The sequence below is a fragment of the Aotus nancymaae genome, unplaced genomic scaffold (genome assembly GCF_030222135.1).
Source record: "Aotus nancymaae isolate 86718 unplaced genomic scaffold, 86718_ANA_hifiasm-v0.15.2.pri h1tg000029l, whole genome shotgun sequence".
In the NCBI taxonomy this organism is placed as follows: Eukaryota; Metazoa; Chordata; class Mammalia; order Primates; family Aotidae; genus Aotus; species Aotus nancymaae.
In genome coordinates, this window is record NW_026988442.1 from 29671884 (window position 1) to 29938543 (window position 266660).

Here is a 266660-nt window from a genome sequence, read left to right on the forward strand (position 1 = left end):
CCTGCTCCATTTCCAACCTGGGCCAGTTCACCCCTCCTTAGGCAACCTGGTGGTCCCCACTCCTGGAGGTCACCATATTGATGCCGAAGTTAGTTTGGACACCCGATCGGCATAGTGCATTACAGCGCAGAACTCCTGGGCCTAAGTGATCCTCCCACCTCAGCCTCTCGAGTAGCTGGGACTACAGGCACGTGCCACCACGCCCGGCCATTTATCTCCTTTATTTACTATTATTTAAAGGTATGTAGTAATGATAGTTAATATTTATTGAGCCACTCAGTATACTAAGAGCATGATATGTACTCATCCAATCTTCACATCATCCCTGTGAGGCAGGCACTTTAATTATCTCCGTTTTACAAAGGAGCACACAGAGCAGGGATTAATGAAAATTTGCCCAAGCTTGCACCTCTAGAATTTATGCAGCTGGAACTTGGACCCATGAAGCCTGGCTCCAAGGCAGGAACTCCTCTGGAGACCAGGTTAGAATGCAGGTTTCCATACCAATGTGCAGTACTACTCTGGACAAGTAATTTTGCCTCTCTGTGCCTCAGTTTTCTCATCTTTTTTTTTTTTTACAGAGTCTCGCTCTGTCACCCAGACCCGAGTGCAGTGGTGCAATCTTGGCTCACTGCAACCTCCTCCTCCTGGGTTCAAGCAATTCTCCTGTCTCAGCCTCCTGAGTAGCTGGGTCTACAGTTGCATTCCACCATGCCTGGCTAATTTTTTTTTGTATTTTTAGTAGAGATGGGGTTTCACCATATTGGTCAGGCTGGTCTCGAACTCCTGACCTCAGGTGATCCACCCACCTCAGTCTCCCAAAGTGCTGGAATTACAGGCGTGAACCGCAGCACCTGCCCCCCGCCACCCCATCTAATGTTTTATTTTCATGTTTTTTGAGACAGGGTCTCACTCTGTCATGTAGGCTGGAGTGCTGTGGCGTGATCATGGCTCACTGCAGCCTCAACTTCCCAGGCTCAAGTGATCCTCCCATCTTAGCCTCCCGAATAGCTGGGACCACAGGTGCATGCCACCACACTCAGCTAATTTTTTTTTTTTTTTGAGACAGAGTCTCCTTCTGTCACTTAGGCTGGAGTGCAGTGATATGACCTTGGCTCACTGCAAGCTCCTCCTCCCAGGTTCAAGCAATTCTTGTGCCTCAGCCTCCAGAGTAGCTGGGATTATAGGCGTGCCACCCTGCTTATTTTTGTATTTTTAGTAGAGATGCGGTTTTGCCATGCTGGTCAGACTGGTCTTGAACTCCCAACCTCAGGTGATGCACCAACCTCAGCCTCCTAAAGTGTTGGGATTACAGGCGTGAGCCACCACAGCCATTTGGTTTCCTTGTCTATAAAATGAGAATAGTAGCACCTGTATTGGAGGGTTGGTGTGGAGATTGAATGAGAATGTGTACTTAGAATTCCAAGCATAATGCCTGCCACAAGCACTCAGGGAACGAGCTGGAACTCAGCTGATAATACCAGGCAGTGGCTGTGGGCAACACAGAATGAAGACCTCTCTGTGCCTCAGTTTCCTCTTCTATTTTTTTTTCTCTTCTAGGTTTTCTGACTGCCTGGAGTTCACAATGTCCACATGACATGCCAGGCCCAGAGGGGGATGGTTTAAACCTGCAGAAGAGCCTGAGGGAAGGCAACCTGCCCAGCCTTCTCATGGGTGCTTCAAGGATCACAGGTAAGAGAATCAGCTGGAGTTGTGGGTGAAAATGCAGACTCCTGGTCGCATCCTTAGACCAAAGATACCTGAATCCTTTGGAAGTGGGTCCAGGAACCTGCATTAGTCAACACTTCCCAGGTGATTGTAAATGTCAAAAGACAAAATTACAACCAATGTCGTTTAAACATCTTAACTGGCTTTATTCGTGATTCTTTATCGGGCAAGACTTCGTTCCAGAAAATAGCACAGGTGTCCCAATGAGAGGAGATTGGTTTTATAGACAGAAAAGGGCTGAAAAAAGCAGAAACAAAGAACAAAAAGCGATCGGTCATTTCAAAGTTACTTTCCTTGTAAGGCAGGAACAGGGAAACAGAACAAGAGAGAAATAACTGATTGGTTCATACTGGGTTACTTCAGGTTACTTTTTGTTGTAAGGTTTAAAGCGAAGGGAACTTCATTATGCTGATTAAACCCAGCCTGTTTGGGAAATCAGGCTGTGTATCTCTGTGATTTCGTGAAAGTTATCAGTCTGATGATGTAGAACTTCAGCATCAGTGACACCATTTTAGTTTTTAGTCTAGTCTGTTGGGACCCTAGTGCAGGAACTTTTTTTTTTTTTTTGAGATGGAGTTTTGCTTTCATTGCCCAGGCTGGAGTGCAGTGGAGCTATCTCGGCTCATTGCAACCTCCGCCTCCCAGGTTCAAGCAGTTCTCTGCCTCAGCCTCTCGAGTAGCTGAGATTGCACACACACCTGCCACCAGGCTCATCAATTTTTTTTGTATTTTTAGTAGAGATGGGGTTTCATCATGTTGGACAGGTTGGTCTCGAACTCCTGGTCTCAAGTGGTTCTCCTGCCTCGGCCTTCCAAAGTGCTGGGATTACAGGCAAGAGCCACTGCGCCCAGCCTTTTTTTTTTTTTTTTTTTTTTTTTTAAGACAGGGTCTCCCTCTGTCACCCAGGGTGGAGTGCAGTGGTGCCGTCAGAGCTCGCCGCAGCTGCCACCTCCTGGACCCAGGTGACCTTCCTGCCTTAGCCTCCCCAGCAGCTAGCCCCACCACATCGGCTAATTTTTTAGCTTTTAGTAGTGACGAGGTCTCATTATGTTACCCAGGCTGGTCTGGAATCCCTGGCCTCAAGGCATCTGCCCACCTCTGCCTCCCAAAGTGCTGGGATTATGGACGTGAACCACCGCGCCTGGGCTCTTACGATTTTTATTTAACATAATGCGCCATGAAACTTGTGCTCTGCCTAGTTCAGTCTGAGCAGGAGTTTCCTGATACTCTGGAAAACATTTAAAATCATTCCAGTAGGCTGGGTGTGGTGGCTCACCCCTGTAATCCCAGCACTTTGGGAGGCCAAGGCAGGCAGATCATGAGGTCAGGAGTTTAAGACCAACCTGACCAACATGGTGACACCCCGTCTCTAAAAAAAAAAAAAAAAAGAAAATCATTCCAGTAAAAAAAAGAAAAGAAAAAATCATTCCAGTACTCCATCCATTCATTCCTGCAGCACCCAAATGGAAATTCTGCGTTTCAGACAGGGCACTACCCTTAGAGTAGCGGGCTTCCCCAGCAGCCTGGTGAACCACGACACTCCTGAGTTTCATGAAAAGAGGGCAGACATCTGACCAGAGCTGGGAGGCAGGAAGTGGATCACGGTGCCCTCCTCCCATACTCCAGCTTGGATTACTGAGGCCAGGGCCCTGGCGCTGCAGGAAAGGTGCATGACTACTTTAAGGCCACTCACTCTGTGACTCAAAGGGCCGGGTTGGGGCTGGATCTCAAGAACCTCCCGGGCCTAGCGAACCCACGCGCCATGGGCGGGGCTCTCGGGGTCGCCTAGGCAACCGGCGAGCGCCACGCCCAAGCCCAGAGCCCCCCGAGGGGAGGAGGGAGCGCGAGCTATTAGACGTCTCGCGGTGCTATGGCTACTTCCCCTAGCACCTCCCCCGACTCCTCCCCGCGGAAGTGCTGGTCGACATTCTCGATCGCTGATTGGTCCTTACGCTTCAGGGGCGGAGCCCCTGGCAGGCGCGGTGCGTAGTTCCGGCTGCCGGTTGACATGAAGAAGCCGCGGCGGCTAGGGCGGCGATAGCGGCAGGAGTTGGGGCTTGCAGCGGGCCTCGAGGCTAAGAGCGCGACGCGGCCTAGAGCGGCAGACAGCACAGTGGGCTGAGAAGGAGGCACAGCAGCCGCCCTGGCCCGTCATGGAGATGGAAAAGGAGTTCGAGCAGATCGACAAGTCCGGGAGTTGGGCGGCCATTTACCAGGTGCGGGAGCGCCCCGGAGCGTGGCGGGCCCTTCGCTTAGGCCTCGGGAACATTCCCCTCAGGTTCCCAGGCCCCAGACTCCCTCTGGGTCTCGCCTCCGCCTCGCCCCTACCGCTTGAGGATTCGATGGGACAGCGACGCACTGCGCCCCCCGCTCTCTTTGTCCCCCTGGTGGGCCTGTTTCTCGCCGCGGCCTTGGAACCCCCTTCAATCCCCCACCTCCCTCCTATTCTCCGGTCCTGGTGACTTCTCAAGCCGGGGGGCCACCGGTCTGTGCTCTAAGCGCGAATCCCTCGCACCCCGACCCCGCCCCCTGCCTGTCCACTCTTTGTCCCGTGGGGTGATTTAGCACCCCCACTATTTCCTTTTCTGGATTGGACCACCTCAGACTCTCTCCCTTTGTCTCCCTGGGGGAAAAGGTTACTCAGCCCCCTTCACGTTTCCTTTCCCCTAGTCTCAGTGTGCGTCGAGTCCCAGGGATGGCAGTCCCTTTCCCACTTTCTGTTCATTCATTTATTGGATAGGAGTTGGCGAGCCTATTCTGTATTGGGCATCGCTTAGGCACTAGAGAGTGTGTTTGCTAAACAGGACAGGCAAGATCGTAGTCTTAGTGAAGCGTAAAGTCGAATAGGGCAATCAAACACAGGAGCGAATAATTCAGTTACAGGTGCTGTGAAGAGAACGACTTCCTAACGGGGTACAAGGTGACTGCATAGCCAGTACAGGTGCCGGCTGCCTTAGAGACAGGGATCAGGGAAGGCCTGTCAGAGGCAGAGACATTTGCTTTGTGAGCTGAACCAGGAGGAGCAGAAAGCCATGAGAATATGGGGCTAAAGAACCTTCTGGCCAGGAGGCCTGCGATACCCACTCCATTGGGGCCATGATACTATCTTTTCGGGCAGGGAATCAGGAAGGTTAGCGTTTTAACCCTCTCTAAAATAGCGTATTTCCTCAATTAGCAGCTTAGTCTTTGGTCATGGCTGAGATGACCTTGTCTTAGGAGTCTTCATCTCTTTGTGTGTTAAAAAGTTAGGAAAGTAGGGTTTCTTGTATATCTATAAAACAGATAGTTAAAAACACAAAGAGATTTTCCTTTCATAAGCAGCTAAATCCTCTGAAGAAAATACGTGCTCCCAATTAAATGTCATTGCGGGGGCTGTGAAGATTAAAACCACACTTGCACAGTGTCTTAAATTAAGCAATGTACAGAATAGAGAGATTTTGTTACTTGTATAAAGGGAGAAGGCCGTTTATTCTGTTTTCAGCTTATAGGCTCAAAAGGCAAATTGTGAGGTCTATCAGCTGTTTTGAGCACCGCTTAAAAAGGAAAAAAGCTTTAAGCAGTTCTGTGGTATGCTTGACTAACAAAAGCCTTTTTTTGGCAGCCTTGATTTTCATGTGGATTTACATCAAGCTTATTTGACGGGATTCTTTTTATTTGGACTGTAGTGTGTATATTAGTTTCTGCTAGACTAATATTTCTAACCACTGTAATCTATATACTAATACATATGATCAGTATATAAAACTTGTATATCATATCTGGTCTCTGAATTAGTTGAATGAATTCTGCAAGTGACTGAGAATATGTAGACAGATTTTCTGCATCAGTTTAATGCAGTTGAGTCTTACGTGGCTTTAAATGAAAATTGTTGATCTGAAGTGTTGGAATTGATTATGGTACACCCCATCACAAGTGGAAGCATTGTGGAGAAATCTTTTCTCCACCACACTCATGCTTGGCTAATTTTTGTATTCTTAGTAGAGATGGGGATTTCAACCATATTGGCCAAGCTGGTCTTGAACTCTTCACCTCGTGATCCTCCCGCCTCAGCCTCCCAAAGTACCGGTATTACAGGCGTGAGCCACTCTGCCCCATCTGTTTCTTACAGTTTTAAGCCAGGGTGGCCTGACCTGTCACCAAGCATTGTTAAAACTGTTAAGCATGCAACTATCATGGAGTGTGTCAGTTTTCAATTAAGTTCCTTCATTGTTCTTAAGTTTTTCTGCCACAAACCCCACAAGGTAGTCAAGGTGTTGAGATTTTCCCTGCTTCTTAATGGATTGCCACATTCCCGGAGGTAGTTTCTTTTGGTCTTAGAAAATTGTCACAGTGGGCTTTTCTCACCTCCACTGTATGGATATTTTTCTTCTCTAAAATCTTGAAATCAGAAGCTTTTCTCTTTTTTTTTAAGAGACAGAGTTTCACCGTGTTGGTCATGGCTGGTGTTGAACTCCTGACCTAGTGATCCGCCTGCCTCGCCTCCCGAAGTGCTGGGATTACAGGCGTGAGCTACTGCGCCCGGCTTTTTTTCTCCTTTTTAAGTGTAAAGGTAGCTCTTTGTCATACAACTGTAGCATTTTCTAAAACTGTTCCAATGACCTTGAGTCTAAAGTGGCTAATTTTCCAAGGTGTGTATCACTTTACCAAAACCATTATTTTTCAAAGATTCAAGGAAATGTATTTACAATTGGCAGAAAATGGAAGTTTAAAAAAGTTAATATTTTATTACATGTCAAAATGAGGGCAGCCTTATACAAAGACATAGTTTGAGCTTGCCTAGTCTATTGTGATTAGAGAGGCAATGTAATTTTTGCTTACAACTTGGTAAACAGGTCAGTTACTCTTATTTTCTAATTAAAACAAAAAGATGTAAAAACTCAAAAATGATTGGGAAAAGAAAAAAGAGTCAGGAGGACTTTGGAATGCTGAGGAATATGGCAGCTTAGAAAACAAATTTTTCAGGCAGAGATTCTATACCAGGTCAGTTTGATAAAGTGAGCATAACTGTATTTTTAATCTTTAATGCTAATACATAGCATAGATGCTAATAAGCATTTAGGTCTATAAAAAGTCAGCTTTGATAGTGTATATAGATAGCTTTAAACATTGTTTTCTAGCATTTAAACATTTTAAAATCATCCAGTTGTTTGATTTGGCCTAGCTGTCTAAAAGGAGAGAGTGAGCCCAGGTGAGGAAAAGAGATTGGTTTTATGGAGGTTTTATGGAGCTAGAATGAGAGAAGAGAGGAGAGGGTTGAGTGAATGAAAAGAATAGCTCATGTACTGCCTACATCTGTAGTTTAAGAGGGGCTGGGTCAGGTGTTTTGCTTGTTTTCTCTTCTCTAAATTCTTTGATTCTCTGACACCATTCACTATATTTCAGTGTGAGTGATTTGATTGTTTCAGATAAAGGAGACTGCAATAGTAGCTTGTGACATGAAGGCAAGATTTATTCCATGTTAGAGGCAGGCTTTGTAAAATGGGCCACTCTTCCAATTGATGTTTGTTTTTATAGCTGTTTTTGTTATGAAATATGATCTAATCCCTGACTAGCTTAAAACCATGTAACAATGGTTCACTAAAATTCCTTACTGATATATAGCTTATGTTATATTCCAAAAAGACGAATATTAAAATTTGCCAATAACATTTATTTAAATATCATTTTCTTCAGAGGAAAAAAAACCTATTTTGTGCAGAAGAGAAATATCTATACACTATGACTCACTTCACTTAAAAAAAAAAAAAGACTAACGGAAATGACATGGAGAGATTGGGAAGTTCTAGTCATCTTCAGTGACCCATTAGATCTAAATGTTCTCGTTTAGCCCTGGTTTGAGTGAACTAAATTTAGGCATCTGATCAGTACTTTGGAAATGGTGTAAATACCTTTGTAATTGTCTAGGCTGATATTAAATTAACTGGGAGCAAAAGTAGAAATAGTGGAGGGAAGAACTTTTTGTAATTGTTATTTGACATAACTGGCATATTTATAGGAATACTTTGGTGTCTTTGGAAGTAAACCACACCAGATGGTTCCAAAAAGTCAGCTGGGGGATAATGGTAATGCCGCTTTTTCTTAGCTGCAGCTTATCTGCCGTTGCTCCTCCTACATTTTGCATTTTATCACGAATAGCTCCTCAAAACCTAAAATACCTGGTATTGAATGATGTAACTGAATGTATACTGAATTTCATGGTAGAAACAAATAAGAAATTTCCTATGGAGGTTTTTTGACTTAGCTACTGAAATTATGACCTTTTCTTACATGTTTCTTTCCCTTTTCTTTTTGTTAAAGAAAACTGTCTTCTGATCTTTTAGATTACAGAATCCTTTTGGCAATTTTTGTTCCTTGCAGTGCTTTTTCTTTCTTTTTTTCAAATAGAGATAGGGTTTTGCTCTGTTGACCAGGTGGGTCTTGAACTCCTGGCTTCAAGCGATCCTCCCACCTTGGCCTCCTGAAGTTGGGATTGCAGGCGTGAGCCACCGTGCCTGGCTTGCAGGTACTTTTTCTGAGGCCTGCCTGAGCCTATATATATTTTGCACAATTTGGCATCCCTTCCTACAGTGTTTATGCTAATTTGTTTCTGGTAACAGCTAATACTGGCAAATAGGCTGGGTGTGTTCCTTTATGCTGCCCATGTTCAGGAAAATTGGAATTCTAGCTGGGTCATTGTTACCAGGTGATGTAGTTTGGCACCAGCCATTCCGTGTGCACATTTTGTATATCCAAGAGGGCTGGGGACTTTGGAGTAGTTGGTGATCCCCTCTGCCACATTTCATTGGTTGGTCACTATGGTATCCTTCCCACCACACTGGAAGTCTAGGTTCTCAGATGTTGCTTATGAGCCTGCAGTGGTTTCTAGTTTCACACTGCAGAAAGGAGTGGAACCAGTTACCCGTTAATATGGCCCCTCAACAGTCACGCCACATTCCCCTCTCCTCCACTGGTATATTCTTCAGATCATCAATAGAGTAATTAATTGTTCTAAAACCAGATCTGAATCCGTCACTCCTCTTCTGATGCTTCCATAACTTGAACTTGTAAAGTTCAAACTCTTCCTTACCACGGCATCCAGCTTCCGGTCCTTCCCTCCCATGTGGCTTCCCTTCTAGCTACACCAGAAACAGCAGCGTTCTCCAAACTCATCCTTACCCTTCGTTCCTCTATACCATTGCTAAGCACTTTGTTGAGGATGCCTCTCCCATTCAATCTAGCTTGCACCTTCCAGCTCAAATGTGTGCTTCCTTGCACCAGAGTTTTGCTCTGTCACTTGTGTGTTTTCATACAAGCTGGCATATCTCTTCTAAAGCCCTGCTGTCAATGCAACTGTGTCTTTAAAAAAATTTTTATTTTTATAAAGTTGAGGTCTCACTGTATTGCCCAGGTTGGTCTCAAACTCCTGGGCTCAAGCAATCCTTCTGCCTTGGCCTCCCAAAGTGCTGGGATTATAGATATGAGCTACTGTGTCCGGCTGTAGCTGCTACTTTATATCCCAGGTCTATCTCCAATAGAGCCCAAGCTTTCCGAGGCCAACTGTTCTATCTTTCTCATTCATCTTGGAGTCCTCTGCTCCTGGCATAGAGTAGATACCTAACAAGTGTTGGGATTGAATTGTCAGTACTTTGCTAGCCTGATGGTGTAAAGAGGTACAAAACATGCTTCCTGGCTCCCATTTTAGGGGGGCAATGATAGAAATGAATAGATTAGCCCACATTAGTACCAATAGCAGAGGTCACTCTGGGAGAAAGCCCTGCCACATTTTGAGTCAGCCTAATGAGGTAATTTAGTATTGCCTGCTCTAGTGGCTTTGGAAGAAATGCTGGCATTCTTATCCAGTAGAAGCTGATACCCCACTGATTTGTTTCACAGAAGCTTTAAATGTAACAACAAATTTGTACTTGGCCTAGGGTGAACTTTATGGGCAACTTGGAGGTGATATGTTTGTCTCTCTAAGAATTGTTGAATTCCTCTGCCCCCTTCACTCCTGACTGGTTCTCACAAACCTTATAGAGGGCCTTTGCATGTGGTTGGTTCATAAAATATTTTTTTGATTTTGGGATATAAAATATAGTTCTCTATAAAGTATTGACCATTAACAAGTCTGTGAATTTTTTTTCAAACTATAAAAGGTGATGACATTTTTTGGCCTTTGACCACCCTTAGGCCAAGAGAGTAGTTTCATGTTTTGCTTTTTCCGGTGTCTTCTGTGTTTGGGTATACTTGTAGTCTCAGCTGTCATACTAACAGTGCTGAGTGGGTCTCTGACTTTCTTTGGGTTTTGGTTTCTTCCTTTGTAAAAATGATCCTAAGTTCAGGTCAAGTAATAAAAATTCTTAATGTACTCACAAAGAGAATTTAATGTTCTTGAATAATCCTTGTAAAAACTATAGTGGTTACTCAGTTTTCTAAGGTGTAGGTGGGTACAATTAGGCTCAAAAATTTATAGGAGGCTTGTGAGTGTAGTTAACGGCTCAAAAGAATAGGGTGTTTTTTCCTAAGAGGCATTTAATGTTTTTGATAAATAGAGTTCATTTGACTTAGTAATGTGGGAAAATGAGTAGCCCTGACACATATGCTATGCTTTTGCAGTTTTTCTCTCAAGTAGCAACTGGGTGGCTTTTCCTGTAAAAGATAGAGGAACTGATTCTTGAGAATTTACAAAAGATTCAACCCTAACTAGGTACACAAAGAATAACTGCCCTTTATGTTGTAATTTTAGGAAGAAACCTACATCTGGTCTAAGTTTCATTTGAATAATATGACAGTTTACACATATGCCATATTTGAGAAGAAAGTACCTAAGTCTCCAGCAGTTTAGAACTAATGCTTTACTTTGTGTAGAAATGGTCTTCAGAGTTTACTAGCTACTGCCCTTGCCTTTTTCTTTTTCTTTCTTTCTCTTCTTTTTTTTAAGAGATGGGATTTCACCATGTTGGCCAGGTTGGTCTCAAACTCCTGACCTCAGGTGATCCATCCACCTCGGTTTCCCAAAGTGCTGAGATTACAATCGTGAGCCACCACGCCCAGCTACCCTCTCCTTTTTCAAAGCAGCCTGACATGATCGTGAGTATCTTCTGACAGCTTGTACATTTTGATTGTCTGAAAACTGGAAATAAGGCCATTTCACACGGAAGATTCCCTCCTGCCCTGAAACAGCCAAAGAAAACTGTAGCCATCAAATCTATTGATCTCTGGGCTTTGGTACAAGTCATACTACAGATAAAATAATACCAACTACTTATCAGTGATTTTCAGTCCTTTTAAAGTTTTTTTTTTTTTGAGATGGAGTCTTGCTCTGTCACCCAGGCTGGAGTACAGTAGTGTGATCTCGGCTCACTGCAACTTCTACCTCCTGAGTTTTAAGTGATTCTCCTGCTTTAGCCTCCTGAGTAACTGGGATTACAGGCGTGCACCACCATGCCCAGCTAATTTTTGTATTTTTAGTAGAGATGGGGTTTCACCATGTTGGTCAGGCTGGTCTCAAACTCCTGACCTTGTAATCTGCCTGCCTTGGCCTCCCAAAGTGGTGAGATTACAGGCGTGAGCCACCACGCCCGGCCTAAAGTTTATTTTTTAGATAACTTTTTTTTGGAGATAGGGTCTTGCTCTGTCGTCCAGGCTGGAGTGCAGTGGCACAATCTTGGCTTACTGCAACCTTCACCTCCTGGGCTCAAGTGATCCTCCAACCTCAGAATCCCAAGTTGACTACAGGCACGTGCCATCGTGCCCAGCTAATTTTTATATTTTTTTGGATTAGAGATGGGATTTTGCTGTGGTACCCAGGCTGGTCTTCAACTCCCAGGCTTAAGCCATCTGCCTGCCTCAGGCTCCCAAAATGCAGGGATTACAGGCGTGAGCCACTGTGCCCAGCCCCATCCTTTTTTTAAGAGAAAAATTTGTGACATGGTTTGATTTACTGAATGCTTGTGATTTTACCAAGGCAGTAAGGTTTTATGGATACCCTACGGTAATTAGATAGAATTAGTGCTCCAAGAAGTCAGCTCTATAATATAGACTTAGAGTAAACATGGCAAAGGGACACTTAAGATCTGCATTTTCTCTGGGAAATAAACATATTCTTTACTACTATGAATCTAGTACTGTGCTCGAAAATTCTAAGTCCTTCTTGAGGATTAACCACTTGTTGAAGTAAATCTTCGGGTCCCAAGTAGACTTGAGTCTCTGTCTCCCTCTCTTTACTTTTCAGTTGTTTCTTCCTAGAGACTGAGATATGTTTTACTTTTACAGATGAAGAAGGAAAAGCCTCGGCTATGTCTGTGGCTTTTGTGGGTGAGCAACATCACTTGCAGAGATAAGATGAGCGTAGCAAAACTAGGTTTCCAAAATAATGCTTAAAAATTTCTTAGTGATTAGAAAAGGAAAACTCTTCTCTTATCTCTGTTAAGAAATGTTTTTCTCCTTTTTTTCCTTACTTAATGTATCTTTTATTGGCACATCTCTTCCTTTTGCAGAATCTTACTTAAAAGTCACCACGTCAAATGACAGGAAACAGCTTAGCTAATTTTTATTCAGATGGGCACTGAATAGGATTGTACACTATTGCAAATTGCTTACAGGAAAGTGAACATCAAGTAATTATTCCAAATAGTTAGAATTCTCTTAAGAACATGGGTTACTTAAAAATGTCTAAGGATGAAGCCACTTCTGAATATAACTTCACTCAAGAGAACAGATAAGCAAACTGCATTTAGCATAACGTGGTAAATTAGCTTTAACTCTTCTCGATTTGTCACTTTGAACTACTGTTTCACTTTTCAAATAGGGCTTAGTTTGCTTCTGTAAGGATAAAGGGAAAATATGCCTTCACTGAGTTATAAATATTTGTGTGGCTGGCTTTTGCACAGAGAAAAGAGGCCTCTAAGAAGGTACCCGGTGAATTTTTGGGGGGTGGGTGGTGGGGAGGGAATATATCGTTTTTTGTTTTCTTGTTGTCATTGTTTTGCTTTTTTGTTTTTACCCTGATCTGAACTGTATCTTGACAGCACTTTTGAATTAAGAGCATTACCATTACTGTTCATTACCTGTATGCCACCTCCCTGTTGCCAGAGTGTTAAGGATCATCCTCCAAGATGGGGTGAGGCAGAATGGGGCCAAGATCAGGAAGTTGCATCAGGTTTCTACAAGCACAAAACCAAATTTTTGGAGCAGTTCCCAGCATACAAGCTGGTTTAGCCATACCTAAGGGTCGCTCTTGAACATTCCTTGATAATCCACATCCCTAGAATGTTAGGTTTTAGTGGGCCCTTTATGTACCTATCATGGTACCATTTCTGAGCATTTCTAAATATTCCTTCATGTCTTACTGATGGTTTTTCCTGAATAAATTGTGAGAATGTTAGTGCCATTATCAGTATTTTGTTTGCTCTGTTGACACCACAAATAGCTACCCAGGTCTGCTACTTTGCCCTGTTTCTCTACCTGCTAATGAAAATAACTTTTGAAAGTTTGAGTAACAGTATCAGAGAGTGCATAGTGGTAGGTTCTATACTCATCCTTAACCACTTGTTTTCATCTTTTGTGAGCTTGAATTTTCTGCAAAAAACTTGTAAGAAAATTTGCCAAACATAATTATCACTCAGAGAGAGAATAGTTGTAGTTTCACAAACCCAGTGCATTTTTTTCCCCATGAATACATATTTGTCAACGAAGCCTCATGTTGCAACTTGTTCCACTACTCAGATGGTGACAAACTTTGGGTTTCCCAATGACTTGGAAGATGTTGCTTTTGCAAGTAGGAAATAGATAGCTTTAGAAGATGGAGGATTACTTTGGTTTGAAGTGGGAGTGTGGTATGTCCTTAGCTGTCTGTGAAATGCAGCTGGAGATGGGTGTGGCCCTTCATCTTCATTTCTCATCTTCAGTTTGAGGAGGTAGTTACCCTTCTAACCACTTAAGAACTGCACGGTATATGCTGTTTTAGTTAGAGGGCAAAACTGAGCTCCTATAGTTTCCCTGGTGCTTGCCTTCACATTAATACAATGTCATCGTTTGGCAATGTTTACATGCCAGGATCTATGTTAGAAAGAAGAAAGGGTATAGTTGAAGTTAAAGGATGCAGTTGGCCTCCCACCTGTAGTTTTTTGTAAGTGCCTTTAAAGTTTGATTTTTTAGGTTGATCATAAGGAAGTGATAAGTGTGTTAGGTTATTTGTGGTTTGAGCTAATTTTAGTCTCTTTTACAGCTTGCTTTGTATCCTTTGCCATTAAAACATGCTTTCTAGAAAGACAACTTTTGAATGTAGGACACAGTTTATATTCTATACTTGGCTATATTTCAAAAAATATTTTCTCAGTACTTTGGAAGTTGGACAGTTTGAAGCATAGTAACATTATTTAAAAATCATTGATTCCAGCTGGATGTGGTGACTTATGCTGTAATCCCAGCACTTTGGGAGGCCAAGGTGGGTGGATCACTTGAGGTTGGGAGTTCGAGACTGGCTTCACTAACATGGAGAAACCTCATCTCTACAAAAAATACAAAATTAGCCGAGCGTGGTGGCGCACACCTGTAATCCGAGCTACTCGGGAGGCTGAGGCAGGAGAATTGCTTGAACCTGGGAGGCAGAGGTTGCAGTGCAACTATCGCGCCACTGTACTCCAGCCTGGGTGATAGGAGTGAAACTCTGCGTCTCAAAAAAAGAAGAAAAAAATCATTGATTCCTTTGCTTAGTGATACTTCTACTTTTCCAGCAAGTAAATTATATTCTTTCATAGAGATATGGAATTCTTCTTCCAAGCCAGTGGTTAAGAAGGCATAGTTGATATTAAAGGATTTTTAAAAGATTATGACCATGCCTCCAAAGTATTGAAGCAAGACTGCTGGGCTATGTATAGGAAACCTTCCCCAGCCTATGCCCTTGGTTGGTAGAGCCTTTTGCTCCTAAGGGTAGGGGCTTGTATCTGCCTCCAGTACTGGTTAGTTTCATACAGAACAGTTGTGTTTCAAAGCTTTAGTCTCAAGGTGCCTTGTTCCCCTGAAGCAGCCACCCTGAACATATATGCTCACAGGAGGGCACATATGAGGTCATGGAAGAAAACTCAGGAAACCGGGTTTGGGTTCTGACTCTGCCTTTGACTGTTGTGGAACTTTGAGGAGTTACATACAGAATCTGTAAAATATAGTCATTAGACTAGACAGCCATATAGTATGACCCCGATCTAACTTTCTACAAATTCATGGTTACACCAGGAGACCAGAGGGTGGGGTGATCTTTCTGGAAAAATTGGGGCTTCATGCCCTACTCATGCTGGATTTGGTAGCATTATTTGGCTATTCCTGATCCCCCTAATCTAAAAGTGGGACGGAACTTTAAAATTTCATATTAACTCAAATTAAAACTTTAAAAACCCATGGATTTCCTTAAGAATAATAAAATGCCTGTGGGGGCATAAATCACATTATATTTTAAAATTCTTGAATGCCACATGGATGAATGCAGTTCCTTTTCAAATTTTTCTTTTGTCTAAAGAGGAATGTTGGATTTTGTAATTGGACTAAAAAATCTTCCATTTGAGAGAGAAACACAGTATGCTCCATGTCTTGCCCTTGTTCAGGTTAAAACCCTCTAATAGCTAACATTTACTGAATTCTGTGTTGTGCCTCAGGCACTGTGCAAAGTCCTTTACATGCAGCACTATTTATCATATACTATCAATTGGTCTATAGGAGCAGGAAGTGTTTCAGGAAGACAATGAGGTCTCAGCCCCTCAGTGCTTTTCTCCTGTGTCCCAGATCCAGCTTCACAATAGCACTATGGCAGTGTGGTCATTGCTTCAGCTTCCAAGTATATGGCTGTGAAGAGAAACAAGGGATTGTGCTAATCCTCAATTTATTAGGACATAGGAGGAGAGAGTTTGTAGTTTTTGGCCTTTGCCTAGTTTTCTAACCTCTTACCTAGATGTCACAAATGGGCTACCGACAGTCATATTTTGCTTGGTCTGCACAATGTTTTAAAAAAAGAGAAGAGTTTAATTTGTGCCATTGTTTGTAAGTGAATCAGGAGAAATGACCTGCAACTCTGGATTCTGGCCTCTCTTGAAAAGTCTGAAAATCGCATCGTCTGAGCTTACATCAGCAGTGGTCTGCTGGGCTGAGGGACACGACTTCTTTTGGATGGACACATGTGTGTTCCAGAGTTTACTACAGTCTCCCACAGTGGGTCACACTGTCCTTGTTGGCGTATGTTACTTAGCCCTTGAGTTTGCAACCCTTTACCCAAGTTGAGTTTTCTCTTCAGGCTTGTTGTTAATGTTATGTGATGCTTGGCCTTGTAGGTATTTGGTGTATTATCGTTAGATAAAATTGAAGCAAAGGGCTAAAGCGTTCGTGGCCTGAGGGAGTACCCTTGACATTAAAATCCAGGGTAAAATCATTGGCCAGGTGCTGCTTCTTGCCCTTCCTCTTTTCTCTCTCTCCTCAGCCCCCTTCTGCTATTTTGAGGAAGTTAGAAGCTATCACCATTTTTTCCTACCTCAGGCAACTGAGTGTGGCTGTATTTTTGTCCCATGTTCAGTTGTTTCCAGGAACTGTTTTTGATGACCAACTTTAAGTTAAATTGGGTGGGCCTAATGGGAGCTGATAAAAGAATGACTTACCCAAATATGCTTGCACTGAGATGGCTACGAAGTAAGGTTTTTAATGACTTGCTTTACAACTTGGTCAGGAGTGATACCATTTGTCATGTGTCCAAATTCATGACTAGATGATTTTTCTACCTTATCCTTATAGCCATAATAAAAGAAAATAAATATATAGGTTGCAGGGAGGAATGTATCTTGTTAAAGGTCTCTCCCTTTTAGCCACAAAAGTGCATATTATGTTGTAGGATATGCCTTTTCTTTGATCCTTCTTGAACAGCTGTTACTCTATATGTTGTGTATGGCAAATTAAAACAAGCAATAGATGAGGATGATGCTTTACCATTATAGCACAGTCAAGGTCTTCGTCGTAAGTTTTGTAGCTTTCTCCAAAGGGAAAGGTATTTGGTTTTTGGTTTTTGTTTGTTTGTTTGTTTTTTGAGATGGAGTTTCACTCTTGTTGCCCGGGCTGGAGTGCAATGGCATGATATCGACTCACTGCAACTTCTGCATCCCAGGTTCAAATGATTCTCCTGCCTTAGCCTCCCAAGTAACTGGGATTACAGGCATCCACCACCATACCTGGCTAATTTTTTTTTTTTTTTAAGTACAGATGGGGTTTCACCGTGTGGGTCAGGCTGGTCTCGAACTCCTGACCTCAGGTGAGCCACCACACTCGGCCAGGTATTTGCATTTTTAATCTCTATGCCTTACTGTCTCAAATCAGGAGGATTTGGTGATTTATTAAATGTGGAGGGAGGAGAAGAAGAAGAAATGGGAGGAATGTTCCAGATTAGGGAAATAGGTAGCTAGATGAAAGATGGAGCCCCTTACCAAGGTGAGGACACAGGAAAACCAACAGGTGTGCAAAGAAGATGGTGATTGGGTTGTGAACATGTTGATAGAGGACGTTTGGGGAAGTATCTGGTAGGTGGTAGGGTGTTTAAATGTAGAGCATTCAGAGAATGCTCAGAAGCTTCAGAGAACCCTTCCCAAAAGGACAAAACCAGCTCAGTATTTTAGCACTCTTGGATCATATGACATGACAGCATGGCTGCTTGATATGTGTATGTGAAATTAAAACCAACAATTAGAGACCAATTTCTCTGTGAAGCTTTTTGTCCATCTTTCATTTGCTTTTCTTGTCTAGATTGTAAGCTCCTTGCAGCCAGCATCTTATTGATTGAGTCATTCAACAAATAATAAATGAGCAGCTACTAGGTACCAGGCTCCATGCTGGGCAGTGGGGATACATGGTGAGGAACACAAACGCAGTCCCTGCCCCGAGGAAGTTCAGTAGTCCAGCAGACAAAGTGGCTGAATAAAGATAATCCTAGCTCACAGTGATGAGCTCTTATAGGCCTAGGCCCCAGGTGCTGTGGGGATGTTTAGGAAGAGGTATCTAATTGGGATTGGGAGCAGGTGAAACAAATGAAGGATAGTGTATAAAGGTAACATCTAGGTGGAGTTCTGAAAGGCGAGGAGGAGTGAGCCTGTATGTTCTCTGAGTCCCTCCCTTACCTGGGATTGACTTCTTGCCTGTTTCTGTTCATGTTAAGTGTCACCTAGGCTCGAAAGCGTGAGATCATATTTCACTTCCTTCCTCTTTGGTCTCAGCACTTCTCCGCTACCCCCTCACACAATGCATATGCGTTACTCTCTTGTTGTATATATTTTTCCTCTCTTCCTTTTTATGTTTCCTCTGCCATTACTTTTAACCTTGACTGCCATATGGCCTCTGAATGCCTCCAGAAGGGTAGCCTAGTGGAGGTTATTCCATCATGGCCTTGAGCTCATGCTACCAGATAGTGTAGGTGACTGTGTAGGTGTCTTCTGTAGGAAGATGGTATTTGTTTCATTGTAAATGTTAGAGCCCTAGAACACCAACAACAGTGCACTGTAATTAGTAAGCAAGCAGTATAGTATTCATTGAAGTGAAGTGATAACTTTATCCAAGTATGTATGCAGATAATCTTTGATTTGTCCAAAAAACAGAATTATATTTTAATATGTAAAGATTTTTTTTTTTTTTTTTTTTTTTGAGACGAAGTCTCGCTCTTGTTACCCAGGCTGGAGTACTGTGGTGCAATCTCGGCTCACTGCAACCTCCACCTTCAGAGTTCAAGCGATTCTTCCCGCCTTAGCCTCCTGAATAGCTGGGATTACAGGCACCAGCCACTGCGCCCAGCTAATTTTTATATTTTTAGTAGAGATGGGGTTTCACCATGTTGGCTAGGCTGGTCTCGAACTCCTAACCTCATAATCCGCCCACGCCGGACTCCCAAAGCGCTGGGATTACAGGTGTGAGCCACTGTGTCAGCCTATGTAGTCTTATTAGCAATTCTCAGTACACAGATAGCTTTGAGTGATTCTTTCAAGTCAAGTACCTTATTAAGAAAACTTAAGTGTGCTGATAATTATCTTACTTTTAAATGGCTAAGTGATGAGAATGAATTTTTAGGCATTGTAACACTTCAGATATGATTACAGATTCTGAAATTTTTATGGTTACTTACATTTATTTATTTGTTTATTTATTTTTGAGATGGAGTTTTACTCTTGTTGTCCAGGCTGGGTGCAGTGGTATGATCTCGGCTCACTGCAACTTCTGCCTCCCAGGTTCCAGCGATTCTCCTGTCTCAGCCTCCTGAGTAGTTGGAATTACAGGCACCTGCCACTCTGCCCGGCTAATTTTTGGTATTTTTAGTAGAAACAGGATTTCACCACGTTGGCCAGGCTGGTTTCGAACTCCTGACCTCAGGTGATCCACCTGCCTAGGCCTCCCAAAGTGCTAGGATTACAGACACATGCCACCGTGCCCAGCTTGTTTATTTAAATTTAAACACAAAAATATTTTGAAGAATTCTGAATGATTTACTGATTGCTTCCCGTCTTCCATTCACACATTTATTAAATTCTTCCCTTGCCATATAGAAGCAGTCTGTATGCCATATATGCCACATAGATAGCAGAACTGGCAATCTACAAACCATTGAAGTTGTGAAAGCATCCTTCCTTTTTTCCTATTTCTAATTCTAGCTATGAAGATTATATATGGAAGTAGTCTTGGATTTTTTTTTTAATAGTTGTTGACTACAAATCATTTACACATCTGAAAGGGGAAAGGTTTTCCTTAAAAATGTATGACAAAGGAGAATAAAAAGGTACTTTGTTTTTTGAATGGTGAGATTTTTTTTTCCTCCTAGTTTTCTTTTGGAGTCCTTTATGTGTCACTGAGTGGAGTATATATGTGGCAGAAGTAGATGTATGGGGTAAAAGAACCATAGTTCCTAAGCTTCTTGACGCAATCACTGAAGTATATCCAGTATATGGCCACACTATCACAGCGGGAGGCAGCTGTTTTGAAGGGGATGAATAATAATGAGTTGATTAAAAAGGCACTCTGGATAGAAGTCCAAACTCTGGAGAAGACCCCAGTTGGTTGATTATGCTTCATCTTCTGATTTGCTGAGGAGAGTGAAAATGCCTAGGGGGTGCAGGGGAGCACATAGGGTGTGTGTGTGTGTCTGTGTGTGTGTGTGTGGACTCTTTCACTGTATGTATTTGTATGCGTGTGCGTATCTTAGAACTTAAGCTTTCTTAATAAATTGCCATAGTGGGGAATTGCTTAATGGCTTGCCTTCTATTGTATTTAATTTTATTTTATTTTTAATGATTTTTTTTGGTGGGGTACAGCATCTTACTGTGTTGTCCAGACTGGTCTTGAACTCCTAAGCTAGAGTGATCCTCCCACCTCAGACTCCCAAAGTGCTGGGATTGCAGGTGTGAGCCACCACGCCCAGCCTATTTGTAGTTTAAATGGGCCCCTTGCAGTATTCCCTATCCCCTGAGTTTATCTGGCTCACAACCTGTCTTTCCATTTCAAAGCTTCTGTCACCCCCGGCCCATGTCAGTGTGCATTTGGGCAGTCCACCCAGCACTATCACCTCATGTCCCAGGGAACTTCCTGTTCCGCTCTTCCAGCCATTTCCCTCCCTGGCCATTGAGATAGTCTCTACCTTTGACCTATTTTTAAGCTCAGACCACCTTCTCTCTAGTTACAGCCTCTGTGCTTCCACATTCCCTCACTCGGTTACTCTCTCCCCTTTGGGTTTTCTCCTTCATTCACATTTCCAGCTGTTTCTCCCCTCCCCCCACTGCAGCCTCCTCACTTGCCTCATGCATCTGAGACTGTGGTCAGTCACTTTAGATGCTGCCTCACCACTATACTGTGTTCATCTTCTTACCTGCGCTCTAGCTCTGGAGCAGGCTTGTCCCCTGCCTTTGTCTTCCTGCGCCCAGGCTCCTAAGTGCTGCTGGAAAAAAAAAAACCTCTCAGTATTGAGCCACTGGAAATCCAGTCTTTAATCCCAAATCTGTCTTCCCCAGCATCTGGCCATCAGATCTAAAGCTTACCTGCTTTCCTTTACACCTCATTTCACTTCTGGGGAAAAGGAGCCTTTGCTCCTGTCTGAGGCACCTTCAGTCTGCGCTCCTGACCCCATCCCATCTCTCCTATTCAAGACATCTTCCAATAATGGGTTGGTGACTCTCTGAGGAATGGATCCCAGGCCCTCCCTATTACCATCTTGTGTGTGCCAGTTCAACATTCTGAGCTTCTGCCAGCAGAGCCTGACCCTCTGGCCACTGCTTTATACTCTCCTCCGGTTGAAATTTTTGAAGTAAATAGGTCACTGTGCCCATTGTTCATCTTCCAGTCACTCTGTGTGTTCATCTTCCAGGGAAGTGAGGCTCTATACTACTAAGCCACTGAAATAGTTTTTTTTTTTTCTTCCCCAGCCAGAGTCTCGCTCTGTCGCCCATGCTGGAGTGCAGTGGCGCAGTCTCTGCTCACTGCAACCTCCACCTCCCAGCTTCGAGCGATTTTCCTGCTTCAGCCTCCTGAGTAGCTGGGACTACGGGTGTGCAACCATGCCCGGCTAATTTTTTGTATTTTTGGTAGAGACTGGGTTTCACCATGTTGGCCAGGCTTGTTGGCCATGCTGGCGTGTTGATCATGTTGGCCAGGCTGGCCTAAAGTAATCTGCCTGCGTCAGCCTCCCAAAGTGCTGTGTTTACAGGCACAAGCCACTGCCTGGCCTGAAATAATTCTCAACAAGATGATTACTATCAGCTTCCTTGTTGCTAATCCAGTGGCTGTTTTGCATCCTTATTTTAGTGCAGTTCAGTGTCATAGACCTGTATTTGCTTATTGAATGTCCTCTTCCCTGTTTTTATAACTCTTTTTTTCTTTTCTTTTCTATCTCCTTTTCTAGCTAATCCTAGATCTCACTTGTTGGTGTCTTCTCTGTTTGTTCCTCAACTTGAGGAGTTCCTGCAGGTTTACCCCAGCTGGCACTTTCATTTAGGTCTTTTGTTCTTTTTGAGCCATTTCATTCACTCACTCAGGGAGGAGCATTGGCCCTTGAATTCAGAGTGTGCACATACACACCTTGCACTCTGGGACAGCCTTCAGAGGCGCTTCATTCCTGACATCATGGTTGTCTGTGCCTCATGGAGCCTTGCATATTGCTGTTTCCTCTGCCTGGAATAGCCTCCCTTCTACTTAATTGATGCTTGTTCTTCTTTCCAGTCACATTTTGTACATTTCTTTTCAGATGCTTTCTCTGATTTCCCCTTTCCACAGGTCCAAGTTAGGTGCCTAGTCTAGGTCCTCCCATGGCCCTCTCAAGGTCTACTTTCTTTCTTTCTTTCTTTTGAGAAGGAGTCTTGCTCTGTTGCCCAGGCTGGACTGCAGTGACGTGATTTCAGCTCACTGCAACCTCTGCCTCCTGGGTTCAAGCGATTCTCCTGTCTCAGCCTCCCAAGTAGCTGGGATTACAGACATGCGCCACCACACCCAGCTAACTTTTAGTAGGGATGGGATTTCACCATGTTGGTCAGGCTTGCCTCAAACTCCTGACCTCATGATCTGCCTGCCTCGGCCTCCCAAAGTGCTGGGATTACAGGCATGCGCCACCACGCCTGGCCAATTGTATACCATTTCTGAGCGAGAACTGTGTGTAATGCTTGGTGGCTCCCTCACAGTGCCTTGCATGGACTTGGACTTCATTTTAGTGGATTTAATCCCAGTTACGTTAATACTTGATGGAGCTAAGTCTCACCTCGAAGCAGTCTTCATCAGCTGGCCCTGCCTCCATGCCCTGTACAGACAATGCCACCCTGGAGAGTAGTTTCTTTGTGGCTTATTAGTCTTGTGTTCCAGTGTGCTGGCCAAGTATGAGAGACGTCAGTGGTAGGAGAGTGTCTCTCTCATTCAGACTTTGCACGTTTGGTAGCTGGGACTGACCAGTGCTGACAGGAAGTAGAGGCATTTATTAAAAGCCAGAGAGTTTTCAACTTGCAGGAAGCAAAGCTCTTGTTAGCATATGATTTTGTGGTTGGTTTGCCAGTCTTCTATAGAAGTAAAAACTAGATGACAATGGGAGGAGCATGCTTGGGTCTCCAAAGTTAGATCATTTTTCCTAAGTAATTTGTTTTTTAGAGTTTTATTGGTTTGGAATTTCCTGAGATTTTGATCTTGCCTGAAAGTTTATAGCAAAAATTCTGAGCAGGTGACGCTTTTGCATCTGAAACAAAATCATGGTTTTTGTTTTTAACTTTTTTCTTAATATATTGTCCTTAGTTTAGCCCTGAAGATTATTCTGTTATTTGTGGATCTCAACTTTCCCCCCATCTCCTGGATCTTATGAAATGCATGGGATTATTTAAATAGAGAAGGAAGACATAAAAATAAACTTAGAAGCTTGTTCTTGACTAGGCAAGTTGGGCTTTATAGCTTGGAGCTGAATGACATGTCTATTCTTGTGAAAAAGGGATTTTTAGGATTGATTTGGCTTCTTTGTTATATTTTATTTTTTACTTTTATTATTTTATTTTTGAGATGGAGTCTTGCTCTGTCACCCAGGCTGGAGTGTGTGATCTTGGCTCATTGCAACCTCCGCTTCCTGGGTTCAAACTATTCTTGTGCCTCAGCCTCTGGAGTTGCTGGGATTACAGGTGTATGCCACCACACCTGGCTAATACTTGTATTTTTAGTAGAGACAGAGTCTTACCATGTTGGCCGGGCTGGTCTTGAACTCTTGATCTCAAGTGGTCCGCCTGCCTCAGCCTCCCAAAGTGCTAGGATTATAGGCATAAGCCACCGTGCCTAGCTGATTTTTTTTTTTTTTAGGTTTGTTTTAACTGGAACTTTTGTGTGAATGTAATTGAATTTAGAATAAAAGCACTTAATTTCACAATTTGCAGTGCACTTTCTGTTACTTATTTTAACAGTAGAATCCTTTGCAGTAAATGACGGAGCAAGGATTGCTTTTTAAAATTTTTTTAATTTTAATTTTTTTTTTTTTTTGAGACATGTCTCACTGCACTCCTGAGTCACTCTGTCACCCAGGAGTGCAGTGGCACAATCACGATTCACTGCAGCCTTAACCTCCTGGGCTCAAATGATCCTCCTGCCTCAGCATCCCAAGTAACTGAGACTACAGGCATGTACCACTGTACCCAGTTAATTAGTTGTTTTTTTTTTTTAATTTTTTGTAGGGACAAGGTCTGGCTATTTTGCCCAGGCTAGGCTAAAGTTCAAGCAATCCTCCTGCCTCAACCTCCCAGAGTGCTGGGATTACAGGCTCAAGCCACTGCACTTGGCCAAGGATTGTTTTTTAAGTGAACTGACCCAGCCTGATTAGTGGTCCTAGAGCAGACCTGGGACCAGAAGGGAACTGTTTTCTCCTGGTCTAGCGTCCTTCCTCTGACGCGCTACTTTCCTGGAACCTTTGATTGCCTGTCATTAGAGTCACTGAGTTTGAACAGAATAGGCAATTCCTCTGCAGACCACCGCAGTCACTGGCTTTCATTCTGCTGCTCTTGCTTAGACTGTGGTTCTGAATCCTCAGTGCTATTCACTGAATGTTTTTAAACATAAAAATGCCTTTTAATGAGATTGAAGGCCAGAGGTGGGACAGTCAAGAACAAAGCAGAAATAAAACTTTCCAGGCGGCGTTGTTGGTGGGATTGTTGGGAGTCTTTTTTTTTTTTTTGAGACTGAGTCTCGCTCTGTTGCTCAGGTTGGAGTGCAGTGGCGCAATCTCGACTCACTGCAACCCCTGCCTCCCAGGTTCAAGGGATTCTCCTGCCTCAGCCTTTTGAGTAGCCGGGATTACAGGCACCCACCACCATGCCCCACTAATTTTTGTGTTTTTGGTAGAGATGGGGTTTCACCATGTTGGCCAGGCTGGTCTTGAACTCTTGAGCTCAGGTGATCTGCCCGCCTCAGCCTCCCAAAGTGCTGCGATTACAGGTGACATGAGCTACTGCGCCCGGCAGTGGGAGTCTTACAGAAGCTGTTATGGACAGTGTGGGAAGCAGTGAGCCTTTGTATTCCAGTATGCTGGGCTCTGGCCCCCGGGTCGCACTCTGTGTGTTACTGAGTCCTCCCCTACAGCCATACTCTTTGTCCTGCTTCTCTCCTTACCATCCTCTCCCTGCATGGCCACCACAGCTACCACTAGCAATTACTGACATGTGGGATCTTAGGGCTACTTCCCTATAAGGCTGTAGGGTGTGCAGTGTTGGCTATGTGGATGGTAACCATGGTAGCCCTGTGGTTCTCCATATGTGTGCCTTGTGACCTGGGACTGGTTACAGACTAGTACTAAACTGCGTGTTCTGGTATCGAATCTGTCTGTAGTTATACTTTCTACCTCCGTATTTAAGGGGGGCTCTGTAACCTGCCAATGCCAGTTGAAGAGGATGGTTGATAGAGATGTTAATAAACAGCCAAAAAACTAACTACAATAGCCTGCAAAATAGAGCAGCATCTTTTCGTGGCCAAACTTTGTGTCCATGAGTTTTTTTGTTTGTTTTTAAATATCCTCATGTAATCTGTTTTAAATCAAGAGGCTTTGCGTAAAAGCCGTGGCCAGTCTTACGTGTCATGGAGACCTAGCTTGTGAGGTTCACAGTTTATTATTTACAGAGTGTCCCCTTAAATCTTTGGATCAGTTCAGAGAATGATGTTCAGATGGACCTTTCTGGCTGGCATGGAGTCAAATTGGTAATCAAGCATGAAGTACAGACAGTCCTTAATGCACACATATGTCATGCATGAAAAGTTGGAAAGTTGGTTGTCTGGAGCTCTGATTGTATTGTCCTGTAGAATCTGTGTTGGGAATGGTGGTTAAATTCCAAATGAGTCCGTAGAACCTATGTAATGTGCAACATCCCTGCAGTATTTCAATTAATATGTAATATCCCCATAGAACTATCTATTATAATGATTTGTATGAATGGTATTTAATATTACACATAATAATGATTTTATGAATAAAAAACATTCTGGGTTCCATGTAGATGATGGGGTGTGTGTGTGTGTGTGTGTGTGTGTGTATCTGTGTGTGGGTGAGTGTGTATTCATATATCCTTTTCCCTGTAATCCTGGCATTGGAATTGGTTTTATCATTTCCAATTAAGTTTCATTCCCATGAATTTTGGAGTACAGACTGGGTTCAGGAATGCAGGGAGTAGATTGGAGCCCTGAGAAATAGGATTAGGCTGGAATTGCTGAGTATGGAGATCAGTAGCTTCTAGGAAACTTCTTGGGCCTGGCTGTCTTTATTATCCTCTTCTGTTTTCTTCTGGGGTCCCCAGGAAGTGGCCTGTTTTGTTCTTCTAATACCATTTTTTTTTCTTGCTTTTGACCAGTGTTTTTGCCTCTGGTCTACAACTGAATATCCTATCAGACTCTCCTGTTTTTGAAATAAATATATAGTTTTTTTGAGGTGTTCTAGTGAATTTCTAAATCTAAATGTTGTGGCAGAGTTATTACATACTAATTTTGCTATGAGAAGTTGTAGAATCCCAGATGACTAATCTTGTAAACCCTACATGCATTTCCATCTCATTCTCCTCTGTTGTATATTGTGTCGCAGAAAATAGCAGTCTTTAGAGTTTACATTGCCTCCCTTGGCTATATTTCTTTTTCTTTTATTTTTTTGTCAAGACAGAGTTTTACTCTTGTTGCCCAGGCTGGAGTGCAATGGCGTGATCTCGGCTCACTGCAGCCTCCACCTCCCAGGTTCAAGTGATTCTCCTGCCTCAGCTTCCAGAGTAGCTGGGATTACAGGCTTGCGTCACCACATCCGGCTAATTTTGTATTTTTAGTAGAGATGGGGTTTCTTCATGTTGATCAGGCTGGTCTTGAACTCTCAACCTCAGGTGATCCTACTGCCTCCACCTCCCAAAGTGCTGGGATTACAGGCATGAGCCACCTCGCCTGGCCCTATATTTCTGATTTAAGATTAGTTTTCAGATGAGATCTTTTCATGGCAGTACATAACTGTACAGAAGACTTACAACTTGTCTTCGGAGCTGTCATCTCCGGTAGACATCACATTACCCGCTGCCTCGCGCCCCCAGCCTGGAGGCACTCAGCCTGTACCCCGTTTCGATCCTCAGCCAAACACTGCTGAAATGCAAGAGCATTCGGTTGCAGTTGATGAAGATGCAGACTAAGGGATTTCCATGTAGAAACCCGGTCTTTTCAACTGGCTCTTTACAGCTGGCTTGTGGAGAGCTGAAGGCTCCTTGCTTGTTCACACGAGGCTTTTTGTCCCTGACTTGATGACTGCTGTTTCACTTCACAGCAGAATGGGGCACCCTTGCCCCCGCAGAAAGGATGATTTGATGTACCACTTCCAAACGGTTCAGTCTGGTATCACAAGAAGATAGGTTAAGTGAGGCTAGAGGTGGAAGAGAGCTGCTCCCTAGAACTCCAGATCTCCAGATTGTTCCACAAGTGCCTTCTGGCAGAGAGTGATGGAAGTTTCCCAGATTCCCCCTCCCCCGACCCCCCCATTAGTAATTATGAGCACAGAAGAGGAGCAGGTTGTCTGGCTGTAGAAGCTGTCAATTTTTTTTTTTTTTTAAGACATTGTCTCACTCTGTTGCCCAGGCTGAAGTGCAATTGCATGAACTTGGCTCACTGCAACTTCCGCCTCCCGGGTTGAAGTGATTCTCCTGCCTCAGTCCCCTGAGTAGCTGGGATTACAAGTGCGCACTACCAAACCCGGTTAATTTTTGTATTCTTAGTAGAGGCGGCGTTTCACCATGTTGGTCAGGCTGATCTCGAACTCCTGACCTCATGATCCGCCTGCCTCAGCCTCCCAAAGTGCTGGGATTATAGGTGTGAGCCACTGCGCCCGGCTGAAGCTGTCGTATTAAGTAGCACTTTCTGCTTTTAGCAGATTTACTCCAAATGAGGCTTTAGATTTTCTCGGTCTGACTTACCAGCAGTTCCTTGAAACACATTTAATTATTTTTGCCAGAAAATCACTCAAGCACTTGAGCCATTTTTTTTAACCTGTGAAATTATGCTTCATTATTTTAAAATATATCAGAAGTCAGTTACCCATAAGATTTTGTATGTTTTTTAATATATTCTATAAGCTTTCTGCTGCTTTTGTTTGGAGGGTGTATTTTGTAATGTACAAGACTGCTTTATCTGTCTTGTAAGCTTGATTTTTGTTTTTGCAGTAATGCCTTTTTTTCTTTTGCTGTGTTGAGGAATACATTGAGTAATTATAAAGTCAGTGGACGCGTTTACAAGTTAATATTTGTATCTCTTCCTTAGACTGTAACTCAAAACCTAAAGTAATCTTCAACTCTAATTTACCCTCACATCCAGTTGACTGCCAACTTCTCCAACTTAATTCTTATCCTTTTTTTTAAAGAGATGGTATCTCGCTTTGTCACCCAGGCTGGAGTGCAGTGGTGTGATCATAGCTTACTGTAACCTCAAATTCCTGGGCTCAAATGATCCTCCCACGTCAACCTCTGGAGTAGCTGGGACTACAAGCTTGTGCCACTATGCCCAGCTAACTTGTTAGTTATTTTTATTTTTTGTGGAGACAGAGTCTCATTAGGTTGCTCAGGTTGGTCTTGAACTCTTGGCTTCAGGCGATCTTCCTGCCTTCACCTCCCAAAGTGCTGGAATTACAGGTCCAGTTTTATTCTTGGGTTGTATGTCTGAAACTCTTTCCTTCACCTTCTTCCCATTCCTTAGTTCAGGCCCTTCTCATCTGTGGTCTTTAAAGTCGCCTTCAACTGGTTTAGGTCCTTCCTTTCTGCTGTATTTTTCATGGACATGTGATATATCACTGTCCTACTTCAAAACTTCCGTTGGCTCCCCATTGCTGAGGGTGTTACCTCCAATTCCTAACACAGGTGCTGAAGGCATGCCTGGATGCTTTCCCTTGCTCTCCTGGCTAGCCCCCCATACACCTGCAGCACACGCCTCACACTCTGTCTTTACTGAAGTCTGCCTGCGGAGCCACCCGCCATTCTCTTCACAGCCCCTGCCTCAGAGGAGCACTGCCTTCCTCTTCCTACACTGAGCTGTCCTTTCTGTTGACTCCCCACTTTTTTGTAGTATGGGAGATATTTTGTGATGAATACTCTTTCGCCTCTGTTAATATATTAACTTTGCCCTAATTCACCTGAGGACTCCATTGGCATAGGGGAAAATTAGGATTTGGTTACAGAATGCAAGCCACTAGAAAGAACAGTGTTTAGCTTCTGACAGGCCAAATAGGATTTTGCGGCCTGCTCTTCCTTTTTAGTGCTTAGGTATTTTATATGAAGTGATATTTTTATTCTATTGCTTATACATTACTTTCTTTTTAGCTAGAATGTGAGCCCCATAGGAACATAGGATTGCCTTTCACATCTTTCTATCCTCAGCACCTAACGTTAAGTCACCCTGTGGACTTGTGCCATACATACATTTAGCCTTCCTTCATTAAACCATATGTGCTGCTCCCCATCTGCCACCCCAAAGAAAGAAGGAAATTCCTTAAATACCACATTGCCAATATCAAACCACACCTTGATACCCTCTGGGGAAAGGAAGGTATCAGTTGAAAAGAGGTTAAAATCTAGGCATTAAAGTGTCTATGGCTTAGATGCTGGCAATTTAAGGTATGTTTTCCTGAGGTGAATTTTGATTGTGTGCAAATTTTACCTCATATCTAACTATAGGATTTAGTCACCACATAAGATGGGATACCTCCATAAATCCTTCAGAAATGTTTGTGAAATTAAATAAAGCCTTATTGAAGACTCGACTCTTGAGAGTCATCTACCCCTAAGAGTTATTCTTGAAGAGTCTTACTTTTCTCTATAAAGCAGTGTGATAGTCATCTGTACATTCATATAAGTTATGTTGGCACTTAATTAATGAAAACTGTATTCTGTGACTACAGTTGGCCAGGCAGTGTGCTGATCAGAAACACGTACCCATGGCCTCTTTTAGAGTCATAAGAGGAAGACCAATGTGAAACAGTCACACAGATGATTACTTTTAATTGTGGAGGAGTGCTGGGAAAGAAAAATAAAAGATGCACTGCAAGTGTTTACAAAGGAGCTTTGAGCTTGTTTGAAGTGGTCCTTGGGTGCTTAAGCAAGGCCTGAAGAATGACGTGATTAGAAGCAGTTTGGCAATTCTAAAGAACACAGGGAAGGTGTGTGGCCAGAACACTGGTCTCTAGAGCACGTCACCTCCTGACATACCACTCCCTTAAGTTAATTTTTTGCCACTATACATAGGCCCTCCCTTTGTTTACCCAGATTTTTTTAATTTTAAGGTTTTTAAAAATAACTTAGAATCCTGTGATTTATTGAACAGTCCTGTATTCCCTTTTCTTATATTCCTTGAGATTTTATAAAATATTTTTACATGTCCCAATCTTTTTACCTCTTGTTAAGAAATACTTATTTTCTATTTTTATACTATATTTCATGTTTACTGTGGAAAACAAAAAAAGTAAAATTTTTCTTTATTCCTAATCACTACAGTATAAGCACTCTATAAACATTTTGATCTGTATTCTGCCAATCATATATTTTAATTGAAATTGTTGTTGAGATAACTTGTAGATTCCTGTGCAGTTGTAAGCAATAATACGAGATATCCCATGTTCACTTTGCCCAGTTCCCCCATCCATTGCTTATAACATTTTGCAGAACTATAGTACAGTATCACAACCAGGATATTGACATTGATACATCTGCTTGTCTTATTCATATTTCCCCAGTTTTACTTGGATTCATGTGTGTATGCATTGTGTTTTTAATGTGATCGGATTCTAGGTTGTTTTGTGCTGCCCTCAGAAAGCATCCCCTCTCCTAATCGTATCTCCCTCATACCCTTGTGTGTTTTCTCTAAACCCGTTTTAAGAAAGCAGCTACTTGCAAGAGAAATAATGAGATTGAAAACAGAACTGCCGATCTGCTTGTACTTTACCAGCCTATTGATTGTTTAGATATGGTTTAGCCAGTTTATATTTTCCTGCTTGACTGCTGAAAGATACGCTGGATAATACGTAACCAACAGAGAACCATTTAATGCCATTCAGAATGGACTGGAGTATCAGCCATGTCTGAAAAAGGCCTGACAGTAATGCACATGTCAAGTGGCCTGTAATTTAAGCAGACTACAGTAAGTAAAAGAAGAAACAAGAGGAAAGTACCAGTAACAAAGGAGGCTTTGAGAGCTTGCTCTTAATCTTGCGTGGATGTTGTTCTCAGGTGGTAATAGACCATCGAACTTTCTCTACCGTCTGCCTCTCTGGGGAACAAATAACTGAAAAGATATTCACCACCCTAGTTGGTACATAGGTGGTCAGTTGATTTATACTTCCTGGTTTTCAGTGTTACTTGAATTTTCTAAATGGAAACACAGTACCTTTATAATCAGAAAACAATCCTGATTTTTGATTTCAGGGTGTTGTAAAAAGTAAAAAAAAAAAAAAAAAAAAAAGAAAGAAAAAGAAAAACCATAAATATGAAAAGGAAGTTGTTTTAGAGTATTTGGAGTTCAGAAAGCATGACAAGGACAGAAGAGAAGCTGGTTGTCAGGTTGTATGGGGTAGTTGCAAGCACACTGACCAGAAAGCCAGCTGGAAAAAAAAGTATAAACGGGAGATAAAACGGCCAAGGGACTCTATGCAAGCAAACAGCAAGGACCTGAGAAGAAAAACTAGTTAGGTATGACTGTCAGAGTCAGGTGTACAGTGTGATCCTGTCTGTGTAAAAACAAGCAGAGGGGTTCACTATTTACATTTGCTAGTGTTTGGAGAAGTGTGGAAGAGTAGGCACTGCTGGGCTGTGAACGCTGGTTAGGTTATCTTTTTATCTTTGTATTATATGCAGTGGACATGTCATTTATATAATTTTTGAGAAATTTTATAAAGAAATCTTTTGGTATTTAGGAATATTTGTGTTTTCTAATAGTTGCTTCTATACTAATATTTCTATTACATGCCCTTCATCTTCTCAGTTTTTGGCTGTTATTGTGATTCCCTACTGTGAGCAGGGTTGAAGTTAGTTAGTATTGATTTCTTCTCCCTTCCTTTACCCTCCCTCCCCTAGAGTCTGATTTGAAGTATTCTTAGTTGCTACCTATAAAACCAATAAGCAAGATTGTTCTACTTCTGACAAACTCATCCTGTTCTGTGCCCCTGCCTTGTACATAGCCGTAGTATATAGAGCGTTGTCTCCATTACATCCTTCTGTCTTAAACCTACTAGTAAATATTAATGCTCACTCTAAGTTCTTCTCTTAATTCTTCCTGAAGCTCTTTCTACACTAGATTCCTCAGGAAGGGCTTGTGGAAACAATATTCTGTGAATCAACAATACACATTCATAATTTGTCAGCATTTACATATGGCCATTTTGTCCGTATATAAAAATGTTTGGATCACATTTTCTTTCTTTATGTAAGGTAACTATGTTATTCTATTGTCTTTTGGTATAAAGTATTGCTGTAAATGTTTGACAGTCTAATTATCTTTTGTTTGTAAGTGACTTAGGTTTTTTGCCTAGGTGTCCAAGGGATTTTTTCCTTCTTTCTTTCTTTCTTTCTTTCTTTCTTTTTTTTAAAAAAAAAAACAGACAGGGTCTCACCCTGTTGTCCAGGCTGGAGTGCAGTGATGCAGTCATAGCTTACTGCAGTTTTTAACTCCTGGGCTCAAGGAACAAAGGATTTTGTTAAACCTTTTAAATCAAAGTCTGATTATTTATTCAACCATGTCTTGGTGTTGGCTGTTTTGGGTTGTTCTCCCTTAAAAATCCATGTGCTCTTTCAATATGTAGTTTTAAATCTTTTTATTTTTTAATTTCAGGAAAACCTTGAATTAGAGTTTTCAGTTGTTCATCTGGGACATTGCTTGGGTTTCCTTCTTCAGGAACTCAGCCTGTTTGTTATGTGTATGTTTCATCTTCTTTGCCTATCATCTGTTTCTTTCACTTCGTCTCACATTTTTTTTAACTTCATTTATTAAAAAATTTTAAAAACAAAGTTAACAGAAAAATTATGAGCTTGAAGGGGGAGGTGCCAGGCATTTTTTTTTTTTTTTTTTTTTTTTTTGAGACGGAGTTTCGCTCTTGTTACCCAGGCTGGAGTGCAATGGCGCGATCTCGGCTCACTGCAACCTCCGCCTCCTGGGTTCAGACAATTCTCCTGCCTCAGCCTCCTGAATAGCTGGGATTACAGGCACGTGCCACCATGGCCAGCTAATCTTTTGTATTTTTAGTAGAGATGGGGTTTCACCATGTTGACCAGGATGGTCTCGATCTCTTGACCTCGTGATCCACCCGCCTCGGCCTCCCAAAGTGCTGGGATTACAGGCATGAGCCACTGCGCCCGGTTGCCAGGCATTTTTAAACAACCAGATCTTACATTAACTCACAGAGTGAGAACTCACTCATTACCATGAGGACAGCATCAAGCTGTTCATGAGGGATCTCCCCCTTGACCCAAGCACCTCCCACTAGGTCCATTTCTAATATTGGGGATTACATTTCAATGTGAGATTTGGAGGGGGCAAAACCTACAAACCATGTCATGCAGGGATCAGAGGAGCCAGTACCACCTATACTTTGGACTCAGGTAGAAAGTCAAAATATCCGGGAAAGAAGCTGCTACTGTCCACGGTTGGGCAGAGGTACCCATCAGCCTGTAAGTAAGTACTCAAGAGTCCAGCCCCTAGGGAGCTCATCATCATGGTGAGCGTGAGCTCTTGGAGGCACAGGGAGCTGGGAAGACAGTGCTTGCCATCCCTGCCTGAATAGTGTTTGTAGCAGAGTTCTGTTGTGTCTTGATCGGGTCCTCCTGCCACTGGGAGTGCTGAGGATTATACTAGGTCTCTATGTGGCTTGTTTCAGGGCTTCATGTAAAAACCTTCTTGATATCCCAGCCATCCACCTGCTCGGTCCCTAGTTTACAGGGAGGCTGTGGGGAGCCTCGATTCTGTGTCAGATAGAATGTACTGTATTCCATCTCAGGAATGTACCACATTAGAAAATAGTGCTGCCTGCAGGAGAAGTAGAGGTGAAGAGGCACATTCTTCCGAGAAATGTTCTCTCAACACCCAGCCATTCCCTGGATATCAGCAGGAAATTACTCACTACTGGAAAATGCCCCGTGACCCTTCTGTTAAGGAGGTCAAGGAAAGAACGGAGAGAGAGTTCTCAAAGTTGACTTGGTCATTGGTACTTCCTTATGCAGTTCTTCTTTTGTTTTCCAAATAGTCATCGTCTATTTTCTCAACCCAAATCCACTGCTTTCACCTTGGTTCTTTCTGGCCTGTTTGGCATACTCATTCAGTAAGTCCTACCCAGGGCCTGGTGTCTGCATAATTGTGCTGTGCTGATGAACAAGCTAGACCTGTGAGTGTCGGCTCATTTTAGATGCATGGGGCGGCTCATATATCATCCCTTCTGGGAAGCTTCTCCAGGCTTGTTTGAACAGTGGCAAGATGGTTAGCAGTTGTGCATGTGTCCCATGCTCCTTTCTAAGAGCCTAGGCAAACAGACCCGGGTCGCAGGTCATTGTAGTATGGCATGAGCTTACTCTCTTCTTTCTGACCTTTCATGTGATGGCAAGAACCTATAGAGTGACACAGGCAGCAAGCTTCTGAGGTTGCTCTAGCCTCAGAATGGCCGTCCCTTCTCCAACCTGGCCCTCATTGCTGAGGTTTCCTTTGAAGCAACGGTGCTGGAACAGACTGGAGGAAGCAGCTTGGACATAGCTGTGTGATTTATTCCCACCCATTGAGGCCAACCAAAGTCAGCAAGGAGAGGCAGCAGGTCAGTGGTGCCTGGAAGCTTCCTCTTTCCTCTGTACCAGATGTGGCTGCTCTCCAGTTACTCCTGAATTTGCCACTCTTGTTTTTACTAGCTAACCTTGATGCCTTTCCCTTCTTCCTGTAGAATAGACTTCCCCTCTGATCAGCACTTCCTACTCAACACTATTCGTGGCTACAGTGGGAACTCATTGAAGACAGGGACCATGATATAACTACCTGCCCTGCCCCATCAATACTTGGCATAACTTGAAATGCAAGGACAGAAGTTGGCTGCAGGTACAATGTGGTCTTCATTCTGAAGGTGATCCTTAGAACTTGGCTTTAGTATTGCATTGCCTTATATACTTAGGGGGTTAGGTAAAACCAGGTACTTTAAAAGAGTTTACATTTCTGGCTTTCTAGGTATCTTGTCTCTTAAGGACAAGGTGGACGTATCTTTGTGAAATTTTATACTGTTTGCTTTGAGTAATCTTGTGAAGATTGATTTTTAGCACGGTAGGAAAGATGCATTCTAATAGTGATTTTTTCCTCCGAGTTTATATACTGCTGTTGCATAAAAATGTGACTGGACTTAATGTTGCTAGAGTTCTTTGTTCATCCTGATTTTTGCAAGTCCTAGGGCTTTGTTTGCCTCCTAGCCTAACTTACATGTCATCATTTCATGAGCTTTGGAGGAAGAGTGTATAGCCAATTGTGTAATATCTGTAAAGGATATTATCCCTGCAATATCTGTTTATAAGGCCTAAGTTATTTATGTAATAATAGTGACCCTGGGTCTGTTTCTAGCAATATGCATATGGATTTTGCTTCCTATATAGTTTTGTTGTGGCTTTGAGATATTGAGCAAGCCCTCTTAAGAAAGGATTTGGCATCCCTCAGCTTTCAAAAGCTTCTAAAAATTGATCATATGTTAGTAGCAAAGGTTTACTACCCGCTTCCATTGTATGGAAAATTTATTTTTTATATATTCAGTTCTGAAAAGGCAGACGAACAAAATATCTTCTGTTGCCCAGCGCTTGTGACTAGAGAGGAAAGAGATAAGAACACTTTTTAAAAATCCCAGTTTACTAAATATGTTGAGGAGGTGGTAAAATATATTAATTCATTGAGATTTTGCTATTTTATTGGCTATTATATGAAATAGATACTCTGAACATTGCTTTTTAATTAAATATATTTGATAAAATACAGCTTGCTTCCCCTGGAGTTTAGAAGTCAGATAACTGCCATGGAGAGCTATGCTTTCTTTCTTTTAAGGATCTGCTTATGAACATGGTAAACAGAAACAATGTAATGTTTTCAGTATTTTCTTATGTTTTACTATACCTTTATACACAACATAAATATGGGGGAAGGGGGAAATGTTTATGCCTGAGCTACCCTGCCCATTCTTTCCTTACAGACAGACAAAGTACAAAAATACTATTGTAGGTTTTTAAAATTTATGTTTTAATCTCTTGTGTTCCTCTTGAGCTTTAACTTGCTAAATAGTTGCAAAGAATGAAGGTAACCTGCGTCATCGTCTTAAAAACAAACTCTCTCTAATTATAATAGTTTGTCTCTGAAAAATAGTGATATATTCATTCTGAAATCAGAACTACCAGATGCAGCTGCATTTTGTTACTATTTGAATTTCTGGATAGGAGGGAGGATGCAGCCTTTTGATCTGCTGAAATACACAAACACAAGGAAGACACCAAGCATAGTAGAACTGCCTTAAGCTGACCAAACCAGAAGAAACACCTATTGTTAGCGTAGTATGAGACGTAAAGGCAATATATCATGGGTATAGTTGAAAACTGTAGAAGGAAAATAAACTCCAGATGGTTTAATGTTAAATGCTTTTTTCTTTTTTTCTTTCTTTTTTTTTTTTGAGACGGAGTCTCATTCTGTTGCCCAGGCTGGAGTGCAGTGGTGTGATCTCTGCTCACTGCAACCTCTGCCTCCCAGGTTCAAGCGATTCGCCTGCCTCAGCCTCCTGAATAGCTGGGATTACAGGCCTGCCCCACCATACCCAGCTAATTTTTGTCTTTTTAGTAGAAATGGGGTTTCACCATGTTGGGTAGGCTGGTCTCGAACTCCTGACCTCATGATCGTCGGCCTCGGCCTCGGCCTCCCAAAGTGCTGAGATTACAGGCGTGAGCCACTGAGCCCTGCCAAATGCTTTTTTTCAAAAGTGATATTCCCATACTGAGGAAGAAGACTTTCTACTTTTAGAAGCAATAAAGGAAATTGCAGAGGAAAGGGTCAATAGGTTGGAATACATAAAAATTAAAAACTACTTTTAAACTTTTTTTAATACAGGTAATGCATATTTGCTATAAAATAGAAGACAATAGAAAATAAGAATCACTCATAATCTTGCTAAATAGTAGTAGCAGCTCTATTGTTACTGCTGCATTGAGTTTTTTTATTATCCTCCCATACTGTACTTTTATTTTTAAATTTTTATTTGTGTTTGTATTTTTTAATTTTTTGAGACTTAGTCTGGCTCTGTCGCCCAGACTGGAGTGCAGTGGTGCGATCTCAGCTCACTACAACCTTCGCCCCCAGGGTTCTAGCAGTTCTCCTACCTCAGCCTCCCGAGTAGCTGGGGTTACAGGCACCTGCCACCATACCCAGCTAATTTTTTTGTATTTGCAGTAGAGATGGGGTTTTGCCATGTTGGCCAGGCTGGTGTCAAACTCTTGACCTCAGGTGATCTACCTGCCTCGGCCTCCCAAAGTGCTGGGATTACAGGCGTGAGCCACCACACCTGGCCTAATTTTTTTTAATTTTTTTTTTTTTTTTGAAACAGGATCTCACTGTTGGCCAGGCTGAAGTACAGTGGCACAATCATGGCTAACTGCAGCCTTGACCTCTGGACCTCAAGGGATCCTCCCACCTCAGTGTCCTGAGTAGTTGGGACCACAGATGTGTACCACCACCCACACCCAGCTAATTGTTTTATTTTTATTTTTGTAGAGCTGAGTTTTCACCATGTTGCCCAGGCTGGTCTCAAACTCCTGGGCTCAAGCAGTCCTCCTCCCTTAGTCTCCCAAAGTGCTGGTATTACAGGCGTAAGCCATTGTGTCCTGCCTGACATTTTTTAAATGTACAGACAGATAAGTTGAAAAAGTGATTTCCAATAAAGACAGAGTTGATGGTTTTAAAATATGTAAAGAGCTTATATGAACAAGAAAAACACTAATGTTCCAAAAGATTAGAAGCCAAAGGATGGAAGGAGACAAACACTATGTGTGTATGATCTAGCCTACAAGCACTTGTAAGTGAAGTCACACTTCTCTTGAAGTTGTGTTTACTGTGCATATAAACAGTTGTTAGAAGGGACAGATAGGTCTTATGTTGTTGTCTGTATATTCCAACAGTTTGAGGCATAATAAAGATATAAATTAAAATATGCAGAACATTTTTTCCTTCTTTAGATGAACTTTGAAGAGATAACATAGGAGAATGTGTTTATGAAATTGGGATAGGCAGTGTTTATTAAACTAAATAACTAGATTAAACTAGTTAACCAAAAAAGTTAACTACAAAGCATAAGACCGATAAGATACATTTAAATTAAGAACTTTTGTTGATTAAAAAAACAACCATTAACATTAGATTGTTTGCAGAAGTAGCCACAGGACTCTCCCACCTCTCTCTGCAAGTTCCTTTGAGTGTGATTCCCATCAAGAGGTACAGTGTCTTCCTTTACGTTTTATTTTATTTGTTGTTATTATTTGAGACGGAGTCTTTCTCTGTCACCCAGGCTGGAGTGCAATGGTGCAGTTTGTGCTCACTGCAGCCTCTATCTCCTGGGCTCAATTGATTCTCAAGCCTCAGCCTTCCAAGTAGCTGGGATTACAGCCATGTGCCACCACACCCAGCTAATTTCTAGTTTTAGTAGAGACAAGGCTTTACCATGTTGGCCAGGCTGGTCTCAAACTCCTGGCCTCAAGTGACCTGCTTGCTTCGGCCTCCCGAAGTGCTGGGATTATAGGCATGAGCCACTGTATCCAGCCTACTTTTTATTTTGTAATTGGCCACGTGACTTGCTTTGGTGAGTGAAATATTGACAATCATGACATCAGATTGATTTTCTTGCATACTGCGGCTTGCCGCCTTGCCACTTTCAAGAATTTTATAGTATTACCATGTGAACAAGCCCAGGCTAGTCTGTTGGAGGATGAACAACATGTGGCCCAGTTATCACCATAACTTGCCAGCAGCCCCCAGCATCAGATATGTGAGTTAGGCCATTGGCCATACCAGCTGACCACAAATGCATGTATGAACCCTGCCAGCCTGAAACAAAGACAAGCCATATCAGCTAAACCTAAGCTGAATGGCCAACTTACAGAGTCATGAACAAACAAGTAGTTGTTGTGACCCACTATGTTTTAGGGTGCTGGATACACAGCAGAATCTAACTGATACAGAGAAAGCTGTTTGCAGCATGTATGACCTCTGAAGGACTTGTGGCCAGAATACATAAGGAACGTTGCATGTCATTAAGAAAAAGGTGGACAACGGCTACATACTGATTCCATACTGAATGATTACAACTATATGACATTCTGGAAAAGGCAAAACAATGGAGATAGTAAAAAAGATTGGTGGTTGCCAGGGGCTTGGTGGGGGGTGAGGAGTGGGATGGATGGATAGGTGGAACAGGGATCTTTAGGTCATGAGAATATTCTGTTTCATGCTATAATGGTGGATATGTGTGATCATACATTTGTCAAAACCCATAGAAAGTACACCACAAAGAGTGACCTCTCCTCCAAAAGACTTCAAGGGCTTGTTGCCTGTTGCAATGGCATCATGTCCAGGTATCTTGTGAGCAGGTGTGACATGTGCCACTAGTCATTTGTCAACAATTTAAAAATGCCAGTGATTATGAATAAGTTATTTTAAAACTACTAGATTAGAGTGGCTGTAAAGTCATTCCCATAATGTTACTTTCACTTGATTGCATTCAGATACCTTTTCTTTTGTTTTAGAGACAAAGTCTCTCTGTGTTATCTAGGCTAGTCCCAAACTCCTGAGCTCAAGTGATCCTTCCTCTTGGTTTACAGGCATCGACCACTGCACCTGGCCTAGATACATTTTCTTGAGTAGGAATTTCAAGTCAACCTCATTATTGCATGACTTCGTAGTGGGGAAAACAGTAGAAAACCACAGGCCATGGGCTAAAATGGGTTTTGTTTCTTGTAGTGTCATGACAAGGCATAACACATCTTGGCATGGTAAATAGTAAGCATTCACTGAACTGAAGATTTTAAATCTTTGCTGTTTATTCAGCAGCATCCTAAATTAGCTCTGTGTTAGTGGAGTTGCATCTTCCTCATGGATTACCCTGAAAAAGATGAGAAATCTGTCTGTAGACCAAGTTATCCTTAAACTGCTCAATAATGTGTGATACATGTGGTTTTATTTGTACAGCCTGGTACCATTGTTCTTAGGCACATTTCAGTGCCAGAACTCTTAATCCCCAGGAAGAAGCAAAGAGGAAGATGCAGGTGCAGCTAGAGATTGTGGCCTTCGAATCATTCATTCTGCCTTTATTAGAGTGAGCAGGCTGGGCTCAGTTGTTCACACCTGTAATCCCAGCACTTTGGGAGGCCAAGGCAGGCAGATCGCTTGAGCCCAGGAGTTCAAGACCAGCTGGACAACATAGCAAGACTCCCTGTCTCTACAAAAAACAGAAGCAATGAACCAGGCATGGTGGAACATAGTGCGTGGTGCCTATGGTCTCAGCTACTCAGGAGGCTGAGGTGGGAGATCACCCGAGCCCTGGAAGTCCGAGACTTCAGTGAGCCCTGATCATGCCACTGCACTCCAGCCTGGGTGACAGAGTGAGACAGATCCTGTGTCCAAAAAAAGAAGTGATTAGATCCAACAAGTATTTGGGACACTTGTTGGCAGGGGAGATGGTAGTGTTTGTGAATGTTACACGTAACAGCACCTAGCTCAGACATCTGTTTGGCTGTCTTCTCTGTGAGGGCAGGACTTTCGTCTTTCTTATTAATCTTCATAAGCTTAGTGCCTGCCACGTAGTTAGTGCTCAGTCGATATTTGGATGAATTGAAGGGATTCATGCATTGAATCTAAACGTTGCTTTCTTAATGCGCATGGGAATTCTTTGGAAAGCCACACAGAGAAGCTTGGTTGCTTGCTTCCTCTCTTCCCCAAATTGTCTTTTTATTGTTTTATTGTTGTGGCTTCACTGAAGCACGCTCACTTCAAATAATTTTGGGCATTGGTCATATTTTATTTTTTGTTCCTTCTTCATCCTTACCCCTCAAATGGTGAGTGGAAAAATACACTATGTCTAGAAAGTACTTTATAAACTCATTTGGTTGATAATAATACATATGCCTTTTCCTTGGTTCTGTAGCAGAATCTTATGCTGCTCTTGGAATATAAAAGAAACTCTTAACCAAAGCCAGTTTCATTTTGATGTTCTCTTTTCCTCCCATTCACACTCCCAAATTGTGCACCAAAGTATCATCCCAGTTTTGTGAGGATGGTTCTCCATATTTCAGAGTAGAAGTATCATGTGGATTCCTATGGTACCATTCTCCCTGGGACTGTGGAGGGCAGAAGCTGGTGATTGGTAGTCTGCTTCCCAGTAAGGAAAGCTGTGAGCTTTCAGATGTCTGCCAACTATGTATGTCCTCAATCAACTGTACCACTGTCCTCTGGCAAACAGCCAGAGCCCAGGGCCTGAAGTTCTTAGGCTGTCATTATGGAAAGCAGAAGGTAAACAAAACAGAAGTGAAAGTAGATTTAATTTTTTAGACTGTTCTCTTACAGGAATGGTTTTGTGGTTCTCAGCATTTAAAAAAAAAAAATAGTGGTTCCAATATCATTTATTGACATCAATTACTGTAAGTCTGATTCATTTTCTGCCTATTGATTTCTACCCAAGGTGAAATTCATGACATTTAACAGAAAATGTAAGTGATTTTTTAAAAGCAGACACTATTAAGGACTGTAAAAATAATGTTTAAAGTCAGGGACACTTGTAAAAGCAATTTTTATCTTTTGATAACGATTCTATTCTAATTCTTTGTATAAATAATATAAACAAAGGCTCCAGTAGCTTACTATAATGAAGTCAGTGTGCTGCTTCTGAATTCTGGTTTAAGGCCCAAATACATTTTATCTGCATTAAAATTTTTCAGTAGTAGACCACCATGTCAAAATGTTGCTTTCACTACTAACAGTATTTTCTTAAAGTTAGGATGTGCCATTTCCAGATGAATCTCATTATTCTAGGTGGAAAATAATTTTTCAGTTCTGAAACTGCATCAGGCCTCAGAGAATCAAAAATAGCAATTAGCCACACATATATAAAGTGACTTTGTTTTTTGTAAATGATTTAGGGTCACCATCAATGATAAGGGTCCCTTTTTATTGTATTTTTAAGAGTTTCGTATCTTAAATGGCTACATAACCATAGAGTTTTAAAAAATTAAGTCAATGACCATGTTAATGCTCTATTAAGCCTCCAAATAATATTGTCATTTACTTTGAATATTTTTTATTCTCAACATCCTGAGCCTGACCATTTGCCTCCATGTCTCAGTGCTGATTGATTTTGAGTGTGGACTGGAGTCTGTCTATCGCCTGTGTCTCTGAACTGCTCCATGTGTTTCATAATTCTTCATGCTGCATCCTGGGCAAATTCCTCTATAGTAGCTTTCAATTTGCTCATGCTTTGACTGGGTTTAATCTAGCATTTATCCTATCTCTTGAGGTTTTTAAAAAATTTTTCATGATTCATTTTATTTCCAGGATTTGTCACTTCTTCAGTCACATCTCTTTGTTCTGGTTTAATTCTTCCCGTTTGTATCCATAACATCTTTTTTATACATGATTCCTTCATGTATTTCTTATCTTACATATATTTATTTGCTTATTTTATTCTTTCTTTTTTTATTGAGACAGGGTCTCACTCTGCCACCAGGCTGGAGTGCAGTGACATAGTCATAGCTCACTGCAGCCTCAACTGCTTGGACTCAAGCAATCCTCACACCTCAGTCTCCCAGGTAGCTAGGACTACAAGTGTGACAGCCTCCACACCCAGCTAATTTTTTAAAAAATTTTTGTAGGAATGGGGTCTTACTGTGTTGCCCAGGCTGGTCTTGAACTCCTGGGCTCATGTGGTCTGCCCTTCTTGGCCTCCTAGAGTGCTGAGATTATAGGTGTGAACCACTGCACCTGGCCAAGTTATGTTTATTTATTTTTAATTTGAGATGGTGTCTTGCTGTGTTGTACCCAGGCGGGAGTGCAGTGGCACGATCTCAGCTCATTGCAACCTCTGCCTCCCGTGTTCAAGTGATTCGCTTGCCTCAGCCCCCAGAGTAGCTGGTATTACAGGTGCATGCCACCACACCCAGCTAATTTTTGTATTTTTAGTAGAGACAGGGTTTCACCATGTTGGCCAGGCTGGTCTCGAACTCATGACCTCAAGTGATCCATCTGCCTTGGCCTGCCAAAGTGCTGGGATTACAGGTGTGAGCTGCTGTGCCCAGCCCAAGTACGTTTTTTTTGAAAGCCGCCGACAATAGCTATACAATAAATTCTATATGGAATGAATGTTTTCTTCTAGTTGATTTGTTGGTTATCATTTGTAGAGCTAACTAGTTACCTTCTGTGTTTGATTCCTTGCTTGTAGGTCATTTTGAGTTGGGAGCCTTTTGTTTCGTTTTCATTCATGCTCATTCTCATGCTGTTTTTGAGCCTAACTGTGCCTTTATGGTTTTCTCTAAATTTAATTGACCATTGTTTTATGTTTTGAGCAGTGAGTGTACATCAGAGCGTGAAACCAGCCCCACCATCTCCACCAGAAGGTCCCCATGCCAGTTTCATGAAAGGCTTTTCATACTCCCCATTCCTGCCCTTGTCCCTTGATTTGTGGGGAGTTTGTAAAGCAATTGATTGTTTTTTCCCCACATAGTTTTCCAAGTGCACATAATTGTTCTGTTAGTGATTTGTAACTCCATTATGTATTAACCTTGCCCCAGACCACTGTACAAGCAGACCCAACGCTTCCTCCAGCTGTGGCAGGGATGGTTGATTGGTATCCTGCTGCCATTTTTGTTCCTTTGTTTCAATGCTGACCAGTTTCGCTCCTTCCTCCCCTCGACCCCTATTTCTCATTCAACTACAACGTAAGATTCTGAGATGCATGGTTTGCTTTTTAGTATCTGTTTTTATTTAGTATACAGTTATCTTAAAATTTAAACCAAAACAGACTTGGTACTGATTAGCTTAATTTTAAGCATTTTCTATTAAACAGTGAGTGTATCTTGGCATTTAATAATAATAATATGATTTATTTCATATTGCTTATATGAATGTACACATAAATAAAAATATTTTCCTAAGGTTTTTATAGTAAATTATATTGTTTCATTAATCTTCATATATGAAGAATATAACATTGCTTTTGAGTTGAAAGACATTGAGTCTCTGATGATTTGTGTATTTCTCTCAGAGTATACTTGGTTACACAAATTTTCTCATTTATGAGATTTGTGATTAACAAAATTTGTTCAACATGAATTACTTTGAAGATCTGGTCTCTAAAATTTTATGCTAGCCACTGCACCCTCTGCTATATATATCTTCCTATTCAGCGACTACTGCAAAAGTTCCAGGAAATGTACACCCTGCGTGTACACTTACTGCATTTTAAATCATTGCCTTTACTCTACTTCTGCATTTCCCTTCAATCTGGCTCTGTCTGCACATTTCTGAGAGCTGGTAGCTTCCCTAAAGAACCAGGTAACAACTCAAACAATCAAATTAGACAACCATTTGTAGAATGGAGGTTCCGGGAGAGCTTAGAAGATGTGATGGGTGCTAAGGGACTTTGTAGTTCCCTCAGGTTCTAATGAGTAAAAGGTACCCATGGAATTTTTTCTTTCATTAGACTTCTAAAACAGACATCACAGTCAAAACCACTCAAAAATGACTTTCTGCTTTGAATCCATGTTTTAGTAACTATTTTGGCACTGTTTGGTCAGGAGGCTGTGTGGGTCAACTGCCAAAAATAAGTAAAAGTAATTTCAGTAACTTCCATTTTGTAACAAGTAATTGAGAAAATAGGATTGGATCAGACATTTGCTTATACATATTCCCTTTCAGGAGCACTTCTGTTCTGCAAAGTAAAGAATGTTGGTATAGTGTTAAGGACCCTTTAAGCTTTGGGAACCTTTAGAAGCATCCATTAATTCAGTTAACAAAATTACGTTGAGTGTCTGCTCTGAGCCTGGGCCTGGGCCTGTTAAGAGAGGACACTAAGGTGAGAGTCTCAGCCCTTCTTCTCAGACTCCTGACTGTGAATGGGTTGCTCTCTCTACTTCTTCATTTGGCAAATAGCTTTAAAGTGAGTAATGCATTTTACCATGGAGCCAGTAAGAGATATTTCACCCAGTTGTGGACTGAGGAGGAGGGTGTTAAACCCAGATTGCTATGCTTCACTTAATGAAGTGCTTAATATAAACACAGAAATGTTTCTGCAAGGCTAGACTGGCTTTTACGCCTGTGTGTTTTCAGGAGAAATAGAAATCTCTAATCAAACATTGTCAGCTTTTCACCGAAGTTTGACTTTTTGCCTAATTGAATTTGGGAGGTGTTTGAATAATGGATAATGAGCTTTCCTGAATAAATATAAAAATTAATTAACTCCAGGCTCTACTTTATTCTGTTACCAGAGTTTTATAAGTATGTTACCCCTTTGTGTTCTTTGGGAGATCATCTGTTACCTTCTTAAATGAGCTGGGGAAGATGGGAAATGAGGAAGAGCTGTAGAAACTATTCAGGTGAAGAAGGTTTCTGCCCTGCTCACTTCCTTGCCCCCTTTAAAATCTCCAGCTCAGCAGATGCTTTGTTTAAACTTGATCAAGTGTTTGTGAATCTTCTAGCCTAGCTAAATCATAACTTTGGAAGGACTTGCTTTTTTCTCTCATGAAAATGATTTACCACAGAAATGATTCAGATCACTTTGAGTGCCTGATGTCTATATAAAATGATACAGCAAAATGGAAACCATTTACCTGTAAGCTTCGGCCACACCCACGCCTGCTTCAGGAGCACATGATCAGGCTTGGACTTTGGGAGAGCCATACACATTTGACATCTATGATGTGTAACGTTTTATTCTATTACATTATTCTCTCTGCCTGGACCAGGGGAAGGAGGGATCTGTAAAGAATCTGTTTGTTATCTGTTGATAGATTTCGTTTCCCACTGGTATAATTACTAATTTGGTGTGATCTAGCCCTGAAATGCTGAGGCACACATGGAATGATTCCTGACATCTTCAGTGTTTTCATTTAGGGGACTCTTCTGGGAATCTGTTTCATGGCAGCTTTATTATTCCCTTTTGGTTTGGCTCATCAATTTACCCAGCAGTCATCTGATCATAGGTTTTAAAGCCTTTTATTTTGTTTTCTTTGTGGAAATTTTACACATTCAGTAAATTAGAAGTATTTATTTAATTTTGGTTAGCATAATAAAACTTCTTCTGGGGACATTTTATAGTGAAAAGCTAGTTAAATGTGTTCATTAAATCTGCTTATTCTGTAGCTGTTGGAAAGTTAGCTTACCTATGATACAGTTGTAGAATACAGAAATCTTGTTTTGCTGTAATTCTGTAAAGTGTTATGGTACAGTAATCTACTTACTTTCTTCCAAACCACTAATGTTATAGTTATCTTTAATTGTATAGGTCCTATCACCCCTCAATTTTAAGACTCTAAGCCTGGCATTTTATCTTACCAAATGAAATAAAGGCTTGTGCTCAGAGTGTGCGTATGTTTTCCATATACCATTCTAAAGTAAGGAAAGATGAGGGATTCACCAGAAACTGTGGTTTCTAATAAATTATCTAGAAACTGACTCCTTCTCACCACTTCTGTTACTGACACTTTGGTTTCAGCCACCAGCATCCTTTGCTGCATCGTTGCCTTAGCTTGCTGACTGTATCATTCCTTACACCATTGACCCCTGCAGCCTCATCTGCTTGTAGCAGCCAGAAGGATCCTCTTATTGTTGTAATCAGAAATCCTTGGCCAGGTGCAATGGCTCAGGCCTGAAATCTCAGCACTTTGGGAGGCTGAGACTGGAGAATTGTTTGAGCCCAGGAGTTTGAGACCAGCCTCAAACTGGGTAACATAATGAGACCCCATCTCTACAAAAAAGATTTTTTTTAAAAAATTAGCCTTGTGTAGTGCTAATATACCTGTTCTGGGATCCAACATACTCTCCCTGACCTGCAGCTTCGTCTCCATCACTGTTCCCTCACTCCAACCACAGTGGCTTTCTTTTCTTCCTCAGACATGCCAAGCATCTTCCTACCTGGAATATTTTCCCCCAGAACATTCCCATGGCTCACTCCCTCACCTTCATCAGATCTCTTCCAGTGTCACTTTTACTGGAAGGTCTTTTGTGACCATCCTACTTAAAATAACCTGCCCAACTTTCTCCTTTTATTTCCTCTACTTCATTTTTTAATTTAGTACTTATCTGCTGACATATTTCTCTCTCTCTCACTCTCTCTCACTCTCTCTCTCTCTCTCTCTCTCAGAAGGGAAATTCTATTAAGGAAGGAATTTTTATGTTTGGTTCTTTGCTGTAGCTCCAATATTCAAAACAGTGCCTGACACACAGTAGGCCTTTTATATTTGTTGAATAAATGTTGACACTCTGAAATCTAATTTTTATCTAGTGACTAATACGAAAACTATAGAGGGATAATAAAAGCATTACCTCAGTAGACTGGAAAGGGATATAAGATGAGCCCTAGGATGAACTTCCTGCCTGACAATCTTGCTGAGTTTAGGAGGCAGAGATTGGGACTCAAGGAGGCTGAAATGGCTTGGATTTGCAGAGCAAGGTACTGAGGATGAGCAGGCTATGACAGAAAGAACTCCAAAAATCTGCAAAGGGATCACTTTGAGTCTGACTGGATACAGTATACACTTTGTAGGGTGTATCTTCATGAGCTGGATAAAGAACAATTGTTGGGGAATGGGTAATTCCAGCACCCATTCAAGTTTGCACCAGCCAGAATGGAGAGAGAGAGGCTTCTGTAATACATAGGATATTTGGTAGAAACATTCAGCCAAAAATTGTCAGATATGCAAAAAGTAATAAACAATGTGATTCGTAGCTAGGAGAAAAATCAGACATTAGAAACAAGCCCAGAAATGACAGATGATAAATTAGCAGATAAGGACAGTAAAACAGCAATTACAAATAACTCAGTAGATTTAAAGAAAAACAACACAATAAGGATAATCGAAGAAAACCAAATACCATTTCTAAAGAAGAAGAATACAATATCTGAAATGAGAATTTAGCTGGATAGGATTAACAGCAGTTTAGGCACTGCAGAAGAAAAACACAGTGAACATCTATGTGAGAATATAAGCAAGTGAGGTCCAGAAAAAAAAATGGATTGCAGGGAGCCTCAATGACATATGGAACAACATTAAACTAATAACATCTGTGTTGAAGTCTGCCCCCAAAATACTTGAAGGAATAATGTTCAAATTTTTTCCAAGTTTACTAAAAACAGTAAAACTACAGATTCAAGAATTTCAACAAACCTTCAGCAAAATAAAACCACAATAGGCCTGGCACTATGCCCATGCCGCAATCCCAGCACTTTGGGAGCCTGAGTCAGGAGGATCACTTGAGATCTGCCTGGGCAACATAGCCAGACCCTGTCTCTACAAAAAATAAAATGAAATAAATTAGCCAGATGTATGGTTCACACCTATAATCCTAGCTAGTCTGGAAGCTAAGGCCAAAGGATTGCCTGAGTGCAGTAGTTCAAGACTGCAGTGAGCTCGGATTGCGTCACTGCACTCCAGCCTGGACAACAGCAAAATCATGTCTCTCTCCTTCCCTTAAAAAAAAAAAAAAAAAAAAGGCGGCTGGGCACGGTGGCTCACACCTGTAATCCTAGCACTTTGGGAGGCCAAGGTAGGTGGATCACCTGAGGTCAGGAGTTCAAGACCAGCCTGGCCATCATGGTGAAACCTTATCTTTAAAAAAAATAAATAAAAATTAAAAAAAAAAAAAAAGAGTGATATAAAGACTTATTTGGGGAAAAAATAAAGGCAAGAGAATTTGTTGCCGGCACACTAGCATAAAAAAAAGGAAGTCCTTGAAGCAGAAGAGAAATGATGAAAGATGGAAATTTGGATATATACAAAAGAATGAGGACGCTAAAGTGACATATATAGATAAATATGAAATTACTTTTTTATTTTAAAATTTAAGATACAATTAAAGAAAAATAAAAATACATTATAACGTAGAAGTAAAAATGTATGATAATAGCATAAAGGATGAATGGACAAATGCTGTCATCACATTTTTGGTAATGCGCTATTATTTGAAAGTAGACCATTATGAATTAAATGCATATTGTAAACCCAATAGAACCACTAAAAAATAAAGAGATATGGCTAATGTGCCAGTGGTGGAGATAAGATAGATGCAAAAAAAGAAAATCATCCAAAAGAAGGTAGAGATAGAGGAAAAAAGGAACAAAGATCAAATGAGTCAAATAGAAAGCAACTAAACAACTAGCAAGATGGCAGATTTAAATCTAGCCATGTCAATAATTATATTTAATGTAAATGTTCTAAATAACTGAATTAAAGGATGAAGATTGTCAGATTAGATTGAAAAAGCATGACCCACCTACATGCTGTCTGTAAGAAATTAGAAAAAGAACAATTAAATCCAAAGAAGAAAGGAAATAGTAAAGATAAGAGTAGAAGTTAGTGAAGTATAAAAGAGCAGAGAAAATCAATTAAATGAAAAGCTGATTCTTTGTAAAAGGTCAAGAAAATGTATACATTTCTAGCTAAACTGGCCAAGAAAAAAGAGAAGACATACAAATTAACAGTACCAGGAAGAAAAACAGAGAATTCAAAGGAGTATTATACAAACTTTATGCTAGTAACTGCAATAAGTTAGCTGGTATGGAAAAAAATTTGAACAATGTAAAGCAGACCTGTGGTTGCCTTGGGTGGCAGTTGTGGGTGGGAGTAGAAGGTTGAATTGACTGGAACCAGAAACCCAAGTGAACTTTTTGGGGTTATGGAAATGTTTTGTATTTTGGTTGCATTGATAGTTACATGGGTGTAGACATTGCTTAAAAATCACTGAACACTTAAGTGGGTGTATTTTATTATTTGTAAAGTATACCTCGAAGGCGGCTTTAAAAGTTTATTCAAGTACATACTTAAGATATGTGCATTTTACTCTGAGTATACCTTAATTTTAAAATCTGTTTTTTTAAAAAGTATTATGTGGTTACCTTTTATTTTCCCAATGTCTTTATTAAATGACATCTCCACCTTTTCCTTTTTTTTTCTCTCTCTCAGGCATGTACACACATACCAAAAAAAAAAATACATATGAATAATCCTTTTGGCTGAATAAAATCAGTTGCAATTGTTATAGACATTTTGGCCCTTGTTTGCTCTGGGTAAATATTCGTTAGCCCAGTGGTTTATCTGTATCAGATATTTCTTACATCTTCATCCAGTCACACCAGCTGCACTGACCAGATTGTTTTTCACTTCAAGGGCAGAATTTGTACTCACTGCTGAATGCTTCCAAATGATAAGTAGAAAAACAAATTTAAGACTTAGATTTTTACTCTTTCAAGTTTTTTTTTCTGTACTATATAGCATTTCCCTGAAAGCTTAATCTCATCCTAAGTGATGCAATGGATGTGTTACTATCGGATTAATTTCTTTACTCTTAGGTAGGTTTGTAATCTGTCATCATGCTGTTGTTTTTTTCATGTGAGTTTGTTTTTCTTTTTGAGACAGGGTCTCACTTTGTTGCCCAAGCTGGAGAGGCTAGAGTGCAGTGATGCATTTATGGGTCACTGTAGCCTCGATCTCCTGGACTCAAGTGATCCTCCTGCCTCAACCCCTTCTGTAGATGGGACCACAAGTGCACGCCACCACAACTGGCTAATTTTTTTAATTCATTGTAGAGACGAGGTCTCACTTTGTTGCCCAAGGCTGATCTCGAACTCCTGGGCTCAAGCAGTCTTCCCACCTCGGCTCCCAAAGTGCTGGGATTCTGTTATTAGCTGGTCTCTAGTATGAGTCAAAAACTCTTCCCTGCCATTTTATAGTTTTGTAAATAAATAAGCAGAATAGCAGAATGTGAACTTTTAAAAAATCCAAGTTAAATATGCACATGACTCAAATCAAATAGTACCACAGTCGGTTTATGATAAAATCCAGTGGTTTGGCTGGGCGCAGTGGCTCACACCTGTAATCCCACCAGCTTGGGAGGCCAAAGCGGGTGGATCACCTGAAGTCAGGAGTTTGAGATCAGCCTGACCAACATGGTGAAACCCTGTCTCTACTAAAATACAAAATTAGCCAGGCCTGGTGGTGCATGCCCGTAGTCCCAGCTACTTGGGAGGATGAGGCTGGAGAATCGCTTGAATTTAGGAGGTGGAGGTTGCAGTGAGCTGGGATTGCACTACTGCACTCCAGCCTGGGCAACAATAGCAAAATTCCATCTCAAAAAAACAAAAATTCTGGTGGTTTGCCACCTATGACCATTTTGCTGGTCTTTCTCCTCATCAACCACCACTTCCAATCTTCGAGCAGCTGATTGATTACAGCTTGTATATATCTCCATATTTCTAAGCAAAATGTTTATCTTTTTTTAACTTATAAATTGTTTTTATTATTTTTCAAAGATAGGGTCTTAACTCTGTTGCCCAGGCTGAAGCACAGTGGGACCATCATAGCTCACTGCAGCCTCAAACTCATGGGCTCAAGCAATCTTCCTGCCTCAGCCTCCCAGGTAGTTGGGACTACAGGCACATACCACTGTGTGCAGCTCAAAATGTTTCTTTTGATATAGCAATCTAGACCATTATTAAGGTGGAGGCTTTTGTTTTCTTAAACAGCCATCCCCTTTGCTTTTTCACCCTTCTGCTTCACCTCTCCTTTCTCCCAATGTTTGACCTTTTGGTTAAATCAGTACTCATTGTTTGCATTATTTGCCTCTGCACATAGTCACAGATGGTATTCTACTGTACTGCCTTTCTTTTTTAAACATTATTTCCATTGTTAACAATTGCCTTTTAAATTTTTTTCTCCAGTTTGTTTTTTAAAGAGATGGGGTCTTACTGTTGCCCAGACTAGAGTTCAGGGGTTCTTCACAGGTGTGAGCCCACTGCTGATCAGTACAGGAATTTCCGCCTGCTCCATTTCCAACCTGGGCCCATTCACTGCTTCTTGGGGAAGCTGGTGGTCCCGAATTCCTGAGAGGTCAACACATTGATGCCAAACTTAGTGCCAACACCCAGTCAGCATAACGCACGCAGACCAGGACTCCAGGGCTCAAGCAGTCCTCCCACCTCAGCCTCCTGAGTAGCTGAGACTACAGACACTTGCCACCATGCCAGGCTGATGTTTGTATTTTTTGTAGAGGTGGGGTTTTGCCATGTTGTTCAGACTAATCTCAGACTCCTGAGCTCAAGCTATCCTCCTGCCTTAGCTTCCCAGGTAGCTGAGATTATAGACACATGCCACCACACCCCCATGATAATTGTCTTTTTTTTTTTTTGCATAGTTTTCTTTGTACCTTTTGCTAATTCTTCCCATATCTTCTTACAGCCTTTCAGAACAATTTTCCACAAGATCAGTGAGTGCTCTCCAGTAGACATATAATACAACCCACATACATGATTTTACCTTTTCTTATAGCCATAGTAAAAAAAGTTCAAAAGAAGCAGATGAAATTAATAGTATCTTTTACTTAACCTAGTTTGTTCAAAATGTTATTTTAATAAATGATCAATATTTTAAAATACTTGAGATATTTTACTGTTATTTATTTTGTTACTAAGTCTTCAAATCCAGTGTGTATTTTACATTTACAGGACATCTCTTCAGACTGGCCACACATGGCCAGAGGTCACTGAGCAGTTTCAGTTTCAGGTTTTTCCTCGGAGACATCCTACTTGAAATTTCCATTCTCCATATATCTGGGCGGTTGGTCTATAGACTTGTCCACTCACAGCTGTCATCTTGAGCTTTTCTTTTCTATTGGATACCCAGTTTCCTGGACTTCAGGTCTTCTCATTTTCCTTTGGTAGTCTCGCCAGGCTGTGGTCGGTACGGCATGTTCATGCAGCTATCTCTTGAGTCATACTTTTCCAATCCAGCCTGCTCGATTCTCGTGTCTGTTGTGTAGTTGCCACCCTGTTATCTTGTCCCTCCAGGGTTCTTTTTGTTTTGTCTTTTTTTAGACAGAGTCTTGTGTCGCCAGGCTGGAGCCCAGTGGCGCAATCTCGGCTCACCGCAACCTCCGCCTCCCGGGTTCAAGCGATTCTTCTGCCTCAGCCTCCCGAGTAGCTGGGACTACAGGCACGCGCCACCACGCCCAGCTAATTTTTGTATTTTTAGTAGAGACGAGGTTTCACCATGTTGGCCAGGATGGTCTCAATCTCTTGACCTCGTGATCCGCCTGCCTCGGCCTCCCAAAGTGCTGGGATTACAGGTGTGAGCCAGTGCACCCAGCCCGTCCCTCCAATTTTTGCAGAAATTTCCTTTATGTTCACCCTTGGGTCTTTACCCTTTCCCCATGTATCCTATATCTTTCTCTTTCTTGATTTATTTCATCACTCAGATGGAAAACGTGCTCCAGTGGGTTACTGGGAAAAGGGGAGCATGAATGATAAAGCTTTTGAGACCTTACACGTCAGGGAATTTTTTTTTTTTTTTTGAGATGGAGTTACGTTCTTGTTGCCCAGGCTGGAGTGCAGTGATGCAGTCTCCACCTCCCGGGTTCAAGCTATTCTTCTGCCTCAGCCTCCCAAGTAGCTGGGACTATAGGCGCCCCCCTACCACACCCAGCTAATTTTTTGTATTTTTAGTAGAGACGGGTTTCACTCTGATGGCCAGGCTGGTCTCCTGACCTCAGGCAATCCACCCACCTTGGAATGTTTTTATTGTCCCTTCTCATTTCATGACTTGGGCTAGGTGTAGAATTCCAGGTTGGAAATCATTGTTCTTAGGATCTTGAAGGCATTGCTTCATTGCTGGCCAGCTTTCAGTGTTCTTGCAAAGTCTGAAGCTATGCTAATCACCTCATCCTTTGAAAGTGAACTGCTTTTTCTTCCCAGAAACTTACAGAACATTCTCCTTGTCCCCAGAATTCTGGGATTGCAGTTAATGTGCCTTAGAATGGGTCTGTTTTTATCATTATGATGAGTACTAGATTGGTCTGGGAGATTTTCTTGAATTACTTTTTGATGTTTTCTTTCCTTGTGTTTTTTTTTTTTGTTTGCTTAATTTTCTGTTTTTTTTTCTTGGTTTTACCTTCTTAGGAGGGGGGATTTCTTCTACTTATATTTGATTCTTCAGTTGAGCTTGTCATTTTTTGCTATCTTGTTTTTAAGTTTTGAGAGACGTCTTTGTTTTAGATAACATTCCGTTCTTAATACATAGATACAAGAATCTTTTCTTTCTGAATATATTAATATATATTTTAAATCTTTCTATTCTTTGCAGTTTGTTTCCTCCAAGGGGCTTTTTTTCTGGTTTTTATTTTTTGTTTTTCTATTAGAGACTTTCCTGTTATATCTGGTCACCAGAGGTATCTGCACATGATGGAGAGTACGGGCTTATAGGAGAATGAGAGCCTTGAGCAGGTGTATGGGGCCTGTCAACGCTGTGCTGGCCACAGGGCCTCTAGGGAGGCTGCCAGTCGCACACTCTGAGGATAGTATCTTTTGGTTGTGCCTTTTGTGTGGTCAGATTATCTAGAGCTGCTCTGCCTCCTACCCAGAGGAGAAGGGTCTAGCTGCCAGCGGCATGAGTGTCTCATGGGGAAAAGGACTCGAGTTCCTGGGGTTTGGCTTGTGCATGGCTGCTCTTACCCCGGTGTTTTGTTTTGTTTTGTTTTGTTTTGTTTTGTTTTGTTTTGTTTTTGAGATGGAGTCTTACTCTGGCATGATCTCAGCTAATGAAACTTCCAACTCCCTGGTTCAAGTAATTCTCTTGCCTCAGCCTCCCAAGTAGCTGGGATTACAGGCACACGCCACCATGCCCAGCTAATTTTTATGTTTTTAGTAGACAGGGTTTCACCATGTTGGCCAGGATGGTCTCAATCCCCTAACCTCGTGATCCGCCTGCCTTGGCCTCCCAAAGTGCTGGGATTACAGGCCTGAGCCATTGCGCCCAGTCTCTTACCCTGTTTTTGGTGGAGAACTCACATCTTCCACTGTGCCAGCAGTCTTGCTGCAGTTCAGAGACCTTCTGGTTTACATTTTTCCAGAAAGCATATCTTTATAGAGTTCTGCAGAAGTCTGAGGAGCATGGAAGGAGCTTGGGGAATGAGATGGCAATCCAAGTTCTCAGATGGCTCTACCTTTGTACCCTGCAGGGAATCCCACTCCTCCTTCCAGACTGGGAGCAGAGCCAGAGCCTTTGGAGGACTCTGGAGTAGAAATCTGCGGTGGTTCTGGCTTTCCTACTGTTCACTTGTAATTGTGCTTTCTCATAAGTGCCAACCACTAATCAGCCTGATTTCCAGCTTCCAGAATTCTGTTGCTGTTGTCTGCTCTCCTATTTTCACCTGGGAAGTGGGGCCTTTTTTTTTTAAAATTATGGTAAAATATGCAAAACATAAAATGTACCATTTTAGCCATTTTTAGGTACACAGTTTAGTGGGAGTAAGTGCATTCATGTTGTGTGTATTTGTTGTTCAGTAATAAATACAAATAAAAGATGGTTGACTGTGACTAGTGGAATTTTAGGTTTGATCAGGAGGAATGGTGTAGTCTTCTGTTGAAACACGGGTGGTAGGATTTGTTTACCACCTCCTAGGAAAGCAGTTGGATAGTAGGTTGACATAAAAGTACATGTTATCTTTTTTTTTTTTTTTTTTTTTTTTTTTTGAGACAGAGTTTCGCTTTTGTTACCCAGACTGGAGTGCAATGGCGCGATCTCGGCTCACCGCAATCTCCGCCTCCTGGGTTCAGGCAATTCTCCTGCCTCAGCTTCCTGAGTAGCTGGGATTACAGGCACGTGCCACCATGCCCAGTTAATTTTTTGTATTTTTAGTAGAGACGGGGTTTCACCATGTTGACCAGGATGGTCTCGATCTCTTGACCTCGTGATCCACCCGCCTCGGCCTCCCAAAGTGCTGGGATTACAGGCGTGAACCACTGCGCCCGGCCTATGTTATCTATTTTTAATAATTGTAGCTTTATAGAAGTTTCAATTGGAATCCCCAGGCCTGGCATTCAAGGCTCTCCAAGATCTGGCCTACCCACCCGTGTCCTCCAGCCGTCTGTCGCGCCTCCTACTGCCCACTCACTGTTCCTGGCATAAGATGCAATCTCCAGCCCCCATGCCTTTGCCGTGCAGGGTGTTTTGGAGTGAATCGCCCCTCCTGTCTGTCTCTCTGCCCTCTTCCTCATCTTTCCATCTTCCTGTCCCACGTCATGGCCTCCCACCCCAGGCCTGTGCTCATTCCTCCCTGGTTTTCGCCCATGACCTGGTACATAACTCTGAATTGTTACCTTGCGTTTCCCATACTACCTGGCTCTCTTTGATGTCTGTTTCTGTGCTCAGTTTTCTCAGTGCCTGGCAGTTAGTTAAATGTCTTTATTCTTTTTTGTAGGATATCCGACACGAAGCCAGTGACTTCCCATGTAGAGTGGCCAAGCTTCCTAAGAACAAAAACCGAAATAGGTACAGAGATGTCAGTCCCTGTAAGTATCCACGTGGCTGGTACCAGTCCTTCTCTTCCTTTGCTGCAGGCCCTTTTAGTCAAGACTCCTTTCGCCTCGGGGTTTAGTATAATAAGAAATCGATAGTAGCAGAGGTTTATGACTTGATTGTTTCCTATAGTAAAGGTATTAGAGACTTATAGTAATGGTTCATTTTGCCACCATTATAGAGGGGGTAAGGTTTCAGTTTCTGGAAAATTTAGTGAAGTTCAAAGCATTTTTTTTTTTAGCTTAACTGTTTTTGTGATGAATCATTTTCCTACCAGCTGAAGCAGAGTATAGCAGGCATAATAAAACCTTTTCTGGATGACTCAGCAGCAGCGTCATTAGAACCCAAGTACTGTGTTCAGCTGTCATGAAGCCCCGCACAGGCATTCAGGGGTGGGCACTGTTGTCTCCTGCACTGAATATGCAAGGCAGCTCTGCTTGGAGTCCCCACTACCTCCACCCCCGCCAACTTCGTTTGTCATTTTTCCCCCCTCTTTCCTGCCATTAGTTCTTCCTAGGATTGTCAGTGTGCCTGCTGGCCTGTGGCAGCCCTGTCCGCCTTCTGAGTGATTGGCTGTCAATCTGCCGGTGACTGAAAAGTAAATAACATATTAGAATTTGCATAAAGTAGGGAAAACTGGAGCTGAGTACAGGACTTGAACTGCACCATCTCCTCTAGGCTACAGAGGCCTGTTTGACTCCCCTCCAGGTCTTCAGACACTGTCAGTCAGTGAGGGGTCGTAGCTGCCAGCGTCTCCATGGTAGTATGCTCTGCCAGGGATGCAGAAGATTTACCAGTCATTCCTCCAGTGGGCACATCCTGCATCCCCTGTGCTCGTGGCTGTGAGTGGTGATTGGCATTGTTCTCTGCCAGAAAGGTTAGCAGTGCATCCTGACCTGACTTACATGGCACCCAGATCCTGGGAGGGGTATAAAAATGGACCTGGACTTGGTGTAGAATGTATGCTTATTGGCCTGCCACCATGGTTCCCTGCCTGGTTTTGTGTCAGCTCTGCCACTTAGAGCTGAGTGGCTTTGGGCAAATTGTTCTCTCTCATGGGAGTGCATGAAGATGAAATGAAGCAATGTAAGACGCTTAGCCTAGTGCCCAGTACCTCATGCAGACGTAAGTGCTCAGTAAATGTTGTCCGTGGTGGGGATGGTTGTCGCTGGCATCTGCAATGCACTTCTAGATTATCAGGTGACGTGATTGGTGCCAACACATTGTACTCTTGATTTCACACATCTCAGCTGAGGCGCCTCATTGATGTTTGTTTAAAACAAAAACAAAAAATCTTGGTGATTCTGTTGGGAAGTCCTGGCCAGAAACCACCAGACCACTGACAGGTCTGACACGTGAGAACGTGACAGAAACATCACTGTTCAGCTCTTGCACGTGGTGCCAGGATACCCTGGGTCTCCAGCTTTTGCTCTACTTGCTCTTCTTAGGGAATAATCTTGTCTTTAATATTCCTTTGCTACATTTTTTAACATTTCTTATCTAAATGGTTTTATAAATCAGTTTTGCAGAGAAAAAAATCAGTATTTAAAATATTCTTCCAGGGGCTGGTCCGAGTGCAGTGGTGTTTATAGCTACTTGATCATAACCAGTTACAGATTTCTTTGTTCCTTCTCCATGTCCACTGCTTCACCTGACTAGCCTTAAAAAAAAAATTCTTCCAGGGAAACAGTTCTCCAACTTTTCACTCCCAGTCTTGCTCCTCATATCTTCCTTCCCTCCTCCTATCCTCCAGTAGAAACAGTCATTTGCTGTGAAGGTTATGGGGGAGAATGAGTCAAGGTAGAAGCTGACCTCCTGCCCAGCTCACAGTGCTGCTGGTGGTGACCGCAGCTGGCAGTTATGGGCACTTGCTGAATGAGGCTCTGTATCCACCTCAGCTCATTGACTCTTCCTTTGACCCTCTTGTCACCTGCCATTTAGCAAGTGAAAAAAGCCAAGGCTCTGAGATCAGTTGATTGCCCAGAGTCACTCAGTGATGTTTGAACCCACTCACATAACCCACAAATACCATTATGTAATTATTTTTTAGATCTTTTATCTCTATTATCCACTTAAAAATTATCCTAGTATCTCTATTTGTCCTAAGCCTCCATAATGAGAAACAGTATTCCAGGTGGTGGCTAGTTTTCAAAAGCATCTCTCTTTGGAATCCATCTTTAGAACAAAAAGCCCCAGACCACTTATTCCCAATCACGTCTCCTTTCCCTTTTGGTCCCAGGGAGAAGATGCTATTTACGGGTGGTCACCTGAGTTTATTGTCCCTTGTGCTGTGCCAGAAATAAAAGTACCCATCTGCTCTTACTAGCTCCACTAATAGGATAAGGAAAGTGGCCCTCAGGGAGCTACTGCTTTTGTGACAAACAAATGATATGAGAAAAGAAGTACCTCTGTTTTTTCAGGGATCTGGGGCAGAACTTCCAGATGAAAGTTTATTTCTAAAAACTAAAAGGTACATTTAATATACTTTCAGTGTTTGGAATTCAGAGGTTTTTCCAGTTAAATTCTCTTTCAAATGTCTTTGTGATATGCTTTGAATTTTAAAAGTTTAGTATCACTGAAGTTCATTATACTTGAACTTAAAAAAACAAAACCTTGTATACAGGTCAAGATATGACTTCATGCTGCTGTGTACTTAGGTCATTTAATCTTCAAACCACTGGACAAAGGTTAGGTTGAAGTTTGATCTTAAATCCTACCTACTGTAGCTCATCGTACCAGCAACAACTATAGGGACTAGGTGGAATTTATGGTGGATTTTGATCCCTTTTAAAAATTGAAGCCACCATATTTTTGCCCTATAAAAGTTTATGTCGGCTCACGCCTGTAATCCCAGCACTTTGGGAGGCTGAGGCAGATGGATCACTTGAGGCCAGGAGTTTGAGACCAGCCTGGCCAACGTAGTGAAACTCTGTCTCTACTAAAAATATAAAAATTAGGTGGGCCGGGTGACCCGCACCTATAATCCCAGCTACTCAGGCAGCTGAGGCAAGAGAATCACCTGAACCTGAGAGGTGGAGGCTGCATTGAACTGAGAACATGCCACTGCACTCCAGCCTGGGCAACAGAGCGAGACTCCATCTCAAAAAAAAAAAAAAAAAAAAAAAAAAGTCATGCATCAGAGAACAGATCCTTTGATGCCCCTCTCTGCCCTGGAAGGTTTTGAGGGAGAGTGATGAGTATCACCAGATATGACCTAAGAGCAGATTTCCCAAATAGAACATGATCTCTGTTTTAATATGCTTCCCACTATTGCTACATAGCGTGAAGTTTCAAACACTTCAGAAAACCCTTTCTGAAAATCCCAATCACCCCATACTCATGACTAATCTCAACTAAAACAGGGCTTTAGCCAGTGTGAATGCCCCTCATGCCACTAACTCACCTTTGCTTTTCTGTAGGGCATGCACCTGCATGTACACATTCTGCTTTTCTGGGATTAACCTCTGAGTTCTGGTTTGCCTTTCAGTTGACCATAGTCGGATTAAATTACATCAAGAAGATAACGACTATATCAATGCTAGTTTGATAAAAATGGAAGAAGCCCAAAGGAGTTACATTCTTACCCAGGTAAGCAGATTGTCCGAATTTTTAATGTGAAGAGTTTGAGAGTGTTGTAATCCACACCTCAAATAAAATCTGCTACATCCTTTAGAAGGTCAGGTTTTCAGCAAACCAAAAAGCAACAAGGAAGGGGGGAAAAATCTTCCTTCAAAGGTTCAGTTTGGTTGTAACACTAATCTTTTTTGGGAAGCATAAGATGACATTGCTGGGAATGAGAGCTTATAGAAAACAACATTCAAATGCCAGAGTCGCCTGTGGTCTGTTGGCAGAGGCAGCAGAGGCAGCAGAGCCGTGACTGGAGGAGAGTCTGTACCTGTGTTGCTTCCAGAAGTGTTTGTCTCAGAGCGTCAAGCACTTGTGATGGCAAGTCTAAGAACGTTAGCAGTAGAGCAGGAATCTCTGTCCAGAGCCATTCAGAATAGCTCAGCATGATCCTCATTCTTTCACCCAGAAAAACGGCATCTTTAGATCCTGTGAACAAGCATGAAAAATCACTTAAAATTTCTGCTGACTTTTGGCATCTTTATGGAAACAAAATCCTGAAAGTGGTTTAATAATTGAGCCTCTTGTAAAACATTCAGTGGCATGTGACCAAAGAGTATCTGAGAAAGAGGATAAAGGAGTTTCTTTTCAATTAATTTTCTCAAGTCTTAACTTGTTACCTATAAGTTGGTCTAAAAAGACTGGCTTTCTTGTTTCATTTTGTTTTTCATCGTAATTTTTGTTTTCTCATTCCGTGTCAGCTGATCAGTCTCATATAGCTTTAGGCTATAGGATGATTTTGAACATGGTAATTTTGCTTTAAGTTTGGAAATTAAAATTCTGGGGAAGCCAGAATACACTGTGAAGAAAGGCTGCTTTGAGCCGGGAGCTAGGTCAGGGTGCATTCAGCTGAGGCCCTTCTTCACTGCCTTTTTGTCCTGTCCCAGTTCCTCCTCCTTTATGACCAAAATCAGCCCATACGCCTCCGCTCATCTTGGATGTAGAGCATCAGCCCAGTTGTGTTCGGTCCTGTGGGGCCATTGAGTAAGTTCTCGGTGCATGAATACAGGGCAGATCTTACCAGGCTCTGAGCCCCTGGTCCTCCCAGCACCTCTGGGGCATTTAGGGGAGGCTGATTGGGGAGGGGGTTAGTAAGGAGGGAGATGCCTGGGGATGAGGTTGAGGCAAAAGTGACTTTTTTAAGACTTCACTTTTTGGAAAAGTCCAATTTCCTACCTCCTGATTTCAGCCATTCAACTCTGTTGTGGAGTCAGGAAGCCCTTTAAATACCTGGTACTGGGTGTATCATGCCAAGAGTTGCACTGGAACATGGACACTTGTGCTGCTGTCCTGCCTACCCCACATCCTAGCGTTCCCTGGGACATGGGAAGCTCTGTCTAGTTTGTGAGGTGGCCCTGGGGATGTCGACAAGCTGTTTACACAGTTCCCTTTGCCATGGGAATTTACTAAAGGAGTCAAGGCAACCTGACCCCGAAGCATCACCCCTGGACACTATGACTGAAACATTTCCCTAGCACCCAAACTAGGAACACCCTTCCCATTTTTTTCAATGTTGTTCATTATGTAATAATACAAGTCTCTCTTCTCATTTTGTAAAAGTCAGAAGTATAGAAGAGCAGAGAATAACATCCAGGGGCCCTCCTTCACCTCCCCCATGCAGTGTCAGCTAAGGGTGGTGTGTGTCCTTGCAGATCTTACAAGATTGTGATCCTTCACAGGTAAGGGAGGGCACCAAGGGAGTAGTGGAGAGCTGCAGTGACTGGGGTCTTCATGCCAGGGCAGAGAATGCAAGGCCCAGGTGGCCAGCCAGGTGCCACAGGATTTCTGGCTGCCAGGAGCTGTTTTTCTCTTTGCTGGGGAGGGAGGAGTTAAATGTGATCTGCTTTTTTGCCTTCAGCACAGGGAGTGCTGACTTTTCTTGTTCAGGCAGTAAGTTCAAGATGAGCTCAGGAAAGAAAGGAAGAGGACACTGAGGGCTAGCCTGGTTGAGCCAAGTGGGATGGGACTTAAAGGGAGAAGACTGAAAGAATAAGGAGCTTATGGGCCGGGCAAGGTGGCCCACGCCTGTAATCGAAGCACTTTGGGAGGCCAAGGCAGGTGGATCACTTGAGGTCAGGAGTTCAAGGCCAGCCTGGCCAACGTGGTGAAACCCCATCTCTACTAAAATTATAAAAATGATCTGGGTGTTGTGTGTGTGCCTGTAGTCCTAGCTACTCAGGAGGCTGAGACAGGACAATTGCTAGAACCCAGGAGGCAGAGGTTGCAGTGAGCCAGGGTTGTACCACTGCATTCCAGCCTAGGTGACAGAGCCAGACTCCATCTCAAAAAAACAAAAACAAAAAAAAACAAAGCAGGGGGTGGGGGGTTCTTAAATGAAAACAGGTGAGAATGGAAACTGTGAGAAGAAGTGGTGCTGGACAAGCACATGACAAGTTCTGATGTGGAGGTGATAGATGAGGTCTCTTGCAGGCACTGCTAATAATTGAGACAAACTCAAGGCATTTGTACCCTGTGTCCAATAAACATCTGTGCCCATTGCCAGGTGAGTTGGAGTGAGATGGGCTAGCTGCTCAGCAGGTACCCTCATGCCACAGTGACTCTCTTCCCCCTTGGGCTACCCGAATGACCATTTGTGTTCTGACATCTCCTGAGTTCATTGGTCCAAGGATGGAGGCTGTCTGCTATCAGGGTCATCATGGCTAATGGTAGAAACAGTCGCTGACATTTCATTGGGTGTTTACTGCATTCTAGGGACTGTGCTAAGTACTTTATATAAATAAATGTACTTCATTTTCACAGCTCTATGAATAGGTACTATTATTAGTCAAGTAAGCGATGGGGAGACTGAGGCAGGGAGAGATGAAGTGACTTGCCCAAGGTCACAAAGTGATGTGATTAGAGCTGGGACTAAAACCAAGAGAAGAGTTGTGGTTGGTCACGCCCCCACACTGCCTCTCGCCTGCACCAAGGAGTTTTGTCCCATAGCCCAGGGACCTTGGAAATGAATCTCAGTGGTGACCTTTAGCCAGCCTGCCTGAGTCAGAAAGCAGAATCCAGCGTTTTACTGCCCTTGGTTGGCCAGCTCTGAACTGAGAGGCAGAAATGGCCTTTTGCTGCCTGGTAGAATTGAACTGCAGTTACTGACCACCAGGCCAGGAGAGGTAGGTTCCTGTCCCAGCCTCCTACCACTCTGCTTAAGCTGTGAGGACTGAGGGCACTATCATTAGCTGACTACAGAAAGTGAGCACCTGCTGTAGATGTTTATGTTTCATATGTCACATGCTGCGTTACTGTGTCTTTGCAGGGTCCTTTGCCTAACACGTGCGGGCACTTTTGGGAGATGGTGTGGGAGCAGAAGAGCAGGGGTGTCGTCATGCTCAACAGAGTGATGGAGAAAGGCTCGGTAAGTCTCAGATTCATTTGCTGTTCATGTGACCATGCGTACCACTCCATACAGTTACCATTTTCATCCAGATGTTTAAATTTTTTTTCTTGCTTTTCTACTTCCTTTACATACTATCATTTTTATTTAAAAATATTAAAACAGCAGCATATAAATGCATGTTGGTTGTCAACAAGTTAATGAAGTGAGTGAAAGGGAGGATGCAGAATTGCACTGGCCTCTTTGGCCACTCCCTCTTCACGTGTGATGTGTGCTGCTCCCCCCACTTGTGCTGCCTGCGCATCTCTTGCCTCAGTGTGGACTTGTATGTGGAGTTATGGAGACCTGCTTTTATCTTGAAAAGCAAGTTCTTAATGCATCTTCATGTGTCTGATACTTTGGCTGGTGAGAGTGTGGCTTCTGTGGAGCTACCTCTGTGGAGCTGTGGGAGCAGCTCACTCTGGAGGAGATTTGCCTGCATTCAGTACCCAGACGCCTGGCCCTGCCACTCCTCTCCTGAGTGAGCACTGGCTTCAGGATGTGTGTCATTCTAAGTTCTTGCAACTTTTCAAACACCCCTTGGGCTGGTATGTGGCTGCACAGTGTCCATTTGTTCAGGCCATTACTCCTGCATCTGTGTCGATGTGTCTAGTCACCTCTCTTTATTGACTCGTTCCCCTCGGTTCATTTTGTACCATGTTTCCAGAATGAGCTTTCTCAAATCCAAGTCTCACCACAGTTCTTCCCAGCTGAAAACCCTTGTGCGGTTCCCTTTGCCTCAGGATAATCCATGGTGTGGCTTACGGAACCCTGCGGGTCTGGCCCTGGGCCCCTGGACACAGACCTCTCACCATTCTTGGAACTTTAGCCAGGACAAACTTCTGGTTTTAGTTTCTTACCATGTTCTCTGGGCTACGGAGTCCCAGTGCCCATGCCCATCCCACTTCCAGGTACCCCTGGATGGCTGCCCTCAGCTCCCCAGCTGGCTGTACTCTCCCCTGCCCTCCTCACTCTGTTTGGATAGCCGAGGATAACTGATATCTGAACAGCCATTCTCCTGTATAGACCATCTATGTAGACTGTCCTGTGTAGATTTTATATATTGACTGTCCTGTGTAGACCATCCCATGTAGACCGTCTGCCTGTGCAGGCACAGGCCAACATTGAGCAGGACCACAGGCTCCTCGGCCTCCCTGCCCTTGCTGCTCCTCAGCACTGCCATCCCTGCACGGGGTCCAGGAGGAGGTGAGCTGAGAATTGTGGAGACCAATAGGAGTGTGGGCCCAGGAGCAGGGGTGTCCCTAGGCCTTGCTAGGTCCAGGCTCAGCTGGGACACTGCTCTCACAGCTGTCCTGGTTGCCTCTGGTCACAGAAGAACGTGAGGGCTCCAGAGAGGCCACCCTTCCAAAGTAAGCACAGTCATGGCCCTAGAGTGTAACAAATCCAAGTGTTAAGAAGCAACACATCAAAGGAAGCTTCAGCAGCAAGCACTCGAAGCATTAACCGCAAAGCCTTTCCTCTCCACCACACACAAAGAAAGGGCTTAGTTACTCCCATGGAGGATTCCTCATAGGACAGCACATGTTTAGAATCATAGGGGTTTGTTTTGTTTTGGGGTTGGGTTTTTTCTTTTTTTTTTTTTTTTTGCCGCCTTTGCCTAATGAAAGTATTTATTTGCCCAACAATAACAGATAGGGAGCTTGCCTGAGTGTTCCGTTGATGATATAATGTATCATGTTTTAGAAAATAATTTTTTTAGTGAAAGGTGGTTTTTAAACTTTTTTGTCCTTCCTTAGTAGCATGATTAGTAAGATGTGAAGTTACAAATGTGAAGCAAACCCCCACCCTTCACCACTTATCAGCAATTTTGAATTAAAGAAAGGAAGCATTAGGTTCTCACAGCACACTGCGAGGGAAGGGAAGCCTGGGGGCCTGTGGGAGCGTTCAACACAGCGCCATCTGCAGGCTTCCAACCCTCAGCACCACTGACTCGGGCTGGATAATTTCTCTGCTAGGGATGGGGCGGGGAGTGGCTTGCTGGGCTTTTGTAGGATGCTTAGCAGCATCTCTGGCCTCTACCCGCCAGGTGCCAGTAGTACCCCCTCCCCAGATGTGGCAATCAGATGTGTTTCTGTCTAGACTCCAGACTTTGTCCAGTGTCCCCTGGTAGGCCAAATTGCCCCTGGTTGCGAACCATTGCTCTAGATGGTATTGAGGGTTGGGAATTTTAAATGAAGACATTTATTCAGAAATTACCAGATACAGTAGCACTTGCTTTTTTATTTCTTTGTTGCTAAATGTTTGGCTGACCCTCTTTGCTGTGAGCACAAGGTTTGCTTTAGCAGTGGTTGTCACATTACAGCAAGGAGCAATGCCCAACACTGTAGTTACCTGTTTGAGTGGTGTCCAGCACTGTAGGTACATGTTCGAGCGGTATCCAGTGTTGTAGTTACATGTTTGAGCCTCACCAGGCCCTGTGCTTCGCTGTCGCCCATCCAAGGCCGACCATAAATGGCCCACAGATCCACTGTGACAACCTTTCCCTTTGGGTTACTGTGGTGGCATCAAAAACATAGCTGGTTGGTTTTGCTGTAGTTACTGTGATAACTGGCCAGCAGTCCCTGCTTTCCTTTGTAAGTGTCCCATTCCACTCGAGGGTTACTTGGGCATACAAATCAGCATGAAAAGCAGTGTATGGTTTGAGATTCTTAAAGTTTCTTTGGGATCAACATTTTCAATTCTGTATATCGGCATTATCCCTCCCAGAGGGCTGGCTGGAAAAAATCATGAGAAGTTACAGTATCTTATTTGCTCAGCTAATCTAATTACAAATGATCCACACAGCTTGCGGTAAAACCAGCTTTGGGGGAGTTTTCATGGAATGTGTACTTGTTTTCTGATTTCCTTCCTTCACCGAGCAGTGTAGGATGCTCGCTCTTACTTTTGGCAAACATGCCTGTTATCTTTTGGGACCCTGGGCTTCCTGGAAGCCAGTTATGCAGAAGATGATTGTGTGTCTTAGACTGGGGTCATCCAGATGGCCAGAGTTGTCACTAGTTCAATTTAAGGATTGACTTTAGACATGTCAGTGTAGGCTGTGCATGGCGTAAGGGCTGGGATTGTTGTTTAGCTGGGGGAAATAAGCAGGACGAGTTTAATTGGCCATTGCAGAATATCACCTGTATCTGCCTCCTGAAATCATTACCAAAGCTGCTGTTTGCTTTCATGCACAAGACATTGCATTTTGTGTTGCAGGGTCCATAAAATTCATTTTTCTCTCATACTTTAGTTCTCTGTGTTAATAATTTCTGGTGAAACCAAGTTACCTGTCACACACAGGGTCGCTGTAGATGTCTTTCATGGGTTTTCCTAACATCGCCTGCCCACTTGTTTGGGAAGGCCTCAAGGACTCTAACATCTGTCTTCATGGTGGAAACAGCCACGAGCGATGCCAGCATGTTGGCACCGCCATGTTCCTCTGGTGCCAGCCCAAGATATGAATCAATTTGAGGCCTGGTGAAGAACTGCGTTCTAATAAAAATCAATCTACTTTTCATGGCAGTATATATCAATGTAATAGGGTAACTGGAAGTAGTGATCTTGTCCCTTTTAAAACAAAAATTTCTATTGGAAATGACAGAGCATAGCTTGTTCCTATAGACACCTAAGAGTCCTTAAAAAATATATATTGGGTGATTGACACTTAGTTGTGTTCCACATTCCTCAGTTGTAGATTTCCGAAGTGTTAGTCTTTACCCAGATTACAGAGGGTTATCAGGCGTCGGGTTTGGTTTTAAAAGTGAGTGCTTGCTGTCTGGAGGTGAGATTTAAGACTCATCTACCCTGCTCATGAGATGAGGAATGGTGGCCTCTTCCTCCTGCATGTCTGTTCTTTGCTACCTTCTCTGTCTGCTCACTGTGTGGAATGCCCACCCCAGCACAGGTGGTATGGAACCTATCACATCAGTCTCGTTTCTGTGGTCTTGTGGCATTATAAGATCTAGTTGTTAGAAGTGTGGGAGTAATTCATCTTTTCACGTTCTTCTGAGTTCCTGCTTTCAGCTGCCACACTCACTCTGGCTAAGTGGGGGTCTTGCCATATAATTAGCACCTTCATGCAGAGTGGCAGAATTGCTTCAATGGTGACAGATTGTCCTCATTCAAGGGTTCACTTCTGGCAACCCATAACTGATCCAGGGAGGTCACATGGGTGAAACTAGCTAAGACTTCAGACAGGCCCGTGTCCAGACTCTTGAGAAAGCTCTGTTGGCTTCTGGTCTGGCCCTGTGAAGTTTGGTGCCATGCTGGCATCACAACCTGCTGTTTCCTAATTCATTTCTCCCACATTTTGCTTTGGTTTTGTCTTTTGGGCAGCTTCCAGCTTTAGTAGAGCTGGACCAGTATTGAGGTATTTGAGGTTCTGTATTCACCCTCCTCAAGCGCTTCCTGGCTCCTCATTGCCCCCAGATGATGCCACAGGTCCCTGGGCCTGCTGCCAGTCAGCTGTGATCTGGGCCTCTGCTGGCCCCTTCTCCAGCTGCTCTTTTCAGCCCAGCTTATTTGCAGTCACTGCCTAGGAAATCCTAGTCACCTTTCAAAACCGGCCTCTTGCACAGAGCTTTCTCTGATCTCCCTTTCCTGTAACGTTGGCTGACCTGAAACATTTCACTCTTAGGAATTCCTGCTGCATGTCCGTAGCATTTCCCCCTCAACCCTCCCCCATAGTCCACCTTGTCACTGCTGGGCACAGGAGTCTCTCCTGACAGACAGCTGGCCCTGAAGCAGCTCCCTTCACCCACACCATCCTTTGCCCCAGAGGAGGTATTGAGTGGGTCAGTGCACGTGACCTGCAAGTGTCATTTGCCAAAGAGCTGTTGACACACACTGACAGTTCTTTTGCTGAAAATCATGAGGGCTTTGACTTTCCCTCTGTCTAGGCACATGGTCGGGCTGACCCTTCAGCTCTGCCCCTGCTGACCTGCCATTTTTGTCCACAGCAGGTATCCACGAGCAGAAACATTTGTGGAACTGAGGCAGAAACTTACTTCAAGTAAAATGTCACTAAATTCAAGTCAGTTTTTGTCTTGACCCTAAATGAAACCAAATTTTCATAAATTTGCTTGTTTTAAAGACAAATTTAATGAGCTGCATTTAAATCGAGAACATCAAGTAGTTTCTGAGATTATCAAAATAGAACATCAAAAGTATTTTTCTGATTGAACTGAACCAAACGAGAATGAAAGGGCAAGTCCCGGGGAGCCTCTCCAAACCTTCTCTGAAAGTTAGTCTGCATCTGGTGACAACCTGTCAGCCTCTCCAAACGGCCTCACCTGCTGTCTCTTCTGCTTTTATTTTTAATTGCCAGTGAGTTTTCTGTGCAGAGTAAGGCACCTACATTCTATGCCAGCAGCCCTGATCAGGTCCTGGGTAATGTTTGAAATGGCTACGTAGAGGAGCTTTGAAGGCTTTTGTACAGGCTGGCTTCACCTTGTCGACGGTGAAAAAGGGTCAGAGCCCTGCAGGACCCCATTGCTGTGTTTGACCGGGGAGCTGATGGGTTTGGAAGTCTGAGCCCTGTCTGCACAACTTGCCCCGGTCAGCAGCTTCGTGCCTCCACCCCCATCTCCCCATGAGGCAGGCATCTATGCTGACCATGACTTCCACGTTCAGAAAATCCCAGGCCTTTGGGTTACCATGAAGATTGTGGAATGTGCTCCAAGTCTCCTGCCATAGGAAAATGGTTGCTCACACTAATTCACTGTGCTTTGTTCCCCTAGTTAAAATGCGCACAGTACTGGCCACAAAAAGAAGAAAAAGAAATGATCTTTGAAGACACAAATTTGAAATTAACATTGATCTCTGAAGATATCAAGTCATATTATACAGTTCGACAGCTAGAATTGGAAAACCTTACAGTAAGTGTGGCACGCCCTTCAGCATTGCAGCTTCCTTTTCCTCCTTGGGTGATATTACCTGATGCCAGTGTTTCTGGCTCTTGTATACCCTGAGCAAGATGTGGTTTTGGCACTGTGGTGAGCAGGACTTACTTGTGTACCTACCAAGTGCCCCGGAGTGCCCGGGAGGGTGGAGGCCACAGTGCTCTTTCTGACCTTTATCAGCAGTTCTTAGGGAAAAAGTTTCTTACGCAGAAGACTGGTTCCTGCTTGTGCAGCTGCAGAGGCACTGAAGCAGCAGCTTGCAAGTCCCAGCAAAACATGCTGCCTTCTTGGTGGTCCTCAGTCTTTGAGTCTGAAGGGAGAGAAGAAGGGGTCTGGACTCACTCCGGTTTCTTAGCTAGTGGAAGTTTTCTGGGCCAGGTCTTGGGTTTATTGTTGGAGGAAGAGTTTGTAACACCAGCTACTTGCATGGTAAAAGTTGGTATCAGAACATGGCAAGGTATTGTGGTAAGCAGCACCACCAACGAAGGCTCTGCTCCTGGAGCTTCAGAATCATTCCCTTGGAGCTGGAACTTGGAGGAGTTCATGCCATTGCGGGAAACAGTGGAGGGAGCGCGAGGCAGCCCCTGGGGCACCAGTGAAAGGTGACCAGCCACCAGCCTCTGGAACCTAACTGGGGTCGAATCCTGGCCCCACCTTATCAGCCCATTAGCTTGGGGCAAGGGACATCACTTCTCACCATGTCTTGGTCTCCTCTTCTGTCAAACTCAGGTTTTGCGAGGGCTCTGGGAGGTCCTGCATGGGAAGGGTTAACCGTTACCATGGGTGTGTACCATGGGCTTTGTCTGATGGGGGCGTGGAGCCACGGGGAGACCATGTGGAGTGGGGCTCCAGGGCTGTGTCACAGGGGAGGGATCTGCTTCTGGGTGACCCCATGTTTCCCCTTCTCAAGCACTGCTTTTTTAGTCATTGTGGCTCCTGTCGTTTAGTTACTAGTTGTAGGCTGAGTGCGGTGGCTCACATCTTTAATCCCAGCACTTGGGGAGGCTGAGGCCGGGAGGATCACTTGAGGCCAGGAGTTCAAGACCAGCCTGGGCAACATAGCGAGACCCCCGTCTCTAAAAAAAAAAACCAATTATCCAGACAAGGTGGTGCTCTCCTGTAGCCCCAGCTACTCAGGAGGCTGATAGCAGGAGGATTGCTTGTGCCCAGGAGTTCAAGGCTGCAGTAAGCTATGCTTGTATCACTGCACTTCAGCCTGGGTGACAGGGCAAGACCCTGTCTCCAAAAAAAAAAAGAGTAGAAGTAAGATCTAGCGTTTAGCACAGGTTACCAGGAAGTAGAGAAGAGGTTTGGGCTGCCTGGCTTCTGAGGACCACAGCAGTGCAGCTGCTGAGAGTGCTTTCTGCCCTCTGGTGGTGATGGTGCCGGAGCCACCAGTCCTGCCATAGCCCTGGCAGGGCAGAGGGTCTCTGAGTACGGTGGATGGAGGCACTTTTTGGAGGATTCTCAGGAGTATCATGGGCAGCGTGTTGGAATGTGCTGGAGGATTTATGCAGTAGACTTTAAAAATAATGCTTTTTAAAAGCATTTGCAAGCCTGACATTGAGAGTGACTTCTGGTAAACTCCTGCTTGTTAGGGTAAACTGAATTTAAAGAGAGCATAAGAGCTGTGTGCTTTTTGCTTGGCAGAGCGAATACAGCCAGCTCCGAGGTTTTGGTGTTAGGATCTGTTTGCTCCAACAGACTTTGTTTATAAAAGGCTTTTCTCAGCCATGGCTGTCTGTTCTAGCACAACGCTGGAATGAATTCCTTGTGAAAGAGGTGGGCAGGTGTGAGGGAGGGTGTCAGGGGGTGGTAACCCACACCTAGGAGGATTAAAAGAAAACTTGCTTTTGGCATGCTTGCTTCTTACTCAGTTTTAAAATACATTTTAAGTGCTGCTTTTCTTCTTCCCCGCCTGCCCCCACCTCCCAAATAGAAGTATTCCTTTTTCTTTAATGTCATTAAGGTTATTGGATATGATTTTCTAGAGAGGGAAGAATGATGGTATTGCCTAGTGTGATTCTAGCAGTTATCCTAACGCACACAAATTTCTCCTTGTTGTGTGTAAGATACTGTATTTAATATTGAATAGATAGTAAATATTATTTACTGGTGTATTTAATGGCTGGGGTGTATTTAATTATGTATACTGTGTTGCATGTTCTCATCCCAGCAGTGTCAGGGGAAATCCTAGTGACTATACCATGAGCTCTGTGAGGGTGAGGTGGTATCTTTGCCCCCCACCGGCACAGTAATTGGCACATGATTGGCATAGCATGGGCATTCGTCAAGTGAAGGAAGGCATTGTAAGTAGGTCTCTGGCCTGAATCCTTCTGCTGTCAGCTGCTCTCCAGGTGGCCCTGGCACCAGGCCGCAGGGAAGCCCTCTAGGCTGGTGCAGTTCCTGTCTGTGGCTGCCTTCCTGGGCCCATGTCAGGAGACTTTCGCTTCTGGAGCCCTTTCCCTCTCAGGGCCTTGCTTTCAGGTGACTGGTTCCCATTTCCTGTGAGCTCTTAGGTCATTGAAGATCTTGCGCACTCCCCTCCTGCGAGGGCTGCCTTTTCATCACAGCTGCTGGAAGCCTCAAGGAAGAAGCAGAGCTGGAAACAGACCCCAGGCCGTCTGTTCCTCTGGGGCAGACCCAGCCAGGGGAAGAGACTCTGGGGCAAGGGCTGGGGTCCTCCTTTCAAAAGTGTCTGCAGCAGCCTCTGAGCGTGGACTCTTGCCTCCAAGCATCCGCCTGCTCATCAGAAAAATGGGAGTACCTGCCTGGATCAGTTCCTAGGAGATGCACCACCAGCGCACAGGACACACTCGGTTCATGGACCGATGTCATCCACGTTGACTGCCCCTTCAGCTATGTGTTGAGCCACACCTTGGGGTCACCACTCTTTGAAGACCAAGTCTGTTACTTTTTCCTCTAAAGTGACAATCCTCTGAAACCTCCAGATCATCTTAAAGCCCTGCCTGAAACTTGCCCAGAGCCAGTGCCTCACCTGCTGTTCCTTGTCCACTCTTTCACAGGAGGCCTTGCAGGGCTTTATGACAAGATTTTTGTGGGTGGCTGCACAGCATCATTGTGACTCGTGAGACAGAGAGAAACCAGTTGTAATCATGTAGACAGTGGAAGTGACAGGGACATCAGAGATGTGGGGGGACTCTTCGATCCTAAGGGATGTGAAGTCTAAGCAGGTGCACCCTGAGGGTTCAGCCTCAAGCCCAGGGCCTGGCCCCAGGGCATGGTGTTTGTTGACTGGGTGCGTGGACCCTGGGAGAAAGTCTGAAAATTAATGTTCCTCTTAGAGGTCGATGAGTGGAAGGTGACTCTGTGTGAACTTGGAACTAGTGATTTCTGTACAAATGATTCTCTGAGAACCATCATGAGAAATTTTCTCTTTCAGACTCAAGAAACTCGAGAGATCTTACATTTCCACTATACCACATGGCCTGACTTTGGAGTCCCCGAATCGCCAGCCTCATTCTTGAACTTTCTTTTCAAAGTCCGAGAGTCGGGGTCACTCAGCCCGGAGCACGGCCCCGTGGTGGTGCATTGCAGTGCAGGCATCGGCAGGTCTGGGACCTTCTGTCTGGCTGATACCTGCCTCTTGCTGGTAAGGAGGCCCTTGTGGGCACCCCGGGGAATTCCTCCACCTGCTCTGCCTTGATGTTTTTTCCCAAGTAGAAACTGGAGCACTCCTCTTCTGAAATACAGAAAGTCTCTGTGTTAGTCCGTTTTTGCATCAATATAAAGGAGTACCTGAGACTCGGTAATTTACAAAGAAAAGAGGTTAACCAGCTCATGGTTCTGCAGGCTGTAGAAGCATGGCACCAGCATCTGGCTTGCTTCTGGGGAGGCCTCAGGGAGCTTCAAGTCTTGGTGGAAGGTGAAGGGGAGCAGGAGTAAGAGATGGGGGACGTCCCAGACTCTTTAAAAACCAGATCTCTACAAACACATTATGTCAGGGAGGGTACCAAGCCTTTCATGAGGTACCCGCCCCCTGGCCCAGACACCTGCCACCCAGCCCCACCTCCAACACTGGGGATCCCATTTCAGCATGAGGTTGGGAGGGAACAGACATCCTAACGTGTTAGTCACGTTGCCCTTGAGAATGGGACCTGGCTGACTTATGTCTCCTCTCTGGCTTTCAGATGGACAAAAGGAAAGACCCTTCTTCTGTTGATATCAAGAAAGTGCTGTTAGAAATGAGGAAGTTTCGGATGGGGCTGATCCAGACAGCAGACCAGCTGCGCTTCTCCTACCTGGCTGTGATCGAAGGGGCCAAATTCATCATGGGAGACTCTTCCGTGCAGGTCAGCATTGCTTTTCTTTGAATCCAGGTGTGACCATTTTAACTTTTTTGTCCTTGAAGGAGGCTGTCAGTTTAACAGTTCAAACACCATCTGGTGTAGCTGCCTTTCATGTTTAAAATAGCTAGAGAGTTGTCAGAACGTTCACCACGTTCCACTTTGTGCATTTGAAGTGCTCACATAGAGAGTATCGATAGGAGAAGAGATTTTATTTTCAAAAGATTTCATCTTCCCAGTATATGGCTGCAGCCCGAGAAGCCGAGAACCCCTCGTCAAGCCATCACCTCCGCTCACGTGAAGGGATTTCCTGACAAACAGCCAGCACCAACACTAATAGGACTTCCTCTTGCTGCTCTTTCAAGGATCAGTGGAAGGAGCTTTCCCATGAGGATGTGGAGCCCCCACCCGAGCACGTCCCCCCGCCTCCCCGGCCACCGAAACGAATCCTGGAGCCACACAATGGGAAATGCAGGGAGTTCTTCCCAAACCACCAGTGGGTGAAGGATGAGACTGGGGAGGATAAAGGCTGCCCCGTTAAGGAAGAAACAGGAAGCCCCTTAAATGCCACACCTTACAGCATGGAAAGGTAATATGATTGGGTCCCAGCTTGCTGGGGTAAGGGGAAATGACCTTCTGTTCTAGAATCACATGCTGGTGCTGAAACCCTGTGGACGAGGCCTCCTGTTGGCAGGCAGCACTTCCACATCCCTGGGGAACGGGGCACGGGGCACGGGGCGGGTGGCGGTGGCGGGGGCGCTGCAGCCGCTCCAGTCTTGACTGCAGGAGGCCGAAGCACATGAACGACTTCTGTGGGCTTCTAGCGCCACCTTGTGGTGCTTGTTGGAATGAGTGGCTTAGTGCCACCAAGTAGCATTTTTCTGTCCCCCTGACAGTGCCCTCCCCCAGGTTTCCGGCCAGCCCTGAAATGTAGTGTCCAGACTTGACCATGTACTTTCAGTCCCCACAGTGGTTCTTTGGGGAATGTAACCTTTTTTATGTGGTCTTGATTAAATTCCCATTTTACTTCCTTGCAGTTTGACAACTATTATTGAGTACCTGTTGATACGTGTGGAGCACTGAGTTAACTAGCACATGTCCACATGTCCCCATGTCTCCTGGTCTGTGTTCTAGACCATCTTTTTGGAAAAGAGGCAGACCCAAAGCCTATTTTGGTGGGGGCCCATGGACAGTGATATGATAGACGCGTGTGCTGCGGTGGTCAGCGAAGGCTGCTTGCAGGAGGTGGCCATGCGCAGAAAGCTTGCAGAACGAGTAGGTGTTAGTTCCAACTGGAGATGTCACTGCTGGCCGTGCCTTGGTCCCTGCTTTCTGGAGGGAAGTTTTAAGACATGTCCTTACTCTGACCCAGCAGTTGTATACATGGAGAAATGTGCCTTGTAGCCATTCTCAAAACAAGCATGTAAAGATATGTGTAGGTAGGTGTGTGTTGTGGCATTGTTTGTAGTAGTGAAAAATTAGAGACGAGCCAATGCTATAACCAGCGATCTGATCAATTATGTTCTCTCTGCGTGTTGGGATGTCCCTTAGCTCCTAAAGAATGAGATCTGGATATGTACTGATGTGGCCAGACATTGCAAATGCAGCACATGAGAAAGCAAGTCACACAATAGTGTGTACACCAGTGGGGCCTCCAGCCATATCATCAGTGACCACTCACCCAGGCACCTGTGCTCCCTGCCCTGGGTGTGGTTGCTGTCTGAAGTACCTGGGGGAGGGGTGACAAGTGGACTGCAGGCTGATGTGGGCCCTGGCCTGGCCCTCCCTCCAAGCAGAGGGGGCTGGCTGGCCGGCAGGATTAACATCAGCCTACTCTGTCTACGCGTGGCTTGTTTTTTCCTAGAGTTCCTGCCACAGTAGCAGCATCCTTGCCTTTTATTTTCTCTCAAGTGAGTAACCCATCCCTGCCCCTCTGATTCCTCAGCATGAGTCAAGACACTGAAGTTAGAAGGCGGGTCGTTGGGGGAAGTCTTCGAGGTGCCCAGGCTGCCTTCTCAGCCAAAGGAGAGCCGTCATCGCCCGAGGAGGAGGAGAACCATGCACTGACTCACTGGAAGCCCTTCCTGGTCAACATGTGCGTGGCTACGGTCCTCACGGCCAGCGCGTACCTGTGCTACAGGGTATGTTTCCACTGACAGACGCGCCGGCGAGGTGCACGTGTGCAGAGAGCACTGGCTACTAGCCCAATGGTAGGATTCAGTTCTGTGGCGCATCTGAGCCAGTCTCAGAAGAAACAGAGCAAAGGTTTTAAAAGTCTGGAACTGTGGAAGGGCTAACAAGAGAATTAAGGATCGATGCACTGGGGTTTTAAGGAGCCCTCTGGTCCCAAGAATATAAGAGTCTAATCTCAGGGCCTTAACCTATTCAGGAGTAAGTAGAGAAAATGCCAAATATGTCTGTTTCTCTCTCTCTTTTTTTTTTGTTCATTTGTTTTTGAAAAAAAAAATAAGAGTTACAACACATTGTTGTTTTTAACCTTTATAAAAAGCAGCTTTTTGTTATTTCTGGAAAAAAAAGAACTCTAGGCACTTATGAAACTTTCTCATACCCTTAGGTGATATAATCAGCTATATAATTTATATTTGATTTCCCAGGGAAGGAATCCCAAACTTTTATGAATGTAAACTCCCTTGGAGAAGAGGGTTAGGACGCTATTGCGCTCAGGCCCCTCAGCTGTGTGCACACTGAGCCAGGACAGGGGCTTCGAGCTTTCCCACAGTAAGAAGAACAACAGCAAAAGTCCATCTAGAAAACAAAACCCGCCTCTGCTTCTGCTCAGGGTGTCCCTGCTGGGTTTCCATTGTCCTTTCTCCATTGCTCCCTCCCGTGGCAGCCATGTTGCTCATGTACCAGCCCTCATCACCCCATCCCCATAAATGGGTTTCCTCCAGGCCTCTGCCTTGGGGTCAGGGTGGCCATCGGCATGTCAACCCGCTGTTGATTCAGAGGAGCGGGCTCCACCTCATTGGGAGAAGTGCCATTTCAGCAGAAATCCTGATGGTAGACGTGTGTTGCTGTTAAGTAAGGGGAAGAGAGGACTAGCCTGAGAGCTCTGGCCGTGGAAATGACCTCAGACTGTTTCATTGTTTTAAATATTTTACCTCTTTCCAGGTGGCCGAGTACATCAGATGGTTTTGCAAAATGCAAAGAATTTTTTCCTTGGGGGTGATTTTTGGGGAGAGGGGGCTACTGTAAAAAGAAAAACCAAAACCCCCTTTGCTCCCTCAGAGGTTGGAGTTGCCGGGGGGTGTGGCCGGGGTCATGCATGAGGCAACAGCTCTGCGGGTGCGGGTCTGGGCTCATCTGAACTGTTTGGTTTCATTCCAGTTCCTGTTCAACAGCAACACATAGCCTGACCCTCCTCCACTCCACCTCCACCCACTGTCCGCCTCTGCCCGCAGAGCCCACGCCCGACTAGCAGGCATGCCGCGGTAGGTAAGGGCCGCCGGACCGCGTAGAGAGCCGGGCCCCTGACGGACGTTGGTTCTGCACTAAAACCCATCTTCCCTGAATGTGTGTCTCACCCCTCATCCTTTTACTTTTTGCCCCTTCGAGTACCAAATCCACAAGCCATTTTTTGAGGAGAGTGAAGGAGAGTACCATGCTGGTGGCACAGAGGGAAGGGGCCTGCACCATTCTCGGGGCTCCCCCCACCCCAGGGCTCCTACGGAGCAGCCCAGTGGGTGGCACACCAACAGCCCCCCTCGAATCTGCAGGGAGCAACTCTCCACTCCATATTTATTTAAACAAACTTTCCCCTAAAGGCGTCCATAGTGCACTAGCATTTTCTTGAACCAATAATGTATTAAAATTTTTTGATGTCAGCCTTGCATCAAGGGCTTTATCAAAAAGTACAATAATCAATCCTCAGGTAGTACTGGGAATGGAAGACTTTGCCATGGGCCTGCTGCGTCAGACCAGTACTGGGAAGGAGGACGGTTGTAAGCAGTCGTTATTTAGTGATATTGTGGGTAACGTGAGAAGGTAGAACAATGCTATAATATATAATGAACACGTGGGTATTTAATAAGAAACATGATGTGAGAAGACTTAGTCCCGCTTACTCTCCTCCCTGTTATCTGCTAGCTCTAGTTCTCGATCACCACTCCCCCAAGTGTATTAGAATGCATGTACAGTCTTCTTGTGTCCTGATGAAAAATATGTGCTTGAAATGAGAAACTTGGATCTCCGCTTACTCATGTACCCATGTCCAAGTCTACCCTGCCTGTGCATGACCTGATCATTACATGGCTGTGGTTCCTAAGCCTGTTGCTGAAGTCATTGTCACTCAGCAATAGGGTACAGTTTTCCAGGAATAGGCATTTGCCGGATTCCTGGCATGACACTCTAGTGACTTCCTGGTGAGGCCCGGCCTGTCCTGGTACAGCAGGGTCTCGCTGTAACTCAGACATTCCAAGGGTATGGAAGCCATATTCACACCTCACGCTCTGGACATGATTGAGGCAAGCAGGGACCCCCCCCAACCTTTGGGATCAGCCTCCACTATTCCAAGTCAGCACTCTACTTGAGCAGACTGTGATTTGGAAGAGAGGCAACTGCTGGAAACCACACTTCTTAAACAGCCCGGGTGACGGTCCCTTAGGCAGCCTGCCGCCGTCTCTGTCTTGGTTCACCTTGCTGAGAGAGGCGCGTCTGCCCCACCCTCGAACCCTGTGGGGGCCCGCTGGTGCTCACGACTCTTCCTGCAAAAGGAACTTAAGACCTCCACATTAAGTGGCTTTTTAACAAGAAAAACACAGCAGCTGTAGCTCCGGAGCTACTCTCTTGCCAGCATTTTCACATTTTGCCTTTCTCGTGGTAGAAGCCAGTATAGAGAAATTCTGTGATGGGAACATTCGAGGCGTCACCCCGCAGAGCTGTGGTGAGGTGTGGATAAGGCTTAGGTGCCAGGCTGTAAGCATTCTGAGCTGGGCTTGTTGTTTTTAAGTCCTGTATATGTATGTAGTAGTTTGGGTGTGTATATATAGTAGCATTTCAAAATGGACGTACTGGTTAACCGCCTACCCTGGAGAGCGGCTGGGGCTCTCCACCCTGTTACTCGTATGTTAGAGAGGTAGCGAGCTGCTCTGCTATATGCCTTAAGCCAATATTTACTCATCAGGTCATTATTTTTTACAATGGCCGTGGAATAAACCATTTTTACAAAAATAAAAACAAAAAAAAAGCGAGGTGTTTTGGTATACCTTTTCAGGTGTGTGTGGATACGTGGCTGCATGACCGGGTGGGCGGGGGGCATGTCTCAGGGTCTTCTGTGACCTCACAGAACTGTCAGACTGTACAGTTTTCCAACTTGCCATATTCATGATGGGTTTGCCTTTTAGCTGCAACAATAAAATTTTTTTCTAAAGAACATGAATTTGGGTTGCTTCCCATTTTCTTTTCTTTGCTTAATAGACCTAAGCCTGGATGAGCAACTCCTGTTTCTTTCCATCCCTGCTGATGTGAATCAGATGTTGTCAGTCAACTGGGGTTAGAGTTTTCCACTTCCCAGAATTAACCTCAGCATCCCGGTGTGGACAGTGCCCTCAGGCTGGAATGCTTTCCTGACTGGGAGCTTATTGACCACCTTAGGCTTCAGCACGTTTCCTTCCCAAAACCCACACTTGGCATGCATAGGCCCTCGGATAATTTCACAAACTTATCAGTGGTGTTTGAAGAACACTGTTTTAAGCTGTAATCTCAAAACTGTGTCCATTACCCAATTGCCTATAAGAGACAATGGTTAACGCATCTTAGTACATAGTCTATTTGATATAGAATTGACTTAGAAATAACAGTCTTTCATTTGTGTACAAAATTAAAGTGTAAATTCCCCAGAAACTTATTTTGACTTTTCGTTTTGAAGTAATCTTGGATTTGCAAAATGTTGCAAAAACAGTACAAAGAGTTCCCTGGTACTCTCCAAGGTTCCTCAGCTGTTTCAAAGCTGACTGCAGGCCCAGGCTCCTGAGACCGGCAACAGGACAGGCCGCGGTCACGTGGCCACACAGGGGCCTGGGGCTGCAGATGTCAGTGTGGCTCCCACCGTTTCAGGTATGAAAAAGGTCATCTAAGCTTTCAAGAAGAGGGAGGTTGCTCCAAGGCCACGGTCCCCAACATTTTTGGCACCAGGGACCGGCTCCATGGAAGACAGTTTTTCCACAGACCTCGGGGTGGTGAGGGATGGTTTTGGGATCCACCTCAGGTCATCAGGCATCAGATTCTCATAAGGAGCACAAAACCTAGATCTCACAGTTCACAATAGGGTTTGTGCTCTTATGAGAACCAAATGCTGCAGCTGATCTAATGGGAGGTGGAGCTCAGATGGTAATGCTCACTCACTGCTCACCTCCTGCCCTGCAGCCCGGTTCCTAACAGGCTTTGGACCAGTACCAGGTGTGTGGACTGGGGGTTGGGGACCCCTGCTCTAGGCTAGTACTGCTGATGCTTAAAAAAAGAGGAGGGGGACTGACAGATGGGACAAAAGGGCAAAGGCCATGCTGCAGAATGCCCATATGGGGTGAGCACGCCTGGAGCCTTCACCAGCATGCGGAGAAGCCCAGAGACGGCGTTCGCCAGAGCCGCTGCCTGAGGCCCCTCCTTCAAGTGTACTCACAGCGCCCCACGAGACCACAGGAGTGACCGCCCCCCCATTGGCAGGTATTTGGGGAAACAACCGCTGTCTACTCTTTTGGGTAAAAAGTGAACCACCAATTAAGATAGTTTAATTGAAATTTCAGAAAATTGAACATATGAACAAGGCAAATAAATACTAAGTTAAACCACAAAAGCACAAAATATATACAGGAAGTTTGGATGAGAAAGTTCTCCGATGCCGTGGTTACAGCACCCTCAAAGCCTAGGTTCTCTCTACATTAACAGACTCTCAGGGTGTGGTTTGCTTGTTTCTAATAGGCTTAAATAGGAAACTAATTTTCTTTCTTTAAAGCAACATGTTCTTCAGCGAACTCTCTTCGGGGCAGCTGATGGCTTCTGGAGCGGTTTATTGACTCCGAAGCTGGATTGCATTTGGGTAGCGAGCGGCCCTACTGCCCGTGCTGCTCAGGGCTCCTGGGCTGATGTGGTGGCTTCTTCCCTTTGTGTCACTGAGCATAGGGAAGGTGAGGTTCACAGTCCGGCAGCCGCTGTCCGTGGGCTCCGTGGCACGCCGGCTACAGGTCAGGCTGAGAGCGTGGCTGTAGAAACCCTGGCTTGGTGCCTTCCCACCTTCCCCAGCTCACCGGGGTGACAGCTGGCTGCTGCTGAAATGACTTGAGCAGCCTCCTCCACCCCAGTGTCTACTGACCCAGAAGTGCTGAGCGGCTGACCGGCAGGGAGGCCTGGAGTTCCATACCCTCATCATGGAGCATTTTATTCAGGGCCTCACTTTACCTGGCCTTGGCCCTCTTGTAGGTGGCCACCAAGTGCGGCTCGACTCTGCATCTTGGGGAAAGTCACACAGACCCTCAGCCAGAAGTCGGGGGCTCCGTTGAGGCAGTGCAGCCCCTGGAACGCTGTACATGGCCCTGTACCTGGGTCAGTAGCCAGAGCCTCAGGCAGAGCTCTGGGCAGCTCACACTCCTAGAGGAGTAGACGGCACCATTACCCAGAGCTCAGGCGTTACATCCAGGCCGAGCAGCAGCAAAAAAACCGAGGTGAGATTTGCTCATCAGCCAGGATATTTTAAAATATTGTGATTTCAACATCTGCCTCCTGGCCAAAGACTTCTCTTTGTTCTGAGCAGAGTTTGTCCATCCTCTCAAAAGCTAATCGTCCTTTTTCACCTGAAATAGCAAAGGCCTCTGTCACCAGGTTGGCTCCTGCAGCCTTTGCGTTTCCTACTCTCCTGGGCCAAGGTGGCCTTAGTGCTTAGTGACTGTGCGTCTCGGTGGTCTCTGCAAAGCGGTAGGGGACGGAGTATGTGCAGGAGCCCCCACCTGGTGATCCCACTGCCCAGGGGTCTTGCCTTTACCTCCAGGATGTTCTCGTGAATCAGAACCCTGCCCTGGTTCTGGCCTCTGTCCCAAAGATCATAAAGTCTAAGAAGACAGCAAATACTCCCTGCCACCCCAGCCACGAACGAGGCCTGTCCTGGCAGAATGCTGCACAGGGTAGAGGTCGGCTCTGCACCAGGGCTGTTAACGCTGCCTATCCAGGGTGCTCCAGAGCTGTTCTGCCTGCCAGGAGAGCTGGGTGTGGCCTCGCACAGATTCTAAGGGCCCCAGGAACCCCGCTGCGCTGCACAGGATGTGCTACTTTACCAAATGACAGTGTGGTTTCCCGGGCTGCTGCCCGCACGGCCTCCAGGTCAGACTGGCATAGGCTGGCAATCTGGTCGATGCTTTCAACGCCCTGTTCGAGGTTAGGAGAGAGTCCTTTAGGGCGTGTTCTCAACAGCAGGTAGAGTCCACTTAGCGGCCCTGCAGGGCCAGCCCTAGCGTGGTCTCTGGAGCCTCAACCCCTTCCTTTTCTGCAGGCTTCCAGGTTTCTTAGGTGGCCTCAGGCTCATGAGAGGTACCTCTGGACTCGAAGCGCCTCGCCTCTTCAGCCCTGACACCTGCTAGGGAGCCAGGCTGTTAGCAGAGCTTGTCTTCCTGGATGCCTGCTGAAAGGCCAGAATTGAAAAGGAGGTGGCCTGCTGCTTTCTGGACCTTCCTACCTCCCCCACGCTCTCCTTACCCTCCTATCTCCAGGGCAGCCTGTGCCAGGACATTGCTGACTCAGGCACATACCCGGGGCTGCTCCTGCAGGCCCAGAACTGGCATGTGCCGCAGCGCCCTCTGCTGGACACCCGGCCCTTGCTGGTTTTCTGATCCTAGCCAGCTTCTCTTAGAATTTCCTGTTGATTCATCCCAGAATGAATGGGATAGTGAGTTTAATCTGTATTGAACTTTCATCTAGCAACTGGCAATTCCAAATGCAGGTGAGGCTGAGGGAAAGCAGGAATCCCCTTACATTCATGGGATTTATGTGTGGGTTATATCAAGAGTCTCAAAAATGCACATATTCTCTGGCTGTAGGATTGGGTCTAGCCTGAGGAAATAATTCAGAACTCCATGGCTTTTTAAAGCTTTATGCACGAACATGATGATAATGACATTATTTAGGATGAAAAAACTATTTACTATGAGAGTGGGTAAATAGGTTAAATTAAGGTATACACTTGATAGCCCCTTCATAAAGAATTCTAATGTAGAAAAAAAAAAAGACATAAAACAGGAGTCAGGCGTGGTGGCTTACGCCTCCCAGCATTTTGGGAGACCAAGGCAGGCGGATCACAAGGTCAGGAGATCGAGATCATACTGGCCAACATCGTGAAACCCTGCCTCTACTAAAAATACAAAAATTAGCTGGGGGTGGTGGTGTGTGTCTGTAATCCCAGCTACTCAGGAGGCTGAGGCAGGAGAATCACTTGAACCAGGGAGGCAGAGGTTGCAGTGAATGGAGATCGCACCAGTGCACTCCAGCCTGGCAACAGAGCGAGACTCCGTCTCAAAAAAAAAAATTAAAAAAATTCTAAAGGGCTGCCAGTCTAACACAAAATGTTCTTATTTTGTTGACTGCTTTTCAACTGTGTTTGGATCAACAATTTTAAATGCTCACACACACCCACAAACTTTTAACAGAAGCATACCGAAATGTCAACAGTTGTTTATGCCACTTGCTGCTAGGATGATGGATAACTTTCTTTTCTGTCTCTATATTTTCTATATTTTATACATATATATATATATTTATTCATATGTATATTTCAATGAGCTGATTGTTCTTTAAGAGTTTTGGTTTTTTTGTTGTTTTTTTTTTTGAGACAGTGTCACTCTGTCACCCAGGCTGGAGTGCGGTGGCACAACCTCTGCTCACTACAACCTCTGCCTTCTGGATTCAAGTGATTCTCCTGCCTCAGTCTCCTGAGTAGCTGGGATTACGGGTGCACGCCATCATGTCCAGCTAGTTTTTGCATTTTTAGTAGAGACTGGGTTTCATCGTGTTAGCTAGGATAGTCTTGATCTCCTGATCTCGTGATCCGCCTGCCTCGGCCTCCCAAAGTGCTGGGATTACAGGTGTGAGCCACTGCGCCTGGCCCTTTAAAAGATTTTTAACTGAGAATTTTAAAACATGTAATTCAGGAGCTCAGAAAGTGAGTTCCTGGGGCTGCCTGCGTATTCACCTAGAGCCACAGCAAATGCCCACTAAGTATTGCTGTCAGAGTCTCTGGTAGTGGAGCTGACAGCTCCTCTAGAACTGCTTATTTAGGTGTTTTGTTTGGAGATGGTCTCACTCTGTCACCCAGGCTGAAGTGCAGTGCTGTGATTATGGCTCCCTGCAGCCTCAAAAATCCTGGGCCCAAGTGACCCTCCCACCTCAGCCTCCCGAGCGGTTGGAACTATAGGCACGTACCACCACACCCAGCTAATTTTTTCTATTTTTTTTTTTTAATACTGACTGTGGGAATGCTCCATTCCAAATTTTTTTCTATGTTTCATAGAGAGGGTGTTCTCCCTGTGTTGCCCAGGCTTGTCTCAAACTCCTGGCTTCAGGTGACCCTCCTGCCTCAGCACCCTGAAGCGTTGGGATTACAGGCATGAGCCACCTCACGGTCTGTTGATGTGCTTTTTTGCTGTCAGTGTTTCTTGTCCCTTTTTTGGTCCCAGTGGAATCTTTTTTTTTTTTTTCTTTTTCAGAGAGACAGTTTCATTCTGTTGCCCAGGCTGGAGTGCAGTGGTGTGATCTTGGATCACTGTAGCCTCTGCCTCCTGGGTTCAAGTCTCGAGTAGCTGGGACTACAGGCATGTGCTACCATGCCTAGTTTTTTTTGTGTGTGTTATTAGTAGAGATAGGGTTTCCCCATGTTGGCCAGGCTGGTCTCGAACTCCTGACTTCAGATGATCCGCCCGCCTTGGCCTCCCAAAGTGCTTGGATTACAGGCGTGAGCCATCGCGCCCAGCCCCAGTGGAATCATTTTGAAGTTAACTAACCCTAACCCTAACCACCAGCAGGCTTCTCTGTCAGCCACTAGTGGGGAAATGTCAGGCTCACCTTGAGCTGTTTGAGCGCCAGGCACGCAGCCTGCTGAAGCCTTGCGTCGTTCTCTGCCAGGGCATTGGTGTAGAAGAGCAGAGCCTGGGGAGAGGAGGAGGCTGTGAATGGAGGGGTGAGCAGAAGCAGAGTCCATGGTTCCAGGGTCCATCAGCCACCAGGTGCCGACAGTAAGGCATGCAGTGCCCGCCTTTCTCTAAACAACATTCAGGTCATGATCTCTCCATCTTTGGGCCAGGTGTCCACAGTCACAAGATCTGTACTGTGGGGTTTATCCCTAAAAACTGATCCCAGGGCTACTACAGTGAAGAAAGCTCTTTTTGTCTAATATTCTAGAAGTGCGTTCTGAAACTGCTGTCTGTAAAATGCTGACTCAGAGAAAGCAGATGCCCAGCTCAGAACAACAGAACTGTTGTAGGATCGGGGCCCTCCTGCTCCTTCCTACATGGCATTGGTGAGGAGGACTGTCAGGACACATCAGTATGAAAGGTAGCCCTCTCCCTCCTCAGCACCCCCATCTGAGGCCAAGCAATCTGTCACTGGGGTGACTCTGGCTCCCGCCTCAGTGTTTCCTGCTCTCTAAAGTTTGTCACATGAAGATGAAGGTTTTTGGGTTGTTGTTGTTGTTGGATACAGAGTCTCACTTTGTTGCCCAGGCTGAGGTGCAGTAGCACGATCTCAGCTCGATGCAACATCTGCTTCCCAGGTTCAAGCAGTTCTCACGCCTCAGCCTCCCAAGCTGGGAATACTGCCCACTGGCATGCACTGCCACTCTTGGCTATTTTTTTTGTACTTTTAGTAGAGACAGGGTTTCACCATGTTGGCTAGGCTGGTATCAAACTCCTGACCTCAAGTGATCCACCCGCCTAGGCCTCCCAAAGTGCTAGGATTACAGGTGTGAGCCACTGCACCCGGCCATGGAAGCCTTGTTTACAGTATGAAAAGATACCCACATACCCCTAAACCACCCCCCCAAAAAAATACACCTGACTTCAGTGGATCCTTGAAGCCCAACTACTAGCTTTCAGGAACTACAGAAGACAGAGATAAATGCATTAGACTACATCCCGCAAGCAGCAAAGTCGCTATTCCAGGACCACCTGGGCTCGTCAAGAAACTAACTACAACCAGAGAAAGAAATGGAGAAGGAACCTTGAGATTAAACGGAAATTAAAAGCCATCAGCTAATCACCATGCATGTCCTTATGTAGATTCTAGTTTAACAAAAATAAAACAGGATACTTGAGGCTTGGGAATTTAGAATTATGATATAAAGGAATTCATGGTTAATTTTTTAGATATGATAATGGTATTATAGTTCTGATTTTTGAAAGCTTTTTTTTTGGAGACAGAGTCTTGCTCTGTCACCCAGGCTGGAGTGCAGTGGTGCAATCTCCACTCACTGCAACCTCCGCCTCCCAGGTTCAAGTAATTCTCTGCCTCAGCCTCCCAAGTATCTGGGATTACATGCGCCCACCACCACGTCTCACTAGTTTTTTGTATTTTTCATAGAGATGGGGTTTCACCATCTTGGCCAGGCTGGTCTTGAACTCCTGACCTCATTGATTCACCCGCCTCGGCCTCCCAAAGTGCTGGGATTACAGGTGTGAGCCACTGCACCCAGCTGAAAAATTCTTAACCTGTTGACACATATAGTTAACTATTTAAAGTCAAATATGATACTTCAGGATGCTTCATAGCGATAGAGGGGAGTGAAGGAAGAAGGGGCAGGATTGGCTATGGGTTGATGGTGGTTAGGCTTGGGTGATGAGGGCAGGTGGATTCATTGTATTGCTGTGTCTACTTTCCCATGTTCAAAAGACTCCAAATAAAGACGTAAAAACAACCACAAAATGTCTGGGTGCAGTGGCTCACACCTGTAATCCCAGCACTTTGGGAGGCCAACGCAGGTGGATCACAGGTCAGGAGTTCAAGACCAGCCTGGCCAATATGGTGAAACCCCATCTCTACTAAAAATACAAAAAAATTAGCTGGGTGTGGTGGTGGGTGCCTGTGTAATCCCAGCTGCTCAGGAGGCTGAGACAGAGAGTTGCTTGAACCCAGGAGGCAGAGGTTGCAGTGAGCCGAGATTGCGCCACTGCACTCCAGCCTGGGCGACAGAGCAAGACTCCATCTAAAAAAAAAAAAAAAAAAAAACGCAAAGTAAGGAGGACTGTTGGCAGCGGAACTGGAGATTTCCTCTCCAGTCTGGAGCTGAGACCAGCACTGTTGACTATGCCCTTGATGTCACCCTTCCTGCACCCCTCAGGGTGTGGCACCTTAACCATACAGTAGTCACCTGCCAAGAGAGAGGCAGAGGGGTCCATTCTCTTGTTTTTCAAATGGACTGAACACAATGACCCATTACCAGGTAGCCTCGAATATTAGTTGGAAGTAAAGAAGGATGACTCAAAACACTAAGAACAACATTCAATGTACAAGTGACACTCGGAGGCCTAACAGGTGTGTTGCTTTGGAAGCAGCAAGGGGGTAGGCTTAGGTACATTCATGTGTGTGACTCAGGTGGCAGCCCAGGTCCCTCCAAAATAGCTCACATCCAATGCTACTGCAGCCCCTGGTACGCGCTGCTTTGGACTTTTCCATGAGAACACCTGCTTATCTGTGCTCACACATCTGCAGCTAGGGCCTGCCACCTGCCCTGGACAACGTACCTTTTCGCGGAAGCTTCTGTTCCTGACTGCACCCGCCAGGCGAGCGCTGGCCGCCCTGCACACCCTCGGAGTGCCGTCCAGCTGGAGCAGTGCCCAGGCTGTTAAGGTCTGGGGCAGGGGCTGGAGCTGGCCCAGCCGCTTCCCCTGCAGCTTCCGGACCGCCTTGGCCTGGCCCGTGCAGTGGAGCTCCTCGATGAGTGTCACTAGAAGCCAGGAAAGAGGTGGCCCGGCGCCTGAGCGGGAGTGCAGTAGGACAGCTGCAAGTCTGTTTGGCTGCTGCCATTAGCCACAGAGGAACAAATCCCAGAGCCAGCAGGATGGGCACCAAGGCCCGGTCTGGACTAGTTTCACAGGGAGCTCCTGGAATCTCCAGGAATGCCTTCTAACAAAGGATCAATACTCTCCAAAAATTAATAAAACCACAGCCCACGCTTCCAGGCACTCTGGCCAGCCGAGATCACCCTCCTACCCAGCTCTGACCTCTGTTCCGTGTTTTTTAAAGCTGACTTCCCATGGAGCTAATATCACTCCCTATCAGCTGAATGCAGAATCTCATTAAATCAGGGTTCCTGAAAGAACAACTGGCAGGGACAGATGTGGTCCTGAATTGTAACCTGAGAAGCTGTCTGCATGTGACAGGGCTCCGTGGATCTTCCTCTGCTCTGACAGCCACCTACCCCAGCCTTACCTTCCTTGGTGAGCTGGGTGAAATGCTTCTCCAGGTCAGAGACGCTCTGCCTCTGCAGGTAGCTGTGAAACTGGAACCAGGTGATGGTCTGGTCTTCAGGGAGCCCAGCTCCAGGGAGCAGCCCACCACAGCTGACCACCTGCTCCAGGAGCCTGCGGCACACTGGCCAAAGGAGAGAGCACATCAGGAGAAACTGAGACCTCAGCCCTCCACACTTCTCAGCTGGGAGTAGCCTGGTCGGCTAAATGGTTTTCTGGGCCGGGCATGGTGGCTCACACCTGTAATCCCAGCACATTGGGAGGCCAAGGCAGGTGGGATCAGCTGAGGTCAGGAGTTTGAGACCAGCCTGGCCAACATGGTGAAACCCCATCTCTACTAAAAATACAAAATTAGCCGGGCATGGTGGTGCACGCCTGTAGTCCCAGCTACTTGGGAGGCTGAGGCAGGAGAATCGCTTGAACCTGGGAGGTAGAGGTTGCAGTGAGCCAAGATTGCTCCATTGCACTTCAGCCTGGGCAACAAGAGCGAAACTCCATCTCAAAAAAATAAAAGGCTTTCTGATGGCACGAGGGCAGGTGTCGCTTACTGAGCACCCTGTGTCGTGGGGGAGGAGTGTGCGCAGCTGGAGTCAGGACTGTGACTCTGATGCACCCTGAGTCAGGCCATCTTGGATTCATCCCTGTGCCCAGGCCCCACTGCACCTGAATCTAAATCCCGGAGGCAGGGCCTAGGAAGAGGCATGTCAACAGGCAGCCCAGGTGGCACGTGGAACATGACTGTCACCTTTCACATGCTCCATAGAGAAGAGCAGTGGGGCTCTGCATTCTGGGGAAGAACGCAGTGCAGCCAACATTTCTAGATGCCCTCGTGGGCCCCTGCCTGCCTCCCTTCCCATAAGGTTCATTCTTCCTGTAAGGCTCTGGTGGGGGGCATGGAATCTGTCCCCAGAAAAATGCACCGGCCTACCAAGGTTTGCATGCAGCCTCAGAGCTCCACACACTGCTCAGAAGGTCCTAGGTGGAGGCACATTTCTTGCTCAGTGAAAGGACGGAGACTTGTACTCGAGCTGAAAAACCTCCTCCATTCGATGTCATGAAGACACAGAGGTGAAGACAGGCTGAAATGAGCCAGCTGAGGCCACCCTGAAGGCCCCGGAGACTCACGATAGCCTTTCTGTGGGAGGGGATGGACAGCACAGGCGGGAACCCACCTATTTCCAGCTGGCCCGGGTATTTCCCTCTGACTCTGTGCAGGAAGGTTTTCTTGAGCTGGTTCAGCAGCGTCGCGGCAGGGCAGGACAGGACCCGACCAGGCCCCGTGCACCCTCTCCACAGCTTCAGGCACCCCTTCCTCCGCGAGGCCTGTGGAATGACTGAAAGCCCCAGTTCAGAAACCTGAGTGGCAGGTTGGGGAGAGCACGTGACAAGGACCCCAAAGGTTTCCCTCCACTGGGACTTGAGAGGGCAGAGAGGAGGGGGTGGTGTGGGCTTGACGCAGGGTCCCTTCCCCGAACTGGCTCTAAACATCTAACCAGGGCCACCACCTGCAGTCCCCACAACAACCTGGAGGGGCTGCTGTCACCAGCCTCTCTCTCTAGACAAGGAACCTGGCCTTCTATGAGCAGACGTCCCACGGGGCAGAGGCGCAGCTGGGATCAGCTACTTGGAGTGCGCATTCTGTACCTTGAATATGGCCTGGGGTTACCTCACTGAACCCTGTGCAGTGCCCTCCCCTTAGACAGATAGGGAAATGGAGGCACAGAGAGGTGAATCATTTGCATTGAGTCACACAGCTGGCTAAAGAGTGTATCCTGCAACTCCAAGACTTGCCTCCCCCACCTCCCCACAAAGCCTGTGTCTCTCCCAGCCCAGCCAGCCACAGCCTCCACACTGGGCTCCGGTTAACTTTGGCTATCAGGAAGGGAGAAGAGGCTCCCCGAGTTTGACCCCATCCCCATGCTATTCACACAGGCAGCCCTTGGGTGGTAGGCAGCTCCTTACTCTCTTCGATGGATGTTGCCTTGCCGACCTTCTCAAAGTCAAGGACAGAAAGTGTCTCCAGAACGTGCTTTTGCTGTGCCACTTCTTCCAGGAGGCATTCCTGGACCAGCCTTGATAAATCAGGGGAGGCCAGTTTCTGGGAAGCAGCCCACAATGCTCCAGGTTAGCATGGAACATGCCCGCTGAGGTCAGCCGTTAGGGCTGTGGCTCCCATCTGTGCCCATCCCTTCTGTTCCAGGGGAGCTCCCTGACTGTCATCTGGGGATTCCCCTTTCACCAAGGTGGCTGAGCTGATGGGATACAGGCTGAGCTGCCAGGGACCACCTTTGCCCCCAGAAGAAGAACCAACGTGCCTGAAAGTGAAGCCAACCCACGTTGCAAAGCAGAACAGAGAGAGTGAGAGATATAGTCCTGATAGCATTTGAACCCCTAGATCCAGCCAGGCCTGAAGCCTACATCTGAGCCATCCAATACCATCAGCCAATACATTTTCCTCTTGGTTGAGCCAGTTTGCATTAGGGTTCTGGCATCTATAAATGAAAGAGCCACCACCACAGCCTCTGGTTCAAGGCTTGGGCTGCGTAAAAACCATGTGAGCATTCACCCAGACCTGGCCTGCATCTTCCACTGGGTAACAGCCTGTCTCATTGGCTCCCAGGAGGTTGGTCTGTCACCCCTTACCGTGCATCCCACCACCTTCAAGATGAGCCCTTTGCAAAGAGACTCCCAACCCGTCTGCCCCTCCCTGACAAGTCCCCCAGCCCAGCCACCTGCAGCAGAGCTTTGCAGACTTGGAGGTGTACCGTCAGCAGCACGTCCAGCTCCGGGGCGCCGGCTGTGAGTTCCCTGGATGATGCTTTCAGTGATGGTGGTGGGGGCAGTGGCCGGTCCTTTCTGAGTTGAATTGAGAACTAGGTGATCATTCCAGTTAGCAGATCAGCTCCCTTCCCCTCCCTCGCCCGAGCACTCCGGGTCAGGGAGGCCCATCCAGGTCCCAGGGAGTTCCACTGAGGGGAGAACTGGGAGGAAGGAGAAAAGGAGCAGAGGGCGGCAGCAACTCGAAACAGAGCTGGGGGTGTGGCCCAGGGCCTGGGGAAGACGGGGCGGGCAGTTGTCTTCCAGGATATCTCGTGGAGGTAGAAGACCATGCCAGCTAATCCCAGCTCTGTGACAAGTCTGCCTCCCCAAGGCTCAGTTGACTCATCTGTCAAGGGGGACAAGAACCCCACAATCAAGGCCGTGAGGGGTGCGTGAGATACAGTGGCAAGAGTTGCTCGCACCAAGCCCGCTCCATGGTAGAGGCTGGACCTGCGGCCCGACCCCTCATAGCCACTCAGGAAGGGCGGAAGCAAGTGTCAGCACAAAACACCACGCCCGCCCCATGGAGAAGTGAGGAGAAGGAATTTAGCCTCTGCTGTTCTGTGCAGGGAGATGTGGATGCAGAAGCCCTCGGCGGCTGGGGCAGGGGGCACTGCGTGGCCTCGAGGGAAGCTGTCACGGGAGGTGTGGGCCCTGCGCTGGGACAGAGGGAACAGAGCAGTGGGTGCTGCTGCATCTTGGGCAGAGGGCAAAGAACTTTCGTCGTTGTTGTTGTTTTGAGACAGAGTCTCACTGTTGCCCAGGCTGAAGTGAGTGGTGCGATCTTGGCTCACTACAACCTCTACCTCCCAGATTCAAGCAATTCTTCTGCCTCAGCCTCCCGAGTAGCTAGGATTACAGGCACACACCACCACACCCAGCTAATTTGTTGGTATTTTTAGTAGAGATGGAGTTTCGCCATGTTGGCCAGGCTGGTCTTGAACTCCTGACCTCAGGTGATTTGCCTACCTCGACTTCCCAAAGTGCTGGGATTATAGGCATGAGCCACCACGCCCGGCCTCAAAGTACTTCTACCGTATACTCGGTGGTTATTTTTTAAGGTTTAAAAATAATAGTAAAAGCTGATTCCTTGGAGCAGAAGGCTCAGGGCCAGGCTGGGGCGATCTCACCCACTTCGTGGTCACCGAGGACTGGTCTGAGCCATGCGGGGGCTGTGCGGGGATGGCGGGGAGCATGACAGAGTGACAAGAGCTGAGCCAAGGACAGTGGGAGAAACAGACCAGGAGGCCAGCAGGAAGCGTGTGCTCAGGTCAAGCAGAGGGAGTGCTGGCCACTGGGTCACTGCTGGAAGGAGGTTCACTCACCGGGGACCCTGGGAGCCCCCAAACAGGGACAGGTCATCCGGGGTGAAGTCAGCATTGAGGAAGGCAAAGCTCTCCAGGATGTACTCCATCAGGCTCTCGGCTGAGGCGTGCTCCTGCCTCGCTCTGCAGGGCTGTGGACAGAGTGGCCAGACCTGAGGGCAGCACCGGGCCCCACCCACCTGACTGGGGCACTGGCCAGGAGCCTCACTGCAGACCTGGGCAGTGTCCTGGTCCTGAGCCCCAGTCCCACCCACTGTGCCCCAGCACAAGCCCAGCTGCTGGCCCAAGGCATGGCACCGGACGTGGCACCTCCCAAGGTCCCTCCTGAATGGCCTGTGACAAGGTAGGAGCAGAATCTGGAGGGAGACAGATCTGAAAATCCTCCCTGTATCTCACACACCCACGGGGACAGGGCCAATGGCAGGAGCAAGCGAGTGGCCCCAGCAGGGACCATGGTGGGGGAGCCCACAGGTGCCTCCCCTAAGAGGGGACCACGCTCATTCCAGGGGCTCCTGCCACTTAGAAATGGGGGGCCTTGGGGCCAGCTTGCCCAGTGTTCTAAGAAAACCCTAAAATATGGATTTTTATGGGAAACTGCCCAGTTTTGAAATATCAAGAAATTCCAAAGTATTTTAAATACATGCTGTAGGTCAGGCAAATGCCTCTTCATGAGATTCAAAAGCCTCCAGGTTAGCCTGTGGGCTCCAGGCTTCTCCTCCTCCCTGTTGGGTTTCTCTCTCCAACAGATGAAGGGAGGGAGTTGCAGCCCCCACCCCGCCACTGCTCAAGTCACCAGAGCCTCCAGTGGCAGCTCCCTCCCTGGAGATTTCTGTCCTGTCCCCAACTCATGGCTGACTCCAGGGCCGGTTCCTGCCCCCGTTCCCCGCGCACCCACCCAGGCCTTGTCCAACACAAACCACAGCCAAGGCACAGGCCCCAAGGCAAAACCAGGACCCTAACCGCTGGGCCCAAAGAGAACATCTCGAGGACCAAGGGAATAACAAGGCTAGCTGCAGAGATCACATTTTCTGATACAAAATATATGCGTACATGTGTGTATGTGCATGTCAATACATACATGCATACAGGCTGTTGATTCTCAATATTTAAGGTAGTTATGTTCCAGAGGCCAAGGCAGGTGGATCACTCGAGGTCAGGAGTTCAAGACCAGCCAGGCCAACATGATGAAACCCCATCTCAACTAAAAATAAAAATCAGCTGGGTGTGGTGGCACAGGCCTGCAGTCTCAGCTACTCAGGAGGCTGAGGCAGGAGAATCACTTGAACCCAGAAGGCAGAGGTTACAGTGAGCCGAGATCGCACCACTGCACTCCAGCCTGGGTGACAGTGCAATAATTCATCTCAAAAAGAAAAAAAAAAGGCAGTTATGTTCTATAAAGATCACAGAAAAAAAAAAAAAACAGAATCGGCAAAAGCAGAAGCATTGCTCCCTAAGAGAAATACTGGAGTAAGTTCCTGTGAACCTCTGGGCACAGCAGTTTTATCAACTCAGCAATACCTTGCATGTGTCTTTCAGTTTAAAGATACCTTATTTAATAGCTATCGGAACACCGTATTTAATAACTATTGTCAGCCAGGCACGGTGGCTCACGCCTATCATCCCAGCACTTTGGGAAGCCAAGGCAGGTGGATCACCTGAGGTCAGGAGTTTAAGACCAGCCTGGCCAACATGGTGAAACCCCATCTCTACTAAAAATACAAAAATTAGCCGGGCTTGATGGCAGTTACCTGTAACCCCAGGTACTCAGGAGGCTGAGGCAGGAGAATTGCTTGATGGGAGGTGGGAGGATCGGGAGGAAGAGGCAGGAACGTGGGGCCCAGCCCACAGGGCACGAGCAAAAGCCAGGAGGTTGCTGAAGCTGGGGGGAGTGAGTTGGAGGCAGGGACGGGTGCAGAGAGGGGACAGGATGCTGGTCGCCTTGGCACACCTCAGTCATCCTGAGAATGTGGGCGGAGGTTGCAGTGAGCCAAGATCGTGCCACTGCGCTCCAGCCCGGGCAACAGACTCCATGTCAAAAAAAAGAAAAAAGACTATTGTTGATATATTAACACTGAACTCAACATGGCTACAACTCATGCCTGAAGGAAGATCTAACATGCGTTTTCTCCATAAGGCACTTCACGCTTCCTGGACTGAGGAACAGCAGCCAGCATTGAAGCTCTGGGCTTGCAAGGCATTTACACAGTGACACCGTCAACAAGAAGCACAAAAACTTGAAAACCATGGCACGAAATAGACCACGAGGACACCTGTTCACAGTCTGAGCGCTGAAACGAGAAGGCAGAGTGTGCCTTGCTCCATCTCAGCTGGGAATGTGCGCTTCAAGCAGCTCAGATTTTCTATCCTCTGCACGGCTCCAAAAATGACTTTGGAATCGCCTCAAGTATTGATTTGGGGGTTAGAAATAAATTTGAGCAAGTAGGTGAATTCCAAAATACAGAATCCAGGAATAATGAGGATACACTTGTATATATATGTGTGTGTATATATTCACTCACACACGTGAATTTTTTCTTTGAGTCTTGCTCTGTTGCCCAGGCTGGAGTGCACTGGTGTGATCTCAGCTCACTGCAACCTCCACCTCCCTGTATCTCAAACACCCATGGGGACAGGGCCAATGGCAGGAGTGAGTGAGTGGCAGGGCTCAAGTGATTCTCCTGCCTCAGCCTCCCAAGTGGCTGGGACTACAGGCGCATGCTACCACGCTTGGCTAAGTTTTTTGTATTTTGAGTAGAGATGGGGTTTTGCCATGTTGGCCAGGCTGCTCTTGAACTCCTAGCCTCAAGCAATCCACCTTCCTTGACCTCCCAAAGTGCTGAGATTACAAGTGTGTGATGCCAGGCGCGGTGGCTCACAGGTATTCATACACACATAGTTGTGCATAAATGTGTGTAATTTCTCTCCAGAAAGTCAAACTAAAAACCAGGGTCTGTAATCAATTTGCATTGTTCTGACTTCATTTGCCAAAAAAAGAAAAGTTCCTCAAAGATGTTTAAAATGATTACATTATCGCAGCATTAACATTTTTATGTAAATTGGGGGTAATTTTTCAAAATGCAAATGTGTGACAATGTGCATGACTCAAATTGGTCTACAAAATAAAAGCTGTTAAAAAGTACAAAAAAGGGTGCAGGCGCAGTGGTTCATGCCTGTAATCCCAACGCTTCGGAAGGCCAAGGCAGGAGGATCCCATGAGTCCAGGAGTTTGAGACCAGCCCGGGCAACAAAGTGAGACCCTGTCTCTACAAAAAAATAAACAAAATTAACCAGGCATGGTGATGTGTGCCTGTGATCTCGGCTACTCAGGAGGCTGAGGTGGGAGGATCGTGTGAGCCCAGGAGGCAGAGGTTGCAGTGAGCCAAGATCGCACCACTGTACTCCAGCCTGGGCAACAGAGTGAGACCCTGTCTCAAAAAAAAAAGAAACGAAAAACATAAAATACCAAAAAGATGACATTATTTCTTAAATTGTTTTCTGGAAATTTTCAGGCAGATCCTTTTTAAAAACCATAGCAGTGGTAAAGGGAACATTTTAAGTTACGGATGTAAAATGAGAAATTAAACTTGTTTTCCCCTGGACTGACTTGTCCTGTTGGAGGCGTGGGTGGTGATAAAACTATTAGAGCTGGAGTTTGAAGACAGCTATTAACTATTTCAGTGCCAATATGTGTCTTACACAAAAGAAGGGAAAACAGAAAATAGCAAAATCAGAGAGGTACACAGCCAGCCTGAGGTGCATAATGACTGTGGGAAAACAGAGCAGGAAGGGATGGGGCTGCCGGGGCCGGGTGGAAGTTGCCATTTGAAAGCGGGTGTCCAGGCCAGGTGCAGTGGCTCATGCCTGTAATCCCGGCACTTTGTGAGTCTGAAGCGGGTGGATCATTTGAGGTCAGGAGTTTGAGACCAGCCCGGCCAACATGGCAAAACCCCATCTCTACTAAAAATACAAACATTAGCCGGGCGTGGTGGGGTGTGCCTGTAATCCCAGCTACTTGGGAGGCTGAGGCAGGAGAATCACTTGAACCTGGGAGGAGGAGGTTGCAGTGAACCGAGATGGTGCCACTGCATTCTAGCCTGGGCGACAGAGCAAGACTCCATCTCAAAAAATAAATAAAAAATAAAAGAGGATGTCCAGGGAAGGACACAAGTTAATTGATGTATTAGTAGGTACTAGTGGTACACAGTTTATGTACATTCAATTTGTGTAAACACAAAAGGAGAATATAATAATTTGCCCAGGTCAGCACCTCTGAAAGCCACCTGCCACCTACACCCTCGTGTGTGCTAAGAATGGCCCGGGATATGAGCCCTGTGGAGGAGAAGGTTGGGTTCGGGGTACAGGATGAGGCAGACAGGGAACTGTGCTGGGCGTTCCACAAAGCCAGCTCTGACCGTGATGACACTCCAAGTTTGGTTTGTAGCCACAAGCCGCAGCCCTGCCCAGCCAGGTCAGAAGCTACAAGATGGGGCTAGGTTCTGGCTGGATGTGCAGCAAGCTATCCACTGCGAGCTCTTAGAATCTTCCCGAGCCCCATGAGGGCTGTTGTTATCCCCACTTGTCAGATGAGGAAACCAAGGCCCAGAGAGACATGGCCCACGCAGGCCATGCAGGGGTGAGGCCAGGATGCCGGCTCAGGCTGCCTGGCCCCAGAGCCCACTCCCAGTCATCACGCCATCAGCAAAGCAGGGGCACTGCCCAGGGCTGGGTGGACATACCTTCAGCCGATCTCGGAAGCCCAAGACCTGGTACTCCAGCTCCCGGAGCTGAGGCTGGGTAGAGTCTGTGGGCCTCAGCAACTCCAGGACCTCCTGCAGAGGCCCCTCGAGGACAAAGCCAGGCCCGTCCTCTCTGTCCCCGGTTGCCCCTTCCTCCTGGCCTTTTTGGCTGCTCGGGGCTGTGCCGTTGGGGAATGGGGAGCTCCGTGGCAGGCTGGGGCTCTCCACTCCTAGGTGCCTCCAGCCGGGCTGCTCTGCAAATGGGCCTCCTGAGAGGTGGGCCATCTGTGGCAGGACACCTGGGGACGGGGGGTCCTCCCGGGCCTCCTCTTCAATGGAGGCGTGGGGGCCGATGGCCAGGGGCAGGAAGCCCACGTCGGAAGTGGACGCTGACGTACTGGTCTCCGTGTCTCGGGGGTCCTCAGAGCTGAAGGAGTCCATCTCAGGCAGCTCCTGACTCTGGCTTCTCAGGCTGGGACCCTGAAGGTCGCTGTCAGACAGGTAGCTGAGAATTGGGGTGGCCCTGGGGCCACCCAGTAGCAAGACCTGCTGCGTTGGCTGCTGTAAGACAGACTGGAGAGGGGACACAGACGCGGCCTCACCAGCCACCCCAGGGACCACAGCCAGGACCCAAGAGGGGCTTCCCCCGACAGACACCACTCTGCATGCCCACATTCTCAGGAGGACCGAGGTCGCCGAGGTGACCAGCATCCCAGAGCTGCGAACGAGACCTCGTCCCCTCTCTGCAATTCTCCCCCATCCCCACCTCCAACTCGCTCCCCTCAGGCTCGATGGCCTCCTGGGTGTTGCTCGCACCCTGTGGGCTGGGCCCCTGTTCCTGCCTCAGGGCCTTTGCACTGACTGTGCTCTCTCGAGAACACTCTTCCCCATGTGGCTTCACGGCTTGTGGCCTCACCTCTTCAGGACCTTACTTAGCTGTCACCTCTCCTGAGAACCCTGCCCTGGACAGCCCCCCCTTTATTTTTTTGAAACGGTGTCTTGCTCTGTCTCCAAGCTAGAGTGCAGTGGCACGATCTCAGCTCACTGTCACTGAACCTCTACCACCCAGGTTCAAGCAATTCCCCTGCCTCAGCCTCCCAAGTAGCTGGGACTACAGGCGCGTGCCACCACCCCTGGCTAATTTTTTGTATTTTAGTAGAGACGGAGTTTCACCATGTTGGCCAGGATAGTCTCCATCTCCTGAGCTCGTGATCCACCTGCCTCGGCCTCCCAAAGTGCTGGGATTACAGGCATGAGCCACCGCACCTGGCTGACACCCTTTTTTAAATGGCAGCTTCCACCTAACCCCGGTGGGCCCTTTCCTGCTGTCTCCCACACTCCTTACGCTCCTCGGGCTGGCTGTGCACTTCTCTGATCTTGATTATCATCTTTTTCTCTCCTGTAGAATTTCAGCTCCGTAAGGGCACAGTCTTTGCCTGGCCTGGAGCACAGTAGGGCATATAGTTTCATTTTTTTGCTTTGAAACAGTCTCGCTCTGTTGTCCAGGCTGGAGTGCAGTGGCACTATCTCAGCTCTCTGTAATCTCCGCCTCCCAGGTTCAAGTAATTCTCTTGCTTCAGCCTCCAGAGTACCTGGGATTACAGGCAGATGCCACCATGCCTGGCTAATTTTTGTATTTTTGTAGAGATGGGGTTTCACCATGTTGACCAGGCTGGTCTCGAACTCCTGACCTCAGGTGATCCACCCCCTTCGTCCTCTCAAAGTGCTGGGATTATAGGTGTGAGCCACTGTGCCCAGCCTAGTTTTGAATGAGTGAAGTGAATGAATGAATGAAGGGCCTGACACATATGCAGTGCTTGTCACCATAGAAACAGCAGCAGCTGTCATTAAGCATTCTGAGGCTGCCGGCCCCACTCTAGGGCCTTCACATTATATGTCATTACCCTCTCCACGCCCCATGGGGGTGGCACTGCCCTAACCTCTGAGAGGTCCTCAGGGGTTGCCACACGGGTGGCAAGTACGGTGCGACAGTGTGAACCTGGGTGCACAGACACAAACCCTTACCTCTCATCAGCTGGAACAATGATAATGGTTGATGTTCATAACTCAGTTAACTCTTACAACAATCCTGTAAGGGCAGTGCTGCTATTCTCACTTCTCTATACAGAAGTTGAAGTCCAGAGAGAGCTGGGCATGGTGGTTCACGCCTGTAATCCCAGCACTTTGGGAGGCTGAAGTGGGTGGATCGCCTGATATCAGGAGTTTGAGAACAGCCTGACTAACATGGTGAAACCCTGTCTCTACTAAAAATACAAAAATTAGCTGGGCGTGGTGGCATCTGCCTGTAATCCCAGCTACTCGGGAGGCTAAAGCAGGAGAATCGCTTGAACCTGGGAGGTGGACGTTGCAGTGAGCTGAGATCACGCCATTGCACTCCAGCCTGGGCAACAAAAGCAAAACTCCATCTCAAAAAAAAAAAAAAAAAAAAAAAAAAAGACAGGGGATGGTGGCTCATGCCTGTAATCCCAGCACTTTGGGAGGCCTAGGTGGGTGGATCACCTGAGATCAGGAGTTTGAGACCAGCTTGACCAGCATGGTGAAACCCCATCTCTACTAAAAATACAAAAATTAGCCAGGTGTGGTGGCACATGCCTGTAATCCCAGCTACTAGGGAGGCTGAGGCAGAAGAATCGCTTGAACCCGGGAGACATGTTGCAGTGAGCCAAGATTGTGCCAGTGTACTCCAGCCCGGGGGACAGAGCAAGACTCTGTCTCAGATTAAAAAAAAAAAAAAAAAACCCAAAAGAGGCTGGTACACTTGCTGGTAGATGGCATTGCTATTTCTGCAAGAATATGGAGGACCCTGACAACAGAAGTTGGCACTAAGGAGGGGACCCTGATCCATGGAGATGATGGGAAAGAAATGTTTTACTGGGCACTCTGTTAAGTAATACTACTGGAAACATATTAGCTTTAAAACGAGTAGGATAAGGCCAAGGCCATGGCCGGGGTGGTAGGACCATCCCGAGAGCCCATCACAGACGTCCTGAAGAACCAGCCAAGCCCAGCACCCAGGCCGGGATGGAGGCTGCCAGAGGAAGACAGCACGTAGGAAGACACCCAGATCACCCTAAACGGGGGCTGGGCCGAGGCCTGCTACATCGGGGAGGGCCAGACTGCTCAGCCCAGGCCCCTGCGCACTGCCCCCATCCCAGGGTGACCACAGCGGCCCTGCCCCAGAGAAGGCTCACTCACCAGGTAGTATCTCTCCCGGAAGCTGGGGGTGCTCGGCGGTGTCCAGTTGTACAAGGAGCCCTTCCTGCTGCCCATAGAAAACTTGCCTGTGGGGCTGGGTGACACCACGAAGCTCTCAGTATCAAACGGGCTGGAGGAGAACAGAAGGCCGGGATGTCCTCGGCGCCCAGAGGCCATTTCAGGCCCGGATGGCCCCGGGGTCTCTCAGGCTACACAGGTCGACTGTCTTCATTTTACAATACAACAGCGTGGATGGTATGCAGGGAGCTCTGCTCTAAACCTTTTTTCTTCTTTGAGACAGGGTCTTGCTCTGTTGCCCAGGCTGGAGTGCAATGGTGCCATCACAGCTCACTGCATCCTTGAACTCCTGGGTTCAAGTGATCCTCCTGCCTCAGCCTCCTGTGTAGCTATGCCACAGGCATGCACCACCATGCTCGATTAATTTTTTAATTATTTTATTTTTTGTAAAGACAGGGTCTCACCATATTGCCCAGGCTGGTCTTGAATTCCTGGGCTCAAGCAATCCTCCTGCCTCAGCCTCCCAAAGTGCTGGGACTACAGGCCGTAAGGCACTGAGCCTGGCCTCTACTAAACTCTTTACACGAATCCTTATTTCCACCCGCATAACAGCCCTCTGTGGCCTGGAAAATGACTTACAGGGGAGGAAAGGAAGGCTCTGAGAGATGAGAGACTTGCCCAGGCCAGTGTCATAACCACGTGAGACAGAACTGAATTCACACACAGATTTCTCTGACCCCAAAGCCTTAAAGATCACTAAGAGTGATGCTTACTCTTCAGACATCACTGTATTTAACGGATTTAAGAGGAAATGGGCTAGGTGCGGTGGCTCACACCTGTAATCCCAACATTTCAGGAGGCCAAGGCGGGCGGAAGACTTGAGGTCAGGAGTTCAAGACCAGCCTGGATAACCCAGCGAAACCCCCATCTCTACAAAAAATGAATGCATTAGCTGGGCGTGGTGACTGACGCAGGCTCGTAGTCCCAGCTACTCAGGAGGCAGAGAGGGGAGGAGCACTTGAGCATGGGAGGCGGAGGCTGCAGTGAGCCGAGACCATGCCACTGCTGTCCAGTCTGGACAATGGAGCGACACTGTCTCAAAACAAAACAAAACAGGAAATGGAGGCTTGGGGAGGGCCAGGGCCTTGCCGTGATCACAGGGGCAGCCTAGGAACTCTAGGTCACATGGCTTTGAACCCTTTGGAAACCTTTCTCAAGGCCGGGCACGGTGGCTCACACCTGTAATTCTAGCACTTTGGATGGCCTGAAGTCAGGAGTTTGAGACCAGCCTGTCCAACATGGTGAAACCCCGTCTCTACTAAAAATACAAAAAAATTAGCTGGGTGTGGTAGTGGGCGCCTGTAATCCCAGCTACTCGGGAGACTGAGGTAGGAGAATCGCTAGAACCCTGGGGGTGGAGGTTGCAGTGAGCCGAGATTGCACCATTGCACTCCAGTCTAGGCGACAGAGCAAGGCTCTGTTTCAAGAAAAAAAAAAAGAAACCTTTCTCAGATTCTGACCACCCTGAGAGCCCTTAGCCAGATGGCGAGAGACAGTGACTGAGGCAGGAGAGTAGGGTCTGGAGGCAGGGAACCTCAGGCCGATTCATGCTGAATCAAGGTCTGAAGGGACAGGGAATCTAAGGCCAATTAACATAATCTTCCTAAAGCTAATGCAAAAGGAAAAACCCCGTCTCCACACACTGAGTAGCAAAGGATCAAAGGCAACCTCCCTACAGCCCTCCCACCTCTGCCTCAGCTCGGATGGAAAGGGAGGGTACCTTGGATTGGCTGCTGGCCAAGCAGGGACCACCCCTCTATCTGCACAGGGTACCACTCACCTTAGCCCGTAACCACAGACCAAATCCTTTATCCAGATAAGGGGTAGCCCACGGGAACCTTAAACAGAGTACAAGCCCAGGAAACTTTGTGATGAGGTCCTTGAGCTGCATGCTCGGGCCCACTCCCACTCTGCTGAGTGCTTGTTTTTTTTTTTTGCTTTTTTTTTTTTTGAGACAGTTTCACTTTGTCACCCAGGCGGGAGTGCAGTGGCACCGTCTTGGCTCACTGCAGCCTCCTACTCCCAGGTTCAAGGGATTCTCCTGCCTCAGCCTCCAGAGTTGCTGCAACTACAGGCCTACGCCACCAAGCCTGGCTAATTTTTGTGTTTTTAGTAGAGACAAGGTCGCCTTGTTGGCCAGGCTGGTCTTGAACTCCTGACCTCAGGTGATCCACCCCCGGCAGGCCTCCCAAAGCGCTGGGATTACAGGCCTGAGCTGCTGCGTCCAGCCTGCTTTCTCGCTTTAACAGAGCCCTACTGTTTCATTCTCATTTCCTTTCTCTGCTCCTTTTGTACATTTTGTTCAAGTCTTTGTTCAAAACGCCAAGGACCCTGACAACTCATTGTCAAGACCCTCCGCCAGTAACAACTGGACACCCCCAATTAGAGGCTCCTTTGAGAAGCTCAGCCGATGAACAGGGGACACTCAGTTCAGACCCCTTGTCTGTAAAAGGGGTGCCCTTACAGAAGAACCCCTGTGGGGAACATGCACAGGGCGGGGTGGGAATCCAGGCGAGCGTGTGGGAGCGCCGAGGTGAGTGATGTGCAGCCCGGCCTGTGATGCTCACCCTGGCCCGCGCCCAGCCCTGTACTCGGAGCAGGTAGGTCCCCGTAGACCCTCCTGCCTCAAAGAAACCTGCTCTTATCCGCACAAAGGCCTAGCTTGTGGCACCTGGACCCAGCCTGACCAGAAGGCCTACAGCTCAGAGGCTCTGCAAATGCCGCCTTCTCTGCCCGGGGCATCTGCAGACCCGCAGGCCCTCTGGGTCCTAGTCTTGGATGGCACTGAGCTACCCACCACCCTGTATGCATCAGGGGCCCCCTGGGCAAGAGGTATTCTCAGCCCTACCAGGCAGGTGAGGATCTTGAGGTGGCAGGTGGTCGCTCACCCAAATTCTCCCAGCTCACAGGGGAGAGGGCAGCAGCTCTGTGACCCCAGCTCATGTGCCCGCCCTAGGGAGGGGACAGCCCCGACAGGCCAGGGCAAGCAGAGAACCGAGGAGACACCTTGGCCCTCCCTCCTGCTGCCCCTGGGCCGGGGAGTAAGAAGGGGACGCCCTGGAGATGCAAGGCTTCCTGGAACAAAGAGCTCCAGAGCCCACCACGCTCATGGGCATGTGACACGGGGTGTGCTCACGGACACGGGCCTCATGGATCTGTGGCTGAGATGGGGACGCAGGTGACTGCTCAGTCCTGGGCCTGGAGGCAGCCAGGGTAGGCCAGGAATGAGGGGGTGGGAGCAGCAAGGAGGGCCTTCCTGGACAGGTGAGCCTCCTCCGAGGAGCCAAGCCCAGGAGGCCCCGGAAAGTGTCCCCCCAATCTGAGTTCCTGGGGCTTTAATACCCAGGGGTTCCAAAGCAAGAATGGAAGCAAAGCTGGAAAGGCAGGCGGGGGCTGCAGAGAAAGTCCAGGCCTCCAGCTGACGGAGGGGCAGGAGTGAGGGACAGATGAGGACCCGTGAGGGTGGGACACCCTCTGTGGAGGCTGGTACAGGAACCCAGGGCTAGAGTGTGGCCAGGCCACCAAGGTCAGCCGGCCAGGCCTCCACTCTCCCCCGGGGCCAGGCAGGACTCACTTCCACTGCACCTCCAGCTGCAGCTTGATGGTGCCCAGCTCCGTGATGTCCACCACGATGACCTGCGGCCGCGTCGTGAAGAAGTCAGCGATGTCACACGTCACAGCGCCCACAGCCAGCGAGCCCAGGCCCCGCAGCTCCGTCACCTGGGGGTGGGGGCTGGAGGGTGGTGTCTGAGCCGAGCACCGAGGCACCCCAGCCCCGCCCCCGGCCCCATCCCCACCTTGATGTCCAGGTTCTCATGCAGTGTGGGGATGAAGGCCTTCTCCTCTTCGTCCCAGGTCTGACTGTCATCCGACTCGATCCGACCCTTGAGCTTCCAGCGCTGGCGGCCCAGACGCATGAGCACCTGTGAACCAGCCCGAGAGGGTGTCCCCTCGACGCCTGCCCAGGGCCCTCCCTGCCAGACAGCGCCCCAGCTGCAACCCTGGTTCCCAGCAGCTCCAGTCTCCCAAAGACCTGGTAGGGAGCCCTGAGGATTGACCCCAGAGGGTGGCCATACCTCATACTGGTCTCCGGGACAGAGGCGTGCGTAGCCCACCAAGCCTGGAACACAGATATGGCCAGTCTCCCCTCCGCTTTCCACTGTCCCTGACCTGGGACCACAGGTCCTCTCTGGGGGTCCCCCGAGTGTAGGTTTTCAGGTTCAGGGGGCAGGGATGCACTGTCATGATGGATGATGGACAGGAGGGTGCTGGGCCCTCACACCAGGCTCAGAGAGGGGTGGGACTTGCCAGAGGTCGCATGTCACATAGATGCAAAAGTCACGGCCAAGCTCAGACCCCTGGGATTCCGGTGAGCTTCCCCCCTCAGCAGAAGCCTCGGGGCCTCCAGGAAGTCCTCTGCCCACCCCCTTCAGCCCTATCACCTTTCATCCTGATGTGGAACTGGCCCAGGTGAATCTCCAGGGCCCCCTCGATGAGCCACATGTCCTGCGAAGCCCCAGAGGTGACTCAGGTGGCTGCCTGGGGCGAGGCCCGAGGCCACGGGGGCCTCTCACTGTCCCTGCAGCCAGACAGAGGCCACAGGCAGAGACGCCTCCTCGGGGCCAAGGGCACCTCCCCCGACCCCCGCTGGCCCAGCCCTGGCTGCCCCCACTGCCCAGCCCAGCTTGGCCCGGCCTACCTCGGCGCACTCGTGCAGGCTGCGGCCCAGCTCCTGCAGGCTTTCTCGGGCTGCGCGGCTCGGGGGGCACCTGGCGAAGGCCTGCTGCATGCTGGAGGCGCCGTCACGCAGGCGGCACTGGATGCAGTAGTCCTCATACAGCTCGTCCACCTGTGCCGGGCACACGGGCTGGTGGCACTGCCCACATCGAAGGGCAGCCCCACACCTGCCTGTCGACTTCTTCCCTCTGGGAGAGGCCGTCCCTGAGCTAAGCAACCCCCACCCCAACCCCACCCCAACCCAAACCCAACCCCACCCTAACCCAACCCCAACCCCAACCCCACCCCAACCCCACCCCAACCCCAACCCCAACCCCACCCCAACCCCACCCCAATCCCACCCCAATCCCACCCCAACCCCACCCCAACCCCACCCCAACCCCACCCCACGGCAACAGTCACCACCTGCCCAGTGCCACTCAAAGCACTCCCCACTGGCCCCAGTAGAACGTGAGCCCCCAGAGGCAGGGACCCACCTGTCTTCTCTGACTCCCCCGCCACCCCGCCTCACCTGCTGCATACCCAGCCCCTGACAGCAACTGGCACACAGTGTGCACAGCAAAAATGAGTAAAAGGGACAAACAAATCTGTCCCTTCCCCTCCCTCCTCTGCCTGGTTTTTCAACAGTGGAACAGGGGAGGTGACTCATGACCGCCTGCCACCCACTGGGCAGTGCGGGGAGTAAAGCAGGATTGGGAAACCGTCTGCAGACTCTAAAGTTTAAGGGATCTGCTATGCGACCTTGCGCAAACCCATGTTCATCTCCGGACCTCTGCTTTTCCATCTGTGCAATGGGCTGGGAGGATTCAACCTTCCAGACATCTAAGATTGAGCATGAGGTCTTTCTCCATCAACTGAAGAAAGAGCCCATAGGGTCCTCAGGGCTGAGCCCCCCCCAACGACTCCCACCTCAGGGCTGAGCCCCTGTCGTCCTTCAACTGGCTCGAGTTCCCTGCTCATCCTTAGCCTCCTGCAGCTCCCCACACCCAGAGGCCCTGACCCCTGCTCCGAGGGTGCCTCCCTAGTTCCTGCTAATCTAGCTGAGGCCCAGCAAGCTGGCACTGCCCCGCCCCACACCCTGCAACACCCACGAGCCAGCTGACCTTGCTGATGTGAAACTCCATCTTCCGAATGTGCCTTTCCACACAGCGCGTTTGCTTCTCCCAAAAAAAGGGAAGATGTTTGCAAAGTCGCCTGGGCACCCCGCCAGCCCCACCTGCCCCGCCACCCTCCTGCAGGTCCTAAGGCAGAGAAGGGGGCTTAGTGCCAGGCCAGCCCCTCACCATCCCCCAGGAAGGCTCATCGCAGAGCCTCCGCCTTCCCATTCCTAAAATGGGGAGGAAACCCAGGGATTCTGCCTGGGGGGCAGCCAGGAAGATGCAATGAGACACGGTCATTCTCATCCAGCCGGGCCTAGCCCACCTCACTCATCGTATGCAGACTCACCTTGTCCAGGTCGTAATAGAAAGCCTGTGGGGAAGAAAGGAGGGTGGAAGAAACTGTCAGAGTCCCAGATGCTCCTCCAAGGCCTATGAGGCTCTATCCTGGAGGCACCTGAGCTTAGTCAGAGGACAAGAAGCCATGCCTGCAGCCACCCCTGCTCCTTCCTCTGCCAACGGCAGGCTGCTGGCCATGCCAAGGACGGCAGTGATTAAACACATGCACGCTGGATGAGGTGGTTCTAGGTCTGGCTCATCTATTTCCCAGGTGTGTGTCCCCGGCAAGACATTCGACCTCTCTGGGCCTCCATTTCCTCATATGTAAAGCAGGATAGAGAAGCACCTACCTCATAGGGAGAAAAAGGGACACAGTAGGCCCTTGACAAAATGGGAACCACTGGGATTAAAGGGATGGCTTCAGCCATGACCAAAAGAACGTGAGGGGGATGGAATAGATGGCACACAAGTTCAAGCCTTCATGGCGAATTCTTCAGTTCAGTCCAACCATTCCAGGGGCCAGCGTACAACCAAGACAAATAATATATCATCAGGGCAGGCAAACCTTTCCAGAGCTTTCTAAAAGGCAGATAGTAAATATTTCAGGCTTGGCATTCCAGGGCGCCCCATGACAAGATCTATAAGCTAGGACCATCCTAGCCGGCATGGTGGCTCATGCCTGTAATCCCAGCACTTTGGGAAGCTGAGGTGGGTGGATCACCTGATGTCAGGGGTTCGAGACCAGCCTGGCCAACATGGTGAAACCCTGTCTCTACTAAAATACAAAAAATTAGCCAGGCATGGTGACAGATGCCTATAATCCCAGCCACTCGGGAGGCTGAAGCAGGAAGATTGCTTGAACCTGGGAGGTGGAGTTTGCAGTGAGTTGAGGTGGTGCCATCGCACTCCAGCCTGGGCAACAAGAGTGAGATTTCATCTCAAAAAAAAAAAAAAAAGTAGGACCATTCTGGCCAGGCACAGTGGCTCACCCCTGTAATCCAACACTTTGTGAGGCTGAGGTGGTCAGATCACTTGATGTCAGGAGTTCGAGACCAGCCGGGCCATCATGGTGAAACCCCATCTCTACTAAAAATACAAAAATTAGCTGGGCATGGTGGTGCATGCCTGTAATCCCAGCTACTCGGGAGGCTTGAGGCAGGAGAATCGCTTGAACCTGGGAGGTGGAGTGAGCCAAGATTGCACCACTGCACTCCAGCCTGGGCGACAGGCGAGACTCTCTCCAAAAAAAAAAAAAAAAAAAAAAAAAAAAGTAAGACCATCTAAAACATACAGACATTTGCCTATCTTAAAGTTACTTCTAGAACCAAGAAAGAGTGTGAAGTGGGCCTAAGACATGTGAACTGCTGTACCTGCCCGTGGGGCTAAATTCATCAGGGTCAAAGTTCTGTCGTAACTAAGCCCCTCTGCCACCATAGCGTGGAAGCAGCCATAGGCAGTATGTAAATGGACGAATGTGGCCAAGTTTAACAAACACAAATGTTTAAAAACCATTTGTTTAAGTGACTCTAAATTTAAAATATAGCGATCGAATCTCCCCTGGCTGTAAACTGGCAGTAGAAATGAGAGTCACTATATCTGAGCCTGGAGGGTTACCGTGGACATCCACCAGGAAGAGAAAGAAAGGCGTAGGAGAGCATGCCAATTGAGATTTCTGGCCGGGCACAGTGGCTCACGCCTGTAATCCCAGCACTTTGGGAGGCCGAGGCGGGCGGAACACCTGACGTCAGGAGTTCAAAACCAGCCTGGCCAACATAGTGAAACCCCATCTCTTAAAAAAAAAAAAAAAAAAAAAAATTTCTTTTTTTTTTTTTTTTTTTTTTTGAGACAGTTTCACTCTCATCACCCAGGCTGAAGTGCAGTGGCGCGTTCTTGGCTCATTGCAACCTCCGCCTCCCGGGTTCAAGCGATTCTCCTGCCTCAGCCTCCCGAGTAGCTGGGATTGCAGGCGCATGCCACCATGCCTGGCTAATTTTTGTATTTTTAGTAGAGACGGGGTTTCACCACGTTAGCCAGGATGGTCTCGATCTCCTGACCTCACGATCCACCTGCCTCGGCCTCCCAAAGTGCTGAGATTACAGGCTCAAGCCACCACGCCCAGCCAAGATTTCATTTTTGTAAGACAACTATTAACTCAAAACTGCTAAATGCATTTACATGATTATGTGACCAGAGAGAAAACTATGGAAAGATCAATACAAGATTGTTCTCAAGGGTTAAACAGGGTGGGACACAGATTGAGTGGAGGAGGGCGTTAATCAAGAAAGAAGGATTCAACTCCAAAAAGTCCCATGTATGTATATGTGTGGAATTGTACATGCGTGCTAATGAAATAAAAACTCCATTTAAGCCAGGTGAGGTGGCTCACACCTGTAATCCTAGCAGTGATTTGGGAGGACAAGGCAGGAGGATAATTTCAGCCCAGGAGTTCAAGATCAGCCTGGGCAACATAGCAAGACCCCATCTCTACAAAAATTTAAAAATTAGCCAGGCCCAGTGAACACACCTGTAGTCCCAGCTATTCTAGAGGCCGAGGTAGGAGGACTGCTTAAGTCCAGAAGTTCAAGGTTGCAGTGAGCTGTGATCGCACCACTGCACTTCAGCCTGGGTGACAGAGTAAGACCTTGTCTCTTTAAGAATAAAATATTTTTAAAACTAAGAAACAATTAAAACTCCATTTAAAAAATAAAGAAATAGGCTGGGCACAGTGGCTCACACCTATAACCTAGCATTTTGGGAGGCTGAGGTGAGTGGATTACCTGAGGTCAGGAGTTTGAGACTAGCCTGGCCAACATGGTGAAACCCCCTCTCTACTAAATAAAAAATACAAAAAATGATCCTGGCATGATTGTGTGTGCCTGTGATCTCAGCTACTCAGAAGGTTGAGGCAGGAGAATCACTTGAACCTGGGAGGCGGAGGCTGCAGTGAAAGGAGATGGCACCACTGCGCTCCAGCCTGGGCGACAGAGTGAGACTCCATCCAGGAAAAAAAAAAAAAAAGACAAAAAGGGAAGATTCCAAGCCTTTGAAAAGAACACTGACTACCCAGCAATGTCTCAAAAAGCAACATGTTGTTTAAATGAGAAGCAACATATCATGGGGGCAGGACCCGACATAGGCATCCTGCTGTGTGGCTCTGTGGGGTCACCCTGCCCTGGCCTCAGTGTGCCCACCTATAACATGGGAGCAGCTAAAACATACACGTATTTTACGCTTGCCTACTTTAGAGTCACTTCTCGAACAAAGAGAATGGGAAGGGAACTCCATGGGGTGAGACTCACACCTGTGTGAGAAGAGAGGTGGGTGCTGGAGCTGGGTGAGATCTTGGCAGCACCTCCTCCCACCATCTGCTACTGGTCACCACCCAACCGCCCACCAAGGGCGAGGCATGCTGAGCTTGGCAGGCCTTTCCCTCCCCAAGTCCCTGGCACACGCAGGCTGGGCCCCTGCCTCTCCCACTCTGCAGGCCCCGAGGCCTTCTCTGCTGGAGCCAGGATACAGAGATGGCAGCTTGCTTCTTTTTCTTTTTCTTTCTTTCTTTCATTCATTCAGACCGAGTCTGGCTCTATTGCCTAGGCTGGAGTGCCGTAGTGTGATTTCACCTCACTGCAACCTCTGCCTCCTGAGTTCAAGCTATTCTCCTGCCTCAGCCTCCCGAGTAGCTGGACTACAGGCACACGCCATTATGCCCGGTTAATTTTTGTATTTTTAGTACAAATGGGGTTTCACCATGTTGGTTAGGCTGGTCTCAAACTCCTGATCTCAAGTGATCCACCTGCCTCGGCTTCCCTAAGTGCTGAGATTACAGGCATGAGCCACTGTGCTGGGCCGCTGGATGCTATTTTGGTAGAAAAATTCATCTCCCCTCCTCATTTTCCCAGTTCCTCAGTCAAGCTGGTGGCCTGCTCTGCATGTTGGTGCTTTGGAGGAGGGATTCTGGGAAGCACTGGCTGGGAGGAGGATCCCACAGCAGCAAGGCCTCCTTGCTTTTGTTTGCAAATCTAATTCATTAAGGACGTGGGGTTTTCACAAGACAGCAGTGGAGAGATTTCCCAGATGAAAGGAAGATCCTCCCACCGGAAAGATGGAAGTCTCAGTATCCCCAGATAAAATACAGGACACCTAATTAAAATTTTCAGTAAATAAGGAACAATTTTTTTAGCATATGTCCCAAAGATTACATGGGATATACTAATACTAAAGAAATTTGTAATTTGTCTGAAAATCAAATTTAATGAGAGGCCAGGCACAGTGGCTCATGCCTGTAATCCCAGCACTTTGGGAGGCTGAGGCAGGCGGATCACTTGAGGTCAGGAGTTTGAGACCAGCCTGGTCAACTTGGTGAAACGCTGTCTCTACTAAAAATGAAAAAAAAAACAAAAAAAAAAAACAACACAGCAGGGCACGGTGGCATGTGCCTGTAATCCCAGCTACTCAGGAGGCTGAGGCAGGAGAATCACGTGAACCTGAGAGGTGGAAGTTGCAGTGAGCCAATATCATGCCACTGCACTCCAGCCTGGGCAACAGAGCAAGACTTCACCTCAAAAACAAAACCAGAAAAAACAATGCCGGGCTCAGTGGCTCACGCCTGTAATCCCAGGACTTTGGGAGGCTGAGGTGGGCAGATCACGAGGTCAGGAGATCGAGACCATCCTGGCCAACATGGCGAAACCCTGTCTCTACTAAAAATACAAAAATTAGCCAGGTGTGGCGACGCGTGCCTGTAATCCCAGCTACTCAGGAGGCTGAGGCAGGAGAATCACTTGAACGCAGGAGGCAGAGGTTGTAGTAAGCCGAGATTGTGCCACTGCACTCCAGCCTGGGTGACAGAGTGAGACTCCGTATTAAAAAAAAAATCTAATGGGGCACGCTATTTGTGAGTGTGTGTGTGTTTTGCTAAGTCTGTCTCTGCTAAGGGAGAAGCACAAACCAGAGCAGGTGAGCCTCAGGAAACAGAGGGCCCAGGGCCGGCCTCAGAGACACTGCCTTGGCCAGCACAGTGCCTCACACCTGTAATCCCAGCACTTTGGGAGGCCGACGAGGGAGGATTGCTGGAGCACAGGAGCTCAAGACCAGCCTTAGCAACATGATGGGACCTCATATCTACAAAAAATTAAAAAATTAGCTGGGCATGGTGGTGCACGCCTATAGTCTCAGTTACTTGGGAGGCCGAGGTGAGAGGATTGCTTAAACCCGGGAGATGGAGGTTGCAGTGAGCCGAGATTGTGCCACTGCACTCTAGCCTGAGCGACAAAGGGAAATCCTGTCTCAAAAAACAAACAAACAAAAAGACACTGTCCTGATGATGGCAGGAAACGCTGCCTGGCAGCTGGACATTGGAGAAACATGCAGGCTTCATCAAGGACAGCAGCAGAGGCCACTGCGACATACCCAAGATTCAACACCTGACCCACTTTCCTGGCATCACAGAAGCCATCAAGGTCTATAAAGCAGGACCACCTAAAACAAATGCACATCTATACACTGCCCACTTTAGCGCAACTTCTAGAACCGAGAGTGCAACGTGGGCCTCAAATGTGTGAACTGCTGTCTGCATCAGAGTGAAATTAACTTAGCACAACATAAAGAGGCTACTCCGTAAATTCACACCGTGACACAGGCTGGGGAAAGGGAGGGGTCTCACCAGCCTCGAATTCCTCCTGGTGTCCTTGTGGCATCCAGACAGGTGGTCCAGCTCAGCCTGCTGCACACAGAGATGCTCCCTGCAAGGAGGGTGAGGAAGAGTTTCAAACGGAAGAGGAACAAGAAAGGGAAAGGAAACAGGCCAGACGGACAGTGTCCCTGTGTGGAGAGCAGATACGGGGCTCAGAGGCAGCCAGGAAGCCCCGCGCCCTCACACTGGAGGCTGTGCGCCCAGCACCACAACAAATGGGTTACACGGAGGTCCCCAGTTAATTCCCCCACCAAGCCCACAAGTAGGTCCTACTGTTGTTATATGCGTTTTATTTATTTTTCTTTTGAAACAAGGTCCCACTCTCTCCCAGTCTGGAGTGCAGTGGTAATAGTCACACTCACTGCAACCTGTACCTCCCAAGTTCAAATGATGCTTGTGTCTCAGCCTCTTGAGCAGCTGGGACTACAGGTGTGCGCCACCAAACCTGGCTGATTTTTATATTTTTAGTAGAGATAGAGTTTCACCATGTTGGCCAGGCTGGTCTCGAACTCCTTGATCTAAGGTGATCTGTCTGCCTCAGCTTCCCAAAGTGCTGGGATTACAGGCGTGAGCTATCGTGCCCAACCTAGCATACGTATTTTAGAGATGGACAAACCAACCCTTGCAGGTAGCAAGTACCCAGCCCTGGTCACACAGCAGAGAAGAGGCTGAACCCAGGTTTGAAAGCACACAGTGGCCTCAGAACCCAAAATCTTCACCTCCATGTTATACCCCTCCCAAGCTGGGGCCCAGCTCATGGGAAGGTCAGCATGGCACACTTCCCTCATGGTCAAGGGTCTAGATTTGAGGGCCAGGGCAGGAGTCCCATCTTGCTAGATTTGCTGAGTCACCCCAGGAAGGTCACTCACCCTCTCTGGGCTATACTGACATCACCTCAAATGTGGAAGAGAGAGCTTCTGCCAGGCTGCTACTCACTGAGGCATTGAGCTCTCTGGGAAGAAGCGGGTGCCTTGGCCCCAGACAAGTCTCAAACATGTGGTCCTTAAAGGACACAGAAGCTCCCTTCAGAAACACGCCTCTCCCCTCCACGCACACCCAGCCCCTACTCTGCACAATCACAGCTCACTGCAGCCTCCACCTCCAGGCTCAGGCAATCCTTTCATTTCAGACTCCCGAGTAGCTGGGACCACAGGTGCATGCAACCATGCCCAGCTAATTTTATGTATTTTTTGTGGAGACAGGGTTTTGCCATGTTGCCATGCTAGTCTCGAACTCCTAGGCTCAAGGAATCCACCTGCCTCAGCCACCCAAAGTCCTGGGATTACAGGGTGAGCCACTGCGCCCAGCCAAGGACGTATATTTTGAAAACCGTTTCATTCTAAGGTGATTTAAACTTTTGATTGACTCTGGTTCCTCTTTGGGCTGCCCTGTCTATAAAAAGAGATGCAGGTAGGAGAGAATTTAGGGTCTAAGTGCCACTGCGTCTGGGCAAAATCACTCCAGAAACCACTCTTTAGCCCACAAAGGCCCCCGTCATCTGGTCCCCATCGCCCCGTGACTTCATCCTCTTTCCTTTGGCTCCAGCCACGATGGCCTCCTTGCTGCACCCCAGGGCCTTTGCACGTGTGGCTACTCTGGCCTGGAATGCTCTTTTGCCATTATCTGCATGGCTCACTCCTTCACCCCTTCGGGCGTGTGCTCCAGTGTCACCTTCTTAGCAAGGCCTTCCTTCCAACCGCCCAATTTAAAATGAACCCTCCCTGCCTCCGCCTGCTCACCGTGGCCTGTTTTCCACTGTAGCCCTTACCACCATCAGACATTCTCTGTACCTTCTTTTCTGTATTGTGTATCATGTGTCTGTCCCCCACTAGGAGTCAGCTCCTCGGAGGGGTAGGGATTTCCTGTGTTTCGTTTACTGCTGTCCCCTGGCCGGGCACTCTGTATGCCTCAATAAGTATGTGTGGGCTGGGCTCGGGGCTTACACCTGTAATCCCAGCACTTTGGGAGGCCAAGGCAAGGAGATTACTTGAGGTCAACATGGCAAAATCCTGTCTCTACTGAAAATACAAATATCAGCTGGGTGTGGTGGTGTGCACCAGTAGTCCCAGCTAGTCAGGAGGCTGAGACAGGGGAATCGCTTGAACCCCCTAGGTGGAGGTTGCAGTGACCCAAGATTGTGCCACCGCACTGGAGCCTGGGTGACAGAGCATCTCAAAAAAATAAAAAAATTTGTGGAGTGACTCACTCTTCCGGGGCGGGCCTCAGCCCAGCTCATCAGTCGCTCTCTGAGCAAGTCTGTCCCTCGCTGGGACACCCGCTGCCCTGACCTCCTGCATGTGTGAGCTCACGGTGCAGGCAGTGGGCCTTTGCCCGTGCCGTTGCCTCTGCCTACAACACCCGTCCCCCAGAAGTGAGCATGGCAGCGGCTTCTCAGACTGTTCATGTGTCAGACACTGGTAGCACCTCCTCGGCGCATACCAGGATCACCCTCTCCGCCGAGGCCCTCGACGCACTGTCTCTCCGTTACGTTTCTTCATTGCACTCAGCACAGGCAGAAGTTCCATGACTGATTGCATGATTTGACTGTATTACTTCTTTATTGATGGCATCAAATCTGCTCCTCTGTACTTCATGCTCTACAAGACCAGAGTCCTCCTGCCTTAGTCACTGCCAGGTTCCCAGCACCCAAGGACCTGGCTGAGCGCACGCCACACCCTGACCTACATGTTGACTAAATGAATGGCCAGGAACTTAACCTGTCACTTCTTATAGACAGACCCACCCGCACTTCCCCAGGAACAGACAGAAGTGAGGTAGAAGAATGCATTTCTTAGAGGCAACACACAGCCCAGTCTTACTTGAGGCCTCTTTTCAATGCTTCAAAGATCTTCTTCACCTGCTGAGGCTTGGGATCCGCACAGACCGACCCCTTCCGCAGCGTGCCGTACATCTTGGAGGATTTTGCAGGCATTCGCAATCTCACAGAGTTCCTGTTGATGGACTTTCTGTAAGAAGGAATGGAGGGGAAGAGAGGTCAGAGCAGGACCCTGACAAAGCCCCCGCCAGGGACAGGCACTTTGGAAATAGTGAGCAGAACCACAGGGAGTCAGGATACCTGGCTCAGTCCCACCCCCATCACCAGCAAGCAGTGTGGTCTCCAGAAATGTGTGGAGTTTCCCTTGGCCTCAGCTTTCTCATCTGTGAGATAAGGAGCCTGGGCCGGGTATGGTAGCTAACACTTGAAATCCCAGCACTTTGGAAGGCTGAGGCAGGTGGATCACCTGAGATCAGGGATTCAAGACCAGTCTTGCTAACATGGCAAAACCCTGTTTCTACTAAAAATACAAAAATTAGCCAGTCATGGTGGCACGTGCCGTAATCCCAGCTACTCCAGAGGCTGGGGAACGAGAATCACTTAAACCCAGGAGGCAGAGGTTGCAGTGAGCCGAGACCGCATCACTGCACACCAACCTGAGCAACAGAGTGAGACTCCGTCTCAAAAAAAATACAAATAAAAATAAGGAGGCTGGATTTGAAGATTAAAAGAACAGTAATAAAAATCTGGTATCAGAAATGAACTTACAGCGAGAATATGATCAAGCAGCCTAAACACCAGTGCTCTCTGATCAGCACACTCTGCCTGTGCAGGCAAAGCCATGTGGGAGGCTAAGTCATAGTCCTGTACTTTGCCTGGCATCTGTTAGCTTTACCTGTCCAACAGCACCTCGATCTTCCTCTGGGGCACCTCCCCAGTTCTGCTTTTGATACCTGTGGTTTCAGGGGAAGGTAGCCTGACCGGTCAACAAGCACACACACATTTGCACATGCACACGTGCACATGGACGTTCTCCAGCAAATCCACATCCCAGGCCTGCATTAGTCAACATATTCTGCTCCTCTGGGCCAAGGAGAAGTATGGGGCACAACCCTGGCCTGTAACCAGCCAGGAGTTCAGAATTCACAGAAGGGAGAAGGGTTTTTTCCCCGTGGCATTGCTAACTGGGGAACACACACCTGGGACTTCCAGCCTCCTCCTTTTGCCACCATGTAGGGAGACTGGGGCGAACACAGAGAGGAGCAAACAGAGTCAGGCCGAATCCATGTGCCAGTGAGTTCCTGGATCCAGCTGTGTCTAAAGCTGAACCTGTCCATGGACTTGGCAGTTACATGAGCCAGCTGGCTCTCTTTTTTGCGTATCCAGCTGGATTTGGGAGTGTGGACTGGATGATCCTAAGAACTGCCTTTCAGTGGTGATGGTTGGGTCCCTCTACCTTTACAGAGGTAGCAGCATCTCAAGACTGATGACAGGACACGAGGCCAGGGCACCCTCATCACAGCACAGAGCTGGTTTCCTTGACGTCTAAGCCCCTTCCGGGAGCCCATCATTTTCCCATGAGGCTGGAGGACCAGGCTGGCTGATGCAGCCTTTGCTCACCCTCAGATGCTTTGAAGTCGTCCGCTCTTCACTGGCCAGATGCCCTGACACCAGGTATGACTTAATGACAACATTCTCACAAAAGAGACACGGCAGAAATGACTCTTAGAATTAACTTTGGCATCAGGTTTTTGTTTTTTTTTTTTTTTTTTAAGATAGTCTCACTGTCGTCCAGCCTGGAGTGCAATGGCACAATCTCGACTCACCGCAGCCCCCACCTCCCAGGTTCAAGTGATTCTCCTGCCTCAGCCTCCCAAGTAGTAGCTGGATTACAGGCATGCACCACCACACCTGGCTAGTTTTTCTATTTTTAGTAGAGATGGGGTTTCACCATGTTGGCCAGGCTGGTCTCAAACTCCTGACCTCAAATAATCCACCTGCCTCAGCCTCCCAAAGTGCTGGATTACATGCGTGAGCCACAGGGCCTGGGTCGGCATCAGTTCTTACAGGAGACTACTGGCCCTTCTCTTCCATCTCCTCTTTCCCCAGGGGCAGGAACAACGATATGCTGAAAGCAGTTTTAACCACAGGCACCAACCCACCCCAAAAGCTGGCTGAGCAACAAGAGGGAAGGAACAGGCCCTGAACAGCCCTGTGAAGCAGACCCCCACCCCCTGCACATATGCCCTCGACCACCCACTGGCTCTGAACTGTGGAGAGAGAGAGGGAAGAATAATGGATCTTAATCAAGCACCTGTATTTTGGGGGTCCTCTTGTCAAAGCAACTTCACCTCTACAACCACACATTATCCAAGCCTCTGTCATTTCACCGGTAAAATGGGACCACATAATACAGAGGGTGGTGGTAAGAATTCTATTAGATACCGGGCCCAAAGTGTGGCAGAAAGGAGACCTTTTACAAGCGAGCTATTGTTAGAATCACCACATTCTATCTGCAGCTTTCCCCTGGCTCACAGCTTCATAAATATCAGGTGCAGCCGGGCGCGGTGGCTCACGCCTGTAAACCCAGCACTTTGGGAGGCCAAGGCAGGTGGATCACAAGGTCAGGAGTTCAAGACCAGCCTGGCCAACATGGTAAAACCCCATCTCTACTAAAAATACAAAAATTAACTGGGTGTGGTGGCGGGTGCCTGTAGTCCCAGCTACTCGGGAGGCTGAGGCAGGAGAATCGCTTGAACCCGGGAGACAGAAGTTGCAGAGAGCTAAGATCGCACCACTGCTCTCCAGCCTGAGCAACAGAGTGAGACTCTGTCTCAAATTTAAAATATACATATATATTAGGTGCTTGGTAAATATTAAGCTCAGCTGAATGGGGGAAATACAGCGTGCCAAGGGGATTGGAGAACAGAGATCCCGGCCCTGCAGGCAGCTCAGGACAGTGAGTGCATGCCCGGGTGTTCCCAGCCAGGGACAGAGGCACATAATGACAACATTCTCACAAAAGGGACATGGCAGAAACGACTCTTAGAACTAACTGTGGCATCAGAGGGAGCTGGGGGGAGGGAGACCTGGTGTGCTGTAGGGTGGACAGCAAGGAGCGAGGTTTGACCCAAGCAGGCGTGGGAGGCTGCAGAGGGCCTGGACACGGGGCCTCTCTAGCTTTGGGGACCCAGGATGTGTGAGAAGAGAAGGGCAGCTCCCAGAGAACGTCCAGCTTCCCACACCTTTACAATGACACGTAATGTCTCTGGTAGAGCAGAGAAACTGAGCTCAGGCCAGGGCTACTGGGTTGCTGAACAGCTGACACCACGAGCCCAAGGGCTCCGGGAGCTTAGTGAGAACACGTGGGCCCTAGGTAACTGTGGGCACCTGCTACTGCCAGGAGCACGCTAAGGGCTTTATAGAAATATCTCGACTTTCACAACTACCCTATGAGACAGGTATTATTATTATTTTGAGACGACGTTTGCTCTGTCGCACAGGCTGGAGTGCAATGGCACCATCTCGGCTCCCTGCAACCTCCGCCTCCCAGGTTCAAGCAGTTCTCCTGCCTCAGCCTCCTGAGTAGCTGGGATTATAGGCACGTGCTACCACGCCTGGCTAACTTTTGTATTTTTAGTAGAAGTAGAGTTTCACCTTGTTGGCTGGGCTGGTCTCAAACTCCTGACCTCAGGTGATCTGCCCACCTCAACCTCCCAAAGTGCTGGGATTGCAGGCATGAGCCACTGAGCCTGGCCATTTGAATATATATTTCATGTCAAGTGATGTTTTCCAAAGCCTAGAGGGGCTGTGCTCCCTCCTCCCCTCGCCCTCCCTGAGGCCCCATCACCCACATCTTGAACCGGGCCCTACGCAAGGTTACCATCTCCAGGCTGGCAGAGATGGGCAGGGCTCCGGCCTCAGGGAGAGGCATGTTTCCAACAGTTAGGGCCCCCGGCAGGCCAGCAGCAGGCAGGGGGGCAGGCAGCTCAGAGGTGGGGCTGCAGGAGCCCGCTCACTATCCACTCCCCAGGGCCCATGCTCCCCAGCAGGTGTGTACCCTTGGCCCAGCCCCACTTTCATCCACCCTCGATGCCGCAGCCGTACCTGGACACACTTGCTCCCGGGAAAGCTCTGAGCCCAGTGCTCCTTGTCTGGGGTTCAACAGGACAGGTGCAGTGGTCACTCTGAGGGCCTGCCGACCCAGGGAAGGTGATGCATATGCAGCCTCCGGATGGCAAAATCAGGCTGCATGTCTGGCCTGGGTGTCACAGAAGCCAGGGCAGGGAGAGCCTCTGGGGCCGGATGTTTCACCAGCTCTGGGAGGACTCAGTAAATATTAAACAGCCCCTGGCATGCCAGACAAGCTTCCAGACAGGCACATGCACCCTGCCGGTCCCAGCCCTCACGTGAGGTCACTACAGCAGTCCTTCTGCCTGGTGTGGTGGGCAGAGGCCTTGGTGTGTGGCTGTTGCAAGCACAGGCTCCACGAGCAGAGCTGGGCTCAAGTCCCGCGCCTGCCCCCAGCCTCCAGGTGGGGCAATTATAGGACTGGCTGCACAAGCTTCAGGTGAAGACTCCACGCAACAAACACGTGAGCCAACCATTTACCCAGGTGCCTGGTGGCACTGGACACTTGATGATAGTGACAGGCAGGCACTCGGCACTTGCCAATTTTAAGCTCTTGTCTCCGAGCTTTTTTTTTTGAGATGGAGTTTCACTCTTGTTGCCCAGGCTGGAGTGCAGTGGAACAATCTTGGCTAACCTCAACCTCTGCCTCCCAGGTTCAAGCAATTCTTTGCCTCAGCCTCCTGAGTAGCTGGGATTACAGGCCCCCCACCACCACACCCAGCTAATGTTTGTATTTTTAGTAGAGACGGGGTTTCACCATATCGGCCAGGCTGGTCTCGAACTCCTGATTTCACGATCTGCCTGCCTCGGCCTCCCAAAGTGCTGGGATTACAGATGTGAGCTACCGAGCCCAGTGCCTTTTTTTTTTTTTTTTTTTAATTGAAATAAGGTCTTGCTCTATCTCCCAGGCTGGAGTGCAGCGGCATGATCTCAGCTCACTGCAGCCTCCACCTCCTGGGCTCAAGCGATCCTCCCACCTGAGCCTCCTGAGTAGCTGGGAGGATCACAGGAGTGCACCATCACACTTGGCTAATTTTTTTGTATTTTTAGTGGAGACAGGGTTGCACCATGTTGCCCAGGCTGGTCTTGAATTCCTGAGCTCAAGTGATCTGCCCGCCTCAGCCTCCCAAAGTGCCAGGATTGCAGGCGTGAGCCGCCGCGCCCACCTGACCTGCTCTTGGTGCTTTACATGTATGGACTTATTCCTCCTGAAACAGTCTTTGAGGTCAGGCCCCCGGCACAGTCCAGGAAACTCAGCTTGTATCACTCCCCTCTGGCTCCAGAGTCTGTGAGCCTGACAGCATCACAGGCAAGGTCGGATAGGAGCCGCCTCTTTCTCCAGCCGCCTCTCCTTGAAAATTAAGGCCTGCTATTTCGTTTTCACACCCACACTTCTTAGCCATCCCAACAAAGGAATTCCCAAGCTGAGGAGGACGTCCCAGTGGCTCCTGGCTCAGGGAGTACCTGCCTGACCACCTGGGGGTGGGAGACCTGGCTGAGGAGGGGAGGAAAGGGGGAAGGGCAGCCATGCCTGTCAACTGGGATAGAATGGAGCAGTGTCAGGGCCTGGCCTCCTCTCTTTCATCCTCTGTTTATCCTCTCATCTTTCTATCCTCCCACCCCCCAAGTCCAGCTCTTGGGAAATGGCCTTATTATAGCAATTATTCACACCTTAGTATAAGATTTCCCCACCAGGTTACTTCATCAAGTGAGTTATCTGATCGTGGAATAAAAAGCCCTGTCTCGGCCGGACACGATGGCTCACGCCTGTAATCCCGGCACTTTGAGAGGCTGAGGTGGGCAGATCACCTGAGGTGAGGAGTTCAAGGCCAGCCTAGCCAACATAGGGAAACTGTCTCTACTAAAAATACAAAAATTAGCCAAGCATGGTGGCAGATGCCTGTAATCCCAGCTGCTTGGGAGGCTGAGGCAGGAGAATCACTTGAAACCAGGAGGCAGAGGTTGTGGTGAGCCGAGATCGTGCCACTGCACTCCAGCCCGGGCAACAAGAGCAAAACCCCGTCTCAGGGAAAAAAAAAAAAAGCCCTGTTTATAGCGAAAGGGGTTTCCAGATGCCAGGGTGGGGGTCAGGGTGGGGGTCAAGGTTGGGGTGGGAACAGAGGGGGCATCGCCCACCCTCCCCACGCAGAGCCCTGCCCTCCCGCTGGGCTGTTTGCCTTGGTGGTGCGGCTGCACTTCGGCCTGCTCGGGTTGCCAGGGAGCAAGGCCAGAAGGTGAGGCCTGAAACTCAATCAGGCTGTCCAGCCCTGGCTCCAAGGGTCCAGACTCCAGGGAGCTCGACAGAGACAGGAAGTTAAAAATAGATGCACTATCTCCCCGTTGGTGTGGGCAGCTTTCTCCTTGCCCTTGCACAAGGGGGCCGCAGAGGCTGAGGCCAGGTGGGGGCTGCCCAGGGACCTCTGGATCAGCCCAGGCCAAGCATCCTCTGGAATCTCTGACAATGGGGTGGGGGGCCGGAGGGGTCTGGGATACTTACAGCCATCGGGGTTGTCTTTCCTAGACTAGGACTTGGACACTGTGGGACCCTTGCTGATGGCCAGCGAACCAGGGCGTCAAGGGGATGGGTCACTTCTGTCCTTCTTCCTCCCAAAGGACTGAGCCCAGGAATCCAGGAAGGGGCCAACGAGAGAGAGGGGCACAGCGTGGGGGCACTCTCTGGCAGAGCTCCCCTTTAGGGTCTGAGGGGACATTTCCCAGGGATGCAGGACATTCAGAGTCCCCCACAGGCCTGGCAGGAGGAGAGCTGCAGGCAGGGCCAACTGTGGAATTCGCGGGGTCTAGTGCAAAATAAAAATGCAAGGCTCTTTATTCAAAGTTTATTAAGAATTTTGGGCTGGGTGCGGTGGCTCACGCCTGTAATCCCAGCACTTTGGGAGGCCGAGGCGGGGGTGGATCACCTGAGGTCAGGAGTTCAAGACCAGTCTGGCCAACATGGTGAAACCCTGTCTCTACTAAAAATACAAAAATTAGCCTGGCGTGTGACGCACACCTGTAATTCCAGCTACTTGGGAGGCTGAGGCAGGAGAATTGCTTGAACCTGGGAGGTGGAAGATGCAGTGAGCTGAGATCACGCCACTGAACTCCAGCCTGGGTGACAAAGTGAGACTCCATCTCCAAAAAAAAAATAATTTTGGCTGGGCACAGTAGCTCACACCTGTAATCTCAGAACTTTGGGAGGTAGAGGTAGGTGGATCACCAGAGGCTAGGAGTTCGAGACCGGACTGACCAACATGGTAAAACCCTACCTCTACTAAAAATACAAAAATTAGCTGGGTGGTTTGGGCGTGGTGGCTCACACCTGTAATCCCAGCACTTTTGAAGGTTGAGGTGGGCCAATCACCTGAGGTCAGGAGTTGAAGACCAGCCTGACCAACATGGAGAAACCCTGTCTCTACTAAAACTACAAAATTAGCCAGGCATGGTGGCACACATCTGTGATCCCAGCTACTCAGGAAGCTGAGGCGGGAGAATGACTTGAACCCAGGAGGCAGAGGTTGCGGTGAGCCAAGATTGTACCACTGCACACCTGGGCAACAGAGCAAGACTGTCTCAAAAAAACCCAAAAAAAGTTTATTAAGCATTTCTACTTGGGAGGCTGGGGTGGGAGGATCACTTGAACAAAGGAGGTCAAGGCTGCAGTGAATGGAGATCGCACCACTGTACCCCAACCTGGGCGACAGAGACCCCTGCCTCAAAAATAACAAACATTTCTAGAGCACGACCGCGAAGCATTGAATACAGTGTAGAGCGCAGGCTGCGCGCTCATGAAGCCGGCCTTGGCTTCGGGGTCTGCAGAGCCTCCCCCTCCTCCCAGACCACACTGTTGGGGGTCCCAACAGTGCTTCAGTGGACCAGCCCACTCCAGAGCACACAGCTTGGAGAGGGTCACCTGGGCCAGATGCCCCCCTGGCCAGGTAACCGGCACAGCTGACCTTCCAGCCTTGATGACAGACCCCAACAAGGGGGCGGAGGACACTGATAAAACCCGGGAAGAGGCAGCTCAGAAATGGTTAAGTCGAGAAACAGCCTCATTTCCTGGACAGTTTATACTTAACCCCCGTCTCAGCAACACTTAAGAAACGAAGGGTCCTCCTCCCTCCCTGACCACTGTCGCACGTGCCAGCCACACACCTGCTTTCTGTCCCTTGAAGCTCATTCCCACCCAGGACATCTGCACCCCCTGTTGCCTCCCCCACCAAAGGCTTCCCGGCCCACCCCCACCTGCACACACACAGATCCACTTCTTCTGTCCCTTCCTGCCTCGGCTCCCCGTGCCCCTGCCTCGTTGGGCTCTCCGGGGAGACCCTGGCTGCCCTCCCCCACTCCCATTTCAGTTCCCTCACAGCACTGCCTCCGGCTGGATCTGTCTCAGTTATCGTTGGCTTATTGTTTACTGCCACCAGCTCCCAGGTGGGGTCTGGGTCTGTCCCCAGAGCCCGGGACAGGGCCAGAGTAAGTGCTCCATGACCATCTGCTGCGTGAACAGGGGTTCCTAAGGTGCTTCCAGCTGGAACACTCCAGGATCTTAACCCTGGGGTCCCGGCACCCAGCACCCATGGGAAGGGAGCCCCCGGGAAAGGTGAGTGAACTGGGAGGGCTGACCTCAGCGGGGTGGAGGTGGGGTCTGATCCTAGCAGTAAAGGCCCCTGGGAAAGAGTTCTGGAAGCACACACAGGAGCGACCTGGCCTGCTCTGGGGCTCAGGGTCCTCCCCCAGGACCTGGCAAGAAGCCATCGCCTGCAGGAGATTCAGCAGGAACTGGAGGTGGGGGAGTGGGACAGGAGCTCCACGGGAAGGGCAGGGAGGCTGGCGTGGCTGGAGCCCAGGGAAGAAACGAGACTGCTGGGTCGAGGTCCCAGGGGCCTCTAGGCGAGGAGGGCACTGGGTTGCATTCTAAGCAGGATGGGAATCTTTGCGGGGTTTCAAGTCAGGAAACAGCATGGTGGGATTTGGTTGTCGACTGACTCACTGACCTACTGGGTTCTGCACTCTGCTCTGGCTGGGGCCCCCCACCTGTTCACCCCATCAGCCCAGACAGACAGAGGTTTGGCCCCTTCAGGATGTCAGAAAACTGCCCCACTCCCCAGCCTGCCCACTGGCAAATGGTTCCCCAGGGGCTTGCACAGTGCCTGGCATGAGGCCCTGGAGCCAGGGGACAGCAGGCCTGAGCTCCTCGGGAGCAGAAACAACCTTCCTCCCAGGGACTTAGTACCTAAAGCCGGAGAGGAGACACAGGATGGGGCAGCAGGCAGGGCCTGGCCAGCCAGCACCCCCGGGAACTCGCAGGGTCAGTGCTGCCCCCCAGGCCCATCTGTGCCAAGCCTGCTCCCTCACCTGATAACCCCCAATGCCCCGGCTGCACTGGCTGCTGGCCCTGCCTCCCTTCTGGTTCCTTCCCGACAGCCCCGTGAGCAGGGCGCACCCATGATTCCCATAGTTCGGATGAGGACAAGGCTGGAACAGTGAGGTCACTGGCCCCAGGTCACAGCCAGGAGAGGTGGCTCCATTGCCTAGTCTTTCAGACAGGAAGAACGTTCCTTCCCAACCCCGCTCTTAGGAGACCCAAGCCCGGGCCGGTTTTGCTGTGTGACCTTGGGCCGGCGGTTCCACGTATCTTAGTCTCTGGTTTTTTGGTTTTTGGGTCTTTTGTTTGTTTGTTTGTTTTTGTGTGGTTTTGTTTGTTTGTTTGTTTTGAGGTGGCATCTCACTCTGTCACCCAGGCTGGAGTGCAGTGGCACGATGTCAGTGCAACCTCCGCCTCCTGGGTTCAAGTGATCCTCCCACCTCAGCGTCCCAAGTAGCTGGGATTACAGGCACCCGCCATCACACCCAGCTAGTTTTTGTATTTTTAGTAGAGATGGGATTTTACCATGTTGGCCAGGCTGGTCTCGAACTTCTGACCTCATGTGATCCGCCTGCCTTAGCCTCCCAAAGTGTTGGAATCACAGGCATGAGCCACCACGCCCAACCTGGATTTTTGGTTTTTCAAAAAATTTTTTGTAGAGATGGAGTTGTGCCATGTTGCCCAGGCTGGTCTTGAGTTCCTGAGCTCAGGTAATCCTCTTGCCTTGGCCTCCCAGAGTGCTGGGATTATAGGCATGAGCCACTGTGCCCAGCCAGAGCCTCAGTTTTTGTTTTTTTTTATCTGCCGAGTAGACCTGCTAAGCTCAGACAGATCAACTACTTGAGCATTTGAAATGTTAAGTGTTCAGGTCTCAAGGAAATGATAGGTTTATGAAACACACACACGCTCTCTCTCTCTCCCCTCTCCCCTCTCCCCCACTTTTCTTCTCTCTCTTTTCTCCTCTTTCTCTCTCTCTGTCTTGGGCTGCAAGCAGGCCTGAGAGTGAGCCTTCAGGTCTCTGGCAGCAGAAGGATGTCCCTGCCCTGCCCCTAGCCCCCGCCCCCCACACACAGGATACCAGCGGAACTTACGCGATCCTCCGGCTCTGCGTGCTGCTGAAGCCTGCGAAGGAGGCGCTCCGGCCCACAACCCCCGCGGCCCCTGTGTCCCCGGGTGACAGGAACCGCAGCCTCACCGACATGGTGGTCACCTGCAGGGAGAGAACAAGGGGATCAGCCTGGCACCACCACACAGTGAGTGCTGCCTGCAGGTTGGCCACCTTCCACCACCACCTCCAGGCCTCACAATGGTACCAGATAGTGGTGGCAGCTGGTACTGTGCCCAGCTCACGGATGAGCAAACTGAGGTCCTGTAAGGTTAGGGGACCTGCTGGGGAACAACGGTGGGAACGGAATTCAAACCCAGGTGTCTGTACTCTGTACTCTGAGCTCAGGTCCTTAATGCCGGGCCATGCTGCCTCCCAGAGCAGGGGACAGCGCCTCCTGAACAGCCTCTCCCCGCTCAGCTACTCCTCTCCCCTCCTCCAGCCCTCCCTGAGCACCTAATGCAGGTGGACTCTGCAAGGCAGGCCAAGTCCCCCCACCCTCAAGGGCCCCGGCTCAGCAGGGAGGCCCACCCACCGCTGAACAGTTACAAGCAGAGTCGGTGTTGGAGTGATGGGGGTGCCCAGGGGGCATCTGACCCCGCAGCGGAGAGGCACCCAAGAGCTGAGGAGGAAGGCTGAGGTGGAGTGAAGGGAAGGGTGTCTGAGGCCAAGGGAATAGCCGGGACAAAGTCCAGGATGCATGAGGGGACTTGGTGTCATCCAGAAACAGCAAGACACTCAGTGGGCTAAAGATGAGGTCAGAGGGCCCGGTGAGGTGGCTCATGCCTATAATCCCAGCACTTTGGGAGACCGAGGTGGGCGGATCATGTTGAGGTTGGGAGTTCAAGACCAGCCTGACCAATATGGAGAAACTCTGTCTCTACTAAAAATACAAAATTAGCTGGGTGTGGTGGTGCATGCCTGTAATCCTAGCTACTCAGGAGGCTGAGGCAGGAGAATTGCTTCAACCCGGGAGGCAGAGGTTATGGCGAGCTGAGATCGCGCCATTGCACTCCAGACTGGGGAACAAGAGCAAAACTCAGTCTTTAAAAAAAAAAAAAAAGATGAGGTTAGAGAGGCTGACAGGGCTGAGGTCCCGAGGGGCCTTGGTAGCCCCAAGGAGGGGCTTGGCCTTACAATGGGGCACAGGTGACCGGGAGCCATGGGAGGGCTTTGAGCAGGGGGTGACAAAGCGCAATTCACATGAAGCCTGGCTGCTGGCATCGAGGGCTGCTTCCACTCCCATCCCTTGCCCTGTCTCCAACCTGTCCTGCAATGGGGTCAAGTCCCAGCCCTGGCCACCTTCTCTTTTTTCCAAACCATCTCTAGATTAGGAAAATGCCACCCTATCCCTTGAGAATATAGATCAGCGTCTTCCAGCACGGGCAGCTGGAAAGTTCTCTTTCATATCTAACCTACATCTCTGCCGCTACAGTTTTAGACTTTGCTCCTTCGCCAGGGTGGTGTTAACTCAAGGATTCAAGGGGCCCCACTGCCCAGACCAAAGCTACAGAAAAGCTCCAGTCCACCGGCCCTCATATTCCTGCACGATGAGACCCCCATATTCCAACATCCCTTTCCCCCAGCAGGCAAGTCCACCCGCCACACCTTTGCTCACATGGGGGCCTCGGCCTGGAAAACTTCCTTTATCAAGCTACATCTGCCCAGCATCTACTATTGCACCTCCCGGCAGATCCGTGCCACCCCCACAAGCCTCCTCCTCCCATACGCCCCCCATCCAATAACCCCACGTGTGCTGTACATGGGAAAGCTTGGCAGCAAATAGGGTGGGCCTGGGCTCAGATCCCAGCTGTGCCACTCACAGGCTCTGGGCCTCAGTGATCACAAGAGTAAAATGGGAATTCAGAAAGGACCTCCCGCGGAGACTGCTGGAAGGACCAAGCAGAGCATGTACTGAGAGCCCACAGTGTGCAAGAGACACGTTGGAAGAGCTGGCTGTCTCTGTGCAATTTGCTAAGACCCCGCCCTGCAGGTGAGCCAGGTGAGCCAGGTGACCCAGATGAGCCAGGTGACCCAGGGAGAGCGAGCAGCTTCTAGCCCTGATGGAAGGTGGCAAGCATTTGCTGACCACTCACTGTGTGGCAAGCCTGGTGGCCCACGAGTGGCTACGAATCCATGAACCGCTATGAATCCATCACCAGCAGTGCTGTGTACAGATGGGGAAGTTGAGGCATCATTCATCAAGTGGACTAAGCTGGCCTTGCACTAAATGCTTTGTGTAAATTATGAAATCATTACAACCCTCTAAAGAGCAGGAGCTTTTGATGACCTAATTTCATAGATGAGGAAACCGAGGCTCAGACAGGTGACAAGACTAGCCTGGAGACTCCAGCAGGGAGCCTGAGCACTGGGTTTAGAACCCGACGATGTCCAGTGTCAGAGCTTGTTATTGTGCATGGTCTTACCTGTGGTCAGGAGTCCCTTGCGCTGGGGCCCCCCATGCCGTAGAGAGGTCCCCCACATAGCCCCTGCCTGTGCTGTGCTGAGCCAGTTTGTACCAGCTCACAAGAGTCAACTGGGCTGGGCGCAGTGACCTCGCACCTGTAATCCCAGCACTTTGGGAGGCCGAGGCGGGCAGACTGCCTAAGCTCAGGAATTCAAGATCAGCCTGGGCTATGTGGTGAAACCCTGTCTACTAAAATACAAAAAATTAGCCAGGCTTGGTGGCAGGAGCCTTTAATCCCAGCTATTCGGGAGGCTGAGGCAGGAGAATCGCTTGAACCCAGGAGGTAGAGGTTGCAGTGAGCTGAGATCACGCCACTGCACTCCAGCCTGGACAACAGAGCAAGACTCTGACTCAAAAAAAGAAAGAAAAGAAAACAGTCAACTGTTAAATGTTCAGGAATTTTGTGAGCCTGTTGACATCACGCTGGTGATTGGAAATCAGCCGCAGTAGGAGCATTTACACCCCGGAACGGAACGGCATATTCTACAAGTTAGGTCTTTCTGTCTGCTGGTCGTTAAACGTTAATGAGCTCCTCACTGCTATTACCCTGATCAGCACCTATGCAGGGGCGGGGAAGCTGCTCAAACTGCTTGATCCCCCCGCCAAGCCAGGCAAGGGAACAGAGGGAGTAGGGAGGGAGTTCCCAAAGTGAGCAGTTGGGATGTGGACTCCGGAGCCAGCCTGGGGACTGAGCTGGAAGGGCCTCCCCACGCCTCTCTCTGCACCTCCTGGTCAGAAGCTTTCTGGGCCGTTCCTGGAACTTCACCGCAGTCACTGCACTTCAAGGTCAGAGAGGAGGACACTTGCTAAGCAGTTCCTCCCCATTCAACGCTCAGAACAAGCCCTGGGTTCTCCCGCTCAGAGTGAGAGAGAGGAGGACGAAGGAGCAGAACTAAGCTCAGTGCAGAACTGACCGCCTGCCGCGGGCCCGTCACCCACAGCTCTGGGGCGGGTCGGTGGCCCCATTTTTCATTTGAGGAAAGAAAGGCTCTGCGAGGTGAGAGGCTACTCAGAGACACATATTTCTTTCTTTCCTTCCTTCCTTTCTTTTCTTTTCTTTCTTTTTTGTAGATAGGGTCTGGCTCTGTTGCCAGGCTGGAGGGCAGTGGCACAATCTCAGCTCACTGCAACCTCCACCCCCTGGGCTCAAGCCATCCTCCCACGTCAGCCTTCAAGTGTCTGGGACTACAGGCGCACGCCACCACACCCGGCTAATTTTTGCATTTATTGTAGAGACAGGGTTTCGCCATGTAGTCCAGGCTGTTCTCCAACTTCTGAGCTCAAGCGATCCGCCTACCTCAGCTTCCCAAAGTGCTGGGATTATAGGCGTGAGCCACCACACCTGACCAGAACACATATTTTTCAAACTGAAGTCTAGCTCTTCCTTCTTTCACGTGCCATTGCCACATGGATTGGCTTCCTGGCTAAACCCTCCTCATCTTCCAGCCCAGATGCCCCCTCCCCCAGGAAGCCTTCCTGGACACCTCCCCACTCCCAGATGTGTCTGGTGTTTCCTCTGGGCACCCCTGACTTCCTCTGTTACAGTGGACTGTGAATGGTGACTCCTCTATCTCCCCATCCTAGACAGGGAGCTCCCTGCGGGCAGGGACCAGGTGCATGGAAGATCCATAACACATCTTTATTGAACCAGAAGACAATGAAGGAAAGGCTGACACTGCTTCCCCTACTTTGCCAGGCTGTGCAGCTCGAGAGGAAGGTTCTGGAATAATAACAGTAATAATAATAATAATTACCACTACATGCTAGACTATAAGGCAAAGATGAACAAAAGTTTTCTGTAAAAAGTAAAATAGTAAGGCCGGACACAGTGGCTCACACCTGTAATCCCAGCACTTTGGGAGGCCGAGGTTGGTGGATCACCTGAGGCCAGGAGTTTGAGACCAGCCTGGCCAACATGGTGAAACTCCATCTCTACTAAAAATATAAAAATTAGGCAGGCATGGTGGTGCATGCTTGTTAATCCCAGCTACTCAGGAGGCTGAGGCAGGAGAATTGCTTGAACCTGGGAGGCAGAGGTTGCAGTGAGCTGAGACCGCACCACTGCACTCCAGCCTGGACAACAGAGCAAGACTCTGTCTCAAAAAAAAAAAAAAAGAAAGAAAGAAAGAAAGAAAAGAAAAAAAGAAAAGAAAAGAAAACCCAGATAGTACATATTTTCAGTTTTCAGGCCAGACAGTTTCTGTCACAACTCCTGTAATTCCAGCACTTTGAGAGGCTAAGGTGGGCGGATCACTTGAGCCCAGGAGTTCGAGACCAGCCTGGGTCTCATAGTGAGACCCCATCTCTACCAAAAATACAAAAATTACCCAGGTGTGGTGGTGCGCACCTGTAGTCCCAGCTACTGGGGAGGCTGAGGTGGGAGGATCACTGGAGACTTCCCAGAAAGTCGAGGCTGCAGGTAGCTGAGGCGGCATCGCTGCACTCCAGCCTGGCTGACAGAGTGAGACCCTGTCTCAAAAGAAAGGAAGGAAGGAAAGAAGGAAAGGAAGAAAGGAAGGAAACTGAGGTTCAGAGAGGATGGAGAGGAGTCCTCTGAGGTCACACAGGAAGGAAATGCCAGAGCTGGAGCTGAACCTGGGCGCGCGGACCCCAAAGCCTGGCCTCGGGACTAGGCTGCGCTTGCTCCAGCAGCTCTGCTGAGGACACGCCCCCCGTCCCAGGAGCCAGACCTCCTCCAGGAGGGAAGAGGCCCCAGACTGGAAATAGGATTGGGAGGGGGACCTGCCAAGCTAGAAAGATAGCCCTGGGTGGTGGCCGAGAAAAATCAAGCCCAACATCCTTTGGCTTCGGGGTCTTGCAGCCTCAGCCCCAGTGGGCTCCTTGGGGCCTGCCGACAGCTCAGTTGCGCCCTCTCCTGGCTGGGCCTGGTGGGGCTGATCCCATGTCATTGACTGTTGGAGTCCAGCTGCGCTGTTTCTTGCAGTAAAAGAAACAGACTTCCCCCTGGATGATTGGGGATGGGATGGCCAGGCTGAGACCCAGAATCTCAGGAGCCTTCAGCGGGCAGGTCCTGGCAAGCCCAGTTTGTCACCTGTGACCAAGAGTGACATTCCTGATGTTTAAGCACTGCCACAGCAGGGAGCAGAGGCTGGGTATGGAGCAGGGTCTAGAAGACCCTGTCCCCTCCCACCAGGTCTCTCCCCTCCGCTGCAGGGACTGGCATTAACCCTTTAGCTACTGGATTGTGGGCAGGTCTAGGAGGTGTCTGGGGAGGCATCGGGAAAAGAGGAGGGATACTCTGGTGGCTTAGGGCAGCCCTGGGTAACTGGCACTCTGCAGGCAGAAGAGACAAGGCAGAGACCCTGCTGAGCCCCAGGACAGAGGAGGGAGGCACAGAATTCATGCAGTTCCCAAACCTTTGGTGGCAGACAGCACGGCCTCTTCCACTCGGCGTACCTCGTTGCTTGTCTCTGGCCTGGCACCCAGGCCTGCACACGTAGACCTGAGGTGGTTCAGACCTAGCTGGTGTGCGTGGGGAGAGGAAGCCAGCTGCTCCCAGACACTGCGGACTGTCCTGGGCCTCCGTCCCCAAGGTGTGGCTGGAGGAAGCCAAGCCCACTCCTGCTAAATCTGTCCTGCTCACTGCTGGCCAAAGCTGCCCTGCGTCCCCTCCCCATCCCGCCCGCCAGAGGGAACCTGCAATTTCACCTCATTTAGAGGTAAATCATCTAAATTTAACGTCATGGGCTTTCGGGGCTGGGTGGCTTTTATGCCTGAGTCCCTCACTTAGGGCTCTTTTTTATATACTCAAATGCCAGTCAGGGCTTAGTTTGCTTATAGGAGTTTCCAAAATAGCTCCTTTGGTTTCGCATGGAAGGAAATGGCAAAATAGCCCAGGAAGAGGAATGTGAGTTTACACAGAAGACAGACGCGTCCGAGGAGGCTGCTCTGGGAACCAGTTTGCCTGTTCAGAGGGGGCCGAGAAAGCGTGGAGTCCAAGAGTCCAACTCGCTCATTTTACCGATGGCAAGACACCACTTGCTTGGGCCCCCGAATGGTGCCTACAAGAGCCAGAAGGACCCAAACTCCTCCTCCCTGCCAACGCACAGGCTCAGCCGGAACCCCGTCCAGGCCTTTGCCCCTGCTGTGCCCTCTGCCTGGCACACTCCTCCTTTCCTCCAGGTCTTCCATGCCACTCCCTCCCAGCCTGCAGGCCTCACGCCCAAGGCCACCTCCGCAGAGAGGTCCTCCCGGACTCCTTTGGCTAACTTGGCCTCGCCCCTCACCCATATCCTACAAATAACTCATCATGGTTCTGAATTGTCTTATTCATCAGTTAATCAAATATCCTTCTCAAGAATCTTAGCTCCAGGGCGCAGGGAGTTTTTCTGTCTTTTTTTAACAAATTGGGGGCTGGGTACATGCCTGTAATTATGGACTCACACCTGTAATCCCAACACTTTGGGAGACTGAGTCAGGAGGATCACCTGAGGTCAAGAGTTTGAGATCAGTCTGGCCAACATGGTGAAACCCCATCTCTATTAAAAATGCAAAAATTAGCCTGGCATGGTGGGGGGCATCTGTAGTCCCAGCTACTTAGGAGGCTGAGGAAGGAGAAACACTTGTATCCAGGAGGCGGAGGTTGCAGTGAGCCGAGATCGCACCATTGCCCTCCAGCCTGGGCAACAAGAGCGAAACTCCATCTCAAAAAATATATATATTTTTGGAAGGCCAAGTGCAGTGGTTCATGCCTGTAACGCCGGCACTTGAATCGCATGAACCTGGGAGGTGGAGGTTGAAGTGGGTCAGCTCATGGCCACTGCACTCCAGCCTGGGTGACAAAGCAAGACTTCATCTCAAAAAAAAAAACACCAAAAAACAAAATAAAAATAATTTTTTGTAGAGATGGGTCTTGCTATGTTGCCCGGGCTAGTCTCAAACTCCTGGCCTCAAGCCACCCACATAGTGTGAGCCACCATGCCCAGCCTGCTTGTTTTTAAAGAGTATATTTAAATGAAAAGAGAGACAAATTTGAAGGACCCTTGGTTTAAACAGAGCAGGTTGGAACCACCCTCAGGGCAGCCCGTGGTCCTGGCTCTGCTGCGCTCCAGAACCACCTCGAACCAGGAGGGGACACCCAAGGTGTCTCTCTGCAGAGGACAGTGGCCTGAAGGATACACAGCCAATGAGTGCCGATTTCTGATTTCAGAGAAGAACAAGCAACTCCTTGAGAAGCCCCACTGTCCCCTGCGGTCCACTGTCCCAGGATTGCAGGCAAAGGGACGCCTTCTGACCGCAGACCAGTCAACAGCGGGCACGGAAGTGAGGAGCCGGGTCCAGGGAGGCGCTTCCCTCTGTTTATTGGTGTACAGCCCTGGGTCCCAGCTCACTCCACTGGGGTTTTCCCAGATAAAGATGACTCAGGAATTTCTGTGAACTATGCAGAGGGCGTTTTAATTCAGATGGCCTCATCACTGCCCTGTCACCACTCCCACCAGCCATGCCAGGGTTCGGCCAGGGGTCACCTTGAAGACAAAGTCTCTCTTTGGGAAAGAAGCCTCTTGAGGCCACTGTGGGGGTGGCTGTGTCGGGTTGCCAGGTGGGAAGGCGGCTGGGGCCTGCCCAGGCTGGATAAGAGAGCATGGGGTCGGGGGTAAAGCAAGATAAAGATGGGGTGGCAGGAGGGAGTGGGAGAGCTGGGCCTCCAAGAAGCGCTGGCTGGCTTGGGAATCCCATCTCAAACGCGCCCCACCCTGGTCTCCGGCTGCAGGAGCAGTGAGTGATAAGGATGGGGACAGGCAAGAGGGACTGAGATGAGGCGAGAGCAACTGGGGCCTGCAGAGAGACCCCGACACTGAGGGAGCGAGGTGTCCTGGTGGTCACTGTTCCAGGCCAAGTACCTTTGATTGTCAAAAACTGGAAACAGGCCGGGTGCGGTGGCTCACGCCTGTAATCCCAGCACTTTGGGAGGCCTAGGCAGGCGGATCACCTAAGGTCGAGAGTTCGAGAGCAGCCTGACCAACATGGAGAAACCCCATCTCTACTAAAAATGCAAAATTAACGGGGCATAGTGACGCATGCCAGTAATCCCAGCTACTCAGGAGAACTGAGGCAGGAGAATCACTTGAACCAGGGAAGTGGAGGTTGCAGTGAGCAGAGCTTGTGCCATTGCACTCGAGCCTGGGCAACAAGAGCGAAACTCCAAGTCAAAAAAAAAAAGCCTGTAGTCCCAGCTACCTGGGAGGCTGAGGCAGAGGAGCACTTGAGCCCAGGAATTTGAGGCCAGCTTGGGCAACACAGAGAGTCAAAACTAAATAAATAAAATACAGGTAACGTGCTTGTGGTGCAGGTGTGTGTTCGCCTGACCTACATCCCACGAGTGACTGAGGGACACGGGATGGGGCTCTCCGACAGAAGCTCTCCTCTGGAATTGGTTATGGGAGGGTCCCTGGACCTCAGCAAGTGACACTTGGCTGTGGGGGCTGTCCTGTGTGTTCAGCAGTGTCCTCACACCAGAAGCACACCCGTGACAGCCTGGCACGTCTCCAGACACACCACACGTCCCTGTGCTAAAGCCATCTCTTCGGATCTGGGCTGGAGCATTTATTATGGTGGCTTAGGCATAATTTTCCGTGGGCGAAATGAGTAGTATTGAAGACACTATGGTATTTGGTTGGCTACAGTATTGCTCAGGCACCTTCCCCTCACACTAACAGCTGTGGGACTCCGGCAGATCACACAGCCTGACACCTGCAGAGGGGCCCTGGGTTTGCAGCTTCCACAGGGCCTCTGCCACTCCAGCCGTGACACACACACTTGCTGTCACCAGCCTAGGATATGGACAAAGCCTGTAGGTGTGGGACCAAGGACATGAGCTTGGAGGAACTGGCTGGATTCCTCAGACTTTGGGGCCTGTTTGCCCAAGCAGAGCCGAGACCTGCCTGAGATCTGCCTCCATTGCAACCCTGGCCTGGTAGCACGGCTGCCAGGGGAGAGACAGGTGAAGGGCTACCTCCCCTTTCCATACAAAATTAAGTAAACGAGAATAGCCTGAGCTTGATGAACACACGCACCCGTCAGGCTCAGCTTCACACGGGGAGGATGTAGATTCAAACCCAGGTGGGCTGAACTCCGAATCGCACCTTGGCCAACCACTGGTCACTGGAGGGAACTGCCCCCAACCCTCTGTCATCTCAGGGACACAGACCCTGTCCCCCTCCACAGGGCTGGACATCAGAGTAGCTTCCCTCCCCAAACAGCCAAAAAGACAAAGAAAGACTTCCACTCCCTGCTGCTGTCCTGGGAGAAGACTGAGGTTCCCTTTTGGAGTGGCTGGAGTGAGCTCTCCACCATTAGACGCACAGGCCCATGCATGGGCCCATGAATATGTGTGAATTACTTCTAAGATCAGAAGAAAGAAAAATGATTTTTTATTTTTTCGAGACAGAGTTTTGCTCTTGTTGCCCAGGCTGGAGTAAAATGGTGTGGTCTCAGCTCATTGCAACCTCTACATCCCAGGTTCAAGAGATTCTCCTGCCTCAGCCTCCCAAGTAGCTGAGATTATAGGCACATGCCACCATGCCCAGCTGATTTTTGTATTTTTAGTAGAGACGGGGGTTTCATCATGTTGGCCAGGATGGTCTCGATCTCTTGACCTTGTGATCTGCCTACCTCGGTCTCCCAAAGTGCTGGGATTACAGGCGTGAGCCACCGGGTGGCCCCACTTCCCTCTTTTACATTTGGCTACTACTCTTAGGGGTGGGCCTTTGTTTACTTTGCATTTTCCTGATTCCTAATGAGATTAAGCACATTTCCTTAGGTTTACCAGCTTCCCAATCTCCTCTTCTGGGAATTATCAGTTTGTATTCCTTTGTCCAGTTATCTGACATTTGACCTCTTCTTGTTTCCTGGGAGCCACTGATAAATCCTAGATAACCATCCTTTCTCAGTTTTCTCCTACTCCCTCACTGTTTAATATTAAATTGTTCTCTCTCTCTCTCTCTGTGTGTGTGTGTGTGTGTGTGTGTGTGTGTGTGTGTGTGTGTGTCTGTGAGATAGAAGCTTTAAATACTTATGTGGCTAAATCTGTCACGGTTTTCCTTCTGTGTTTTAGAGTTTGGAAACTGCTTTCTCCGTCTCTAATATTAAGTTGCTAATCTGTTAACCACTGAAGTCTAATTCCCTGGGGGAGAAGCCTGTCTTCCCAGCCAGGCTGCAAAGACCTCCAGGGCATGGCTCCATCTGTCCCCTGGAGAAGGCCTTGGTCAAGAGATTCCAGTGCTCCTCAGAAATATCCTGAGTCTGTCCCCTCCTTCCCACCTCCACCCCTGCTCCCTAGGACCAATCCCTGCCTCCTCCTTCCCTTCTGCCCCAAATGAATACTACACTGATTTTTTTAAAAATCAGGGGCCGAATGTGGTGCCTCATGCTTTAATCCCAGCACTTTAGGAGGCCAAGGGCAGGCGGATCGCCTGATGTCAGGAGTTCGAGACTAGCCTGACCAACATGGAGAAAATTCCATCTCTACTAAAAATACAAAAATTAGGTGGGTGTGGTGGCATGCGCCTGTAATCCCAGCTACTAGGGAGGCTGAGGCAGAAGAATTGCTTGAACAAGGACCCGGGAGGTGGAGATTGCAGTGGGTTGAGATAGCACCACTGCGCTCCAGCCTGGGCTACAGAGCGAGGCTCCATACCCACCCCCTGACCCCCACAAAAAAAAAGAGGTAAGGGGGTGGAGTGAATGGGGACTACCTTAGAAGGGCCTTGTAGGTGGACGAGGTGCAGGGCCATAGCCTAAGGGCACAGGGAACCCTGTAGGCATGTGCAGTTCAAGCCCATCCCACCCAGCTGGGGTCCATCCCCGCCACACCTGACCATTTGCCTAACCTAGATCCTTCCTGTCCTGCATTTTCTGCAGCATCCGGAGCCCAGGACTGCTGAGTCAACCCTCTGGAACGCCCACAGCTCTCCGCAGGCCTGCTGAGCCGGCCCTGGGACTCCCGCACAGCCTCGTGAGTGGGTGGAGCCGGGTCTGTTTGCTAGTGGAGGCTGCTAACAGCACAGGAAGTGGTCAAGGGTTCAACAAGAGATGAGCCATCTGGTCCTCCAGAAGTAAACAGTTTACAAGAGACACATCAAGCCGGCCTGCTGTTCTGGTTTTTCTTCTGACAGTGAAATATGCAGTTTCTTTTGCATCCTGGTGCCTGTTAGAGAGGGAGACTGTCCCAGGCACTCAGACCCCAGCTCAAGCGCCTCCCTGGGGCAGGAATGTGTCTGTGTAGGGAAGCAGGAAAACTCAGATTTTTTTTCACATCTGCTTTGTTCCATTCCCAGGACTGAGCAACTGTATGTATGTATGTATGTACGTATGTATGTATGTACGTATGTATGTACATATGTATATATGTATGTGTTTATAGACAAGGTCTCCCCATGCCGCCTAGGCTGGAGTGCAGTGGCGCGATCAGAGCTCACTGCAACCTCAACTTCCCGGGCTCTAGTGATCCTCCTGCCTCATCCTCCTGAGTAGCTGGGACCATAGGTGTGCACACAATTCCATGACAGAGGAATTTTTGTATTTTTGGTTAGAGACAGGGTTTTGCGATGTTGCTCGGTCTGGTCTCAAACTCCTTTTTTTTTTTTTTTTTTGAGACGGAGTTTTGCTCATTTTGCCCAGGCTGGATGGAGTGCAGTCACACTATCTCGGCTCACTGTAACCTCCTCCGCCTCCCAGGTTCAAGCGATTCTCCTACCTCCCAAGTAGCTGGGATTACAGGAATGCACCACCACACACGGCTAATTTTTTGTATTTTTAGTAGAGATGGGGTTTCACCATGTTGGTCAACTGGTCTCGAACTCCAGACCTCAGGTGATCCACCTGCCTCGGCCTCCCAAAGTGCTGGGATTACAGGCGTGAGCCACCATGAAACTCCTGAGCTCAATCTATTCACCCTCCTGGGCCTCCCAAAGTGCTGAGATTACAGGTGGGAGCCACTGTACCTGGCCCAGGCCTGAGACTTTAAGTCAGATGGTTGACCTACATCCTGAGGAGAGTGGATTTCCTCCCAAAGGAACAGACTTATTTTCTAGAACCCAAAGCCTTGAATTTCAAGAACCTTCAGACTTAAATCCATTTCCTGTTAGAAGTAGACCCCTCCTGGTCTTCCCAGGTATTGCAGCCCTGCTCTACTAGCCACTATAAATGCCCACAAAAGGAAGAGGGGCTCCATTCCTGAAGTTCAGAGTGGAGTCAGTAGATTCACTCAAGCATGTGAGATATGTATGTGGCCTAACAGCCTGAAATAAACAGCTTGTGCTGGGATTGTAATTCTAGAGTTTCCAAAAGTGTTGCAAAACATTCCAGGCAGACACTAGAGTTTGTGTACTGCAAGCTGTTTATCAATTAATTTCTTCTTTGCCAAACATTCTTACTTGGGTCTACTGGGAGATGATTTTGTTGAGACTGCATCTCCAGTTCTGTAATGAAGATCACCAGGGAAAGAAGGCTTGCTTCACAGAGGCTCATAATACAGGAAATGTGGCTAACATAGGTAGTTCCCATAAAGAAAAGGATAGTACTAACTTTTGAGCTCATGTGAAAAAGAAAAGTGGGCCAGGTGCAATGGCTCACACCTGTAATCCCAGCACTTTGGGAGGCCAAGGCGGCCAGATCACTTGAGGTCAGGAGTTCGAGACCAGGCTGGCCAACATGGTGAAATCCCATCTCTACTAAAGATACAAAAATTAGCCAGGCATGGTGGCAGGCACCTGTAATCCCACCTACTTGGGAGGCTGAGGCAGGAGAACCATTTGAACCTGGGAGGGGGAGGTTGCAGTGAACTGAGATTGTGTCACTGCACTCCAGCCTGGGCAAGAAGAGTGAAACTCCATCTCAAGAAAAAAAAAAAAAAGAAGGGCCAGGCAGGGTGGCACACGCCTGTAATCCCAGCACTTTGGGAGGCTGAGGCAGGCAGATCACAAGGTTAAGAGATCGAGACCATCCTGGCCAACATGGCAAAACCTCTTTCTACTAAAAATATGAAATTAGCTGGGCATGGTGTCACGTGCCTGTAGCCCCAACTACTCAGGAGGCTGAGGCAAGAGAATCGCTCGAACCAGGGACACAGAGGTTGCAGTGAGCCAAGATCGCGCCACTGTACTCCAGCCTGGTGACAGAGCGAGACTCCGTCTCAAAAAAAAAAAAAAAAAGAAAAAGAAAAGTGACATCTGGAGACTAAGATTTTGGGACTCTTTGCAGACATTCCAATATCCCATGAGATTCACACCCACAGACTCACACAGACGTGAGCATAGGCCTTGGAGTCAACACAAGTTCAAGTCTAGCCTTTGCCTCATTCTCACTATGTGACCTTGGACAAGTCACTTATCCTCTTTGAGCCTCCAGTTTCTCATCTATACATTGGAAGCCACTTAAATTATGTTATGGTTACTTTCAGTTGCTAGGACTTGCTCTTTCTCTCTTCATTAAAAGGAAAACACAAAATATAACTTAAAGCTTATCCTACCACTTTGTGCTGCTAAGGTTAAAATCTAGGGTAGTAGCCTGGTGCGGTGGCTCACACCTGTAATCCCAGCACTTTGGGAGGCCCAGGCAGGCGGATCACCTGAGGTCAGGAGTTCAAGACCAGTTTGGCCAACATGGCAAAACCCTGTCTCTACTAAGAATACAAAAATTAGCTGGGCATGGTGGTGGGCACCTGTAATCAATCTCAGCTACTCAAGAGGCTGAGGCAGGAGAACTGCTTGAATCTGGGAGGTGGAGGTTGCAGTGAGCTGAGATTGTGCAACTGCACTCCAGCCTGGGTGACAGAGAGAGACTCTGTCTCAAAAAAGAAAAGAAAGAAGAGGAAAGAAAAGAAAAAAGAAATCACCAAATCAGTGAGCCCTCTCTATACCCACAAGCACAGCCTCGACCGGAGTCCTGACTGCTGGGCAAACAGCTCAGTCCCCTGGGAGACGGCACTGCATGTATGCTAGTGAGGGTCATCATCAAAAAGACAGACCACAGCAAGTGCTGGAGACGATGTGGGGCAGCTGGAACCCTGGTGCACTGCTGGTGACATGGAAAATGGCACAGCTGCTTTGGAAAACAGCTTGGCAGTTCCTCAGATGGTTAAGTATGAAATTAAGCAAATGGTTAAGTTATATATGACCTAGCAGTTCCACTCCTAAGTATACATCCAAGAGGAATGTCAACATATGTCCACGCAAAACCCGTACACAGATGTTCAGAGCAGCCAGCGTTATTCATAGTAGCCAGGAAGTAAAATCAACTCAAACGGTTATCAGCTGATGAGTGGGTCAACAAAATGTGGGACAGCCATGCAAAGGGACACTATCTGGCCGTATGAAAGGAACCAAGCGCTGATGCATGCTGCAAGACAGATGAACCTCGAACACAGTGTGCTAAGTGAAAGAAGCAGCCACAGCAACCACAGAGTGTATGACTCCATTGATATGCAAGTCCAGAGAGGCAAATCCATAGAGACAGAAAGTGTATCAGTCATTGCCAGGGGGTGGGGGAGGGGAGAATGGGAGTCATTACTAATAGGTATGAGGTTTTGAGGTTTCTTTTTTTTTGAGACAGAGTTTTGCTCTTGTTGCCCAGGCTGGAGTGCAATGGTGGGATCTTGGCTCACCGCAACCTCCGCCTCCTGGGTTCAAGCAATTCTCCTGCCTCAGCCTCCCAAGTAGCTGGGATTACAGGCGTATGCCACCATGCCTGGCTAATTTTTTGTATTTTTAGTAGAGACGGGGTTTCTCCATGTTGGTCAAGCCTGTCTTGAACTCCCAACCTCAGATGATCCACCCACCTCTGCCTCTCAAAGTGCTGGGATTACAGACGTGAGCCACCGCGTCTGGCCAGGTATGAGGTTTCTTTCTGGGTAAAACTGCTCTGGATTTAGATAGTGGTAATGGTTGCACAGCTTTGTGAATATGCCAAAAAACAAAAACAAAAAGCCCTAAATTGTATCTTTTTTTTTGAGACAGAGTCTTACTTTGTTGCCCCAGGCTGGAGTGCAGTGGCACAATCTTGGCTCACTGCAACCTCTGCCTCCTGGGTTCAAGCGCTTCTCCTGCCTCTGCTTCTGGAGTAGCTTGGATTACAGGTTCATGCCACCACACTTGACTAATTTTTTTTTTTTTTTGAGACAGGGTCTCTCTCTGTTGTCCAGGCTGGAGTGCAGTGGTGCCATCTCAGCTCTGCCTCCTGGGTTCAAGCAATTCTCCTACGTTAGCCTCCCAAGTAGGTGGGACTGCAGGCATGCACCACCACACTCGGCTACATTTTACATTTTTTGGGGGGTAAGAGACAGGGTTTTGCCATGCCGCCCAGGCTGGTCTCAAACTCCTGGACTCGAGCAATCTACCCACCTTGGCCTCCAAAGTACGGGGTTACGGGCATGAGCCATCGTGCCTGGCCTCTACAAAATGAAAATAAAAATTAGCTGGATGTAGTGGTGTGTGCCTATAGTTCCATCTACTCAAGAGGCTGAGGTGAAATGATCCCTTGAGACTGGGAGGTTGAGGTCACCATGACCTATGATCAGCCACTGTACTCCAGCCTGTGTGACAAAGTGAAACCCTGACTCGAAAAAAAAAAAGTCCTGACTGCTATTTACTAGCTCATGACCTTCCCCAGGTGAACTGGCCTGTCTGAGCCCCCAATTCCCCATCTGTAAAAAAGGATCTTGACAGCAGTAGTTAATAACTCTCTGCGGGTTTGCTGAGACCACATCAGACAATGTGAGAAAGCTCTTGCCCCTGAGCTGTTGTGCTCAATAAATGGAAGATGTAGAATTCATATTGGGATCAGTCGCTGGGCCAGTATAAATTTGGGGTGGTCTCTCACGGGCCCACCTCATCCAGCTCCTCTGCTCCCTCACACACACACTGCGGGGCTGAAATTTCCCAGAATCCTCCTGCCAATCACCTTCCTCTCAAAATGTGCAGCGGCCATTGCCTATCCTTGTCCTTTTACCCGCTGTCTGACCTCACGCTGCTCCCTGCAGCTGAAACACCCCGTTTGTCCTTCCTGGCAGATCTGTCTTGGCCTTGACCTCCAGCGAGCCCCAGCAGCACCTCATCTGGACAGCTTCCTGTGACCCATCAGAGCCACAGGGAGCAGCTGTCCCCTTCCAGGGGCGCTTAAAGGGAGGTGCTGATCGCAGGCAGAGGCTGTCACCTCCCCAGCCAGGCTCTGAGCAACTTGGGAGAAGGGTTCTATCTTATTTCATTCATTTATCACCTTCACAATTTTTCCCATATTTGAGTACCGCCTGTATTATACATTACTTAATATTTTTCTTTAAATCAACCCACTTTTCAAAAAATAAGTGTATTTTTAAAATTTTAATTATTTATTTATTTATTCATTTTTGAGACGGAGTCTTGCTCTGTCATCCAGGCTGGAGTGCAGTGGGGCAATCTGCAGGCTCTGCCTCCTGGGTTCAAGCGATTTTCCTGTCTCAGCCACCCGAGTAGCTGGGATTACAGGCACCTGCCACCACACCTGGATAATTTTTGTATTTTTAGTAGACGGGGTTTTACCATATTGGCCAGGCTGATCTTGAACTCCTGATCTCAGGTGATCTGCCCACCTCAGCCTTCCAAAGTGCTGGGATCACAGACGTGAGCCACCGTGCCCAGCCTATTTTATCTTTTGAGACAGGGTTTCACTCTGTTATCCAAACTAGAGTGCAGTGGCATGATCATAGCTCACTGCTGCCTCCACCTCCTGGGCTCAAGCAATCCTCCTGCCCTAGTCTCTTGAGTAGCTGGGACTACAAGCATGCACCACCACACTCAGCTAATTGTTTTGATTTTTAAGTAGAGACAAGATCTCACTGTGTTACCCAGGCTGGTCTTGAATGCCCAAGTTCAAGCGATCCTCCCGTCTCAGTCTCCCAAAATGCTGGGATTACAAGTATGAGCCTCTGCACCTATCCCTTAAGCGCATTTTTTTTTATATAAAGTACATTTGAGGCTGGGTGTGGTGGCTCACGCCTGTAATCCCAGCACTTTTGGAGGCCAAGACAGGTGGATCCCCTGAGGTGAGGAGTTTGAGATCAGCCTGGCCAACATGGTAAAACCCTGTCTTTACTAAAAATGCAAAAAATCAGCCAGGTGTGATGGTGGGCACCTGTAATCCCAGCTACTCAGGAGGCTGAGGCAGGAGAATCACTTGAACCTGGGAGGTGGAGGTTGCAGTGAGCCGAGATAGCACCATGGCACTCCAGCCTGGGCTACAGAAGCGAAAATCTGTCTCAAAAAAGTAAAAAAATAAAAATAAGGTACACTTGAATCATTACTATAACAAAGTGACAGCATCATTTGACATCACTGACAACATAGACAATAACTGCAAAAATATTCCCAGTGAACACAAAACCATGCTCGAGTCCAAGCAGACACCCTGGCCTGCTAAGCCTCTGAGCGTTCGAGGGGCCAACAGCAGGTCTTAGCACAACCTGAGAGATATATACACAACAGGGGTGCATGTTGTCCAGGCTGGTCTCGAACTCGTGGACTCAGGCATTCCACCCACCTGGGATTTCTCACCGGCATAAACAGGACTGAAAAATCATTGAAAAGGGATTTGTGTGACCCAGGGGTCACTGTTGTTCAATGCGCTCCCTCATCTTCTGCAGGTTGGGACTTCAGTATACCCTCTCCTGAGGCCTTTCCTGGCCCCTTATCCGTAAGGGTGACCACTGGGTCCCCTGTCTCCCAATTCCCCCTTCCTGCTTTTGCTCTTCAGTGTTTAATATCATCCAACATTCCGTACATGACCTTGTCCTTGTCTGGTATCTGTCACCCCAACTAGAAGTGCTAGGAGGCAAGTGCTAGGAAGCAGGGTTTTTAATTTATTTTTTTTTTTTCAGATGAAATTTCTCTCTTGTCACCCAGGCTGGAGTACAGTGGCGCAATCTTGGCTCACTGCAACCTCTGCCTGCGGGTTCAAGCAGTTCTCCTGCTTCAGCCTCCTGAGTAGCTGGGACTAAAGGTGCCCCCCACCACACCCCGCTAATTTTTGTATTTTTAGTATAGACGGGGTTTCACTATGTTGGCCAGCCTGGTCTAGAACTCCTGACCTCGTGGTCCTCCCAGGAGGCAGAGTTTTTGTCTGTGTGGTTCACTGCTAAGTTCCCAGCACTAGGAGGAGAGGACCTAACACATAGGAGGCACTCAACAAACATCCGTGAATGAATGAACGGAAGGACGGAAGAATCTGCATCTCCAGTGGCTTTGTCCTCTCTTATATCAGCTTTGTTCTACTTCTCACACTTAAGAGGTGATTCAATTAACCATTGGTTTTTTTGCGTGTAATTGATTTTGTTTTTTTGGAGACGGGATCCCAATCTTTTGCCCAGGCTGGTGTGCAATGGCGCCATCACCACTCACTGCAGCCTCAACTTCCCAAACTCAGGTGATTCTCCCGCCTCAGCTTCCCGAGTAGCTGGGACTGCAGGCGAGCACCACCACACGAGCTGATTTTTGTATTTTCAGCAGAGATGGGGTTTCACCATGTTGCCGAGGCTGGTCTCAAACTCTTGGCCTCAAGCCATCCATTCTCCTGACTTGGCCCCTCAAAGTGCTGGGATTACGGGCATGAGCCACCACACGCGGCCAACCCTTGTTGAGTGAGCAAGTAAATGAATGAATCGATGAATTTCTCCCTGGGTAGTGAAGCTCCCGGTTTTTGAGGTAACCCAGACTTTTCATTTGTATGTTTCCTGAGTCCCCGACTGGAAATTCTTCCTGCGTATTGTCTCCAGGACTAAGAGAATGGAGCCTTTTGCCAGGAAGAAGTTGAGTCTTCAGGCCTCCAGTTTGGATTAAATAGTGGTTTTACAGGGAAAAAAAAAAAAGTCAGAAACCCCCAGAAGTTGTGAGGAGCTGAGAGGGAGTGGGAAGAGGATTCCCCAGGGACAAGCTCCTCCTTGCCCCCCTGCCCAGCACCCCAGGGGCACACTGCCCAGTGGGTGAAAGCAGCCAGACACACGGGCTCGTTGCAGTTACCAGGCAATGTTAAGTGTATCAAGATGGGCGTGCTGACGCCAGCCGCTCCGAGTGGATCTGGAATGAATTGGGGGGTTGTTAAGATTGCCGACTTAAGCCTCTTCTCACAGGAAAAATATTTATTTCACTGAGCTCTGCTTTTTGGAAAGCTGCGCCTGTAACAGTCTGCATCGCTCTAGCAGAGTTTTGGCTACTGCTGGGTTCTGTCTCTCTCCTGTTTCAGCTGGCGTGGGGTGTGTGTGTGTGTGTGTGTGTGTGTGCTTGTGCGTCCACAGCACACCCTCCCATTATTAAGCAATCAGCCAAAAGACTCAGCCAGGACACTCTGCTCTTCTTTAACCAGAAAAAGAATGAACACGAACTGAGCTCGTGGCATGAAGCACGAGACCTTCATGTTTTATCTTCGAAGATGCCTGCTTGAAAGTAGCAATTGTTTCATTCTTTCCCTTTTTATCTAGTAAATTGCTCCCTCTACCTTCTCCCGGTTTGGGAAAAAAATACAGACAAGTATGAAGAGAAAGTAAAAATCACTCCGATGGGCAGGCTCGATGCAGACTGGTTCTTTCCTTTCCGTTTTTTTTTTTTTTTTTTTTTTTTTTTTTTTGAGACGGAGTCTCACTCTGTTGCCCAGGCTGGAGTGCAATGGTGCGATCTCGGCTCACTGCAGTCTCTGCCTCCTGGGTTCCAGCGATTCTCCTGCCTCAGCCTCCTGAGTAGCTGGAATTACCGGCCTGCGCCACCATGCCCGGCTAATTTTTATATTTTTAATAGACACGGGGTTTCACCATGTTGGTCAGGCTGTCCTTTCCTTTTCTACTCTTTGGAGTCAAGGGGCCTGGGTTTAAATCCCAGCTCTGCCACTTGCTGGCTGTGTAACCCTGAGAATCATGTCACCACTAGGAACCTCTGTTTCCTCATCTGTAAAATGGTGTAATAACAGTGCCCACCTCTTCGATTGTTCGGAGAAATAAACAAGAGAAAGTATATACAGAGCTTAGTGAAGGTTCAGCAGCGGTAAATGCAAATGGTACCTACTTTATGGGAGAAATATATACAATTTTTGTATCTTCATTTTCATAAAACAGTAGAATGTATACAGTTTCCTGTTTCACTATTCTCATAAACTTTTTTTTAGAGTCAGAGTCTCGCTGTGTTGCCCAGGCTGGCCTCAAACTCCTGTCTGTGCTCAAATGATCCTCCTACCTCAGCCTCCTGAGTAGCTGGGATTACAGGCACATTCCCCCACCCCAGCTCATAAGCATTTTTAATGACTGCAAAATAGTCCATTGGGGGCCCATTCCTACATTAGTTTTTAAACCATTTCCTATGGATGGAAATAGAGGTTGCTTCCACAATATGATGAAGATTGCTGTGATAAACATCTCTAGATTCAAATCTTGGTCTATGTTTGAGCATCTGTCTTTAGGATGAATTCTCAGAAGTTAAATTATTGGTCAAATAGTATGGTAACTTGCAAGAGCCTTGATGTATCATACTTAGCACTGCAAGTTGCTTTATAGAAAGATTACCTACAGATGTGTATGAGCAAACCCTACGGCCAAGCAAGGTGGCTCATGCCTGTAATCCCAACACTTTGGGAGGTCAAGGTGGGAAGATCACTTGAGCCTGGGAGTTCAGCCCTGGCAACATAGTGAGACCCCGACTCTCCACAGACACAAAAAGAGAGGCTGGATGTGGTAGTTCCTACCTGTAATCCCAGGACTTTAGGAGGCCTAGGTGGACAGATCACTTGAGGTCAGGAGTTTGAGACCAGCCTGGCCAACGTGGTGAAACCTCATCTCTACTGAAAACACAAAAATTAGCCGGGCATGGTGGCACATGTCTGTAATCCCAGCTACTCTGGAGTCTGAGGCAGGAGAATTGCTTGAACCTGGGAGGTGGAAGTTGCAGTGAGCCAAGATCGCAGCACTACACTCTAGCCTGGGCAACAGAGCGAGACTCTGTCTCAAAAGAGAGAGAGAGAGAAAGGCAGAGAGAGAGAGAGAGAGAATCCATCTTACACATCCCAGCTGCATTGAAGAGTATTACCTTTTAGTTGTTGTTAATTTGACAGGCAAAATGGCATCTCATTTTAAAATCTGCATTTAAAAAATATCATCCAGTATTTTTCTTTTATTTTTTTATTTTTGAGACAGAGTCTCGCTCTGTTACCCAGGCTGGAGTGCAGTGGCACAATCTCGGCTCACTGCAACCTTTGCCTCCTGGGTTCAAGCAATTCTGTCTCAGCCTCCCAAGTAGCTGGGACTACAAGCGCCTGCCACCACACCCAGCTAATTTTTGTATTTTTAGTAGAGATGGGGTTTCACCATATTGGTAAGGCTGGTCTTGAACTCCTGACCTCAGTTGATCAACCTGCCTCGGCCTCCCAAACTGCTGGGATTACAGGGGTGAGGCGCCACGCCCAGTGCACCCAGTATTTTTTTTAATACTGGTTTTATTGGTTACAATGTGTTGAGTTTTTATTGTATGCTAAGCATAGGGTAAATATCTTTTTCTTTCTTTTTTTTTTTTTTTTAGAGACAGGGTCTTGCCTGTTGCCCAGGCTGGAGTGCAGTGGTGCGATCATACCTCACTACAGCCTCGAACTCCTGGGCTCAAGGGATCCTTCTGTATCAGCCTCCCTCTTAAGTAGCTAGGACTACAGGTGTACAACTATGCCTGGCTAATTAAAAAAAAATTTTAGTACTAGGGCCTCCGTATGTTGCCCAGGTTAGTCTCAAACTCCTGGGCTCAAGTTATCCTCCTACCTCGGCCTCCCAAAGTGCTGGGATTACAGGTGTGAGACACCATACCCAGCCTCCATAAAATGTCTTAATCAAACTTCTGGATATACCCAAAAGAAGCAAAAGCAGGGACTCTAACAGATATTTGGACACCTATGTTCACAGCCATATTATTCATCACAGCCAAAAGCTGGAAGGGACCCAAACGTCCACTGATAGATGAATAGACAAAATGTGGTATGTATATATGCATGAAATATTACTCAGCCTTAAAAAGGAAGAAAAGTTTGACCCATAGACAAGATGGATGAGCCATGAAGCCATTATGCTAAGAGAATAAGCCCATCACATTATAAGCTTTATCAGAAGAGAGTAAAAAAATAAAAAAGAAGAAAAAAGAAAAGAAAAAAAGGAGAATAAACCCATCACAAAAGGACAAGTATTGTATGATTCCTTTTATGTGAGGTTGCTAGAGTACTCAAATGCAGAGACAGAAATCAGAATGGTTGGACTGGGCAAGGTGGCTCACACCTGTAATCCCAGCACTTTGGGAGGCCAAGGTGGGAGGATCACTTGAGCTGAGGAGTTTGAAACCTGCCTGGGAAACAGAGTGAGATCCCATCTCTATAAAATAAAACTTTAAAAAAAAATTAGCCAGCTGTAGTGGTGTATGCCTTCCACTCAGGGGCTGAGGTGAGCGGATTGATTAGACTCGAGGTCAAGCTTACAGTGAGCTGTGATCTTCCCACTGCTCTGCAGCTTGGGAAACAGAACGAGATTCTGTCTCAAAAACAAAACAAAACAAAACAAAATTCTAATCAATCTATATTTATTTATTTTTTAAATTTTCCCTCACCATGTTACCGAAATTCTAATCAATCTTTATGTTTTTTTCTTTTCTTTCTTTTTTTCTTTCTTTCTTTCTTTTTTTTTTTTTTGAGATGCGGTGTCTCTCTGTCGTCAGTCTGGAGTGCAATGGCGCAATCTCGGCTCACCACAACCTCTGCCTCCTGGGTTCAAGCGATTCTCCTGCCTCAGCCTCCTGAGTAGCTGGGACTACATGTGCCTGCCACCACACCCAGCTAATTTTTGCATTTGTAGTAGAGATGGGGTTTCACCATCTTGCCCAGGATGGTCTCAATCTCTTGACCTCATGAGCCACCCGCCTCAGTCTCCTAAAGTGCTGGGATTACAGGCATGAGCCACCTCGCCCAGCCATGTTATTTTACAAGATGTTATCATTATCCTCCATCCTTTAAAAGATGATGAAATACTAAAAAGCTCGGAGAGGTGAAACATGCTCCTAGAGTCACACGGTTTATAAATGGCAAAGACACGTTTAGATGCCAGGTCTTACTCTTCCAGGCTACATTACCCTGCAAGAATTCCAGCGGACCTGGGGAGTAAAGGGGAGGTAACCCAAGCTCACGGTAGCAGATGGAGTTAGCCAGTGTGCAGTGCCAAACGGAACTGTTGGCACTGAAAGCTCAGAGTTCAGTTCTAAATTTATCCTCTCTGACCTTATTGTGGGTTCTAAATTTGGCCAAACAAGTTCTTCCAGACCAGTTAGTGACGTGGGTACATTGTTTTGAAGATAAAACCCTTTTCCTGGTATGAAAGTAAAAATAATAATAATAATAATGCAGTGTTTGCTTGTAGAAGCCATCCCTCTGCTGGTTCACGGCCATCTGAAAACGATTCTGGGGTTTCCACCTGATGCTAGACACATGTGCTTGTTGGCCGATTTCTTGGGGGCAGTGATTAAAACCATTTCCTGAACCCAAGTCTGAATTCCTCCTCCTGAATGAACCAGAAACAAAATATCAGGAAATATCCAGGCATAAAAATTCTAACCAAGGCCGGGCACAGTGGCTCACGACTGTAATCCCAGAACTTCAGGAGGCTGAGGTGGGTGGATCACCTGAGGTCAGGAGTTAAAGACCAGCCTGACTAACATGGCAAAACTCCATCTCTACTAAAAATACAAAATTAGCTGGACTGTGGTGGCGGGCACCTGTAATCCCAGCTACTCGGGAGGCTGAGGTAGGAGAATCGCTTGAACCCGGGAGGTGGAGGTTGCAGTGAGCCGAGATCACATCATTGCACTCCAGCCTGGGCAACAAGAGTGAAACTCCGTCTCAAAGAAAAAAAAAAATTCTTACCAGAACCAAACTTAAAATTCTCCCCAAATTACAAATTAAAACCAAAATAAGCCTCTTTAGGTGGTCTCCAGGCCAGGGAGGCATTATGGGGTCCTTGGAGACTCACCGAGACCTGACTTCTTTGGGAAGGTATTGGGGTGACTGGCCCGCTTGTGACCCCTTCTCAGACACCCTGTCTCCAAGGAGGTGGAAGAGGCACGTGACCCACATGGTCTGGCCACTGATGACTGAATAAGCCGTGGACACTGGACCCAGGAGAGACTCTCCACTCACTGGCCACAAAGGTGACTTCAGATGCATGGCCAAAAGGATGAGCTGGGTACCAGATTCCCTCCCTCAGAAACGTGAATCAGAGACATAGGAGGTTCTTGTTGGTCCAGATACTGGAGCTAAAAGGTCATGGATACCTGGAGTAGTATATCCACATAGAAAGAGGAGCAGGTGCTTGGGATTCTGGATCCCAGTGATAGATCTAAGTGGCTGGATCAAGCTTCACCTGAAACCCACTCTACCTGTCTTAGTCCATTTTGTGTTGCTATAAAAGAATACCTGTGACTGGGTAATGTATAAAGCAAAGAGCTTATTTCATTTTCTAGTTCTGCAGGCTGAGGTGTTTAAAGGGATGGCCCTGACTTCTGGCAAGGGCTTTCATGCTGCATCCCAACATGCAGGAGAAGGGAGACTGCAAACAAAGGGAAAACCTGAGGTCATCATGGCTTTATAATAACTCACTCTCACAGTAGTGGGTTAGACGGAGGCCAGTTCAGTCTCACGAGAGCGACAGCAAGAACTCAGTCGCTAGTGAGGGGTGGCAGCTCCAGGCCATTCATGAGGGCTTCACCTCCACAGACCAGACACCTCCCACAAGGCCCGCCTCCCAACACTGCCACATTGGGATCAAATGGCAACATGAGCTTGGGTGGAGACGAACACCCCTATCCTAATCACAGCACGACCCTGGACTTTCAGTTACGTGAGCCAACAAATTTTCCTTTAAATTAGTGGCATTGGGTTTTCTGGGATTTAACTTTTTTTTTCTTTTTTTTTTTTTTTTTGAGACAAGATCTTGCTCTGTCACCCAGGCTGGAGTGCAGTGGTACAAACAGGGCTCACAGCCAGGAACCACCACACCTGGATAATTTAAAAAAACTTTTGTAGTGGCCGGATGTAATGATTCATGCCTGTAATCCCAGCACTTTTTTTTTTTTTAGTTGGAGTTTCAGTCTTGTTGTCCAGGCTGGAGTACAATGGTGCAATCTCTGCTCACCTCAACCTCTGCCTTCCAGGCTCAAGCGATTCTCCTGCCTCAGCCTCCCAAGTAGCTGGGATTACAGGTGCCCACCACCATGCCCAGCTAATTTTTGTATTTACTAGTAGAGATGGGGTTTCACCATGTTGGTCAGGCTGGTTTCGTATTCCTGACCTCAGGTGATCCATCTGCCTCAGCCTCCCAAAGTGCTAGGATTACAGGCGTGAGCCACTGTGCCCAGCTAATCCCAGCACTTTGGGAGCCCGAGGTGAGTGGATCACCTGAGGTCAGAAGTACGAAACCAGCCTGACCAACATGGTGAAACCCCATCTCTACTAAAAATACAAAAATTAGCTGGGCATGGTGGTACGTGCCTATAATCCCAGCTACTCGGGAGGCTGAGGCAAGAGAATCGTTTGAACCAGGAGGCGGAGGTTGCAGTAAGCCAAAATCATGCCACTGTACTCCAGCCTGAGCAACAGGGCAAGACTGTCAAAAAAATTTGTAGAGACAGAGTCTCACTATGTTGCGCAGGCTGGTCTCGAACTCCTGGGCTCAAGCAATCTTCCAGTCTTCACCTCCCAAAGTGCTGGGATTACAGGCTTGAGCCACCATGCTGAGGCTAACATTTTTTAAATAACCAAAAGAAACATATCCATAGCCTTGTGACACATCCTTTTTTAACCTGAAATTAGTGGAGTAGGTTTCTGATTAATACAACCCAAACATTCCTCCCTAAAGCAGGCAGGAGCTCTTTGGAGAGTTTACGTTCAAAACAGTGTCCCTGCAAGTCCCAAGTGACAAGTTCCCCCTTCCTGGTCTGAAGCATTCTGAGGCGAGGCAAAGAGGTTAGACAGCAGGAACATGCTGTCCCCACGACAACCCCTCCTCAGACTCGGAACTGCTGTTATCAGAGTTGTGTTGTTTCTCCAAGGTCGCGGACAAAGGGTGAAACCCGGGACTCCTGAGTCTAAAGGGCAGGTCGGAGCCTGGGAGAGAAGGGGAAGCTGGCCTGGGGCGGAGATATGTTTTCCATTTCCCCTGGGCCCCGGCAGTACAGCTGCTGTCCACGGCCAGTTCCGCCGGCCACCGGAGGAGAGTTCACTTGACAGGCGGGGAGAGGCAGTGCTGGGATTTGAACGTGGGCCTGATGGGCTCCAGGTGTGGCACCCCTGCCACCACACTGCGGGGAGGCTCTGACTGCTGCAGCCTCTGCTGTGGCCACATCTGCCCTCGAATTTCCCTTCCAACTGGTTCTGCAATCAGCAGCCCCTCCAGACATCCCTGGGAGGCTCCCTGGGGCTGACTCCTGATGAGGAACAGGATCAGCCGTAGACTCACTCTTGCTCCAGCCACTTCCAGGCCCACGGGAGGCGTGGGTGTGTCTCAGACTACCTGGGAGCATCTGCTTTTGTCTTCACCCAGGGCCAGACTCTCTCAAGGAGGAGCCCTCTGAGAAAAGGGGAGCCAAAAGGAATTAAAAGTACATTTCCAAATGGAAATAAGTAAGCAGTCCTAATTGGCCACAATGGTGGCGCTAAGGGCCAGGCAGTGGGTTGTGGGATCATTTCACCTGAGGCTCACGGTCATGCTCAGAGGGAGGTGCTGAGGTCCAGGGAGGATCAGGCAGGTGACATGACTCACCCAGAGTCACCAGCTGGAGAGTGGCAGGGCTAGGTTGGAGCCTAGGTGGTGGACTTCATAGGCACAGCCGTGACCGCTGTCATCCCTCACCTGGGAGTTGTTGCTGGCAGTAAGACACAGCGTCCTAAGCCATGTGTCCATCTGGTGTCCCTGGATGCTTCTGCCCACCCAGGACCCTCCTCTCGGGTGGCCCACCACTGTGCTTCCACCACAGGCCATACCTTCTCTCATGGACCCACAGGGGCATTCACTGGACCAGGATCCCAGGGAGGATTCCAGTCCTGGCCCCACTGCCCACGGGCCCTGGTGACATAGGGGAGGTCAATTCTTGCCGAGCCTTAGCTTTCACACCTGTACAATGGGAGTTTGTGCCAGACAAGAAGTTTTCAGGCAGGGCGCAGTGACATAGGCCTGTAATCCCAGCACTTTGAGCAGCTGAGGCGGGCAGATCACTTGAGGTCAGAAGTTTGAGACCAGCCTGGTCTCGAACCAGGTGAAACCTCGTCTCTACTAAAAATACAACAATTAGCCAGGTGTGGTGGCATGCACCTGTAGTCCCAGTTACTTGGGAGACTGAGGCCAGGAGAATCACCTGAACCAGGGAGGTGGCGGTTGCAGTGAGTCAAGATCACACCACTGCACTCCAGCCCAGGTGACAGAGTGAGACTGTCTCAAAAAAAAAAAAAAAAAGAAGAGAAAAGAAAAAATAGTTTTCAAACTGCTGACTACACCTGTTTGTAGGCCATGAGCTCAACCGCGTGAGTCCACAGGCATTCAAGGACGTGATTCTGCCTCCAACGCCACCTTTTCTCCAGTGCACCTCTGTCCTTCAGGAAGCCACCTGAAGCCGGGACTCCCACGTGCCACTCGAATGCCTCCCAGCACCTTACCCAGACCTGCTGCAGGCTACGGCGTGCTTAATGATTGTCAGAGGCTCACATACTCTGCTCTGTCCCGCTTCACAGTCCCTGCCAGCCCGCGGAGTATGGCACAGTGCCAAGAGCCAGGGTTGGGCAGCGCGACTCCACCCCTCCAAGCCCCCAGCTCAGCGTCTGTTCCTAGGGAGTAACTCCACCTGCTTCACGTGGCTATTCTGTGAATATTAGTTAGGATAACCCATGTGAAGGTCTTGGTGTTGTGAGCACAGGATCCCAAGGTCAGCCCCCTAAAATGATTAAGTTCATATCGGAGGCCCCTAGAGATCAGGACACCCTCTCGGTACCTTGCTACGGTAAACAAGAGGCTGGTTCTCTGCCACCCATTTTCTCCCCTTGATTGGGCAAGGCTGAGCTGGCAGAATAATAGCTACATCAGGATTTACTCTCCACTTTCTGGTTCCCTAGACTGGTGCCAACCATTTGTCCCTCAAAGCCCCAGAAGGAAAACACCTCACCTCTCTTGCCATTTGAGAATGGCCATCCACTCCAGCACCATCTAAGACTTGAATACCTAATATCTTATTTTCTCTTTTTTTTTTTTTTGAGATGGAGTCTTGCTCTTTCGCCAGGCTGAAGTGCAGTGACACAATCTCGGCTCACTGCAACCTCCACCTCCCGGGTTCAAGCAATTCTTCTGCCTCAGCCTCCCAAGTAGCTGGGATTACAGGTGCGCACCACCAGGCCCAGATAATTTTTGTATTTTAAGTAGAGACGGGGTTTCACCATGTTGGCCAAGATGGTCTCGATCTCTTGACCTCATGATCTGCCCGCCTCGACATCCCAAAGTGCTGGGATTACAGGCATGAGCCACCACACCTGACCGTTTTTTTGGGGAGGGGGGTGGGTGGGGACAGAGTTTCATTCTTGTTCCCCAGGCTGGAGTGCAATGGTGTGGTCTCAGCTCACTGCAACCTCCATCTCCCAGGTTCAAGTGATTCTCCTGTCTCAGCCTCCCGAGTTGCTGGGATTACAGGCATGTACCACCATCCCTGGCTAATTTTTCTATTTTTAGTAGAGATGGGGTTTCACCATGTTGCCAGGATGGTCTCGAACTCCTGACTTCAGGTGATCCACCTGCCTCAGCCTGCAAAGTCCTGGGACTATAGACGTGAGCAACTGCACCCAGCCCCTAATACATTACTTTCAAGGGGAAAAACTACAATTACTTTTGCGCCAACCTAATATTTATGGTAGGACACTGCGAAGCCCAGTAAGATCTCTGTAGTGGACAGACAGTGTGGCCGCAGGGCTGTGAGTCCTCCCGCCTATCTGCCCTCCATGCTGTGCGCCCCTCCCAGGACCGGGGTCAGCAGTCGAACTCTTGGCTTTGCTCTGACCTCGAGTCGATTTCTCTTCCATGTGCAGCAGCTGCCTGGAGTGGAAATCTCCATGAAGGGACAGACCTTCTTTCAGGGCTCACATCAGGCAGGGTCCCACAGGAAAGGGGCTGGCTGAGTCCGGAGGGTTCTGTGCCTGAGTTCCTGTTGACATCGGGCAAATCACTCAACGCTCAGAGCTGTGCTTTTCTATCTCCAACTGCTTGGAGCAGGAATTGCCCAGAGTTTCAGCTCAGCTTCCAATGACAATCTGGAGGATACTGGTTGCTTTGGGAATCGTGTTGAGATAGATTCTGCGGCGGTTCTGGGCTCACTAGGAAAGGGTACTGTGTCTGCCATGAAGTGACAAAGGGGAAATGATTTCTCCAGAGAGTTCACCTTCTTCCTTCTAACAGCGATATGGGTTTCTTTTCTTTCTTTTTTTTTTAAGACTCAATCTCACTCTTGTCTACCAGGCTGGCGTGCAGTGGCATGATCTCGGCTCACTGCAACCTCCACCTCCCAGGTTCAAGTGATCCTCCTGCCTCAGCCTCCTGAGCAGCTGGGATTACAGGTGCCTGCCATCATGCCCAGCTAATTTTTGTATTTTTAGTAGAGACGGGGTTTCACCATGTTGGCCAGGCTAATCTTGATCTCCTGACCTCAGGTGATCCACCCCCCTTTGGCCTCCCAAAGTGCTGGGATTACAGGCATGAACCACTGCCCCCGGCCTCTTTCTTTTTTTCTTGAGAAAGGGTCTCGCTCTGTCACCCAGGCTGGAGTGCAGTGGTGCAGTCACAGCTCACTGAAGCCTCAATTTCCAGGCTCCAGCAGTCTTCCCAGCTTAGCCTCCTGAGTAGCTGAGACCACAGGCACACGTCACCATGACCAGCTAATTTTTTTTTTTTTTTGTATTTTCAGTAGAGTTGGGGTTTTGCCATGTGGCTCAGGCTGGTCTTGAACCCTTGGGCTCAGGTGATCCTCCTGCCCTGGCATCCCAAAGTGCTGGGATTACAGCATGAATCACTGCACCCAGCCTGGGACACTCATTTCTTCAAACGTAGGAAGAAACGTCTTGGGAGCGTGACTCCTCCTGGGGAGCAATCTTACAGTCTTAGGCGATGAGGTGACCTCTCCTTTGGGTGAGTTGAGGTGACCTCTCCTTTGGGTGAGTTGAGTCAAAAACCAGGCGAGGTATCTGGAATATTCTTCTATCCCCCCAACCTCCCCCCAGAATGAAGCTTTCCTGAATGCCTTTCCCTTAGCTTCCTGGACTCTGAACCTAGCTTGGCTGAATTTTCTTTTAAAGCATCAGCATAAATCACAAATACCCTGGGAAGGGAACATTAACCATGAGCTGGCAAAGTTACGACTCCCCCCCAGCCTACTTAAATGGACCGAAACCTCCACCCCACCCCCGAGGAGTCTTCCTGGCCGTGTCCTTGAACATTTCAAAATCGGGTTTCTGCTTTAAGTTCTTAACACACCCTCATCACAGCTCAGCTCACTGCATGGCTCCTGCACAGGGAGGGGAGGACAGGGGCCGCGATGGTGAACTCACAGCTCTGGGCATTTCTGAAGCCTGGCCCTTGACGATTTTTCTAGAGCAAATTGTTTTCTTCTCCCTTTCAGGAAACAGAAAAGTCACACAGCCACTACGGGTGTCAGAGTAGCAAAGGCTCTGGGGTCACGTAGACCTGGAGACGCTCTTGCTGTGTGATGATGGGTAAGTTCCGTAACCTCTCTGAGCTTCCACTTTCCTTTCTGTGAAAAGGAGATGCTAATACTGCCCGCTGTGAGGGCTGTTTCTGAGCGCCCATGCTGCCATGGTTGTGCACTGCCTGGCTAGCAGAGGGTAGTCCCAGTGCCAGTGTCCATGGCCCTCTCATGAGACTGGGGGTGGTGGGGAGAGTGTTTGGGACACCTGGGACCCTCTGCATCATTCTGTCATGGGGGTAAGACCTGCCGTCTATCCCCTGGCTGCCTTCAGTCCGAGACTTGCTTTGCCAGCCCCGGGAGAGCTGACCCCTCCTCCTTCCAGCACAGGCCGGGAAACTGACTCTGCCCAGGCCCCTGAGTCTGTTGACAGAGGCTTCTGGCCACTGTATCCAGCTCTGAGACCAGCAGGAGAGAGAGGAGAACATTCCTAATGGGGGACACGGTGCTCTTCCTCCTCCTGGCCCTGCTTCCACCACCATAGTCCCCTGGGAGTGCCACCCACTCAGGCTCCAGAAGCTGAGTCCCTCTCAGTCCCATGAACAGGCAAAGCTGCTTCCTGCAGAGGCCCAGCCTTTGCGCTTCTTCCTGAGAGAATCCAATTCCCCCTCCTCACTGCGGTTCCCCTCCCACACACACACTCACAGCTCTCCAGACTCAGAGAATGGGGTGCCTCAAATTAGGGGAAATGGCCAGGTGCAGTGGCTCACGCCTGTAATCCCAGCACTTTGGGAGGCTGAGGCAGGTAGATCACTTGAGGTCAGGAGTTCCAGACCAGCCTGGTCAACATGGTAAAACCTCATCTCCACTAAAAATACAACAATTAGCCAGGTGTGGTAGCGGGCACCTGTAATCCCAGCTACCTGGGAGGCTGAGGCACGAGAATCAATTGAACCTAGATGGCGGACGTTGCAGTGAGCTAAGATTCTGCCACTGCACTCCAGCCTGAGTGACAGAGTGAGACTCTTGTCTCAAAAAAAACAGAAAGAACGGCCGGGCGAGGTGGCTCACGCCAGTAATCCCAGCACTTTGGGAGGCCAAGGTGGGCGGATCACGAGGTCAGGAGATCAAGACCATCCTAACATGGTGAAACCCAGTCTCTACTAAAAATACAAAAAATTAGCCAGGCATGGTGGCACACACCTGTAATCCCAGCTGCTTGGGAGGCTGAGGCAGGAGAATCACTTGAACCCAGGAAGTAGAGGTTGCAGTGAGCCAAGATTGTGCCACTGCACTCCAACCTGGGCAACGGAGTGAGACTCCATCTCAAAAAAAAAAAATTCGGGAAATGATGAGGCTGCACACACACATGCACACACCACACATGGCTCACGCATGCACATGACATGAATTCACACGCACACATTCGCATGCACACATACACATGCACACATTTGCATGCACACACATGCATACATTCATATGCACACATGCATGCACATTTGCATGCACACACATGCACATGTTCACATGCACACATGCACACATTCGCATGCACACTCACGTGCACACATTCACATGCACACATTCCCATGCATGTACACGCATTCACACATTCGTATGCACACATATACATGCACATATGTGTTCACATATGCACACACAGCACCTGCTCACACGCACACAGGACAGTCACACACATGCACATATACAAGTACACTTGCATGCTCACACGCACATACACATGTGCACAATACGCCCACACCTACACACATGCATGCTCACATGTGTGCACATATGCACACGTGTGCTCGCATATACACACATGGTGCATGCTCACATGCACACACACATGTTCACACATGCATACACACTTCACCAGCGGTGCACTCCCCTGGGCAGCCACCCCACCTTTCCTTCTGGGCCTCCTTACCCAACCCTGGTTCAGGACCACTTCTCCTGACCCCTGGGCTAGGTCAGGTCGCTCTCCTTAGACCGTATTACTCTTAGGCTTCTTCTTCAGCACTTTTACCGCAGTTGTGACTAATTACATATGTGATCATTTTGGTAATGGGCAATATTAATAGCTCGAACAATGTTCCTGGACTTTCCTCTATGGTCTTCTGGGTAAGTAGCCCTTCCCCTCTCAGCCTGAGGCACCTGGCTACCTGGGAAACATCTGAATTTGGACAGAGGAATAAAGAGGACCATGGCCTGATCCAGTTCCTGATCATCAACACAGACTTTGCTACGTATGAGACAGTAGGTGTAGAAGCCACCGCTGCGCACTGACCCTCTGGGGGCTTGGGAGGAAAGGGCTGAGACCACCCTACACTAGCTTAGGGGTGGGGCCCCTGGAGGTGCAGCAAGTTGAGAGGAAGGAAGTCTGGTATTTCTCTTTTCTTGGCTACACTGGGTCCTGCTCAGGTAGGTGACACCTCATTAGGGCGAGGGGCAGAGGGAGCTGCAGAAGGAGCTGGGCGTAGATGGCCCAGGTAGGGGTCAGATGTAGTAGAGAACAGGGGCCTCTGAGCCAAGGTAGAGCCAAGTGTGCCAGGCAGGCGTAAGCCCAGAGCATGGGTTTTACCAGCTGCCAGTTTCAGCCAAACTGCCAGAAAGTCAAGCAGCAATCCTGGGCATCAGACATGGCTAGAAACCCCAACTCCTCCCCTCCCTGGGAAGTCCCATCATCAACACCCCTCCTGAGACACCCCCACCCCCACCCAGCCAGTGCCAGCTTAGAGAAAAGCTGGGAGGAGCAGAAGGAAATTTGAGACCAAGCATTACCTAAAGGCCTGAAGTACTGGATCGGATTAAATTCAATCTAGTTTCTTTCCTTGTTGCCCTATGAGTAGGCTTTGTGAGAAATACCACATCAGTTGCAGAAAATAAATAAAAGACATGTTCTTTGCAGACCCACGTGGCAGGTGAGTAACTGTGCAGCCCAGATATCTGTCACCAGCTGTGTATGCCCCTAGGCGGGCACCACACCGTCCTGTGGAGCATTGTGTCTGACACATAGTAGGCACTCAGTAAACACCCATGAAGTGAGTGAATATGTGATTAAATTCCAACTCTGCTTGGCAGCAGACAGGTGGCTGATCTCTGGGACTGGGGAAGAACAAAGCTCTTTAGTTGACTTCCTCTGGGAGGACAGGTTTTAAGTCAGATCCAACTGGGCTCAATCCTTGGCTTGGCCTTGTGGTGGGCAGCTTCTAGCATGGCCCTAGTGATCCCCCCTCCTGGCATGAGTGTGAGTGGACACTTCTGTTATTATTTATTTATTTATTGAGACAGAGTCTCACCCTGTCACCCAGACTGGAGTGCAGTGGTGCGATCTCCATTTGCTGCAACCTCCACCTCCCGGGTTCAAGTGATTCTCCTGCCTCAGCCTCCCAAGTAGCTGGGACTAGAGGCATGTACCACCATGCCTGGCTAATTTCTGTATTTTTAGTTGAGGCAGGGTTTCACCATGTTGGCCAAGCTGGTCTCACACTCTACCTGCCTCAGCCTCCCAAAGTGCTGGGATTACAGGCATGAGCCACCACGCCTGGCCGTGGGTGGACACTTCTAAGGAGCAGAATATGGTAAAAGGGATGGGATGTCACCTCCAAGATTAGGTTATAAAAGACAGCGACTTCCACCTCTCTCTCACTCTCTTTCTCTATCTCTTATACACACACACACACACCCACCCCCATTACCAGCAGTGCACCCCCTTTCTTGCTTTCTTGCTTTGACACAGCAAGCTGCCATGCTGGAGTTACCCATGTAGAAAAGAACTGAAACCAGCCTCCAGCCACTAAAAGAGAGATAATAGATAACTAATACACCCACTCTAGCTCTGTGCCCTCAGACCAGTTCTTAACCTTTATGTGTGTATTCTCATCTAAAAATGGGCATTATAGCACATCCCCAGCATGTAGGTTCATTGTGAGGACCATGAAAATGAATGGATGGATGGATGTGTAGATGCGTAGATGGATGGAAGGATGGCTGGATGGGTGAATGGATGAATGGGTGGGTGGATGGATAGATGGATGAATGAGTGGGTGGATGGGTGGATGAGCGAGTGGGTGAGTGGGTGGGTGAATTGATGGATGGATAGATGGATGGGTGGAAGAATGGATGGATGGATGAATGAATGGATGAGTGGATGGATGGATGAATGGGTGGATGAGTGGACTGGATGAGTGGATGGATGATGGATGAATGGATAGATGGATGGATGGGTGGGTGGGTAAATGAGTGGATGGATTAGATGAGTGGATAGGTGGATGGGTAGGTGGATGGGTGGGTAGGTGGATAGATGGGTAGGTAGGTGGGTGGGTGATTGGATGGATGGATGGATGGATGGATGGGTGGGTGGGTAAATAAGTGGATGGGTTAGATGAGTGGATAGATGGGTAGGTAGGTGGGTGGGTGATTGGATGGATGGATGGATGGAACCACTGGCTGGAGCCATGTGAATATCACAGAATCAGGAAGTAAAGTCAAGGCAGTAGGTCCCAATGAGGCTGTGAATAAGCCTCACTGAGCAACTGTCACAAGGCTAAGCACCTGGCTGTCCCCCTAGGAAAGCCCCTCACCAAGGTGAAGCCCTACCTCTGTCCTCACTTTACCCCAGCCAGTTCCTCCTGAGGCTCCAAAGGACCAGTGCTCAGAGGTACCTCTGGTCAGAAGCCAGAAGAGGCCTGTGGTGAAAGGGGTTGGAGTCCCCTGCTGAGCTCAGCACTGAAGAGGAGGCATGGCCAGGCAGCCCAGCACCCTCTGCCCTCCACCCAGCCACCCCCAGGCCAGATTCTGCCATCCCTTTCTCATAGATTATGTTCCCCATGAGGCTGCTCTTGCCCAAAAGCTGGCCCAGCTTAGCACCACAGAGACAAACAAACCAACAGCCACAGCATCTGACAGCCCCAGTAACTGACTCTTGTGGGAAAGCTGCGGCTAGCTGGCGTGAGTCCCACAGCCTGACCGCGGCTCTGTCAGTGGCCAGTCCTGGGGGCAACAAGGATACAGGGGAAGGGTCAGGCCCCAGTTCTCATGCTGTAACAGATGCCAGACTCCAAGTCAGGAGAACGGACTTTTCACCTGGATTCATGTCATAGTGCCCGGAGCCCCAGCACACATGCATCAGACTGGACACCTTCCCCACCCAGCACCCCAGGCTTGGCTGCCCATAAAGGCACACACCTGTCCTCCTGTCCCCTCCTGGGCTGCAGCCATGTGGGCAGAAGGGGATGTGAAGACAGACCCTTGATGTCTACAGGTGCGGAGACTGCTTACCAGCCCATGGCAACTCACCTGTAGTGCGTAGAGATTTGGGGGTAAGCCCAGTGATGCTGGGTACGTGGGCTGCCCAAGCTGGGTGGCAACCAACCCCAGCACTGGATGTGCTGAGAGCTGGGCCAGCGGATGTCCCCACTGCCCTGAGGCAGGTCCAGGAGAAGGCTCCTACCTGCTGTGCACAGTGCAAAATAAGTCTGGTCCTTGATCTACAGCCAGAAAATGGCAGAGCTGCTTCTCTCTGCATTCCAGCCTCCACTCTTCCCTGGATACCATCACCACCATGACAACCACAGTTAACACTTAGTAAAGACCCCTAGGTGCCCTGTGCCCATGCGATGCCCACAGATGCCTCGGAGGTGGGCCCTGTAATGATCCCTATGTTACAGAGGGGCTGTCCCAGGCCCAGCTGGACAGTGAGGGAGGCAGTATTTGAACCTAGGCAGCCTGGCTTTGGGGTATGTCTCTCTGCCATGTGGCTGGTTTCTACACCCTTGCCAGTTACCCCCAGAAAAGGTGGGCAGCCTGGCTTTGCCCTTCAGGAGCCCCTGATCTCCCTCAGAGGCCTCCAACCCGCCCACTGGCTCTCCCTGCTGACAGAGCAACTATTTCCTGGCCCCAAAGCCCCAGTCTCTGGAAATGACCTTCCTTCCTTCTCCAGCTCATGGCTCTGAGAGGCTCTTAACTGCACTCACCCCCCATCAGCCGAAGCCAGTTACTCCACGTCCAAGACACAGGCGTGTTAAAATGTAAACTGCCGTTCATCATCTGGCAGTGTGACCGTTTGCCTCTATCAGGCCCCAGTCCGGCCTCACCACACCTCCACGCTCTCCTCAGTGTCAAAGAAACAACCTTGTCCTGCCAAGGACTTCTCCAGGTCTGGCCCGAGACATCGGGGCTCCCTGACCCGATGGAGTGAATCGTTACGAGCATTTATTTAATAGCGTTGTCTTGATGATGAATAAAGCACACCTTCATGAACTATTTTTCCATTTGTAGCCCCACGTCAAGACTCCCAAAATGTTACCAGATGTCAGGCATGAAATATACACCTCTGGCAAGCTCTGCCACGCACGGGAGTCACGCCGCTTTCCACCCTTGGGAGAGCTGGGCACAAGCGGTGCAAGGCAGGAGCGGAACTCTGAGTTGGCCATTATAAAGACAAGATTCCTTTTCCCACACTTTTTTAGCCTCTCTGGGGAAGATGTGTCTGGAGGGAGGAGTAGGCCAGGAACGAGTGTATCTCTGATGCCTGGGATTCCTGGACAGAAAGGACAGCTGACTCCAAGCTCTTGGGATGGGATAGGAGGGTCTCGAAACCTTGCCAGCTTTGGAGTTGGAGAGAAAAGAGTCCCCGCCCCAGATCTACCATTTGCTAACATCTGTGGCCTTGGGCAAATCAGCTCACCTCTCTGGCCCTCAGCAGAGATAATCCAGGTACCTACTTCACAGAGTCATGGAGAGGGTTAAATGAGAAGAGAAAAAAAGGGGTCTGAAGAAGTGCCCAGCACGTAGTACGCACTGAGCAAATCCTGCAGTAAGCGGAGGATTAGCAATGGCTACTATTGATTAGGTGGTGTTGTGAGTTGAACAGTGTCCCTTCCAAAATTCATATCCACCCAGAGACACAGAATGTGACCGTTTGTGGAAATAGGGTCATTGCAAATGTAATTAGTTAAGATGAGGTCGTACTAGATGAGGGTAGGCCCTAAGTCTACTGACTGGGCCCTTATTAGAAGAGGATAGGGGCTGGGCATAGCAGCTCACACCTGTAATCCCAGTACTTTAGGAGGCTGAGACAGGAGGATGGCTTGACCCCAGAAGTTCAAGACCAGCCCAGGCAACATACTGAGACCCATCCAGTCTCTAAAAAAGAACTAAAAGCCAGGTTCAGTGGCTTGAGTCTGTAATCCCAGCACTTTGGGAGGCTGAGACAGGAGGATCGCTTGAGGTCAGGAGTTCAAGACCAGCCTAGGCAACATAGCGAGATCCCATCTCTACTAAATAAATAAATAGGCCGGCACAGTGGCTCGTGCCTGTAATCCCAGCACTTTGGGAGGTTGAGGCAGGTGGATCAGGAGGTCAGGAGTTTGAGACCAGCCTGGCCAACATGGTGAAACCCCATCTCTGCTAAAAATACAAAAATTAGCTGGACACATGGTGGCAGGTGCCTGTAATCCCAGCTACTCAGGAGGCTGAGGCAGGAGAATCGCTTGAACCCAGGAGGCCGAGGTTGCAGTGAGTCAAGACTGTACCATTGCACTCCAGCCTGGGTGACAGAGCAAGAATCCATCTCAAAAAATAAAATAAAATAAATACAATTAAACAAAAAAAAAAATTTTTTTTTAATTAGCCAGCCATGGTGGGAGGATTGCTTGAGCCCAAGAGTTTGCGGCTGCAGTGAGCTGTGATCAAGCCACTGCACTCCAGCTTGAGCAACAGAGCAAGATCCCATCTAAAAAAAGAAGATGGGACACACAGAAAGTGGTGGTGTGAAGATGGTGCAGGTACAGGCTGAGGCACAGCAGGGACTCCTGACCAGCAGCAGAAGCTAAGAGGCAAGAACGGATTCTTCCTCAGAGTCTTCAGAGGGAAGTGGCCCTGCTGACACCCTGATTTCAAACTTCTAGCATTCAGAACTGTGAAAGAATAAGTTTCTGTTGTTTGAAGCCAACCAGTTGGTGATGCTTTGTTACAGCGGTCCTAGGATGCTAATATAGGTGGTTACTATGCACTAGGTTCTCTGCATCAGAAATGCGTCGTATGTGTGAATGTGAATTCACTTCCATCCTCGCAACAACCCTAAGAGGAGACCACTACTATGACTATACCATCTCACAGAGGGAGTGAGCAAGACTCACAGAAGTTGAGGGACTCATAGCTGGATCTAGATTTGAATTTGGTCTATTTGGTCTAAAGCCCGCTTTTTTTTTTTTTTTTTTTTTTTGGTGATGGAGTTTCGTTCCTGTCGCCCAGGCTGGAGTATAGCAGCCCAATCTGGGCTTACGGAAACCTCCGCCTCGCGGGTTCATGCCACTCTCCTGCCTCAGCCTCTTGAGTAGCTGGGATTATAGTCGCACACCACCACATCCAGCTGTGCCTATAATTTTTGTGTTGTTAGTAGAGACAGGGTTTCACTAACCTGTTGGCCAGGCTGGTTTTGAACTCCTGACCTCAGGTGATGTACCCACCTCTGCCTCCCAGAGTGCTGGGATTACAGGCGTGAGCCACCGCACCCAGCCTAAAGCCTGCTTTTAAGGGCCAGCTCTGTGTGCCAAGTGCTAGAGCCATTTCCTTGCTCAGCCCTCACCCACCACACTGTGCTATCTTTATTTACATTTTGAGGAAACAGAGGTTCAGGCAGGTATGTCCAAGGCTACCCTATTTCGGGACTGACAAACCCAGGTTCATCTGACTCCAATGCCAACACCCATGCTGTTGACCTGACCATCCTGCCAGTTTCCCAATATGAATGCTTTGAGTAGCTCTCAGACCCCGGGCAGTGGAATACCAGCACACCAGTGGCTGGAGGGCAGCAGCTGTCCAGCAAATGTCCGCTCATATGTTTGTTCGCTCATTCAGGGTAAGTCCAACGGCAGATGGGGCAGGAGATCCAGGGCCAGCATCAGTGGTGCAGCGAGCCCTCTGCCTCTTAAATATCCTCAGACACTCCTGGAAGTCATTCCTGGATCTACCCTCTACGGGTTTTCTAGAATCGCTACTGAGAACTGCAGGGTGGTGGGGGAGAGGGACAAATATAGGCAAAACCACACAACAGCGAAGATCCCATCAGGGCAGAATGTTTTTCCACCAGGAACAAGAACAGTTCATCTGAGTTTCTTTGCCTTTTGTCCCAAGATGCAAAAATGTCAAAAATGTGCAAGGGCTCTGGCCACAGATGGACACTGTGTCTCACCCCATGGGCTGCTTCCTGCATAGGGCTGAAGGTCAGGGTGAAGGCCGCCGCCCTGAGAGTCAGGGGAAGTGGATCTTGCCATGGGGTGTGGGATGAGGCCCATCTCTCCCAGAATTAAGCCATAGCTGACTATAAAACCAGAGGTGAGGGCTGGGTCGGGGGGCTCATGCCTGTAATCCCAGAACTTTGGGAGGCTAAGGCAGGAGGGCTGCTTGAGCCCAAGAGTTCAGGACTATCCTGGGCAACATAGCGAGACCCCGTCTCTACTAAAAATACAAAAATTAGCCGGGCATGGTGGTGCACACCTGGTCCCAACTACTCTGGAAACTGAGGTAGGAGGATCACTTGAGCCCAGGAGGTCAAGGCTGCAGTGAGCCGTGATCAAGCCACTGTACTCCAGCCTGGGCCACAGAGCAATACTCTGTCTCAAAACAAAACAACAAACCCACAGGTGAGGTCACATCAGGCTCTTCCCCTTCATTCTCCCTAAGGCTTCCACAACATCAGAAATGGGTGCTGCTATCAGTGCCTCCTCCAGATTTTCTACTTTTTTTTTTAAATTTTTTAGTAGAGGTCTTGTTTGTTACCCAGGCTGGTTTCAAACTCCTGGGCTCAAGCAATCCTCCTGCCTCAGTCTCCCAAAGTGCTGGGATTACAGGTGCGAGCCACCCACACCCAGCCCAGACTCTGCTTCATACTTGGCCCTGTCAGTCAGTCCATTTGCAATCACTAAGCACCAACTGCATGCATGACCTTGTGCCAATGTCTGGAAGGGTGCTTACAGCTATCCACAGATCATTCATATCAACGAGCCCGCAGCTCACACCCAAAGCAACATGTGCTCGGTCTCTAATTCTCACATCAAACCCACGGGGTGGATATCCTTAGCACCCTCATTTTCTAGAGAAAACTCAGTTCTGAGGGTGCGTGATTTGCCGAGGCTCTGGGAGGTAGGCCAAACTCCCTTCAGAGGTGGCTGCAAGTGCCTGTGGTCCAGACATTCCCACCCATGGGTCATTTTCTCACACCAGCTTATATTTCTTTTGCCAGACACAGGGTCCAAACCCATTTGTATTATGACTCTGCGACCTCACGAGACCTTCTGTGAATTTGTTATCATTATGATTATTCTTTTCTCATTTTAATTTTTTTTTTTTTTTTTTTGAGACGGAGTCTCCCTTGTTGCCCAGGCTGGAGTGTAGTAGCACGATCTCGGCTCACCGCCTCCCAGGTTCAAGCGATTCTCCTGCCTCAGCCTCCTGAGTAGCTGAGATTACAGGCACCTGCCACCATGCCCAGCTAATCTTTGTATTTTTAGTAGAGACAGGGTTTCACCATCTTGGCCAGGCTGGTCTCAAACTCCTGACTTTGTGATCTACCCACCTCGGCCTCCCAAAGTGCTGAGATTACAGGTGTGAACCACCATGCCTAGCTTTTATTTTATTTTTTTGAGATGGAATTTAGCTCTTGTCACCCAGGCTGGAGTGCAATGGTGTAATCACAATGCAACCTCCACTTCCTGGGATCAACCGATTCTCCTGCCTCAGCCTCCTGAGTAGGTGAGATTACAGGTGCACACCACCACACCTGGCTAATTTTTTATATTTTTAGTAGAGGCAGGGTTTCGCATGTTGGTCAGGTGTGGTGGTGTGCATCACCACGGGTTGGTCAGGTCTTAAACATCTGACCTCAGGTGATCTACCTGCCTCAGCCTCCCAAAGTGCTGGGATTACAGGTGTGGGCCACCACACCCAGCCTTTTTTTTTTTTTTTTTTTTTTTTTTGAGACAGGGTTTCGCTCTGTCACCCAGACTGGAGTGCAGTGGGGTGATCTTGGCTCATTACAACCTCTGCTTCCCTGGTTCAAGTGATTCTCCTGTCTCAGCCTCCCCAGTACCTGGAATTACAGGCAGGTGCCACCACACCCAGCTAATTTTTGTATTTTTAGTAGAGACAGGGTTTTACCATGTTGGCCAGGCTGGTCCCAAACTCTCGAACTCCTGACCTCAAGTGGTGCACCTGTCCCGACCTCCCGAAGTGCTGGGATCCTAGGCGTGAGCCACTGCTCCCAGTCTTATTATTTGTCTTCTTAGCCTGCTTTCAGATGAGGACACAGAGAACTAAGAGTTACAAGGGTGGTGGTGCTGGGAAGTTGAGACCAAAATCAGCCTCCTGACTTCACGTCTCATTTTCTCAATCATCATGGGTTTTGTCCCCCAAAAAGGGAGCCAGCCACCGTGGGTGCTAAACCGGTGCCTATACAGCAAAGTGTGTTGGAGCAGAAATCCCAGGGGGCTTCCTAGAGGAAGAGGATCACAAAAAATAGGCAGAACCCACATGGCACAGCACAAGTTTCCTCTCTCCAGACCACATGAGGGCATTTGCTAGGAACCTGGGAGCTGGATGGCCTCGCACCAACCCTCTGAAACTCACCCTGTGGCTCCTCACCCAAGGAATCTGTCCCACCTAGCTCAGGGAGGGCCTGCCCCTACCCCGTCCCACCCCACAGGCCTGTCTGCATGCCCAGGCCAGGGCTGCCCACATGACCACACATCTCTCCTTGTTCTGCAGGCCCCGGGAAGGAAAGTCCAGGGCCAAGGTTATCATGGGGTTCACATACCTTAGGGGTGGGGAGAGGGGTTGTCACACAGGCCACAGATTATTCAACGCAGTGCTATTCGTGATCACAAAAGATAGGAACTGATCTCACGTCCATCATCAGGGGACTGGACTAAGAATACTCTGGCACAACTGCATACGACTCAAGTGTCCAGGGAGGAAGAGTGGGAGGGTCTTGAATACATAACAAACGCTGGCGTGTATGCAGGACTTTGCACATTGTGGGGGCTGCTTCCAAGTGCTTTGCGTGTTATTAACTCATTTAATCCTTACCTCACCCCCAGGAGGAGAAACCATTATTATCTCTTTAAAATGACACCTGTAATCCCAGCACTTTGGGAGGCCCAGGTGGGAGGATCACTTGAGCACAGGAGCTCAAGACCAATCTGGGCAACAAAGTGAGACCTCATCTCTACAAAAAAACTCAAAATATTAGCCAGACCTGGTGGTGTGTACCTGTAGTACCAGCTATTCAGGAGGCCAAGGTGGGAGAATTGCTTGAGCCCAGGAATTCAAGGCTGCAGTGGGCCATGATTGCCCTACTACACTCCAGCCTGGGTAACAGAGAGAGATCCTGTCTCAAAAAAAAAAGAAACTATATATATATACACACACACACATAATATTTTAAAATATCATATATACCTCAAAAATATTATATATAATATTTTTAAAATATAGAAAATGAGGGTGTCACTGGTTGAGTTTATGGTTTAAAAAAAAGAATTTAAAAAAGAAATAAAAAGAAACAGAGGCACCAAGAAGTGAAGTTTCTTGCCCCAGGTTCATGCCGACAAACGACTGGGCCGGGTGCGGTGGCTCACACCTGTAATCCCAGCAATCTGGGAGGCTGAAGAGGGAGGATTGCTTGAGTTCAGGAGTTTGAGCCCAGTCTAGGCAACATAGCATAAGCCCGTCCCTACTAAAAAGCTACAAAAATTAGCCAGGCGTGGTGGCACACACCTGTAGCTACCCAGGAGGCTGAGGTAGGAGGATCACCTGAGCTCAGGAGGTCGTGGCTGCAGTGACCCGAGATCACACCACCGCACTCCAGCCTGGCAACCAGAGTGAGATCCTGTCTCAAAACAGACAACAAACAGTGGAGCTGAAATTTGGTGCAAGCAGCAGGCGCCAGACCCACGCTTGGTCCTCCCCTCCCAGCATCTCTGTTTTGTCCTGGGTTCCTCTGCTGGGAGCTCCCTGGAACCTGGGGAGGAAGAGAAGCATGCAGAGAAGCTTCAGCACTCCCACCCTCTGCTGGCCTTGGGGAGCAGGTGTCAGAGGAGGCTCAGCTGACGCCTGCATCTGAAACAGATTCTCACAACTCAGGCGCTATGGTAGCCAACTTCTCTCTACAGTCAATTACGGCCAGCGAGGCCCACTGATTATTTTTATAGCCTTTCCTGGAGTCATGACAAGGAAAACTAAATGATCCACAGGACCCCTTTCATCACTAACAGCCGGGTTTCACGGTTGGAGGTGGAGGAAGGAAAGAAAAATCTCTTTTTTCCCCTGCTTTGAGTTAATCAACAGGACTCAAGTCTGGGAGCCAATATGTTGGTGTTCAGAAAAAGCTGTTCTCAAGCAGAACTAATTGGCAACAGAAATGGAATTTTCTTCCCCACCTCCCTAAAAAATATAAACATGCTTTATCCCAGAGAATTACCCTTCAGAATAGGTATTCCAGACGTGTTGTGTGCAGCCGCCCGTGCGTGGCTGGTAATCTCACGCCGACCTGGCCAAAGGCTGCCTGTGCTGGTTACAGCTCAATCAGAGCAGCCTCTTTCGCAATACGATGGCCACGAAGGTCAGGGGCCCAAACCAGCCCAGCCAGCCCAGAGTGGACACTTGCTTTCCTGATATCCAGCACCTATCCCCTGCTCCTAGGAACAGCCTTTGGCTTTCGTTGGGTCGGGTGGGGGGCACCCTGATTTGCAGATACAAGTGTGAGTGGCATTGATACCCCCTCAGCTCCAGGGATGAGCTCTGACAGGCATAAGCCGAATAACATATTCCAGGGAGATTTCAAGGAGGCGCATATAACCTAACTAGAAACAACAGCCGGCGCAGTGGCTCACACCTTAATCCTAGCACTTTGGGAGGCTGAGGCGGGTGAATCGATTTCAGCCTGGGCAACAAAGTGAGACCTCTGTCTCTGCAAAAAATAAAAATTAGCTGGACGTGGTGGTGCATGCCTGTAGTCCTAGCTACTTGGGAGACTGAGATGGGAGGAACTGCTTGAGCCCAGGAGGTGGAGGCTGCAGTGAGCCAAGATTGCACCACTGCACTCCAGCCTGGGCGACAAAGCCAGACAATGTTTCAAAAAAAAAAAAAAAAAAGGAAAAGAAAAAAAAGGAAAGAAACAATAAGGCACGAGAAAAAACATAATGAAGCTTCTTGAAAAGACAGCTCTTTTCATTTTAGAGAAATTGAGGTTCAGAGACGTGATGTCACTGCTCAGAGGATACAGTGAGGTGATGGGGGTCCAAGATTTGAGCCCAAGTCTGTAGGACTGAGGAGTTTGCAACCTTTAACTACAGGCACTACTGAAAGGCAGCATAAACCCTGAGGGAAGCCAGAAGAGATGGATTCAAACCCAGTTCTGCCATTTACTCCCTGTGTAATTTCCGGCAAGTTACTTAACCTCTCTGTTCCTCAGTTCCCATATCTGTACAGTGGGGCTTCTAAGGGCACCTCCATGTGCAGGATCTGAGGGGTAAATAATTAATAGCAGTATCTGTAAAGTGCATGCAACAGTGCCCGTCATGGACCAAGGATTCGCCCCTTCCCCACCACACTGTTTCCCACACAAGGTGAGAACCAGACTGAAAGGAGGTGGCGGGGAGGAAGGAAAAGTTGACGCTATCAGATCTGTAATTCCTACCCCACGCGTTCCTTTCTGAAGTACGGCTTGGTTCTCCTCCGGGAGAAGCTGTACCACAAAGATGTGGCATGTCACGAACATGCAGCCCATTCAAGGCTTTTGGACATTCCAGCCCCGTCCTTGGTGCCAGTCAAGATCTAGGGGAAATTCCACCCTTTCAAGTGGCAAAAAATAAGATATCTGGCAAATGCCATGTGTAGAGGGTGGCTTGTGAATTGGTACAGCCATTGGAAGATAATTCCGAATACGCTGTCATATTCCAGCAATTCTACTCTCGGGCACATACTTGAGACACACTCCTGTATGTGTGCACTAGGATAGTTCAAGAACCCTCGAGGCAGAACTTTTTAAACAGCAAACAAAACCGACAAATGGAAACAACCCAGGTGGTCATAGCTGGGAAAAATAAATGCTGGTATGCCATGGAATAGTACACAGCAGAGAAAAAATTAATGAACAAGTGACATGCAACCATATCAATGAATTTTAGCAATAAAATGATTTATAAAACTATAAGTGCCAGGGGTCGGGCACTGTAGCTCACACCCGTAATCCCAGCACTTTGTGATGCTAGGGCAGGCTGATTACTTGAGGCCAGGAGTTCAAGACTAGCCTGGGCAATATGCAATATGGCAACACCCCATCTCTACAAAAAATTAGCCAGGTGTGGTGGTGCACACCTGTAATCCCAGCTACCAAGGAGGCTGTGGTGGGAGGATCACCTGAACCTGGGAAGTCAAGACTACAGTGAGCTGAGATTGCACCACTGCACTCCAACCTGGGTGACAGAGTGAGACCCTGTCTCAAAATATATACATATATGTGTGTACGTACATATGTGCCAGAAGACAAGATATATCTTTATGTAAAGTTTAAACATCAGTAAAAGCAAATAATATATTGTTTTTGCATACATGTTTAAGTGATAAAAAAAATATTTTTTTTGAGACAGAGTCTCACTCTGTCACTCAGGCTGGAGTGCAGTGGCACGGTCTCGGCTCACTGCAACCTCCACCTCCCAGGTTCAAATGATTCTCTTGCCTTCACCTCCTGAGTAGCTGGGATTACAAGCACACACCACTACACCCGGCTAATTTTTGTATTTTTAGTAGAGACAGGGTTTCACCATGTTGGCCAGGCTGGTATCAAACTCCTGCCCTCGTGATCCACCTGCCTCAGCCTCTCAAAGTGCTGGGATTATAGGCATGAGCCACTGCGCCCGACCTAATAAAACTATTTTTTTTAAGCAAGGGAAATTGGGAAGATGAAAATGTTCTGGAAATGGATGGCGCTGATAATTGCACAAGATTACGAATATGCGTAATGCCTCTGAATTGTACACTTAAAATGGCTAAAATGGCAAATTCTATGTTTTTCACCACAATTTTAGAAAAGCAAGGGAAAGCTAAACACAAAATTCAAGATAGCAGCTACTACCTCAGTGGGGGAGGGAGGGGGGCAAGCTGGGAAAAGCGTTTGTTAGTTGATGTAAAATGATTGCGGGAGTTCTGGCACTCAGGCTGGGCAGTGGGTTCACGGGTGTTTATGATTTTATAAACAGCTGTAACGAGATTGTTAGATGGAAGCTGTTCAGGTACCTCTTTCAGTATGTCATTATGGCATTATGATTAATTCAATTCTACTTACTTTTTCTTTTTTAAGATGGAGTCTCGCTCTGTCCCCAGGCTGGAGTACAGTGGCACGATCTCTGCTTGCTGCAACCTCTGCCTCCTGGGTTCAAGTGATTCTCCTGCCTCAGCCTCCTGAGTAGCTGGGATTACAGGTGTATACCACCATGCCCAGCTAATTTTTGTATTGTTAGTAGAGATGGGTTTCACCATGTTGACCAGGCTGATCCCAATCTCCTGACCTCAGGTGAGTAATCCCAGCTACTCGGTGGCTCACTCCTATAATCCCAGCACTTTGGGAGGCCGAGGTGGGTGGATCACCTGAGGTCAGGAATTTGAGACCAGCCTAACCAACACTGCAAAAACCCGTCTCTACTAAAAATACAAAAATTAGGCATGGTGGTGTGCGCCTGTAATCCCAGCTACTTGGGAGTCTGAGACAGGAGAATCGCTTGAACCTGGGAAACAGAGATTGAAGTGAGCTGAGATCATGCCGCTGCACTCCAGCCTGGACGACAGAGTGAGACTCTCTAAAAAAAAGAAAAGAAAAAAAAATCTGAGCTCTTTCTACAACCTTCTAGGACTTCTGTGATGTGGGCATTAAAATGAATGTTTTAGGTCTTCATGGGCTCATGGAAAAATGTCCAGGAGACCTGTCGGTTGAAAGAAGGAAGACGCAGAATAAATGCATTCAATGATCCCATTTTTGAAATTAAAATTACATAAAAAAGAAAAATAGGAATGGGGTGAATGAATGGCCTGAAAGTATAGACACCTGGCTCTTAATGGGGGTGACTCAGGGTGACCACAGGAGCCACTAAGGTTTAAACTCAGGCGCGCCCTTGCTACTTCGCAAAACAATAAAACACGCCTGTTTGGGGCCGGGCGAGGTGGCTCACGCCTGTAATCCCAGCACTTTGGGAGGCCGAGGCGGGCGGATCATTTGAGTTCAGGAGTTCAAGACTAGCCTGATCAATATGGTGGAACCCCCATCTCTACTAAAAATACGAAAATTAGCCGGGCATGGTGGCAGGCACCTGTAGTCCCAGCTACTCTGGAGGCTGAGACAGTAGAATTGTTTGAACCCGGGAGGCGGAGGTTGCAATGAGCCGAAATCGTGCCACTGCACTCCAGCCACAGTGCAAGACTCCATCTCAAAAAAAAACCAAAAAAAAAAAACGGGTATTTTCAGTACTCTTTTAAACTGCTGTGGGCATGACTCTCCTCTTGATTCGCAGTTGCGCTTCTCTCAGCTAATGTCCCACCTGGGCCTCCTCCTTGGCCTAGACTGCAAGAGAGCGGAACTTGGGAATGAGAAATATTTTCCTCTTGAGCTTGCTGGCTTAGGCCCTCAGCAATGGAAAGGGCCCACCTGGCTCCTAGAGCTTCTAAAAATAGCAAGTTGTCTGAACTTTCCTATAGGTTTGGCTTAGCCGCTCCTTTGACTTGTTCCAAGATGCCATTTCTGTTAAAGCATCATTCGCTGTGCATGAAAACAAAGAATGGGAGGAGAGAGACCTGAAACGGAACAGGACTAATTGGGAGCCATCACGGACGGACTCCAGAAATGCCCTGCAAGTGCAGACATAGAGTCCACAATGGAGAGGGCGTCCCAAGGCCTTTGTGGCTGGTGGAGCTGGGACCCAGATGCTGCTGGTATAGACGGGATAAGACGGGATCGCTAACCCACCCGATTTCTGCATCCACTCTAGTGCTAAGGGCAAGAAAGAGGAGTTTGGCTGTTGGTTTGTTTTAAGCTAGAGGAGGAAGTTGAAAGATTTGCATCCAGGCTGGGCGTAGTGGCTCACCCCTGTAATCCCAGCACTTTGGAAGACCAAAGCGGGTGGATCATGAGGTCAGGAGTTCGAGATCAGCCTGACCAACATGGTGAAACTCCATCTCTACTAAAAATACAAAATTAGCCAGGTGTCATTGAGGGCTCCTGTAATCCCAGCTACTCAGGAGGCTGAGGCAGGAGAATCACTTGAACCCAGGAGGCAGAGGTTGCAGTGAGCCAAGATGGTGCCATTGCACTTCAGCCTGGGTAACAAGAGCAAAACTCCATCTCAAAAGAAAAAAAAAAAAAGGCTTGCATCCAAAGCCTGTGCCTGGGGTCTGAATTCCTTTGGAAGAGGGCTGAGGACTGTTCAGGAGAGGATTTTTAACACCCTGGCACAAGCATAGATGCTGTGGAACCCGTGGTGTGCGGGCAGAGGTGTAGCAACCAGCTCTCCAAGGGAAAGTGAGTGTGTGGCGCACATGTGTGCATGGGCGAGTACATATATTTGCATTTCCACACACACGTATACTTTGGTTTATTATAAATTGTATTGATGTAGGCTGGGCGCAGTGGCTCACACCTGTAATCCCAGCACTTTGGAAGGCTGAGGTGGGAGGATCACTTGAGATTAGGAATTCGAGACCAGCCTGGCCAACACGGTGAAACCCCATCTCTACCGAAAGCATAAAAAATTAGCTGGGCATGGTGGCGGGCACCCTGTAACCCCAGCTATGTGGGAGGCTGAGGCAGGAGAACTGCTGGGACGGAAGTTGCAGTGAGCCGAAATCACGCCACTGTCCTCCAGCATACGTGACAGAGCAAGATTCCATCTCAAAAAAAAAAATTGTAAAGAATGTGCCCCACGCAATTTACAAATAAAAAATAAAAGTTACAATACTCTTTTTTTGTAAATGTAATATAATCGATTCATTCACAGGTAGTAGTTTTGTTGATTTTTGCCCTCAGCAAAGTCTGTAATGAATCTATGGTTACAATTGATCAAGAAGTGTAATTCTTCAGAAATACCAGTTAATATTTTCCTTTTCTAAAAAATTTAATTATTTATTGATTTTTATTTTTTTGAGACAGTGTCTTGCTCTGTGACCCAGGCTGGAGTGCAGTGATGCGATCACAGCTTACGGCAGCCTCAACTTCCTGGGTTGGAGCGATCCTCCCACCTCAGCCTCCTGAGTAGCTGGATGACAGGCACACACCACCATGCCTGGCTAGTTTTTTCCCAAATTATTTGTAGAGATGGGGTCTTGCTATGTTGTCCAGGCTGATCTCAAACTCTTGGGCTTAAATGATCCTCCTGTCTCAGCCTCCCAAAATGCTGGGATTACAGATGTGAGCCACCACACTTGGCCTTGATTACCTTTAATTTTCATATAATTTATTTAATTATAAGCTCATATAATTTAATTTTTAACAATGGCTGTGTTTAGCATCCAGTTCACCTCATTCCTAAAAATCTGTCCATCAGCTTTCACAGCTGGTACAAGCTGACTCCACTACCTCTCTGTGTGGGGGCAACATGGCTAAGAACATCGCCAAGCTGAGGAGGAAGCCAGTCTCTTCACATCTGCCCAGAACCCAGGCCATCTCATCTCAGGCACTAAACAGTGGGAAGCGCTGGGAGTTTACAGAGCTGGCACCGTGGACGCTGTGCTGGGCAGGGAAGCTTCTCCAAATGGCCTCAGAGGAAACAGGAAGCAGGAAGGACAAATGAAACAAGAGACCAGGCCCGTCATGGTGGCTCACACCTGTAATCCCAGCACTTTGAGAGGCCCAGGCAGGCGAATCACCCGAGGTCAGAAGTTTGAGACCAGCCTAGCCAACATGGCGAAACCCTGTCTCTACTAAAAAGTACAAAAATCAGCCGGGTGTGGTGGCACATGCCTGTAATCCCAGCTACTCAGGAGGCTGAGGCAGAAGAATTGCTTGAACCCAGGAGACAGAGGCTGCAGTGAGCCAAGACTACACCACTGCACTTCCCCCTGAGCCACAGAGAGAGACTGTCTCAAAAAATAAAACAAGAGACTGGTTTGCAAAGCATGAGAAATACCCCTTCGGAGCACCCCAGGAAGAACTGGGGGAGCACTGATGTTCTAATGGGGAAGACCTCAGCAACCAGTGGGCATCTGGGTGAAATCACTCAGCACAAACGTTGAGCCACAAGATCACAATACACTTTCAACAACCCATTAGGCTCCTCAGAAGCTGCAGGGCCATAGGGTTGTTATAACTGACACCCGTGCCAATGGTACCTCAGGCCATCAGTCCTTTTCCCTAAGCCTGACTTCATTCCATCCTCCTCCAGTGCCTTCCTGGACTTCTCTAGGGAAGTGGGGGGGGGTGATTTTCCTCCTCTCCAAACTTCTTTTTATTTTATTTTATTTTTTTTGAGATGGAGTCTCCCTCTGTTGCCCAGGCTGGAGTGCAGTGGCAGGATCTCAGCTCACTGCAACCTCTGCCTACCCAGTTCAAGTGATTCTCCTGCCTCACCCTCCCAAGTAGATGAGACTATAGGTACACGCCATCACGGCCAGATAATTTTTGTATTTTTAGTAGAGACAAGGTTTCACCATGTTGGCCAGGCTGGTCTTGAACTCCTGACTTCAGGTGATCCCTCTGCCTCAGCCTCTCAAAGTGCTGAGATTATAGGTGTGAGCCGCCTCACTCCAAACTTCATCTTACTCTCAGACACCCTCACCCAGTTCAGAATTTAAGTGCTCTTCAACCCAACTCCTGGAATTCTGGCTGCAAAGAGATTTAGAGCTTTCCTAAAATAATCCCTTTGTTTTTAAAGATGAGGAAGCTGAGAGAAGGGAAGTGACTTACTCAAGGTCACAAAGAAAATCCAGGGTGGAACTGGGTAGGGTAACCAATTGTCCCAGTTTACCTGGGGCTGGGGGCGGGGCTTCTGGACAAGTTGCTCCCAGAGCTGAGACCACAACTCAGGGCTGACTTGTCCCCAAGGTGGTGGGGGTGGGGAGGTGTGGCGGGGCAGTTCACAGCCAGTCCCTGAAAGGAAAGGAGGCCTGGATCAGTACAGAGCTGCTTTGGGATGGAACTTTCCAAGGGAAGAGAAAAGAAAAGGCCACATCTAGGTGCTGGGACCTTTCACTCTGGCCCATGCCTGGCACCCCAGGGATTCCCCACCTGCTGTGTGTTTTCTGGCCCCTGAGTGTAACCTGCATCCTCCCTTTCCATGCCAAGGAGACAAGAGCTGACTTTATCAGTCTCTTATCTCTTGGCCGCTGCCAGCCACAGCTGCAGGGATATATATGCAAATAGCTTACGATAATATTAATATGTGATTCCCCCCAGGGGAGGCATGTGGAAAGCGCAGTGCGTGTTTCACAATTCTGTTTCGTCCAAAAACACTGCACGGGCCCAGAATGATTTGAAACAGATTTTTTGCAAAGGCAAAATAAAATTGGAACAAAACCTAGTTGAGGCATATGCCACTTTCCCCGCCCCCAGCTCTCTTCACTGCTGACATATTAACTCTCTTCTCTCTTGCCCCCGGGAGCCTCCTACAAGGCAGCCAATCTAGGAAATTGCATCGGGCACTCATCATTCAAGCCTGGAGCCCTTGCCCCATGCCAGGGCAGCCAGCCCCCACCCTGGGCTGACACGTCTTTTAAAAGGCTGCTTGCAGATGTCAGCCTGCCGCTCCTTCTGCCCCACCTCTGCCTCCCTCCTGCAGGTAATGCTCCATTCATACCTCCTTCGCCTTCACCCATGCTGCTTGGGATAATTGCAGAACCATGGAACACAGAATACCAAATACAGAACACGGGGGGCGTGCAGGAGAGTGTAGCCAAAGCGAAGTTGGAAGAACCTGGGTCTTATTCTCGTTTCTGCCACTGATGGGCTGTGTGACCTCAGCAAGTCATTTCGATTCTCTGGGTTACCGTTTCCTCAGTGTACAATGAGGATCCCAATAACACCTACCCCACAGGGGGCTTCTGGGGATTTCCCGAGCTGACGATTCAAAAATGCCTATACAGCCCCTGGCGTATAGCAGATGCACAAGGAATAGCTGTCATCGTGAGAGTGTCTTAAAGATCACCTAGTTCAACCACTGTTTTAGAATTGGACACACGGAGGCATGGAGAGGGCAAATAACTTGCCCAAGGCTTCACAGCACGATACCGTCATCCCATCTCAGCCTCAACCCAGGTTCCCTCCCCCGGCCTTGGGAGCTCCAGGTGGACTGTGGGTAAGGGGCTGCACCCTCCCGTGCCCCTAACTCCAGAAGTCTGTCCGCCCAAGGCAGCATCATGGCACACATGGGGATCAGTCACATCACACTCACCATTCAGCAGGTCTGGACACTCAGGTGCAGTCCCGCCTGCCTCCTTGCAGCTGCCTTGCTTTCTCTAGTGCTACCAACAAGCGTCTGCTGCCATCTCGCCCGGGACTCCCGGACTCCAGCTAGGGCTCGGCAAAGTCCATCCACGCTGGCCACCAGGCGCCCGTCGCACTCTCTGGGAAGATCGCCTTGAGGACCTGCTACAACCCCAGTCTTCCTTCTGGTACAGGGAGGCCGGTGTTCTGCCGGGCTCTGATAATGCAGCCGGGACTCTTATCTGGCCTGTGTCAGGGTGCAGGCGGCCGTGGAACTGGGGTTCCAGGAAGCCCTCCTGGGGCCCCCCAGCCGGCCCCGCTCCCCGCCGGATGCTGCCTGCTGCTCTGGACGCCGCCGATTGCCTGTCAGTGTCAGTCCCAGCTCTGCCGGGGGGAATTCCATGCTGGCCCCCAGCAGGCGGGGGGGCCCCCACCCCTTCACGTCCCACCCCCCACTCCCATTTTGGCAAGGGGACTGGGAACAGGCAGTTAATTTCAAGTCCACACAGCGTTTGTGGTCGTGTCCTGAATCCTCCACGATTAATCACAGAGCATCTGATTTCTGCTTTGCCTCAGCGAGGGGCGGAGGGGACGCCTGGAAGTTTCTGTTTACTCCATTCTGCACCGGGCTGTGCGCTAATCACAAACAGACTGAGACGCAGCCTACTCTCCGAAACTGCTCTGTCACCCCTCCCTCCTCTAGCCCTTTCCTTCCTTTTCTTACCTTGTCACTTTCCTCCAGCCCCTTCCTCACTCTTTCTCCTTTCCCTCTTTTCTTTCCCCTTTCCCATCTGTCCCCCTCTTCAGTCCAGATCTGATCCATTGCACACCCCTTCCTTCCATCCTGGGTTTCCCCCAAACCCCTTTCCCCCTCTGTGCCTCCCACTTCTCCTAGATTGAGAGTCAGCTTGGTTTCTTTTCTTTACATCCCTTAGTGAGGGTCGGGCTATTTGTTATGTTTCTTTTCTTTTTTATAACTTAATGATATCAGGGTTCGGGGTGGGCGCTCGCCCCATGCCCCGTCACACTGGAGTGTGTGCAACTCCCACAAAGTTAACAGCTTCTCCAGGTCAAGGGGTGGGATCCAGCTTGGTGATGTGCACGGCTCCTTTTGTCCAGTTCACACGTCTCTGCGTTCTGATTCTGCTCAGGGACCAACCCAAGAACAAAGCAGCCATTTACCGCCTCCGGAGGAGAGGCCGGCGGTGGCACATCCAGGGCCTTGAACACCTAGAGAGGAACTTCTCTCTCCCTCCCCTTGGCTCCGTTCCACTCTGCAGCTAGCGAGGAAAAGAAATCAGAAATAAACAGCACCAAAGAGCAAGAATGGACACCCCTCCTCGATAAAGCATACACACAGACTCTGAAGGGTAATTTGGCAAGACCTCTGGAAAACCAGAAATGAGCATCTCCTACCAGTCAGCACATCGCTTATGCCTGAGCACAAGAAGGCAGGCACAGAAACGCTTGCTGAAAACCATTTATCATAGGAAATGATGGGAAATAACTGAAATACCCGTCCAATCATGACTGCTTGAACAACATGTAAAAGATATGGTATATCAGGCAGCAGTTTTTTGTTTTTTGTTTTCTGAGAATGAGTCTTGTTCTGTCACCCAGGCTAGAGTGCAGTGGTGCCATCTCAGCTCACTGCAGCCTCTATCTCCTGGGCTCAAGTGATCCTCTCGCCTCAGCCTCCTGAGCAGCTGGGACCACAGACAGCCACCACGCCTGGCTAATTTTTCAAAAACAGTTTTTGTAGGGTCAGGGTCTTACTGTGTTCCCCAGGCTGGGATAAGGCAGCAGAGATTTTTAGGTTGTTGTTCTTATTTTTTAATTTTTAAAAATAAAGACAGCCAGGCGCGGTGGCTCACACCTATAATCCCAGCACTTTGGGAGACCGAGGTGGGCAGATCACAAGGTCAGGAGTTCGAGACGAGCCTGGCCAACATGGTGAAACCCTGTCTCTAATAAAAATACAAAAAATTAGCCGGTATAGTGGTGCATGCCTGTAATACCAGCTACTCAGGAGGCTGAGGCAGGAGAATCCCTTGAACCCAGGACATGGAGGATGCAGTGAGTAGAGATCATGCCATTGCACTCCAACCTGGGTGACAGAGCGAGACTCCATCTCTAAATAAATAAATAAATAAATAAAATAAAAAATAAAGACAGTGTCTCAATATGTTGACCAGGCTGGTTTCAAACTCCCAGCCTCAAGTGATTCTCCCATCTTGGTCTCCCAAAGTGCTAGGATTACAGGCATGAGCCACTGTGCCAGCTGAGGTAGCAGTTTTAAAAGAGCTGTGTCTCTATCTAACCGCAGAGATGGGTCTCCAAGACATATTACTGAGTGAAAAGGGGGTCAGCATGATACATTTGGTATAATCCTGATTATGTAGCATTCCCCCTTTACACACATGAAATGAAACACTATGGAAATACTTAGCGAGACAGGCTGGAAGGATGTAAACCAAACTGAGTTGCTACCTCTGGAAAAAGAGTTTGGGAGTGAGACTTTTATCTGTAATTCTTTCATTTCTAAAAGTGAAAATAGATTGGTCTATTATTTTTGTCCTAGCTATCTTCTTTCTTTTTAAAAATTTGTTTTTTTATTTCAATGGAGTCTCACTTTGTTTCCCAGGCTGGAGGGCAGTGGCTGATCTCACTGCAACCTCCACCTCCCAGGTTCAAGCGATTTTCCTGACTCCGCCTCCCAAGTAGCTGGGATTACAGGCACCCGCTAACACACCTGGCTAATTTTTGTATTTTTAGTAGAGACTTGTTTTCGCCATGTTGGCTAGGCTGGTCTTGAACTCCTGACCTAAAGTGATCTGCTTGCCTCCCTCCCAAAGTTCTGGGATTACAGGTGTGAGCCATCACACCCGACCCACCCTCCTTCTTTAGGGATATTGTGCCCATATGTGGAGAACATTTTATCCCAACCACTTGCCTCCTTGGACTAACTAAAATAATTCTACAATAGGTCAGGTCAGAATAAACAGCGTTCAGCAGGCAGCAGTGGTTCATGACTGTAATCTCAGCACTTTGGGAGCCCGAGGTGAGAGGATTGCTTGACAGCAGGAGTTTGAGACCAGCCTGAGCAACATAGTGAGACCCTCTCTCTGTTTTCAAAATTAATAAAAGAAAATAATAATAATTAAAAGACGAAAGAAACAGGCTGGGCACAGTGACTCACACCTGTAATCCTAGCAATTGGGAGGCCAAGGCAGGTGGCTCACTTAACCTCAAGAGTTCAGGACCAGCCTGGGCAACATGGTGAAACCCCATCTTTAATAAAATTACAAAAAAAAAAAAAGAACATTAGCTGGGTGTGAAGGTTCTCACCTATAGTCCCAGCTACTTGAGGGGGCTCAGGTGGGAGGATTGCTTGAGCTCAGGAGGCAGAGTGTAGTGATGTAATCTTAGCTCACTGCAACCTCTGCCTCCTGGGTTCAAGCGACTCTCCCGCCTCAGCCTCCTGAGTAGCTGGGATTACAGGCACAGTGAGATGGTACCACCACACTCCAGCCTGGGTGACAGAGTGATCCTGTGGCAAAAAAAGAAAGAAAAAAAAGCACACACACCCCCCACCAAAAAAGAAGAACAAGAGAAAAGAAAGAAAAAGGAAGGAAGAAAGAAAGGAAAGAAGGAAGGAAAGGAGAAAGGAAGGGAGGGAGGGAGGGAAGGAAGGAGGGAGGGAGAAAAAGGAAAGGAAAGGAAAGAAAGAAAAGAAAAGAAAGGAAGGAAGGGCAATCCTTAGGGGGTGAACCTAGCAATTCTGCAAAGATTCTAGTTTGAATCACCTCCGGCTAGATGTCCAGACCCATGAGCCAACAGTGACTTATTCCAGAGTGAAATTCCTTCAGGGCAGGAGAGCCGTCTGAGTTAGTTTGTCGTGGGCTGAAGTCTCTTGGAAATGAGGATGGCAGATATCTATTGGAAAGCAAAGACTTGGTTTCAGGAAGCAGTATCACCTACTCTAACTAATAAAACACAAAAACCACTTTGAAGCATTTTCAAGGAACGAATGTGAACAAGTTCAGACATTACGCAAAGGGCAGTTGGGAAAGCCGGTTCATTTCAGCCACTTCCCACCCCCTCACTGACTAAATGTAGGGCCACATGCATCTCTCCGACAGGACGGGCAAATAAATGGCCCTTGTGTTCGTGACAAGGAGCTGGGGACAGAATTCTGCAGTGTGCTCTTTTCTGTCCATCACTTGTTAAGCGCCTGCCGGCTTTGGGAAAACAGCTGGGGGAGTTACTGTAGAGATGACAAATGACATTCCCCACAGCCTCCCATCCTCCGCAACCACCACCAATCAGGGCACCCGGCCCTGACCCCATCTTCCAGGGCAGAAGGAAGCTCCAGGTTTGGAGCCCAGCAGCCTGCGATATGGGGTTCCAGCCATCTCCGGATGTGGCACAGCCAGACCATTCAATGTTTCTCAAAGTGGGGCTCCCAAGGGGTGCCGCCCAAGCTGACTTTAGAGGACACACAGACTGGGCACTAAACACTGAATCTCATAGTAAGAAAGCCATTCCGCTCCTATGACCATACTGGTTCAATGCCATCTGGCAGGGAGAAAGTCTCAGCTTGAGCTCGCCTGTCTTTAACACCTAACATTGGCCAATCTCCTTTTTTAACAAAGAAAGCAGGCCCCACGCTTAGGTCATTCTGCTGCTAACAGCATCTAGCTAGAACTGTATTTGGCAATTGATCATGGTTTTCCATGAACATTCTATTTTTAGGTTTTAGGTTTTTTTGTTTGTTTGTTCAGTTTTAAAGTGAGTCCACCAGATAAGGGAAAAGCTAACAAAATCTTAATAAAGTTTAGTTAACAACAGTGTATCCTAATGGTTCATTCGTCTTGATAAATGTACCATAGTAATGTACGATGAACAGTTAAGAAAAACAGTAAGAAATCCATGCAGGGTAGATAGAACCCTCTGTACTATCTTCGCAACTTTTTTGTAAATCTTAAACTATTCTGAAATAGCCTATTTAAGGCTGGCTGCAGAGGCTGAGGTAGGCAGATCATGAGGTCAAGAGATCGAGATCATCCTGGACAACATGGTGAAACCCTGTCTCTACTAAAAATACAAAAATTAGTTGGGCGTGGTGGCATGCGCCTATAGTCCCAGCTACTCAGAAGGCTGAGGCAGGATAATCACTTGAACCCGGGAGGCAGAGGTTGCAGTGAGCCAAGATTGTGCCATTGCACTCCAGCCTGGGCAACAGAGTGAGACTCTGTCAAAAAAAAAAGATTAGCTGGGCATAGTGGCATGTGCCTATGGTCCCAGCTGCTCAGGGATGGAGTCTTGCTCTCTGTCACTCAGGCTAGAGTGTAGTGGTGTGATCTCAGCTCATTGAAACCTCCCCCTCCCGGGTTCAAGCAATTCTCCTATCTCAGCCTCCCGAGGAGTAGCTGGGATTACAGGTGTGTGCCAATACGCCCGGTTAATTTTTTTGTATTTTTAGTAGAGACAGGGTTTCCTCATGTTGGCCAGGCTGGTCTTGAACTTCTGACCTCAGGTGATCCGCCCACCTCGGCCTCCCAAAGTGCTGGGATTACAGACATGAGCCACCACACCTGGCCTCTGCATTTTATCAGGATCTCTAAGTGATTCACATACATGTTAAATGTGAGAAGCACTGAAACATTATATGTAAAATGCTGAGACTCTACCTGACATACCTGGCTCCTATTAAATATATGTTGCTGTTATCATCAGCATCGTCATCATCATCATCCCACAGTATTGCCTGTCTCCTCATCCTCCTCCACCAGAGAGGAGAGACCATAGAGGGAGCATTTAAAGCAGCCCTAGCCAGAGGAGAATCACCAATCCCAGTGGTCTGAACGTGAATGCCTGCAAACCTTGCCACCAAGGGCTTCAGCACTCTGTGTCACTACTGCCGTGAGCACCACAGCATCCTTGCACCTCGAGTGGAGGGGGTGCTGGATAAACACTGGGTGTTTTCAGTCATTTGTCTAATTCACATGGAAAAGCCAGACTGGAATCAGGCGACCTCACTTGGCTGAGCCCTTCTGGACTCATTACTTCCCAATGCCCAAGCATCCGTTTTTGTTTTGTTTTGTTTTGTTTTTTTGAGACGGAGTTTCGCTCTTGTTACCCAGGCTAGAGTGCAATGGTGCGATCTCGGCTCTCCGCAACCTCCGCCTCCTGGGTTCAGGCAATTCTCCTGCCTCAGCGTAGCTGGGCAGGGATTACAGGGCTGAGTAGCTGGGATTACAGGCACGCACCACCATGCCCAGCTAATTTTTTGTATTTTTAGTAGAGACGGGGTTTCACCATGTTGACCAGGATGGTCTCGATCTCTTGACCTCGTGATCCACCCATGTCGGCCTCCCAAAGTGCTGGGATTACGGGTGTGAGCCACTGCGCCTGGCCCCCCAAGCATCCTTTAGATGAAGATCAGAGATGGAGTCTGGGTTAGGGGAGAGGATTAGGGGATGGTGCTCAACAGAAGGAAGACTCTCCAGACCTATTCTACTTGGTAAAATCCATCATTTGCCTAAGGATAATGGCATGAAAATTCTCCCCCAGTATCAGCCCCATCTACCTCCAGCCCGAGTGAGAACAGTCAGGTGGCTGGAGTCTTTCTGGAGATAAATATTCTAATCCATCACTCCTAGGCACCTCCTCTACTCTCACCTTCACCCTTCCTGAGCCTCACTCCAGGACCTTTGATCCCATGTGACTAATCTATCAGATAGAAGTGGGCTCTTTGGAGCTGGCGAGGCCTTTGGAATGCCAAGATCTCCCTCTGGCCCCAACCAGGACCATAAACTTTGGTTCAGGGGAGGAATGAATCTGCCCTGAAATCTGGGGGCCTTATCACTTTTGGAGATTAGCAAAGGCTGAGTCCTGACCTGAAAGAAAATCCTAGACACTCGCCACACTCCCTTTGGGACTCTGCAGAGTCAAATTTTTTCAGAAACCAATTCCAGTTAAGTAAATAGCTTCTGCACATGAGTGCCCACAGGGTTTCTCAGAGGACCTGACATTCTCCACTTGGTGACTGTCATTTCCTTACAAACACAACATTGAAAGCGCTCTTTGCATTCCCAAAATGATTCCGCTAGCTGAGGAATTCTACAATTCTCCTTGAGTTCAAGGCTGCCACTTTATTTTGTGTGTGTGTGCGCTCTTATGACAGCAGCCCCTAAATGCATCCTGTACGATTTGATAAAGGCCTCCTGACCCCGCTGCCCCCACCCCATGCGTGTTTTTCTTTGCCACAAATTTCCAGCACACTGTTCAAATATGTGCCACCTAAATTGAACCCTCATGCTGGGAGCACTAATGGGACGCCCCTTCAAAGCAACTCTCTGCAACCCAACAGTTTACATGTTGCTGGAAACAATGGGCTTAAGCACACAATTTATTTGGGTTGGCTGGTTTCAGGCTGGTTGGAATCTGCTTTGTGGGGAAAACAAACTCCACATCTGTTTAGATTTATAATTTATATTGAAAGCACAAATACCTCGTAATAGGGCTAGAATGAGACCCAGTTATGGGCAGGAGTCACCACACATGCTGGCTTTGTTCTTACGTGAATGCACTAAGAGATTACAGACTGCTTTTCTTTTCTTTTAAGATAGTCTCACTCTGTCACCCAGGCTGCAGTGCAGTGGTGCGATCTCAGCTCACTGCAACCTCTGCCTCCTGAGTTCAAGCAATTCTCCTGTCAGCCTCCCGAGTAGCTGGGATTACAGAGGTGCATGCCACCATGCCCAGCTAATTTTTTTTTATTATTATTTTTTAGTAGAGATGGGGTCTCACTATGTTGGTCAGGGTGGTCTGTGTAGGGCTAAGGGCCCCACGGGGTCATGGGGTGTCCCTTATGCTGTGCTGAGGTGCAGGATCTGAGAAATAAAGAGACAGGACACAGAAGAACAAGGAAAACGCAGCTGGGCTCAGGGGGACCACTCCACCTATAAACAGAGACAGGTGAGGCCCCGAAGTCACCTTTAAGGATAGTGATAGGGTCGTTAGCAATAAACAAGGGGTCCACCCCCATTAGGTGACCTAGGCTAGGAGGTGGACAGTGTACAGTAAGGGGTCCACCCCCATTAGGTCACCGAGGCATGGCGGTGGACAGTGTACAGTAAGGGGTCCGCCCCCATTAGGTCACCGAGGCATGGAGGTGGACAGTGTACAGTAAGGGGTCCGCCCCCATTAGGTCACCGAGGCATGGCGGTGGACAGTGTACAGTAAGGGGTCCGCCCCCATTAGGTCACCGAGGCATGGAGGTGGACAGTGTACAGTAAGGGGTCCGCCCCCATTAGGTCATCGAGGCATGGAGGTGGACAGTGTACAGTAAAGGGTCCGCCCCCATTAGGTCACCAAGGCATGGAGGTGGGCCGTGCGTAGTGAAGAGGGTGCAGTGTGCAATACTTCTATCTATGGGCATGCTACTCCTAAGAAGATCTATAGGAGGATGCTTAAGTCACAGCAGTGACAGAGCTGTCAGGGTCTACCGTTACCTGCTGGCAGCTTCCAATGAGTTCTATAGGGGAATGCTTTTTGAGCTAGCACAGTAACAAGAGCTGAGAAAGTTCACAGTCACCAAGGTGCAATTATCCGGAGGGGTTTTGAGTCCTGGGATGCTCCAGGGATTGCTGGTCTGAGGGCAGCCCTCCACAAGAACTGGAGCAAGGTTCTACAACTCCTTTATCAGGAGGAGTGGCTCTTGCCCCAAGCCTGTCATTCAGCGGGTATCTTTACGATACTGAACACTGCCGCCTGGGCCATGGATTCTCGTCCTGGTATAACTGTTTTTCCCTTAAATCGTGCTCTGCACTGTGTCTGCTCCAGACATACCTCCAACTATAAGCTGCTTATTCCTTAATTCATGCTCTGTACCATGTCTTCTCTAGGCATTCCTCTGATTATGAACTAAGATTCAGGCCCTAATTGTGCCAGGATTCTGCTTAGCTCTCCTTCCTCGGTACCTATATGGGGGTTACCCACAGGTCTGGAACTCCTGACATCAAGTGATCTGTCCACCTTGGCCTCCCAAAGTGCTGGGATTATAGGTGTAAGCCACCATGCCCAGCCAACAAACTGCTTTTTATTTATTTATTTATTTATTTATTTTGGTGGGGAGAGGGACGGAGTCTCCCTCTGTCACCCAGGCTGGAGTGCAGTGGCTCGATCTTGGCTCACTGCAACCTCCGTCTCCTGGGTTCAAGCAATTCTCTGCCTCAGCCAACCAAGTAGCTGGGATAACAGGCGCCTGCCACCACGCCCAGTTAATTTTTGTATTTTTAGTAGAGACGAGGTTTCACCATCTTGGCCAGGGTGGTCTTGAACTCCTGACCTCGTGATCCACCTGCCTCAGCCTCCCAAAGTGCTGGAATTACAGGCGTGAGCCACTGTGCCCAGCCCCAAACTGCTTTTTATAATATGTAAGCCATCCTCTTTATTCCCCCATGCAACTCGCCACCTCCACCCCTTAGAAGCATCTGGGGTAGGGTCTGTGCCCTGCCTGTCTGCCCTCTGCACAAGCGCTGTGATCTGACTCTTTTCCCTGCTGCCCTGTGGAGGTGCCTACTCTGTGCACAGTGCTAGTACCCAACATTCGGGGGCTCCCGGGGCTGGAGGGGCAGCCACTGCTCTTAATGGTTTGTGTCAACTACCTCACTCCATCCTCACCACCCTCCCAAGCAATGGTCGTCCCGTGATTGGGGATTCCTCCATGATCAGGAGGAATCGAAGGCACTTTCCCAAGGTCCCACAGCCTATAAGTGACAGAGCCAGGATTCTAGCTCAAAGGATCTTGCTCTAGAGTCCATGTTCTCAACTCTTTGGAGCATTTGCAGTAAAATCTACAGAATAACTAGCTGACTTGCTCCATTGCCTTGACTTTTCATTGCAGTTGATTTGGAAGAGAAATACGGCAAGTGGCAAGAAAATAAAATATCATGACAAAATAAAATATCATAACCACCAAAGTAAAAATGAGATCCCTCTTCCCTAATGAAACTAAACAAGACCAAAACAAAATCTGGAAAAGAACATATTTACCTGAGTGCAGTGGCTTACATACCTGTAATCCTAGCACTTTGGGAGGCCAAGGCAGGAGATTGCTTGAGGCCAGGAGTTTGAGACCAGCCCAGGTAACATAACAAGACCCCATCTCTACAAAAAATTTAAAAATTAGCCAGGCATGGTGGCACATGCCTGTGGTCCCAGCTGTTTGGGAGGCTGAGAAAGGAGGATCACTTGAGCCCTGAAGGTGGAGGCTGCAGTGAGCCGTCACTGCGCCACTGCACTCCAGCCTGGTCAACAGAGTGAGACCCTGTCTCAAGAAAAAACAAAAGGGCCCGGCGTCGTAGCTCACGCCTGTAACCCCAGCACTTTGGGAGGCTGAGGTGGGCAGATAGCCTGAGCTCAGGAGTTCAACATCAGCCTAGGCAACACGGTGAAACCCTGTCTCTACTAAAAATACAAAAAAAATGTTGAGTGTAGTGGCTCACACCTGTAATCCCAGCACTTTGGGAGGCCGAGGCGGGCAGATCACCTGAGGTCAGGAGTTTGAGAACAGCCTGACCAATACAGAGAAACCCCGTCTCTACTAAAAAAAAGAAAATTAGCTGGGCCTGGTGATGCGTGCCTGTAATCCCAGCTACTCGGAAGTCTGAGGCAGGAGAATCACTTGAACCCAGGAGACAGAGGTTGTGGTGAGCCGGGATCGTACCACTGCACTCCAGCCTGGGCAACAGAGCAAGACTCCAGCTCAACAACAACAAAAACCCTAATCTTCACCTTCTCTGCCTCTATCTTCAGGTCCAGACAAGGAGATGCCAAGGCCAAAGGGGAGGCTCAGGCTCCCAGAGGTTCCTCCATCAGTAAGAAAGATCCATAGCTTCCCTTCAGATTTCAGGACAAGGAGCAGAAGAGCGCACTCCAGGGAGCCTGCTGTGTGAATCACTACAAGCAGCCTCCCCTACCCCCGGTCAACAGGCCTCCGGGATCTGCGCATGTGCCAGTGCTACCTCTCCCATCAAAGGTGAGACTGTTTCTCCAGCCACCTGCAGCAGAGTGGCACTGGGAAGTGCTTTGACCCACGGATGAGGTAGAAATGACAGTGCGCCACTTGGAACCAGGCCTCCGCTTTGCACCTTCCACCTTTGATTTTGCTTTTTTGGAATTTTTCTTTTCTTTTTTCTTTTTTCTTTTTTTCGAGATGGCGTTTTGCTCTCTTGGCCAGGCTGAAGTGCAGTGGGGTGACCATGACTCACTGCAGCCTCAAACTACTGGCCTCAAGCAATCCACCCCACCTCAGCCTCCCAAAGTGCATTAGCCACCATGCCTGGCCTATTTATTGGAATTTCAAGACTACAAATGGGAAAGAAGCCTGAGCTAGCCTACTAGAAGATGGAAGCCTGGCTAGGCATGGTGGCTCACACCTGCAATCCCAGCACTTTGGGAGGCCAAGGCAGGCAGATTACCTGAGGCCAGGGGTTCAAGACCAGCCTGGTCAACATGGTGAAACCCCATCTTTACTAAAAAATTAGCCAGGTATGGTAGTACATGCCTGTGGTCCAAGCTACTTGGGAGGCTGAGGCAGGAGGATGACTTGAATCTGGGAGGTAGAGGTTGCAGTGAGCTGAGATTGAGCCACTGCACTCCAGACTGGGCAACAGAGCGAGACTCTATGTTAAAAAAAAAACACACACAAAAAAAATCGTGGGGGCTGAAAGAGCCGGTGAAGTGCCCTGATGGAAGAGGAGGGAAGAATGTTTGAGGACGAGGGGAGAACCTGCATGGGTGGTTCCTACCAGGAGGGTTAGGTGAATCTAGAATCTGGCTCCATTTTACATATAAATACAGAGCGCTGTTTGCATAGTTTTAACAAACACGAAATTTTCCTGGAATGTAATGACCGTGTAAAATGAGAGAGGCCTGTGCTTAATTTGGCTCAGGAATTTACCAAGCACTGCTCAGGGCTCTGGAGGAACGGCACTGGCAGCCACTCCACTCAGCCTGCAATGCCCCACACCTGCAGTGGTCACTGTCACCGGCAAAGTGTTTCCACCGTGAGTTCAAGCACCTGGCTACTTCATTAGATCTTCCAGCATTAAAGTACATATGATTTGATTATAAGTGACTTTCCATTTATTCTCCTCGATTTTGTAGTTTGAGAATTACACATACATCTTTTCATGATCTGGGTAGGTAGGTCATATTATTTAGGAATTTCCTTTCAGGGTAGACCAAGAGGCACTAGGTCTGGTAGGGTTGAAACCACAGGCATCCTCGAGCACTTGCTTTTGCTGTGTGAGAGGATGAGCCATGCTGACGTAAGAACTAACAGGAGGTACAGGGTTCCAGCTCAGAGAGCGGGAGGTGAGGTCAGAGGAGGATGTGGGGAAATCAGAGCCCTGATGCACTGCTGGTGGGGATGCAAAACCATGCAGCCGCCATGAAAAATAGTCTCCAGATTTTCTGAGATGGAGTCTCACTCTGTCACCCAAGCAGGAGTACAGTGACATAATCTCAGCTCACTGAAACTTCTGCCTCCTGGGTTCAAGCAATTCTCCTACCTCAGCCTCCTGAGTAGCTGGGATTACAGGCGTGTGCCACTACGCCCAGTTAATTTTTGTATTTTTTTAGTAGAGACAGGGTTTCACCATGTTGGTCAGGTCTCAAACTTCTAACCTCCTGATCCACCCACCTCAGCCTCCCAAAGTGCTGGGATTATAGACGTGAGCCACTGCACCTAGCCCTAGTCTCCAGGTTTTCAACAGGTTAAACATAGAATACATTTTTTTTTTTTTTGAGGTAGAGTCTCGATCTTCATCCAGGCTGGAATGCAATGATATAATCTTGGCTCACTGCAACCTCTGCCTACAGGGTTGAAGTGATTCTCCTGCCTCAGCCTCCTGAGCAGCTGGGATTACAGGCACGCACCACCACACCCAGCTAATTTTTGTATTTTGTTTTAGCAGACTTGGGGTTTCACCACGTTGGCCAGGTTGGTCTTGAACTTCTGACTTCAGGTGTTCCACCCACCTCAGCCTCTCAAAGTGCTGGGATTATAGGCATGAGCCACCACGACCAGCCCATAGAATACAATTTGAACCAGTAATTCCACTCCTAGGTATACACCTCAGAGAAATGAAAATATATGTTCACATAAAATCGTAAACACAAATGTTCGTAGCAGCATATTCATAATAGCCAAAAAGTGGAAACAACCAAAATGTTCATCAACTAAGGAACGAATAAGTATGGCCCACCCACACAATGGAATACGGTTCCGCCAGAGGAGCATGAACTACTGATACACGCTACAATGAATGGGGACGAATCTTGAAAACATTATGGTAAGAACAAGAAGCCAGACACAAAAGGCCACCTATTGTACGGCTCCAATTATATGAAATGTCCAGAATAAGGTCGGGCGCGGTGGCTCATCCCTGTAATCCTAGCACTTTGGGAGGCCGAGGCGGGTGGATCACAAGGTCAGGAGTTCGAGATCGGCCTGGCTGATATGGTGAAACCCCGTCTCTACTAAAAATACAAAAATTAGCTGGGCGTGGTGGCACATGCCTGTAGTCCCAGCTACTCAGGAGGCTGGGGCAGAATAATTGCTTGATCCCAGGAGGTGGAGGTTGCAGTGAGCCGAGATCACACCACTGCACTCCAGCCTGGGCAACAGAGCGAGACTGCATCTCAAAAAAAAAAAAAAAAAAGAAAGAAAAGAAAAAAGAAAACCGGTAAAAAAAAAAATGATAAAAAAAATAAATGTCCAGAATAGGCACATCTGGAGTGATGGAATGTAGATGGGTGGCTGCCGGGGGCCAGGGGTGGGGAAAGCGGGCAGTGAGAGCCAGTGGGTCTGGGGCATCTTTTGTAGGTTATAAAAATGTTCTGGATTTAAATAGTGATGATAGTTGTACAACTCTGTGAATATACTGAAAACCGCATCTAAGGCTGGGTTCATGCCTGTAATCCCAGCACTTTGGGAGGCTGGGATGGGAGGATTCCTTGAAGCCAGGAATTTGAAACCAGCCTGGGCAACATAGTAAGACTCCACTGTACAAAAAATTTAAAAATTAGCTGAATGTGGTAGCATGTATCTGTAGTCCTCGTTAGGAGGCTGAGGTGGGAGGATCACTTGAGTCCAGGAGACTGAGGCTGCCATAAGCCATTATCTAGCCACTGTACCCCAGCTTGGGCAATAAAGCAAAATCCTCTCTTAAAACAAAAAAAACAAACAAAAAAACACATACAAAAGCAAAAAGTCCATCTGTAAATTTAAAAAAAGAAACAAGGAAAACAAAAAAGAGAAATCACTGAACTGTACAATTTAAAAGGGTGAATTTTATGGCACATGAATGATAGTCAAAAAACAAAGACAAAGCTGGAGGGATAGGGCGGGCACACCTAGGCTAATCTGGAGCCGTTGAGGGCTTTAGGCATCACTGTGGCTTTAGGTGTGCGTTTGAGGAGGATCACCGTGGAAGATAAACCGGAGATGGGCAAACACAGACGGCTTTAAAGCTGATGAAGGGTGAGGCCTTTGGAACGAGCCTGGCTTGAGGCTTGAGCAGCTGCTGGAGGGGGTGCCATTCTCAGGAATGTTGGCAGCATGGCGTTGGAAGCAGTTTGTGCTAACTGCTGTAACAGAGAGGGTTGATAAGATAAGAGCTCGGAGAAATTACTTCTGACTGGTGGCATCCAGGAAGAATTTGGAAGAGGCGGCATTTAAGCAGAACTTTGCAGGTCAGCATAAAGCATACAAAAATTCAAAGGGCAGCCTAGGAAGAAGGAATTGCACCAGCCAAGGTATGGGGCTAGGAGGTGACCAGGTTTGCTGGGATTGTTTGGCCAGGTAAGAAGGGAAACAACAATTATGCTAACAAAACTAACTGAAAAGCATATCCTTCCATTTTTCACAACCTCTCTGTGAGGCAGTAGCATCTTTTAATAGGACCCAAGATTCAAAGGAGTCCAGGTGACTTATACCTAAGGTCACACAGCTATGAAGGGACTGGTCAGTTTTGTTTTTTTGTTCATTAAGAGACAGGGTCGGTCGGACGCAGTGGCTCATGCTGGTAATCCCAGTACTTTGGGAGGCCGAGGTGGGTGAATCACTTATGTCAGGAGTTCCAGACCAGCCTGGCCAACATGGTGAAATCCCATCTCTACTAAAAATACAAAAATTAAAAAAAAAAACATTAGCCGGGTGTGGTGGCGGGTGCCTGTAATCCCAGCTACTCATTAGGCTGAGACAGGAGAATCGCTTGAACCCAGGAGATAGAGGTTGCAGTGAGCCGAGATGGCGCCACTGCACTCCAGCCTGGGCAACAGATTTAGACCCCGTCTCAAAAAAAAAAAAAAAGAGACAAGGTTTTGCTCTTTTGCCCAGGCTGGAGTGCAGTGTTACATTCATAACTCACTGTGGCCTCAACCTCCCAGGGTCAAGTGATCCTCTCACCTCAGCCTCTCGAGGAGCAAGGAGAATTACAAGCATGTGCCACCATGCCAGCTGTTTTTAAAAAAATTTTTGTAGAGACAGGCCAGGCACGGTGGCTCATGCCTACAATCCCCACACTTTAGGAGGCCTACACAGGTAGACCACCTAAGGTCAGGAGTTTGAGACCATCCTGGCCAACATGGTGAAACCCTGTCTCTATCAAAAATGCAAAAACTAGCCAAGCATGGTGGCACGTGCCTGTAATCCCAGCTACTCAGGAGGCTGAGGCAGGAGAATCATTTGAACCCAGGAGGCAGATGTTGCTGTGAGCTGAGATAGTGCCACTGTACTCCAGCCTGGGAGACAGAGCGAGATTCCGTCTATTCAAAAAAAAATTTTTTTTTGAGATGGAGTCTCGCTCTGTCGCCCAGGCTAGTCTCAAACTCCTGGGATCAAGAGATCCTCCAGCCTTGGCCTCCCAAAGTGCTGAGATTACAAACATAAGCCACCGTACCTGGCTGCTGGCCAGTTTTTAACCTCAGGTCTGTTTGAAAAAGAGGTACACAGGTGAGTTCAGGCCAATTCATGGCATGCAGACCTTATTTTTACAATCAAGTCATCCTTCCTCTTGAACCAGAAAACTCCCCTCTCCGCATCTCTGTTTTGTATTACACAATCCAGTCTCTCAAATCTTACAGTAACAAGTTTTCTTGAGGGAGAAATTGTGCTCATTGTTAGGGAAATGTAATCTGCCCTACACAGGAGATGATTAAGGACTCTTGACACATATATAGGGATGGAGGGTGTGTATATTTTAGGTGCCAGAGAAACCATAATCTGTGAACAATATATCAATTGGAGTGACGACAGCTGCTTAGTATTAAATATGAGATGTGGGTTCTTTCTGGGGCCTAACCTCCCTGACTTTGCTCTGAGCAATAAGCATCAAAACCAATTACATATTTGTTGAATTTTTGTTTCATTCTGTTTGGATTCCAGTTGTTGAGACACAATCCTTTTTATATAATGCATTTTTTTAAATCTCTGAATCTTTACCTTGTGGTTTTAACTGCCAGGGAAAAAGTCCTGGTCGGGTGCAGTTGGCTCACATCTATAATCCTAATGCATTGGGAGGCCGAGGCAGGCAGATCACTTGAGCTTAGAAGTTCAAGACCACCCTGAGCAACATGGTGAGACCCCTGTGTCTACAAAATACTTAAAAATTAGCCAGGCGTGGTAGCACACACTTGTGGTTCTAGCTACTTAAGAGGCTGAGGTGAGAGGATTGCTTGAGCCCAGGAGGTGGAGGCTGCAGTAAGCCATGTTTGCACCACTGCACTCCAGTAGGCAATAAAGCGAGACCTTTGTCTCAAAAAATAAAAATAAATAATAGGCCAGGCATAGTGGCTCACACCTGTAATCCCAGCACTTTGGGAGGCTGAGGCAAGGAGCCCACTTGAGGCCAGGAGCTCGAGACCAGCCTGGCCAACATGGCGAAATCCTGTCTCTACTAAAAATCCCAGCTACTCTCAGGAGGCTCAGGTGGGGAACTGCTTGAACCTGGGAGACAGAGGTTTCAGTGAGCCAAGATCCTGCCACTGCACTCCAGCCTGGTGATAGAGCGAGACTCCATCTCAAAAAAAGAAAGAAAGAAAGAAAGAAAGAAATGGGCTCACTGTGTCACCCAGGCTGGAGAGCAGTGGCACAACCTTGGCTCACTGCAGTCTCAACCTCCTGGGCTTAAGCAATCCTCCCGCCACAGCTTCCAGGGTAGCTGGGACTACAAATGCATGCCACCATGCATGGCTGATTTTTGTATTTTTTGCAGAGACTGAGTCCCTCTAAGTTGTTCAGGCTGGTCTTGAACTCCTGGGCTCAAGCAATGCTCCCACCTCGGGGTCCCAATGCACTGGGATTATAGGCGTGAACCACTGTGCCTGACCAAAACTGTTTTAGATACTGGAAATAAAGCAGGAAAAAAAACTAAGTCTATGCTTTTCACAGAGGTCTTCACGGAGCTCAGGTTCTATGGGGAAGACAGACAAACAAAGCAAGTAAATAGTCCAGAATCTGACCTGAAGCAGAGAGCTGCGGTGCTTGAGGGAGCGACAGAGGCAACTTCAGAGGCCCTGGAGGAGGGAGCAGGTGTGGAGCTGATTGCGTAAAGGAGGAAAGATCACAGGAGGTGGAAGACTATTGTAAGTTTAGCATTGACTCGGAATGCGATAAGATAACAGGCTTTCAGAAAGCTTTGACCGGATGAGGGACACCATCTGACAGGTTTTATCAGAATCCTTCTGGCTTGTGGTGCAGAATCAGCTGGAGAGGGACAAGAGCAAACGCGGAGAGACCAGAGAAGAGGCTGCTACTGTAGTCCAAGCGAGAGACGGCGGCGGCTTGGAACAGGATAGAAGATATGGACGTGGGGAGAAATTGTTGGATTCTGGATATATATTGGAGGTCAAGCCAACAAAAGTGGATGTGGAAGGGGCGTGAGAGAAGCGAAGGAGTCAAGGATAATTTCTTTATTATTTTTATGTTTTCTCTTTCTTTCTTCTTTCTTTCTTTCTTTCTTTCTTTCTTTCTTTCTTTCTTTCTTTCTTTCTTTCTTTCTTTCTTTCTCACTTTCTTTCTTTCTTTCTTTTTTCTTTTTTTGAGCCGGAGTTTCGCTCTTATTGCCCAGGCTGGAGTGCAATGGCATGACCTCGGCTCACTGCAACCTCCACCTCCTGGGTTCGAGCGATTCTCCTGCCTCAGCCTCCTGAGTAGCTGGGATCACAGGTGTGCGCTACCACGGCTGGCTAATTTTTTGTATTTTTAGTAGAGATGGGGTTTCCCCGTGTTGGCCAGGCTGGTCTCAAACACCTGACCTCAGGTGATCTGCCCGCCTCAGCCTCCCACAGTGCTGGGATTACAGGCGTGTGGTGGCGCACACCTGTAATCCCAGCTACCCTGGAGGCTGAGGCAGGAGAATAGCTTGAACCTGGGAGGTGGAGGTTGTGGTGAGTCGAGATCATGCCATTGCACTCTAGCCTGGGCAAAAAGAGTGAAACTCACTTTCAGAAAGAAAAACAAACAAACAAAAACAAGTGGGGGCCAATCAGAACTTCACTCCTTGGCTGGGCACTGTGGCTCACGCTTGTAGTCCTAGCACTTCGGGAGGCTGAAGTGGGAGGATCGCTTGAATCCAAGAGTTGAAGACCAGCCTGGGCACATAGCAAGACACTATCTCTACAAAACAATTTAAAAATTAGCAAGGTATGGTGGCATGTGCCTGCCGCCCAAGCTACTCTGGATGTTGAGGTGGGAGGATCGCTTAAGCCTGGGAAGTCGAGGCTGCAGTGAGCCGTGATCGTGCCACTGCACTCTAGCCGGGGCAACTAGTGAGACCCCCATCTCTTAAAAACAAAAACAGAAAAAAACTTCACAGCAGATGGGGGATCCGAACTTGATCAATTTAGTCACCAATCTCTGGACCTCCTTTGGTGCGTTGAGAGTGGAGGAAAGTAGAAAGAGAACTGGATTTAGGTCCAAAAGACCTGGTCTCTGGCATTTACTGTGGAATCCTAAGCACAGCGTTTCACCTCTCTGAACCTCCCTATAAAGAAGGAACACCACTTCGCCCAGCCACAAAACAAGATGATTATAAGGATTATATGAAATAATTAGGAGAGAGTGTGCCACAAATTATAAAAGGCAGAAAATCTTGGTCATCGGCCAGGTGCTATGGCTCACACCTGTAATCCTAACACTTTGGGAGGCTGAGGCAGGTGGATCACTCAAGGTCAGGAGTTTGAGACCAGCCTGACCAACATGATGAAACCCCATCTCTACTAAAAATACAAAATTAGCCGAGCGTGGTGGCGCATGCCTGCAGTCCCAGCTACTTGGGAGGCTGAAGCAGGAGAATCACTTGAACCCAGGAGGTAGAGGTTGCAGTGAGCCGAGATTGTGCCACTGCACTCCAGCCTGGGCGACAAGAACAAAACTCAGTCCCAAAAAAAAGAAAAAAAAAAGGAAAAAGAAAATCTTGGTCATGACTTAGTTTCTCCTAAAGAGACCAAGTTCAGAAATTTGCATCGCATCCTTGGGACAACCATATCAACACTCATTCAACGAATAATTCTTGCCTCTCCTATGTGCCAGAAACAGTTTACCCAGCAGTAAAAGGAGACACAGGCCTGCCTTCATGGAGCGTATTTTCTAGTGAAAGGACCATCCTCCTAACAGCCACCTTTTATTGAAGCCTACTACAGTTTGAATCCCTGCATGTTGTGTTTTAAAACATTTATTTTTATAATTTGGTAATTTTTTCTAAGAGGTGAGAAGACATAATTTCAGGTTTCTATTTGTTAGTACTTCCCCATGGGCGAGGACAGTTGTACATAGAATCATTGCTCCATTTTTCTTTCCTTTTCTTTTCTCTTGGTCAGGAGTTCTAGACCAGCCTGGCCAACATGGTGAAACCCCATCTCTACAAAAAATACAAAAATTAGCCAGACATGGTGATGCACGCCTGTGATCCCAGCTACTCAGGAGGCTGAAGCACAAGAATCACTTGAATCCGGTAGGCGGAGGTTGCAGTGAGCTGAGATTTTGCCACTGCACTCCAGCTGGGGCAACAGAGCCAGACTCTGTTTCTAAAAAAAAAAATCAGCTGGTTGTGGTGGCACATACCCGTAGTCCCAGCCACTCCGGAGGCTGAGGCTTGAGCCCAGGAGATTGAGGCTGCAGTGAGCTGAGATCGCAGCACTGCACTCTATCCTGGGCAACTGAGACCCTGTCTCAGAAAAATAAAATAAATAAACATTGAGACAGAAGCCATTGCTATTTTTGACATTTCATGGGACCCTCTTAACACACCCCTGGGGGATGATGGGACCACTGTTTGGGAAACAGAGGTAAAACCCACAGGGCTTTAAATCCCAATGTCACCACTTCCTGGCCGTGTGACCTTACTTGCTACACCCTGTTGGCTCTCAGTTTCCTCATCCGTAAACAGAGGATAATAATAGTTTGTATCTTCTAGGATGGTTGTGAGAATTAAACGGCATCATACCTCGAAAGGCCTCAGCTTTACAGTCAACTCTCCACAAGTGGCAGCCATTATTATGGAAACCAGAGGTACGGGGTTGGGGCCAGAGCCTGGAGACCCTGGAAAGGACTGAGTACACCACTAAGGGAGGGGACAGGGCGGGTTGCTGCCCCTGCAGCTCTCAGCAGAGGCCTCCTGCAACCCCTCTGGATGTGGCTTTTAGTTTTGGCAGGAGGTGATGAATGTGTGATCTGGGGTTGCTGCTACATGCCAACAGGGGAAGACCAGTGTGTTAGAGGTTTTTTTTGTTTTTTTGTTTTGTTTTTGTTTTTTGAGACAGGGTCTCACTCTATCGCCCACACTGGAGTGCAGTAGCATGATCATAGCTCATTGCAGCCTCAACCCCCCCAGGCTCAAGTGATCCTCCTGCCTCAGCCTCCCAAGTAGCTAGGACTACAGGCATGTACCACCATGCTGGCTAATTTTTGTGCTTTTTGTAGAGACAGGGTTTTGCCATATTGCCCAGGCTGGTCTCAAAGTATTCTCCTGCCTCAGCCTCTCAAAGTGCCAGGATTACAGGTGTGAGCCACTGCACCTGACTGTGTTAGAGGTTTTGAACCAGGCAGCCATGTAGATTCAAAATAAAGATAGAGTCCTGGATGACTGGAGAGATAGTGGAGTCATTAACAGAGGTGGATTACAAGGGAGATAGACAGTGGAAGACAAATTATAATACTTAGGGCACAAAGAGTTCAGAGAGGGTTTAAAGTGTAGGGAGTGTCTGTGGAATTTTGGTACACGGCCACTTCTTGTCCTTAAATAACCTCCGAATGCAGGAAACATTATCTTTCCATATCACCCTAAAAACTGGGCAGCAGTGATGAGTAAAATGACTCTGACCTCAGTTAAATTGAAATTCTAGGAATACGCTGGCTCCTTTGGAGTTTCTTACTAACACTCCTTTCTCTGTCTCTGATTCCCCATTTGCAGCTCAGACAGTGCCCTCTGTTGGAAACCTCAACCACAGATCCCCATCCTGACTCCACAAGAAGGACCTAGAAGGAAACAAACACCTCTTGGGAGCCTTTCACACACATTGTTCTCATTCTACCTTCGCAGTTCCTTGGTGAGAAGGTTACTGTGTCCAACCTGGGGAAGCTGAGGCATAGAGATGGAGCAGCATGCCCCAATTACAGCCAGAGCAGAGCTGAGATCAGAACTCAAGGTGGCTGCCTTCAAAAGCTTGTGCTTCACTCCCTCTACCTAGCTATACCTGTAGGATGATTTGACAAGGGACTTTTTTTTTTTTTTTTTGGCAGTCATCTTTGACTATTGACAAGGGACTTGAAGAGACAATCTCAAGAACGGAGGTTTGTATTTGACACGAATTGAAAGCCTTCCCACCTGATTCTGAGCAGGGCATCTTACCAGACAAGGTAAGTAGCCACAGGGCTTTGAAGAGGTTGACAGGAACACTGGAACCCTGCCAGAGTTTGGAGGCTGTGTCCTTGGCTTACCCTCCCACCATGTGAACTTGATCAAGCTCTTCCCCTGTTTAGACTCTTGACCCACAGAAGCGGAGGCAGGTTCAACATTGAACTTTCCAATGTTAACAACTGATCACAATCAGTACTATCTTTCAGGAGGATGATTTTGGCAGTGCATACAAAATTTTTTAAAAGGGTACAACCAGTTAGCCAGGTGTGGTGGTACACGCCTGTAGTCCTATCCCAGTTATTTGGGATGCTGAGGTGGGAGGATCCCTTGAGCCCGGGAAGTCGAGGCTGCAGTGAGCTATGACCACACCACTGTACTCCAGCCTGGATGACAGAGTGAGACCCTGTCTCAGGAAAAAAAAAAAAAAAAGGCCAGGCGCTGTGGCTCACACCTGTAATCCCACCACTTTGGGAGGCCAAGGCAGGTGGATCACCTGAGGTCAGGAGTTCAAGATCAGCCTGACTAACATGGTGAAATCCCATCTCTACTAAAAATGCAAAAATAAGCTAGGTGTGGTGGTGGGCGCCTGTAATTCCAGCTACTCAGGAGGCTAAGGCAGGAGAATCACTTGAACTCAGGAGGCAGAGGTTGCAGTGAGCCAAGATCATGCCATTGCACTCCAGCCTGGGCAACAGAAAGAGACTACGTCTCAAAACAAACAAAAAAAAGGACACACCCACTCACTTCTTGGAATCTATCCTAAAGAAATACACACATAAGTGCATGGGACATACACACAGGATGTTCACTGCAACCCTTATGAGTAACAGTGATCTATCGTAAGACTGCCTTGTGATACACCTAAACCTTGGGAAGGTAAACAGCCACTAAAAGAATGAGGAAGGCGCATAGGTGGTAAAATGAAAGCATCACCAGTGATGTGCGATTGAGTGTAACAAGAAAGGTTCCTTAACCAAAACAAAGTATACATGGTGTGAGCCCACTGCTCTATTTGCACATGCATAATAAAAGACTTGAAAATGTAAGGAGAGACTTTCTTTTTTCCCTATGAAATGCTCTACTTTTATAATAAAAACTATTATTATTATTATTTTGTTGGGTGGTTGTTGTTATCGTTGTTTCGGGATGGAGTCTCGCTCTGTCACCCAGGCTAGCGTGCGGTGGCGCAGCGTCTGCTCACTGCAACCTTCACCTCCCAGATTCAAGCACTTCTGACTGAGCGTCCCCAGTAGCTGGGATTACAGGTGCCCGCCACCACACCTAGCTAATTTTTGTATTTTTAGTAGAAACGGGATTTCACCATGTTGGTCAGGCTGGTCTTGAACTTCTGATCTCAGGTAATCCTCCCACCTTGACCTCCTGAAGATGTTATTTTGTTTTTGAGATAAGGTCTTGCTCTGTCACAAGTCATGGCATGATCATGGCTCATGACTGACTGCAGTCTCTACCTCCCAGACTCAAGCAAACCTCCCTCCTCAGCCTCCTGAGTGGCTGGAACTGCAGGTACACGCCGCCACGCTGGGTAATTTTTATATTTTTTGTAGAGACTGGGCTTCACCATGCTGCTCAGCCTGGGTCTCAAACTCCTGGGCTCAAGCAAACCACCTGTCTCGGCCTCCCAACATGCTGGGATTACAGGTATGAGTCACTGCGCCCAGACGATAAAAATTATTTCAAAATATTTTCATCTGTAGAATGCTCTACAAGGCAAGTCAGTTTGGGTAAGGAGTTTGAGCTCTTGACATTTTTTTTTTTTTTTTTTTTGAGACAGGGCTTGCTCTGTTGCCCAGGTGGACTGCAGTGGTGCAATCACGGCTTATTTTTTTTTTTTTCAATTTTTTTGTAGAAACAGGGTCTCCGTTTTTTTTTTCTTTTGTAGAAATAGGGTCTCTCTATGTCACCCAGGCTGGTCTTGAATTCCTGGGCTCAAGCGATCCTCCCACCTCAGCCTCCCAAAGTGCTAGGATGATGGGTGTGAGCCACTGCACCCAGCGAGTATGAGTTATTAAACTACCAATGGAACTTGATAAGAGATTTGCTTAAAATTCCTCACATTCAGTGTATCTAGTGCTTGGTGCTTCACCTTCACCCACCAACTTTATGAAGACTATCTAACAAGCAAAGACATTGAGGCCCCTGGACTCCGATTTTTAATTTTAAAAATTTGTGTTTTTTTTTTTATGGAACACTTCACAAATTTGTATGTCATCCTTGTTCAGGGCCCATGCTAATCTTCTCTGTCTCCTTCCAATTTGAGTAGGTGTGCTGCTGAGCCAAGCACCAGAATCCAATCTTTAAGGCTTTATCTACTACACAGATAATTGAATCCTATGGGCTCCCATAAAACTATTTATGTTCCCATCGCCTGGGATATCAAATATATGGGGACATTTATCACACTGTATTGTAGTTGTGCCCTCAAGCACAATGCTACTCAAAATATACTCTGTTGAATCTTTCTTGTTGGTTTCTTGGTTTATTTGTTTATTTTTGAGCTGGAGTCTCCCTCTGTCACCCAGGCTAGAGTGCAGTAGCGAGATCTTGGCTCACTGCAACCTCTACCTCCAGGGTTCAAGCAATTCTCTTGCCTCAGTCTCCTGAGTAGTTGATAGATGCTACAAGCGTGCACCACGACACCTGGCCTCTGTTGAATCTTAAACTAAAAAATGAAAACTTGTATTTTGTATGTCTTTGAGGTTTTAAAATTTTATTTTTCTGGTAATTTTTTTTTATATTTTACAACAGTATCCACCTGCAACAGTTGGACAATTTTAAAAACCAGTACTTTAGCACTCTGAGAGGCACTGGGTTGCCACAGAGAGAATCATTGTCTAAACTGAGGCAGGTGGTCAGGCGCAGTGGCTCATGCCTGGAATCCCAGCACTTTGGGAGGCCAAGGCAGCAGATCGCTTGAGCCCAGGAGTTCGAGCCCAGGAGTTCGAGACCAGCCTGGGCAACATAGCAAAACCCTGTCTCTATTTAAGTAAAGGAGAATTTAAAGAAAAAAATCAGCTGTGGCAGGTGCTCCATGTTTGGTGTAGGAACGAATTCATCACTGAAGGAATGACTGTATGAGTGTGAGTGAATCAGCCACATGAAGAAAAATGCCCAGAATCCAGGTTTCTCATTTAGAGCCATTCAAAGGGTGAGAGCTTAGGACGTCAAATTCATGGCCAGACTTGATAAGCACATCACTAAAGCTGCACCCTCCTGTTTTAAAGATGGAAGTGGGAGAACTTTCTCCCCCAAGTCATAGAACTGATCAACAAAGACAAAAAAATACCAAAAAGACCAGCATTTTGGGAGGCCAAGGCAGGTGAATCACCTGAGGTCAGGAGTTTGAGACCAGCCTGGCTAACATGGTGAAACCCGGTCTCTATTTAAAAAAAAAAAAAAAAAAAAAAAAAAAGAGCCACATATAAATAATAAGCAATATTTACTGCTCATGTTTTAAAACTCAGACTAGGTTAGTAGACTAAGATAAACATCTTCCTTACCATTTTTACCAAGTAACAGGACACACAGCTCATATGCACAAACATCCTATTTTAAGGACTGCTGTTTTTTGGTTTTTGTTTTGATACTGGGTCTCACTGGAGTGTAGTGGTCCAGTCATGGCTCACTGCAGCCTCAACCTCCCAGGCTCAAGCAATCCTCCCATCTCAGCCTCCTGAGTAGCTGATACTACAGTCGAATGCCACCACATCTGGCTAATTTTTAAATTTGTTGTAGAGACAGGGTCTTGCTGTGTTGCCCAGTCTGGTCTCAAACTCCTGTCTCAGCCTCCCAAAGTATTGAGATTACAGGTGCGAGCCACCACATTCAGCCAAGTACTACTGTTCTAAGTGGAGGCTTTTGAACACTCCCCAGGAGGATGAAACTGAGGAGTGAGCAGGATTTAGCCCTAGGGCACAAGTTCCTCAAATCTACCTTGAAGTGCTTCAACTGTTCGGGAAACACCTTCCACCTAAAGTTGCTGCCTCTAAATAGGAGCAAAGACTCCTCACTCAAGAAAAGTGCCAGGCACACCCTGCTCCCAGAAACAAGTAGGTCTCCTTTATACTTAAAGGCACCTGGGGCGGGGTGTGGTGGCTCACGCCTGTAATCCCAGCGCTTTGGGAGGCTGAGGCAGGTGGATCACCTGAGGTCAGGAGTTTGAAACCATCCTGGCCAACATGGTGAAACCCATCTCTACTAAAAATACAAAAATTAGCCGGGAGTGGTGGCGGGCACCTACAGTACCGGCTACTTGGGAGGCTGAGGCAAGAGAATTGCTTGAACCCAGGAGGTGAAGGTTGCAGTGAGCCAAGACTGTGCCACTGCACTCTAGCCTGGGCAAGAGAGCAAGACTCAGGACCCTGTCTCAAAAAAAAAAAAAAAAAAAGAAAAGAAAAAGAAAGAAACAAACAGGGTCTTGCTCTGTGGCCCAGGCTGGACTGCAGTGGTGCAATCATAGCTCACTGCAGCCTCAACTTCCTGGGCTCAAGCAATCCTCCCACACCAGCCCCTCAAAATGCTGAGATTACACACATGAGCCAGCATGACCAGTGCTGGTGGAATTCCAATTTTTCTCTCTTTGCTGTTTTGTTTGTTTGTTTGTTTGTTTTGTGTTGTGTTTTTTGAGACAGAGTCTTATTGTGTTGTCCAGGCTGGAGTGCAGTGGCACAAACTCACTATAGCCTCAACCTCCTAGGCTTAAGTGATCCTCCTTCCTCAGTCCCCAATCAGCTGGGACTACAGGTGTGCAACACCGCGCTTGGCTAATTTTTGTATTTTTTGTAGGGATGAAATTTCGCCATGTTGCCCAGGATGGTCTCAAACTCCTGAACTCAAGTAATCCTCCCTCCTTGGCCTCCCAAAGTGCTGGGATTCCAGCTGAGCCGCACCCAGCTTGGTAGAATTCTTAGTACAATTCTCTGAGTAGCTATTCTCAGTGTCTCATTTTATTTTACTTTTTATTTATTTCATTTATTTACTTACCCCAGGATGACGAAATTGAGGAGTGAGCAGCATTTAGCCCTAGGGCACAATGTTTGAGACAGGATCTCCCTGTCACCCAGGCTGGAGTGCAGTGGCACTTTCACAGCTCACTGTAGCCTCCACCTCCCGAGCTCAAGCGATCCTCCCACTTCAACCTCCAAAAACGCTCAGAATACAGGCGTGTGCCACCACACCTGGCTAGTTTTGTTTAATTTTTTGTAGAGATGAGGTCTCACCATGTGGCCTAGGCCGGTCCCAAACCCCTAAACTCAACTGATCCTTCCACCTTGACCTCCCAGAGTGCTGGGATTCCAGGTATGAGCCACTGTGCCTGGCCCAGGGTCTCATTTTAGAGAGCCAGAAAGGCAAGTTCCCCCTTCCAAGCTCTCCCACCTCAGAGAGGCTCCCTGCTGTGCTCCCATCACCCCATTTTGTGAGTTTCACGCTCTAGGCTGCCTGGTTCTTGTCCTCCCTGGGTTTCTCAGCCGCAAACCGTGGGCATCCACTCTGGCCGGCTTTGTTGTTGTTCTCAAGCTTCTGTCATCATTGGTATAATTTTACATCAACTTGGCATTCCTTTAAATTTCAAAAAAATATGTTCACTTCTTAAATATCTCCTCGGGGAGAAAAGAGTTCTATAAATGATTTCGTTCTCCCTGCCTTCATGTTGAAGTTAAAAAGGCGAAGTCACTGGATCCCTGTTAACAAGTCCGGTTGTTTGTTGGTTTATTTTCATTTTGGAAACTCTTCTCCATGGTTAACCACTCTTCCTCCTCCTTAAAAAATCCCATGAGGAATTCTGATCAGACGCTGGGGCTGCGGGGCAGATCCCCGGGAGGATATTATGTTTCTAGAAGGCTCCTGGAAGCCAACAAGCCTTGCAACCTGACTCTCCACTGACTTTTTACCTGTAGGATTATCTCAGGACAGGAGGAAAAAGACACAGGCATGCTTTCTGGTCCCAAAGAAAATGATGTATTTCATAAAGGAAAAAAGAGTTTTTTTGTTTTGTTTTGGTTTGGTTTGGTTTGGTTTTGAGACTGAGTCTCGCTCTGTCGCTCAAGCTGGAGTGCAGTGGCATGATCTTGGCTCACTGCAACTTCCGCCTCCCTGGGTTCAAGCGATTCTCCCATCTCAGCCTCCCGAGTTGCTGGGATTACAGGTGCGTGCCACCTCGCCTGACTAATTTTTGTATTTTTAGTAGAGACGGGGTTTTCCCGTGTTAGGGAGGATGGTCTTGATCTCCTGACCTTGTGATTCACCCACCTTGGCCTCCCAAAGTGTTGGGATTACAGGTGTGAGCCACCATGCCTGGTGGAAGAAAGAGTCTTAAACCAATAATTGAAATTCATTTGACTATACAAAAGGCAATACAAAAGGGTGAGGACTCTGGAACCCAACTGCTCGAATTTGAGTACCACCAGCTCTGCCACTTATCTGTGTGATGCTGGTCAAGCTCTTTAACGTCTCTGTCCCTTTGTTTCCATATCTGTAAATTGAGGATGATAACGGTACCTAAATCCATATGTTTTGATGAAGATAAAATAGGGTTTGCAAGGGACTGGAAGGTTTCCTGGGACTCTCAGGACGAAAACTGGGAAAGTCATAAGCAAACTAGTATGTACCCAACACCTTAAAATGAAAGAGAAGCCGGGCATGGTGGCTCATACCTGTAATCCCAGCACTTTGGGAGGCCGAGGTGGGCAGATCACTTGAGGTCAGAGTTCCAGACCAGCCTGGAACTCTTTCATATGGTGAAATTCTGTCTCTACCAAAAAATACAAAAATTAGCTAGGTGTAGTGGTGCATGCCTGTAATCCCAGCTACTTGGCAGGCTGAGCCACGAGAATTACTTTAACCCGGGAGGCAGAGGTTGCAATGAACCTAGATTGTGCCACTGCACTCCAGCCTGGAAGACAGAGTGAAACTGCATCTCAAAAAAACCAAAAAGATGAAATGAGAGTGTACATGTACCTTTACTTACCTATTTTTAATTTTAAAATAATTTTTTATTAATTAAGATATGGTCTCACTGTGTTTCCCAGACTGCTCATGAACCCCTAGGCTCAAGGAATCCTCCGCCTTGGCCTCTGAAAGTGCTGGGATTACAGGCACGAGCCATCAAGCCCGGCTTACATGTACCTTTAGAAACAACACCTGCACTTGCATTTTTTCTTTTCTGAGACGGAGTCTCGCACTGTCACCCAGGCTGGAGTGCAATGGTGTGATCTGAGCTCACTGTAACCTCCACCTCTTCGGTTCAAGCGATTCTCCTGTCTCAGCCTCCCAAGTGGCTGGGATTACAGGTGACTGCCACCACACCCAGCTAATTTTTTGTATTTTTAGTAGAGATGGGGTTTCACTGTGTTGGCCAGGCTGGTCTCGCTCTCCTGACCTCGTGATCTGCCCACTTTGGACTCCCAAAGTGGTGAGATTACAGGCGTGAGCCACCGGACCCGGCCAACACCTGCACATTTTAATCCTCCTTCATCTTTTCTGTTTTCTTCCTGGCTGCCTCCAGTCATCACTGATTCCTTGCCATTTGTCCCTGTGGTCCTCATTTCCTCAAATGCTATGCCTTTTATTCCTATCACTATACTGACTTGCTTCCAAAAGTTCCAAATACATGTTCTGGCCAGTCTTGGGACAGCCGTTTAAAGAATGTATTAAGTGCCAGCCAAGGAGCTTTTCAAAAATCCCTTCAGGCTTTTCTTCCTCCTTAATTTTCAGGCGACACGTAACTTAAAGGTTAAAATGGGGATGATAGTAGCCTCCTCCCCTTGTGTGAATGCCCACGATGGTTTCTGCTTATCTATCCACTCCTCCTCTGTCTCTTAATAGCTGAAGAGCCTGGTGCAATGGCTCCTGCCTGTAACCCCAGCACTGTAGGAGGCAGAGGCAGGAGGTTCACTTGAGCCCCCGAGCTGAGGCCAGCCTGGGCAACATAGTGAGACTGCCTCTCCACAAATAAATAAAATTAGCTGGACATGGTGGCACATGCCTGGGGTCCCAGCTACTTGTGGGGCTGAGGTGAGAGGATGGCTTGGGCCTAGGGTGTCGAGGCTGTAGTGAGCTGTGATTGCGCCACTGCACTCCAGTCTGGGCAACAGAGTGAGACACTGTCTCTAAAAGAAACAAACAACAAAAAAGCCCAAATAGTTGAACAATGTGTATTATAGTGACAATTTTTTGAGAGCTTACTATGTATAATACTAGGCACTATATCAAACCCCTTATAAATATCTCACTGGATCCTTATGAAAAATCCAAGGGATAGGTACCATTAATATCCCCATTTTACAGATGAAGAAACTAAGTCAGGGAGGCCAGCTCACTTCCCCTATTTCCCCATTTACAGATGAAGAAACTGAGTCAGGGAGGCCATTTCACCTCCCCTAGTGGCAGAACCCAAGTATGACTCCACAGTCCTTGCTCCAAGCATTTCACTATTCTGTTTCCTCTTCCTTCTCCTGCTTCAACTGTGCTTTCTGGCCAACGTTCTGCCTTGATGACAAGGCCCTGAGCAGGAAGCCTCACCTCTTCAAGCCTCAGTCTGCTCTTCTTATTTTTTGAACAATAGAAACATGGTGTATTAACCATGTTTTTTGTTGTTGTTTTTTTTTTAAAAGACAGGGTTTCACCATCTTGGCCAGACTGGTCTTGAACTCCTGATCTCAGGTGATCCGCCCACCTTGGCCTCCCAAAGTGCTGAGATTACAGGTGTGAGCCACCATCCCGGCCTGTTTTTTTTTTTTTTTTTTAACAATAGAAACATGTGAGGATGGAATGCTTGTGAAATGTAGAGCACAGTGTTAGCAGCCACTGTGATCATTATCATATGATTATTTTGATTGTTATTCCATCAGTATGTTCCTGTTGTAGACCGAATTGTGTTTCCCAAAAAGATAGGTTAGTCTCCACCTCTGGTACCTGGGAATGAGACCTTTTTTGGACATAGGGGCTCTGCAGGTATAATCAAATTAAAAATTAGGTCAGGCTGGGTGCAGTGGCTCACACCTGTAATTCCAGCACTTTGGGAGGCCGAGGTAGGTGGGTCACCTGAGGTCAGGAGTTCCAGACCAGTCTGGCCAACATGGTAAAACCCATCTCTACTAAAAGTACAAAAATGTGGCTGGGTGGGGTAGCAAACGCCTGCAGTCCCAGCTACTTAGGAGGCTGAGGCAGGACAATCACTTGAACCTGGGAAGTGGAAGTTGCAGTGAGCTGAGATCACACCACTGCACTCCAGCCTGGGTGACAGAGCAAGACTTCACCACAAAAAAAATTAAATTAAAATGAGGTCACTAGAGTAAGTCCTAAATCCAATCACTGTGCCCTTATAAAAATAGACACAGACACACACACACACACACACACACACACACACACACACGGATAATATCACATGATGCATGTGATGATGGAGGCAGAGATCAGAGTGATTCAGCTGTCAGTCAAGAAACTCTAGTGATTGCTGGCAGACACAGAGCCTGGGAGAGAGGCATAGAACAGCCTGTCCCTCAGAGCCTCCAGAAGGAGCCGACCTTGCCAATACCTAGATTTCAGACCTCTGGCCTCCAGAACTGTGAGACAGTGAACTTTTTCTGTGTTAAGCCACCCAGCATGTGGTACTTTGTGAACAAATACAGCTCCTGTCCAGGCGCAGTGACTCATGCCTGTAATCCGAGCATTTTAAGGGGCCAAGGCAGGCAGATCACTTGAGGTCAGGAGTTCGAGACTAGCCTGGCCAACATGGTGAAACTCTGTCTCTATGAAAAACATAAAAATATAAAAATCAGCCAGGCGTGGTGGTGCACATCTATAATCCCAGCTACTCAGGAGGCTGAGACACAAGAATCCCTTGAATCCAGGAGGTGGAGGTTGCAGTGAGCCGAGATCAAGCCACTACACTCCAGCCTGGGTAATACAGCAAGACTCTGTCTCAAAAACAAAACAAAACCAAAGCAAATATAGAGTTCCCTTCCACTGCCTAAGTCCAGACCTTTGCATTCTGTGCAAGGTCCTCTTCCAGTGGCCTCTTCAAATGCAGGCCTGCCTGCAACTCTCTTTCCTCAAATCTGTCTTAACACACCAATATCTGACTCCCAGGTCAAAAACCTGTGAGGACACCTGAATACTTATATCAGTATTTCCTAAACTGGCTTGAGGTAAGGATCGCCAGGATGATAATCCAAATTACAGGTTCCCAGCTGGGTGCGGTGGCTCACATCTGTAATCCTAGCACTTTGGGAGGCCAAGGCAGGTGGATCACTTGAGCCCACGGGTTTGAAACCAGCCTAGGCAACATAGCGAAACCCCATCTGTACAAAAAATACAAAATATTAGCTGGGCATGGAGGTGCATACCTGTAGTCCTAGCTACTCAGGACACTGAGGTAGGAGGATGGCTTGAGCCTGGGAGGGTGAGACTGCAGTGAGTAGTGATTGTGCAACTGCACTCCAGCCTGGGCGACAGAGTGAGACCTTGTCTTAAATAATAATAATAATTACAGGCTCCCTGGGCCCCACTCCAGACTACCTGACATGAGATTGCAGAAGTGGCACTTGGAATCTGCATTTTTAATAAGCACCCAAGACAATTATTTTCCTTAGGCATATTTGGGACACTTAGGCCTACAAGATAAAATCTCAAAGAGACGAAAGACCTTGCCTTGATGATCTCCATAAAATGGCGCCAGCCTCCCCGTTCAAATGTCATCTTCCAAGGCTTCCCACTGTCTTCACATCCCACCGTGTGAACCGCTTGCCTCACTGTCCTTACCTTGATCAACCTCTGCCAAACCTTTGTTCTTGCCAAGCTCCTGCCCAAAACACCTCTTCCTTTTCTCTCATCGTCTAGGTCTGACTCAGATACCACAGATTTTTTTGTTTTTGTTTTTGAGACAGAGTCTCGCTCATTCGCCCAGGCTGGAGTGCAGTGGCACAATCTCAGCTCACTGCAGCCTCCACCTCCTGAGTTCAAGCGATTCTCCTGCCTCAGCCTCCTGAGTAGCTGGGATTACAGGTGTGTGCCACAATGCCCGGCTAATTTTTGTTTTTTTAGTAGAGATGGGTTTCATCATGTTGGTCAGGCTGGTCTTGAACTCCTGACCTGGTGATCTGCCTGCCTTACCTGGGATTACAGGTGTAAGCCACCGCACCCGGCTACCACAGATCTTAAAGTTATTTCTAATTGTTCTGAGATGGCTTCTCGATGACCTCAAAATAAAATCCAAACTCCTTGTCATGGCCTTCAAGAGGCTGCATAATCTGGCCATGCTTAGTCTCTTTTTTTTTCTTTTTTGAGATAGAGTCTTGCTCTGTCACCCAGGCTGAAGTGCAGTGACACGATCTCAGCTCACTGCAAGCTCCACCTCACGGGTTCAAGCGATCCTCCTGCCCCAGCTTCTCAAGAAGCTGGGATCACAGGCATCTGCCACCATGCTAGGCTAATTTTTGTACTTTTAGTAAAGATGGGGTTTCACCATGTTGGTCAGGCTGGTCTCAAACTCCTGATCTCAAGTGACCTGCCCTCCTCAGCCTCCCCAAGAGCTGGGATTACAGGCATGAGCCTCTGTGTCTGGCCTCAGTCTCATTTTAAGCCATTCTTCTCCTTCACTCAAAGATCCAGGCCTGGTTAGGTGCAGTGGCTCATGCCTGTAATTGCAGGCCAAGGAGTGCTGATCACTTGAGGCCAGGAGTTCGAGACCAGCCTGGCCAACATGGTGAAACCCTGTCTCTACTAAAAATACAAAAAATTAGCCAGGTATGGTGGCACACACTTGCAGTCCCAGCTACTTCGGAGGCTGAGGCAGGAGAATTGCTTGAACCCGGGAAGTGAATGTTGCAGTGAGCCGAGATCATGCACTGCCTGGGCAACAGTGTGAAACTGAAACTGTGTCTCAAAAAAAAAAACTCCAGGCCTGAGCTTTCTTTAATTCTTCAAACATGCCGAGATTTTCCCTGCCTGGATCCTAGGCACCTGCTCTTCTCTCTGCCTGGAAAGAACCCCACCACCACCTTACAATATTTAGATATCACCTTCTCAGAGCTTTTCACACAACCCGTCCTAAGCAGAACACGTGTGCGCACATGCAACACACACACTTGCTCCATTCATTTCAGTCACTGCACTCTGTTTGATCAGTTGCCAACATTTAAAAATCAGGAAGTTTCACATAAAAATGTCCAGTCTCTAGCCGGATGCAGTGGCTCATGCCTGTAATCTCAGCACTTTGGGAGGCCAAGGAGAGAGGATCACTTGAGCTCAGGAGTTCCAGACCAGCCTGGGCAACATAGTGAGACCTCATCTCTACAGAAAAAAAAAAATATATATATATATATATATATATAAATAAAACTAGTCAGGTGTGGTGGTACATACCTGTAGTCCCAGCTGCTAGGAAGCTGAGGTGGGGGGATTCATTGCACCACAGCCTGGGCAGTACAGCAAAACCCTGTCTCTGAAAAAAAAAAAAAAATTTAGTCTCTCTTAAAGAATCAGATCGCCCACTACAAAGCCCTCCTTCCCACACAGCCACGGCCATATGGACTGGAGGTGACTCCTTCCTGTGATGCGGAAGCTCTGGTCTCCTGCAGTCCCCACCCAGCCTCTCTTTCCACCCCACATTGGTGCACTTTCTGATTGTCTGTCACCCTTGTAACCCCAGCATCTAGCCTGGGCCTGGCTCTTAGCTAGACCTCAATAAATATGTGCTGAATGAATGAAAAAATACATGAATGGATGTTCTCCCTCCTCCCTAAACCCCCCAGGCCACACCACTCATTTGGCCATTTAATCATAGCCTTCCTTGCAAGACTCATTAATTTGCTGCCCTGCTGCCTGCCTCCTCAGTAGATATTATTAAAACACAAATCTGATTCTTTCATTCCCCTGTTTTAAACGTGTGGAGTCTCCCAGCATAAACTCCGCACCATGGCCTCCAAGGCCCTTCTCAATCTGCTTCCCACCTACGTTTCCAGTCCCAATCTCCAGAGAGGACCCCCACCCAGCACGCACCCACACCCCACTCTCCAGCTGGGGAATACACCATGTTCCTTCCCTGCCCCCACACCACTGCCTGTGAAGCTCCGTCTCCTGGAATGCCTCCTCCCTGCCATGCCTCTAGCAAACTCCTACTCATTCTTCAACCCTAGCGCTAAGTCACTTCACCCGTGAAACACTCCAGACCCCCCCGCCCCAGAGCTGACTTAGTCATTCTCTCTCTTCTGCTCCCACTCCTCTCCTTTCATCTCCTGGCCTCAGCACTGAGTAATAGCTTAAAATAGCAGCTGGTGCTTTCTGAGCCCTGCTGTGTGCCAGGCACCAAGTGAGCTTTATCTCCCTTAATCCTCACGCCCATCCTGAGTCCCAGCCCCCTAAACCTGGAGAAACACAAAGCTCACTTTCTCGCCTCCAACATCCCTGAGAAGCCATCCTGCTACTCTGTTTTAAATTTGCTTTCTCCCTCCACTTCTAACTCCACCACCTATCCATCCCCACTTCCCAGCTTTACTTTCCTCCATGGCTCTTATCACTTACACACTATATACTTAAATTCATTTATTTGCAAATGTCAGCTCCAGGATTTTGTCTTTTTTAATTTTTTTAACTACAATTTCCTTCACATCTGGAATAGTACCTGGGGCCAGGTGCAGTGGCTTGTGCTTGTAACCCCAATCCCAACACATTGGGAGGCCAAGGTGGGAGGCTTGCTTGAGTCCAGGAGTTCGAGAACAGCCTGGGCAACATAGTGAGACCCTGTCTTTACAAAAATTAAAAAATTAGCCAGGAGTGATGGTGCGCACCTGTAGTCCCAGCTACTTGGGAGGCTGGAACCTTTGCTGGAGGTGGGAGAATCACTTAAACCTGGGAGGCAGAGATTGCAGTGAGTTTCAATCACACAATCTAGCCTGGGCTACAGGGTGAGGTTCTGTCTCAAATTAAAAAAAAAAGAAAAAAATAGACTAGTACCTGGCATATAATAGGTACTCAGTCAGTAATAACAATAGTTTTTTGTTGCTTTTTTTTTTTGAGACAGAGTCTCACTCTGTCACCAGGCGCCAGGCTGGAGTGCAGTGGCGCAATCTCGGCTCACTGCAACCTCCACCTCCCAGGTTCAAACAATTCTCCTGCCTCAGCCTCCCACGTAGCTGGGACTACAGTCACACGCCACCAAGCCCAGCTAATTTTTTTGTATTTTTAGTAGAGACGGGGTTTCAGCATGTTGGTCAGGATGGTCTCGATCTCTTGACCTCATGATCCGCCCGCCTCGGCCTCCCAAAGTGCTGGGGTTACAGACTTGAGCCACCACGCCTGGCCAACAATAGTTTTTTTTTTAAAAAAAAAACAAGAATACAGTGTCTCACTGTTTCAGAGGCTGGTCTCGAACTTGTGAGCTGAAGAAATCCTGATGCCTAGGCTTCCCAAAGAGCTAGGAAACAGGTGTGAACCATCACACTCAGCCTCAATCAATAATTACTAAATCAAAGAAGGTAGACTATTACTATCTTCATTTCACCCTGAGGAAAGAGAGATTGAGACAAGTGTCCAGCGTTCCACAGCGGGGTGGCGGCAGAACCACATGTGACCCCTGAATGGTCAAGTCTAGTGCCTGCCTCCTTAGCAGCGGTGCCCACCATCTCCAGGGGAGTTTGTGGTTCCGTCTCCATGGGTCTGACTTCTCAGCTCAACTGTGAGCTCCTTGGAGGCAAGCACTCTGTCACATTCACGTCTGTTTCCTTGCCTGATCCATGGTAAGTGTTCTGGGAACATTTGCTGGAGCAGTCTGTCCATGGAGAGCACAGAGCTCAATGGCAGGAATCAATCACAGTGTCATTCTTCCCTTGTGATTTTCCTTTATCTCCATGCACAATGTTATATATACGGTTGGGGCTCATTACATGCATGCTACATTAATGAATTATTTTATGACATTAGGTAATAAAAATAATTAGACGACAATAATATGTAACACTTAGGGCATCCTTACTCTCTGCTGGGCACTATCCTAGGTGCTTTGTATAAATTAAGACAATTTGGCTGGGCGTGGTGGCTCATGCCTGTAATCCCAGCACTTCGGGAGGCTGAGATGGGTGGATCACGAGGTCAGGCATTCGAGACCAGCCTGGCCAACATGGTGAAACCCCGTCTCTACTAAAAAAATGCAAACAAATTAGCTAGGCGTGGTGGTGTGCATCTGTAATCCCAGCTACTCAGGAGGCTGAGGCAGGAGAATGGCTTGAACCCAGGAGGCGGAGGTTGCAGTGAGCCAAGATCATGCCACTGCACTCCAGCCTAGGTGACAGAGTGAGACTCTGTCTCAAAAAAAAAAAAAAATTAAGACGATTCATTCTCTTATTATGCTCATTTTACAGATGAGAAGACAGAGGCTCAAAGAAGTTAAGAATTTGCCTAACATCACACAGCTAGAAAATGGCAGAGGCAGGACTCAACTGCAGGTATCTGGCTCCAGCCATGCTCTTAATGACTGCTCTAGGCTGCCTCTTGGCCTAAGGGATGTCTACTGAAAGGTTACCTGGTGTGAAAACAAAAAGAAGTGTTTATTTATTACACATTTTCATTCTATTTCAAGGAATTCCTTTCAAAGGCTTTGGTAGACAACATTATTTGCTAAATGAAACCCACTACTATCTGTACCAGACTCGATAGTTTGCAGAGCAGTTTCATGTATAGTTTCTCATCTCAGCCCTGCAACAATCTGGTGAGGTAAGCATTGCTGTCTACTTCCTTTTATAGAGGAACAGAGGAGAAATCTGAGGCTCTGAGTGGTTAAGGGAACAGAGTCAAGGTCACCCAGACAGCAAGGAGCAGAACAACCACTCAAATAAACGTCTATCAGTTTAAAAAATAAAGATCTGAGTGCCTCCAAATATAAAGTTCTTTCATGCAACTTAAAATTAAGTAAGTTAATAGAAAACAGCTTAGCCAGTTCCTGGCACCTAGTAGGTCTCTTATAAACGTTAACTATCATTATCTTCATCAACACCTCCTGGGAAGTGGAATAGTTTGGCTAACGACTGCAACCTGTCTGTTGACCCTAATGGAAAGATTATTCTTTTTATTCTAGTTCATCCTTGGTAATGTTGAAATAATGATCAATCTCCATTATCCCTGGAGTACCAGAGAATGTTAAGAGCTGGAAGGGGCTGTGGAGATGATCTCATCAGGTTCTGCATTTACAGATGGAGAAACTGAATCCCAGAGAGGGGTCAGAAAGCAAACCCGTGGCGGACCGAGCCAAGGGCAAGGCTTAGGCACCAACCATGCCTGGCACATACTGCCTCCTGCAAAGCTGGGTTTTTACCTAAAAGGGCATCTTGCATCCTAGAAGCTACAGAAAACAATTCATTCATCTGTCTGTGAGCACCACCACCCCAGCCCTGTGCAAAAAGCCGTACAGTATTATAAGCTATTAACCAGAAAACAGATCATGTGACTTAATTCCACCTCTGCTAAAGGGCTTAAAATGCTTCGGTGAGTAGTCTGAGATTCATAAATATATACTTCAACTCTTTCTCAAAGAATGATTAACCAGCTCCATCAGAATTGAAACATGGGCAATCAAGGAGAAAAAGAGCTGGCAAGATAAATTTCTTACCAACATTACAGATGACTTCTTGCCCCCTCTTTTTTTTTTCTATGAGTTGGAGGAAGAAGGAAAGGAAGAAGAATCATTGTACAATAATGAATTAAGAAAACTAATTGTGGAAAATTACAAACGCCACCTTACAAGGTAGATTTCAAACAAACACGACAGGGTGTTTGTAGAACTTGAAGACAGAAAGTATTGAAAAGGCACAGAAAGCAGGAGTGTAACCTTCACTAACTTCTTTCAGAGGGTGGAGAGGCTTGACAGTATATGGGCATGATTATCTCTGGGAACCCATTCTGGACTAAGGATTTTGTGAACCTATAATTTAGAGTGTCCATAATGTCATATGTTCACCTTCCTTTTCCCTAACCCACTGAGTATTAATTCTCCCAGGCAGGGGAATAGCTTTTCAGGCCACATGTAAGTCTTGATCAGCTTTAGCTTGAGGATTTGGGGGTGGGGAGGGATGATGGAGAGAAATAAGGTTAGGGTTAGTCTTCGAATAAAAGAAACAGGAATATAAATCCTTGTCTGTGCTGATCATGCTTCTCAAGAAAGGCTGAAATTTGGCCGGGCTCGGTGGCTCACGCCTGTAATCCCAGCACTTTGGGAGATTGAGGTGGGCAGATCACAAGGTCAGGAGTTTGAGACCAGCCTGGCCAACATGGCAAAACCCTGTCTCTACTAAAAACACAAAAATTAGCCAGGCGTGGTGGCAGGTGCCTGTAATCCCAGCTACTCAGGAGGCTGAGGCAGAAGAATTGCTTGAACCTACGAGGTGGAGATTGCAATGAGCTGAAAGGCTGAAATTCAGGCCCAATGGACATACTTACAGCCTTAACATCTCTTGGAATGAAAGCGTTTTCTTCCTTCCCAGTACCTTTATCAAATTCATACTATTTTCCTCATTCCTTCCTTATACAACCCAGGTGCTCGAGTTGAAATAATTTTCCTTAGATCCAGGAAGCTCTGGCCTGGCCCTCCCTCTAGAAAGGAAAGTCCAAGTAAAGAGGGATGCCACACCCGGGGAGGGAAGAGAGGATGTGACAACACCTCCAGGAATGCAGGGCCCACGCAGGTGCACTGGCACCCATGAACTTCCTTTTTAAAAGGGCCTGATAAATCAGTACTGATAACAGGAGTAAAATTCAACCACCCAGCAACACTCACTCACACAGAGCTGGGCGCTGCTCCCAGGGTGTGGTCCTGCCAATCAGGGAGAGGAGGGGAAACCTAAGAATCCAGCTCTCTAAAGGTGGTGACATGGTTTCTAGTCCAGCCATGATCAGAATGTGGTCCCTGGGAGTCCCTGAGACCCCTTTATGGGGGGTCTTTGCAAAGCCAAAACTGTTTTCACAAAACTAAGATGTCATTTGTTCTCATTCTCAGTGTCTCGAGCGTATACAATGGAGTTTTCCAGAAGGGACAAGACGTGATGCCATCATCAGTCTAATGACTGTTGGAATGCATGCTGGTGTATTCCCATGTTTTAGACACATCCGTTTTAATTCTAAGATAAATATTGAAAGATATAACACATAAAGTACTTTGGGGTCCTCCATGATTTTTAATAGTGTAAAGGGGTCTTGGGAACAAAAATGTTGGGAACTGCTGTGCTAGTCCAAACGGGGGAGTTACAGGCCCTGCAGCTGCTCTGATAGGCACTTTATTTCCGGCTGAGCTTGAGTCACCTCGTATGTGCTTTCGTACAGGGGGTGGAGGCAGCTTGCTTATTTATTATTCAGCTTGGATTGGTGTCCTTTCCACCTGTGCTGCCACCTCAGAAGGCCAGAAAAAACTTAAATTCCCCCACAAACGTCTGGTGACCTGAATCCTCCAGGGGGAAAAAAAATGAGCTTCTCACCTTTGAACCCAGGTAGGGCAAAGTGAGCCCGCAGAAAGGACACCCTCAGCTGCAGCACTCAGCAAAGACACATCTGAGTACCCGCTGGGAGTCAGGCTCTGTGCTACTCAATGACAGCAAAGCGCAAGTGCTCCCTGCCTTCGGGAGCTTTCATTCTACGCTGCAGGCGGATTACTCACAAAACTCGGATGCACACAAAAATGGGAAACCTGGAATTTGTCACCCGTGCTGGGAAACGGGTACAAGTGTTAGGAGGCATCCGAGGTGGGCAGGCAGGTGAGGGGAGGAAAGCACTCAAACCACTCTTCTTGCCAAATCTCAAGCTGGACCCTCCTCCTCCACCTCCATTCCCACGCCCCCTTCCTGGCTTGCAGGTTTCAACAGCTCTTGGATTCCCAGAACCCACAGGGAGCCCCTGGGACTTGGGAATCTCCTCCAGCCAAAACCTTCAGTCTTCTCCTCTCCTCCCCATGGCCAACAGGGTCTGTGTGAAGAGAGGCCGGGCTCTGGGACTGGGACATTCAGAAAGGAGGATTCAGCGTTTTGTTGCTCTGGGACACAGCTTGGTCACTCTGGGAAACGAACACAACCCAGAGGCTGTCATTAGTAGAAACAGCGAATGGCTAAGGAATGGCGGGAGGAGGGAAGAGGAAGACTTCAGAGGTTTAAAGAAAAAAAAAAAAAGCACTTAAAGACTGGACTAGAAATCTTCTGGGAGGCTGGGCCCGCAAGGAGCCTTCCCGCGCCTCAAGCCCACTTTCCTTCCCTCTCGACCTGACGAACTTAGGGCGTGCAGAGTCTCTTCGAACAAAATCAACCCAAGAGAGCCCTAAGCTTCTCCCCCAGCAACTGTTACAGAGGCGAGAAAACTTAAATTTTGCAAACAAGAGTTGCAGCGGGACACCTAAGCGACGCTAAAGGGCGGTGGAGGAGCGTCATTGGGGGCTGCCGCATCCCAAAGTGGAAGCGGGGAGAGGGACCGGCGGGAACCGAACAGCCCCGTGGCCCCTCGGCCACCGGCAGCGCTGGGCGTCCCATCCCCAGAACCGGGCGCGCGCGAGCCCCCGACGGCGCACACAACGAGGCGCGCGCCTGCGCGTGCGCAAAAGTCCCACCCAGCCGAGCCCTTCTTCAGGTGCGCTCGCGCTTCCGGCCGGCCGCCCCGCGTGCTTTCCCCGGGCGGAAACTCCATAACCCGCGCATGCGCCTTCTGGCTCTCCGGCTTGATGAGGGGCGGAGGTCCACGGCTTCAGGTGATCCCGCCCCTCCCTCGAAGGGCAGGACCAATCGCGCGGCGGAAGGCGGGGTTTTTTGAGGAGGCGGCCCGCCCACGCATCGCGCGAGGCGTGTATCGATTGGCTGGCGCCGCGGGCGCAGGTGCGCGCTTCCTATTGGGTGTGGGCGGAGCGCCAGCGGTTGCGACAGCTTCGGGGGCTGCAGGTGAGCGCGCGCACGCGCCGCGGCTCTGGCCCGGCTCGGGTGCGCGCGCGCGGGCTCGCGGGGGAGGTGGCTGAGGGAGAGGTTGCGGCGCCTGTGGCCTCCGCTCCGCCCCCTCCTCCTCCTCCTCCTCCAGCGCTGTCGCCGCCGCCGCCGCCGCCGGGGCCCGGAGGGAGGGAGCCGTGTCTCCGCCCGCCGCGCAGCCAGTCCGACCCTCGGTCCCGCCGTGTGAGCAGCCGGCCGAGTGCAGCTCAGCGCGGACGTCAGAGCTGCGGCCGCCTTCTCTGCAGGTGCCTGTGAGGAGGCTCCCGGGCCGCAGCCGCCTTCTGAGCCCGTCGGCCGCGCACTCGCTCTGTGCGCTCCAGAGGGGCCGCCCGGCCGGAGGAGGCCGCCGCGGGCCCGGCGATCAGCATGAATCGCAGCCACCGGCACGCGGCGGGCAGCGGCTGCCTGGGCACCATGGAGGTGAAGAGCAAGGTGCGCGGGGCCCGGGCTGGGCGGAGCGGCGGGCCTGGGGGGCCGGGGCCTGGGAGAGGCTGGGCAGGTCTCGGAGCGCCGCGGGAGGCGACGGTCCGAGCTGCCCCGGGGGTCTGGACGGTGCGGGCGGGGGACGGTGGATCTTAAACTTGCCGAGGAGGGGGCGGCGGGGGTCGGCGGGCGCTAGTGTCTGTCCGCCCGTGGCCCCGGCAGGAAGAAGATGTAGTCCAGCGTTTAATCTCGTCTCGTAAATCTCATTCCCGTGTTCACGGCTGGGAGTAGGGGCCAGGGTATGCCCGAGGATGGCACACACTGAGTGGAATGCGAGGCAGCTCAAAAGGTGTAGGGGAATCCTGCCTGCTGGACTGTGAGTTAAGGGCCCTGGACCACCTCGTTCCCTCTTTCTGTGGTTCAGGGGCGCATCGAGTGGCGAAGGAGAGAGCCCAGTGAACTAAATAGCCCTTGAAAAGTTCGCTTTGCTTCCTGCTAGCGCTCTTTCTAGAACTAACTTTGGTATGCATTTAATCTGTAAAATTAGCGCTATCACCTTACGCTGGAGTAGCACTTTACAGTTTGAGTTTGGGTGCTCTTTTCATTCCATCCTGCTACCTACTCACATCAAGTGTTTTTCCCCTTGACCAGCGGTATGCCAATCTGCTGATAATTACTTCGGTATTCACTGAATTCCTAAATTTCAAGGCTCGGTGAGCAGGGGAGTCTGTAGGGATTAGTTAGGGAATGCCTTCCAAAGGGGGTTTTGAGCTGGAATTTGGGGGATTTTGAGCTGGAATTTGAAGGTGATCGGCAGCTACGGGAATATTTTCAACAAAGTTTCTTGAGTTGAAGAGTTAAAAGGAGCTTAGATAGTCTAATCCAATTCTCTGAGAAGACTTAGGTTCAGAAAGGTTATGACTTCCCAAGCTCTTTTTTTGCAAAGCCTTCATGCCTTTTTAACATAACTTTTAGGCACTGCAGAATACAAAACAGGGCACTGGCTGGACCCTGAGAACATATAAAATAGAATTGAAAGGGCCAAAACACAGAAAACGAAAAAATTGAAAGCGTATCAATTTCAAAAAAAAAAAAAAAAAGTAATGGAGCATCATAGATTGTAAGCCTACTAAGTAGTATGCAGAATCAAGGAGTGAGTTGAGTGGAGTAAGGAAAGCTTTCTAGAGCCTCTGGGTAGAATGGTTTTCTTGTCTAGGGTTGATAAGCAAAGTTCTGTAAGTTTCTGTAATTGAGAATCACATCGAGAAAATCTACATTTGTTTGTAACATCATTTAAAAATGTGATTTGGCACTGAAATGAGGGTTGGCACTAATTTCAGAATCAGTAAGAAGTGTAGTTATAGCAGTTTAAGGAATGTGCGTGTCTGTGTGCCCTGTGCACAGCATAGCAAATTGAAGTGACTTGCTTGAGCTATATAGTGTGAAGATGACCCAAAATATATAGCAGAGCTTTTCCTCTAGCGGTATAGTGGAAGTAGTGGTTCCATGCCCAGTGGTTGAACCTTCTTATGGCGTTTCTGTTATAAGTCTCATTTGGATTTGTGGGCGTTGAGGTTACGGAAAGAAAAACACTTGTGATATTGCATAATCTTAAAAATAAGTTTATAGCCCTAATCTGGGTAGCAAATCTTTAATTTTTTTCCCATAAGAAAAAAATGAGTAGGAATTCTGTTTTATCGGTATTTATCAGTATTTATCAGCATGCTGACAAATACAATCAAATAGTAGTTTATCTCTAGTACTAAGAAACCTTGAGTGCTTTAAAACTGGAATTTCAGGCTTTTTGCCTTTCTCTTGTCAGCTGATTTTTGAATCTTTCACATACTTCTGTCTAAACTACATGTTGTATATTTGAACTGCTATACTGCACTTTTAGTGAACCATGTCTCTTAAGTAGAATCATACACTGATTGACATGCACTGAATGATGTCGGTCCCACTATTCTAGCTGTTGACAGATAGGCAAAGTATAGGTAGGGGAGTGTTCCTAATGTGTCTGTGACACCTTATATGTTTCAAATATATATTTCTGATACATTTATTTTCAATGGATTGAAATATTTGTTATCTAATCATTTAAAAAATATTTGGAGAGGTTTTTGAAACAGTATTTCCTTTGACACTGCTTTAGTGATACCACAGCTTTTTGCAACACTAATCCCTAAGAGTTTGTAACGAAATAGGTAGTGTGCAGGTCCTTTTTTAAATTTTTTTATTTTTGGTGTCAGGATCTCGCTCTGTCACTGGGGCTGGAGTACAATGGCGTGATCATGACTCACTGCAGCCTCAACCTCTTGGGCTCAAGTGATTCTCCCACTTGAGCCTCCAGAGTAGCGGGGCTATATGCATGCGCCACTACACCCAGGTAATTTTTTTTTTTTTTTATAGAGATGGGGGTCTTGCCAAGTTGCCCAGGCTGATCTTGAACTTCTGAGCTTAAGTGATGCCCCCATCTCTGCCTCCTAAAGTACTGGGACTACAGGCATGAGCCACTACACCTACCCAGTCTATTTTTCTTTTACTTTTTTTCTTTTTATTTTTTAAAATCTTTTTAGAAACACGGTTTTGCCATGTTGCTCATGCTGGTTTCTAACTCCTTAGCTCAAGTGATCTGCCCACCTAGGCCTCCCAAAGTGCTGGGATTACAGGCGGTAGCCACCACACCAGGTTCTCGTCCATTTTTAAGATCTCTTTTTCTTCATATAAAGCAGTAGTGTCAGCTGTGTGTGGTGGCTCATGCCTGTAATCCCAGCACTTTGGGAGGCCAAGGTGGGCGAATCACCTCACGTCAGGAGTTCAAGACCAGCCTGACCAACATGATGAAACCCTGTCTCTACTAAAAACACAAAAATTAGTTGTGCGTGGTGCTGCATGCCTGTAATCCCAGCTACTTGGGAGGCTGAGGCAGGAGAATCGCATGAGCCTGGGAGGTGGAGGTTGCGGTGAGCCGAGATTGTGTCACTGCACTCCAGCCTGGGTGACAGAGGGAGACTCTGTCTCAAAAAAATAAAAAGTTTGAAAAATGAAGTAAAGCAGTAGTGTCAACTTTCTTATCTTTACAAGTGGAAGGGAAAAATAATGATAATAAAATAATGGAGAACGTAAATATAACTATAGTTAAATTTGTGATACCAGCTAGTATGTGACTTTTCTTTGGTAACTGATTTATCTTCCTAATTGTATCTCTAGGGTTGGAAAGATTCTTAATCAATAATCACGGTGATGTCCTTTAATAACCCAGGAACAGTCTTTGAGTCATAAAATTTCCTAATTATTATTCATAGGCAAATAGACTATGAAAATTAAGTTTGTATTTCTAGAATGTACCAACAGACACTGTGGGAAGGGAGTCCATACCTATTCTGGATGGCTAGGACAAACCTGATTAGGCTATAAAACAGTTGTAAATGGTTCACATAGTGACTAATTGCTGATTGAATCTTAATTTTATCTGTTAGGTTTTTTGTTCAGTAAAAAGGTAATCCTATTGTTTTGTTGCAAGAAGCATAACAATTTCTCGTTTTTTTTTCTCCCCCATGCCAGCGTTGGCAAAAGTGCACATATACCATGAAGCCATACGATTTTTAAAATTGTTTTTATCGTAACAGTTAAGCAAGAGAAAATGTTAAGCAAATAAATTTCATCCAAAAGCTTTAACAAAAACATTGAAACCCTAAAATGTTAAATGATCAGCTGTTACTCCCATTCCTACATTAGGGGAAGTGATAAACCCTGTAGATGAATCAGAAAGTACTAGCAACGTCATGTTGTGATGCCAGAATAAAGAAAATGGAGGACAAACTGACTTTTGATAACATCGTAAGACTAACTGATATGAAGGGTGTTCCCTGAGTTTTTATTTACTTTGAAATGTGAAGGTGTGACTAGACTTTTTGAGAGCTTTAGATATGAGTCACCTTATTTTCTTGTCAGATGTTAGTGTTTATGTTTTAGGAATGTGTTTTGGGAACTGTTTTAATTTTTTGTTAGAGGTAAGAGGTGTTTTTAGTGAGTTTTGATTTTAATTTAAAACCAATGAGGAGTATAGGTGTAAGGAGGGCAGATGAACTTTAGATAGAGCAAAACCAGTGTATCTAGATGTCCCATGGGGCCTTTGGGAAAATGAATTGACATATCTGCAAACTGCTCAAATTATTATGACAAGGGGCTTTCTCTACATGATACTTAAGGCTGTCCCAGTAGTATATTAGTATTTTTCTTTTCTTTTTTCCTTTGGGACGTATTATTTTTACATTAGTATTTCTTGCTAGTAATAGATATTTGGAGGAAATACGAGTTCTGTAAACACACTTGGCAAACATTTGTTTAAATATTTTTAAAAATCAACATAGGACGTAAATGAGCCTTTAAAGTGCTGGTCTCCACAGTGATTCCCAAGAGCATAATTACAGTAATGTAGCGTTTCTGAAACTTACATGACTGGGACGCTTTTTGGGGAAGGCTAATTAACTTTTCTTAGGTTTCCACGTTTGAGGAAATGTTATGCTATTCCCACAGTAAGTTATAAATCCTGTTTATTATGGACTAGATGAAGCCAGTCCTTAGTGTTTTGGGGTTTTTTTGTTTTTGTTTTTTTGAGACACAGAGTCTTGCTCTGTCACCCAGGCTGGAGTGTAATGGTGTGATCTCAGCTCACTGCAACCTCTGTCTCCCAGGTTCAAGAGATTCTCCTGTGTTAGCCTCCCAAGTAGTTGGGACTACAGGCATGTGCCACCACATCTGGCTGATTTTTGTATTTTTAGTAGAGACGGGGTTTTGCCATGTGGCCAGGCTGGTCTTGAACTCCTGACCTCAAGTGATCCACCCACCACAGTCTCCCAAAGTGCCGAGATTACAGGTGTTGAGCCATTGCACCCAGCCTTAGGTGTTGAATAAGAGTCACTTTTAATTATTTGACATTGGGAAAACAGAGGTGTAGGGAAACAGACTTGAGAATCACAGCTGTGAAGGTAAGTACTGGGCACTATGGCGGCTGTCTTCCTCTCCATTCTTTCCCATTTGTGTGATCCCTTAATACCTCCCTGAAGTAATTATTCTCTTTACCCACTAATTGGTGAGCTTCTGGAGCAGGCTTGAGGCTTTCAGTCTCTAGGGCCTAGCACTGTGGCAAACACACACTTTGTGCATTAATTGGATAGTTACAGGACATACATTTGATGTATTACTAAAGCTTCTTTTTTCTACATTAACATAGGGAAGATCATACCTTAATGCCACATAGCTCACAGTTCTTTTTGTATATTTTGCTGTTGATTCCTACCATATCCCATGAAATCGTAATTCCTTTTGTGAAGAAGGAAACTTAAATGCTTTTCTTTGGTGGTCAAAATAAAGACTTGGACAAGTCTTTGGTACCCCATGATATGAGTAAGTAGAGCATTGCTGTCAGAGGCTGGGCTCTGGACAGGGTTTGAGCTGAGTCACTATGCAGAACAGTCTGCAGCAAGGCCTCGGTACCCCAGGGATTGAGTTGAGCCTGCGTCTCTTGAAGGGAATGCTCTTCAGAGACACAGCAATCAGGAGGCACATTCTTGTGCCTTTCTTAGGCTGTTTAAAATCCCTGATAGTGAAATCCCTGATAGGTTCCTGACAATAGACAATCTTCTTTCCTTAACTCTGCTCTTTCATTTTTGTATGGCATGCATTTTCAAATTGGGTCTTTTTACTTTTTTAAAAAAGGTAATATGTTTGTTATGTTTATAGTTTGGAGCTGAATTTCGTCGCTTTTCACTGGAAAGATCAAAACCTGGAAAATTTGAGGAGTTTTATGGATTACTACAACATGTTCATAAGATTCCCAATGTTGACGTTTTGGTAGGCTATGCAGACATCCATGGAGACTTACTACCTATAAATAATGATGACAATTATCACAAAGCTGTTTCAACGGCCAATCCACTACTTAGGATTTTTATACAAAAGAAGGGTAAGTATCACTGTTTAGAAAAATTGTGTTAGAAATAGAAACAGTGTGTTTTCCCCATTGATAGGATATCCAGACTTTGCCACAAACTTAGTGAATAAACATTTTGTGTGAGTCTTCTTACTATGTTAACTAACATGCAGGTTAAAACATTTGTGATACTGTTGGTTTAATTAATATCCTTATGTTGACATATGCCTGTAATCCCAGCTACTCGGGAGGCTGAGGCAGGAGAACCCAGGAGGCAGAGGTTGCAGTGAGCCAAGATCCCACCATTGCACTCCAGCCTGAGCAACAAGTCTGTCTCGAAAAATATGTACATATCTTTATGCTTCACTAAGTGTACTTTAGAAAATTTATATTTCTAGTTACTTTGGGAATTTATTGAATCTTCACTTTATCAAATGGATTATTCTCCATTCAGAAAAATGTAAAAAGAGTATATCTTTGGAGTTCAAAGCATTCCTGTTTTTTTGGTGGCAACCAACTTTCAAGGGCTGTATTTACCAGTTAATAGATACCAAAAGCAAAGCCATTTAATCTTCCTGAGTCTCAATGTCTGTACCTATAGAGTGAATATAATATATTGTAAGATTACTATGGGGATTAAATGAGCTAAGTGCAGTGCCCTGGCTTATAGTAGGTACCTAGTAAATGTTTTCTTTCTTTTCCTTTTAGGATACTTCTTAAAGAAAGTGTATGAAACTAGTAAATTATCTGGAAAATGAGGTGGGAAGTCATTGTTATGGAGGGATGTAAACACTGGTATTAATCTTCCAAAAAAATTTTGAAATCACTATTTGGCAATAATTTTCTTTCTTTTCTTTTCTTTCTTTCTTTTTTTTTTTTTTTGGTAAAGACTGGGTCTTACTATGTTGTCCAAACTGGTCTCCAACTCCTGGTCTCCAGTGATCCTCCAGCCTCTCAAAGTGCTGGGATTACAGGCATGAGCCACCATGCTCAGCCAAGAACTTTCAAATGTATTTTGAGTCCTAAAACTTTTTTTTTTTTTTACCTTCATAGCCTCTGTGTGTGTGTGTGTGTGTGTATGTATGTGTCTACAGATGGGCAGGGTAGGGCTCATTATGGTATGTACCATTTATTCCTTTCTCTATTGTAAATGAAGTGCTTTGGAAAGCCAGCATGAGAGCATTGAACCTGGTATTGGGATAAATTAAAGACTTACAGTGTTTATAAGCCAACCCAGAAAGTAGTTTGAGAGCAGCCAGGCATGGTGGCTCACATGTGTAATCCCAGCATTTTGGGAGGCTGAAGTGGCCAGATCAGTTGAGGTCAGGAGTCCGTGATCATCCTGGCCAACATGGAGAAACCCCATCTCTACTAAAAATACAAAAATTAGCAGGGCGTGGTGGCTTGTGCCTGTAGTCCCAGCTACTCAGGAGGCTGAGGCAGGAGAATTGCTTAAACCTGGGAAGCAAAGGTTGCGGTGAGCTGAGATTGCACCACTGCACTACAGCCTGGGCAACAGAGCGAGACTCCTTCTCAAAAAAATGAAAGAAAGTAGCTTGAGAGAATGGGTAGGGATTGCCTTTGAAGGTGAAACTATTTATAATCAGTTGATAAGCGTTAGACCACTCCCAGGGCTCTGAAATTCCACTGATTATGTATCTTTGCTTTTTTGGGTTTGGAGGAACTAAAGTCCACCAACAAAATAAACCTCCAAGGATAACCTCTGTCTTTATCACTTGACTATTTTACAAAATACTTTCAGACACACAAATTAATGTTCCCAAAGTCTCCTGAGATGTATCTCATAAGTAACTAACAGTGGTGTGACATAATGAGAGTATGACTTTAGGAAGATTCAGTTAGCTGTTCAGGATGAATTGGAGTGGGCAGCAGTCTTGCAGTAGAGAGCCAGGAGCAGGCGGTGGAGAAGTGAGGAGACTGGCCTGGAAGTAGAGGGGAGAGGTGGTAGAAGGGGAGGAGGCAGTGGCAGGAAGATAGGAGGGGAAATACTTGGGAGTCATTGCACTCAAAGTGGCAATGAAGGAATGAAGGAGAGTCCAGCAGAGCATACCTTGATGGTTTGAGTCTGACAGCTGGGACAGTGTCATGAACAAGCAGAGTAAATTGAATTGGAAAAGAAAATTATGAATTTTGTCTTAGGACAAATAATCTTACCAATTATGCAGGAGATTGGAAATGGTAGACAAGAGTTCAGGGTAGAAATCTAAAAACTAGTTAGATTTGCAAGCCTTTTGAAAAGTGATAGTTAAAATTTTGGGAGTACACATAAAGGCCAAGTGGGATGAAGACCATGTGGGATGAAGACCATGGATAGAACCTTAGAAAGCTAAATATAGAGTGCTAGAAAAGGAGGAAGAATTTAAATAATTATGGTTGAATAATAGGCCTTTCTTGTTAGCAATTGTAATTTTCATTAAAAAGTTTGTTGCTTTAGCTGGGCATGGTGGTGTATGCCTGATCCCAGCTACTCAGGAGGCTGAGACAGGAGAATCGCTTGAACCCAGGAGGTGGAGGTTGCAGTGAGCCAAGATCGTTCCACTGCACTCCAGCTTGAGCAACAAAGAGCAAAACTCTGTCTCAAAAAAAAAAAAGCTGCTGTTTGAAATGTGCATTCAAATACAGAATGGGTTTTTAAAGTATTGCCATCTCACAGAATTTTGTTGGATTATCCCATTTGTTAGAAAGATTATGAAAGTTGGGTTATACTACCACATGTTTTGTTAATGGAATTATATACTTGCATGATTATGGAATTAATCCTAACATCTTTTAAGGGTGGTTATCTTTTATTTCCTTTTTAAGTTTTTATTTATTGGTGGTATAATTATTATTGAGACCTTTAATGGTTTTTATTCTTGTCATAGGAATTACAACTTAGAAATACGTTTCCATGTGAACAGATGTTTTCTATGTATTAATAATAAAGGTGAAATGTCCAATATAATTGATAACCCTTAGAATTTGGTATAGAAATAGGCAATTCTCAGCCTCCTGAATAGTTGGAACTGCAGGCTGAAGCCACAATGCCTGGCTAATTTTAAATATGTACATATGTTCTTTCTTTCTTTTTCTTTTTTTGAGACAGAGTCACGCTCTATCACCCAGGCTGAAGTGCACTGGCAAGATCTTGGCTCACTGCACCCTCCATCTCCCAGGTTCAAGCAATTCTCCTGCCTCAGCCTCCCAAGTAGTTGGGATTACAGGTGTCCACCACCACACCTGGCCAATTTTTGTATTTTTAATAGAGATGGGATTTCACCATGTTGGCCAGGCTGACCTCAGATGATCCACCTGCCTTGGTCTCCCTAAGTGCTGGGATTACAGGCATGAGCCACTGCACCCGGCGGTGAGCTTGTTTCTGTTTCTGTGCTCTCATGCTTGGTTATTCTTCTCTTAAAGACCCTTCACCCAGAGCTCTTCCCATGTCTGCTTCCTCCTACTTAGCTCAGATAATGGTGTCAGAGGAGTCTCTTCTGACCATTCTAACTAAAGCCCTCCACCCTCCCACCTTTACCACATCACCCTCTGAAGACCTGGAATTATCTTATTTAAGTATATGTTAACTTGTTTCTTGTCTGTCTTGTCCCAGCATCTAAATCTGACAGACTTACATAGCATACTATGATGCGTGCACTGTTTATTTTAAGCAAATTTGAACAGATGCTTAACTAGAAATCTGATTTTATGTAAACCTTAATGAACATTTAATTCAAGAAACTAATATAAAGTATGATATTAAGTATAGTTACATTTTACTGCTTGATTACAGCACATTTTCTGTTATCTTTGCTTTTTGGTTTCAGTTAGGCATCAATAGGACAGAAGTTCACTTGGTATGTACCAAGTGATTTTTTTTCTTCTTTTGACAGAGTCTCACTCTTGCCCAGGCTGGAGTGCAGGGGCATGACCTTGAGTCACTGCAATCTCTGCCTCCCAGGTTTGGACCTTTCTTAAGTGTCAGTTTGAGTAGCTGGGACTACAGGTGTGTGCCACCATGCTCAGGTAATTTTTTTTTTTATTTTTTTGGAGACAGAGTTTTGCCGCCCAGGCTGGAGTACAATGGCGTAATCGCCACTCACCACAACCTCCACTTCCTGGGTTCAAGCAATTCTACTGCCTCAGACTTCCAAGTAGCTGGGACTACAGGTGTGCGCCACCATGCCTGGCTAATTTTTGTATTTTTAGTAGAGACAGGGTTTCACCATGTTGGCCAGGCTGGTCTCTCTCAAACTCCTGACCTCAGGTAATCCAGCCACCTCAGCCTCCCAAAGTGCTGGTATTATAGGTGGGAGCCACCACGCCCAGCACCAAGTGCTTTATTTTATTTTATTTTTATTTTTTTGAGGCTGAGTTTCACTCTTGTTGCCCAGGCTGGAGTACAATGGCGAAATCTCAGTTTGCCACAACCTCCACCTCCTGGGTTCAAGCAATTCTCCTGCCTCAGACTCCCAAGTAGCTGGGACTACAGGTATGCGCCACCATGCCTGGCTAATTTTTGTATTTTTAGTAGAGATGGGGTTTCACCATGTTGGCCAGGCTGCCGAACTCCTGACCTCAGGTGATCCACCCGCCTCAGCCTCCCAAAGTGCTGGAATTACTGGCGTGAGCCACCTCGCCCAGCCCCCAGTTGATTTTTGAAAATCAAATTGTAGAACCATTTTAAAATTTAAAACTACATGATCTTTTAAAATCTGGTACTCTACCGGTAACGTTTTCACAAATCATGGTTTAAAATTTCTTTAAAGTGAAAGCTCACAATTCAATGTGTAAACTACTTTATAGTCTGAAGTTCAAGGTAGTGTTGTTGCATACCTTGAAAATTTTTGCTTTATAACAATTTATTGTTAGAAGAAAAATCCCATACTCTATTCCTAGAGCAGTTATCATGGGAGCAAAAACAAAACACAAAAAACCTGGTATCTTAAAAGTTATTTTTATAAAGAGGATCCTAAGTCCCCATTCCCTGTTAGAGTATTAGAGTTCATCCTAATTTATTCGGGAGAGGGGGAAGAGAAGGTACAGAATAGATTTTTCCGCTCTCATTGTTTAGGTTATTGTTGTGCACTAAAAATTAAAAAAAGTATATTTAAAGCTTGCACCTTTTAAAAATAATTGGGTCATTCCTGTCAGTTTGGAATTCAGCCAGGGAAATGTGTATTTTTTTTTATTTTTTATTTTTTATTTTTTAAAGATGGGGTTTTGCCATGTTGCCCAGGCTGGTCTCTAACTCCTGAGCTGAGGCAGTCCACCCACCTCGGCCTCCCAGAGGGCTAGGATTATAGGCATGAGCCACTGCGCCCAGCTGGAAATGTATATTTTTAAAAGCTTTCCAGCCAGTCGTGATAATCAGCCAGGTGGAGGATCTGTTGATGTGCTACAGCACAGACCCCTCACCAGATCTAGTCAGAATCTCTACACCCAGACTTCTTGCTATAACACTGTTTTTGATTGACACCAGACAAATATGTTTACCTCTTCAATTTATTCTAGTTTTGTTAGAAACACTAGAAAGGCTTTGCTTTAAACTTGGTCTGATGTAGGGCATGCCCTCATACAGATATGACCTTGCAGCCCACATACTTGTAACTGGGCATCTAAATCATCTCTTAGACTTTGTGCATTGGACGTTATTTTGTAGATGTCTTTTAAGGTTACATTTTCACAAATCAGGGTTTAGTTTAAAATTGTCTAAGGAATATACATTTTAGTAGTAAATTGTAAATTATAGTTTAACAAAAGATATGGCCCAGAAATGAAAAAAAATAAATTGTGGAGTAACATTTCAGAATGTGATACCAGTTGCTCATAATGGAAATCTGATGTCACCTTTGACACACCTTTTTTTTTTTTAAGACAGGGTTTCACCATGTTGGTCTGGCTGGTCTTGAACTCCCGACCTCAGGTGATCTGCCCGCCTTGGCCTCCAAAGTGCTTGGATTACAGGCGTGAGCCACCGCACCCGGCTTGACACACCTATTTTTTAGTCAGTCACCAAGCCCATTAAAACTGTGTTCTGGCCAGGCATGGTGGCTCGTGTCTGTAATCCCAGCAGTTTGGAGGGCCAAGGCAGGGGGATCACCTGAGGTCGGGAGTTCCAGACCAGCCTGACCAACATGGATAAACCATGGATAAACCCCGTCTCAACTAAAAATACAAAATTAGCCGGGCATGGTGGCATGCACCTGTAATCCCTGCTACTCGGGAGGCTGAGGCAGGAGTATCGCTTGAACCTGGGAGGTGGAGGTTGCGGTGAGCCAAGATCACGGCATTGCACTCTAGCCTAGGTGACAGAGCGAGACTTCTCAAAAAAAAAAAGAAAAAAGACGGGGCACGGTGGCTTACGCCTGTAATCCCAGTACTTTGGGAGACTGGGATGGGCAGATCACCTGAGGTCAGGAGTTTGAGGACAGCCTGACCAACATGGCGAACCCCCATCTGCGCCATTGCACTCCAACCTGGGCAACAAGAGCAAAACTCTGTCTAAAAAAAAAAAACTGGGTTCTAGTTATTTTTCAAATTTGTCTCCCCATTTCCACGTCCTCTCTTCCAGGCCAAGTACCATCCTAATTTACTGCAGTAGCTTCTTGTCGTCCCCATTAAGTCCTTCTCCAGCTTGCAGAGTGAGCTTTGTAGAAAAACCAAATGAGCTTACCATCACTGTCTCCCTTAAAATCCTTGGTTTTCTTCCCTTTGCCCTTAAGCTAAAGTCTGTAAACCTTGGTACTTCCCAGGAGGCCCTGTTTGTCTGGTTATCCCCTGGCTGCCTCTGACTCAGCTCCTGACTCCTCCCTCCCACTCTTCACTCCATTCTAGCTGTATTGGATTTCTTTGTCTGTCTGGCCCTCAGTCTCCTCAGATATTGTGAAGTCCTGTGCCCACAACATTCTTCTTGCCTTCTACTGATTAGGCCCTGGCTGGTTTTCCTCTCAGAATCACTTCCCTGGAGAAGGCTTGCCTTATCCTGCAAGCCAGGCCAGGTCCCCTTTACATACTTCCCAGCATGATGTGCTTACAACTCTCAGCACCTTTGTTATAATTTAATTACAGTATTTTAAATTATGTGTTTGTTGCCATTTCCTCTTTTTGATTGTAAGCACCATGAAAGTAGGCACCATACCTATTTTATTCACCAAATCTGTACCACAGAGCACAATTCGTGGCACATAGTGTTTGTTACATATTTGGTGATTGATTTTTCTGTATTAAGAAATGAAGGGGTCTATAAAATTTGGATATTTAATTTGCTTTAAGTGATATTTAATCCTTTTAAAGTTGCCAGATCTATTTCATTTAAGCATTTTGTATTAGAACAAGAGTTGGCAAACTAACGCCTGCTGGCTGTTTTTGCATACAAAATTTTCTTGGAACAGGGTCTCACTCTGTTGCCCAGGTTGGAGTGCAGTGGTGCCATCTTAGCTCACTGCAGCTTTGGACCTCTCAGGCTCAAGGGATCCTCCCACTTCAGCCTCCCAAGTAGCTTGGACTACAGGCACAGGTCACCATGCCCAGCTAATTTAAAATTTTTTTTTGTAAAGACAGGGTCCTACTTTGTTGCCCAGTCTGGCTTTGAACTATTAAGCTCAAGCAGTCTTCTCACCTTGGCCTCCCAAAGTGCTGGGATTGCAGGCATGAGCCACCATGTCTGGCCACATATTCTTTTATGGATTGCCTGTGGCTGCTCCTACAAGAGGGATTTTATGGCCTATAAATGTCTGACTCTTGACAGAAAACGGTAGTCAACTCCTGAATTAGAACATCTTAAAAAATTATTTCATTATTTGGTTTCTTCCTCTGACTTCAAATGAGGCATAATTTTGAACTTTGTTGATTACTGTACCATAACGGTTGCTGTTTTGTTACTCTATGGGGATGCTGATGGAGCTTACGTAGAACTTTTCTTTTTCCAGATTTGCTTTTTACTTGTTTTTATGTCTTGTATCTGCCTGCCACTCAAAAGTAGATCCTTACCCTTTGCTCTGAATGTGTGGTTTATGAGCCTCTGTGAGCAAAGGAATGAGATTACTAGGCTTTTCAGAATTAATGTTTAAAGAGTAAGAGGTTCAGAGGGAGGCCGTGCAGGATAAGTGAAGAACAACCACTTTTTGTGTGTAAGAAAGTAAGACATCCAGTTTGACTATTTAGAGGCCTTCTAGGTAGATCCTTATCTATTCCAGTTAGCCGAGATTATTGGCTGAAGAACAGACTTGGGATAAATGAGGTGCTGCTGTATCAGCCCATATCATGTACTGTTGCATAAGTCTGAATTTATACAAGTGGACAATTGCTGTGATCGAGTTTTCAAACTTTCCATCTCATTCTGAGTTTAATGCTCTGATGGTATTCAGGTAGAAAGTCAACTTCAATTCCTTGTGGACGTTCACCTTTACACTTTAACACCCTGAACCCTGGCTTTCTGCCAAAATATTTTCTTTCCCAGTGGCTGGAAACTGATTAGCTAGATGGGAGAACAAAGGTGGCTTTGTACTGGGGCATATTGCTTTTGAGAATTTAGCAGAGAGCATTCAAATGGAGTCTGGATGTGATGCCAAATTATGCAGATTTGGGGGTTTTTTGGTCAGGTTTCCCATGAGTAGGTATGTAGGCAACTTAATATTGTTCTCAGTTTGCGTGGTCTGGAATTTCCCTTATAAATGTTATGTAGGCTTTCCTTATTGATTGTTCTCAAACAGAAATGTATATAATTTTGAGAAACACATTACTAAAAGACTATTCTTGATAGGTTTTTTGCCAAAAAGATTATTGTATCAATGGGTTTATATCCAAAGCCATATTATAAATACATTTCTGTCTCTGTAAGAGCCCAATGCAAATACTTTATAAATGATGACAAAAGTGTCCCCAAGGGAAAAAGAATGCCAAAAAAATAAGGTATCCCTAATCTTATATATTTACCTGAAACTAGGTTTTGCAGCGTGTTTGTGCAGCATCAGAAAAGAATATTAAAGCTCCCTGTACTCTGACACGATTGATACTTGGCATTCATTATGTGACTTGTGTAGTAAGAAAGCCTGGACTCTAGTTGTTTCTCTGTAACTTACATTGTACCCTTAATTTCTTGGTTATAAAATGAAGATGATAATAGTTTAGCTGAAGGGGTTAAGGATTAAGCAGGAGAATATGAATTGAAGCACTATACAAATGCAAGATGGTGATCTTAGTGTTTTCTGTGGCAGAAGCTGAGACTAGGATTTTCAACTATTTCTTTCGTGGAGGAGGAGGGAAGCCATTTATTTTTTGTTTGTTTCTTTTTTCCTAGCCACTAGAAAACCAGGGAGAGGCCTTTTGTTTATTATTGAAGTTTTTTTTTTTTAATTCATGTGAATTTCACTTTTTAGTTTATTCTCGCTGTAGTTATTTTTGAAAATACTATTTTAACTTTTGTTTCTGCTGTTTCATTTTTCTTTTTACCTCTCATTCTCTGATGAGATGTTTTGTTTATAGACTATCTTCCTTGAGCCATATAATTTAACCATATCTGGTGTTAGGTTTCTGTTTTCTCTTTTAGTTTATTATTTAATTGGGTGGCAGGATTTAAAGATGGGAAGATTGTTATAGAAACAGAAAGAAAAAACAACAAAAAAAATAAAGATGGGAAGATTTTGCCTAAAAACAAGATTTTCTGGTATGAAGAAAATCCGCCAGGAACTGAGAAGCAGCTATGCCATCTAAATGAGGCAGGAGCTCTCTGGTTTGCCAGAATCCTTACTACTTCCTGTTTGTGTCACCACCACTGAGTACAAAATATCATGACACTTTATGCATAGTTTTTCACACAGTAAAGGAAAAAGTTAAAACTCTACCTTTGCCTCTTTCAAAATGAAAATGAGAGATCAAGAACTGCCGGACATGATAGCTCACGCCTGTAATTCCAACACTTTGGGAGGCTGAGGCAGGTGGATCACCTGTGGTTAGGAGTTCAGTCGAGACCAGCCTGGTCAACATGGTAAAACCCTATCTCTACTGAAAATACAAAACTTAGCTGGGCATGATGGCACATGCCTGTAATCCCAGCTACTTGGGAGGCTAAGGCAGGAGAATCGCTTGAACCTGGGAGGTGGAGGTTGCAGTGACCTGAGATTGTGCCTCTGCACTCTAGCCAGGGTGATGGAGTGAAACTCTGTCTCAAACAATAACAACAAAAAAGAACTCCGGAAAACTGAGGGAGAGTGTTTATTTGCAGAAGACCAAAATTCTTAAGTGTTTTTGATATGCACCAGCATCATTTACATTATCTGCCATCTCAGCGTCTGATATAGGTATATGATTTTTACTCTCTTGTTTTACCTTGAGAATCAAATATCCCATTTCAAGTCTTTGAGTTGAATATGATAAACATGCAGATCGCAGGTGTGTTTTTGTTTTGTCACCCAGGCTGGAGTGCAGTGGCATGATCATAGTGCACTGCAGACCTGAATCCTAGAGTGAAACCATCCTCTTACGTCAGCTTTCCAACTAGCTGGGACTACAGGCAGACACTACCAGACTTGGCTAATTTTTTTTTTACTTTTTGTACAGACAGGGTCTCACGCTGTTGCCCAGGTGGGGCTCAAGTGATCCACCCACCATGACCTCCGAAAAAAGCACTGGGATTATAGGCATGAGGTACCGTGTCCAACCACATTGCAAGTTTTTTAAACAAGTGAAGGAAAAATATATTTGAAGTAGCTGGTTTAAAACGATGTTTTAAGGCTGGACACAGTGGCTCACACCTGTGCTCCTAGCACATTGGGAGGCCAAGGCAGGAGGATCTCTTGAGGCCAGGAGTTCAAAACCAGCCTGGACAATGTAGCAAGACCCTATACAAAAAAAAAAATGCATACATATTTAATGATGTTTAAGAATATATAAGATCTGGCGGGGCGCGGTGGCTCATGCCTGTAATCCCAGCACTTTGGAAGGCTGAGGCGGGTGGATCACGAGGTCAGGAGTTTGAGATCAGCCTGACCAACGTGGTGAAACCCCATCTCTACTAAAAATACAAAAATTAGCCAGGTGTGATGGCGTGTGCCTGTAATCTATAGCCTCTACAGGAGACAGAGGCGGGAGAATCACTTGAACCCAGGAAGAGGAGGTTGCAGTGAACCGAGATCATGCCACTGTACTCCAGCCTGGGTGACAGAGTGAGACTCCATCTCAAAAAAAAAAAAGAATATGTAAAATCTGTCAATTTCATTTGCCATATTTAATGTTTAATAATCACTGAGCTCTATAAAATTTAACTTCACATTGGTTTATTTTGTGATGTATATTTGAGATGGCCACCTAGTGTTTTTTTCTGGTGTTTTACTACTGTAATAGATTATGATCTGATTAGAATAAGCTTATTAGCTAGTTTATGTACCAGATATATTTTGAGTTATCCTTTCTGTATAGATTCAGCTGCAAGAGAATAGATATTTTTACAGCATTTCTATAATTATTTTGTTCTATTTTTAAACAGAAGAAGCAGACTACAGTGCCTTTGGTACAGACACACTAATAAAGAAGAAGAATGTTTTATCCAACGTATTGCGTCCTGACAACCATAGAAAAAAGCCACATATAGTCATTAGTATGCCCCAAGACTTTAGACCTGTGTCTTCTATTATAGACGTGGATATTCTCCCAGAAACGCATCGTAGGGTACGTCTTTATAAATACGGCACTGAGAAACCCCTGGGATTCTACATCCGGGATGGCTCCAGTGTCAGGGTAACACCACATGGCTTAGAAAAGGTTCCAGGGATCTTTATATCCAGGCTTGTCCCAGGAGGTCTGGCTCAAAGTACAGGACTATTAGCTGTTAATGATGAAGTTTTAGAAGTTAATGGCATAGAAGTTTCAGGGAAGAGCCTTGATCAAGTAACAGACATGATGATTGCAAACAGCCGTAACCTCATCATAACAGTGAGACCAGCAAACCAGAGGAATAATGTTGTGAGGAACAGTCGGACTTCTGGCAGCTCTGGCCAGTCTACTGATAATAGCCTTCTTGGCTACCCACAGCAGATTGAACCAAGCTTTGAGCCAGAAGATGAAGACAGCGATGAAGATGATATTATCATTGAAGACAACGGAGTGCCACAGCAGATTCCAAAAGCTGTTGCTAATACTGAGAGCCTGGAGTCATTAACACAGATAGAGCTAAGTTTTGAGTCTGGACAGAATGGCTTTATTCCCTCTAATGAAGTGAGCTTAGCATCCATAGCAAGCGGCACAAACACAGAATTTGAAACACATGCTCCAGATCAAAAACTCTTAGAAGAAGATGGAACAATCATAACATTATGAAATCGTTGTTCGAATATTTTCAGAGTGAGGATGTCATGAGGACTTGTACATTCGGCTAGTTTAAAAGCATATATACCTCTGACCATTGATGTGGAATAGGCATGAGAGGAATAACGTTGCAAACTTAGAATATTATTAAAGTAGTAGTTTGATAATATAAACTTTGGTGGATCAGAGTTGAACTTAAGTCCAGAACAAAGGGGCCTTTGCTGATGAAATTATGTGCTTTTGCTATTTTGTCTATGGAGAATTAGATGTTAAAGCACATTCTTGGAACTATGTGAGAAGACTAGATCATTTCTGTTGGAAGTGGTTGCGTATTTAACCTGCTGTGCAGAGCCTAGTTAATTTTTCCTTTAACTGTATATTTAAAATTCTAATGTGAAGTCTGATTCTCTCTTTTGGTACATTGGGGATTTCAGCTCTTAAAGGTCTTATTTTTTTATTTTTTTATTTTTTTTTATTTTTTTTTTATTTTTTTTTTTTGAGAATGGGTCTCACTCTGTTGCCTGAGCTGGAGTGCAGTGGTGTGATCACAGCTCACTGCAGCCCCAACCTCTTGGGCTCAAGCAGTCTTCCCACCTCAGCCTCCTGAGCAGCTGGGACCACAGGCGCACACCACCACACCCAGCTACATTTTATATTTTTTGTAGAGACAGGGTTTCGCCATGTTGCCCAAGCTGGTCTTGACCTCCTGGGCTCAAGCAATCCTGCCTCAGCCTCCTGAAGTGTTAGATTATAGCCACCATGCCCAGCCTGTTTTGATTTTTGTTTTTTTAATGTTACTCTGTTATAAATTGTAACGAATTATGTTCTCAAGTGCATTTCCAATTTCTAAGAAACCGCTTGGCTATTTTGAGGAGCTGCTTCCCATGTTATGAAGCTGTCTCTTTTTTTTTTTTAATGACAGTGTTGCCCAGGCTGGAGTGCGGTGGCACAATCTCAGCTCACTGCAACCTCCACCTCCCAGATTCAAGCAATTCTCCTGCCTCAGCCTCCTGAGTAGCTGAGATTGCAGGCATGTGCCAGTATGTCTGGCTAATTTTTACCTTTAGTAGAAATGGGGTTTCACCATGTTGGTCAGGCTGGTCTCGAACTCCTGACCTCAAATGATCCGCCTGTCTCAGCCTCCAAAAGTACTGGATAACAGGCCTGAGCCACCGCACCCAGCCAGGAAGCTATCTTTTCTTGAGTTATGAAACTCTGCAACAGTTGTTCAAGTTGGTGTTTGTCCTTCCTATAGCTTTCGTATTTGCAAGTTAATTCCATATGGCCATAATTTATGTTTTAAAAGGTAATTCTCTTGACTTTGGAAATATGGAATACTCTCCTTTAACCTATACTTGTTCCCATTTCCAGTCTCATTTGAAATCATTCCTTTCGTTGTGTGTGTCTTTTGTTGGTGTGCTTTTATATGCTTTTAATGCATTCAAGTATAAATCATTTTGGATAAAAAAAAAATGCATCCAAATTAAGAGGTTTTAATGCATAGGACAAACTTGTGCACTTTTTATACAAAAAAAAAAAAAATTGGGTTTTCTTTCATGGGATTTCTAGAAACACTGCCTACACTTTATGAAAAATACATAGTATTCACCTGTGACAGGTAGAGTTTATCACTATTAATTTTATGAGGCTATTTATTACTTTCCAGTGCATCCACTTAGAACAAGCTAAGAGTAAGGCTGCTAACTTTTTAATTCCTTGCCTGATTTTATTGTACAATGTGCACAAGCACAACAGTATGCTTGTATATAGAAACTAAGAATATTATGAAGTACATAAGTTCCCTATGGCTTATGGAGAGTTATTTATTATTAATTAACTTTATGGTAGGGCTAGTATGAATACCTTTTTAACAATTGTGTGCTATTAAAACAATGAAGATTCAGATGACTCCGTTTTGAAGGATGTTTTCTCTATATGGTAAAATATATGAAGTAGTCTTGATAAAATGAAGATCACTTGACTCAGAATACTTAAGTGTATTTTGTTCACATTACCACCAAGCATATTATCAGTAAACTGTTAACTGCACAGCATTATGTAATACAATGTACTTTTTGTTGAATTCACCGAAGTTCTTCCATTTATACACTATTTTGAATGGCATTCCGGCTTTAACATTCTGTGAGTCTTATAAATTTGACTCTTGAATGGCAAAATGTTAGTATGTAGAAGGTTAACTTTCATTTATAATATAAGTGGTGCAGGGGTTCAACATTTTAAGTAAAAATTTTTACACACTACCTCTCTCTCTTTTTTTTTTAAACGAAGTTTTAACATCAGAACTTTTGGGGGGGAAACTACTTCAGGGCTTGACTTTTTGTACAAATTTTAACTGTAAAATACAGATTTGTATGCATTCATGGAAATCAAAGCTGCTAGTGCTTTTTGTTTTAATTATCCTGTTAAGGGTATCTGTCAGTGGTATTCTCAACTAGATCTCTGTCTCTTAAATTATTGGTGAAATAATTGATTACTAGACATATTGTAAAACCAGTAGATCCTGGTTATACAATAAAATATCAGCTCATTGGTAGTCTGAATCAATTATTTCAAGTCTACCTTATTAACAAAAATATCAGTGGATCCAGCATAAAATTTTATAGTACTAAATGTCAAGCCTAACTGTGAATGTTTTTCTGTATCTTAAGTTTATGATAATGTTCTCGAGCTATCAACAAAATATATGTACTTTTGTGAGCTATGAATTTTCTAATTAAATTTTACATGCTATAACATGATTTTTACATGAATGATACTTTGTTTATAACTATCAAATGTCAGTATTTTACTACAATTTTATTATAAAATGTACATTATCACTAAATGAACTTTGATTTTAAAAATCAAATTAGCTTTAGTTGTATATTATTTTTTACAAATAAAGATAGACTTGTATAAAGGCTATTTTCTTGTTTGAAATTATATGAAAAGTCGCTCACAAATACTAGCTGCCCATTATATAAAATAGGTAAGGAGAAAACCTCTTGAGTTTTAACAAGATCCTTGCTTCCTTAACTTTTAATTGTTAAAAGATGAACAGCAAATTTTATGTACACTTACTGCAACTTTATGACCATACGGCTATGGGCTGGAAGGTAACTTTTAAAATGTAATTAATTCTGGCCGGGTGTGGTGGCTCATGCCTGTAATCCAAGCACTTTGAAGGCCAAGGCAGGCGGATTACCTGAGGTCGGGAGTTAAAGACCAGCCTGACCAACATGGTGAAACCCCGTCTTTATAAAAATAAAATAAAATAAAGTATAATTAATTCTGATAGTTTAAAAGTTTATGCAAGTGAGTCACCCAAAGTTATCTTTAACATTAAGATTATTTGAAACTAGTTTGTAATGTGACAGCTTATCTTCTGAAATTCAAATTTATTCATTTAATTATTTATTAACATCTATATAGAATGGCCTATATGGATTGAATTCAATTTATACTGAAAAACTTAAAAGGTGTGAGGAAAAAAACAGCCCTTCCTGGCATGATCTCAGATCACTGCATCCTCCGCCTCCCGGGTTCAATCGATTCTCCTTCCTCAGCCTCCTGGGTAGCTGGGATTACAGGCGCATGTCGCCACACCAGTAGAGACAGGGTTTCACCATGTTGGTCAGGCTGGTATTGAACTCCTGACCTACCTCATGATCTGCCCACCTCAGCCTCCCAAAGTGCTGGGATTACAGGCGTGAGCCACCGTACCAGGCCCCTGAGCCACTTCTAATCCCAAATTAGCCACTCTGTCTTTGGTTTGGTTAATCATTGCACTAACTCTTCTGCCAACAAGTTTAGAGGACAATAGGACAATTCTAATTCTTCCCCTCCAAGTTTAAAAACACTGAAAATCCGGCTGGGCACGGTGGCTCACGCCTATAATCCCAGCACTTTGGGAGGCCGAGGCGGGTGGATCACGAGGTCAAAAGATCGAGCCCATCCTGGTCAACATGGTGAAACCCCGTCTCTACTAAAAATACAAAAATTAGCTGGGCATGGTGGCGCATGCCTGTAGTCCCAGCTACTCGGGAGGCTAAGGCAGGAGAATTGCTTGAACCCAGGAGGCGTAGGTTGCGGTGAGCCGAGATCGCGCCATTGCACTCCAGCCTGGGTAACAAGAGTGAAACTCCGTCTCAAAAAAAGAAAAAAAAAACACACACTGAAAATCCCCTGAGTATAAATGGAACATCATACACATAGAATTCTTCACACCTTTGTTTGGGTTGCATTCAGCACTTAATAATCATCTCTGGGTTTTGGGTCCATGAAACAATGGTGCAGAACTAAAACATCCCCTTCATTCCTAAAAAATGACCCCAATGCAATTTGCATCTTAAATCCCTGTTGCTTCCTAGTTACCAGTGCTGAGTAAGAATTTGATACATTTGATTTTGAGGAAAAGCTAAAGTTACAAGAATTTATGAAAGCCAAACCCCTGTGTTATGCCTTTAGATGCCCAAGTGTTTAACAGCAACTGATACAACCACTTCTGATTGTGTTTCTTTTAGTTTGATGCGGGGTTTAACTTGGAAGTATGTATACCAGCGACTTGGCAGCTGAGTTCTTCCAAACACAATTTTGGGAGTGTTTTGCTTTTAAACATTGAAAGTCTTTGTTGTCATCTTGTGATGGCCTATCATGTGGTGATGGTGGCTCTTATCTGTAGGGTAAAGCAAAACCCAGTGCCTCCTAGCTATGATTAAATAAAATATGCTTCTTAAGTGCTGTCAGAAAAGATATTTTAGAAACCAAAATTAAGTCTTCATTGCCCAGTGGAAGTACATGTACAGTCAAATGATTGTCATTTAGTGGATGTCTGGGCATTGGAAGGTAAATATATAGGAAATTAATGGGTTAAAAAATCCTTACCATGTAGTAATCTACCAAATTGTTCCCAAAAAACATGATTTAGATAGATAATATTTTGGTTTTCTTGAGACAGAGGTTTGTTCTTGTTGCTCAGACTGGAGTGCAGTGGTGCAATCTTGGCTCACTGCAACCTCCATCCCCCCGGATTCAAGCGATTCTCCTGTGTCAGCCTCCCAACTAGCTGGGATTACAGGCGTGCACCAACACATTCAGCTTATTTTTGTATTTTTAAGTAGAGATAGGGTTTTGCCACGTTGGCCAGGCTGGTCTCAAACTCCCGACCTCAGGTGATACACCCGCCTCAGCCTCTCAAAGTGCTAAGATTACAGGTGTGAGCCATCATGCCCAGCCACATAATATTTTAAAAGCTAATGTGTTTATCCAGTTGCTTTACAACACAATAGTATTTTATAAGTTAATATTAAAATTCAGTGGGAGTTTGTATTTTATTTACAAGCTATATTTAGGTGTTTTTCCATTTATAAAAACTCACTTTTGGGAATGAAGTTCACTCTAAAAGCAGTATTCTCTGTGCAATAGAAAATAAAGAAAATTTAATACCCTTATTATCTAGTTCATTATAATCCCATGGGATGGATAACAAGATAATACAGTATGAGTACATAAAGATAACTTTTTACAAATAATTTTCAATCATACAAATAATGTGCAAATTCGTTCTTCATGTTAAAAAAGTACGGAAAAAGCTGAAGTCGTTTGTTGATACCATGCACATATATCCATACTGTATTCTGTTACAAAAAGGAATTGTGGCTTAAAATAAGAGTGACTATAACTTATAATCCAAATTGGGACACTGGTGAGAATGAATGGGTTTGCCATTAATATGCCAGTAGAACAGCTCAGACTGGATCTGTCTCAGGTTCATTGCAATATGGGTCACCCTATTATAGTGGTTCTCAAATTTTTGTTTGTTTGTTTGTTTTAGATGAAGTCTCTCTCTGTTGCCCAGGCTGGAGGGCAGCGGCACAAACTCGGCTCACTGCAACCTCTGCCTCCCAGGTTCAAGCAATTCTCAGCTCACTGCAACCTCCGCCTTCCAGGTTCAAGCAATTCTCAGTCTTCCAAGTAGCTGGGATTACAGGCACCTGTCACCACACCCGGCCATTTCTGTATTTTTTAGCAGAGATAGGGTTTCACCATCTTGGCCAGGCTAGTTTTGAAATCCTGACTCCACCCACCTCAGCCTCCCAAAATGCTGGGATTACAGGTGTGAGTTACCACGCCCGGCCTCAAATTTTTTTTTTTTTTTTTTAACTGCAATCCACAGTAAGAAATGCATTGAATGCTGTAATCCAGGACACACACATCTATGTTTTCATCTAATAATAAAAAATGCTCTGATTTTCTATTTCATTTTTGTAGGATGTATATTAGAACATTCCAAAAACAATTTCAGGATGCACTATTTGAAAAACACTGTGAAGCATTTCACTTGAGATATTTGCCATGGGAAAGACTAGCATATTTTCTCCTTAAAGGAGAATAAAGGCACCATATCTGCTTGTTTGCTTTTTTGGTTTTGTTTCGAAATCATTTCCAATGTAGAAAAGAGCTGCATGAAAATTACAGTTTATAACTTTTGTCCAGGTTATATCCACATTTGCCTTCTGTGTATTTTTTGCTGAACCACTTGAGAATTAGTTACAGAGATTCTCCCCTTTTATCCCTTTTAGACTTAGGCATGTATTTTCTAAGAACAAGGACATTCTCTAATATATTTTCTTATACAACCCCAATTATCAAATTCAAAAACTTTAACATTGCTACAATATTATCTAATATATAAGCAATACTAGAATCTCACCAATTGATCCAATGATGTTCTTTACAGAAATGTTTTCCTTTTATCCAGGATCTAATCCAGAATAAGGCATCACATTGAGTTGTCTCATCTCTTTTGGTTTCTTAAATCTGGAACAATTCTTCAGTTTTTCTTTGCCTTTCATAATATTGACATTTCTGAATAGTAAAGACAAATTGTTTCATAGACTGTTCCTTAGTTGGGGTTTATCTGTTTCCTCATAATTAGATTCAAGTGGCCAGGTGTGGTGGCTCACGCATGTAATACTAATACTTTGGGAGGCTGAGGTGGGTGGATCACCTGAGGTCAGGAGTTCAAAACCAGCCTGGCCAACAAGGTGAAACCCTGTCTCCACTAAAAATACAAAAAAATAGCTGGGTGTGGTGGCAGACGTCTGTAATCCCAGCTACTCCGGAGGCTGAGGCAGGAGAATCGCTTGAACCCAGGAGACGGAGGTTGCAGTGAGCCAAGATCACACCATTGCATTTCAGCCTGGGTGACAAAGCAAGACTGCATCTCAAAAAAAAAAAAATAGATTCAAGTTATGTATTTTTATTAGGAATATTACATAGGTGATGTTATCTCTTCATTTCACCGTGTCAACAGGTACATCATATCAGTTTGATTCAATATTGGTTTATCAGGTGAGAAGTGATTTGGCAAAAATAAAATATATTGCCAGGTGTAGTGCTCATGCCTGTAACCCCAGCACTTCGGGAGGCTGAGGTGGAAGGATCACTTGAGCCTAGGAGTTCGAAAGCAGCCTGGGCAACATATAGAGACCCCGTCCCTACAAAAAATACAAAAATTAACTGGGCATGGTGGCATGCACCTGTGGTCCCAGCCACTGAGGAGGCTGAGGTGGGAGCATCACTTGTGCCCAGGAGGTCAAAGCTACAGTGAGCTGTGAGCTATGAGTACCACTACACTTCAGCCTGGGCAGCAGAGCAAGACCCTGTCTCAACAAATAAATAAGATGTTCTAATTATTCTTGTGCTGAATAAAAACATGAATGGGGCTGGCCGAGATGGCTCACACCTGTAATTCCAGCACTTTGGGAGGTCGAGGTGGGTGGATCACCTGAGGTCAGGAGTTCCAGACCAGCCTAGCCAACACGGCGAAAACCCATCTCTACTAAAAATACAAAAATTGTCGGGCATGGCAGCAGACACCTGTAATTCCAGCTACTTGGGAGGCGGAGGCAGGAGAATCACTTGAACCCAGGAGGTGGAGGTTGCAATGAGACCGCACCATTGCACTCCAGCCTGGGCAACAAGAGCAAAACTCCGTCTCAAAAAAAAAAAAATGGCAAATCAGGGGTTAGGGTTCTGTTACCACAGGAAAGAGGAAAAATATAGGAGAGGGAGCACAGTGAGTATCACTTGCAGCTTTTTTTTTCTTTTTTCTCTTGCTCTGTCACCAGGCTGGAGTACAGTGGTGTAGTGTACCACTGTACACAATCATAACTCACTGCAGCCTCAAACTCCTGGGCTCAAGCAATCCTCCCACCTCACCCTTCTGAGTAGCTGGGACTACCGGTGCATGCCACCACACTCAGCTAATATTTTTTGGAGAGACAGGGTCTCACCATGTTGCCTGGGCTAATCTCAAACTCCTGGCCTCAAGCAATCCTTCTGCTGCCTTGCAGATTTAAACAGTAATTGGGAATGCATTTTTTTTTTTTTTTGAGATGGAGTCTTGCTTTGTTGCCCAGGCTAGAGTGCAATGGCTCCATCTTGGCTCACCGCAACCTCCGCCTCCTGGGTTCAAGCAATTCTCCTGTCTCAGATTCCCGAGTAGCTGGGATTACAGGCACACACCACCACACCCGGCTAAGTTTTGTATTTTTAGTAGAGACAGGGTTTCACCCTGTTGGCCAGGCTGATCTCAAACTCCTGAGCTCAGGTGATCTGCCTGCCTTGGCCTCCCAAAGTGCTAGGATTACAGGCGTGAGCCACCGAGTCCAGCTGTCCTGATTTTTTAAGCAACACATAAGACGGTGGGTCAGACCCAGCACCCCAGCTGGCTTGCAGGCTGCCAATTTGCCACCTGGTCTCAGAACACTAAGGGACCGTGAGCTCCCAATGGCTCTATTCCCTCTGCTGCTCAACAATTCCCTCACAGTGTTGCTGTGAGGATGAGATGAGCTCATATGTATGAAGAGTTTAGGACAGTGCCTGAGGTTGAGTGTCAGCTGTTCTGTTCCTTTTTTCAGGGAAATGACTGGGGCCCAAAGAGATTTGGCAATTGGCTCATGGCAGTGACCTACAGATGCATCTTCTAGCTCAGTGTGATTCCTGGACCAGCAGCATCAGCATCACCTGGAAATACAGACACTTGAGCCCTGTTTTTTGTTTTGTTTATCTTGTCTTTGGAACAGGGTCTCCCTCTGTCACCCAGGCTGGAGTGCAGTGATGGGATCTCAGTTTACTGCAACCTCTGCCTCCTGGGCTCAAGCGATCCTCTCACCTCAGCCTCCCGAGTAGCTAGGATAACAGGCACATGCAACACACCCAGCTGATTTTTTTATTTTTTGTAGAGAAGAGGTGTCGACATGTTGCCCGGGCTGCCTACCTGTTTTATGAATCTGAATCTCTGCTACTGTGTCCCAGCACTCTGCATTTTAACCACATGGTTATATGCACGTTACAGTTTGAAAAGTTCTAAAATCTAGCTCTGGGCCAGGCGAGGTGGCTTATGCCTGTAATCCCAGCACTTTGGGAGGCCAAGATGGGCAGATCACCTGAGGTCAGGTAGTCACTCATCTCTACTAAAAATACAAATATTAGACCAGGCACGGTGGCTCATGCCTGTAATCCTAGCACTGTGGGAGGCCGAGGTGGGCGGATCATGAGGTCAGGAGTTTCAGACTAGCCTGGCCAACATGGTGAAACCCCGTCTCTACTAAAAATACAAATATTAGACCAGGCACAGTGGCTCAGGCACTGTAATCCCAGCACTGTGGGAGGCCGAGGTGGGCGGATCATGAAGTCAGGAGTTCGAGAGCAGCCTGGCCAACATAGTGAAACCCTGTCTCTACTAAAATTACAAAAAATTAGTTGGATATGGTGGCAAGTGCCTGTAATCCTAGCTACTTGGGAGGCTGAGGCAGGAGAATCACTTGAACAGAGCAGGCAGAGGTTGCAGTGAGCTGAGATCACGCCACTGCACTCCAGCCTGGGCAACAGTGTGAGACTCCGTCTCAAAAAAAAAAAAACCAGGTATGAATCTGGGAGGCAGAGGCTGCAGTGAGCCAAGATTGCACCACTGCACTGGACGACAGAGCAGGTCTCCATCTCAAAAAAATAAAAAATACAAAATAATGAAATCTAGCTGTTTTAACTGTGCTTTTCTTAACTCTTAGCAAAACTGCTTTCATGAACATGGCTTTAATTTCTTCTAAAATTCACAGAGATGTATGAAAAGTCTTCATCTACTCATCTTGTGTACAGCATGCTATTAAGTCACTTGGTAAAAGTAAGCTTCAGTCTCCAGACTCCCATGCTGAGAATCCCACTTCCTAAATTAGTAAAATCTGATCCATCAGAATTGCAATTTTGATCGAAGGTAGTAACTCCTCACACAAATCTCTACGTGTGCAGAAAATGAGCTCTGAAAATTCCAGGCGGAGTTTTTGTGCTAGGTTATCTCCCGGAAGAAAGGACAAGAAAGGCTAGAAATTGACTCATGGTACCACCCCCCGATTGTATCAGCACAGCATTCCTGTTTCTCTCGGTCTCTTAGCAGTGCTTGGAACTACAAGGAAACAGCATGCATACCATTGTTTCTCACTAAGACCTGGAGCAGATGACACTCAAACCCAGCGCTGTTCTTATAGAACCTAAGAGTTTTGTTCCCAGGCTGCTTCTCTGCCAGCACGTGATAGCCTTCAATCTATGGGAGGCAGTAAGCTGCATATCAGGTTTGCTTCTGCATTCCCAGAGGCCTTCAGCTGCTGTCTCAGGTATGAACCCAAATTGACTCAGGCAAAAATGTGTATGCTTAGTGACTCAGAAGCTAAATCATTAACTTGGTAAATACGTGCACGGGTAAGGAGGAATTCAAGGAGAGACTTAGAACATAGGCCTTTCAGTCATGCCAGTGGTGACAACTGCCTGAGTACAGCGACGCTCAACGGTGGCGCTTCTCAGGTGGACCAGTGACTAACCCTAGAATCACCAAGCATCTTAAATCAGTCATTCTCAGGAGCAACAATCCACACCAGGTAACTTACAAAGAATGTTGATTTCAATTTTTGAATCTTTACTGGGGTGAAACAAGAAAATGTGGAAAAAGCTCCTTGACTTTAAAAATACACACCCATGGCCAGGCATGGTGGCTCACGCCTGTAATCCCAGCACTTGGGGAGGCCGAGGCCTGCGGATCACCTGAGGTCAGGAGTTCAAAACCGGCCAGGCCAACATGGCGAAACCCCATCTCTACTAAAAATACAAAAATTAGCCGGTCACGGTGGCGGGCACCTATAATCCCAGCTTCTCAGGAGGCTGAGGCAGGAGAATTGCTTGAACTTGGGAGGCGGAGGTTGTAGTGAGCCGAGATCACACCATTGCATTCCAACCTGGGTGACAGAGTAAGACTCTGTCTCAAAAAAAACCAAAAGAATACATACCCACACTTCTTTCTTTCTTTTTTTTTCAAAGGGACAAGGTCTTGGCCTCTCCCACACAGGCTGGGGTGCCATAGTGTGAACATGGCTCACTACAACCTTGAACTCAAGGATTCTGGCAATCCTCTCACCTCAGCTTCCCAAGTAGCTGAGACTGGAGTGCAGTGGTGTGATTATGGCTCACTGCAGCCTCAAACTCCTGACTCCAAGTGACCTCCCACCTTAGCCTCCTGAGTAGCTAGGACTACAGGTGTGTGTCACCACACCTGGCTAATTTTTGTATTTTTTGTAAAGATGAGGTTTCACTATGTTACCCAGGCTGGTCTCAAACTCCTGAGCTCAAGCAATCTGCCTGGCTCTGCCTCTCAAAAGTGCTGGGATTACAGGCATGCGTCACTGTGCCTCCACATAACTTTTGACTAGTTGATTTTAAACTGGACATATGCATTTACACACACACACACACACACACACACATACCTGCTCTCTCTAGATGTGAAATTAAACTTCTGGAGCACACACATACACACAACGCCAGGCAATATGGGAAAAGTGATTACAAACAAGTCCCACTAGAAAATGACAAACTAATCATTTTTCAGTCACCTTTGGAAGGCAAGAGGTTTCTAAACCTCTGTAATCCCATTGCGACACATCAGAGCTCTTCTGATGAGCTGGCCTCAGTGTCCTTCCTCCACCTCCAGGGTGCCTTGGCTCGTGTTCACAGGGCCCATGCCCAGTGGGGCTGGCATGTGTCTCCAGCCGCCGAGCAGACGGGGCCAGCAGAGAGGGAGAAAATAAACGGTAAAGGGAGACGCGCCAGGAGAGCAGGCAGAGTGGCCGGGAAGCTGGCCAAACGGGAGAGGCTGAATGGGCAACTTCAGCCCTTGACAAGGCCTCAGCTATCCCTGCTGTCCTTTTCCACTCAATGTGTAGATACCAGGAGGATATAAGCCCCCTTTGCCTGGGCATCACCAAGAATCCATACACCATGCAGTTTATTTTTATTATTATTTAAGTTTATTTTTTTAGATGGTCTCACTCTGTGGCCCAGGCTGGAGTGCAGTGGCATGACCTCGGCTCACTGCAGCGTCCATCTCCTGGACTCAAGTGGTTTTCCTGCCTCAGTCTCCCAAGTAGCTGGGATTACAGGCATGTGGCACCAAGCCCAGCTAATTTTTGTATTTTTAGTAGAGATGGGATTTCACCATGTTGGCCAGGCTGGTCTCGAACTCTAATGCTCAAGCAATCCACCCCAGCCTCCCAAAGTGCTGGGATTAGACGTGTGAGCCACCTCGCCTGGCATATTTTTATTTTTGAAACAGAGTCTCACTTCGTCACACTTTGTCACCCAGGCTGAGTGCAGCACAACACGGCTCACTGCCTTGACCTCTTAGGCTCAAGTATTCCTTCTTCCTCATCCTACTGAGTGCCTTGTGCCACAGGCATCTGCTGCCATGCCTGGCTAATTTTTTTTTTTTTTTTTGAGATTGAGTCTTACTCTGTCGCCCAGGCTGCAGTGCAGTGGTGCAATCTCAGCTCACTGCAACCTCTGCCTCTTGAGTTCAAGCAATTCTCCTGTCTCAGCCTTCCAAGTAGCTGGGATTATAGGCATCTTCCACCACGCCCGGCTAATTTTTGTGTTTTTAGTAGAGACAGGGTTTTGCCATGTTGGCCAGGCTGGTCTTGAACTCCTGACCTCAGGTGATCTGCCAGCTTCGGCCTCCCAAAGTGTTGGGATTACAGGTGCGAGCCACTGCGCCCGGCCGCCTGGCTAATTTTTAAATTCTTTATAGAGACAGGGTCTTACCATATTGCCTAGGCTGGTCTTGAACTCCCAGGCTCAAGCCTCCCAAAGTGCCGGGATTACAGGCTTGAGCCACCACCGTGCCTGGCCATGTGGTCTTTAGGCCAGCATGTTCTGTAGAGCAAAACATTCATGATTTTGGAAGATGATATACTCGACGGACAAGGCGATGCCACCTTGACATTCGTCAGCCGTATTTGGTCTCGTATTTCAAACCTGGTTAGAGTTCGTCCTCTTCAGGAGAGTTTGTCTGGCTGTTTTGTGGTGGAGGGATGACAAGACTGATAATGTTTATGACGTGGGTATTGTCTTTTTCTTTCCTCTTTTAGCTTTGTGAAGACAAATAATGGTTAAGGATGGATAAAATTAGCCAGACGTGGTGGCGCATGCCGGTAATCCCAGTTACTTGGGAGGCTGAGGTAGGAGAATCACTTGAATCCGGGAGGCGGAGGCTGCTATGAGCTGAGATCAGGCCATTGCACTCCAACCTGGGTGACGGAGCAAGACTCCGTCTCAAAAAAAAAAAAAGGATGGATAAAATATTTAACAGTGGCCATACATAATTTATTCCTGAGTTGACGCTCATTTCCATGCCAGCAACTCACTCTCAATTAGGGGTTCTCAGAACATGGAACCACCGTGTCTCCTTGGCAGACTGACGTTGTGCTTATTTTTACTCTTTTCTTCCTAAGGCTAATTGTTTTTACCTTTTCCATGTTGAATACTCATTCCTAGATGCTGTTTTTATCAACAGGCAACAAAAATTAAAATTGCAGGCAGGGCTTTCTGTATTCATGTCTGGGCCTTAGGGCTTAATGCAGAACTTCAGAGACGTACCTGGGAAGGAAAATGTATATTTGTATATTTAACTGTTGTGTATGGAAAGTAAACCAGTTAAGGAAACTGTGTGCCCACAGAAGGAATATGTGATTTTAGGAGAAATTTTAGAAAAAAAATTACTATTCAGAGATAACCACTCAAGTTTTTCAGCATATATGCACATCAAATGTATATTCATAGTAGGCCTATAAATTATTCTGTAGTTTACTGTCTTTAGAGAACAATTTATTGCACATAACCTTTCTGTCAATATGGCTCTGTATCATTTATAGTGGCTCCATCATTTTGTAAAACCAGTTCCTCATTATGAGCTGTTTTCATTCATTTGCCATTATCAACGGTGCTGTGGTGAACAACTTTGTAAATACACCTTTTTGTTCCTTGTCCAGTTATTTTCTTAGGATAAAAGGAATCTTTAGGTCAAGGCATACACATTTTTTTTGGAAAGGGATGAGGTGGTTTATGAATATATATAACTTCCTTCCTCAAAGGTTGCTCTAATGTACGCACTTACAGGGATATGTGTGTCTTTTTCTCCTTGAAAACACCAGATTTTATTATTATTATTATTATTATTATTACTACTATTTTGAGACCGGGTCTCAATCCATCACCCAGGCTGGAGTGCAGTGGTACAATCACAGTTCACTGTAGCCTCAACCTTGCTGGCTCAAGTGATCCTCCCTCCTCAGCCTCCCAAGTAGCTGAGACTACAGACATGCACCACACCACACCCAGCTAATTTTTGTATATATTTTTTTTTATAGAGATGGGGTTTCACCATGTTGTCCAGCGTGGTCTCGAACTCGGGGGCTCAAGTGATCCCCCCGCCACAGCCTCCCAAAGTGCTAAGTCCTGGGATCACAGGCATGAGCCACTGTGCCCAACCACTATCAACTACATTTTAGACTTTATTTAGATAGCACCAGTTTTTCACCAGTGTCCTTTTTGTTGTTGTTTTTTATTTGTTTTTGCTTTTTTGTTTTATTTTGGTTTTTATTCTTTCTTTCATCAGTGTCCTTCTGGCCCAAGACCTAATCCAGAATACCACATTGCATTTTATCCCAGTTCTTTATTTACAGCTTCACAATATGTAACCAATTTCATTTATTTAACAACCCCCTATGGTTGGACCTTTGGGTTACATCAGGGTTTTTTTGTTTTGTTTTGTTTTTGAGATGGAGTTTCACTCTGGTCACCTAGGCTGGAGTGCAATGGCACGATCTCAGCTCACCACAACCTCTGCCTCCTGGGTTCAAGTGATTCTCCCACGTTAGCCTCCCAAGTAGCTGGGATTACAGGCACCCACCACCACGCCTGGCTAATTTTCATATTATTACTAGAGACGGGGTTTCACCATGTTGGCCAGGATGGTCTTGAACTCTTGACCTCAGGTGATCCACCCGCCTTGGCCTTCCAAAGTGCTGAGATTACAGGCGTGAGCCACCGCGCCCGGCCTATCTCAGTTCTTTTGCCATTACAGCTACGTAGCAATCAGTGATTATATTGAGAAGTCAATATGCACATGTGGAAATATATTTGAAGTAAATTCCTAGAAGAGGGATTACTGAGTTGAAAAGCATATGACTTTTCTAATTCTGATAGATTCTGCCAACTCGTCCTCTTCTGGGGGCACCAATTTCTACTCCCATCCACCAAAGACAAGAGAGCCTGTTTCCCCACAGTTTTGCCAATCCTATAAATTTTCACTAATCTGATGGTTGAAGAATGTATCTTATGCCTGGGCGTGGTGGCTCATGCCTGAAATAGCAGCACTTTGGAGGCCAAGGCAAGCAGACTGCTTGAGGTCAAGAGTTTTGACTTCATCTCAAAAAACAAAAAAAGTATCTTATTAGGAGTGAGATTGAACATCCTTTATATGATTATGAGCTACTTGAATTATCTTTCTTTTTTTTTCTTTTTTTTCTTTTTTTTAAGATAGAGTTTTGCTCTGTTGCCCTGACTGGAGTGCAATGGCACCATCTCGGCTCACTGCAAACTCCGCCTTCCGGGTTCAAGTGATTCTCCCGCCTCAGTCTCCCAAGTAGCAGGGATTACAGGCACCTGCCACCACACCTGGCTAATTTTTTTTTTTTTTTTTGAGACGGAGTCTTGCTCTGTCTCCAGGCTGGAGTGCAGTGGTGCAATCTTGGCTCACTGCAACCTCCACCTCCTGGGTTCAAGCGATTCTTCCGCCTCAGCCTCCCAAGTAGCTGGGACTACAGGCGCCTGCCACCACACCTGGCTAATCTTTTTTGTATTTTTTAGTAGAGACGGGGTTTCATCATGGTGAGGATGATCTCGATCTCTTGACCTCGTGATCTGCCCGCCTCGGCCTCCCAAAGTGCTGGGATTACAGGCGTGAGCCACTGCTCCCGGCTAATTTTTTGTATTTTTAGTAGAGATGGGGTTTCACCATGTTGGCCAGGCTGGTCTCAAACTCCTGACCTCAGGTGACCCACCCACCTTGGCCTCCCAAAGTGCTGGAGGAGGAGAATTGTTTGAACCCAGGAGGTAGAGGTTGCAGTGAGCTGAGATGGCTCTAGTGCACTGCAGCCTGGGCGACAGAGTAAGATTTAAAAAAAAAAAAAAAAAAAGTTTAACCAGTCATTCCTAAATTGATAGATTTAAAGAGACAGGCATGGTGGCTCATGCCTGTAATCCCAGCACTTTGGGAGGTCGAGGCAGGTGGATCACTTGAGGCCAGGAGTTTGAGACCAGCCTAGCCAGCATGGTGAAACTGCCTTCTCTGCTAAAAATACAAGATTATCTGGGCATGGTAGTGGACACCCGTAATCCTAGCTACTCGGGAGGCTGAGGCAGGAGAATCACTTGAACCCTGGAGGTGGAGTTTGCAGTAAGCCCAGATCACGTCACTGCATTCTAGCCTGGCGACAGAGCAAGACTCCATCTCAAAATAAATAAACAAATAATAAATAAAAAGAAAGTGAAATAGAGTCTCACTGTCACCAGGCTGGAGTCAGTGGCACAATCTCAGCTCACTGCAACCTCTGCCTCCTGGATTCAAGCAATTCTCCTGCCTCAGCCTCCTGAGTAGCTGGGATTACAGGCACACACCACCAAGCCCAGCTAATTTTTATAGTTTCAGTAGAGACGGAGTTTCACCATGTTGGCCAGGATGGTCTCGATCTCTTGACCTCGTGATCCACCCGTCTCGGCCTTCCAAAGTGCTGTGATTACAGGTGTGAGCCACCACGTCTGGCCTATTTATTTATTTTTTGAGATGGAGTCTGGCTCTGTTGCCCATGCTGGATGCAATAGCACGATCTCAGCTCACTGCAACCTCCATCTCCCAGGTTCAAGTGATTTTCCTGCCTCAGCCTCCCAAGTAGCTGGGATTACAGGCATGCGCCACCACACCTGGCTAATTTTGTATTTTTAGTAGCGAAGGGGTTTCACCATGTTGGTCAGGCTGAACTTCCGACCTCATGTGATCTGCCCAACGCAGCCTCCCAAAGTCCTGGAATTACAGGCGTGAGCCACCGTGCCCAGCCATTTTTTTACAATTTTAACTCTGCAAATATTTGCAGACAACCGTGATTTTGTTTTAACTCAAGTTCTTAGAACTGGCACTTTTGGATCTAGCGTTGTGCAACATACTTGAGGCTTTTTGTTTAATTGTTTTAACCCTAGCTACCCAAGGTTACAAGAGTCTAAAGGTTTTTATTTTTAATGAATTAATTAATTTTTTTGAGTCAGAATTTTGCTCTGTCACCCAAGTTGTCGCCCGGGCTGGAGTGCAGTGGCTGGATCTCGGCTCACTACAACCTCCGCCTCCCAGGTTCAAGCGATTCTCCTGCCTCAGTCTCCCGAGTAGCTAGGATTACGGGCAACTTCTACCATGCCCAGCTTATTTTTTGTATTTTTAGAAGAGACGGGGTTTCACTAGCGTGGTCATGACGGTCTTGAATGCCTGACCTTGTGATCCACCCACCTCAGCCTCCCAAAGTGCTGGGATTACAGGAGTGAGCCACCGCAGCCGGCCAAGTATGTTTGTCATACATATCGTTAGATTTCCCACTAGAAAGGTTTCTCCAAATGTTTTCCCTCTTTTCTCAATCATCTGACTCAAAGACTCAAGGGTTGTTCTCAGTTTATATTCTGCTTAGTGGTCCGAGCTCCTTCTTCATATTGTGGTCAACACTAGATATCATCCTTTTTCAATCTTTCATAACCTGGTGTGTGAAAAGCAGTTTTGTTTTTTTTGAAACAGAGTCCCACTCTGTCTCCCAGGCTGGAGTGCTGTGGTGCGATATTGGCGCACTGCAACCTCCACCTCCTGGGTTCAAGCAATTCTCCTGCCTCAGCTTCCCAAGTAGCTGGGATTACAGGTACGTGCCACCATGCCTGGCTAATTTTTCAGTATTTTTAGTAGAGACAGGGTTTCGCCATCTTGGCCAGGCTGATCTTAAACTCCTGACCTCAGGTGATCCGCCCATCTCAGCCTCCCAAAGTGCTGGGATTACAGGAGTAAGCCACCTAGACCAACTACAAAATGTTATATCTGTACAGTGCAATATTATTTTTCGTTAAAAAGGAATGAAGTACTGGGCCGGGCGGGGTGGCTCACGCCTGTAATCCCAGCACTTTGGGAGGCTGAGGCAGGCAGATCACCTGAGGTCAGGAGTTCGAGACCAGCCCAACCAACATAGAGAAACCCGGTCTCTACTAAAAAATACAAAAAGTTAGCTGGGTGTGGTGGCAGATGCCTTTAATCCCAGCTACTCATGAGGCTGAGGCAGGAGAATCGCTTGAACCTGGGAGGCGGAGGTTGCGGTGAGCTGAGATCGCGCCATTGCACTCCAGCTTGGGCAACAAGAGCAAAACTCTGTCTCAAAAAAAGAAAAGAAAATGATGGCTACACAGCTCCATAAATTTACTAAATTCACAAACTTTACTCATTCAAAATATGTCAACTCTACTCTGCCAGATGAACAAGACCAATGCCGTTCTTGTCTTCACGGGACTGCTGTTCTGGTGAACTTCATCTGGAACTTTATCCTTGCACAGAAAATACTTGTCTTGAACTTCTGAGCTCAAGTGATCCGCCTGCCCTGGCCTCCCAAAGTGCTGGGATTACAGGCGTGAGCCACTGTGCCCAGCCTAATTGACATTTCTTGAAGCATAGCAGTCTTCAGGTGATTGAACGAACCTGCCTATTCAGGATCTGCATTTTTAACAAGAGCCACACGTGATGTCATTCACCTGATACATTCCTTTTGAACAAACTTTTTTTCTTGTTGTTGTGGTTTTTAGAGACAGGACTCACTATGTTGCCCACACTGGCCTCAAACCTCTGGGCTCAAGGGATCTTCCTGCCTCAGCCTCCAGAGCGGCAGGCATGCGCCACCATGCCTGGCTCATTCAAATTTGGGAGGCATGGATCTAGAGGTCAACCTTTTATCCAAAGCAGAAACTCTGTGTGATTTCAATTGTCAAAATTTTATGTCAACTCTCTGTGCAAAGCACACACCCCATCTGCACCATCTCTATGTATCAGGAACAGGCTGGGAAGTGACAATTGAACTCTGCTAGAATTGTCCCGCCTGTCGGGACTCACTGCATGGAGAGCCTACCTGTCCACTTGTGTGTGTCTCACCTTTATTTATTTAGTTAGTTAGTTTGAGATGGAGTGTCACTGTGTCACCCAGGCTGGAGTGCAGTGTCGTGATCTTGGCTCACTGCAATCTCCACCTCCCAGGTTCAGCAATTCTCATGCTTCAGCCTCCCAATTAGCTGGGATTACAGGTGCACACCACCATGTCCGGCTAATTTTTGTGTTTTCAGTAGAGACGGATTTTACCACGTTGGCCAGGCTGGTCTTGAACTCCTGACCTCAAGTGATCCACCCACCTCAGCCTCCCAAAGTGCTGGGATTACAGGCATGAGTCACCACGCCAAGCCAATTTTATTTTTATTGTTGAGACAGGGCCTTGCTCTGTCACTTAGGCTGGAGTGCAGTGACATGAACATAGCTCACTGCAACCTCCATCTCCCTGGCTGAAGCAATCATCCCATTTCAGCCTCCCAAGTAGCTGGAACTACGGATGCACACTGCCATGCCTGGCTAATTTTTATTTTTATTTTTAGTAGAGATGAGGTCTCTCTATGTTGCCCAGGCTGGTCTAGAACTCCTGAGTTCAAGAAACCCTCCCACCTCGGCCTCCCAAGCATGAGTCACTGCACCTGGCCATTTCACCTTCAGACACCCTTTTCCTTATTTCCGGGTAAGTCGGCTTCCCTTTGGCAGTGGCTCTATTTGCTTTCTATTGCTGCCTGACAAATCACTGAAAACTTAGCAGCTTAAAACAACACACGTCAACTGGGTGCAGTGGCTCACGTCTGTAATCCCAGCACTTTAGGAGGCTGAGGCGGGTGGATCACCTGAGGTCAGGAGTTCGAGACCAGCCTGGCCAACATGGTGAAACTCCATCTCTTCTAAAAAAAAAAAAAAAAAATTAGCTGGGCGTAGTGGTGGGTACCTGTAATCCCAGCTACTTGGGAGGCTGAGGCAGCAGAATCTCTTGAACCTGGGAGGTGGAGGTTGCAGTGAGCCAACATAGTACCATTGCACTCCAGCATGGGCAACAAGAGCAAAACTTTGTCTCAAAAAAATAAAAAAGACACACGTTATCTCGGTTTCCCTGGATCGGGGTCTTGGAACGTGTTACCTGGGTCCTTGGCTCAGATCTCAGAAGGCTGCCATCAGGTGTTGGCTGGAGCTGCCTGAGGCTCCGGGCCTCTTCCAAGTGCATTCAGGTAGTTGACAGAACTTGGTTCCTGCAGTTGCAGGTCTGGGGACCTCAGCTCCTGGACACCTGCAGTTCCCTGCCACATGGCCCCCAAGGGCAGGTCACAGCATGAATGCTCACTTCTTTCCAGGCCGGCTGAGGCCTGTTTCTCTGCCTTCCTCCACCTCTAAACCCTCTTTTAAGGGCTTGTCTGATTAAGTCAGACTCACCCAGGATAATCTCTTTTTTTTTTTTTTTTTTTTGAGACAGAGTCTTGCTGTGTCACTCAGGCTGAGCGTAGTGGCACAGTCATGTTTCACTGCAGCCTCAGCCTCCTGGGCTCAAGCGATCCTCTCACCTCAGCCTCTCAAGTAGCTGGGACTATAGGCATGCACCACCATGCCCATCTAATTTTTCCATTTTTTTGTAGAGATGTGGTTTCACCATGTTTCCCAGGCTGGTCTTGAACTCCTGAACTCAAGCAATCTTCCTGCCTCTGCCTCCCAAAGTGCTGGGATTACAGGCATGAGCCACCACACCCAGCCATAATCTCCCTTTTGATTAACTCCAAATAAACTCATCAGGAATCTCATCTCTGGAGTGATATCCGGAGTCTCCATTGATCCAGCCCACCCTGGAGGGGAGGGTGCAGGGCGTGTTCACCCAGGGGCAGGAATCTTGGGGCCATTTTGGAATCTCAGCTCCCTCAGCCCATGTAGCACAGCACCAAGGGGTGCCACTCAGATGTCCATCTATGTAAGAGGTGCAGCGACCAGCCTGCATAGCCACGCCGGCAGGTGGGTGGAGGGGCGGGTTCTATGGCTTTTGTCTCTCTGGTTCAGCTGGACTTCTTAGAAGCCTCATAGAATTCATTGAATCTTTCTTCCTCGTGATCTTCCTTCAGAGAATTCAAGCTTTCTCTGGGCAAAACAGCTCCAGCTCCCTCAAACTGGCATCACACGACATGACATTATTTTATTTTTTAAAAATTAAAAAAAAAAAATGGAGACAAGGTCTCACTGTATTGACCAGGCCGGTCTCGAACTCCTGAGCTCAAGTGATCCTCCTGCCTTAGCTGCCCAAAGTGCTAGGATTACAGGCGTGAGCCACTGCACCCAGCCAACATGACTTTATATTCAGTTTCTCAACAGACACAGATGCACAGTTGGTGATGGTAAAATTAAAACTTCAGCTGAATTAAATTTAAGAGAGTTTAATTGAGCAGTGAACAATTTGTGAATCAGGAGCCTCTCAAGCCAGAGTAGGATTAGAGACTCCAGCACAACCACATGGTGGAAGAAGATTTATGAACAGAAAAAGGAAAGTGATGTCTAGAAAACGGAAGTGGTGGCCAGGAGTGGCGGTTCACTCCTGTAATCCCAGCACTTTCGATGGATCGCTTGAGGCCAGAAGTTCAAGACCAGCTTGGCCAACATGGTGACACCCTGTCTCTACTAAAAATACAAAAAATTGCTGGGCGTGGAGGCGCATGCCTCTAATCCCAGCTACTCAGGAGACTGAGGCATGAGAATTGCTTGAACCCAGGAGGCAGAGGTTGCAGTGCCGAGATTGCACCACTGAACTTTAGCTTGGGTGATAGAGCAAGACCTTGTCTCAAAAAAAAAAAAAAAAACAAGAAAAGAAAATGGAAGTAAGGTACAGAAACAACCAGATTGGTTACAGCTCGGCATTTGCCTTATTTGAACACGGTTCAAATGGTTGGCGACATTTGATTGGCCAAAATTTGGTGATTAGCACAAGTGTAGACTACAGTCTGTTTACACCTCCACTTGTTTTTGTTTTTGAGGTGGAACTCTTGTCGGGCCTGTAATCCCAGCACTTTGGAAGGCTGAGGCGGGTGGATCATGAGGTCAGGAGTTCGAGACCAGCCTGGCCAACATGGTAAAACCCCGTCTCTACTAAAAATACAAAGATTAGCTGGGTGTGGTAGCACATGCCTGTAATCCCAGCTACTCAGGAGACTGAGGTAGGAGAATCACTTGGACCCGGGAGGTGGAGGCTGCAGTGAGCCGAGATTGTGCCACTGCACTCTAGTCTGGGCAACAAAAGCAAGACTCCATCTCAAAAAAATAAATAAATAAAAGATGGAGTCTCACTCTGTCACCAGGCTGGAGTGCAGTGCCTCAATCTCAGCTCACTGCAACCTCCTCCCGGATTCAAGCAATTCTGGTGCCTCAGCCTCCCAAGTAGCTGGGACTACAGGCACTTGCCACCATGCCCAGCTAATTTTTGTATTTTTAGTAGAGACGGGGTTTCACTATGTTGGCCAGGCTGGTCTCGAACTTCTGACCTCAAGTGATCCTCCCACTTTGGCCTCCTAAAGTGCCAGGATTCCAGGTGTGTGCCACCACGCCCGGCCGACACCTCCACTTGTACAGAGAAACCTTTAAGCTGAACTTAAAATATGTAAGGAGACAGATTTAGGCTAATCTTGATTTAACAGCGACAGATACCTTGCCTGGCAGTGTCACCTGCTGTCTTATTTATCTGGCCATCCTCTTTGCCCTTCCCTGAAAACATTCTAGTTTGTCAAAATTCCACTTAAAATGTAGTATTTATTGAGTGCTTACTCTTTACCATTGTTTGAAGTAGTGTGCATAATGAGATTCTTCTTACTGAATTTCTTTTTCTTTATTTCTTTTTTTTTTTGAGACAGGGTCTTGCTCTATCACCCAGCCTGGAGTGCCGTGGCAAGATCTCGGCTCACTGCAACCTCCGCCTCCCAGGTTCAAGCAATTCTTGGGCCTCAGCCTCCCGAGTAGCTGAGATTACAGGCACCCACCACCATGCTCGGCTCATTTTTGTATTTTTTAGTAGAGACAGGATTTCTCCATGTTGGCCAGGCTGGTCTCAAACTACTGGCCTCAAGTGATCCACCTGCCTTGGCCTCCCAAAGTGCTAGGATTACAGGTGTGAGCCACCAAGCCTGGCCACAAACACAGATCTTTTGAATGGACTCTGAGTTCAATTTAAGTATTTTAATTTTGAAATAAAATACAAAATTAGCTGGGCATGGTGGCGCATGCCTGTAATCCCAGCTACTCAGGAGGCTGAGGCAGGAGAATCGCTTGAACCTGAGAAGCAGAGGTTGTGGTGAGCCAAGATCTCGCCATTGCACTTCCAGCCTGGGCAACAGGAGCGAAACTCCATGTCAAAAAAACAAAAACAAAAACAAAAGAGCCGTGTTTGTCACGTGAACTGCTGAAAACAATATTTCCCACATCCTCATTAAGGTAAAAGCATTAAAAAAAAATTTTTTCTACATTTTTTAATGTGGTTGCTTTTGGCCATCGTTACAAGCCGAGGCCCTGCTCGCCTATTCATGTTATTGATATGACTGCAGGTTTCTTACAGAGCAGCATCTCATTTATAAAGCACACCCAATGCCATACCATAGACTCCAAAGATGGAAAAAGTCCTTTGTGGCTGGGCACGGTGGGTCATGCCTGTAATCCCAGCACTTTAGGAGGCTGCAGTGGGAGGATGGCTTGAGCTCAGGAGTTAGAGACCAGCCTGGACAATATGCTGAAACCCCGTTTCTACAAAATTTACAAAAATTATCTGGGCATGGTACTCCCAACCTGGGAGGCTGAGGTGGAAGGATTGGTTAAGCCCAGGAGGTCGAGGCTGCAGTGAGCCCAGATCAGTGCCCACTGCACTCCAGCCTGGGCCACAGAGAGTGAGACCCTGTCAAGGCAAGAAAAGAAAAGGAAAAGGCCAGGCATGGTGGCTCACGCCTGTAATCCCAGCACTTTGGGAGGCTGAGGCAGTTGGATTGGTGAGCTCAGGAGTTCTTTTTTTTTTTTTTCCCTGAGACAGGGTCTTGCTCTGTCGCCAGGCACCAGGTTGGAGTGCAGTGGCACAATTTCGGCTCACTGCAATCTCCACTTCCTGGGTTCAAGCAGTTCTTCTGCCTCAGCCTCCCATGTAGCTGGGACTACAAGCGTGAGCCACCATGCCCAGCTAACTTTTTTTTTTTTTTTGGCTCCTGTATTTTTTAGTAGAGATGCGTTTCACCATGTTGGCCAGGATGGTCTCAATCTGTTGACCTCATGATCCACCTGCCTTGGCCTTCCAAAGTGCTGGGATTACAGGCATGAGCCACCGAGCCCGGCCAGTTCTTTTTTTTTTTTTCTTTGAGACAGGGTCTTGCTATGTTGCCCAGGCTGGAGTCTATTCACACGTGTGATCCCACTACTGATCAGCACTGGAGTTTTGACCTGCTCCATTTCCATCCTGGGCCGGTTCACACCTCCTTAGGCAACCTGGTGGTCCCCCACTCCCAGGAGGTCACTGTACGGATGCTGAACTTAGTGTGGACACCTGATTGGCATAGCGCACTACAGCCCAGAACTCCTGGGCTCAAACGATCCTCCCACGTCAGCCTTCTGAGTAGCTGGGACTACAGGCACACGCCACCGTGCCCAGCTGAGCTCAGGAGTTCTAGACCAGCCTGAGCAACACAGTGAAACCCTGTTTCTACTAAAATACAAAAAAAAAAAAAAAAAAATAGCTTGGTCTGGTGGGGTGAGACTGTAGTTCCATCTATTTTGGAGACTGAGGCAGGAGAATCGCTTGAACTCGGGAGGCAGAGGTTTCTGTGAGCTGAGATAGTGCCATTTGCACTCCTCCAGCCTGGGTGAAAGAGTGACGTCTCAAAAAAAAAAAAAAGAGGAAAGGGAGAGAGAAGAAAAGGAAGGAAGGAGGGAAGGAATGAGGAAGGAACGAAGGAGGGAGGGAGAGAGGGAAGGAGGGAAGAAAAGAAGTGAGGAAGGAAGGGGAAAAAGAAAGAAATAAGGAAAGAGAGAAAGAAAGAAGTCCTTAGACTCTTAATGAAAGGCTAGTGTAGTGGCTCATGCCTGTAGTTCCAGCACTTTGGGAGGCCTAGCAGGTGGATCACATGAAGTCAGGAGTTCTAGACCAGTCTGGCCAACATGATGAAACCCCAACTTACTTAAAAAAAAAAAAAAAAACTTTTTTTTTTTTTTTGAGACGGAGTTTCGCTCTTGTTACCCAGGCTGGAGTGCAATGGCGCGATCTCGGCTCACCGCAACCTCCGCCTCCTGGGTTCAGGCAATTCTCCTGCCTCAGCCTCCTGAGTAGCTGGGATTACAGGCACACGCCACCATATCCAGCTAATTTTTTGTATTTTTAGTAGAGATGGGGTTTCACCATGTTGACCAGGATGGTCTCGATCTCTTGACCTCGTGATCCACCCGCCTCAGTCTCCCAAAGTGCTGGGATTACAGGCGTGAGCCACCGCGCCCGGCCTTAAAAAAAAAAAAAACTTAATGAAAGAAGAGAGAAAGAAGTTCTTAGAATCTTAATGAGCAGAAACACAAGTTTCTGAGACAAGAAAACGAATATGTCTCAAACAGTCTAAAGAATACGGTTTTCACACTAGGGTATTTAGCAATTTTCTAGCAGGTTCGGATCCATCTCTACGTGATATAATAGGTGCAAAGCTCAACCGCTCCACTTAATGGTTGTGTGTGGGGGCCTCAGTTTCTCAAGCTGTAGGATTGGAAAACAAGTCCATTCCTTTTTTATAAATTTGAGATCCAGGAAATGCCAAAACCATTAGCTTTCTTTCCCATCAGTTTGGCATAAAGTCACTGAGGCGAACAGACAGGAGGTTATTTAAGGCCTCTGTTTAGCTCATTTAAGGTGAACATCCACACATTTTGCTGAGAAATATGCTTAGATAAGAGGATGCTGCCCCAGCTTCCCTGGGACTTCTTTTTTGTGTGTGTGGGGTGGGGGGGGGGTTGTTGTTTTGTTTTGTTTTTTGTTTTGTTTTTCTTTTTGAGACAGAGCCTTGGTCTGTTGCCCAGGTTGGAGTGCAATGGCGCAGTCTCGACTCACTGCAATCTCTGCCTTCCAGGTTCAAGAGATTCTCCTGCCTCAGCCTCCCAAGTAGCTGGGATTACAGGCGCCTGCCACTATACCTGGCTAATTTTTGTATTTTTAGTAGAGACAGGGTTTTACCATGTTGGCCAGGCTGTTCTTTATCTCCTGACCTCAGGATCCACCTGCCTCAGCCTCCCAAAGTGCTGGGATTACAGGCATGAGCCACCGTGCCCGGCCCTCCCCTGGGACTTCTTATCAAATATGCAGTATGTGCTTTGTGTTAGCCTTCAACAGTCCAAAGAGTTCCTGTTCTGAAACACATCTGGCCCCAGCATGGCTGAGAGCAGTGAATGAGAATCCGCGGACAGCACTGAAACTCACACTTCAGGTGACCTCTGACGTCCTTGCATCGGGCAACAGTTTCCGCCACTTACTGTTTAGATAGAGGCAGAGAAAACAAGGAGGGACACAATCTCGGT

General features: G+C 47.2%; 3 protein-coding genes, 1 long non-coding RNA gene and 1 other non-coding gene across 9 annotated transcripts; 2 read left to right on the forward strand and 3 right to left on the reverse strand.

The window, feature by feature from the left end:
- The first annotated feature begins 3735 nt into the window (after nucleotides 1-3735).
- On the forward strand, nucleotides 3736-78896 carry PTPN1 (protein tyrosine phosphatase non-receptor type 1). Its single transcript, XM_012467448.3, has 10 exons — nucleotides 3736-3944; nucleotides 56188-56278; nucleotides 59773-59873; nucleotides 63175-63273; nucleotides 69030-69167; nucleotides 72595-72804; nucleotides 73343-73504; nucleotides 73864-74087; nucleotides 75444-75639; nucleotides 76847-78896. The coding sequence occupies exons 1-10, from the start codon at nucleotides 3882-3884 to the stop codon at nucleotides 76868-76870; spliced, it is 1308 nt and encodes a 435-aa protein (XP_012322871.1). The 5' UTR covers nucleotides 3736-3881; the 3' UTR covers nucleotides 76871-78896.
- A 1312-nt stretch (nucleotides 78897-80208) lies between these two features.
- Nucleotides 80209-179786, reverse strand: RIPOR3 (RIPOR family member 3). 5 transcript variants are annotated; one of them, XM_064382516.1, is made up of 23 exons: nucleotides 178990-179786; nucleotides 177568-177689; nucleotides 125358-125476; nucleotides 114814-114960; nucleotides 111965-112043; nucleotides 106313-106336; nucleotides 105970-106023; nucleotides 104829-104978; nucleotides 104572-104635; nucleotides 104206-104249; nucleotides 103927-104052; nucleotides 103704-103849; nucleotides 100052-100181; nucleotides 96836-97408; nucleotides 92100-92230; nucleotides 90687-90810; nucleotides 89917-90052; nucleotides 89127-89288; nucleotides 87917-88078; nucleotides 87229-87461; nucleotides 84557-84640; nucleotides 81781-81871; nucleotides 80209-81303 (listed from the first exon to the last, which is right to left on the reverse strand). In XM_064382516.1, exons 3-23 carry the CDS (start codon nucleotides 125465-125467, stop codon nucleotides 81203-81205), a joined length of 2871 nt encoding a protein of 956 aa, XP_064238586.1. In that variant the 5' UTR covers nucleotides 125468-125476; nucleotides 177568-177689; nucleotides 178990-179786; the 3' UTR covers nucleotides 80209-81202. The 5 variants fall into 5 exon arrangements, with proteins under 5 accessions (XP_064238586.1, XP_012322865.1, XP_012322868.1 ...); XM_012467442.3 differs by lacking the exon at nucleotides 177568-177689; XM_012467445.3 differs by lacking the exon at nucleotides 177568-177689 and having other exon boundaries at nucleotides 87229-87431; nucleotides 178990-179785.
- Nucleotides 179787-182876: 3090 nt separating this feature from the next.
- LOC135276934 (uncharacterized) lies at nucleotides 182877-214194 on the reverse strand. Its single transcript, XR_010344482.1, has 3 exons — nucleotides 214168-214194; nucleotides 213341-213419; nucleotides 182877-182957 (listed from the first exon to the last, which is right to left on the reverse strand). It is a non-coding gene; the product is annotated as an uncharacterized LOC135276934 (long non-coding RNA).
- On the reverse strand, nucleotides 203152-203258 carry LOC135277067 (U6 spliceosomal RNA). Its single transcript, XR_010344676.1, has one exon. It is a non-coding gene; the product is annotated as a U6 spliceosomal RNA (small nuclear RNA).
- Nucleotides 214195-221280: 7086 nt separating the features above from the next.
- On the forward strand, nucleotides 221281-242500 carry PARD6B (par-6 family cell polarity regulator beta). Its single transcript, XM_012467449.2, has 3 exons — nucleotides 221281-221349; nucleotides 227086-227308; nucleotides 238758-242500. The coding sequence occupies exons 1-3, from the start codon at nucleotides 221284-221286 to the stop codon at nucleotides 239585-239587; spliced, it is 1119 nt and encodes a 372-aa protein (XP_012322872.2). The 5' UTR covers nucleotides 221281-221283; the 3' UTR covers nucleotides 239588-242500.
- The last annotated feature ends 24160 nt before the right edge of the window (nucleotides 242501-266660 follow it).

Coding starts and splice junctions, on each gene's coding strand:
- RIPOR3 (XM_012467442.3), bottom strand. Junction 114,961..125,357: donor ACGCAGAGCCGGAGGATCGC/GTAAGTTCCGCT, acceptor TCCTTCTTACAG/AAAGTCCATCAACAGGAACT. Junction 100,182..103,703: donor CAGCTGGAGGTGCAGTGGAA/GTGAGTCCTGCC, acceptor GTTCTCCTCCAG/CCCGTTTGATACTGAGAGCT.
- PARD6B (XM_012467449.2), top strand. CDS start 221,284: ATGAATCGCAGCCACCGGCACGCGGCGGGCAGCGGCTGCCTGGGCACC. Junction 221,350..227,085: donor CCATGGAGGTGAAGAGCAAG/GTGCGCGGGGCC, acceptor TTATGTTTATAG/TTTGGAGCTGAATTTCGTCG. Junction 227,309..238,757: donor GATTTTTATACAAAAGAAGG/GTAAGTATCACT, acceptor ATTTTTAAACAG/AAGAAGCAGACTACAGTGCC.
- PTPN1 (XM_012467448.3), top strand. CDS start 3,882: ATGGAGATGGAAAAGGAGTTCGAGCAGATCGACAAGTCCGGGAGTTGG. Junction 3,945..56,187: donor GTTGGGCGGCCATTTACCAG/GTGCGGGAGCGC, acceptor TCTTTTTTGTAG/GATATCCGACACGAAGCCAG. Junction 75,640..76,846: donor GCGCGTACCTGTGCTACAGG/GTATGTTTCCAC, acceptor GTTTCATTCCAG/TTCCTGTTCAACAGCAACAC.